At 37.1% G+C, this 254,611-nt stretch overlaps 7 protein-coding genes across 13 annotated transcripts; 5 read left to right on the top strand and 2 right to left on the bottom strand.

Annotated features, from left to right (window-relative positions):
* Positions 1-47,678: 47,678 nt before the first annotated feature.
* sub1b (SUB1 regulator of transcription b) lies at positions 47,679-50,672 on the bottom strand. 2 transcript variants are annotated; one of them, XM_042756605.1, is made up of 5 exons: positions 50,519-50,672; positions 49,169-49,238; positions 48,840-48,959; positions 48,181-48,289; positions 47,679-48,036 (listed from the first exon to the last, which is right to left on the bottom strand). In XM_042756605.1, the coding sequence occupies exons 2-5, from the start codon at positions 49,235-49,237 to the stop codon at positions 47,957-47,959; spliced, it is 378 nt and encodes a 125-aa protein (XP_042612539.1). In that variant the 5' UTR covers position 49,238; positions 50,519-50,672; the 3' UTR covers positions 47,679-47,956. The 2 variants fall into 2 exon arrangements, with proteins under 2 accessions (XP_042612539.1, XP_042612540.1); XM_042756606.1 differs by having other exon boundaries at positions 49,169-49,241; positions 50,519-50,670.
* A 2,566-nt stretch (positions 50,673-53,238) lies between these two features.
* LOC109080707 (zinc finger RNA-binding protein) lies at positions 53,239-68,696 on the top strand. 3 transcript variants are annotated; one of them, XM_042756604.1, is made up of 20 exons: positions 53,239-53,389; positions 53,617-53,701; positions 55,469-55,751; positions 56,424-56,568; positions 56,899-57,120; positions 57,436-57,674; positions 57,819-58,019; positions 58,305-58,608; positions 58,735-58,928; positions 59,021-59,140; positions 59,250-59,395; positions 59,475-59,640; positions 60,492-60,703; positions 60,786-60,936; positions 61,322-61,463; positions 64,013-64,111; positions 64,970-65,064; positions 66,433-66,544; positions 66,800-66,897; positions 67,058-68,696. In XM_042756604.1, exons 1-20 carry the CDS (start codon positions 53,353-53,355, stop codon positions 67,238-67,240), a joined length of 3,234 nt encoding a protein of 1,077 aa, XP_042612538.1. In that variant the 5' UTR covers positions 53,239-53,352; the 3' UTR covers positions 67,241-68,696. The 3 variants fall into 3 exon arrangements, 2 of the variants coding, with proteins under 2 accessions (XP_042612538.1, XP_042612537.1); XM_042756603.1 differs by having other exon boundaries at positions 56,896-57,120; XR_006160076.1 differs by lacking the exons at positions 64,013-64,111; positions 66,800-66,897; positions 67,058-68,696 and having other exon boundaries at positions 56,896-57,120; positions 61,322-61,464; positions 66,433-66,448.
* A 2,027-nt stretch (positions 68,697-70,723) lies between these two features.
* mtmr12 (myotubularin related protein 12) lies at positions 70,724-82,678 on the top strand. The gene is made up of 16 exons (XM_042756600.1): positions 70,724-70,970; positions 73,059-73,116; positions 73,432-73,571; positions 75,295-75,367; positions 75,506-75,642; positions 75,734-75,821; positions 76,461-76,584; positions 77,004-77,073; positions 77,232-77,329; positions 77,723-77,847; positions 77,980-78,058; positions 78,175-78,245; positions 78,532-78,701; positions 79,208-79,384; positions 79,648-79,806; positions 80,843-82,678. The coding sequence occupies exons 1-16, from the start codon at positions 70,902-70,904 to the stop codon at positions 81,431-81,433; spliced, it is 2,229 nt and encodes a 742-aa protein (XP_042612534.1). The 5' UTR covers positions 70,724-70,901; the 3' UTR covers positions 81,434-82,678.
* Positions 82,679-84,784: 2,106 nt separating this feature from the next.
* On the top strand, positions 84,785-95,726 carry golph3a (golgi phosphoprotein 3a). Its single transcript, XM_042756602.1, has 4 exons — positions 84,785-85,236; positions 89,041-89,171; positions 89,852-89,966; positions 93,515-95,726. The coding sequence occupies exons 1-4, from the start codon at positions 85,020-85,022 to the stop codon at positions 93,937-93,939; spliced, it is 888 nt and encodes a 295-aa protein (XP_042612536.1). The 5' UTR covers positions 84,785-85,019; the 3' UTR covers positions 93,940-95,726.
* A 4,726-nt stretch (positions 95,727-100,452) lies between these two features.
* Positions 100,453-172,849, top strand: LOC109046994 (PDZ domain-containing protein 2-like). 4 transcript variants are annotated; one of them, XM_042756597.1, is made up of 26 exons: positions 100,453-100,741; positions 112,185-112,302; positions 114,055-114,952; positions 135,502-135,991; positions 141,075-141,220; positions 149,133-149,265; positions 149,776-149,946; positions 153,020-153,119; positions 153,432-153,580; positions 154,313-154,432; positions 154,693-154,807; positions 154,969-155,042; positions 155,223-155,439; positions 156,550-156,667; positions 160,138-160,270; positions 161,530-161,602; positions 161,862-161,965; positions 162,514-162,688; positions 162,782-163,644; positions 164,098-164,242; positions 166,397-169,154; positions 169,532-169,649; positions 170,003-170,104; positions 170,272-170,545; positions 170,676-170,810; positions 170,971-172,849. In XM_042756597.1, exons 3-26 carry the CDS (start codon positions 114,447-114,449, stop codon positions 171,135-171,137), a joined length of 7,386 nt encoding a protein of 2,461 aa, XP_042612531.1. In that variant the 5' UTR covers positions 100,453-100,741; positions 112,185-112,302; positions 114,055-114,446; the 3' UTR covers positions 171,138-172,849. The 4 variants fall into 4 exon arrangements, with proteins under 4 accessions (XP_042612531.1, XP_042612530.1, XP_042612532.1 ...); XM_042756596.1 differs by lacking the exon at positions 112,185-112,302; XM_042756598.1 differs by lacking the exons at positions 100,453-100,741; positions 112,185-112,302 and adding an exon at positions 112,335-112,470.
* Positions 172,850-185,857: 13,008 nt separating this feature from the next.
* LOC109078898 (protein mono-ADP-ribosyltransferase PARP8-like) lies at positions 185,858-224,865 on the top strand. The gene is made up of 26 exons (XM_042756595.1): positions 185,858-186,497; positions 187,039-187,093; positions 200,262-200,299; positions 201,639-201,728; positions 204,724-204,794; positions 204,919-204,987; positions 211,343-211,437; positions 213,291-213,351; positions 213,492-213,582; positions 214,525-214,591; positions 214,678-214,803; positions 216,055-216,637; positions 217,820-217,873; positions 218,283-218,378; positions 218,993-219,085; positions 219,201-219,326; positions 219,433-219,498; positions 219,856-219,923; positions 220,192-220,240; positions 220,995-221,107; positions 221,713-221,785; positions 222,262-222,331; positions 222,474-222,547; positions 222,714-222,783; positions 222,873-222,957; positions 223,165-224,865. The coding sequence occupies exons 1-26, from the start codon at positions 186,407-186,409 to the stop codon at positions 223,265-223,267; spliced, it is 2,577 nt and encodes an 858-aa protein (XP_042612529.1). The 5' UTR covers positions 185,858-186,406; the 3' UTR covers positions 223,268-224,865.
* A 5,856-nt stretch (positions 224,866-230,721) lies between these two features.
* On the bottom strand, positions 230,722-233,429 carry LOC109075610 (E3 ubiquitin-protein ligase DTX3L-like). Its single transcript, XM_042756594.1, has 4 exons — positions 233,090-233,429; positions 231,966-232,880; positions 231,648-231,865; positions 230,722-231,515 (listed from the first exon to the last, which is right to left on the bottom strand). The coding sequence occupies exons 1-4, from the start codon at positions 233,102-233,104 to the stop codon at positions 231,446-231,448; spliced, it is 1,218 nt and encodes a 405-aa protein (XP_042612528.1). The 5' UTR covers positions 233,105-233,429; the 3' UTR covers positions 230,722-231,445.
* Between the last annotated feature and the right edge of the window lie 21,182 nt (positions 233,430-254,611).

Raw genomic sequence — 254,611 nt, 5'->3', positions numbered from 1 at the left:
TGATGGTTTACTTTATTGACCACTTAATTCACAGTTTGTTTAATTCTTTTTTTTTTTTTCATCCAGGACCCCACTTGACAAAGAATGAAATTATAAAAACCGAAGCTCCTATTACACAACCAAAGGAAATGTTTTTACTTGAATTTAGCCTGTGTCCAAAAGATCTGGATGCACGTCAAACCACGATGGTTCTCAGCTGTGTTTCCGTCTTCCATTCCCTCAAGCTACTCCCAGCACAAATTTCAGTAACTGGATAGACTTTGAGAAATACAAGCCACAAGAGACATGTTTGTAGTTTTAAGAATTAGCCCTGTAAGGTTATGGGCAAGAAACAGGAACATATAGTCATCAGGCTTAAAAAAAGATCCTGACTCCAAGTAGTAGATTTTTGTATGAAGGCACATTACAGCTGTCTAACCATGTGAAATGTTTCTGGTCTGTGATAACATATTACCATTGTCTGTTTTATAAAGATTTAGGTTTAGTATTTCATGATGGCTGAACACTCAGCCTCAACTTATAAGTATTCATATGATTACACATAAATTTGTTTGTGAGTTTGGATGCAATGTAGACAACAGTGCTGTAGGATTCTCTAAATTCTCAAGGTGATGTGTTGACATGTCATTTGTGGATAAAATGACCATCATTAATATAAATCAGACCAACATTAATATAATGAAATCATTTGTTATCATGCATATTCAATGTGTTACGGAAAAGGTAGTTGAACATCAACTGATTTTGTTGTGTGTGTATAGACGCCTAGATCTTCAGGTGATGACTAGCTTTGTGGACATGTTGCTGGGCAATCATTTTAGACAAAGAGCAACTGATTTGGGCTGTTATTATTGTTTCTGTTGGACAGGCTATTGTTTTATGTCTCTGACTGCTGCTTATCTCCAGTACAGATGCTCTTAGAATCCATGTTTAAAATCAGCATCTATACAGGCTCAGTTCTTTCAGTTTGCCTAAACATAAGAAGCAAGGCCTCAGTGAAATAGTCAACATGATTTATGCATTCCAAGCACACACATAAAATTAGACAGATTAAAGAATATGGCACAACTCTTTCAGCGAGCTGGACAGACATGTTTTCAATTTGTAAAACACAAAAATTCAGATGGCTTATTTTCTAATGGAAAGGACTTCAGACATGGAAAAGAAAACATGGGAATTATATTCATAGCAATGTAATTCGATTTATGCACAAATGTTCCATAGAGAGTCATGCAATTCGTGTCTCAGTACTCAGCTCGGGCTGTTTTCGAGCTTTGAAATGTTCTTTTAAAACATGATCTTAATTCAGAGCAACCAGCACGCCACACCATCAGACATCTCGTGGGTACAGCAACTCCATTTGCTTCAGATCATTTGAGATTTTCATTGAGGAGTGCTCCCTTGCTCCCCTAAAATACTTGTGAGTGAAGCCTGAGGGAAAAAGACCAAGCTTTAACATCTAAAGCAAATAACATCTGACTTTAAAACTGCATTATGGGATGAAAATCCACAAAAGTACTCAGACTTTAAGAATGTGTCTGTGATCCACCCTGTTTTATTGCCAGGCTGTGCTTTTTGTAGATTGAAATTCTGGAAGGTTTACCTGACACATTCCCACGCTGGCCGTGGTTTGGATTTTATTAAAAGTGCATGGGAACCGCCTGGGAGTGGTCAAGATGTTTCAGTTAAATTACATCCATACCCTTCTTTGGGTCAGGATCATGGACTGTCTGTGTCATGATTTGCCCCTGTTTCTGTTCCTTTGTTTGGTCATGTTCCTGTCCTTGTTTTGTTAATTAGTTTATGTTCCATTGATGTCACCTGTGTTCCCCTGATTGCCCTGTGTTTAAAAGTTCTAGTCTGTGCAGTCTGTCACTGTTGGTTCTACCAGTGATGTACGTGTGTCAACCTCCTGTTCACCGTGTTGGAAACTATTAAAGTCTCTTTCGATTATCCATGGCTCTGTGTTCCTTCTGGCAGCATAACGTGACACTTTGTCCCCAATTATTAATATTTATAGCAGGGGGAAGTGGAAGCACAACACTAGTCCAACCTTAATTGCACACAATCCTACGTAAATTAAATGAAGTGTCACTTTTGTGCTTGGTCTTGCTTAGAAGTTTTGTGATTTTTTATTTATTTATTTTTTTATTGATTTTCAGATCAGTCTCTGCACTATAATTCAGATCTTTGGTTATATGACTTGTATGTTTTTTTTCCTATTTCAAAAACATCATTCTTTCTGGGGAATTTCAGTACAGAAACTCCATGCCTTCTAACTAGTGACTATTACAATAAATAGTCTTCCTTTAACTGTTTCATGGATTATGTGATGAAAATAAGAAAAAGAAGTTTGTGAAAGGCTGAAGGCCCAAAGGTAAAGTTCATTGTGCTGAGATGTATGCAAAGAGTGTGCAAAGCCTTTTTTTATACTAGGCCTAAATGAAATAGTCTGGATTTTTTATTTTGCTTCCTTCCTTCTACATTTTAAAAGTATTATCTTCATGTACACTGATCTGAATGAAAAACAGTAGAAAAGCTGCCACTGGGCGGTACCCCATATATTTTAAATATGTACCATTTTTAATATGTACCATTTAGGTACTAATATGTATCTTTAAGGTACTAATATGCACCATTGAGGGGTACATCAGGTACAAAGGTGTACTTTTTGAAAAGGTACTGCTCTAGTGTCAACTTTTATGAACGTATTCAATCACAGTTGTTTATTTCCTTTGCCACAGTATCACGATTTACAATATGTCAATCAGAAGAATCTACTTTAAAATATCTTTTGCATGTGGGGTAACTATCACTAAGAAAAAAAGGTACAAAAGCTGTCACTGGGGAGGTACCCTTGCAAAAGGTACTAATATGTACACTTTAAGAACATCTGACCACGGGGTGAGGGTTTGGCGACAGGCCGGTGTAACTTGGACCTGGTGAGTGCCGCACTTCCACGCCCACCTCGGGATTCGGCTATAAAGCCAGTGCTGAAGCGGTCTCATATGTAACAGGCCGAGCGGTGTAAGTGCCGCTGGAGCTGCAATATGCCCCAGGAGCCTCTGAAAAAGTTTCAGTGGAACCGCTGTCCTGCCCTTGAACGTATTCAAGCAGGCTAGCACCGAACGCGCACGTTTCTCTGTGAGGCTGTCTGTGCATAGTCATGGTCTGTTTAACCAAATCCAACTCCACACCGAGAAGAGAGATCCTCTGCATCGGCGAGAGTTTGCTCTTTCCCCAGTTGACCCGAAGGCCCAACAGGCTGAAGTGCTGGAGCACTAGGTCCCTGTGCTCGCACAACTGATCCCGAGATTGTGCTAGTATCAGCCAATCATCTAGATAGTTGAGAATGCGAACACCCTGCTCTCTGAGGGGAACAAGAGCCACCTCTGCGACTTTTGCGAAGACACGGGGAGGCAGGGACAGCCAGAAGGCAGGACCTTGTACTGATATGCCCATCCTCGAACGCAAACTGCAGAAAAGGTCTGTAATGCAGAAGGATCGATACATGACAGTACGCGTCCTTCAGGTTGATCGCTGCAAACCAATCTCAGGGTCGAAGATGCGTTTCTGCGTCTTGAACAGTAGCCGATGAAGGGCCCGGTTCAAAACTTGCAGATCCAAGATCAGTCGTAACCCACCGCCTTTCTTGGGTACAATGAAGTAAGGGCCATAAAACCCCGTCCTCATATCGGCTAGAGGGACCAGCTCTATCGCATCCTTTGCCAGTAGAACTGCGATCTCTACCTGTAGAACAGGGGCTTTGGACTCTTTCAAAGAATCGCATAGCCGAGGCTGATGGTCCGCAGAAGCCAGCGAGATGGGTAGCGTTGACCAGGCGCTTAAAAACTGTAAAAACGGGACCAGTGGAACCACAGCCGTACCCACAGTGTGGCAGCGAGGTGGAATTCAGGGACCCAACTCGGGCGGCTTGTGAGCGGACGAGAGAGGGGTGTGAGTGTGGGGTGCAAAGCTCACCGGTTCCACAGGTTGGCAGAGGGTGCGAGAGTAGGGCCTTCGTTGAAGCTCTCAAACCACCTGCTGCTGCCATCTGGCAAAGGAGGAGGATGAGTGAGGTACGGTGCTTGGCCGACCGCAACTCTCTGTGCCCTCCTGGGACCCAGAGATAGAGAAAACCCCGCTCTCTCGTCGAGATTTCCAAATTATCTCGACGAGAGAGCGGTCCCTCCTCTGGGGGGGGGGGGGTGTTGGGCCGGAGAGGTGCTTTCACCATCCCCCAGAAAGCAGCTACCTCTCTCTGGGTCGCCGTCCCAGGACCTCTTGCTCTTCCGCTCACCGCCAGGTTTGACGGGGGCCAGGACAGATGGGGCGGCCTGCCTACGCCCAGCTCTACAGCGCCACTTGCTGGAGGGTGCTGCAGATGCGGCGTGGGAGCGGGGGTGGTTGCAGGGGGCCGCCCTCGGCGATGAGCAGGCTGGGGCGCTGCGGCCCATGGACAGGTGGAGGCAGCAGTGCCTGAAGGTAGCGGAACCTGGTCCGCAGCTCCGAGATGCTCATCTTCACGCCATGGGAACATGACTCATCCACAAAGGCCACCTCAGTGTGCTTGATGCCCAGGCATGTGATACAGTGATTGTGACCATCACCTGTTGCCAGGTAACGACTGCACCGAGAAACGCACAGGTGAAATGGCATCCTTATAAGGATGATCCGTCGTCTTTACAAAGACGCACCCGTGAAACTCTTTTAGAGAAATTGCTCTTTAGGAAATGCTCTTTTAGTGCTGAGGCGCACAGGGGAATTAGCCACTTGCAACATGACAGGGGGTAGTGCAGCCTGAAGTGCGCAACCCACTTGACTCGGGAATGACCACCCTTGAAGCGCCGTCTCGCCAACACACGAAGCTTCCGAGAGCGTGCTGAACTCGTAGTTCACAGCAGACAATACTAACGCTCGGCTCAGAAGCGAAAAACTGGTATGCATTGCACCTGCTGCCTTATTATACTCACGCTGTGATCAGCGGCAGCTGGATGCAATAATTGCATGCCAATGTGCATTGGCGTTTAGTTTACACTCGAAGTAGATTGGTCTATCGAAGTGATATCCCAATTAGTCGGTCACTGACGTGACGTCGAGAGTGACCGACTGAAAGGGAACTAATATGTACCCGTATCAAAATGCACCCTTTAGGGGTACAAAGGTTTACCTTTGCGTCAAACTCTCATCTGTAGATGTATTGTTTTGGGTGTGGTAATGGGAATTTTACTGCTTGATTAATATAAGCATCATTACACAAATCTTCATGTGCTTGTCGTCTCCTAATTAGGACCTGAAACTGATAAATATTGAGTCTGCTTTTTAAAACAAAGTGAAAAAGGATGGTTAGTATGCAAAAACAGCAGGGGACTCTGTATATTCATGCAGTGTGGGCATGTCAGAAGATTAAATCTGATTTGAAGCTTGTGACATATAAACGCTCACATCAACCCGATCACTTTATCAAGTGTTCATGTAAACACTATGTTCAGATTCATCAGTCAGAATGATTTCATTTCAACTGAAACAAAAAGTGTCCATGTAAACGTGGCTAGAGACATGACATATTCTTTCTATGCTATACATCATAATTAACATAATTTAATCACGACCAAACTTCAAAACATAACATTTAAATTGTGAATAAACTACAGAAAGCTTCCTTTATAATCACCGAGCTAAACATTGCTCACTGACTGAGCTCTGATTTATTTTGAGGTAGTGAGTCATTTAAACACCTTTGATTGGCTGTTGCCTTCATGCATGATTGGTTATGATACACAACACCGCTCCTTGTATAAGTCATTTGTATCAAAATTGATTAACCTAAAAAAGTTTGTTTTGCCTTTAACAATGAGCCCATTTGTCTTCAACTATTTTTTTAAAACAATATTTCTCGCTATTTCTCACTAGCTGTTTATTCACAGTTAAAATGTCACAAATCATCTGTTTGTGTTCTGACACGTTTTTCATAATAATAATAATAATACGGACAAAACATCTGTGACCATCATGTGATGAACAATGCTTTTTTTGTTGTAGTTTTAACCTACTATAGCTGTTGCTCACAACATGTTTTGAAATTGTCATTGTAATTTCATAGTGAGTAGATGACTGGTTCTGAGATAGCAGGCTATTAATATACACAGTATTTAGGACAGCATGTGAAGAGTCATTTTTGTTTATACACTGATAAAGGCTTACAGGAACAAATCTAGAGAACACACCAAATCTACGGAAATTGTGCACAGCCTGCATAAAAATTTACTTGTGTGATCTGGGACCCCCCAGTCAGACAAATCATAATATTTGTAAACAGAGACGTTTTCTGCTCCTCTGGGTAGACGACTATCACTCAGCATTCAGTCTACACAGGAAAGATGGGAAAACAACTGGGAAATGTATCAGATCAGTGTTGTCTTTACATTGACTATCCATAAAATGAAAAAATAAAAAATAAAATTGAAAAATCTTCAGAGATAAAGCTTTTACCCTGATTTGAGTTGCTATGTTCTTCTGCTGTGCCCTTGAGCAAGGCACATAACCCCAGTTTACTCTGGTGGGAACTGTCCCTTCAGTAAATGTACTGTAAATTGTTTTGAATAAAAAGTGTCTGCTGAATGACATGGGACTGAAGTGATGAGAGGTATGTTGTTTATTGATCTGGGCTGCAAGTAATAAGATATTTCAGCTGCATGTTCAAAGCAGGGATGATAGTGCTGGAAGGCTCAAAATGGTCCATCAGTACTGACAGTGTGAGAAACTTGCTCTGACACGACCAAATTTTTCTTCTAGAATGTGATGTCTGTGGTTGTACAAGTAGCCAATAGAAGATCAGGATAAGCAGATGAATCAAAATTAGTCATGAGGGCAAACCACAGTGTTATTACATGGAACATCAACAAATGAGGTGGCCCAATCTTAAGTTCAGAGTAAAATGTAATAATTTGACTTGAAAGCTGCCTGTGAAATATCTGTCTGTAATGAAAGAAGGATAAAAAGCAATGAGCATAGTTTTTAATTTGCGACTGCTAGTGTGACAATTGCTTTTACATAACATTTTAATAAAAATAAGTTTTTATTGAGAAATGTATATTTTAGATACAATATTGCCAGATACTTCATCTATTTCTGCTCCATGAATTTCCGTAGTTCCAAATGAAATCACAGCAGAACTATGCTGTCTTCAAATGCTATGAGTTAATATATATAGTCAATATCCAACATGTTTTGAAGAAAATGTAGCATCCCATTCATTGGTAACCATATAAACATTCACTGCTAGATATTCAGCTTGATGGCGATTCCGAAATTTTGCTGAAATAAATGCTATTTTTGCTGTGTTCAATTCCTACAATATGGACCAAATGGTTATTTATATACATGAATATACACAACGGTGTTAACAACTGTGGTAACAAGCAACAAGAGAAAGCTGTGTAGATGTTGTAGGAAAACTAAAAAAAACTTCCCTATGTTTCTGCCCTCCACCATGTTTCAAGTTAATGGCCCGCCTTTGAAGCTCAAGTATCATAATTATCTTTCAGTTTCCCTGTTGTAAATACGACTTGCAAAACAGTTCATGTACAACTATTGACTAGGAAACTCCTATTTAAAAGAATTCCGATAGCATTTGAAGGCAGCATGAATCTTTGTGAGTCTCCAGTAATATGCATTGGGTAGCACTCTGTAAATGAGTCTGTAAATGAATTAGTTGTGTGAATGATTCATTGATTCTCATATAAAGACAGTTGCATGTTACATTCCTGAATGAACCAGTGTTCTAAAACATATCAGCTGAATAAATGATTCAAGGATTCACTCATAAAGACAGTCATCTGCCTCCATCTACTGGCATAATGATGTAATGTGCAAGTCTGACAGTCTGTCTGGATCACGCAACTGTACGTATTTCCATTTTATATGCCAAGCAGTCCTATCGTGAGGTTTGAGTTTGCATGAAATTGTTTATTTGATATTTCCTTTGATTAATTTACTTAATTGATTCAATTCTTTCTTGTTTTATGCCACACAGATCCACATTTCTTCATCTCAGACAGATGTGCCCTATGGACTGCTGTTTTATAAAGCACAGCAGACAGAAAAGTGTCTCTAAGCATTTCAATGGCTTTTAAACACCCATTAGTCACTGCTTGCATGAGCCTTTGTACAAATGTTATTGTGTGAACTATCAAAAGGCTTGTTTTTCCACAAATATATCAATGCTAAAGGGAGGTGCCATTCCGTGAGATCCCTGGATGTTTCAAAATTTAAGACAACTGGGAATGATCAGAAGTGACATTTTCAACATTTGAGTTGGATTCAAAAGAGCCGATTGAAAGATGGTTTCAGATGCAATGTGGTTCTAATTCACACAGCCTGGGTTTGGTCATGTCTGAAAATGGCCTTTATCACACAGTATTCAAAGGCCTTGCATGCCAGACATGCCCTTCCAAATGTGGTCCAACAATCTCTTGGAGTACTGTGGGTAATTTTGATACCTTTAATCAGCTATGTTACAATTTAACCCTGTGTTGACTCTCTCCACTGATTTTATCAGCAATCTCAAAACATGAGACTTGCACACAACCTTTTCAGACCTGTTCTAAATCTTCTGGATGAAAGCAAAACCATATGTTGCCTTTCAGTCTATCACTTTGACGTTGTGTCAAAGTTCCGACACAAGGGTTCGCACATGGGAGCACTTACACCTCTGACATCATTAAGAAAAGGCCAGTGAAACTGGGAGCAAAATTTGCATAGCTATACCCGGACATCCAACATAGACTAGTGTGACTTTTCCACTTGTTCTGTTCTTCAGAGCCAATGCAGCGTCTCTCTGAGAGATACAGCACTGCATTCACCTCTCAACCAGAGGTGGAAAGAGTACGAAAATATTCTACTCAAGTAAAAGTAAAAAGTAGTTCATTTAAAATTTTTACAATGGGGGGAGGCAAAAATGGCATAGGCCAAGGGTGTCAAACTCAGTTCCTGGAGGGCCACAGCCCTGCGCAGTTTAGATATGACCCTAATTAAACACATCTGATCCAGCTAATCTAATAATTTAGGCTTATTTGAAAACTACATTGTATGTGTGTTGGAGCAGGGTTGGAACTAAACTCCACTAAATTTCCAGGAACTGAGTTTGACACCCCTAGGATAGGCCTATAAATCTCAAACCAGTTGTTTTTAATTAAAGGAATGAATTATTTAGAATAATAAGACATTTGGGCTGTTACCAGGCAAATTAAATGAGTATCAACAAAATTCATCTTTTCAATGCAGAGGAAATATAGAAGCTTTATCGGAAGTGGCATTTAGATGTTTTTACACACTGTTTAATGCAACACATGAATGCATTTAACCCGCGGTTACAAATGCAGAAATAATATTTTGATATATAAGACATAAAATGTTGAATACTCATTTGAAATTATATATATAAAAAGATACTTTTAATGTGAAATTAAAACCGTCAGTAGGTGTCAGCAAGTCACTGTTAATAAGTGAGTCATTGCCATTGAACTGAATCATTTGAACGGTTGATTCATTCAGGAGTAAATGTAATTTGTTACTTTCCACCTCCACCTTACTTTCCACCTCTGCTCTCAATCTCTTCGTCATTGGATCTATGGCACAGGCAGTAGTTTCTCCCTTGCCCATACACAGATAAATGTAGTGAGAGAACCCCTGGGTGCTTCAACTGTGATCTTTGAGAGCAAATTTCCTCTTAAAAGAGTAATTTCTCTAAAAGACCTTCACATGTGGATTTGTGTGTGTTTACAACATGCCTTTCCATCTGTGTCCTGGTTTGTACATCTTACCCTCTGCCAGGCACAATTGCTCTGCTCAATGTTTGGGCCGCGCTCATGCTGAAGCAGCTTTTGTGATTGGTTTATGTCTGTTCTTGTGAGGTCTTGGCTATCGGCACATTGCACTTGAGGCTTGCATTCTTTTTTAAAAAGACTACGAGTCACCTCAGCTGCTTCCTGTCCTGGCCCTTCTACTTCCAGGTACAAGGCCATGATCATGTGCACTGAAGGAGAGCAAGGAGATGTTGCGGGAGCGGTTCCGCTGTCATGAATTGTCCTGCAGGTGTTCAGGCCAGGCTCTGCTCAAGTGTTGTCCAGGAGCACCACCTGTGGCTCAACCTGGCAGAGATGCAGGATTCTGAGAAAGTACACTTTCTCAACTCCTCCATTTCTCAGGTTGGTCTCTTAGCGACACTGTTGAGTTAAGAAATGGAGGCCTGCTCAGCATGGGTGAGGTTCTACCCCTTCACTCCCGAAGCAGCAGCCTCTGTCTGTACAGTACATCGCCAGGAACTAAGATTGCACATCAGAGCCTGTTTGGATGCAGATTCTCTGCCTCCTCATGTTCTGATGCAAGAGGTCAGTCACTGAGTCAGTATGATGCATGTCGGTGAACTCCGGTTTCTGCATTTGTCAGTGACTTGTTTGACAGACCTGGCGGACAGGACACTGTGCGACCCGAAGGACTTATGTCTTCCGCCACTGTGATGTCTGTTCCACAAGCTGTGGAAACCCTGCCCCAGGTACGTCAAATGTAGTTCCACTGAGACAGTTGACAAGGTGTCTGGATGCTTGGACGCATTCTGTTACCTCAGTGCGAGATGAGAGTGTTGCTGTTCTTCAAGAGGAAGTTGTGTCCCTTCTGGCGGAGGGCACAGTAAAGCCTGTCCCCTCGGTCAAGATGAAGAAGGGGTTTTACAGCCCCTACTTAATTTTACCCAAGAAGGGTGGGGGGCTCAGACCAATCTTAGACCCGACACTGTGTGTGCACTGGATGCTGGACGTACCGCAACAGCTAAAGTCTATCTACATTGAACGCGACAAAGCGACAGTTGAAAACCATTTGAAAATTTGTGTCAATACATCATAAATAAAATGCAGCAGCAGTTTTCTGTCTGGAATTTGTCGTGTCTCGCTGTGCCACGCCGCATCTAGTGTAGACAGCATCAATGATTATAATGAGTTCTATAGCATTTTGCCGTTCGTGTGTGGTGTAGACATGGTGTAAGGGTGCTGAGCCGGGCCCTTTATACGCTTCCATTCAGAATGCTAACCCTCAAACGCATGTTAACATGTGTCGGGTACCAAGACTGGCAATAGACATGAAGGACGCATGCTTTCATGTCTCGATCCTTTCAAGACTCAGGCAGTTTATTTGGTCTGCCTTCGAAGGACAGGCATATTAGTACAAAGTTCTTCCCTTTCGGGCTGTCCTTGTCTCCTCGTGTCTTCCTCTTGGGGAAGTGGACATTTGCATTCTCGATGACTGGCTTATTCTAGCTCACTCGTGAGAGTTGTTAGTTGAGTCCTGAAATAGGCATAGCGCCGAGGCTCACACCTCGCCCACCATCTCTTACTGTGGAGCCAGTAGAGACTAAGGTCTCTGCATACCACTTGCATTCCAGGTGACATCAGTCGTGTGTCCCTCTCATGGCAGGTCACACTACGGGGTGAGTGGAGGCTTCACACCAAGCCAGTCCATCTGTTTTGGAGTCGATTCGGTCAGGCACAGATAGATCTGTTGTCCTCACAAGAATCCACTCATTGCCCACTGAGGGTTCCCTGACAAAGGCTCCCTTGGCACGGACACACTGGCATAAGGCTGGCCCAGACCTACGCAAATATGTTATCTTCCCTTCGGGTAGGATGTGGACTCTGTAGTGTTCTTTCCCCACTTGGGGAAAAAAACGCTACGCCAATGTTACCATCAGGACTTCTCAGGCTCTGGCTGGAGGTGACCTTTGCCTTATTTGGCAGCTCTCCCGGGTGTTGGAGAGCTAGGACATAATTCTCGGACGTTGGAAGGTTACGAGGAGGAGAGGTACATTTGGTCATGGCACATCTGCACCCCCATGGATTCGTAATGCAGTTCAGCAGCTGTGGCATTTAATATATGGACCCCTAGTGTCAGAACTTCAACACAACGCAGAAGTGACCAACTGAAGGGAACGTATTGGTTATGTATGGTAACCCTAACAAGACTTTCTCTCATTTCAACCTGGAGCTATATGACTTTACAGCAAATGTGCTTGACTAGACTACATAATAATTTTGCCCACTGTGTATCAAGTCATTGATTATATATATGAACAGCATGTATATGTATATATAGCTGCGTTTACACTTGGCATTAACATGCGATCACCATGATTTGATCAAGCAGATCGGATTATCAGTCAATCAGGACACGACGCGTTTACACTTGACAACATCAAGTGACTTATCTATCTGGATAACCAATTGGATCTGTCTTTCCCGTGAAATATTTAAATAATTCTTACAAAATACTATAGAACCCATTATAATCAGTGATGCTGTCTATACTGGATGTAGTGTGGTGCGACACAACAAATCCCAGAAAGTAAACTGTTGCCTCATTCTGCTTATGATGTACTGACACAGAATTCAAATTTTGGTGCGACAAATGCCGGTGCGTGATAATTCAGATATGTGTGAATTCAGGTTCTGTTGTTGCTCTGTATCCTTCTGACAGTTCAGGAGGGAGGGGGGGGGTTTGCGTGACATCGACCAGCGAATGCAGACAGGATGGCTGAAATGCGTTTACATTACACTGAGATCCGAACGCAATGCGTCCTCGACTACCTCTGAACCAGGACACGCTGATCAGATACATTCCGATCAGAAACACGTTTACACTTGTCTTTACAATGTGTATGTGGACAACATCCAGATATAGATCGCATGTTAATGCCAAGTGTAAATGCAGCCTATATATATATATATATATATATATATATATATATATATATATATATATATAATATATATATACATACATACATACATACATGTGTATGTGTCCAAAATGTAAATATTTTTATATTTATCAAAAGACATTGTTCCTAACATTGTGCGATTCTTACCCTAATTGATATGCTGAAAGGTGGCTTGTCCTCATGGACATATTACTGCTTTTATCACACCGCTTGTCTATGTTTGCTTGCTTCAGACAGAATTTTTTGAGAGATTCATTAATTTTTTTTTTTTCACAAATTGTCAATCAATTTTGCAATGACTTATTCAGGAACAATAAAAGTCACTGTTTATCACGGAGTCACTGAATCAGTTTATTCAAACACAATGATTCACTAAGGAAAGAAACAAGACCTATTGTGTGTTGTTTAGAGAAATATCTTCATTTGGCGGTACTTGAGTTGGTTGAGTGAAAAAAAAGAAAAAATTAAAAACATTCATCTGTATAAAAAAAAAAATCTGCAAAATGGCTTTACCCTACATGTACCGCACTCAAAAAAAAATTTGTATAATATTTATTTTATATATATATATATATATATATATATATATGTAAAACAGATGTAAAAAAAAAAACAAAAAAATATCTGCAAAATGGCTTTACCCAAAACATGTAAAAAAAAATACGCACTCAAAAAAAAATTTGTATAATATTTATTTTATAATTATTGTATAATTTTTTAAATAAAAATTATTAGAATGGTTTGATGCATTTGTTCATAATGATGTGAACGATGAGAATGAAAAAAAGTCAACAAGAATCAAATCCTATAAAAAAGTTTATTTAAGATGAGTGGAACAATTTATTTAGTAAAGGTAAAAATGTCAGTCTACATCTTACTTAGTACTTTTACTTTTCTTTTGGCTACTGATTTGAGGTTAATTTGCACAAGTTGCATGACAAATTTAAACCATCTTTATTCTCTCTCTAAAGAGGCCTAATTCTAACATTGTGTGCTGGACAGACACCAAAATATGACAGGACTGTTTAAAAAAAAAAAAAAAAAAACATTTAAGCCTGATGTATTTGTTCATGAAGGTGCACTAATTTGGACCATGCTGGCCAATGTTTCCATTCTCAGTACAGCTAGACGGCTCAGTTAAAACAGAGAATTCCAGAAAAACCATAACAGGTGTATTTGTAGAGGCAAATCTGCCTATCATCTTATTTCCACAGGGATGTGTGGCCCAGATTTTTCCAGCCTCTTCATCATGATCTGCACGCAAAAGTCAAATCCCCTTATATTGAAAAGGATCTTGAGAGTGGTAAAATGAGAGGTCAGACACCCAGCCTGATATCTGAGAGTCTGCCTACTAGCTCCCAAGATTAGCTGCCCAATAACTGGCACATGGATCCCTTTAGGCCAAATATGTCAGTTCAGATTTCAGGTTTTCCATTTGACAGCACTTTAATCTTCACTTTTAAGCACACTGCAGCAATTTTTTTTTTTTTTTTTTTTTTTACAAGGACTGCTTGGAAACACATTTATTTGCACTTTTAATAAAATAATTCAGAGTTTTTTCTTTGAAGTGCAACAACTTCGATTTTAAAACAATGAAAATTTAGCTATTATTTTGGAGTGTTGACCAAACATTATTATTGTCGCAGCACTCTCGTGAGCTTTTTTGTGTCCAAATGACCTTTCAATAGAAAGGAATGCAAAATTTGCTTTGACTGATGGAAATGGGCACTATTTTCTGCCCTGAAGCTAAACTATGCCAACCTCAAATTCCCCTTTGATTGTGTACAGGTGCCAGAGACTCTGGCCTGGGAGCCATCCTGCTTTAACACGTCAGAACCAGAGGATCAAAGATCAGAGATAAAAGCGTTTGTTGGAAGCTCGCTGCACTATTGTAACAAACAATCCCCCTGTTGCCCCCTACAACCATCAAGTTTGACGCGATCAATTAAAACTTGGGTATCCCTTACCAAAAAGTAGTATACTTCAAGTTTATTTTATTAAGTATACTTAAGTAAAGTTCAAGTATATTTAGCACTTTTGTAATATAATAAATCAAGTATACTTTAAATGTCATTTTAATTGTATATTTCTGAGGAGTACATAAAGCCCATTTCTGAGAAAGTACATAAAAAAAGTAAACTAAAAGCATACTTTCCTATTTTTAGTTTAAAAGAAGTATACTAATAGCACACTTGAATAAACTTCTTTTTCGTAAGGGATGACATGCTTCCTTCTTGTGACTTCTGATATATCTATGTGTATATCAGATGTTATTAGTGTCACTAAAAACATCTTGGTATGCCCTGAAGGCCCCATATCACTGAAACTAAAGTGAACATGGTGAACACTAATTGGAAAATGATCAGCATGATGTTTGGTTGCCCCCAGCTGGATGGCTCATCGCGTGTTTCGGATCAGGTGTGTTGTGAGGACACCCAAGCGGGGTGAGAGGTTTAAACCAACATTTCAGTGTTAGTGTTTGTCAACATTACAATGCCGCAGATTAATGCTAAAGACAATCTAAAAAATATACCATTACCACAGATTAATGCTAAAGACCATCTGAAGACTGTTTATTTTCCATCATACATCACAATGCAATTCACTACAGTTAATTTTAAGATTTTTGATAATTGGGAAACCTAGCTGAGCTTCTAAATGTTGAAGTCTGCTAAAACACAGCCAGGTTTCTCACTTGATCTCCCTTACAAGCGCTTTCCTCTTGACGTGCTAAGCCAAGCATGGCTAAAACCTGAATAAACAATCCTCCATCCAGTTAATCATATAAGCCAAGAGCAGGGAAATGAGCAATATAAGGGGATTAATTGTATGGATTAACGAGATATAATTGCACCACTTAGAGCTGATCAAATATTCCAGACAGGGAAAAAAACTTTTCTTCTGCCAGCCATCTGAAAGTGACCACAAACTGCGTAAGCAGACTCACATGTCCCCTGTCTATACCACACTGAGCTCACAGTATCAGTTCATTATTTACACAAATTCCTTATAAAGGAAACCCCCCCAAGGGTGAGTCACAGTCATCCACAGGTGTACGTACATCGGAGAAATGCACTAATTGCCATTTTGCCATCTCAAGGGCTCAGGATTTCATTCTTTCCTACAATCAGTAAGCAGTACTTAACTGTGAGGGATGCTATTTTCAGTGCAAGTTGGGGAGCACCAGATGGCAATTAAAATCCTCCTGATGACATGTCTTTGTGCATTATCACAAACACAAAAACTATATAAATCAAAACAAATAAAAAAATTCTCACAACAAAAAACAAGTAAAGGGACCCAATATTTGTGGAATGGAATGTGCCATCTGACAAACAATTTTTTTTTTTTAAATATTTTAATAATCTAAATAACCATTATCCACGTGAACAGTTTTTAAAAGATTTGAATAATCTAAAGAACCATTTTCCACTATTAAAAACTTTCAGTGCAATGGAACAGTTCTATGAATGTTAAAGGTTCTTCACGGAATCGCAAATTACAATAAAGAACCATTATTCTTATAGGAGTATTTTTTAGAAGTCGTATTTTGGTTGCAAAAACATCTTCATTTCTTACATCTATGTTCTATGTAGGATGGTCAGTTTTACAGTGTCCAAATCACCTATTAAGCATTGTGGGGGGAAACTGGAGAACCCAGAGGAAACCCTCGCCAACACAAGAAGAGCAAGCAAACACCTTTTTGCTGTGAGGCCAAATATTTTTCTTGTTTCTTAGAAATAAATACATAAATATACCAAACATACCAAAACTGTCTGCTAAATTGTCATTATTATGTTATCATTTTTACTTTTCATAACCTTGTGAAGGAAAAAGGCCAAGTTTTCTGAGGTAAGACTTTTACCTTAGAACAAATTTACAATATAGTTGTATTAGCTGGAAATACACAAGCCAAGCCTCTTTATCGTACCTCTCTAAATCTCTGTGAATGGAGCATTAAGCTCTATCAATTTGTGGACTGATTCTGTTTATCACATCTGATTGATCTCTTGAAGATGCAATAAAACAGAAATAATAGTCCTTCAAGATGTATTATCATTTGTTATGTCCTGTTTGCTGCATAACAAATCAATATGACACACAGACCTCTGAAATGTTAAAAAATGAAAAGCTACAGAAGCAGCGAATGTAATTGCTCCACATATGTTTGCCTGTTGATGACAAATAATCTTTGAACAAATATTTCCACATCTGGTTTTAGCTGAAACAATTGCAAACATTATAACACGTTCTCGTGTGAACACTGAGAAAGTATTAGCCTAGTATACTTTCGCATGCAATGCTTCCCAGTCATTTTCCATTGCATTTGCGTGTGTTGGTTGATAGACAAATTTCATAAAGATGTTGAAGAGCTCTGGATTTTCAACAAGCTTTTAGCTCTGGAAAATCAATGTCTATTTTTTTTTATTTTATTTTATAATCACCAAGAATTTAAAGCTGACAAAATCCAGATAACCTGAAATATTGTAGGTATTATTAAACAAAATACACCATGGAGATTTCAGGTAAGGGTCGTGACCAAGGAGGCTGAACAGAAGTGAACCTTTTACAAGCAGTTCCTGCTGCTGCTGCAGCGTCTTTGTGACGGGAAACTCTGTCTTTTCATGCTGAAAAAAATGGAGACTGTACACACTGAATCTCTTTGAAAATCACCTGCAGTGGCCAGACATATTTCCTCCCACAGCTGTGACATTTTTACAGATGTGAAAGCAAAAGAAAAAATACACACAGTATCCCAGCTCTCATTAAGTCATAATAAATCCCAGGACTTATTCCACCACACCTTTCATGTATATACCGTTACAAGATATATGTTTGCATTGGAGCTTAACAACAGGAATGGGAGAAACTAGAGAATTATTGAAAGAGCTGCCTGTGTGATGTCCAGAGAAACAACACTATCCATAGGTTGGGATGCAAGTCATATACTGTAATTTGCTTTGGAAACATAGCTTAAAATTTGTTAAAAGTTTGTACCTTGCAGCTATGGAACACCATTTAGACAGCATTGCTCTTCATGACTCTGTAATTAGTTCAGAACCATTTCATTGTCAAAATGAAAAACAATAACTAAAAGTCTTTGCATTGTAGTCCTTTTTTTTTCTTTTGTTTCTTTTTTTTTTTGTTACATTTTTAAATAAATATATTTAAGAAATTGATATTTTTAAATGATTAACACTCAATTTAACATTTTAGGCCTAAGTCTAGCTTAAGTGTCCAAATACTATAGGGCCACTGTATTTGTTTTAGTACAGAAATTATACAAGTTATAAAGGTGATAAAGATGTGGAAATTCTATAGAACGTTCAGAGTGTCCTCATAACTCTTTGTCTTTTATTTTCCTCTGTAAGTGGCCATTATGACGGGTGATAAAACCAAGCATATATGTCCAATGTAAAATGCAATTGATTGTAGTTGACAGGAAAAACAATGTGTAATATCAGTTCAAGTTTAACAACATGTGTCACACTGATTAGTTGGAAATGTTTTAGGAGAAACTTTTGTAACTTCTAGTAAGAAAAATGTTTTGGACAGGGAATTTTCCCACATGATGTTCTCACAATTCTAATGTCAACACATGCACAGGGCTGTTCATTTCCTTGCACTTAGGGGCAAAGTGCAGGGTTGAGTAAAGAGAAAAAAGAGACCATTCAAAAGTCTTATCTCAATTACTTCCTGAAAACAGGTCAGAGGACCAATCAATGCAGAGCTGGGGAGTCAGGTTGTTGCTGTCTAAAAAGGAAGTCCTGTAAACACCAAGGACTTGCTGGCCTGAGACAGCAAACTTTCAGGCCCATGTTTCCTCTATATTCCTGTTTAACAAGCCAGTAATCCATCAGCTCTGTCTCAAGCTCTCTTCCTTTAGCACATTTATGACAGTTCCCTGTGTTTACTTCCAACAAAAATTCATTTATCAGAGAAACTTCAATTCAAGCACAATGTAAATATGGATTGTTTCTGAGAAAATGTGTTCATTTTATTTAAAAGTGACCTATTATGCCCCCCTTTCCTTTTAGTCTCAAATCCCCCCAGAGTGTGTATATTAAGGTTTAGCTCAAAATACCCCACTGATAATTTTTTATAGCTTGTTGAAAATGTCACTTTTACTGTATGAGCCAAAACGCGCCGTTTTCGTACTTTTAAATGCAAGTAAGCTGGTGCTCCCGCCTCCCTTTTTGGAATAGGGCAGAGCTTCAAGAACTCATGCTCCGGCATACATTCAACAACAAAACAGAACAATCTGATTGTACTGTGCATAGTAAATTCACGTTTATGAATTACACAGACGAGGAGCACGGTGCGATAAAAATAACAACATAGCTGGTCACATGGTGCCTTCGTGTTCCATCACAAACTATCACTATTATAAATCCCACTTGTGATTATGAGCTCAACAAATTTAAGAGGTCATCTTCAGCTTGCTTCCATATTCAATTTTTAACTACCACATTCCACATTTTAACATGCACATTGCATTGCTTTGACTGTTGTCTGTAAATGCCACCTTTTCGCACACCATGATTGGTCAATTATTTACCATATCTGCATGTTATTGGGCAAACTACTTTTCAGTTATTACCTTCAGCAAGTATAAAAACAATGGAAAGACAAAGTCAAAACCCATATTTAGAAATCCCAGCCAGGACGTGTCCCGGAAAAAGAGGTATGGTCACCCACAAAGAAAGTTCTATTGTCAAATGTGAATAGTGTAGCAATGTATGAAGCACTGCTCACACAGACGTTGCTTTTAAACCTGCAGCTTTATGGTGGTCAAAGCAGCAAATCCACGTTACCAACCTGAATCTGTTAAAATGCTTGGATTTTGCCTGTGAAAAAGAATTATCTGAGAAATGGTACAAACTGACAGCAATATATATGGCCTTTTAAGGTAATTAGTTAACTTATCACTTCTTTATATTTTATGTATTTATTTTAGTCAGTATCTAATGAAGAAAATTTTTTTTATATATTAATCTGCATATGCAATGGAAATCGGTTATGATCATCTGTGGTAGCTCCTTTAATGGCATTTTGAGTAAAACAGCTCCTGAACCGGAAATTATGAAACCTGTTTTACAGAATACAGAAGTCTGTTGTGCATAACCTGCATTACAATTAACAGACACTGGATAGGAGTTATCTCAATTGGTGGAAGAACTGATAACTGTGTTAACTGTGTTAACTGGTAACTATGAAAGCTTAAAATATATATCTAAGAAAATGTCATCAGTCAGCTGATTTGTGGTTTTCAAAAGAACTCAGCAGTTATTTAGCCAAGGGACACTCTATACACTCTTAAAAATAAAGGTGCTTCACGATGGCACAGAATAACCTTTTTGTCTAAATGGTTCCGTAAAGAACCATTTCACAAAAGGTTCTTTGTGGTGGATTATAAAAAGGTAAGAAAGAGATGGTTCTTTAAAGAACCTGTGACTGGATGGTTCTTTGTGGAACTAAAAATGGTTCTTCTATGGCATCGCTGTGAACAACCTTTTAAGCACCTTTATTTTTAAGAGTGTAGCCCATAAGCAGGGCTCTTGTGTCCTGCAGATTCTTGGACTGAGGCCAGACTAGCAGTGCTTATGTTTAATTTACACCCTCTAGCAGCTTTTAACACAGACAGCCAGACTCAAGCACCTAAACTCACCTCCAGAATTAATGCATCTCTGAGAGCTCTCCAACCTTTAGAGCTATAAGCACTTCCAGGAAAAGGTGGTAATTGCAGAAGGTGCTGAAATCCTCTTTCACCTCTCTCACTTGCTTACAGAAAGTGTCACAGCCCTCTAAATCTTCCCATTTACATTCAGTAAAGCAAAAAAATTAAAAAATCAAATGGTGACAGATTTATGAAAAAGGGTGTCCAGGTGTGAAAGATTGCTGACATATATGCTAACAGCATTTTCTGGGATCTTTCTGTCTCTGCTTTACTGTATGTATCCTCCCACATAACATCATAAATGCACACGCTTGTAGACTGCTTTGGTTGGGGGAAAAAAAGCTATAAATGTTTGAAAAACTTGGTTTACTTATGCATTTATTTTACACTATAACGATTCTGTATTGATGAAACTTGAGGAAAAAAGACAACAATGACTTATTCTATCTATCTATCTATCTATCTATCTATCTATCTATCTATCTATCTATCTATCTATCTATCTATCTATTTATCTATCTATCTATCTATCTATCTATCTATCTATCTATCTATCTATCTATCTATCTATCTATCTATCTATCTACATCTTGCTGATTATATTAACTATATCATCAATATTTACCTGAAGTACTGTACCCCCTGAATTAACCTTAATATTTCAATAATTTACAAACACATTTCATTTACATATATTAGGTTCTTCGATATAGGATAATGGTCACATAACACACATTTCATATTCATATTTCAATATTTGCTGTTGTTCTAGAGGGAACGTCCTATTACTTTTGATTAGAGTGCCTGCTAAAAGGACTGTAGCCAAGTATATGTGGGTGTATGATTGTTAAAAAGATGTGGGTGTATGATTGTTAAAAGCTTTCTTAGGTTTAAAAGAAAAATGCTAAGTAAATTGAATAGGTAAAGCTTGTCTGCATTCCCTTTATGCATTTCAACCAATAAAACATACTTTAGGTGTTGCATGGATACTTGCATGTGGAAAGCAAAAAATAGATACTGAGCATGTATCCACAGCTGTCATATTTCATATTCAGCCCACATACAGGTATGACTAGACACATAACTGTCTACATCTCCCTCACTGCCACACTGATTTATATCTTAGTCATAAATAGGGAGCTTTTAGCTTGTGTTCCAAAGTGATGTTGAAGAAAATTATCTAGAGAGAGACCATGTGCAGGGCTGAATGATGCCAGATCCCCTTAATATCCATGAGAGGGAGATAAATCATACGGTCTCTTAGCTCTAAGTGGTTTGTTAGCTGCATGAATAAATATCTGACACATTGAGTAGGAAAGCACATAATTTAATGAGACTGTCACCCACTTGAAAAGCTGAGAGATTGTGTAGCTGAAAACAATGGTAGTGTTCGATGCTCTGGTCTGTTTTCTTCTGAGCAGCAGAATTATGGTCTTAGCGCTCAGCAACAAAGAAATGTGACATCTTTTATATAAACATATTCAGGCAGCTGTAGAATGTTATGTGGTCACATATCATCGGTGTTGAAACAATCTTACCACAATAACCAGGTCCATCTGCCTGAAAGACTGCCTGTGGCCCTTCTGATTCAGATACCAAACGACTCTAAAGCAGCCTGACCAGCCAGTCAAGTGACTTCTCTTTATTCCCTTTCCTGATAGTAAAACTGTCTTTAGCTATGTTTGGAAAAGCAAACTACTATTCAACTCATACCATTTTTGCAGTATGCTGTCTGTGTATGTATTTTTATGTATTTTATAAAATACTTGGTTGACCCACACTCTTAAAAAAAGTCCATTAGGATCCAATACAATAAACATAACAAAAACAAGCCCAAAAAAAAAAATACAACTAGAATGATAAATATAACAATAACTAGCCTGAAAAAAATCATTCTAAAAGTGATTTTAACAACATTGTTTGTCTTTGCCATTATTGTTATAGTTGTAGTCTGGAATCTGCCATTCTTTAAAATGTTGATTTTTTTTTACAACTCTATCTTTATCGTTATAGTTATGTCGGTGCGAATGTGCTTTTATGAAGTTATTTTCATATTGATCTTGCACAGGTGTTTTGAATTACGCATTATACTGTGTTGCTTTAGGGTTAAAGGAAATATCATAAACTTAACGAAGAATGTGAGATGTTTAACATTTGCCTCTGTTTGTTTTGGAATAACTGGAAAAATGGTCTTGCAAAAGTATTTTACTTCATATCAAAAAGCTGATAATGGCACAGAGATTAAAAACTAGTCTCGTGCCAGTCTACACTGGTGAACATTGGATTGAGGGACACTTTGGACTGATATGCTCATTCACATATGAATCCAAGATTTATTGAATCTTATCTCTGAGTACACTATGTAACTTTTGGCTCTCAAGCTTTTAAAAAATACAATTACATGCATCTTGTGAAATTGTGCTTCAGCTCTGTTTGTCTGAATGGGTGAATGTGTTTGGAGGTACCAGTGTACACTTGGATACAGGACATCTTACAAGAGTGGAGAGATAAGAAAAAAATGTTTTCGCATAAAGATTTTTGTTAAACTGAGTGAAAGAGTCTTGAGATCCTGATAGCAATAAATTATTAAAGTGTTCAAAATTATTTAAATATATTGAAAGCCTATATCTTCTGTAAAAGTCTCAGGACCATAAAATAATCTACCAATCATTACATTCGGTCCAAATGCAGTGATAGGATGTTCTTCCTTGCCTGTCAACCTATGTATTTGCATACCTCCGCGCAGCCAATAGTGAGACATTTGGGGAGTGGTGGCTGTAGCAGGCTGAGCCGGAGGGTGTTTATTGAAGACCTAACAAAATACACAGAGACAGACAACGGTGTAAAACGAGAACAAAAACTGGCAGTTTTTTTACAAGATGGAGGAATTGGATGGAATAAAATGTTTCCATCGATACAACAAACTTACAATTTCTTCTGGACAGGAAAAGTTAAAAGTATTTTTAATATGTAACACTTTCATATACATATATTCCCCTTAATTGACTCTAAGCATGGTCACTTCTGCATTTTTCCTCAGGATGCTTATTTACATCCGGTGCTGTGCCGGAAGCCATTGTTTCTTACATAGAACTTTCAAAATGACAGAGGATAAGACGATTTTTCAGCTTACAAGAACTTCCCCTGATTACTGTAAATGAATTTAATCGTATTGCGAGTTTGTCAACTGTCAAACCAAAACGGAGAAGGGCATTTAACAAAGTTTCATCGACAACTTTAGGGTGAGTATCAACCTTATTTTTCCTGTATGTGTGGGTGCAGCCATTTGTATTAAATCAATGTGTCTTGCATCCGGTGTCATTCACTTCCAGCTAAAAAACAGCTGTTTTTTTTTTTTTTTTGGTTGGTTGTTTTTTATTTTTGCTATTTGATATTGCAAATTGATGTGTCTTACCATATTATAATAATGTATTATCTTAATTATGAACACACTGGTTTGTAGTGATGGGAGAAACAAACCTTTTCAAAGCTTTAAATCAATTGAACAAATTGCCGCGCAAAATGATTCACTGTTTGGAGGCGCTCGAAACACCACACGCTGGTGACGCCTTCTGGTCAAAACTGTGTAAACGCAACAAAAATGCCAAAACATGCAAAAAAGCAGCTTTTACCCAATGCAAATGCTTTCTTGAAAGTACAACATAATAAATGCAATCAAAATAGTAAAATGTTTGTATTCTTTCTTTTTTTTATTAATTTATTAATAACTTGTTTGTAGCGCAATCAGTCTTAACCAGGTTTTACCGTTTACTGCACTTTGTTATTCTTCTCCTAATTTTCCTACAGTGGCTAATGAACCGGAAGTCTCGCACGTTCACAGAAAATGGCTTACATCCACGTTGAAAAATAAGGTGGATTGTGCTATCCTCTTCTAGCAAATCTAGCTAATAAGGCTGGATAATGCTGCTTTTGCGAGAATTTGATCAGCACTTAAATAGAGTTTAGGTTTAAACTGCATTCACCTCAAGTTTTATGACTCCTTAAAGACAGAAGTAGCAATAACAACATCTCCCGGTATCCCATGTTTGTTTGCATCTCTGATAGGTGTTTGCTGTGATAGGAACGTCTTCACTTGGTATAAAGTATTTTAAGTATGTATTGTAATAAACCTGAAGTCTGAAAGTTTCTGACAGTTCATTCTTACATTTAAATTATTTTATTATCTGTAACCTAAAGCTTGAATTGATTGTTTACATTTAATATAGCAGTTTCCAGAGATCCCTAACACAAACATTTACATTTAATCATTTAGCTGACACTTTTATCCAAAGCGACTTACAAAATGAGGAGAACAATCAAAGCAATCAGACCAACAAGAGAGCAGCAGTATACAATTGATGTGACAAGTCTCAGTCTAGCACAGTACACTTAGCAAGGTGTATTTTTATTATAATTATTAAATAAATTAGGGGGAAAAAACAAACAAATCGAACAGAATAGTTAGCCTAAGTGCTATTATTAATTGGTCATGTGCTGCTGAAAAAGATGTGTCTTTAGACGTTATTTGAAAATGGCTAAAGAATTGAGATAGGCAGGTCATTCCACCAGCTGGAAACATTCCAGGAAAAGGTCCATGAGAGTGATTTTGTGCATCTTTGGTGAAGTGTGTGTTTAAATAATGGTATCAAAGTATTTTATATTTACATGTTTAGATTATTCTGGTGAGCAAGAAACAGTATTAAATGTAAAAAATATAAATAAAGAATCATAAATTCTTAGTATTTTGACACTGTCAAAACAAATTGATTGATTGTGTTTATAGGGTGCAGTGTTCTTGTCAAAACAGTCTGTTGAGTTCCTGGTTTTATGAAGCCCCTCCCTCAGAAATATGCAGTGGGCTTTGATTGGTTAGCGGATCAGTGTGTTTGTGATTCGCTAACCGCCTACGTTGTCTGGAAACGTCACACCCCCTTACTATTACAGGTAGTTACGTGTTCCGGGGGAATTTAATTTTATTCCCAGCTATTTTTTTGTAGTCCTTAAACAGCGATTTCTTTGAAAGAAAATATCTCCCTTTGCATTGAACTCTTAATGTCATAACTTTGCAGACGTTGTTTATGCTTTAACAGCAACATTACACAATAACTAAAGTTCAAAAAGTGAAATCATAAACAACCACCCCTTTAAATAATTATGATACATAATACATGTAATGTGTGCATCAAGAGAGAAAAATAAATACAATTTATTTTCTTTCTCTGTCACAAAGAATGCAATATCAATATTTACCATTGCATTGCTTGTTTCTACAACTTCACTCTTTGTTGTAGCTGTCCTTGCTCTGGTCACACAAACCATGTTGTGGGATGCAGGTTCAATAAGTCTCCAAAAGGCCATTAAATTGTTCTAAATCTCAAATCTAGATTGGTTGTCAGACAAGTTTTCATAAAATATGCACCACACAAAGTGATAATAATAAAAGTTAGTCTGTCTGCACTGAACCTGAAGGTTACTTTAAAAATATTATTTTATATCAACCGTTCATAGACAAAAGATCAAGGCTGGTAATGCACTCATGCAATTGCTGAATACAGATTGGAAGCTTTTAAGTGCCCTGAGATTTCACCAGAAATACGTAGGCTACGTGCCGTGCATAGAGTCCAATGTATTCCCCGTAAGTCAGGCTCACACTACAGGAGTTTTGAGCTGATTTATCCCCAATTTTCTCCTCCCGAGAATTGGAGAAAAATCTTGTAGAGGACCTTGATTGGTTCCGACGTTCGATGCAGAAACAATGCAAGGTTGACCAATGTGCTGTACAATCAACTAAAGGTAAAAGAGAACAAACTAACAACAGCTAATAACAACAAAAACACAGGAGGTAAACGAGAGCCACTTTGAAGTGAAGTCAAGTGTAGTCAAGTGACGTGTGGCCAAGTGTGATGACCCATACTCAGAATTTGTGCTCTGCATTCAACCCATCCAGGTGTACACACACAGTAGTGAACACACACACAGTGAACACACACCTAGAGCAGTGGGCAGCCATATTTCTGCGGTGCCCGGGCAGCAGTTGGGGGTTTGGTACCTTGCTCAAGGGTCTCACCTCAGTCGTGGTATTAAGGGGTTGACCTTAAATTCCTTTAGGATTTTTGTACATTTAAAATATCATTTAAATAAAAGGGTGCCAAATTGTGTAAAACCTTATATACTTATATATAGGCTTTTACAAATCCAATCTTGCACCTCCTGATCTGCTCGCAGACAAATTGGGACTGCCCCGATCATATCAAACATGTGTGATATTGGGCATTTTAAATCAGGATGATCATGGCTATGATGACATCAGCACTTTCACAATAGCCGATGCATGACTGCAAAACAAGCTGCTGTAGTGGAGATGGGGGAAACTGTTGTATAAAATGTTGACTGTCTGTGTAATGTGTCGAAGTACCACAACTGTCAGCACAAATACTGTAGAAAGCTGCTAACACGCTAGCTAACATACGTAAACATTTCTGAAACGTCAATGACGATCTGCTACGTGAGATCACGTGAGGCTGTCCCTCTGGCATGATAGTCTTAATAATATCTTGTAGTTTGTGATGTGCCACGATTTTCAGATCTTGTAGTGTGTGCGTATTTAATAAGATTTGAGGGAAGAAAATCTGATTCTCCTTGTGTGTGTGCTGTAACCAGATTTTATAATAGGTTAGGATTTTAAAATTCCTGTAGTCTGAGCCGGGCTTTAGGTGTATTTCAGAAAGCAAGGTTAACTTACTGTCACACATGCCCTGAACTTCTGGTTGATTAACCCAAAACTTGATTATGAGAGTTACCACGAATGTGAGTAAGTTCAGTCAACCAACGGTGAACACACAAGACTTTCTCAACAGAGCGTGGAATCCATGACTCGCCATAGCAAAACGTGCCATACTTTTTAATTCTTCTTTTGTTTTATTGTTATTTTATCAGTTTGAACATGGTTTTTTCAGTAAGTATATAAACAGAGATTAAAGTTTCTGTTACTTCAACCATTCCAATAGTCAATCACTGTTGTTGTTTTTTTTGTTGTATTTTTTTTTTTTTGTACAGACCCTCCACAGATCTTGTCCCAATCTGCTTCCAAGGGGACTGTGAAGTATGTTAAAACACTGACAGCTGAGTTGTTGACCGGTTACTCAGACAACAAGAATAGCAATTAGCTGTGAACTAACATGAAGACCCCAGGTTTGCACTGCTTAGTTCCAGTAATGTTTAACTGCAAGAATGTGCTGTGTGATGTCGGCCTCACAAACCAAACAGCTCCCTTCCCGTCCTTGTTTCATTAGTTTATCTTGTCTGAAACCTGCAATAACCTTGTTTCCAGGGAGCATTTCTTTATAAATTCTTACAAATAGTATCTGTGCTGCCATATAAATCTAGGGCTGAATTGTGTTCCTGAATGGCATGGTCTCGGTAAGAGATGTCACATTTCCTCTCTGTGAAAAGCCATTAACAATACTTGTCAGGTTTGTAAATCATTGAAACCTTCAGGAAATCCTTTTAAATGTTTTATTGGCTGAGGAGACAAAAGAAGCACTTGTTAGGCACTTCTTATTGCAGAATATCTAGTCAATATTTAACTAATACTAAAGTATTTTCTAAACTCCATGTCTATCATCAGAATAGCATTTACCCATGTGTAATGCAACTTTAGAGTCGAAACATATGCCCCATTTCGAAAACTTTCTTTCCATAAAACCACAGGGGGACTCAGTGCTGGGCTACGAATCATCTATTGAGAGTCATAAAGAGCCCCATTGTCATGAAAAAGGCAAATAGTTTGGAGAGGACTCACTGAAGTCAACGACATAATGCTTGTTGGTAGAAGGCCTCGCTCGCCAACATTCATCTTGTAGACCATTTGTGCACAACCTGCACCGTGCCGGACTACAGGTGGACCAAAGAAGCGTCAGACTAGGATTATCTCAGCTCAGGATCAGTTCCAGATGTGCACGGTTTGCATTTATAAATGGCCTCCAGACAAATGCTCTTTATTAAACCGATTACCTCCACGTGGGATAAATTTGTTTCCGCACTGATTAGCTAGAAACGATCTGTGTTTACAGCAACATGGGTAGTGGTAGTGCAGGCTTATGTTTTTGTTGACAATACACTCCATTTGAAGGACGATTGTGCTGGTTTTGTTAAGTTCCAGCTCTGAGCTCTCTAGTTACTGCTTTGGGCCACATGTGTTTGAATGTGTTCCAGAGCACCACCTACTCCTACTCTATAAACCAGTTGACACTGCTTGATGCGAAATCACATCATTCTTGCTTGCTTTATTCTGAATATTCCTTTGGGTGTTTTATGGAGCGATGGAAGTATTGCAAATAACTGGCCAATTTTCCAGATTTATTTCAAATATCAATCAAAATGGTACACTGTATTTGGTACAGCTCAATATAAATATTAAATCTACATCTACATTTTCCATATCAATCAAAATGGTACACTGTATTTGGTACAGCTCAATACAGTGGAATATGCACATTTGAGATCCCCCAAATTGAAATTCAGTGAAAACGTAACCAAACGTAACTGGGGATTTTTCCACAGACTGTCGCTACGTTTCAAACAAGATTAACCAGCCTCCAAAGAACAATTTTTGTCATTGTATTTAAGGGCCGTTCCAAACCAAAGTGCTCAGAACTGGCCACTCAAAGGTTCCTTTGTAATGAAGGATTTTGAAGGGTACAACTGATGGACTCTTCGTTCCCATGATTCTCTACACAGGTTTAAATGTGCAAGGATGCTGCCTCCATAATTAATGAAGCAGAAGTGTGCTCTTTTCGAGTATGTGTCAGAAAGTGGTTTGGCACTTGGAGTCCTGGTTGCTACACTTTGTTGAACATCTTCAACTTACTGACCTACACCTGTGGTTACTCTAGGAAACTGGTGTGAACTTAAAAGAGAACAGATTTCATAAAATCACCTTGAGACTGGTTGGTTAAACAAGTGACATTCATACTTTTTGAAACTCTGTTACGTTTAACCCCAGGAAAGAGTGAATCACATAAAAATCTTTCCTCTTCAAAGCAGGATGGTCACCCATGGATACAGAAGCCACAAATATTAAAAAATGGTCCAGCAGTTACTGATTTTCTTAAAGTGACTGGAAAGCACTCAATGTATTTAACACTATATAGAGGGCTGAGTAGTCCGTTACACCCCATAATCATTTGGCACTGCATAGTATTCGAATGAGATCAAGTAACAATACAGGTGCTGAACGGTTTGGCCGGTTTGAGCGCATCTATTGAGTGCCAGCAGTTTGTGAGATCATCAGGGGAAATAAAGCAAATACAGTGGAAAGGCTGAAATGATGGCAGTACCTGTTTTGAGGGGCACATCTGACTTTTATTAAAAGCACTTTGAGAGGAAATAATAACAATAATCATAATTAGGGCAAGATGTTTGCTGCTCTGTGTTGCGTCACTCGCACTAAAAGCTAAGAGGGGACAATCTGCTCTGTGCAAAAAGCTTGAGACTTATGCTGTTCACGTTTGACACAAAGACACAATGAAACACTCGACTCAAAGAAACATTAAAATTGTTAATATCTCTAATACACTGATATGGGTGCTATGCAAGTCTACATCAAGCACGTCAATAGCAATTTTTCCAGGTCAAAAGTCTTTTTCCAGGATCTTTCTCACAGTCCTTTGTATGGGTATAAAAAGCAAGGGTGTTTTAAATTCCAAAATTGAATTCTTTAAAATTATAAATGTTAAGAGTCCTCATCAACATTTTGTTCTTTGGCTTTGTTAACAAGGAGCTGTTTAATACAGACACTGAAGCTATATCCAAGTCTCGGCATGAGCTGCACTGCACAAATGATAACAAAGGAAGCTCTTTTTAAATGCAATATCCTTTTCAGAAGGAGCTCTATTCAATTTAAATACTACTACTATGACTAAAAGCACATTTATATTGATTTGTTTTGGCTTGATTTTTTCCAAGCCAAGTTTTCAAATTTAGGCGGATGAGTTTTCTATGTATGTAATTTATCTGCATTAATAATAATAATAAAGTAATAATTTGTCTCTGACTTGTGTTTCTTTTTTCTGATATTGAAGATTAAAACCCAAAGCCTCTCTGCTCTCTCTGGCCTGTTTAAATAGAGGTACATGCTTTCAATCACTCGACATGTTCAGACTCTTCTGCATGGGTGACGCTGGTACTCCACAGGGGCTGAGGGCCTTGAGTTTGCGATTGTGCGCTTATCAGACACATTCCCAGCGTCCCACTGCAGCAGACACTGTCCATGGGTTCAGTATGTTTGTTTTCCTTGAGTAAGTTTGGGAATATAACAAATCACGGAAGCCTGTAATAGCAGTGTCTGTTTGTTTGTCGGATATGTTTGAAATGTTTCCTCTCCAGAACAGAATCATCTCATTTGTTTGGCTGTCCTAGATGGATTGATAATGTCTTCCTGGGCAAGAATGTCATTAAAAGTGTCTGTATAATAATAATAATAATAATAATAATAATAAAATTTACAACTAGTCCTTTAGTCTGATTGGTCGAGCCATGCTCTGAGAGTCTTCATATACAGTTCATCAGTGCTGGGACTTTTAAGGTCACTCTGCTTGTCTGTGTCTGTGATTTTTCATCGACTCTTTCTTCAGGTTATGCCAGATATGCCATTCAAGAATGAAAGCTATCTTTAATGTGCAAGTCACTGAATCGCTCACTTAAACGTTTTGTTCATAAACATTAACCTGGTTTCCATTACAGATTTGCACAAAACTTTTGTGATAAATGTCGATAAAAAATGATTGTGAAATTACGACGATGTTATGTGACTAAAACATTTTTCTCTCTCTCGCGCGATGCCTTACTACACTGTTCAGAAGTGTTCTCAGCGATGTGACAATTGGTCTCTAGCCAAGTATTTCATCCATTAAGTACTTTAATTTTATTTTTTTCTTTCCCACCAGCACTGCTTTTGCAGAGGTTTCTCTTTTCCAAAAGATACTTCTGTTTGTGAGTTTTCTATTTGGAGCGTAATATTTGATATGGCTTCTGCAAGCCCTTCTCCCTCAAATCTGCTTCAAGGTCTTGATAAATTGTGTAATTTCTTTGTTGGTTTCAATCCAGTACTCTCTCAATTTCTTTCTTTTTTTAATTTCCTTTTTTTTTTTTTAGTTTACTAAAGAGTTCTGTCTTCTGTCCAAACATGCCGCACCAGCTTTAAAAAATTATCATGTGACTTTTAGGGGGGGGGGAATTCTTTCCATTATTGAAAAAAAAAAAAAAAATGTTTCCTTTGCAGTTTTGTGAAATATTCCTTTTTTGAATTGCCTGAAGAACCACTTTATACAAGTGTAAAACCTTTTTTTGAGATATATATGGGAGTTTTTTGCATGTTTCCATCAGGCATATGTCTATCATGACAACTCTCTGCAGATTTTGGCGTGGTAATGGATATAACAATGTTAATGTATTTGGTCTTGGTAGAATATATCTGCTAGACTGCTGCTGAATTGCTGCTGCTGTTGGTTATTGCTGTTGTAGATTATTGCTGCTGGTACTGCAAATCAAGTACAGAAATTTGCTACTGCCAATACATATGCCGATACAGTGCTGTGAGTATTTAAGAAATACTGCTTCTCCACAAATACCATATATAATAACCCATAACAGATCTATACAGGTGGAGCTGGGGAAGGTGGAGGGTTTCAGAGGAACTCTGAAAGCGCGCTTCGAACTGCTCTAGTGAATGCTAACCAACCGTTTATGTAAAACAGCAAGCTTATTGGTTGCATATGCGAAATGAACCAATCAGCTTGTGCCAAGTAATTTAAAGCTGTGCATATCATCAATTTGCATTAATGACCCATCAGCCTGCACCATCTCAAGTTTCAAGATAGAACTTGGCATTTTCAAATTTGTGCAATTTGAAGGGTGATGAAAACACAGCTATTGATTCAATAAGGAATTCCTACTGCATATTGTCCAAATTTGGTAGCATCCAAAGTAAAAAACTAGTTTAAGCATCTTAGCTTAACTAACATGGCAATATCAGGAAAAAAAAAACTTTACAATATTTCAATACGGTTTTGGAGATTTGGACTCACTCAGGTAAATCACTCAGATCATCATTATGGCTGCCTAAAAGTGACATTCCATCTTCCAGTTCATCATCAGTTTGTGCTCCTTGTACTTCATATTTAAGCTACAGTTATGTTGATAACAAGATGATAAGCAAAATAATAATAATGCAATAAATTTCCCTTTTGTTTGTAGAACAAAAGTTAAAATACCATTATCTTCAATTTTCTTTTGATTTTATTATATTGCTTAAACAGTTGTTTAATGCAATTTCATGCAAAGAAAGCCACAGAATCAAGTTTAGCCTATATAAGGTTTTTCTGCCATTTAAGACTAAATGAATCAAGGGATGTAACCCTGTAAAGAGATGAGATGTAGCGGAGATTAAGAGCCGCCTATCAACCCAGAAGACCTTGTTTAGTTTTGTCTTGTTTTCAGTACCATTGTTGGACACACTTTGGTGAGCACATATACAGACAATCACCACACAGCAAAGTCTGGGAAATGTCAACAAACACTAAACTCCTCAGTAGTTACTGGAAAGGCCACCTCTTCAGAGATGTTTTCAAGAATTTCACTGAGAGCGCCAGTGTGACACTTGCAGTGCCATTCGTTAGAAATGCAAGACCTTTGCACAATAGCAGACAACCACTTTTTCTGAAAGCCATAAATACCATTATAAAAGTTGACGTCCTGACCTGGCAAAAGCCAGTTGTGATATTTGTTAAGATTTTGATGCACATTACAGTACTCTCTTACATTTGATAGCTTGAATACTTTGGCAACATAAGATCAAATGACATTGCATGTGAAACAAGAATTTGATTTGTATTTGCTTGGTTAACTGCAATGAGGATCAACTTAAACTTTTTCAGCAAAAGCTGGTAGGATCATTTTCACATATGGGTCAAACAAACAATCGGTTGCCATGATATCTTGACATTTTCACTCAAAGCCAAGTGCTCATGATGACATTTAACATCATTTGGCTTCATCATCTATTTTCACACCCAGTCATTGTGTCATGAATGAGCACAATGAAACATTTGCTGAGGAAACTGGAAAACAAAAGTGGTGCGTAACATGCACAAAATTGTTCATTTTTGAGCTCACATTTTCACATCATTCAAAGATGTTTAATTTTCTCCCTGTACTAGCCTAAATTAACTTAAATTACCTTTAAAAGACCATGGAAATAGATGCTTGTGATTTCTCTCAGTAAAGTAATGTATTTGTGTTTTACAAGAATGAACCACATTACTTTAACTAGCTGCAGTACAGGACAGAAAGTAACAGTGATTGTTCTCTTGGTCAAAATATCTGTCAGTATCACCTATATAGAGTACCTATATAGTAGTATTACATCCTTCATATCTCCGAAGAGTCTTTAGTTTTATTTGATTTATAAAAGAGAGATACAGCTTTACGATTCTCTCTGAAAACAGCTGAGCTCATGGAGGTAGAGCTTAAAAGGGTCATATGACATTGCTAAAAAGAACATTATTTTGTGCATTTGGTGTAATGGAATGTGTTTATGCAGTTTAAGGTTAAAAAAACACATTATTTTCCACATACTGTACATTATTGTTTCCCCTCTATGCCCCGCCTTCTGAAACATGTTGATTTTCACAAAGCTCATCTCTCTGAAAAGTGAGGTGTGCTGTGATTGGCCAGCTATCCAGCGCGTTGTGATTGGCCAAATGCCTCAAGCGCATGAAGGAAATGTTACGCCTCTTCACATATTGAGAGGCCTTGTCTGGCCGGAGTGATTAGACAAAAACATAAAACCCATTATAAATGTGATATAAATGTGATTTCTAGTCGTGTTTTCTTTTAGAAGGCAAAAACAAAGTAATTTCACTTTCTCAACGGAACAACGTCACAAACGAAGCGGATATCATCCTCTTTTGGAAGGCCAAACAAAGTAGTTTCGTTTTTACAGTGAAACACACAGCGTCTATACAACATTGCAGCGGCAACAACAATACTACAACGAGAATAAAAGGTACTCCTTTTTTCTTTGCATGAACATCTGGGCGGCTTTATGGAAATCTTCCCACATACTGACATAGAGATGTGGGGGCGTGTTAGAACGAGCCGTTTTTTGGGTGCATGGACAAGTGTTAACTTTTATAAAGAATATCTCTTTGGATTTGTGACTTTAGTCTTTGCAACTTCACAGATCTTCTTTATTCACCAAGAGCTTGTAACACTCCAAAGAGAAAGGAAAATTTGAAATGCATCATATGACCCCTTTAAGAGTCACAGAAATTTGATGCAGTTTTACTCACCATCTGCGATTCCAGCTCATGATCGGGATATTTTATCGTTGGGACTGCTCTATCTTTCAGTATCTAATGATCTGAAAATCCAGCGTCGAACTGAGCCTTGTTAATAAAACATTCGTGACTGAAATTATGGGAACAAACACACACGTGTGAAACTCCGGGGCTGTCCCGGAAAAACAAACTGCATCCACTGTTCCGTAATGCAGTGTTCTTTGGGAAGCTAAACAAGGTTATCTTTCCCTCATATCCAAAACACACTTCTCTGGAGACATTCTTCTCTTCGAGCAAGTCCTGTGCAGTGCTGCTGATGACTCCCTCAACCCTAATCAAGCAGGTTGATGGGCGCGTGCTCTTGCTCTATTTGCTGAGTGCATATGCTCTTCCGGGAGAAGTGCCCATACAAGGAATTCCGCTCTCTGTGACGTCATGAAGAGCCATGTTCATGAAAAAACTTTCCGAAACTTATTCAAACCCAGAAGGAGTGTATTTGGCACAGAAATGTTCTGTCATACATCCAAATGTTTTATTAATTTTTTTACTTTGGCCATGTTTAGTATGAGAATGCAACTCTTTAACAGTGTAAATAACTCAGAATGCATGAAACAACATTAGACAAAATTATTATAAATTCACAATAAAATTAAAAAAAATAAAAAATCACAAAAAAATATAAAAAAATTAATCATTCAATAACTGAAATGCTCCAGCTCCCTTTCTTGGCGACGTGGAAGTAAGCCATTTTCTGTGAATGTGCTAGACTTCCATTTAATTAGCCAAATAACGAGAAGAATTTCAAAGTGCAGTAAACGGTAAAACTGTATGCGCAAAGTAGTTTCGCTTTCACAATGAAATTACAAATTTAAAATTACAAATGGCCATTCTAACATGAAAAATAAGGTGGACAGAGAATCCTTAAAGATAAGGACTTTTTACCAGAGGTAATGCAAATCCAAATTTTAGACATTTTACTGTAGTACCAATTTAAAAAAAAAAAAAAAAAAAAAACATTTAGCCATGTCATTTATATAGCTATGCAAATTTAATGTGTCATTTAAAAAGCCTGTTTCCGTTCAGATCAAATCTCCTTGATACGTTTCTGGACTTGGGAATATATGAGTTGTGTTGCTGTCTGAACAAAGGTCTTACAGGTTTGAAACGACATGAGGGTGAGTAATTAATGACATAATTTTCATATTTGGGTGAACTAATCCTTTAAAGCATTGTTTATGTGGCCGTGAGAAACAGCGTTCTGAAATGAATTCAACAGTAAGTTTAAGAATCCATAACAAACACTGGTACTGTAAGTTAAACAGTGTTGGGCTTGTTACTCCAAATATTTAATTTATTACTCGTTACTAGTTTCTCCTTTCAAAAGTAATATTATTACTTTACTTATTATTTTCTGCCAACAGTAATTAGTTACACTACTAGTTACATTACTTTTCCTTTAAAATTCTTCTTAAATGTTACTAACACTTTATCTCTGCCTAATCATTTGACCAAAATCTACATTGGATCGCAGTCAGTAGTTTTTTACAAACACTCAGTGGTGATGGATAGTGACGTTTAAGTAAAAGTAAGCAACTAACTGTTACATGGAGAGCATCATTTTTTTTGTCTGGCCCATGGTGACATGGTGAGCAGAAATAGGTGTAAATAGCCTGTATGTCAACAAAGGCAAACTATTTGGACTTAATGTAAATAGACACCCCGTTATAGAAATGGCACCATGAAATGGGCTTATATTATGTATGTACTACCTCATAGAAACTTCAATTGGGCTCATAAAAATATTTTGGATATCAAAATTTGGATTCCGTAAGATTATTAGGCCTTGCATTAAATCCCTTGGCCCATTCAACTCTAACAGCACTTAAAAAGACGAAGTGCCATATTTATTAGCTAAAGAGGAGCTTGTTTCTGTTGTGCTGTGGCTTGTTGTTTTGCGGCTTGTTTCTGTTGTGAAGAGGCAATTTCGTTGTGTTGTGCACTACTGGGCCACCATACTAATATAATGTTGTTATACCTAAATTCACTTGTAGCACATAATTAGTCCATATAATATTCTTGACAGATAACAAAAACTTTAGGTAACTACATGATTTTGTAAGTTAGTGTGTCACCTGTTGCACCCCTCTAAGGACGGCCCTGTGTGACATATTAAACTTTGTGTTAAAATCCTATCTAGGTGCTCATCAACATACCGCATTTCTGTAGAGATAAATGAATGTGACAGAAGTCTCTTAGGAGTTTCTAGCTCAACCTGACATGCAGATCAAGAGAGAGAGAGGCACCTGTTTGGATTGGATCTGCTTTTCTTTGTAGCTTGTGATATCAGCGTTCACCCAAATGTCTTATGCCACATTAGGTGGGAAATTCATCCTTTTATCACATAAAACAGACCACTAAAGATCTGCTTTAATTGGAACTAGGTGCACTATAAATAGGCCTACACTTTGAACATCATGCTGATTTCATATGGAGCATGTGATTCTCTGAATGATTCTCAGACATTTTGTTAGAAAATGTATACAAGTATTTAAGTCCACTTTATTGACGGTATTATGTATTTACTGTATGGCTGTTTTGATACAAAATTGTAATATGTGGGTGATACAGATAAATGACTGATGCTACTTTAATTCAAGTTTTTAATTCAAACATTAGCAGATTTAAAAGTAAATTAATTGTAAGCTTAATACCTTTGCACAAAACTTTGTACAAAAGACAGACAGACAGAAATACATACATACACACATACATAGAAAAAGAAAAAAAAAAAAATAAAAAAACACATAGATAGACAAATAGATAGACAGACAGACAGACAGAAAGACAGACAGACAGATAGATAGATAGATAGATAGAAGAATAAATAGATAGATAGATAGATAGATAGATAGACAGACAGACAGACAGACAGACAGACAGATAGATAGATAGATGACAGACAGACAGACAGACAGACAGACAGACAGACAGATAGCTAGATAGATAGACAGATAGACAGACAGACAGACAGATATATAGATAGACAGACAGATATAGACAGACAGACAGATAGATAGATAGATAGATAGATAGATAGATAGATAGATAGACAGACAGACAGACAGACAGACATATGGGGATAGATAAATAGATAGGTGAGACAGACAGACAGAGGTACAACAGACAACAGACAGACAGAGATAGATAGATACACAGATAATATAAAGATAGATAGATAGATAGATAGATAGACAGATAGACAAAGAGACAGATAGATAGATAGATAGATAGACATGCAGACAGACAGAATATGATATACATGTAAATTAAAATCCACAGTAGTGTGAGATCATTCATTTGCACTGGTAACAATGAAACCCAGAAGAAAAATGCAGCCTATGATTAATGTAGCCTTTACACAAATATTAAAAGTTGAAATTCCTAATAAGCTAAAGAAGTACAAAGATAATAACACATGATATTTCTGGATCGGATACGATCTTGTTCCTCCTTTTTTTCTTCTTCTTTTTCTTCTTTTTTTACATTACACACAAACTGAGCTTATTATTCTTTTTTTACATTACACACAAACTGAGCTTATTACAAAGGAACAGAACTTTCAAAGTTTGCACACAAACTGGACATTTTACATTTATTGCATGAACTGGACAATTCAAACTCAATTCAAACATCAGTTTGAACGTCAATGTCAGTTTGAGTACCAAATTCTTCAAATTGATGAATGTTTTATTGTTCTGTGTTGTGATGTGATTGTGTTTGCTTTGCCTTGAGTACAACAAAGTTCTTCTTTCACCTGTGAAGGTAAAAAGGGTTAATACATTGAAAAAAGTGAAAGAAATTGATTTAATCTTAATTAATATTAACTAGGCCTAACTAAACTAATCATCCAACCTGGGCGGATTTGTTAAATTAAATTACTGCTAATTTACAAAAAGAAAAAAAGGGGAAAGTGTGTGTTTTACTTACCCTTTGTTACCTGTTTTTTATTGATTTAAACAATTGGTTGGTGTTTGCCGTGTTACAGCAAAGTGTTATTTTTATATTCAACCTCTGGTCTCCCGTATAAGTTTTATATCTTCCTCCCCACTCCTTTCGAGTCTAGAACTGGTCCAGTGGATGGTATTTGCACTGGCAGACATAAGTGCTACACAATTCTGTGTTATCAAATATGTGAAGACATACATTGCAACATTTCACTTTCACACTCTTTTTCTGATGTGATTGGAGTGCAAATATCCAAAGACAGGTACCAGGAGACTGTGTGAGCTATGTTTTAAAGAGTTGAGTTTCATGTTTTGAAAATATTTAACACATACAGAGTGCGTTCTTCAATCTGCCCCCTGACAGCACTGGATGTTTGGCCTTGTTGTACAGCAGACACCTCCTGTTGTTTCGTTCCTCTTCCTCTCAGAGCAATCTACAGTATGGGGTTACACATTTGGCAACATTCCTGTTGGCCATGGCAGCAAACACATACACATGTAAAAACAAACTCTCAGGGACAGGTTAATAGGACCCACAGTCCTCATAGGGATTAGAAGAGGCACCATGCCCTCAAATCTGGAAGTCAAGTAGTCCACAGATCAACATTCAGTAATAGCCCATACCAGCAGGCATTTGATTTTAGTAACTAAACCCGAGATGCGGACACCTAGTAAGCATCAGAGATTTTAAAGCAGTTGAACGAGACTCTATAAAATTCAATCATAATAGACGTGTAAAACACATGGTGATTTTTATATAAAGCAAAGAAAATTGTTCCCTTCAGCATTTGTGTCTGTCACCTACATGCAAATCAGTAACCCAATAGGCCAACCAGGAGTAAAGAGAAATATTATTCCACTTGAGTCCAAATAAAATGAAGAATGTAACATCGTAAAAGTAATGATTTTCGGAACAAAATAATAACACGACCCAAGTCCATTACTTCAAATTGTGCTGCAGACATTCCACTAAACTTCCTTTCACCTCCGAAGGGCAGACGCAGCCTCCTATCTCCTGGAGTACACGTTAAAAATCCCTCCAACTTGTTAGGGGTTTGTTGAAATCCAAAATATTCCATTTATTAAAGCTTTTAAATGAGATGGAAATGTGAAGTGTAGAATAATGTTATAAATGGGGCTTGTGACTTAATTAAGTGTATTGAGGCTTGCCTCTGGGCAGCAAATGACTTAATGGCCCGGAATGAGAGTGTGACTGACTGCCTGCATTTCTCACCGCTAGCTGAATTAGTCCGCAATTAGTATTAGTGGATTAGACCATCTCTCAGTCCAAGCTAACAAGGAACATTCCCAGAACTTTCTTTCAAAGTTATGTTCTTGCAGCAACGTTAATGGTACGTTTAAAGTTATCAGGATTGAGAAACATTCTCAAAATGTTATCATGAAATCAGTTCATTAGACATATTGAAACTTAAAAATTACTAAAGGCTGGGCTATTCTAGTTTTAAACAACTACATCTATGAGTTCTTTTTGAACTCTAAAAACCTCCCAGTCTTCATAACCTAATGCACATGATTCTTATAACTGAAAATTGTTAGCCAGGATATTGTTTTGCTAGTTTTCACACTTTCAGTGCAAACCGGTGCTTTATTTATTTGAGTTAGGAAAATATTCTTAGAACATATATATGTGTTCTCAGAACACATTCATTGTACAACTATATTTTGGAGCAGTGATGCAATGATATTTATATGTGTTAGCCTTTTTCCATGTTTCTAATGATACTTTTGAGAGTAAACCCATCCAAAAAAAGGATTGAGAGTTACGGTTCTCTAATATAATGAGGAGACCGGTCCAAGCAGGGCTTGTCCTGGAATTCCTGTGGTCTGTACAGCAGATAAAGAGATGAAAAACAAAGAGATGAGCACATCTCTGTTTAAACATCCTCCAAATGGCATGCTCTGACGTCCCGCGGCCGAAGAGAAACACTACATATTGACACTGCGTGTGCGGTAGATGCTTTTACGTCAGAGATTCTCTGCTTCTTTTTTCGCCTCTTCTGCAAATCTTTGTTTATTTGAATGGTCTATTACTGCTTCCCATTGTCTGGTCCAGTCTACATTTTGTCCTTAGTAGAGAGACGGTAGGCAGACAGAGGGGTGTGAGGTCTGATTTAAAAAAAAAAGCATACAGTACAAAGTATTTCTCATGTCTCAAATAATCAAGTTCCAAATTTCTAATTATCTGTAAAGGGAATGGTAGGCCCGCTTGATAAAGATCTGTTTATTGAATCACCGCATGAACAGCCCCAAACTGCATTTAATCTGATTTAAAAAACAAAATAAACAAACAAAAAAAGAACAGATTTTTGACACTTGTAAATAAATTAGAAATGTATCTGTTTTTTCCCCATAATATGGCTTTAGTATGAGCCGTCAGGTCGGATTTGATGTGTTTTTGATGTTATTTGAATGCGGGGAATTGAAGATTATGGAAAAGACCATGAAACCATTTCTATTGAGAAAAAAACAAACTATCTAGTCAAAATTTGTCTGTCTTAATATCAACCTCTTGCATATAAAATGCTGTTGATCTGAATATCAGAATATTTGCAGTCAGATCTCAGATCTCACAGATTCAGAACAACTACTATTGTTTAAGAAAATCAGATGAGGCATGGCACAGATATTCTTTTCACGTGGTCTGCTACATAATGAAACAATACAGCTGGGAGCACCTTAATGTAATAAGGAATTTTTAGTGTCCTTAGAGTCTTTAAGCTGGAAAAAGGAGGAAAAACAGGATATGAGTAGGTCAAGTGGAAAACCCTCATCCCCGAAGTGATTTAACATAGCCCAGCGCAAACACAGGAAGCACAACCATGAATATTTAATGACTTTACTATTCCAAAAACTTTTTTCCCCCCATTAATCACAGTAGATTTTTCTTCAGTACCTAGTGTCTTTCAGTGGATTGTGTTTTCAACTATTAATGCAAACTGAGACATGTGTAATATCATTATCTAAATTCTGCACAGTTTGTTTAATAATAATACTATCTGAATTGATCCTCGATAAGAAATTCCACTGTGGATACACCCAGTCATATAACAAGATGATTTGCTACAGAGGCCGTATTGTTTACTCTAGATAAATGAGACATAACTCCTTGTATTTTCCCTCTCTGGCAAGACATTTCTCTGCCTGTGAGTGAGATTGAGCACATTTGGACCGCTGCGTCAAAATTACAACCATGACTATCTTAATTGTGTCCATGGGGAATCAAAGGAATTAAAGTATGGCTCAAGTATGGCATTGCATAATTCTTCGCTACGCAGCCATTTGCAGCAGCACACTGAGGGAGCATGTCGGCACCCAGGCAGATTCAATCCTCCCAGGCTTCCTGAAATGTAACTTTCTGTCCTGCTGTGTTGCATGCAGGTGAGGGAAATCTGCCTTATGTAAGAGTTAATTTAATACTTATTATATGACTATATGTCAAATAAATAAATAAATACTTGGGCATGAACTACTTGAATGAGTTTACCTGTGTTTTATCTTAAAGCATTCACAAAGAAAAAAAATTGTCCATTACAATGTAAAACAATCAGCCTAGTAACAAGTCACACACTGCAACAAAATTACACAGATTTTAAAACTTGATTCACAGAAATCATGTCTGCTGTGTAATACAGGAAAGTAGTGCTGGTTTCTTTACGATGCCTGTCTATCCACTGGCATAGAGTAAGGCGATCAGAACTGGCATTTTCAATTTATTCTTATGGGAGCAAAGCTACATGCTCGCCATGGGGGGTTGTGGGATTGACATTTGTGTGTACAATGCAAAGCCTCCATTCAATGCCACAAAACGCTACATCTCTGCTTTGGGGTATGTCTGTATTGACTATGTTTTTTTTCAGCACATGGCCAATAAAATCACCATATATAGAATTACAATTGGAAACATGCAAGCTTTGTTTCCAAAGGTCCAGGGTAAAGATTAAGTATCAATTTAATCAACTTTTTAAGTCAGTATGTTCAGAATAAAATTATCCAAAATACAACATTTAACATGCGTATAACAACATATTAAAGGGTTAGTTCACCCAAAAATGAAAATTAGACCATAAATTACCCTCAAGTCATCCTACACTGAAAAAAATGATTCATTGAATTTACTAAAAAAAAATTTTATGCTACATAATTACAATATTTTTATTTTACCAAAAAAAATAAAAACAAATTTTGCTGAAAGTTAATCAACTAAATTAGTTTATTTAAATATAGCTAAAATAAATTGATTGCAACCACTTACCATAAAAAAATTTTGTAAATTCAATGAATCATTTTTTTCAGTGTAGGTGTATATGACTTTCTTCTTTCAGACGAATCCAGTCTGAGTTATATTAAAAATTGTCTTTGATCTTTCAAGCTGTATCATGACACTCAGCCAGTGTTGCAGTGCTTCATTCCAAAAGAAGTGAAATAAAAAGCATCAATGCATACACGGCTCCGGGGGGGTGAACAAAGGCCTCCTGTAGCGAATCGATAGGTTTTTGTAAGAAAAATATCCATATTCAAAACGTAATAATCACTTTAATGAAGCTTGCGCTCACTGTTGTACAGGATGATGTATGAGTTCGGCTTTGCACATGCGCCGCTCAGAAGTGATGTATGCGAAATCGCAGGGGAGAGATCAAAACAAAACAACAGTCATGAATTAGAAGTACAAAATGAGGATTTGTAAAGAAGAATGTCAGAGGATTTCGATATAAGCCAAGAGGAGACTGGTTTTCCTTTGCTAAAGTAAGGAAACTTTCCTTCCTTTTAATAAACGTTGGTTTTCACGAGACTCACTGGCGCATGCGCAACGCTGACCCCATATACGTCATCAGCCCAGAGCTGCTTCTGTGTACAACTGTTGGCGCAAGCTACATTAAAGTGATTATTATGTTTAGAATATGGATATTTTTCTTACAAAAATGCATCGATTCACTACAGAAGGCCTTTGTCCACCCTGAGGGTGAAACTAAACCCTGGCAAACAACACTCCTTGTGAACAATAACGGTTGGTTCAGGCCGGGCAGATTTATGAGGCGGAATGGACCGTCAAGTCAAGGGCACCTCCAGCTAACCTCAGGGACGTTCTGCTCAGCGGGGTCCCACAGCCAGCACGAGGGGCTGGGGGGAGAGGTTATCACCACAACATTCCTCACTGTTCTCTAGCCAACATGAGCAGCCATGTCTGCATCTAAGCTCTGTGCTAACAACGAAACAGCTGATATGAAATATGAAATATGATGTGTTCCACTCAAAATACTGCCAAAAGCACTTTGAGCAGGAAACAATAAGATACACTTGAGTCAGGTTTTTGAATTTTACAGTTAACAAAACAACACTAAAAGCTTATTTTTCTTGAACTACAGACGTTTTATATTTCTCTGATGGATTTGCCATACAAAACCACGAGTAACAACAGATCTGTAAATATTTTCATGTGAGTAATTTACAAAAATATTTACTAAGGAATAAATTTGCATGAGTCAGATATTCAGTTGATGAACTAAGAGAGAATTTATGAGAAGAGTTCTGTGTGTATTTTTGCAGAAACTAATCATTTTTCTTTGAATCCGAAAGATGAAGAGCAAAGTGTGATCAAATGGAATCTTGCATAAGCTGGAACTTCTGGACCTCTGTTTTATCATTCCAGTCAGCAAAGCAGCATTTTATCTCATCCCTATGCTTGATTCCTTGACCGCCTTTGGGGTTATACTCATTAATCATGAACGAGGGCCTGTTTTGATCTATCTTCACTTCTGTGGCAGCTTCACCAATCTGACCTCACATGTAAGCAGAACTTTTCCATGCCAAAGACAACTTCAACCATTATTAAACTGACACTCAATGGACATTCCATGGAACCAGCCAGGATACCAACACACTTTCTACTTTCTCCTTCAGCTTTTTAATTGTAGGCCTATGCTTAGTGCTATACACAGAATGACAGTACCGTACATTTTGGCAGAAATGCACTGCAGTGAGAACACTTTAGCCAGGGTGAAGTCTAAGAGGACTTGTTTTTCTTCTGACGTGTTACAGATGAATGATTTTATCCTTGTCAGAGGGTCAAGAGTAGGGATTCTGGCCTATAAACTTCTTAGTTTCATTTGTCCATTGTAAAGATAATTCAACTGTAGACAAATTGGCAAGATCCTGTCATACTGTAGTTCACAGCCAAAGCGGGTTCCAGCCAATACCATCCCTGTCACGGACAGGAAACTCAAGGCGCCCCATAATCAATATGCATTTCACATCTCAATGGAAGAACAAATTCCTTCCATGAAACAGTATCCGTTATATTAGCCACCATGGAGTAAAACAACAGAGGCAGAGACATCCATCAAAACTGGGCTGAAAGGGTTTCCTCATGCGTTATTCTCTCCTGTAAAACCCTCGCCGGTTTGATATTAGCCCAAAGATGAGCTACAGACCCCAGCATATTCCCATGTCCAGATGTAAACATAACCTGAAACTTCAAGTGCTGAAATATGCAATGCAATACTCAATGACACGAGCAGCAGTCCAAGAACCACAGACACCGATGTTCAATCGCCAGGATCACAGCAGACCCTTCAAATGGAAGCAGATGTTGGACTTTTGAAGCATCTGTGACCTAAACTGCTCCAAAACTAGTAAACTAGTGCAACACACCCACTCGTCTTCTCTTTCCCATGATGTTCTACCTATTCCTCCATCCATTATAAAAGCATCAAAGTTTGGGTGACCCTATTTTCCTGAACATGTCCTCTTTTTGGACCTAAAAAATGTGCCTGGCCAGGATTTCTAAATCGCCCAAAATGTCCGGGATTAGGCTTTTGTTTCACAAAGTGATTAATGAATGTCATACATACATACTGTATACATAAACACACACACACACACACACACACACACACACACACACACACACACACACACACACACACACATATATACTGTATATTGCTATGAAAAACCAAGATTGTCCTTTATTCTCCTTTTTTTAGAGCTGGCAACCCTAGCCACGCCCCCAAACCCCCACCCTCTTTTTTAAAAAAATTTTTAAAATATGGTCCCCCATAATCAAAGTGATGTACAGGAAATCTCGAGAAGGTGGAGGATGCATGGATGATTCAAAGTGCCTCCAGATATCTGGGACATTCCATCAATTCCTGTTTTGTGGACAGATGGTCGCACTGTGTTTGTGCTTTCATTAAAATAATTGCAGACCAAAGCACAACTTGTAGCTCATTCTGATTGAACAAATGAATTTGATTCCTCATGACATCCACATCACTCAGTTCATATGAAATATCTATCACACACTGATAGGAAAGGAAGTTCTCATGCATTAACGGTGTTTGATCCACTGCCAAGACACAAATTCACAAAAAACTAATTCCTTTCCTATCAACAGCCAACATGTGATGGAAAGAAATTCACTTTAGTAAGCCACAAACACGCTGACTGGTATTGGAATTGTAATATTGATAGAAAGGCTATGAAGTAGAAGAACTAAAGACCTTACATTTATAAAATGGAAATTTGTACTCTACAATGGACAGTCATTTTTAAGAAGACCTTTGTGTCATTTTTTAAAAACGTTGACAGGTTGAGTATGGTTTTATTGTCCAAAAACTATGTTTCAGTAGCGCATTGGTGCCACCTAGTGATACCTTTCTATTTTTGAAAGACATTGGACATTTGTATTTTCCAAATTTTTACAAATATGAACGGAACTTTACTGTATTAAACAGAACATTTATTAAGACGACAATTAACTGATAATGAATATGAAATCTGATATGAAATCATACACAACACACCAAACTCAGGCCTATATAGTGTGGCCACCAATTGAAGATTTAATTTTCTTTTGATCAGTTTTACATGCTAACATTAGCTTTACACTAACAGGTGTATGTAACACACTCAAGGTTTTAGAGATTGCTATTTCATAGTTCATGTGTCAGCGTTTGGTCACAGAATTGAAGTTGGAGTGAAAAGCTGGTTCAATCAGAACAGAAAAATAATTACCTCTCAGGAACTAAAAATGAACCTCTGTGGTTGCATGTGATCTCCATAGTAACAACCACCATGAAGTGCAACCAGTGAAACAGAAAAATAAAGATTCTTCTCTAAGGCACAGCTTGACGTTCAAACCATAGGATGCATTTGATACTTAAGGAACAGTCATAATATGAATCAGTTCACATCTTGAAGTGCGTGTGTGTATATATGAGTTTATGTACCATTATTGCACTAAATGTTTAATTTATAAATGCTGTTCAGTCAACCAATTCTGAAATATAGTTGACAGTTAATTTAAGAACCTGTATAATAGTAAATATAATATATATAATATAAAAGTAAATCAATTTTATAAATGTTTATTCACAGTATGAACCTCTGCTTGTACTGTGGTTACCTCTTACAGAAACTACTCCAATAATGCTTGATTTGCACGCAACATCATAAACCATATTATCTGAAAGATGTGCTGGCAATACAGTGGCTACCATGATTTAAGAGTGATTTAATTTAAACAGCAAATGCAATTGATGCAAGATGGCTCTTCTGGACAGTCAAGTGAAAGGGCTGTTTTTATTCTGGAGTCTGGTCTATGTTTGAGTGAGTGTACAGACCATTATAATTCCTGCTCCCACGCGAAGGCAAGCCAATTACACACGAGCACTCAGGACTGGACACAAGCAGCATCATAAAGTGCCAAACGCCTTCATTTTAGGCCATCCATTACTGCTTTGTTTATTGTCTGGATCACAACAACTGAGTTTAAAAATATGTACTTTATGTTAAAGGGAACAAAAAAAAAATAATAATAATCAAAACTTAATATTTGTATACTCAATCAAAAAGACAGACTAAAAGACTCCAAACAAAAAAGGCCTTTATTATGTAGGCAGAGTATGAGAACAATGCAGCTATTGTACTAATAAAATAATCACACAGTCAGGACTTACTATTCATACACAACAATCAACAGCAGACATTTGGAAATTAACAATAACATAACTAAAGAAGTTTCTTCAAATTTAACAGCATACATATACGTACAAGTTGAAACAGGAAAGATTTTGTTAAAGTCCCCATGTACCAAAGAATGGAACTCGAAAAAGAACCAGACAGCCATTCACTGCACAAAGAGCTCTTACAATCTCCTAACTGCATCATCGATGTCCGACATTTGTTCCTTCAGCTGATTCCACTGCTCAGGATTCAATGAAATGCCTGAGGGTAATTCAATACAATTGATGGATCAAAACAACTACGGCACAACAATCAAAAGACACACAGGAACATAACACCTAAACAAAAAAAATATATCCACTAAAAAAAAAAAAAAAAAAAAAAAATAAACAAAAAAAAAATTACCTTTCATTCCAGGCTTCATCTCACCAGCTTGGTCCATCCAGTACTCTCGAATGTCAATCAAAACCTTGCCTTTAAAATCTCTGACGCTGACGTATCTCAGCTTTCCAATCTATCACAGATCAGAACATGAATGAGCTACCAGGGACAGTAAATAACAGCTCTACGATCAATCATACTACACTTAAATACAGTCAAAAAACACTCAAAAAAAAAAAAAAAGACACTTAAACAGCAGATATTGCTAGTTATAATGCAAAATAAGGTCAGAATCTTGCATATTCTTTATGCAATCTTTATGTGTATTCTGTAGTTCTATAGAAAATAAAGATTTTATAGGGTTTTTCCCTTAAATAAACCAGTAACAAGAACCCGATAAGAGACATGTTACAGATAAATGCAAGCAAACTACATATTCCATAGGGAAAAATAAAGTTGCATTACAGATCAATAATAATAATAATAATAATATAAACTGATTTTAATGCACTATTGCTCTTAGTAGAAGCTAATCTACAAGAAAGATTATTTAATGTTAAATCAATATTACATGTCCATGCATTTATTTATTTATTTAGTAAGCAGTTCTGTATGGAATCATTTACAGTCATTTGGTCATTAATAAACCCTGATAGGGCGGTACATGATAAAAAAAACTCAACCTGGAACATGTTATCCTCATTGTTTCTGTCACTCTTAGCAGAGCCGCTCGGTTTGGAGGTCTCTCCACTTTTCTGTTTTTTAGCAGGCTTCTCAGGAGCACTTGCCTTCTTTCTTTTGGCCTTTGGTAGAAATAAGGAGACAACAACAAACACATGACCTTTTAGGCCTGCACCATGTTTTAGGATTAAATAAGTACTTAAAAAAAAAAAAAATCACTAAATATAGTAGCCACTGCTAATTTCAAGTCAAGCAGCATAAACTTAGTTTTCCAATTGCAAAGGCTATATTAATTTTGCTGCATTCATGTATAAATCAATATTATTCTTACCTTTTTTTCTGTATCACTGTCTGAATCACTACCAGAGGTGGAAGACAGCACTTCTTTAGACTTAGGCATCCTGCTGAACACAAACAAGTCCAATTTAATGGGAAACATGATTCAACACTGTCCCCCTGAGGCCACTTATGGAACTATTATATATTTTTTTTACTATATGGAACTATTAATATATATTTTTAGTATTGATCACACATTTTCCAGGTATGCCCAGTTTAGCTCAGCTTTATCAAATATATAACAGGGGGTCCCTGCTCAAGCTCTATTTACCAAGGGGCCTTTGATGCGAAAACCTGAGCAATATACTAACTGCTAAACTGATACAGAATTTAATGAAACTGTCTTCTAGTTTTTGAAACAATGTATGTATTAAATACATAAAGACTACAAAGATGTAGATTCTATAATAATAGAAGAATCATTTAAATAACAAATACGATATTCTCTACATTAGCACCATGTGTCCTCAATGCACCGGAGTCACACAATGTTGTTTCTAGGCGTAAAACACACTTAAACGATTCCTCAGAACAAACGAATAATTGTAATGACTCTAAATTATTTAAAAGGTTATCAATAGTAATAGTTTACTCTAACAAATGACAACCAAACAAATATGAACCATATTGTTATAAAAACATATAGTAAAAACATATAAGGACAAGACGCAGTGGGGGGTTATTTTAAGATTTTATTAATTTCCGAGACTTTCTCTGGCCTAGAATCCAATCGTGAGATTCCCAGAATTTATTATAAGCACGGAAACACTAGTTTATTTAGTTATTTATCGGATGGATATCCAAAAGTACTAAATGAAATCTTGTTAAAACCCTTGTGCACATATTTCCTAGCCCTAACATGCTAAATACATTTTTCAATGTTTTTTATTTTATTTTTTAATCTAGCCTATATGAATGTTACATTGATTGTTAAAAGCTTCCATCGCTTCCGCCGATCGAAAGCCGTCATCTTGGTCAAAAAGATCCATTAAGCCGGAGACAGAATTGAGGCTTTCCCGATCAATAATGACCTCGCTTCAACGATTTGCTTCTATATACGGGAATGGACGACATTAAGCCGCTTAATTGGTTTGTTAACCCAAAACTAACACGTGTAACGTTAACTGTTACATCAACAGCGGCGTGTATACCGGGGCTGATCAGGGGCCTCGGCATCCCAAAACTAAGGTGAAAAGATAGGCCCTGAATAATAACAGCGTTCATATTACAAGCAGTTTTGTATGACTTGTCTTTATATGATTCGTCATGGATGTGCACAACAAGTGCGTGTCTAAAACAGACAGTTTACTCTTAGCTTTAGTACGAATTGAACAGGACTTACGTTGAAGGTTGTGCAGTGGGCTATAACAGGCAGTCACGCTCAGCGGCGGGAAGTCGAGGACTCGAGGACCAACCACATGACTAATAACGTGTCGGAGGGCATTGTGGGAAATGTAGTTGTCTCTTCTTCAATGACAGCACTGCGTAGATCGTAAACCACCACAGGAACAGCACACCTGTTGATTGACGTAATGACGGTAATGAAACGCATATAACATATATATTATTTCTGATATAGGCTAATTATAAAAGACTTGTTGGATGATGGTGGAAAATTCCTCTGCGGACTTTTGCCCTCCGTAGTTTTCGTGCAGGGTTTTAATCAACTCTATTCTTAAAGAATCGGTTGAGTAAAAGATTCAATTCACACACCTTTAGCAATACAACGAAAAATCTATGTAACCTGAAAACAAATAAGTGAACACATATATTTAGTTTACTAGTCACTCAACATTTTCACTGGCCACAATTTAGTTTAATTTATTTTTTTAATTGATTTTATAACCACAAAAAAATATTATCGTAATACTATGTGACACTGTCACGCAAGTAAAAATATAATATATAAAAATATAAATCCTATAGTGTGTGTATAAATAAAACATATAAATAAACAAACAAAAATGTCGAAATATTATTACAAAAACTTACAATAATCAAAAACCAAAAAAAAAAAAAATAATGTGTGTGTGTGTGTATATACAGGTCCTTATGTGTGTGTGTGTGTATATACAGGTCCTTCTCAAAAAATTAGCATATTGTGAAAAAGTTCATTATTTTCCATAATGTAATGATAAAAATTTAACTTTCATATATTTTAGATTCATTGCACACCAAATGAAATATTTCAGGTCTTTTATTGTTTTAATACTGATGATTTTGGCATACAGCTCATGAAAACCAAAATTCCTATTTCAAAAAATTAGCATATCATGAAAAGGTTCTCTAAACGAGCTATTAACCTAATCATCTGAATCAACTAATTAACTCTAAAAACCTGCAAAAGATTCCTGAGGCTTTTTAAAAACTCCCAGCCTGGTTCTTACTCAAAACCGCAATCATGGGTAAGACTGCCGACCTGACTGCTGTCCCCAGAAGGCCATCATTGACACCCTCAAGCGAGAGGGTAAGACACAGAAAGAAATTTCTGAACGAATAGGCTGTTCCCAGAGTGCTGTATCAAGGCACCTCAGTGGGAAGTCTGTGGGAAGGAAAAAGTGTGGCAAAAAACGCTGCACAACGAGAAAAGAGGTGACCGGACCCTGAGGAAGATTGTGGAGAAGGACCGATTCCAGACCTTGGGGGACCTGCGGAAGCAGTGGACTGAGTCTGGAGTAGAAACATCCAGAGCCACCGTGCACAGGCGTGCGCTTTTGAACCAGAAACATCAGCAGAAGCGCCTGACCTGGGCTACAGAGAAGCAGCACTGGACTGTTGTTCAGTGGTCCAAAGTACTTTTTTTTTTCGATGAAAGCAAATTTTGCATGTCATTCGGAAATCAAGGTGCCAGAGTCTGGAGGAAGACTGGGGAGAAGGAAATGCCAAAATGCCTGAAGTCCAGTGTCAAGTACCCACAGTCAGTGATGGTCTGGGGTGCCATGTCAGCTGCTGGTGTTGGTCCACTGTGTTTTATCAAGGGCAGGGTCAATGCAGCTAGCTATCAGGAGATTTTGGAGCACTTCATGCTTCCATCTGCTGAAAAGCTTTATGGAGATGAAGATTTCCTTTTTTTCAGCACGACCTGGCACCTGCTCACAGTGCCAAAACCACTGGTAAAATGGTTCACTGACCATGGTATTACTGTGCTCAATTGGCCTGTGTTGACATGTATAAATGGTATGCTCTCATTTGTATTTGTATTTTTGTTTTTTGTTTTTATTTGGGACAGGCAATCCAGTCACACTGTGAAATGTCATGTGACCTAATCAGTGACTGAATGAATGCACGTGTTTTTTCTGTTTTAATAAAAATGCACCAGTCAGAGCGACTGTGCGGTTGGTAAAGACGTATCTTCTCGTCTGTTATTTAGCGTCTCTGTCAACAGCCTGCCAACCCTCTCCTGACCTGAACCCCATAGAGAATCTGTGGGATATTGTGAAGAGAAAGTTGAGAGACGCAAGACCCAACACTCTGGATGAGCTTAAGGCCGCTATCGAAGCATCCTGGGCCTCCATAACACCTCAGCAGTGCCACAGGCTGATTGCCTCCATGCCACGCCGCATTGAAGCAGTCATTTCTGCAAAAGGATTGAGTGCATAACTGAACATAATTATTTGAAGGTTGACTTTTTTTTGTATTAAAAACACTTTTCTTTTATTGGTCGGATGAAATATGCTAATTTTTTGAGATAGGAATTTTGGGTTTTTCATGAGCTTTATGCCAAAATCATCAGTATTAAAACAATAAAAGACCTGAAATATTTCAGTTGGTGTGCAATGAATCTAAAATATATGAAAGTTTAAATTTTTATCATTACATTATGGAAAATAATGAACTTTTTCACAATATGCTAATTTTTTTTTAGAAGGACCTGTATGTATATATATATATATATATATATATATATTGTACTCAACGACCTTGAAATGGTATTAAGGAGAACATTGGCAGTCCTATATCACTTCCGAATCAAAATTATACACAAAACTAACTTAATTGTGTGTTTTTGGATTAAAAGTTGTACTCAACGACCTTGAAATGGTATTAAGGAGAACTACACTTCCCATCTCTCCTAACGTTCTAACGCGCATGTGCGGTAAGCGCTGGATCCTGGCACGACTTCTCATATAAAAAGGCAGGGTAACGAGTCAGAGTTCGTAAGAGAATAGGAAACCAATGATTCCCATATGTCCAGTAGTCTCCTTCACCTATGGTGAGTAAAATTAGGGGTTTAAAAGCACACTGAGACAGCAGGCGCGATTTAATCGAGAGAGGATGTGATTGAGACCGTGTTATGGGTGTGCGGGGATCGTTTGGGCTTATTTCGTCGTGGCCTCTCCTGCGTGGTTTCTTCCTCTGCATGATACGGCTCTTCATCATGGTTGCCATTGCACACAGTCGCTTACCCTTCGTGAATCTGTCTGTATTTTCTCTCTTCAGTGCCCAGCCGGCTAGGTGAAGATGTCAAAATGGCCACCGGCAACTACTTCGGCTTTACCCATGGAGCTGCGGCGGCCCAGTACAGGTAAGGGCCGAGGTGTTTCATGGGAACTGCGCTGATGGGGCTCTTACAGTAATGGTGGGATTTGGCCCCTCTGCCTTTGTTGCGGGGTCCTGGTGGGGGGTAGGGAAGGGAGGCTATTGGCTAAGCTTTAACGGCTGGAGTGGAAATGAGGCATTATTACATGCGATGTTAAATAACTTACTTCTGTTTATACATCGAGTAACGCGTTGTGTTTATGTATCTGTGGCTTTTATTCTCTTTATAGGGAGAGATATTGACACGTTTTTATTAGTATGTTTTGGGAGGGCAACTTACGAAAAGAAATGAAATCATAGATCATAAATTCATCAAATAAGAGGTTATTATACCGCTATTTGAATCAATTTCTACTTCTATAAACATCCGGCGTGCTGACCACGTTTAAACCGTTTAATGTGATCATAGTTGAAAATAAATAGCTGCTTTAATATCTAAGTTTTGTTGTGTAACTAAAGGCCTAGGTTTAATAAATATTGTTTGCGTTAATATCAAGACCTTCTTCCTAAACAAACCGAAAATAAATCTCTTTTTATACATAAATAATAATTAAACAAAAAAAACACCTTTCTTTTTTAATATTTTAAGACATTAAGACTGTTGTGAAGTCATTGTGGTATAGACGTGTCTGTCTGGATAAACTGTGAGTGTAGTGCAGTGCAGCTAAAGTAAAGCGAGCAGACTGCAGCTGCCCTCTCTCTCTCTCTCTAGTTCTGCACCAGAGCGGCTCTGCGCATGACCGTCCTGCTAACGATCTCCTCTACAAGCGTTTTAAGACTGAATCCGAATCTACATGGTCGCCCAACACTGTTTAAAAAGTCATTTTGACACTTTCGTTCGTTTTAAATCACAGATTTTAATTTTAGCGGAATAATTGACTGTGTGTGTGGGAAAGGGCGATGTCTTTCTTCACGGACGCCTTCAAGGACTCCTTGAATGTCACTACTGCTAGGCTTTTTAAAGGGTTTATTTGGTCTAGGTTGACGTTCTTCAGTTATTAAGTTGCTTTTAAAGTAATCCTAATGTCTATGTTTGGGTCATGTATTGAAAGACCATACCTCTGTTTGTCAAAATAGCCGTGATTTGAAGTTTCTTCTAAGCTGGATCATATTTCTGGGCAGTTTTCCATCAGTTTAGTGTGTTGCTCTTCCTGACAGGTTGTCCGCATTGCATAGAGCTTGTTGGCTTGATAGTTTGGAAGTGTTTACATGGGTGGATGGCAGTATTAGACTGAAGTTGTTGATTAATTCATCTCAGCTAGACAGATGTTGGCCCAATTTCTGACAGTGACCTTTTAGATAGATGTGAGAGAGATGCCTTTGGTGTGGTTTGTGTTGGTTGGTTGAAGCTCAAGATAGTTGTGATGCTTTCAAACCAATGGACGATGACTTTTTGTCTGCCTCTTATCAAGAAAATGCTGTACTAAATAATTTAATCCGTAACTGATTAGATTTTCTTCCTCTACATGTATCTTCCCTGTCAAGCCAATGGATTTGGTGCATTAAGTCCAGCAATCAGGAAAGACTAATATGATTTTATCTCCAAGATAATCTGTTATGGCGAGAGTTAGATTTTAACAAGATTTAACAAGTTTTAGATTAGAATCTGTATGTTATTTAGCTATTTTTGCTAACCTAGGCTATTTGCCTTTGTGTGGGTCCTGTGTTTGTTTGTTTTGTTTTTTTTTTTTTTTGTTCAATGAGCAAGGGTAGCTGTGATTGTCATCTAAGCCTCTCGTCCTCTCTTCTGCAGTCAGCAGCCGGCTGCTGGGGTAGCGTACACCCACCCCACTACAGTGGCCAGCTATACTGTGCATCAAGCACCTGTGGCGGCACACACGGTGGCGGCAGCTTACGCCCCTACAGCCGCCACGGTTGCTGTTGCTAGGCCTGCACCAGTTGCCGTAGCAGCAGCGGCTACTGCTGGCGCTTATGGAGGATACCAGCCAGCCCACGCTGCCACGGATTACGGGTATGCACAGAGACAGCCGGAGGTGCCCCCACCACCACCTCCTGTTACCTCACAGAACTACCAGGTAAAAGAAATGGCGCCAACATGCCATTTACATTGCCTTGAGTCATTCTCATACACTACTGTTCAAATGCTTGGGGCTCAGCAAGATATTTTAATTTTTTTATTATTATTTTAGACATTTTACATGTTTTACATTAGTCAGCATTGAGCAAGGATGCATTAAACTGATCAAAATTGACCCTAATAACATGTAAAATGTTACAAAAGATTTAGTTTCTGGAAAAACTGTTCATTTGTACTGTCTATTCATCAAAGAATCCTGAAAAAATAAAAAATACAGTTTCCACACAAATATTAATTAGCACAACTGTTTTCAACATTGATGATGATGATGATGATAATAATAATAATAAATGTTTCTTGCACAAAATCAGCATATTAGAATGATTTCTGAAGGATCATGTGATACTGAAGACTGGAGTAATGATGTTGAAAATTCAGCTTTGCATAAAGTACATTTTAAAATGTTAATGTCTTTTTGATAACACAAAAGCAGCCTTAGTAAGCATTAAAGGCTTTTTTTTTTTTTTCAAAAACATTATGAAAATCTTACTGACCTCAAAATTTTGTATATAGGTGTATCTTTCTTTCTATGCTTTTGCATTATCCATTTTAAGAGTCAGATCCATGTCCAGTGTTCAAGAAAAGACACAAGCCCTGTTTACTGTTGCAGGACTCCTATTCCTATGTGCGGTCCACAGCTCCGGCTGTAGCGTATGACAGTAAACAATACTACCAGCAGCCTGTGGTTACACCTGCTGTGGCCGCTGCAGCAGCCCAGCCTCAACCCACGGTGGCCGAATCCTACTATCAGACAGGTATGCTTGACACCTTTAAATCTGAAGAAATATTCTGCAATAAATGATCGATGTATGTACATTTCCATAAAATTATCTAGTATTGCTTTTTATTACCAAGTATGAAAGGCCTCGGTTAACATTTGATTTAATTTTTTGGTGAAATATAATGAAGTATAAAATTTAAAATAAAATAAAATTAGATTAACCCCTCCCCCACTTTTCCCTATTCCAGTATTTTGAAGAAATGCAATTTGAGGGCACAGAATTAAATTAGTAATCCTCTTCAGGTTACCCTTTAAATGATCTGTAATGTTCAATACAACTTTTTTTTACTCCTTCATTTAGCAGCTAAAACTGGATACAGCCAAGGCGCCACTCCATACACCCAGACCCAACAAACGCGTCAAGTTACAGCCATAAAGCCAGCCACCCCCAGACCTGCCACCTCAACCTTCTCCATTTACCCAGTGTCCTCCGCTGTACAGCCGGTCGGAGCTGCGGCGGGCGCCTCTGTAGTCCCGTCATACTCTCAGAGTCCCACCTACAGCACCAATGCAGTCACATACTCTGGTAAGAACAACATTTGCAGATGTTCTCAGTTGAATTCTCAAAACGCTGATGTGATATGGTGAAATGCACACTGAGCCCCGGAGACACTAAGCTTTCGTTTAAAGGTAGTTGAGTAGTGTGCTTGAGCAGAATTGGACTGAAGGCAAGTGAAATGTTTTTTCTAGTAATAATACTGAACCAAACCATTGAGCTTGACATTGCTGGTGTCATGCTCTACCAACTGAGCTACAGGAACTAGGCTTAAAGATTTACAGTGCAGTCCTGTCAATCTCCATCTGTACTGTGGCTAATGATTGCTCATCTCTGTATATTCAGGAACGTCATACTCTGGCTATGAAGCTGCAGTGTATTCGGCTGCCTCCTCCTACTATCAGCAGCAGCAACAGCAGCAGAAACAGGCGGCCGTTGCCGCAGCAGCCACTGCAGCATGGACTGGCAGCACTTTTACCAAGAAAATTCCCTTGCAGAACAAAACACTTAAACCTAAACAGCCCCCTAAACCACCACAGATACACTACTGTGATGTCTGCAAGATCAGCTGTGCTGGACCCCAGGTATTTTACTTTAATGTATTTATTGCTGTTTGTGTTATCATGTGTAATGATGGCCCATACGCTAGTGTTTACCTGATATTCATAACAAATGGTCAGGTGAACTCGCATGACTTGTTGCACATATCTTATCACCTTTTATTTCAGACCTATAAGGAGCATCTGGAGGGTCAAAAGCACAAAAAGAAGGAAGCCGCACTGAAACTGTCACAGAGCAGCAGTAGCAGCAGCGGAGGCGGGAGCTCCACCCGCAGCACACAGAATCAGCTTCGCTGTGAGCTCTGTGATGTCTCCTGTACTGGAGCCGATGCCTACGCGGCACACATCAGAGGAGCCAAACACCAGAAGGTACATGACTCACTCTCTGATCTCGGCACATAATAATCTGCTTTCAGCCTGTTTTTGGCAGCACTATTTTTGAATGCGTATGATTCTGGCTCTTCGTTGTAGAGAAGGGCCTCTTAAGGGCTATCTGTTACAATATGCAGCAGAAAGTTGTTTGAAGGGGTATGGATGACACAACTTTCCATTACATAATCGAGTATGCTTGCAACAAGTCAGAATGTGATGTTCATAGCTGTGGGTAGGATATAGATTAAATGCACCTAGCATCTAATTGTTATTTTTCTATAGGTTGTGAAATTGCATACCAAACTTGGAAAGCCGATACCGTCCACAGAGCCCAGTGTTGTTTCCCAGTCCTCCACCTCCAGTACAGCTGCTCCCAATAAATCTGCCAGCTCCAACATCAGCAGCTCCACAAGCACATCGTCCAACCTCTCTGCTTCCTCTGTTTCTGCCTCTTACTTAAAATCTGGCAGCATGGTCAACAGCATGGCAGCTTCAGCTTTACAGGGCAAGAGCCCAGTGCCCAACAGTGTCTCGGTCAACAGCACCTCTGTCAAGAAGGTCAACACACCCAAGATCAACTTTGTTGGTATGTCTTGCTGAATCAGTGTTTTGTTCTTGGACGGGTCCTGTAGAACATTTTTAGATTTTCCCTTTTTTAAAAATAGTTTGTTTAACACCGTACAATATTTGCTTTGATGCATGAACAAAACAGGTGGAAACAAGTTGCAGACCACTGCTGTTAAAAATGAAGAATCCAAGATGGAGGCTGCTAAAGCAGCACAGTCCACTATGTCTGCACCACCAGCGGACCAAAAGAATGAATTGCCTGACCCTCTGTCACCTCAGTCAGCACTTGCAGCCCTGCAGAGTGATGTCCAGCCCGTCGGACATGACTATGTTGAAGAGGTAAGAAGACTTTATACAGTAAGAAAAAAAAAAAGTGCATATAGTCGTTATCAAGCTGTGTAGCTAAGTGCAATCAATAAAATGTGTTTCAGGTACGGAATGATGAAGGAAAGGTTATCCGATTCCACTGCAAACTGTGTGAATGCAGTTTCAATGACCCGAATGCCAAAGAAATGCATTTGAAAGGAAGGAGACATCGACTGCAGTATAAGGTTAGTAGCTGATTGTTGTTTGCAGTGGTTCTTGTATGATAAATGCAGAAGAATCAAAATCGTTGTGCTATTATGTCAGTGTTGCTGATTGTATTTTCTGCCATTGTAGAAAAAGGTGAACCCAGATCTCCAGGTTGAAGTGAAACCTAGCATCCGAGCCAGGAAGATCCAAGAGGAAAAGATGAGGAAGCAGATGCAAAAGGAAGAGTATTGGAGAAGACGTGAAGAAGAGGAGCGCTGGAGGATGGAGATGAGGTGTGATGCTTTTCTCTACCAATATATCATTATCTACACATGAGCATTTTGAGGTCCTATATGTTGTGATTGTTCTCAGGCGCTATGAAGAGGACATGTATTGGCGACGTATGGAGGAAGATCAGCACCACTGGGATGAAAGGCGCAGAATGCCTGATGGCGGTTATCCACAGGGTCCACCTGGACCTCCTGGTCTGCTTGGAGTGAGGCCTGGGATGCCCATTCCTCAACCACAAGGACCAGTGGTGAGTCCTGAGAACTGCTACTATGAAAACACTGCTGAATTTGCCAAAATATGTGATTTTGTGTTTGAGGTACACTTCCATTTTAAAAAGTTTGAAACCAGTAAGATATTTATTGAAAAATAAGGGTGCTTTACACTGATCGAAAAAAAAAAAAAAAAAAGTGAGACTTGTTTAAAAAAGAAATTCACTTTCTATTCCTCAAAGAAATGTAGAAAAAACTATCACAATTTGGTTTCTAAAATAATATTTAACAGCACGGCAGTTTTTAACATGATGATGATGATAATAAGAATTTGAGCACAAAATCAGCATATTGTGACAATGAATACTGGAATAATGGCTGCTGAAAATTACAGGAATTAGAATTAATGGCTGCTTTGCCATTACTAGATTTTTTTTTTTTTTTTTTAAATAGTTCTTTCTTTTTGTAATATTTCACAACATTACCCTTTTTACTAAATTTTTGATCAAATAAAAGCAGTCTTGGTGAGCATCAGAGACTTGGATGACTAGTTAGTAAATAAGATATGGTATGTTTTTGGAAAGAATTGACTATGAAGGTCTACACAGATTTTATTTTAAGTTATAAGTAAATAAGAGAAATTGTTAAATGAAATTTGATTGTATTGCACAACAGTATGGTTGGTTGCTTTGCAAAAAAAATGACAATTACATATTTACAAAAAATGGGAGTTTAATGGAATATCAGGTTTTCGAGTGCTCTTGAATGGATATCGGATAAAATCTATATCACGACTTTATTAGAAATTGTTTTGAGAATGGTCAGTTCTTCATATCAACTCCTGAATTGTTTATCACAACTGGTACATAACATCTAGTTTTTGTTGCAGCCTCCACGTCGCCCTGATTCCTCAGATGATCGTTATGTGATGACCAAACATGCAGCTATTTACCCTTCTGAGGATGAGCTCCAGGCCATCCAGAAGATTGTATCAATCACTGAGCGAGCACTTAAGCTTGTCTCTGACATAATCACAGACCAAGATGCAAGTGCGAAGGGCAAAGAAGAGGACAAAGAAAAGAAAGAGCCTCCCAAAGACAGGTGGGAGAAGAGTGCACTAATGTTTCTCAAAGCAGAGAGAAAGTAAAGGGCAAAGCAATACATGATCCCTTGTGCATTGCAGAGTGCTGAAAGGAGTGATGCGGGTAGGCGTTCTCGCCAAAGGGCTGCTTCTGCGAGGAGACAAAAATGTCAACCTAGTCCTCCTCTGTTCTGAGAAGCCAACCAAGAATCTGCTTACACGCATTGTGGAACATCTCCCCAAACAGCTTACGGTACTGGCTCAATGCAGTGAAAACTGCAATAATATTAGATCACCACACAGATTTTCCTTTTAAATTTTATTTACTCTATAAATAATACTTTTCAGCAGTGATGTCCAATCCTTCTCTGGAGGAAAGCTGTCCTGCAGAGTTTAGATCCAACTCTAAATAAACCCCCCCCATGAACTAGCTAGTCAATGTCTTCAGGATGATTGTAAACTTCCAGACAGGTGTTTTGGGGCTAAACTCTCCAAGACATTAGCCCTCCGGGAACAGGACTTGATGCCACTGCTTTACTGGGTGTAGAATAACTGCACTGTTTCCTATTGTGAGTCAGGGTTTGCTGGATCTTAAGTAGCCGGTTGTAACTTTTTCTGCTAACCCATGTGTTTCTCAGATTGTAGCTCCGGAGAAATATGAGGTAAAAGGCTCCGTCCAAGAGGCTGCCATTATCCTTACCTCCTCTGCTGAGCCCAAGATGCAGGTGACCATCACCCTCACCTCGCCTGTCATCCGAGAGGAAAACACCCGGGATGGAGGTTGGAAAAGACATCGCTCACATTAACCGACTACCTATCTGATTAATATTTCATGCTGATTTTGACAACCTAAAGAGCCCATCTGTTGGCACTGTGGAGATGGTGCTAGAAGTTAATGATATCAGATTTGTTTTTACCTTTTTGACTTGAGAGCATTTATTTTGAGAAAATATGAAAGTGGAACAAATTAAACCTGGTATGTGCTTGAGCTTGGCCTTACGTGAGAATTGACCTACACCGTTTTCCTTTTGAAAGTTACGCCACTGAGGTAAAGTGCCTCTTTCTATCTTTATTTACACAAATTATTTCGTATGAAGTCTGTAATGTTCACACTGTAAAAGGTTTAAAGCCAGTTCAGGTGGCTTCAAGTTGCTTTAGAGCCGAGTTCAACACTACCAGGTTTTATCCAACCATCTCCGATGGCAGCAGTGGTGCTCCGGGTCTTCTCTTTGTAACACTTCTCCAGTGCTCTTGAAGCTCTCCCCAAAACAAGCATGATAAGTGTTTGCATTGTGTAAGTCTAGTTAGTCCTGGGTAAGATTCATTTTTGTTTCCTGTTTTCAAGGGGATTGTGTCCTATGCAGAAACCAATAATTTTATTCTTTCCCAGGGGGTCATAGAGTTTGGTCAGGGGTATTATATATTATTCTGTGCAAAAAAAACCAAACAAACTTAAACTTGATTCCTTATGAGAAATGGTTGAGTTGGGTCTGACACCTTAGCAGTAGTTGGAATGCCTACCAAGTCCCCACAGGAAACAAATGTTATATTTGTCTGGTGGTGAGAAGGTTCACCATTCTGTGGTCCCCTGCTCCAAAATGAAAGTGCTCCCCTGAGAGAAGCAGTCGAATAGAGATTGACAGATGGTGAAATTTGGCATTCAAACATTAACAGTTACTTTTAATTTCTTCAGTTATAACAATACATTAAGCAACAAAAAAGCCACATTTCCCCAAATAATAGAGTAATCGTATCCATAACCTGTTAGTCTTTTTATATCTTTACAACGAAGAGTTTTAGTTTGTAAGAAGCCGCTGAAATGGTGGAATCTTAAATGCAGGCTTTGCGGCCATGCCACCATTCCTGTTTGGCTCCTTAGGGGAGTATCAGTCAGCTTTTGGGAGGAAGGCTTTGATAGAGGAATCTTTGGTTGGACCTGGGGTTTACAGCCTTCAGTATACATTGAGATATGGGGGTTCTCCAAACCCGATCATGACAGGTATGCATGCAGTGATGTCCTAATCCTCTTGCTGGGAGCTTCATATTTTCTTGCCAGCACGCATTGCTGCCTTCATGTATCCAAAGCTTTTCAAGTCCAGCCCAAAGCCTCCTAGCTTTTTCAGCAAATTGTCTCCCATCTGAGGCTACGTCTACCAGCTCCGGAAGGATTTTTGACCAAGGTCCCCCTCTTGAATACCTTCAAACACTTTGCCACACCTACCATTGCCATGCAACTGTAGTGGGTCACTACAAATACTCATTCTACTGTAAACATTGCACGTCTCCCTTGATATCCCTGTTTTACATCATCATGATTTATACATCTGGTACCATTTGCAGCGGATCAGTACATTGACTGAAATCCACGAAACACAAATCACCTAAGCAAAAGAAAAGAATTTTATCCAAAGTATTTATTCCATTTATGATCTCAAACTTTACTTATGTAGACACTGGAATCCACGATTTGTTTTTGCCCTAAGCAAAAGAAAAGAATTTTATCCTCAAATGCTAAGAAGTCCAGGAATTGTACACTTTGAAAATATATTAAAATTAGATTTGTGTCATAACATTCCACATATCCAACATGGCAAATACTAGAAAATTTGATTTTATTAGTTTTGAAAAATACAAATCATTAATTTATTCTAAAAGTTTTTTTTCTACTGCAAGACAACAAGATCATCCGTAATTGGCAAAATGGCACCGTTTAAAACTGTGTTTGAATACCTGTGTGATATGATGGATATTTGATAGTATGACTTCTACTAAGCTAGTCTGCTGGCTTTTAGTACTGGAAAATCATGTATAGTCATATTCCAAGCAATTTCAAATGGTGGATTGCAGAGCATTAATGTGACAGGCTGTAACTGATATAGTCTTTATCAAGACACATGAGTAATTATAAGAAGTGTCATGCTCACTATATGCAGAGTACCAAAAAAAAAAAAAATCACAAGTGCATTTCCAACTTCAATTATGAGATCCTACATCACCGCCACCATGCCAAATTTTATCTGTTTTTTTTTTTTTTTTTGTCTTGTATCCCAAACAAAGTCCTTTATTTTTAACTCAGGACTCATTCGTCCCTATCCTATTTCTCTCAGCACCACATCACAGACTAAATAGAAGTGCACCAAATGGCAAGTGTAGCTGTTAAGATCTGAAAGATTCTGCATATGGGGTGAAATGTGAGATGCATATACATTTTGAAAGAGAGCAGTGATCAGGAAAAGACTGGTATGTGTGGCAATGTGTTCTTGGCAGTCTCTCTGACCTGGTCAAACACCCGTTCCTCATCACCATTTGACAATTCGATCCATTTTTAGATGTAACCTCGAGTATGGTGAAAGACCCAGCGGACGTCTTGGACAGGCAAAAATGCCTTGACGCTCTGGCTGCCCTACGCCACGCTAAGTGGTTCCAGGTTCGGAACATCATTTTACTTTCTTCTTGTAGCCTTATGAGATGTATTCCTTTTTATTTATTCATTTAAGTTGTTTAGTCTTTTTGTTTTTAAGTTTTAAACCTCAAAGTTGATGTTTGGGAGGAAAAAGTGATACAAGGATGCAGTGTATATAATTTGGAGATGATGGTACTAATTTTTTTGCATTCTGTTTTTGTATATATAGGAGCTAATCTGATCATAAAAAAATTAAGCATCCTTGCATACATGTGATTTATTCATAAGTTTTAGTTTAAATGCATAGCATGTAAAATGATTCCATAAGGCTGCAGAATACCTTTGCATAAAGTGTCATCAATAAGAGCTTTCATGTTGAGCATTTCTTGTTTTGTTTTTTCTTTTTTTATATATATATTTATTTTGTTGATTTATTATTTTTTTTTTCTTGGGGATAGGGATTGAGAGGAAAGGAATATCTGATTGGTTTACTGTGTTGTTGCCATCTCTGCAAATACACAGGCAAAGTAAAGCAGATTTCCTTGACTGTTTCAGTTCCTATGCAATTACTCTTGCAAACTGATCTTTTGTAAAAATGAAAGTATATGTTTGTGAAGTATCTGAAAACTGAGGTCAGGGTTTACAAGATTACCAGGGAGCCATTCCAAGTGAATCTTGCAAACTTTGAACTCTTGTACTAATGGTGAGGTAAAATACTGCTGGAAATGGCAGCTTAAGAAAGCCAATTGGCCCAACTATTTTTAAACCAGTTGTAAGCTTCCATTGTGAACAGTAGTGTTGCACCTCTTTCTGAACTCCGCCATGTATGACTGTATGTTTTAGCTCTTGTGCATTAACTACTCTTTACTTCACTGCACTGAAGCTAGGGCTAATGGACTCCAGTCATGTGTGATTGTCATTCGAATACTGCGTGACCTTTGTCAGCGAGTACCCACCTGGTCTGCCTTTCCTAGCTGGGTGAGTAAAAAGACCAGTGACGAGCATACTATATAAAAATGCTAAGTTGCTGTCAGATCACATTAGATGGCATTAACACAATGCATAGATCAGCTGTTGACATGAGTAGATTATTACCAAGCCCGATTTGGATGGTAATTATTTCTCATGGGGACACTAACTATTTTCAACATTTACAGGGGATAGTCTGTGTGTGTGTTATGCAGATAATTTTTATTTTTTTTGGTTTGTTTGTCTTTTCCTTTAGAAATAGTAATTGGCCCAGGTCTGCCTGTGTTTTGTGTTCATAATGTTGTAAACTCTAAATGTATCCTTAAATGTGTTCATATAACTGTATGATCTCTAATATATGATCATTTAATAAGCCTGTATCTAATCTTGCAGTAGATCTTGAGAAACAAATGCCTGTATGGTTTTAAAACACAGGAATGTGTTCTTTTTTCAACATTTACAGGGGTTTGTGTGTGTGTGTGTGTGTGTGTGTGTTTTTGGGCTGTCCTAATCTATAATGTCAGTGAGTGGGAGCTGTTAAGAACTAAAAGAAGAACTTCATGTAAAGATTTGAAATGGGTCAATATTATGGCAGCAACAGATATGCAATATAATTTTATATTATATACATAAACCAAGCAGCTTTGTTTACCTTATTTAAATAAGAGGTTGCATTAACTTATTTCTGCTAATCTCTTCCATTTAAATCCATTTTGAGAGAGAAATTGCAAGACGGAAAACCATTTCAACTGTAGTACATCTATTTTTAAATGGTAGATTTAAATCAAATAATAAATAGGGTATTATTTAATATGAATTTATTCTTATTATTCCCAGGGTATGACTTTTTATTTACATCAGTCGACAATCATGCAACTGGCCACGTGAGCAGCGTGTTCCTGGGTTTGTAGGATCACAGAACTCGCTTCTCCACTTTGAATAAATCGCCATCTGAATCTGATTTTTATCACTGAGGTGCCATGTAAAGTGATTTTTACAGATGTTCACATGAGAAACAATTACAGTCTGAATAGGGCTATGGATTGATTTTGTTCCCTTAAAAGGCCCACCAGGCACTTTTCATGTTCCTCTTTCTTGATGACATCCCCGAGTAGTAGTTTTGTAGTGACACAAGTACAGCTCCTTTCTGTTTTACTCAGGATTAGCTTGTTAAGCTTGCTTTTCTATGACATGTCAAATAGCCAATAAAATCTGACAAACAAAAGTATGAGGCCTTTCCTACAGTTGCGTTCCAGATATTTAGTTCGAGATATTATATAGATCCAGATATAAAGAGTTTAAAATGCCATCATCGCAGCAAGTGTTTTGATTTTGTTTGTTTGATACTGTAAATTAAGTTACTGTGTGTACTTTAAGGCTATGGAGCTGCTGGTGGAGAAGGCCATCAGCAGTGCCTCTGGACCAATGAGCCCAGGAGATGCTCTGCGAAGAGTCTTTGAGTGTATTTCTTCAGGCATTCTGCTGTCTGGTAAGATAATGTCTTAATACAATTGCCACAAAATATGCCTTGATTCTGAGGTGTCTCTAGACATACTGGCATAGTGAAAAAAAAAAAAAACTGAATTCCTAAATATGACAGCGATGCTTGATAATGACAGGCAGGTATGTTTAATTGGGGTTGGAACTGAAGTCTGCAGGACGGTAGATCTCCAGGGGCAGGGTTGGAGACCCCTCATCTAGATGCTCAATTTAACACACTTTTGTGCTTTTCGGTGTAATGCAGGTGCTCCAGGATTGATAGACCCCTGTGAGAAGAATCCAACAGATACACTGGCTACCATGGAAGAGCAGCAGAGAGAGGACATTACGTCAAGCGCTCAGGTAATGTACAGTAACTGCTTGAGGAATGTTTGCAGCGATTCCATTTAAAACTATTTCAAAATGTTTTCAATAGTTGCATAATTATGCATGCCATTTTTATGGCCTCATATTAATTGAGAGCAGTAAATGTAAACTGATTACATTTCTCCTTTCTCCACAGTTTGCCTTGAGGCTGCTGGCATTCCGTCAGATTAACAAGGTTCTGGGTATGGACCCCTTGCCCCAGATGAACTCGCGCTTCAACGTACGGAATAACCGCAAGAGGCGTCGCGACAACAGTGACGGGACTGATGGATTCGAAGCTGAAGGGAAGAAGGACAAGAAGGACTACGAGGGGTTCTGAAATGCACCACAGTACAACTAACCCTGCTCTCCCTTCACCCGTTTCAAATCCTGTTCAGTCCAGGAATACAAAATGTTGTTTCTGTTGACCTCTGTGCATGCTGATTACTACTCGTTAATGTTTTTAAGATCTGGTAAAGACCTATTAATGGCCACTTGGGGAAATGCCAGGCTTCATGTCCTTGACACATAGACTGTGGTCCATCTCATTTATTTAGTCTGGTGTCTCGGCAGAAAGATTTGAGATGTGTGCAAACCAAGAGAAGTTAAGCCTAAAGTTCATGCTCTGTTCAGCAGATTGGATGTAATCATTCACCATCTTCAGATCTCTTACGAGCTTCAGACTAGGCATTTGTAGAAGTCTGGGCTGCGTACTTGTGTCAGTATGGAACAGATTCTTTCTTTAAAGTCTATCTTATCCTTCTAGTGCCCCATGTAAAGTAACTTTGACATTGGCTTCCTTGGCTTTGCAAAAAATTGTTTCTGTGTTTTTGAAACTTATTTTGTTTAGAGACATTCCTCTTAAAACCACAAGATCGAAGATAAAATGATTGATTAATGCGACGCGCTAGTCCTATTGTGATGAATGTGACATACTGGATGTGGATTTATACAAGTATGTATTTTCCATTGCTAGTGCATTCTGAAGGCAGGGTTGGCTTTTAACCATTTGTACATTTGTCAATTAATATCCTTGAAACATCTTCAGATTCCTTGTTCTTTCTATATGCTTAATGCAAGTGATGTAAGGCTGCACTTGTCCTAAGTTAGGCTGTAACGTGTGCTCTGACATTCACAGGCCTCTGTGGTGTAGCTGTATCACATTTCTGAAGACACTGACCGTTGAAATCAGACCTGGGCAAAATACCATTAGCATCTATCAATTGTCTCTGTAAGTTTAATAAGGAATCTTGTGTTACCAGTCCATTTCACATCAGTTGTTCACACAAGGAAGTATTCAAGCAGCAAACATTTGTTCTTTAAGGTCAAATAATTTTTTTTTTGGTTGGATTGTTTTTCCTTTAGAAATAGTAATTGGCCCAGGTCTGCCTGTGTTTTGTGTTCATAATGTTGTAAACCTTAAATGTGATCATATAACTGTATGATCTCTAATATATGATCATTTAATAAGCCTGTATCTAATCTTGCAGTAGATCTCGAGAAACAAATGCCTGTATGGTTTTAAAGCCCTGGAATGTGTTCTTTTTTTTTTTTTTTTTTTTTTAATGTTCTGTTTTTATGGATTTTGTTTTACTGATTTATAGATGCATAGTTGCTTGCCCTAATTTTGGTTTCTGATTCGAGTTTGTTTAATATCTGTTGAAGATGGGAGGGACACAAGTAAAATATCGGTGTTGTAACAGCAGATTGATGTAGACTTACCCTTTGATGCTTGTCATTCGATGTCAAGGTACTACTGCATTACAATGCCTATAATAAAGACATTTCCAGAATGATTTGTTTTTCTTTCTTTCTTTCTTTCTTTCTTTCATTCATTTTTTTTAACTGCTTTATATTAAGTATAACTGAAATAAAGGTAGTCATATTCAGTCAGAAGATTTAGTTTAGTTTAATATTATCAAAGTGTATCTTTTGATATTGCTGTATGTGTAATTCACTTATTAAAGGGGTCATATGATGTTGCTAAAAATAACATTATTTGGTGTAATGAAATGTTTGTGGTTTGTTAAAAAAAAAAAAAAAAACATTATTTTCCACATAATGTACATTATTGTTTCTCCTCTGTGCCCTGCCTTCTGAAACGTGTCGATTTTTACAAAGCTCATCGGTCTGAAAACAAGGTGTGCTCTGATTGGCCAGCTATCTAGTGTGTTGTGATTGGCTGAATACCTCAAGCGTGTGACGGAAATGTTACGTCCCTTAACATACTGTGATGCCATGTGTCCCAGAGCACCGAGACACAATCATTAAAACCCATTAAAACGAGGCATTTGTTCCATCCAGTGGGGACATAATTATGGATTATAATGACAATACGAGAGGTTCTCAATTCCGGTCCTCGCGCCCCCCAGTTCTGCATATTATGCATGTCTGTCTTTGTTAACACACCTGATTCAGATAATCAGCTCATTAGAAGTGAGCTCCATGCATGAACTGTGATCCCATTGACATGCTCCCTACACAGTGTTCATTGCTCCCTACTTCAAAACTTGCGTTTGAATCCTCAGTGGCAAATCCTTTAAATATGTAAACGTACTTACAGACTGTGACTCAGAACAGCTGGCACTGTAGTTTACTCTCAGGATCAACAGTCCTCCATAAAATGCACTGCACACATCTTAATGTTTGGGTTGAACTGTTCTGGAACAGTGTTGTAAATACAACTTAAAGGTGCTGTATGTAAGTTTTTGACTCTACTAAAGCATAATAATAATAATATGTTTGCAGATATTTAAAAAACATGCTAAGTTAACATACTTTTTTATCTGAAAAACAATGCTACAGTCAGTTATTCTCCTTTGAAAATGTGCGTTCTGGGCCAGAATGTCGGTCTCTGTTTTGGTTTGTGAAACCGCCCACTGTTAGTTTACCCTATTGAATTTTGGCATCCCAGGTTGCCAGTTGCCGGAAAACACAGCGTATTTCATTTAATTTATCATCATGTGCACTAGTTCCTGTTGGTGTCTCAATCTGGCAACCTGAGTGTGCATCAAATCTAAGGAGGAGGGGCCGGGTGAAAAAAACCCTCTCCAATATTTTGAATTTGGACTGCAATACCTAGTTTAACCACTCAGTGTCAATCCTACATACAGCACCTTTGACCACTGATTTCTAGCTGTGTCCTCTTTTGGAAAGTCAAACAAAGTTTCGTTTTCACAAGGAAACACACAGCGTCTCCACAACACGGCGACGGCAATAACAACAACAATACTACAGCAAGAAAAAAAGTTACACCTTCTTTCTTTGCATGAAAATTTGGGCGGTGTTATGCAAATCTTCCCACATAGTGACGTAGACATGTGGGGACGTGTTTAAATGAGGCGTTTTAGGAAGGCATGGTTGACCCTTGACTTTTATAAAGAATATCTCTTTGGATCTGAGACTTTAGTCTTTGCAACTTTGCAGATCCTCTTTATGCACCAAGAGAAAGGAAATATTGAAATTGCATCATATGACCCCTTTAAAAATTACAGTTATCTGTGCATGTTAGTTCTAGATTGCCTCGCAGGTGCTTGACTGTCTTTCCTGTTGTTTATGCTAATGAGGAACTACTTTAGTCTATGCACAAATAAGGGGAAACACTAGATGCGCAAACATAAAGCAAAGAAAAAAAACTTCAGAAAGCGGCAAGCCAAGCGCACTTGTAGTCAGTATATAAACGCTTCAGGGCGTAGGCTATGTTCAATACGACTGCTTATGGGTTCGGCAATGAGGAAGCTCATGAAATTGACAGCCGCGCAAACCAATGAGCATCAAGCGACTTGCGCTGACCAGCTCAGAAAACGGACAGCTCGTCCATAAACAGCCAATGATGTCGAACGGGCGCGGTTTGCTGTCGGAGCAGGTTTGACTTCCAACCAAAGGAAATCGCGCCTGTGAGAGCAGAGCTGGAGAGTGAGAGGAAGAGGAAAGTTGTGCTGCTCGAGCTCTCCCGGATTTCCACCTGACTGCTCGGGAAGCGGGATACTGGGACAGGCGAAATGTTGAGTTTGGGGAGCGTAGGAGCGAAGTCCACTAAACCGTCATTCGTGTCTTATGTTACACCCGAGGTAAGCTTTCATGCCGCATTATACCTGCGTTGTTTTCAAAACATCCCGGAGACACTGAATTGAGGTAAAACAGGAGCTGAAAGCGCGGACCGTCATGCGCTGGGCGGGGTTAAGTCCCAAACTGATGCTGACATTGTTGACTTCTTCAAGTTTAGACAAACAGGGAAATCTCAGTCGGGTTTGGGGTACGTTTCGTTCACACGGGGAAATGCATTCACAGAGCAGCAGTGTTTTTTCACTCACTTAACGTTACACTTCGAAGTTCACGACTGAATTTTAGTTTTCTGGACTTGCCAAAAGTAGTTGTGAAGTGTGGTTGTAATCCAGGTTATTGGATGATTTTATGTTTACTGGCACGAGTCACGAGTGTCTTCCTTTTGCTCTGACATGTGATGTGTTTGAAGTCCATTCATGGTTCGTTACTGTGTTTTAAACTTACATCTAGTCGTGAGCGCGCATAGGGCGTCCCATTGAATAGATGTCATGACCCATTGTGTCATGACCCATTGTTGGCCAACAGAGTTCATGCCCTTATTGTTCTTTTAAAGAAAGCATGGTGAAGAGAATGGTTATACTCAGAATAGAAACAACGTGAAGATGTAAACCCTCTATTTTCACGTTTTTCTATTTTATTCAAAAAATTAGTGCATAAAACATTACAAGACCAAAAAAATAATAGAGTAGTAGAGATTTAAAGGAGAACTGTTATTGTTACCAATATGTTGTTCAAAACCTGCTGGATTTTCCCTATTCTTTGGAGAAGTTATTTCATTTTGCGTAGCTCTAAACAGTAGACACCTAAACCAAGGTCATGGGTTTGATTTCTAGGGAATGTGTGAACTGATGAAATATATAGCTTGAATGCAAAAGTCAAACTCGTTCTTAAGACAGTCTTAGCACAGTGTCTGTTTATGCAACTGGCCCCGGGGCTTCTGTGAAGAGTTCAGCTGAAGGGGGCTTAGTCGGATCTCAGCATTCTCCCCTCATTTTTGTTGGCTTGATATTAATGAAGAAGACCTGCTGTGATCCATTTTTATGTCTAGCAAAATTTACATAAACGGACAGACCATGTGTTTTTAATGTCTCAGGTTTCAAAAGGAAATTTTAAGAGAATATTTTCACCCCCAGGATGTCATTAGGGGAAAGGAGTGTCCCAAATTCTTGGGACTCTTTGTGAGGTTTTGTTTTGCAGCTGACCTCATGGTAGCCAGGATACTTGGTGGCTTCCTTTCCGTTATTTATCCTGTTTGTTTCAATGGAACTTTTACAGTTTTTACACATCGCCACTCGTTTATTGATTTTGCTGTTTTCTGCAGCCTCTTTTATCTGTTTGAACCAGTGACAAGGGAGGCAGCCTGATTGAAATTTGAAAGTTGCAAAGCATGCCTTGTGGATATCACAGGGCCTCTGCTAAAATTCATGGGACCGTTATTATGTGTAGAGGATCTTAGTGTGCTGATGTTGTTCAGTTTTTTTTTGAATTCTCATTATATTACTTGTATATTACACTAAAGTCAAATGTTACTAAATCAAATGTTAAAGGGATTGTTCCACAAAAAAATTCTGTCATGTACCCATCTGTTGTCATTCCAAACCTGACTTTTTTTTTTTCTAAAAGTAACAAAGTAAACGTTTTCTCAGTGTTTTTCCCATATGATGGACGAACTGGACAGCAAAACTGGTTACCACCATTATGCAAAATATCTTTGTTTGTGTTAAAAATAATAAAGTCGTCATACAGGTTTGAAATAACATGAGGATGAGTAATTCATGACCGAATGTTCATTTTTGGGTGAACTGTTCTTTTAATGTAATAAATGACAGTGTAGGTTTCTATTCTCATATGTTCGACAGCAGCAGTTGGGGTTTTCTCTACGGAGCAGATGTCCTGTGGAGGCATCTAGACTTCAGATATTCACTTACTCAGCAGCAGCACACTCAGTGTGTGAAATGTGGCATGATGTGTTTGACATTATATTGCTATATATAGTACTTGTGAAAATGCCATTTAGAATGCCAAATATTTTATTAGATAATTAATCACGTTTACAGTTTTTACTTCAATTTTATTGTTTCTGTCTTCTTCAGGAAATAAAATTAGAGAAAGAACCACCAAAGAAATTGAAACATCCTGATTTGCTGCCAGGTAAATACGAAATCCCTTCCACAATGTTTTGCTCTCTCAGGTTTTTCTTTGGCTTATTGTTAAATAAATCTTAAATATTTTTTGTATGTCACTAGTACCATGGGTGTGATTTTCAATTCAGACTTTAATAATAGTTCTTTAATTCAGGTGGTAGCTTCCAGAAATCTCATTTAATATAATTAGAGTGATTTTGAAGATACAGTAAAGTGTGTAATACACTGTCTGCACACCACAAGACTGCCCTGGAACAGCAGCCTGTGTTGTTGGCATTGTGTTTACTCAAACTAACATGACTGTTGTTCTGTTGCTTCTTAGGTGAAGTGGAGTTCTGTAGCGCCAACCCCATTCTCAAATACACTCAAGATGATCTGTCCCAGCGGGGCGTCTTTGGCACATTGTTCTGCACCAATTTTCGCATTACATTCATTAGTGATGAGAAATCACAGGAGGAGACGGTAAGCATTGGTGACAGGGCTCAAATCTCACACAATCTCACGTGAAAGCAGTACTGTAGTATTTTAATGATGTGTACGAATTTGATTCATTCAAAAATGTACAATTTTTAGAAATATGAAAGGATGGAGGTCCTCCCTTCAGTGGGGTATAAGCAACTTGTACAAACGCATACTAATGACATCATACGAATTAGCCACCAATTCACGGAAATGTAAAATGGTTACAAATAGTCAAATAGAGAGTTTGTCTGGTAGACCAAAATAATCAACGTATGAACACTGTATTCAGTTAAATGGCCATTTGTAATGGTAATTCACATCTACAATGCTGTCGCCTAAGAAACCATCTAGAATTTAAAATTCAACCAACCAAAGAACCACAGTGTTTATTTTAACCGTCACGTGCTTCCTGTATGTAGACTGCAGCATTTTTGTAGTGTGGTTGAAAAGAAGATAATGTATGTTAGATGTTTATACAATGGTAGTCTTAATTATAAGAATGCTATTAATTAGGGTTGTCTATCAGTTAAATGGTTTTATTAAAAATGTGTCCAGTTTGAAAAGCTCATTACTCATTCTGTTGACTAAATGTTTTTTTGTTTTTTTTTTAAACTTGTTTTTATTAGTAATTATGCTAAATTAACACATTAACTTGACAGTCCTACTATGAATCTTTAATAGTTTTGTAGGATTTATTGTGCTAAACAGCGATGCTTAATTGAAACAGAATAGTGACATGGAAAAAATTGGACCTGAGTTGTACATTATAGAGACACAAGAAGATTAACGTCTTGAATTACGGAGTTGAATTACTATGAAGTTGAATTGCTGCATTGGAAATGAGCATGTTTGGGTAAATGACAGTGTACATGAAGAGTTTGTTGGTTCGAAATAGAAATTTTCTAGCCAAAATAAATTAAACCCTACAGATCTGCTCATTTTGTTGGCTCCTGTTTGATAAATAGTTTTTCCTTGTTTGTTAGTCAGGTTTGGATAAACATTTCTAAATAGAAATAAAATCAATAGAAATAGAGTAAATCGAAAAAGTGTGAATACAGTCAATCTTTAATGGCCTTGAAACACTGGCTGTATTAACTAAAAGAGTGTTTGGCAAAATGCATGCTTGGTGATCGTGCATGAGGAACTGTGCTGTGAGTGCTCTCACTTTAGCTGCCATTTCAGGAACTTGAGTGCCTGACTCACTGGCAGTGAAATTCTGGTGGGAAACCAGTGTTTTAGAGCAGCTTCAGATGATCAGGTATTCATGAAGTGCCAGGTGCTCTTGTTTTAAGGGTCTTTTCTTGGCTTGTTAAGGTCTGTATACCGAATAAGATCAGTATATAGAAGTTACTAATCTAATCAGTGATCTTAAAAAGCTGTGAAATGTGTTGTTGCCGAAAGATAAATTTGGTCAGATGTCAGTGTTAGTTCGTATCAAGAGGTTTCATAGGCTACTCTCAGACTTAAATTTGAGGGTGGTTAACAGGAACTGAAGTGTGTTTCACACTTGATTTCACAAACAAATTATTGTGTGAAAGCTAGATACAGCACACTGAACAAGGCAACAGTGTCTGGCTTTCCTGTTCGTTATGGTGTGCCGTGTAAAAGCGCACCTTTCACAAATGTCTTGGTATTTGTTAATCACTGTCTTTCATAATCATTGCTTACTTTAGTATTGTCTGCATTGAGAAAGAGGCTGTTGTGTCACTCACCTTTGTTACAGACCAAGACCTTTAAGAACAAACTCTATGGAGAAAATGACATTCCATTAATGTTCGTGGATCACATCTATGGTGGTAACAGTTGTTTTTAATTTTTATCATTAATGATTATAGATCTGTACATGTGTAAAAAGCAACAATGAGATTTTTCTTGGGAAAGCTTTTTGGTTTGAATTTTTGAGTTCTCTGAGAAACGTTTCGTTTCTTTTGAAGTTTATGATGAAAAGAGAAAACTGATAACAGGAGCCCTTGTGAAGAACAAATATCCGTCCAAAATAATCATTCACTGTAAAGACCTACGAGTCTTTCAGTTCTGTCTAACATACACCAAGGAGGAAGATGCCAAAAAGGTAATTTTTTTGACACGAGGACTGAAATGTATATGTGCATTGTACAGAGGGTTTCACATCTCCTTGTGCGTTTGTTTGTTTGTTCTTTCAGATCTTTCAGGGTATTGCTCACCATTGTTTAGAGGAGAAATCTCTGAAGTGTGTCTTTGCTTTTTCCTATACAGGGACACCAAGCCCAGGTACAGATATATCTCCTTGTAGAGGCTTTCATTGTGATACTATTGTTACTTTTCAGTTTCACTTGTTATTGTAAATACAGCTGATGTCTGAGTTCTATATTCTTATGTTGTTGATGTGCATATTTAACTGCTTTTGAAACCACATGCCTCCAAATACAGCAGAAACCAAAACCAGTTATTCACCAAACATATGGAACTGCTTATACAACATAAGGGAAAATATCACCTTGAGAAGTTCATGAAGTCTATCTTAAGCAGAGCATGAACTTTGCACACATCTGAAATGCAACTCTGGTCTTGTAGCACCAACTGCTAAATTCTGATCATAGTCTCTGCAACTGGAATGCAACAGATGGCCGAAAGAACACCAGTCATTCTTTCTTTTTAGACGACATAATGCAGTTTATTCCTGTGATGCAAAGCTGAATGTTCAGCAGCCATTACTCCAGTCTTCAGTGTCACACGATCCTTCAGAAATCATTGTAATATGATTAGCTTTTTAACAATACAGTTATCAATACAGTTGTGCTCCTTAATATAATAATGAAGGATAATCTTATATGGTTCTACATTTTAAATGTCTTAAACTCTAATTAGTCAACTCTGGAACAACAAAAAAGATGTATTTTGTGTTTGCAGAAATGCAGAGGAAACGGGAGACAATTCTGTTTGACTCACCAGAAGACTGGACCCAGGAAATGAAACGGACAAAAGCGAACTGTAGACTAGTCACTAAAAACGAGAACTTTGAACTCTCTCAGAGGTACTTTATGCTGCTGTGAAGTGTCTAATAAAGTGTTTCTATTGTTTGAATTACAAGGTACATGTTCAGTAATGGAATGTAATCTCTAATCTATGTTTATATGTGCTACTGACCTAGATTGTTATAAGATCCATCCTACACTGTTTATATTTGAGTAGTTCACAAAAAACCAAACTTTATTTTAGGTGATGGAACTATTACATTTTAATCTGCTTTTAGCATTAAATAAATACATTCATAAAAAAAAAAACAAACAATCCATTTCTCTCAACCAACTAAATTAAAAAAAAATGCATTCATAAATAAAAAAAAAATCCAAATAAAATTTTAAAATTTAAAACAGTTTTCAGTGATCTATAGCAAGTCATACATTGTGAAATAAATGTATCTAACAAACACTGCTCTGACATTGTCTTTAGATTACCGAAGTACTTTGTCATCCCATCAGCACTAGGGGATTTATTCAGCTACCAAGGAAAGGGATTTCCAGTGAGTAAGAATATTAACATAACAAGATCTGCATTTAAATCATTTTTATGAATGTTGCTATAATGTTGTTGTTTTTTTGTTGTTGGATTTTGTGTACAAATTGTCATTTGTATACCTGATTGCAATTGACATTTGATGCCTGTTATTTTTCTTTTTAGATTTGGTGTTGGTCTCATTACAGCGGTTGTGCTCTCTTCAAAGCGTCTTTACCGCCTGTGACGCAGGAAGATGGGGATTTTCAAAAGCACTTTGACATGTAAAAGAATATTCTGTTTTTTTGACTCGGTTTACTATACTGTTTATTTATCCTGTGAGATCAGCCAGTCTGCTGCGATACCTTCATGGTTATCTGTTCCCTGAGTTTCTGTGTTTTGTGTGCTGACACTCAAGACCACTGTTCTTTATCAAAGAACAACATGCAGAAGGTTATCTAGTAGTGTGCTAGACACCATCAGCATGAACCAATATGCTCTCTTTGTGTTTTTCTACTCTGTTCAACTGAAGGACAAAAGTAGTTATGTAATATGGTGTCCACGGCAAAAACAAACAAAAAAGTAGTATTTTCTTATCTTGACTGTCAAATACAACCAGTCAATAGTACCTTCACATTGACAAAGTTGTTTTTTTTTTCCTTTTTTTGTTTTTTAAGAATGATAAATGCAGTTGCACATAATTACCTTTACTCCGCAAAAACAGAGGACCTCTCAGAATCACTTCCTACTATCCAAGACATCCAGCAATCATATAACAAGTTCAAACAATTCTTCCTTATCGGTGAGTCACAGAATACACAAATATCTCTTTCACAAGAAAATGCAAAAAAAAAAAAAAAACTATTAAATGAAAGGATGGATATTTTGTTTGCAATCACTGAGTAATGTTTTTTTTTTTTTATTTGTCTCTTAGAAAATTCAACTGATTTTTGGTTGTCAGACATGAAATGGTTCTCTTCCCTTGAAAGTTCAGGGTGGCTTGACATTATTAGGTCAGTTTACATTGATAAAATCCTAAATTGTGTGATTTACTATTTGTATTCCTGTTCATAATCATCAGTTAGATTCTATGAAACTATTATCAAACTGCATTTAATGTCCACAACAGACAATGTCTCCAAAAAGCAGTAGAGGTGGTTGAATGTCTTGAAAAGGACAACACAAATGTTCTTATAACAGGTAGGTCAAACATGTTTCGACTAAATTTGTCTTTCCAAAGATTCTAGTGCTCCAACATGTTAGCTTCTGGGTTAAGCAATAGTGTGAGTTTGGGATGGGAGCACACCTGCTTGTCCATGTGTGCTAGGAGTATCTGAGGGAACTGTTCTACTTGGTACCACAAGTAGTGCAGAAATTGCACATCTTTAAAAATGAAGTACTTTTAAACCTCGATAGACCTACTGTACCCCTTTGACTCTGAGGTTGTATCCCCTGGTGTTTTGTCTTGATATTGATTGTTTTGCAGAGGAAGAGGGAACCGATCTGTGCTGTGTGATCTCCAGTCTGGTTCAGATAATGCTGGACCCTTATTACAGAACACTGATGGGTTTCCAGAGTCTGGTGCAGAAGGAGTGGGTGGCTGGTTGCCATGCCTTCCTGGATCGATGTAATCACCTCCATCAGAAAGACAAGGAAGTAATTATTACATGCTCCTTCCTGCCTGTTGTTTCTTCAGAGGCTTAGTGGAAATGTTACTGTTTTGTATTTGCCCATTTTTGTTCTTCTTAACCTCTGAGAATTACAGGCTATTTTGCAGCCAAAAAAAAGTAACCAGCAAACCTGTCTTTTGTCAGGATGTAAAACCATTTCCGGGAACACGTTTTTCTGGAATAATTGATTCTGATTGGTCAGTCATGGCATTCTGCAGTCAGATATTTTGTATAAAGACTACTGAACTCTATTGACTACTCAGTTCAGCTAATCTGCACTACTGTCATCATGTGTTTCAATGCACGCTGCAGTCTCTTTAATAATTTCACTTAAAAGCATTTTCTATTTAAGTAACCGTGTGATTAAAATGGAGAATACAGTTGCGATCACAAAATAAACCCCTTCAGCATGATACAAGACCATCTGGGGTTTATTGTGTGATGCTCTCATCCTCGTTGTCATTTTAATTTGATTTTTGTTTCTCAATGTAGTGTTATTCTCCAGTCTTCCTCCTGTTCCTGGAGTGCGTGTGGCAGCTTGTTCAGCAGCACAGCCCGGCCTTCCAGTTCTCCGAGACTTACCTGACTGTGCTGTCCGACAGTGTTCACATGCCAGTCTTTAGCACCTTTCTGTTCAACTCTGCCCATCACAGAGAAAGTGTTTTGAAGGTATTTTATTTTATAGATTTCATTTAAAACATATTCGTTGAGGTTGATGTCAATGTGGCTAGTTTGTTACACTGTTTTGAAGATTGCTTTGAGTACTGCATTCACCATTCTACAAGTTAGCAGTATTAGAGGCCTCTATAGATGTACAGTAGCTAACAAGAAAACAGTCAGCCCTCTGTAATGCAGTCATTACTGTACATGTACTCTCCCGGATGCAGTCGGCACGCCTCCCGCTAACTGGCTGTGCTTGATTGTCTTGGCAGGCAGAGTCACCGCTTGCACAAAGCAGCCCATTGAGCTGCCCTACAGTGTGGGACTGGTCTGTGCAGTTTGACAGCAAGGCCCAGAATTACTTCTTTAACCCTCTGTATTCAGAAAAGGTGAAACATGAGAAAGCTGTACGCAAACCTCACAAGCTCAAGGTGAGCGGGTGAAATGCCCCTATACTATCTATGTTACATAGTTTAATCGTTTAGGGAAAAATGCCTCCTTTAAAAACGGTGTTCATTTACTGCTAAATTGTATCATATTAAGAAATTAGTTCAGCATGTATGCATCACGCAATATAGTATTAAGAGAAATACATTTGTACATTTTTAGGTTTTATTGAACAAGAAAATACAGATATACATCTGATATCATGTGAAGTATAATGTTTCGAAAAGGTGTCATTAAGACAAATGTTACAGATAAATTACAGATAAATCAAATAACAATCACAGTCAGAGAAACATATCTGAATTATTTATAGACCTAGAGTATAATGTAATGTTTTAAAATATTTATTTAAATATTACAAATGTTTCATATTATATTTTTAAATATAAACATTGTCATCATAGCCAGAAACTATGAATTCAGATTAAATGACTTCACTTAGCCTACACATTTTGGTGAATAATAAAGATATCTGAAATGTACATCTAAACCTTTGATTTAATAAATGGCTTTGAATTATAATAATTATTAAAGTCATCATAAAATCAAAATTGACTTTTTTTTTAAATGGATTGTTGTAGTGATTTATCCATTCATGTCTTTTTTTTTTTTTTTTTTTTTTTTTTTTTTAAATCATGTGAATGTAAATAATAAAAACACCTAATTCTGAGGGTTTCACTTTAACCTCTTGCTTCAAAATATTAAGTATTTGTTACCGTACAAATCTAAATGAATTACTGTTTAAAAGGAATAAATCTCACAAATGTTGATGTTCAGATGACAGCTCAATAAGAGTATAGCTATTTGGTAAATGTGTTGAGATTTAGTGACATCTGTAGTCAAGATAAAAATGAAAGGTGAGGGAGACTCTGTACCCCTACTTTTGTTTCTGTGGCTTTTATGTTTGTTTGTTTAACTCTGCTGTTTATATTGAATAATATCTAAGTTGAGTTTCTTTTGTGCATTGATTTTTTTTTTTTGCAGATTAATATTAACATTGTTTTTATTTAAAATTTATAGCACCAAAGACAGTTATCCTTACCCAGCACAGCTTTCAAAACCCCGTTCAAGAAAGGTTTCTTTAAGGACGAGACCGACAGCCTTAAAAAGATGCTACGGGTGAAGCGTCTCAGTCGCTGGATGGGCTCTCCTGACTCCACCGCTGCCATCAGCCGAGAGTTCTACGAGTCCTGGCAGCAACGTCCTCTGGACTATCACGGCCTCCTGCTCCCCTGTCTGGACGGGCCGGCTGTCCGCGTCTGGATGCAGCGCTACCTGCGCTGGATACCTGAGGTGCACATTCTGGGAGGAGGCTCCGTGGCCGTCATGACCAAGCTCATGGAACTTCTAAGTCAGGTGCAGGATCTGAAGCGTGTGCTGGAGCAAAGAGACTCATCACAAGCTGCTAAACCTGATCACCGTCCATACATTCAGCACCGGCTGCTGTCGTTCGGCTCCTCGGGACGATTGCCATCCTCATTCCCCTTCGCTTACAGCCGCAACCGATCTTTCAAGCCCATCATTCCTACAGGTCTGATGCAGTGCCTTATGTTAACTGACAGCCTAGCCAGTCAGGAAGATGAGGCCAGTTCGTTTGTGAGTTTGGTTTAACAGAGAGCCTTTTTTCACCCATATGTTAATATCCGTCCATATATTATTAAATTATAATATTATGAGGTAAATACAGGATTATAGTGGCCTTGTCAGATTTAAATTAAGTGCTGAAAGTGCCTTTTGTGCTAAAGCGGGTCCTTTTGGAAAGTAAAACAGGTTTTTGTCAAACCACATGTGCCCTACTGTATTGAAAACAAAATATGAGCCTTCAGACAGGATGTAAGTTCTTTTATTTTTGATGTTCTTAATGGAACAGTACCTGGAGTTGTTCTCTTGCTCTTCACGAAACAGGAACCGGATATAGCCCTGAGCTTCCAGCCTTTCCACAGTGCAGTGTTACATTAAATCATCACCAAGTAACATTCCATACAGTATTCCATTCCAGTGGTCTACGGATAGATGAGCTTATCCTGAATAATAGCAACCGTTATAAAGAGTTATTAATACATCTGATTTCCACACTTCTCTGACTCCTCACATATTATAGCTCCTGATTTACTCAGTGGTTTGTACATGTCTCTGCAGTATTTAAAGCATGTTTTCAGCTTTCTCTGGCAGTTAAAAGTATCCAAAGAAGGTTAGCCAAGGAAAATAGAGTGGAGCCATCTACAGGTATATTATTGTTACTGCTGTATATATATATATAATGGAAAATCATGGTAAACTGTAAGCCTTTGCTAATATAATTGTTTAAACATAAGCTAATGTAATTCTGTATCTGCATTTGTGCACATTTTCTTTGCAGTACTACTGCCACAAATCAACAGGCACTTCATTAAAAAAATGTGTTGTTCAAATTGCATGTAAAATGTGATTAAGCCATGTAAGCTGAAAGCACTAAAGCACTGAGCTGTTATTTGCTTGTAAATGTGTGGAGAGCAGCATTTTGTTTTTGTTTATACCCCTTCCACCTATGTTTTGCACTACTGCTCCTTGCCAGTCAATCACTGTTACCTGAGTCAGCTGTAAATCTGATTCGGTTCACTTCAGTTCAGTACTTCTCTTGTGTATAACAAGTGATTTCAAGCTGGATTTGAAACTTATTACTGAATAATTGTTTTGTATTTTTCTATAACTAACTTCAGTGTTCATAATATCAGAATTTGGCCTTTATTTTGGACCATTGACTTCAAAATGATAATTTTCATGTGAAAGTAGCATTAAATACCTTTATATATGCACTCAAAAATATGTCACTCTTTTTGTCCACAGAATATGATTTAAATAAAAGGCTAGATCAATGCTTTACAATCATGTTTAATTCTTGTAAAAAGTAATCTAACAAACAATAATGTTAGATGAAACAACTTTTAAAGGAAATAGTTCTGACATGTTTTAGATATTTTTAGTTGTATGTATATGTGTGTGTGTGTGTGTGTATGTATGTATATATATGTATATATATATATATGTGTGTATATATATGTATATATATATGTGTGTATATATATGTATATATATATGTGTGTATATGTATATGTATATATATATGTGTGTATATGTATATGTATATATATATGTGTGTATATGTATATGTATATATATATGTGTGTATATGTATATGTATATATATATGTGTGTATATGTATATGTATATATATATGTGTGTATATGTATATATGTGTATATATATGTATATGTATATATATGTGTATATATATGTATATGTATATATATGTGTATATATATAACAAAATATACAAAAATTAACATAAAAAAGCTTAACCTTTTTTTATATGATAGTTATTCTTTGTTAATTCTCTTAAAAGTGCACATTCATAGAAAAACAAAGTAGACTAAAATTAACTGTACACAGCTTCACCTAAAAGTAAATAAATATTTAATATGTAAATGCAAAATCTCTAAATAAACAAATTCTTTGTTTCTTATATTCTTATAGTTAATTTGTTTATTTATATATATATATATATATATATATATATATATATATATATATATATATATATATATATATATATATATATATATATATATAGTTAAAGTGGTCATGAACTGCCTTTTTTTTTTGTTTTGATTTTTTTTTTTTTTTTTTTATTCTATATGGTCCACTTATAATGTTAAGATTTTTACATCTAAATACATCATAATTTAGAAGTAATTATTTTCTGTCCTGTTTTGAGTCTCTCATCTGAACGCTCTGTTTGAAAATGTGTGGCAGATTGTAGACTCAGAAGTAAACACTCACTGCTATGATTGACTACCATGTGTTTGACAGCTACAGACCTTCACAGATGGACGCTGCTGTGATTTAACTGAAAACGCATAAATACTCAGTACATATCAAGTGATCTGTAATAACAGACAAAGCAATAGTGACCATGTAATAAAAACAGTTACTCACACTTGTGTGGACTATATTGATCCAATATATTCGCACAGCATCATATTTTAGTTTCAATCTTTTTGAGAATCCTGCATCGAATTATGTTTTGTTCGTCAACGAATCTGCGAACAAAGTTCTTACTGACGGGGTCTAAATCTGCACAGGGTCTTCTTGTCTTCAGAGCATCTTAATCGTTTGCTTCTGCACAGAGCTGTGTTTGTGTCTCTCATTATTTACACTACATGTGTGAATCGGTGGGCGGGGCTGAACAGGCAGTGATGTAGAAGCAGGTGTTGATCTTCTTCTGCAGAGGCAGTGTTTAGTTTTGAGTTCTGAAACTTACAGGATGTTTTATAGTACAATGATCTCTTATCCGTCAAAAGATCAAGGGCATTTGGATTTCCAAGTTCATGACCCCCTTAATGTTGTAGTAATTTGTTGTTTCGTAATTTTATATAGTTTTTAATTTTATTTACTTTACTACTAAAACAGTTTTCTTTTTATTTCAAGTAACCAAAACATATATATATATATATATATATATATATATATATAGTATATATATATAGTATATATATATATATAGTGTTTTGGTTGTAGTTAACTATAATAATCCTGGTGCTACCTCATCAGTGATGTTCAAAAATGTTGTCTTGGTATGCAGCTCACCAGGTTTCGAGATCCAACCTGAGTGTCTTTTTTTTTTAATGCTCAAAAACAGTATACAAATAGTGTAATACAACCATCAAAAAAAAAAAAAATAAAGACAATGACAACAAAATTAAATTTAAATAATAAGCAAAAAAGGTAAAGGGGGTGTTTAACACATTACAAGCTGAAAAAAAAAAAAAAAACAACAACAAAAAAACAAATTTAAACTTACACGTCATTAAAGACAGGAAAAATAAACAAACAGGTAAAGTTGTTAAAGCTTTTCTGTTCTTAAACGGTTGGATCAATGAAAGGTATTGCTCAAATTCTCAATCCAAACAGAGTGTCGAGATGCCACATCCACTGCTGCTCTGCTCTCGTCACGGCTGGTCGCCATATTAAACCTGACGGAGTCAGCGACGCTCCGCGGTAGGGATCGCGAGGGGCCCCTCTCCCAAACAAATCCCGATTTACACCTCCATTCCCCTTATTAACCCGGGAATTATTTATGCATCGGACTGAATAAGCCAGTCTGTTCTCAGACAGGAGTTGTCTGGGAAGGTGAGTTAGTTCTAGTGTGTTTGAGAGATGAGTACTTTGACCCAGCGGAGCTCCGGCCTGGTGCAAAGACGCACCGAGGCTTCGCGCAGCGCTGCAGCCGCAGACCGAGACCGCGGATCCGGCGACGAGGACTACGAGCCCCGGCGTGGAGACGAGCAGGACGACGATGACAGCGGTGACTCCAAGGAAACCAGACTGACCCTGATGGAGGAAGTACTGCTGCTGGGCTTAAAAGACCGCGAGGTTAATGTTGTTTTGCTTTATTTTGTTAGTAACGTTAGTTCTCTGCAGTCGATGTTTAGCCATTTATCTCTCATCTTCACTCACCACGATGTCTCCCATTAGAGAAAAAGAAAGCTGGAGCTGGGAACAATATGATTCCAACAACAATCACATTTGTTTTTAAATTGGTGACGTTTTGAGTTAAAGTCAACCACATGAGTGCTGTGATGCAATGTAGCTTTTAGCTTGCCCTGAAATGCATTATAAGTTGTCTCTCTGGCCCACCAGACTGTCATAACAAACAATAGTTTAAAACGAGGTCTTCATAATACAATTTTAGCCCGTTTCATGTAGCATATTGTCAGCAGTGGGACATTAGGATGCCACATGAAATGTATTATGACAGTTTTATATATAATCTATAACTGATAAGAGTATGAATTTGAAGCAGTTGTATATTGACAAAAATCTATATTTAAACGATGCATGTATATAGTTAAAATGCACCCACTGTCAATGCAATGCACTCAATTTATATTTACAATTTGATGTTGTTTTTCATCCTATTATTATTTTGGTGACAAATATGAGGACGGTTTTCCTCAAAATTGTGTGCCAAAAAAAAAAGTTTTAAAATAAGCAAAACATGTTATTATTTTCAAGATAATGGTGACCCATACTCAGAATATGTGCTCTGCATTTAATCCATCCAAAGTGCACGTGCACACATACACACACACACACCCGGAGCAGTGGGCAGTCATTTATGCGGCGCCCGGGGAGCAGTTGGGGGTTTGGTGCCTTGCTCAAGGGCACATCAGTCATGATACTGCTGGCCCGAGACTCGAACCCACAACCTTAGGGTTAGGAGTCAAACTCTCTAACCATTAGGCCATGACTTCCTCATGAATCACTCGCTGCATTGTGATGAGGTCATGTGATAACACTGTAGCCATACTACTGTTTATTTTTTTATTTTTATTTATTTTAATTTTTTTGTGGAATAGTGGCTTCCAAGTATACTGTACTATGCAGTATTCAGTAAGTAGTAAGCTAGTATTCCATTCTGATCTTAAGCATTTATTAGCAGGAATGTCACCAACATAGAGGATCTGTTAGAAAAGTGGAATGCGTGGGTCATTAATAGGGTATTATCTCCCAAAATCTAGAACCCTCAGATGCTGCAGTAGTAGAACACTAGCGGGTTTAGACGTTTAACTAATATGAGTGTCTCTCATAAAGGGAAAGAGGCAAAATACCTCAAATTAGCCAGTTTGGCTTTGAGATGCCTGCTGTAATTTTGCTGACTGACCCTTAAGGTTTATAGTAGGTAGTGAATTGTACCTACCTCATCGTCTGGCCTTTGTAGTACATGATGGTCAAGCAGGCATTCAACACAGCAGTGTACCTGAAGACGCCTCTCTTTATTACCCATTCATGTCAAATTAGAGTCTGCTTTCAGTTATACTCTCAACAATGGCTTTTCAGTACCATTCAAAATGAATGGTAGCTTACAGAAAAATGTCCTGATTCAAAGTGTTTTACTAGGGCAGTATGTCTTGCATCCTGTTTCTTAGCACACAGACCTCAAACAGTGGGTCTCTGGTTGTGTTGTACTTGTCAAATATCAGGTGGATGAGTTCAACCGTTTCAAAAGACACTGTTTGTCAATAAATTCATGAAACATGTGAGTGAAACATTGTTGCTTTTCCTTGGCTTATCAAACCTGGAATCATTCTGTCATATTTTTTATTTATTTAATTTTTTTCCACAACAGAGATTTTGCAAAGCATTGACTTTTATATCTATATAGTTCTTCCCTTTGGAAGTGTCATACTGCCATACATACACTATATTAGTTCTGAAAGGATGGTGGATAAATTCCCTTTTATTTTTAACAACAGTGCACTCTCTAGCACAAGAACATTATTATTATTATTATTACAGGTCTTTAATCCTTTGTTTTACATCCCTGCCATTTCAGGTATTGAATATCACGTTGAGGCCTCACTTAAGATTTGCTTATCTGCATGGAAAGTAGCAGAACGGATAAATGGATTCACTTAACATGTCCCTGTACTACAGTTTGCTCATACTTATTGCTTATACAAAATTTACAAAGTCATTGTCATCAAACAAACACGTTAAAGTGTAGATATTCTGGGCATTGCTTGCTCGATTGAGCGAATCTGACAGAACCTGTCAGAAACGTGTAGGTCACATTTCACCCCAAAATCAAAAGAAAGAAAAGAAATTAAATATGTTTAAGAACCAAAAGATTTTTTTTTTTTTGTATTGTACTTAATTGTCATGACAGTGAAGTCCCACAAAATTATAAAGTAACATTTTTTTAATGTGTTCTTGTTACACATTGCATGCACTAATTATAGTAATAACAGTAAATTATGCATATTTACAAGCAGCAAAGACTAATCCAAACCCTAACCTTAAACCTGTTGTGTGTATAAGTTAATTAATATCATGCAGTATGGATTTGTGTGATTACACTGCAACAAGGACACAGTCTGGGTCATGTTACCTGGACACCGTGACATTTTTAAACCCTGATTGCATTCTGAGTCTGACTGTGCCATGTTTTAATACAGCCGCATTTGTCTACTTCGCCATTATCTTGATTGTCTGCCTGCGTGTGAGCTCTTATGCTGTTGTCAAAGCTGAAGTATCTAGTTTACTCCCATGACAGAGGACTTATTTCAACAAGAAAACTGACAGATTTCTTGTGCTTGAATGTGGTGTTCTTCAAAGAAGCACTGTTTTAATAGATGTATTTATGTAAGACATTGAAGCATTCAGGCTTTGCCATAATTATATCTTGCCAGTCTGTCGTTCTAGCAAAGCGAATAATCAAATAATCACATGTAATCATGATGTGTTTAACAAATTCTCTACTGTTCTAAATATTGGGTTGGGAACGGTAGCATTTCTTTGATCAGAAATATTTTAATATGCTGATTTGGTGCTCACGAAAAAATATCACTAACAATGCTGAAAACAGTTGCTTAATATTATATATATTTTATATATATTGTCAATTTCTTTTATATACAGGAAATGTTTTTAAAACCTACAACTTTATTTTTTTTTTCTCTTCCTTGCATTCAAAATCCACATGCTTCCCATATTTGAATGAGCATGACAGTGCGAGATGAACTGCCTTGATACTGAATGATATCACATTGGGCTTCTGTTGCTCTGGGCGTTTTGCATGTGGTCTATTTCACGTGTGAAGCAATGCCTGTTACCAGTGCCTTGAAAGAGGCCTGTTGTTTCCCATTAGTGCCCTCTGGGACAGAAGACTGGACCTTCACAAAGCAGGCCTTGTTAATACTGGAGAGATCCAGTGCTCACTTCATCCACTGCTAACCATGACACTGCACAAACTAAAGTCATAACTGTGCCTGAGTGTAGGGCAAAATTCACCATTTTTATTCCTGAATTCAATTCAGGCTACACCACACAGGAAGCTGAAGTGGAATAACAGAATGAGAAATTTACTGAATTACAAAATGCAATAGTCACACAGAATTGTATTAGTCCAACACAAATTGTGTGACAAAACAAATTATTATTATTATCATTATTGTTGTTTTGCCTATTTACTGACACCCTTGTGTGATCTTTTGGTCTTTACATAAAACAACTGGAGTCCATATTAGCAGTTTTTATCATTTTGAGCCATCTGTAAGCTGCGTTTGAACATTTCTCTTTGTTCACAAAACATTTGGATGGAAGTTTTAGTTACACTGAAGCTCTGAACTCGGCTGGGGCATGTATACTGACTTTCTTCATTTTGTTTTTGTGCAAGGCTACACCTCCTTCTGGAATGACTGCATCTCATCAGGCCTGCGGGGCTGCATGCTCATTGAGCTGGCCTTACGAGGGAGGCTGCAGCTGGAGGCCTGTGGCATGAGGAGGAAAAGCCTGCTTGCTCGCAAGGTAAGACAGACTGGTCAGTGCTCTGGAAATGATCATCTGAGGAAGAGGCTTCCTGTTTTTTTTTTTTGTTATCCCTCCCTGAGTTCTACAAGCATTTGAAGGGATAGTTCACCCAAAAATGAACTTGTCATCATTTACTCACCCTCATGTCATTCCAAACCTCTGTTCTTCTGTGGAGCATAAAAAAGACTGAATAATGCTGGAGTTCAAACATTTACTTTCGTTGTATGAACAAATGTAATGTAAGACCACCATTTGGCTGTACTGATGGTAGAGCTTTCTACAAACACATAACTGGACTGAACAAATTCAGAAGATATTTTCTTTATGTGCTTGTAAAATTCAGCACACTGGTGTCAGTACATTTACAATTGTGTATGGCTCATTCTCCCACAAGAGGGAGCTCTTTGATATTAATTGTGTGTCAGGAGGCCACTTTTTGTGGTTGGTGTTGGCTGTTGTAAGTGAGAACTTTTATTATTAAACCAAGCTCAGATGTATCCCTGGAAAATGCATTACATTTAATATATGAGGTAAAACTCTTTGGTCTTTGGTTGAAGCAGTTCATCTCCTTCACATGATTTTCTCCTCTTGAGTTCACTGCCTTGATGTAAGTGGTGCTTTGTGCATTAGCGTGTTTCATTGTGTTCAGTGACGTTTTTCTTGTTGTTTTTTTTTAGGTTATATGTAAGTCTGATGCTCCAACGGGAGATGTGCTTTTGGATGAGGCTTTGAAACACATAAAAGACACTCAGCCGCCCGAAACCGTGCAGAGCTGGATAGAGTTGCTCAGTGGTGAGTTTTGCACATATCATTTGAGTTCCTCAGTCTTGAAATTATGTATTCAGATTACCTCAGTGCCTTACTTTGGCTTTAGAAAACAAAATAAACATTACTTATTAAACTCAATAGTGGTTATTGACAAGACTAATATTCACTGGTTATATTATACAAAACTGTTCAAAAGTTTGTGATTGGTAAGAATTTTTTTATGTTTATGTGAGTAGTCTCCTGTTGTCATCAAGGCTGCTATTATTTGATCAAAAATACAGTAAAAATAGTAATAATGTGAAATTGTTTTTCAAATGTCTATTTTAATATATTTTAAAATATCATTTATTTCTGTGATGGCAAAGCTGTATTTTCAGCAGTCATACCCTCAGTCTTCAGTGTCACATGATCATTCAGAAATTATTCTATAATGGTGATTTGCTGCTCAAGAAAAAAAGAAGTACTATCAATGGTAAAACAGTTGTGTTGTTTAATAGTTTTGTGGAAATCATGATACATTTTTTCGTTGATCAACCGAATGTAGAAAAAAAACATTTATTTGCATGTATAATCTTTTGTAACATTATAAAAGTTATAATTTACTTTACTGTCAATTTTGATCAATACTATGTATCCTTACTGAATAAAAACATTAATTTCTGTCCAAGAATTTTTTTTTACTGACCCCAAATTTATAAATGGTAGTGTTAGATTACATGAAATTCAAATTGTATTGAATTTAATCATTTTAACCATTGCTAACAGGGCTCCAGACTATAACTAAAACGGTCTCATTTGCAACCAGAAATATTAATTTGAGTAATATTTTGATTGAGTTTTAATTGAGTGATAATTTTGCTGTTATGACTTAAAAATTTGCATGTAATGCTTTTGTTCCTGATTGTTTTGAGATCACATATTTTATGTTGATGTAATAAACGGAGACTGACGGCACACCTGCTAAAAGCAGCTCCAGTTGTGGCAGAGATCGAAAATGACGGATATGTGCAAAGTAAAAGTGCAGAAAAGCAGTGTCTATTTCTTGCACAACTTGAACAAACTACAACAGGTAAAGCCGTCATGTGTGTTGATATTAAGAATTCTTGTTTCTAATCGATACCAGTATGTCTTGTTCTCAAGATCTTTAGTCTACATGCTGTGTTCTGTTAATGCGTGAGCTTCATATTATTTGTAGCGCACTTGCCGTCCAATAAACACTGGAGGCTTTGTGCACTGTTACCTTTTAATAAACAAAGTATCAGCTTTTAAATTCATGATGAAATTCAAACAATAATTACGTTTTGGCGCTCTTTAATGTAGCATGAGCAGCATGAGCCTCAGTTCAAGTGGCACGTGACATGAACCCATCATATCTTTCTCTTTACTACTATGGTACAAAATAAACCTGAAATGAACACCAAAAGGTAAATTATAAGTAAAACTTATTGAAATCTCATGTAATCGCTCATTCAGTATTTCAAACTGCAGAAAATGTTTAAAGCTTGTAAACAATGCCGTGTAACAATACATTTACCTCAGAATTACCATTCGGTGTTAATAAGCTCATTAGTCATCATTTAGTAGAAAATAATAACTATAAAGAATGAGCATTTTGCTTAACTTGAGTTGACTTGAGGAGGAGTCCAAACTACACTCAAGGGCCAAATGATGCTGACATAATTATGATCCGTGATATTGGCATAGATTCTGTGTATTAAACAGTTCTTTGTGACTGTATATATAATGCTCAAGTTGGAAAAGACATTTAGTTCCCTCTTTAAGTGAACCTGAGTTCCCAGGACATCTACAAGATGGATGCTGTAAAAAACAGTTTAATTGAAATGTTAAGGGCTTGGTTTCACAGACGGGGCTAAGACTAAGCCAGGATTAGGCCTTAGTTCAATTAGGACATTTAAGTTATTTTTATAAACTTTTTGTAAATTTTATATAAAAAAAAAAACGTGTGCATCTTGAGACAAAACAAGGGCACTTACATATTTTAATTTCAATAAGTGCAAATTTCTTTCAGTTGAAACCGCTCTCACTTCCATTTTAGTCGGGGACTAGGCTTAAGCCTTGTATGTGAAACCAGGGGAAGGTGTTTTTTTTTTTTTTAAAAAAAAAAAAGGAAAAAAGAAAGATATAAAACACGTTTATTCTATGGCACTTAAAAAAATATTTGGCACCTATAGGAGCCAGCAGCCCCTTAAGTGAATTTTTATTTTTTTTTGTCTGGAGCCCTGCTACCTTCTAAATGTACTGTGTCTGGTGCACATAAAAATGCTGGATCCATCTTTGGTCCAAAGTGCGGATTTGAGAGAGATTTCTGGTACCTACTGTGGCTATGAGCTCAGTTGGAAATGTCTCAGTATGGAGAGCCAAAGCGTCAAAGGGGGAGATCAAAGCGTCTGCGAGAAGGAGCTGCCGTCCTCATTTAGAGAGTGTATAAAAATGTGCTCAGAATTAGATCAGAGCCATAAATTGCTGCAGGATGATGACTAGCAAATGCTCTACCACAGCCTGCTTTGATCCTGAGATGTCTGTGCTTCTCTGCTTTAGCACAGGAGCTGACCAACTGAGCTGGTGGTACTCGCTCAATGGACTCTAGCTTGACTTCTGCATTCAGAATTAATGTTAGTAACCTGTGAAAGACTGTAAGCTGCTAAAATCCTGAAGAAAACCTATGAAAACTATTAATGATGTAATAATGCTGCAGGAGCAGATATCAATAAATAGGACTACACAAAAAGTGTTTACCTGAAAGCTTAGTGATGTATATACTGTAGCACTGATTTCTTTTTAAATTTAGGTATTGCTTGATATTGGATATTTATTTGTGCATAATCATTTATTTATTTATTTACATTTTGATTACCGTTGCAGTCATATAATTCATTATAAGTCATTAAAATCATTAAAAACACTAATAATTTAATGATAAAATCTAAAAATAAAAAACCACAAAATAAATTACAATACTTTACACTAAAATTAACTACCATTAAAAAAACAAAAAAATAAAAAAAGATTAAATTGTTTTATTTTTAATGTATTTTATTTTACATTTTTAATTTGATTTAATTTATTTTTAATTAGGCAGATATTTTAATTAGATATTTAATAATGGTGCAACCCTTAATTTATTTTTATAATTATTTTATGTATTCATTTATGTAAGTTTATTATAGGTTCGTCACAGTTGTCTAGCCATCACGCAGAATAGAAAAGCTATTTTCAAGAACAGTGTGTATAAACCCTCACCCCAAATTCAATATTTATATTTTCTTTCTATATTTCTATATATATTTTTTTCTTAATCACTGTCCCAGTAGCTCCCGGATATAAAAGAAAATTAAGACAAAGACAAATTTTATTTTTTGTACTTATTTTTCTGTTATTTTTGTGAGCTACCGGGACAGTGATTAAGATTTACCCGTTGATCCCAATCAACAGGTTGGCGACCGCTGGTCACAAACGGTCATATTGACTATGACAGATTAGTTAAATCTCTGTCCTTGTCAAATAAAGTGAATGTAAGTATGTTTGGTGCTGAAAGTGCTTGTCTTTTGCAGGTGAGACATGGAATCCACTGAAGCTTCACTATCAGCTGCGTAACGTCCGAGAGCGCCTGGCGAAGAACCTTGTAGAGAAGGGTGTCCTCACCACAGAGAAACAAAACTTTCTCCTGTTCGACATGACTACACACCCACTTACCAATAATAATATTAAGCAGCGCCTTATTAAGAAGGTGCAGGAGTCCGTGCTGGACAAGTGGGTGAACGACCCTCACCGAATGGACAAACGTATTCTGGCCCTTATATTCCTCGCCCACTCCTCTGACGTACTAGAGAACGCATTCGCCCCACTGCTGGATGACCAGTATGATCTAGCCATGAAGAGAGTACGGCAGCTGCTGGACCTGGAGCCTGAGGGCGAGAGCATGAAGAACAACACCAATGAGCTGCTGTGGGCTGTGGTGGCAGCCTTCACCAAATGAAGCAGGCTCAGTTCTGATGGACGTGCGATCAAATGTAAAACGGTTGGACCGGTAAAATCAGCGTTGAATTGGATTGACCTGGTGTGTCAGAATGGAGTCTCAGTTTTCTTTCCTTGTAGATATTCCTTCTTCGCTACTCTCTGCTGTCTCTTTTGTTTGGTAAGGGGACCAGTTTATTTGGTCCTTCTTGAATCGTTTTGTTCAGTTGAATGAAATTGGGTACCTTCTCACGGTAGACTGTTGGAACACAAGCACAAAATGGCTTGTTTTTTGTTCCTTTCTTGTCTGGACATCTGGGTTGGATACCTAACAGATTTTACAATTGGAAAACTAAGCAAGGATTTTTACATTATTTTTGTTATCAGTTTCATGCATTTAATTGGAATTTATTCATCTGCGATGGTATGACTCAACAGCTGCTCAAGAAAATAAAGTACACTGCAGTGTGTCATAATTTTTCATTCAATTTGTTTTCATACTAATAATAGAGCTTAAAAAGAAACCAAAAAAGGTTATCAAGGACAAAATGCTGTTATGATAACAGATTAAACCTAATTTTTATTTGGTAGTTTAAATGCAAATTTAAGGAAGGCTGTTAGAGGACCTGTTCAGTATTTACTGGGTGTATTATGAGCATTTTTTATTTTTTTTAATTTAAATTCCTACCATTCCCTCCGATTCCCTTGATTGTCTACGTTCTGTCTATAAACACCCCACAACTTCAAACTCTACCTCTTCACACATTTATTGTCATGATTTCTCATGAGCGTTCGATTGTGTTACTTAGAGATTGATTTAAAATGTACTTTTATGTGCCTGAGATTGGTTACAGTATGCGTAGCTCTCAAGGTGCAGTATGTACTGTAGCTCTATGTGACGTGGCATTAATAGAGCTAGGTTCAGACATTGGGCGTAACTCAGTTCCTCAGAGGCCTCATTCCCTTTGTATATGAAACCAGAAAACTAATTTTAAGGACCACGAGAGTTTAATTCTAAGAAATGTATGTCCTCCCTGAAAATAAACATAAATTTAGATATTTTTCCACTGATATATAGAAGTTTGTGCAAGTCCTCAAGGTTTTAAGGGATGTATTATGGTGTTTTAAGATTTTCATTTAATTTACTCTCACATCTAAATGGGATTAAAAAGAAATCATAACCTTCAAAAATGTGACTTTTATATGTAAGAGCAGATTCCTCCATTTTCTTGAGTCTTGGGTATATTTTTGATAATATTTTATTGTCATTAGCTGATTGGCGGTATGGTAGGATGGACTGGCATTCTGTCACAATCTAGTTTAATCTGTATGTAATTTTTGTATTCATGCTGCATACCATATGAGCAAACTCTGTATCAATCTTCATTTTACCTGGCATGTTAACGCTAACACAAGCATGTCTTAATTTTGTTTTAACACTATGAAGATGTGCCGAGGAAGCCTTTGTTCAGTCGTCATATTTCAGTGTTTGTTTATTGTCATTCTGTTGATTTTTATTCCGTTTTATATCAATAATTTAACAATCAACATGCTTTTGTTTTGCTCTTTGTTTCTTTCACAATGATGGCAAATGCTTGCTTCACAATAGTTCATTGTATGTAGCGATGGTCTGGGAAATCCACCAGTTGTTTGAAAGCGTCAACTTAAGGCATGGGGGATTTTTAAGTGTAAGAAAAGTGTCTCCGAGTGAAAGAAAATTAAAATCATGTGTTTAGCTTTTGAACCCAATGTATATACTTTCTTATTACTATGAAATAAACTATGGTCTTGAAAGTGCCTCAAACATCATCTGTTATTTATTTTGTGAAAAAGTAAGTGCTGCTTTTGATGCATCAGATTTGTTGAATTACTTTTCTTTTAATTTCTCGCATACAGGAAGCCAAGTCAGACAAATGTCAAAATTGAATGCATCTTTCACACAAATGCATTTTCATATACTGTAAGTTAGATTTTTTTAATAAAACAATAATTTGTATTTTTTTAGAATGTATTGTAAATTAATATTTTGTAGTCTGATAGATACAGTGGCATGCGAAAGTTTGGGAACCCCTTGCAGAATCCATGAAAATGTGAATAATTTTAACAAAATGAGAGAGATCATACAAAATGCATGTTATTTTTTTATTTAGTACTGTCCCGAGTAAGATATTTTACATAAAAGATGTTTACATTTAGTCCACAAGAAAAAAAATAGCTGTAATTATTAAAATGACCCCATTCAAAAGTTTGTCAACCAAAAGTTTTCTAAACAATGTTTCTTAATACCTTGATGAATCAACACTGATTGTTTTTTTTTTTTTTTTTGTGATGGTTGTTCATGAGTCCCTTGTTTGTCCTGAACAGTTAAACTGCGAACTGTTCTTCAGAAAAATCCTCCAGCTCCTGCAGATTTTTCAGTTTTCCAGCATCTTTGCATATTTGAACCCTCTCCAGCAGTGACTGTATGATTTTGAGATCCATCTTTTCACACTGAGGACAACTGAGGGACTCAAAAAAAAAAAAAAAAGATATTTCAACAAAATAAGAAAAATTTGGACATCTTCATCCTGCTCAAAAGTTTTCACCCCCGGCTCTTAATGCATTGTGTTTCCTTCTGGAGCATCAGTGAATGTTTGAACCTTTTTTAACAGTTGTGTTTGAGTCCCTCAATTGTCCTCAGTGTGAAAAGATGGATCTCAAAATCATACAGTCATTGGAAAGGGTTCAAATATGCAAAAGATGCTGGAAAACTGAAGAATCTACAGGACCTGGAGGATTTTTCTGAAGAACAGTCCTCATTTTAACTGTTCAGAACAAACAAGGGTCTCATGAACAACCATCACAAAAAACAAACAAAAAAACAGTCATGGATTGTGGACTCAGCGATTGCAGCTCATCTTCATCCAGCATGTCGGACTTGGCCTCGCCGTAGTGTGCATTTTCCGAAGTACAGAGGTGTTTACTCCTAAAGTTAAGCATTTGGAGTTTGTCAGTTATACCACTGAAGTCATTTTGAAATCCCAGGCTAGCAAGCTTATACAACCACTAATGAGCATTTCAGCTATTTAACTGAAGGTATCTTGGCTTCTAGATTGCTGACTATCCATTTGTATGCATAAATCATTGCTATAATACTAGAAGAAAAACCCCAGAGCCGTAACACTCATTTAGAATGAGTTTGTTTACACCCTGTTGAGATTAAACAGTTTTATTCCACTTTAGTTAGTGAAGAGGATTTCTCTTATGTCAGGGTTCTTGTATTTACATGCTCTTGCCTTTTTGGTCATTTTTCAGTCAGTTTTGAGTGGTAATTCTCCCATAGTAATGGATGTTTGTTTACAAACGATATTAAAGTGTTGAGTCTCTGGTTTATTCTTCTGCCAGGCCTGGTGTGCTGTCTGGTTTCTGCAGACGTTTGGCCATCTGGCCAGCTGTGGTAGAAGGTTGAATCGTGTCTGCCTGCACAATAGCCTCAATGCATTAATATTTCGGGTGAGCTCATCTCTTAACGCTGAAAGAAAATGTTTAATCCCAAGGGTCAGAAGCGAGCATAACACCTTCATCTTTCAATATGGTTGAAACATGTTGTTCTGGTATTGTCAATGATGACTCATAGTTAGGTAAAAATTCAGTCTTTTCCTTAAAGGGAAAGTGTTTGACGTGCATATTCCCGCTGGGAAATGTTGAGGCTTGGAAGCTTGTGATTATGTTGACTTATCCAGCGTTTTTGCTGATTCAAAACAGTCCACCCTGTAAGCTGACAAGATTCTGTTATACTTAGTGACTTTCTCAGAATATTAACTCGTAACTTCATGAAAATGTGGTCAATATGATTTATAGATTATCAAGAACTGATTATGATCAAGTCAGCCCCAAATGTGATATAGCTCCTGTTTGCATCACAGACAAGAATCTAGGCAATGTTGTGAAATATGTGTTGTGAGGATTAGATACACAGTAAGCTCTTATCTGCTGTAACCTACCAACACCAGAAATATTTATAAATTGTTTATCTATTTTTTGCAAAGCTCTTATGAAGTCCTTACAGTCGTGTTCAACTGCTTGATTGCGCAATACATATCAATGTTAGGTTTATAACTAACAACAGATCAGAATATACTTTATAGCGCCCTTTATAGAAATTTGATTTAAAATGGCATGTTGTCATTAAGCCACTGAAGATTAATATTTACAGTCATTCATGCAATCAATTAATCAATTAATCAATAACGGTCATTTTTACCTCTGAAACTTATTAGTGATTGATTTTTAAGAAAATTATAAAATATCAAGTGACAAAATCATAGAGTCAAAATGGTATGTCACTACAAAGACACTGAACATGAGTATTTATGATCAGTCATGGCATGAATAAATAAAGTAATTAATTTTACCACTGAAACACAATGAAACTCAATTTTGTTTAAAAAAAGTTTTAAAATATCAAAGGTAAAAAATGGAATGGTGATGATTATTTTGTATAAACTGTATTTTCTAAAGTTGAATAGAAAAATAGAAAAAGTAGAATGGCAAACATTTTGTGCAGTTTGCTAGAAAGTAAGTAAGTGACAAAACCTTGAAAGAAAAATTGTTTAGGAAGAAAATTCTGATAAATAGAACAAAGATGTTTACCACAAACCAAAGACACCATCACCCTGGTAAAACCATGCATCCCTATAATCAGACTTGATGGTGCTGCAGCATACTCTGGATTTGATTGAATATTCATGCTCCAGCAGGATGATAAACAGCACAAACAGACACACACACACACACACACACAAAGTATGATGGAATGGTTAAATAGGCTTATAATGCTGGAATGGTTAAGTCTGAGCTGAGACATTAATCCAACTGAAAATTTTTGGTATGACCTGAACATTGCTGCAAGCCAACACTTTCTAATTTGGCATAGTTGGAGTGAATTTGTGACGAAGAATTGAAATGTGAAAAATTAATGCAGACATTACCCAGTAGACTCATACTGAAGTTGCAACTGGAGGAGTAGGTACACAGCATGTATTCATCGGGGGTGATTGCTTTGTGTTGAATTCATTGTTATTTCAAAATGCTAAAATCTGGAATTAACAAAATGCAGACATAAAATCAAGTGGAGAGGGGTGAGTACTCTCACAAGGCGCTCTATTCCGTTTTCTATTGCTTTAATGTCTATTCCATTGCAATAATATTCCTTTATGATACATTTATTCCAAAAATGACAATATTTCTCTCCTTGACTTGGCAGGACCAGTGGTCAATCTGTGGGTGCCCAGCAGTCTGAAAGTGCAACATTGTCTTTCATAGTTCATTTCACTTTCCTTGAAAAAATAAATGACCTAAAGGCACATAAGCACCTCCCAAATCAAAACCACCTGGGCCCAAGAATGCCTGTGTACCTCGTTGTTTCTATGGACGAGTACAACTGAAGAGTACAATACTTCATCTGCAGAACAGCTTTCAGAATATTATACGTCTGTAGAAAAAGCCAAGGTTTAAACACCAACAATTTCATGTCTTGATCCTAGACTGTATAAAAATATTATTCTTGATTCTCCATCTCCAATCAGTGGTATACAAATAAATGAGGTTAAATAAATATTGACAAATATTATATGGTGATATGAAACATAACTGTAATCAAGTCAAATTAAAGCTAACAAATCAACAGCCCCTGTGTTAATCATAACATTTCTAATCAGCATTTCAATCATAAACACAGACGTTCACATGCAATTGTATTTGAGAACAAAGTCAGTTTTTGTTCTGAGGCATTTTTCATGTTCCTGTTTGATACAGTCGTGAAATTTCCTCCCAGCCCTGAAAAAGAATTCACTTCATACATTTTATGTACAGTTCCTCACAAAAGCGTTGCTGCTTTTAACAAGGAATTTTGTTTATTTAAGCTTCTAGGCATGAGATACTGTTTGTGAGGATACTGAATAAGACTAAACGCAGGGCAAGTCTGGTCCGAAAAGGAGTTGAGAGTCTTAAGTCGTGGTTTTATGATCTGATTTGCCACGCCCAGACAAAACTCAGTTGGGGATTTCCAGAGGTTATGCTTCATACTTTTAATTGTAGAATATAGTGACAGAAATGTTCTTATATTTACTTATACAAGTGTTTTGTATAAGTACTTGAATTTAATTAAATGGATCAATTAATTGGAAAAATGAATCTCCGTGGCTAATTTTTGCTGTTAATGATGAAACCAGAATATAACAGATTAACATCACAACAGAATATAGTGAAATATATCAACTGTTCAACAGTTAACATTACACAGTCCAGACATTCAATGTAAAAAAAGAGGCACATCTGTCTCTATGTGCTCTCAGTTTGAATACAAAATTATATTTCCACTTGAAATCATTTTAAATCTTAAAACTGCCAAATATGGCTCTAAAAGATCATTTTACCACAAGGCATTTAACAACTGCTCTGAGTTTATCAGATCCAGCAGCAGCAGCAGCAGCAGCAGCAGCAGCAGCAGCGGTGTTGCTCCGCCCACTCTCTGCGTCATTCCCCACGGCGAATCGCGGGCATGTGTTAAAACTAAGCCTTTACTGTTACTGCTGCCTCTTTTGTGAAAGAGTTGTCAAAGTTGACCAAAAGTGAGGAGATTTTTTTTTTCTCAATAACACACAGACAAAACCAGCTCAGCTGTTCGGTGTGCATGTGGTAGCCTACTTTTTCCCTAGATCACTGCAGGCGTTTCTGAAGGACTCGACTTGAGAATCGCAGCGGATTTCATTGATTTGGATTTAAATTAATTCTGGTCTTGGAAATACAGCCTGCTAACACGTTTTACTGCAGCTGCACGGATGGTAAGTTTTAGTTTATATAGTTTATATCTTCACTGAATTCCCTTGTCTCCCTTGACTAAACTCCTTTCGCATTTTTGCCTTGTGTCTGGCTGTGCCAAGACATTCATGAAGAAGTGTTGATAAACGGACATCTATCCTGATTTATACTTAATGGGTTATTACTACCAAACAAGAGCATGTTACTGTATCTGTTATAAAAAAAAAAACATAAATAAATCACTCTTTTTCCTCTATTAAGTAGGCTAATTTAACTGCATTGAGCTGCATACGCTAGTTAATTTGGGTATTTATTTATTATTTAACTCTAAACACTTGAGAAATATGGTTAAAATGATGTATATTTACATGAGATGACTTCCGTTATATAAGTATTCTAGAAAAAAAAAGAAACCCGTTTTAGTCTGCATGGAGTGGGTCGCTCCCATGGGTGCCACCATATTGATGTCACGTGACCAGTCATATCATGCAATTAATTACTATTACTAATAATAATAATACATGTTATTTAACAATAAAGCATATGGAAGAATGCCATCGAAGAGATTAGTTAGCTATATTGTCCTTGAATCCAAAACCTGCAGACCTGGCATAAATTTGAATAGCCACTTAAAAATTATGAAAAAAAAATAAATTGCTGCAAAATTTTGGCAGCAACCGATGGGCATAGTGATATTGCTGTTGGTGTTGTGTGGTTCTCATCCATTCACCTGAAGTGTGAGCATGCTTTACCTGTGTTTTAATGTATCTCTGTACATCCATATGTGCATGTTACAGTTTGGCTGACAGTTATGTGCTCCGTCTGAAGCGTTCACTTGTGTGTGTAAATCTCCTCCCTTTGTGTCTGTTTCTGCTGAGGTGGGAGAATTACACACTGTTGTCAGTCATGGCACTCTGCATTTAGACCTCACACATTACCATTGTACCATTGTTCCTATACCTTTGGTAAAATAAAAAAATCCAATGATATAATGTACACAATGACCTCTTTCTTATTTGAAATGTGTACATTAAATGCAATATGCACTTTCGGAAGTACCATATACAGGTGCATCTCAATAAATTAGAATGTCATGGAAAAGTTAATTTATTTCAGTAATTCAACTCAAATTGTGAAACTCATGTATTAAATTCAGTGCACACAGACTGAAGTAGTTTAAGTCTTTGGTTCTTTTTAATTGTGATGATTTTGGCTCACATTTAACAAAAACCCACCAATTCACTATCTCAACTAATTAGAATACTTTGTAAGACCAATTAAAAAAAAAAAAAAAAATGTAGTGAATTGTTGGCCTTCTGGAAAGTATGTTAATTTACTGTACATGTACTCAATACTTGGTAGGGGCTCCTTTTGCTTTAATTACTTCCTCAATTCGGCTTGGAGGAGATCAGTTTGTGGCACTGCTGAGGTGGTATGGAAGCCCAGGTTTCTTTGACAGTGACCTTCAGCTCATCTGCATTTTTTTGGTCTCTTGTTTCTCATTTTCCTCTTGACAATACTCTCTATGGGGTTCAGGTCTGGTGAGTTTGCTGGCCAGTCAAGCACACCAACACCATGGTCATTTAACCAACTTTTGGTGCTTTTGACAGTGTGGGCAGGTGCCAAAACCTGCTGGAAAATGAAATCAGCATCTTCAAAAAGCTGGTCAGCAGAAGGAAGCATGAATTACTCCAAAATGTCTTGGTAAACGTGTGCAGTGACTTTGGTTTTCAAAAAACCTAATGGACCAACACTATTGGTTTCCAAATGAAATACAAAACTTGCTCTCATCTGAAAAGAGGACTTTGGACCACTGGGCAACAGTCCAGTTCTTCTTCTCCTTAGCCCAGGTAAGATGCCTGATGTTGTCTGTGGTTCAGGAGTGGCTTAACAAGAGGAATACAACAACTGTACCCAAATTCCTTGACATGTCTGTGTGTGGTGGCTCTTGATGCCTTGACCCCAGCCTCAGTCCATTCCTTGTAAAGTTCATTCAAATTCTTGAATCGATTTTGCTTGACAATCCTCATAAGGCTGTGGTTCTCTCGGTTGGTTGTGCATATTTTTCTTCCACACTTTTTCCTTCCACTCAACTTTCTGTTAACATGCTTGGATACAGCACTCTGTGAACAGCCAGCTTCTTTGGCAATGATTTTTTGTGGCTTACCCTCCTTGTGAGGGGTGTCAATGATTGTCTTCTGGACAACTGTCAGATCAGCAGTCTTCCCCATGATTGTGTAGCCTAGTGAACCAAACTGAGAGAACATTCTGAAGGCTCAGGAAACCTTTGCAGGTGTTTTGAGTTGATTAGCTGATTGGCATGTCACCATATTCTAATTTGTTGAGATAGTGAATTGGTGGGTTTTTGTTAAATGTGAGCCAAAATCATCACAATTAAAAGAACCAAAGACTTAAACTACTACAGTCTGTGTGCACTGAATTTATTTAATACACAATTCACAATTTGAGTTGAATTACTGAAATAAATGAACTTTTCCACGACATTCTAATTTATTGAGATGCACCTGTAAGGTAAGAAACAAGTAGTAAACTAATCACAATGATGAAACTTCTGAATCAGGTTCATATTGATTCATATTTTCATGTCATATTCTCAAATTCCCAGTTATGTTCAAATCCACTCTAAGAGTCGTATGGAAAATGAAAAATATCCAAGCCAGAAGCATTAACTGTCAGTGCCAGTATGCAGTATGACATAGTAAAGGCATTTATTCATCATCCATCTTAAAGGTTATTGGCTAAAACATACTGTTGTGTGTTCCTTTTTTATTTGTATATATTCAAATTTATATGACAGTAATTTTCTGTGCCCTGTGTACACACTAAACATAGTTGAAGGCCACAGTGCATTAGAATGCTGCTGACCTGTTTGGTTTCTCCATTTAGTCACTTCAAGCTATAGATCATGAAAAAACCCATTCTTCTTAATCCTTCATACATTAAATATCTTAGCACACATGAACCCTCAGCAGCAGCCTGGTGCACTGAAGCAGAGTGGTCGTCCTGGAAAAAGTGAACAACAGTGCATATAATCTAAAAAAAAGACCATAATGGTGCGTCTCAGAGAGAATGGTGAGACTGGGAGCAGGGGAGTGTCAGTGGCTTGTGGTACAGTTGTTGTTTTTGGGTTAAGCTGGACAGCCTCTGGCACACCGCCCAACTGCAATGCATGACTCATCCAGCGGGGAGACCACAAGAATGAGCCAACCCGCCCCATCTAGATCAAATTCTCTTCTGGAGGATTACATCTGTACATCTCACGCTGCACTGTTAAGCAAGAGCAAGGAAAGACAGCCCGTTTCATAGAAAAGCAGCTTCTGGATTTGATGTAGAGCAAGGGTCTTCGACCGAGTGTCCGCTACCCCCAGGAGGTCCGCCAATTAATGCTTGATCACAAGTAATTTTTCATTAAAACATGGGTAAAACACTCATAACAAAGTCAATTTTATATATAAGCACGCTGAAATGACAGAAAGAGCACCCTCAGTTGATACTGAAATGATATAATATTATTGGCGAAACAGATTAAGCAAACGCCATTTTTGAGTTTGTGCTCCAAGAATGTGAAATGTTCCTATTTACAGCATTTTTTGTAGTGGTGAGAAATGTAGCCAATCACAGACATGGTTGTTGATCTCTTGAATGCAATGGCTAGAATCCACTAACTGCTCACAACACCAGAACATTTATTAATTACTCAAACATTCTCAAATCCTCTAACACTAACAAAACAAAAAAACAAACACATTACTCCATGATTCATTATGCAGATTCATTATTATCATATTATATTATATAATTATCAGATTATATAAGATTCATTATGCAGTGGACATAACTTTATTGATTTTAATGGAACGTTGTGAGATAGCAAACTGAGTTAAGTGACAGTGTTTTATTGATTGTAAAGTGAGCGGTCTTTCACACTTTCGAAGCAATATAGCTATAATCTGTTGAATAAAAGTATTGTTTTTCATGCTGCTAAGAGGACCGACGGCCGATTACATGCTGCAAAGTTTTGGAAGTGACGTCTACATATAATTACGTGATTCATTCTGAATCTGCAATTGTTATTGTGATACTAGCACGGGGCAAAAATGCAGCTTGTCAAAATCGATATGCGCAATGTATATGCAGACTAATAGATTACTAGAAAAATATTGTATCAATAAATTTTTTCAATTCCATTCCAGTTTTTTGTAAAAAAATTTTTATTTAAATAATCGTGAATGTCTTGCTGTAGCCTACATTGCTATTCTTGTCATTGTGGAGCCCTTGCTTACACATTATATCTGCACTTTATTAGAAAACCCTCACTCAGTGATTTGACTCTTAATTGTCCATCTCACAGTAAAATTAAGATGTTAAGTTTTAGTAAACTTGAAGCTAAAGTTTAACAAAATGTTTATTTTGTCCTTCTGATGGTAAAATTAAAATGTGATTTTTAATAAACTTGTAGCATAAGGTCAGATAACTGTAATGTCCATCTGACTAGTAAAATTAAAATGTATGACTTATTAAAATAATTTACAACTACTGCAAACAGCTAATGAATTGTGATTAACGTTTTTTTATAATGCATTTTAACAAGTCATATACAGGCATGTGCAACAACAATAATGTGCATAGTTCTTATCTACTGTCGTTACATAATAGTAACATAATATATTTTTTTCTTAATCACAATATGGTTAGTTTCTTATAATATTGAAGGCTATATGCTTAATATGTATCTCTGCTTGGCACATTTTGTATCGGGGGTCCTTGCTCCATGTCTATATCGCCTAAGTTGCTGAAGTCATTTTTTTCTGCATTTTTATGAGTTTCTAGTTTGACGTCTACTAAACCATACTTTTATTTCACCCTTGCAAAAACCAAAGTTTCTGCAGTGAGTTTTGCATCAGTATTGTGTCACATCTATTATAAGTGCACCCACTAAGAACTTATTTATTTCCATGTGGCTTCTCTGAAAAGAATGGAGATGACCCTTACTCTTTTTTCTATAGTCTAGACTTCATTCAGCTCTTGACTTGTGGGCAAGTGGGTGAATTGTCTTTTCTTTCCTTTTTTTTGGATGTTTTATCCTAAGCCAAAAACTCTGCTAACACTACCAATATATAGTTATATATAAAAAATTTTTTTTAAACTGATCAAAGACTAAAAACAAGATTAAATAAAAAAGATGTATTACCAATGAAGGGCCCAAAAATAATCTGATTTAGAGCTTCCATTGAAAAAGCTTCCATTCATTACTGCCCTATTTCAGTCCTTATTGGCATCATTGTAAATCGTGTTGAAAACAGCCATTCATTTGTGGATGGCCATCACTATATTGGTCTTTATGGCAAGTATGGGTACTTGATGAATTGTACCCTGTGTAGGGTTTCATTTACATATTAGATCCCCCTGTAAGTGCATTTCATTGTCCTCAATGAGAACGGAGAGCGTGAGAGTGTGGCTGAATGAATCTGAATGAGGGGGTCTCACTCCTACAGTGGCGCACCTCTGACATCTGCGTAATTGTGCCAACCCGCCGCAGCTTTCTCTCACATTCGGCTGGAAAGAGCTCCCCTCAGGTTTTAGTTCTTTCAGTTCTTTTGCACTGTAAGTGTTTTCACAACATTTGAATACATTAAGTCTCAAGTTTGTTTGTGCTATTGCTTTAAGTCAAGCCTTTGAATGCCAAAATCTGTTTAACTTTGTTTGGAGAATCATTCCCTAGAGGTGACCTCACTAAAAACTGACAACCATATGCTCAGCTAGACTACAAATAAGGCTCTATGATTTTGCTTTTGAGTTTTGGATTTTTTAAAGTAACTACAATAGTATGTTGGCAAGCAGATAAAAGTTTCTATATGTTTGGGTAAAAAAATAAAAAATAAAAACACTGCTGAGGCATTTCAGTAGGATATTATGATCTTGAAGCCAAACTCTTTTCTTGAATGGCTCAGATTTTCTGTTGGTTACTGTAAGCGTACCCTTCTGAACGACTGACAAAGACACATTTTTGAAAACCTGTCAAGTCTTTCTGGAAAATCCAAAGATGTTTGTGTTGGAGAGACTAAATTGCTATTTTAGGCTGTAAAGTGCTTGTTGACTCGTGAGATGTGAAGAACATGCAGTGTTTTGTTGCTAGAGTCAGACAGGCATTCTCCATGTGTTTGCTGACAGGAGGACTGAATGCGCTGGTAGGTGTGTGGAAGGTTCCAGACTGTATGACTCCAGAGACTGCTACCTCATGTTAAACTATGAGTAAACCAATGAACACAGACAGTAACAGAACACGTTTACATTTATATTTAATCATTTAGCAGATGCTTTTATCTAAAGCAACTTACAAATGAGAAGAACAATAGAAGCAATCAGACCAACAAGATAGCAGCAGTATAAAAGTGATGAGACAAGTCTCGGTTAGTCCAGCACAGTACACACAGCAGGGTGTATTTAAAAAATAAAAAATAAATTAGAAAAAATGAATAGAATAGAATAGAATAGAATAGAATAGAATAGAATAGAATAGAAAATTGCTAGTATTAATTGGTCAGGTGCTGATGAAAAAGTTGTGTCTTTAGACGTTTTTGAAAATGGCATGGTGCCTTATGCATAACATTATTCTGATGTAGCTGTATTAGTTTTATTACAGTAGTCATTAAAAAGGTGAATAGGCTGCAGTTGGATTGGGTTAGTGTTTTTTATTAGAACTCCTTACTTGTTTTAATCTTGTTTTAAAGCTTGTTTAGTTTTATTATGAAGGAGGGCTTTAATCCAAAAACAAATGTCATTATTGATATTAAAGGCAATCATTATATCTTGCTTTAAAGAGAATGAATAGGTATTTCACTGAGTTTTTATCTAAAAATTTGTTTTTTGTTTTTGTTTAAAAAAATACAGTAAAAAAGTAATAATGTGAAAATTTTAAAATAACTGTTTTCTATTTGAATATATTTTAAAAAGTAGTTTATTCCTGTGATGGCAAAGCTGATTTTTTTTTATATATATATAGCAGCCATTACTTCAGCCTCGATCCTTCAGAAATCATTCTAATATTTTGATTTGGTGCTATAATAAGAAATGTTTCTTATTATAATCAATGTTGAAATCAGCTGAGCTGCTGAATATTTTAATGGAGACTGTAATAAAAGATTTCCCCAGGAATCTTTGATGAATATAAAGTTCAAAAGAACAGTATTTATTTGATATAATCAAAACATTATTCATATTTTTTGTAACTTTAAATGTATTTACTGTCACTTTTGATAAATTGAATTTGTCCTTGAAAAAAAGTGTCCAGTTCTTTCAAAAAAAAAAAAAGTTACAAATCTTATTGACCCCAAACTTTTTTTTTATGTTAGTTTGTGAAACTATAAGAATATCATCCATTTCTTTATATAAGAATCAGTGAGTATAGCCACAAAGTTTTAGAATCAGTTAAAATAGGGGTTCAGTAATCTGTGGCCATATGGCCTCCAGGAGGAAGGAGGGATGTGTTGGATAGCTGGGAAAGGGAAACAAAGTTTGGTAAACAAATTCAACATTCATCAGACAGGGACATTACTCCTGTTCTGATATTCTGTTTGCCCTGTTGTCAGAGAAGATGGGGTGGTGAAAGTGTAGTGGTTAAAACATTCTGTAAATGCAAGGTATTACGTTAAATAAGTGCTGTTAAATTTATTGCGTCATCTGTGTTTTTTTTTTTTTTTTTTTTTGCTAAATAATAATCAAATGCACTTTTAAACCTACTGAATTCCAGGCTGGCTTTACTAAAGAGGTCACACAAGTGTGGCGATATTTTAATGTGATATGGTACCTAATTTAATGAGACTGATAAAACACATGCTGTGTCTGCAAACAGAGACAGGCTTTAATGTAATTCTCTCATCTGTTGTTGCTGAGGAGTGTCATACTGTTGTCAGCTGACAGCTGTCTGTTGGTTAAATCATCTTCACTGATCTCCTGGTTTGTGTGTTTTGTGTCCAATCTTACTATTTTGGGGCTCCACTGCTACTTTTTTGGGCTATGTTGTTTATTAAATGGTCTATAATCATAATCTGATTCAAAATGCAATAATATGTATGGAGTGCCACAAATGCTTTCCATTACTGATTTAATGAGGGTAAATAAATCAGATGATATTTGCTGCAACTGCCACATTAAATTAGAAAATGCAATAGAATAGACTGAAAGCATAGCCATATTCTAATAATGATTGTAATATTATCTTGAATTCTGATGCTTTTCTTTGTCTGTCACTCATTGTAGACCAGTATTTAGAGCATGACATTTAATAATCAGATGCTGGAGGAATTAGATGGCTCTAATGCGCTGAAAGGTCTTTGAGTAAAGCTGTTGTGAAGTATTTGGCTGCTGAAGAAAACAAATAATGAAATGTTTACTAATTGTGACTGAGTGATTGAGTAGCACGAAGCCATTAAAGCCACATTCAGCTATTGTATAAAGATACTTTCTGTTGGCTGTGGCCTAAAGTGTCAGTGCGATCATGAAAAGTAAATCCTACAAGACGTTTTTTCACTGGATATTCCTCCTCTTCACCTGCAGCCCTCCCCCTACATATTTGGTCAGTTGTGGGGTAACCCAAACCCCCCCGCCCAACCCCACTGTCAGGATTAGAGCTACATGCCCTGAGCAGATTATTCTCAGTGTTGTCCATCTGCATTCACATTATTAACAAACAGCACTGTGGGGATTTCCTCTAGACTCAACATGCTTCTCAATGTGCTACATCTTCTCAAATATGGACTTTAAATGCTTTAAATGTAGTCTCGGTTGCTAGTTGCTGACCCAGTTTCTTGCAGACACTTTGAAGCTACAGTTTGTTGCTCTATTAACCAGTCTTTGTTGGCGATCTGACAGTAGCACGTGTGAACTAGGGTACAGTCAAACAACAACACTGTACTTCTAGTGCCACATTAACTAACAAAACATACTGTTTAGCATTACAAATAGCTAATTCCCATGAATAGATGTATGTTGTTGAGAAACCTCTATTTATTTTGGCAACTCAAATATATTTGAGTTATAAATAATGAAACCCATTACTTTAGTCATAAAGAATCACATTTGTCAGATCAAAGAAGAGTTGCAGTCCACCCCATAATCGATGGCTATAGATTATAAAGCACTGACGTGGGCCTGAGGGCAGAACCTCATGCCGGAGTGAGCCTGTTTACCGCTGCTCTCAGCAAGACCTCTGTGATTAGTGTCAGGATAGTCTCGCATAGCCAGACCTTCAGACTGATGGCTGAAGGTCTGGAATTCATGGCAGCTTTCATTGGTCAAGACCCGCCCATGAGGCCGTTTCACCGACATGTCAAACAACCAATCACAGTTTGTTTCGTTCAGCATCACGTTTCGAGGCGTGGAAATGTTGCCACAATAACAGACCGGTGTGTAAAACTCTCAGACATATTTGAAATATTCTATGCCGCGAACTATAGATATTTCACATACTTCTGAAACTCCAGTGTTTAGTTGATCCTGGTAAGCGCTTATCGTCACAGTTGTAAACACTACGGCTTTCTTCTTTCGTGAGGAGTTTTGGCATTAAAAAAGTGAAAGTGACGTGACATACAGCCAAGTATGGTGACCCATACTCAGAAATCGTGATCTGCATTTAACCCATCCAAAGTGCACACACACAGCAGTGAACACACACACACCATGAACACACACACACCATGAACACACACCCGGAGCAGTGGGCAGCCGTTTATGCTGCGGCGCCCGGGGAGCAGTTGGGGGTTCGGTGCCTTGCTCAAGGGCACCTCAGTCGTGGTATTGCCGGCCCGAGACTCGAACCCACAACCTTAGGGTTAGGAGTCAAACTCTCTAACCACTAGGCCATGACTTCCCCAGCATCTTTGTTTCCGGACAGAACGTTAAAGAACGCGACACACACGTCTCCCGGAAATCCTGTAGAATTCAACCAATCCGATGACGACTTCGACACTCCTGGAGTGTTTCCACTTTTGTGTTCCATATGCATCAGACATTTAGCCAACGGTCCGTGGGCGTGATGTCTGAGACTGAGACTAGTGGCAGTATGGCCCTTCTTTAGAAAACTCAAGTTAATTCATGTTTCCATATCCAACTTTATTATACGTCAGTCAGTGTTCTCCGACCGCAGCGTTCAAGCATTCAGCTTTTTCAAGGTATTTCTCTTTTTCATGAATCCCTTCACAGTGTGAGCATTCTTGATTTGTATGTCAAGTCTCCGTATGCAAAGTGGAGGAAAGTTGAATAAACACTTATATTAAATGACGAGAGAGCTTAATAATGTGATCCTAATGGATAAAACAAAGACGAGTTAAGAGACCATCCTAACAGAGTGACAAATTCTGTTGAACTCTGGAGTTCAGCATTGGAATGGTGTTCCTCTTTGAAATATTCTCTCATTTCTTTCTTTTTATTTTGGATGTATTTACAGAGCTCTGAGCTCAGGCAGTTCAGCTTCCTTTGTCATTGTTGGGCTGAGCTGGAGAAGTGTTTTGTTCTAGTCTAATCGAAACAAAGTTACTGTTTTAATTAATCTAAGAGACCCAAGCACAGATTTTAACATTCATTATTAGACATATATGACATCTTGAGACTTTTTTATTGTTACTTTTAAAACCTATGAATGACAGGATGTAAGGCCTGATTTTGATGATATTAAGTCTTTTGTTGTTTTAATGTGAAAGGATGTTTTATTCTAGCAATGTGGAATTCATGGTTTTACAGCCATAATCATCCAGTAATGAACTTTTCCTCAGCCTTAAAATTTGGGGTCAGCAAGGATGCATTAAAATGAACAAAACTGACAGTAAAGACGTTTATATCACAAATTATTTCAAATTTTTCAAATAAACGGTTTTCTTTTGATCTTTCTGTCCATCAAAGAATCCTAAAAAAAACCTAATAGTTTCAATGTTTTCGGCATTGGTAATAATAAGATACGTTTCTTTGGGCACCAAATCAGCATATTAGAATGATTTCTGAAGGATCATGTGACACTGAAGGCTGGCATAATGGCTGCTGAAATTCAGCTTTGCCATCACAGGAATAAATGACACTGTAAAATATATTCAAATAGAAAATAGTTGCTGTTAAGATTAAATTGTAGAATTATTCCACAATATTACAGTTTTTACAGAATATAATGACATCATTTTCATTTTTGCCTTAACCAATCCTTAAAGCTTTTCTGCAAACATCTCATTTGTGCTAGCGTGTGCTAATGTTTTATATATCTGCATTTGCTTTGTTAAAGAAGTTGTTCTTATGCGAGGAACAAAAACATCAATAATCATGAATGACCTGCTGGCAGAAATATAAACACTTGAACTGGCCATTCAGCGACTCAACCAAAGAGAAAATGGGAGGTCATTGTGTTTTTAAGTGCCACAAGGGAGGGGTGAGACTAATCCTATTACATGTGGGTCTTTTCAGAGGGCGAGTCTGGGGTCTGCAGACCTTCTGTGTCCCTGTGACAGTACACCACGATGAGAGGCATAGCGTCTATGTGCTTAAATGGAGTAAGGAATAAAATTAAAAAAAATGTGAAAAGGTAGGTGCTGATAGGATGCTAATAAATATGTTTTAAGGAGCAATTTTTTTTCATTTTTCATTTGAAAGTAATCTAGTAAATTGTAGGAAACAGTTGTAGAGTATGTAAGGACATCTCTTAACAGACAAATGAGTGTGTCACATTCCTGTGGAAAGACAAAGCTTCACTGTAAGCATGTTTTCATATGCTATATTGTAATTTTGCTTTCATTACTCATATTATCAATGACATGATTGCATATTGCATGCCTAGTTGTTGATAGACATGTTTTAGAATTGCCATTTATAAACTGCATATGAGTTATTGAGGTTAAACTCTTGAAAGGGGTGGTGGCTTCTGTCCTACTAGCTGTCATTTTACTCTTCTAGCCTGGTCCTTATGACTTCAGCTGTTAGTTGGTTGTACATCCCCCTCTTGTTTATATAGTTGTGCTAAGTAATCTTCTCACAGTTTAATCTAGTTTTTTTCTTAGTAATGTAAAGTTGATATATTGTTAAACGTAAATGCTCCATTATCTCACTGAAAGATTTTTGATCTCATATGGGAGCCCTAGTAGTTTGTGTGATGCTCACACAGGCCAAAATCATGTTATTTTGAGCAAAACCCCAGAGTAGCAATTTGATTGTGGTCTTTGTCTACAGCATGTACTTAAATATGCCAGAAATGTGGTCTGCAAGTCCAAAAGTTTGAGCTACACCATCTGGCTGGCAGCTTCAACGGTTATTGTCAGCAGGTTACATTCCACAAGGTTAAGGTGAATAAGTACTGAAAGGAAGTTTGATTTTCCTTTTTGTCTGCTCACAGTGTGTTGAATAATCTCAACTGCACTGATCCTGCCTCAACTTAATGGGCCCTATTTTAACGATCTAAGCGCATGGTCTATAAGCGCACGGCGCAGGTGCACTCAGGGCATGTCCGAATCCACTTTTGCTAGTTTAATGACGGGAAAACAGTCGGCGCGCCCAGGCTCATTGTGTAAATGGTTGTCCCTATTCTCTTAATGAGTAATGGATATTTTTTTGGGTGTAACGTTCAATAAACAAATCAAAGTCTCATCTCCCATCCCCATTAAAAGCGCTTGCGCCATGGCGGAATGTAATTTTACATTTGTAAAAATGTTTGTGGAGTGCTGCGCGTCCCTGTGTGTGTAATAAGCAAAGTGTATGCACGTTGTGTATCCGCCTATAGGCGCATATATTTTTAACGTGCTCTTTAAATAACAAAGAAAAAGTATTGCACCAGACTTTAGACCAGGTTTGAGTTGGTCTATGGCGCAGTCAATTTTCAGTTCCTCAAAATAGCAATGCACAAACAATGCACTTGAACACATCTCTTTTTTAGACCAGCACGCCCATGGGTGCACAAATGGGTGCAAATGCATTTGCTATTTAAACAACGCGGCACAGGACGGGAAAATGAGAACTGCGTCAGGCTGAAACTAGCAAAAACACTTGCGCCGCATAGCGCCGGGTGTATGATAGGGCCCATAGTCTGTATAAACAGCCAAATAACACATCTGTAAAAGGCCCATAAGATTATTATTGGAAACTTTTCCAGTTAATGAATTCTGTCAGTCAAATAAAATAGCTGGTATATAGGAAGCTTTCTTTGTTGTCATACTTACGCCAGTTTCTGTTCCTGTCTGTACTGTGGCTGAGTAGCAAATGAGCCATGACTGCAGCGCTTTAACATGAGTTCATGCCTGCTGACTTGCTTTGTAATGGCATTTCTATTTATTTTCTTTCTGATTAGGTGGATGTCTGTGGCGCCTGTGAGTCAGGATAGATCTCGACTCCCAGCAATCTGCAATTTTCCTCTATAATGGTATTGGAAATCAGATTTGGCACACATCAAGACGACACGCTAATGGCACACGTTCTCTTGTTACCCCTCAAAGCATAAACGTGCCCTACTTCCTAAATCTCTGCTCTTTCCTTTTGTTACTGCGGATGACATCATGGACCTCTGTGGTCTGAGTGTATTATCGATGGACGGCAGCTCTCTGGATCTGAAGTCTGTGAGGTCATTGTGTCATTTCGAGAGGAACATGAAGTCATTTTAACGCGCTTGATTACAGCCACCACTGGAGAGCCTTGACTCAACATGCAGGGGCGGCCCAGGCAGGCCCAGCAGCAGCAGCTAGGATGCCTATCACCCAAGAAAATGCCCTGAGCCATCTACCTCTGCTGGAGAACTGGCTCTGGGCACGACAAAAGGACAGAGATGAGGGCAATGAGCCTCGGACTAGCACAGGTGGTGTTTGCCAGGCTGCCATCCGCAAGCTTGTTGAATACATCCAATTAAACTTTGCTGAAGATGAGAGTCCTTTGTACAGTAGCAGCCAATTCAGAGAGGAAATCGATGCTGAGCTGAAGGCGGTCTGCCTGAGCAAGTCTGAGGAAGATGGACCGGAGTTCGGGCTCAGCTTTGGAAACATTCCGATTTTCGGAGACCCCGAGGGGAAGAAGAAAGGGGTCAGGAGGAGGCGCAGGAAGGGCGATAAAGGCCCTGTCTTGGACGTCGGGTGCATTTGGGTGACTGAAGTGAAAAAGAACAGCCCAGCAGCCCGTTGTGGAGATATTAAACTGCGAGATGAGCTTCTGTCACTGAACGGACAGCTGATGGTTGGGGTCGATGTCACCGGAGCCAGGTAAGATGTGTGGATTAGTTTACAGTTACCATATAATAGCTTGAGCTATATGATATATTCTGTTTTTTTATGAATTTGTTTGGTTCATTAAATAAGAAAGCATAGAGCTTTTTCTGAATTTCTCTGATTTACAATATATGCTATTGATTTAAATAGTTTTTCTTGTCGATGAGTCTCTCTGTTTTATAAATGCACTGTGCACTGAAAGCATCCCTCTTTCATCATTTGATGTAAGTGTGCTTGGACATAATAAAATCGCTCTCCAAGTTATTTTAAACTTAACATGTATTAACAGTATGGCATTCCCTATATCTACAGTATATGCATTTCCCTCAATTTGTAAATATGTAAAGCCAAAATTATTTTGGTGGTAACTGAAATTAACCACAGATGACTGAACTTGTGACTGAACTTGCTTGGAATACATGGTGACAGTGACAGCTTTTTGTATTGCCAAATCTGTGGAGGATGTCATGAGTAAAAATGAGTAAAAATATATCTACATTCAACAAGTTCGATCAGTAGGATTTCACATTAATGTGATTTGATAAAATCCTTTTCTGAACAGCTCCTCATCTGACTGGGTGGCAGCTTTTTGTTTGAGTATGATGGTGACTCACAGCTGGTCAGCAAGAACAGAGTCTCCTGTGTGTTAGTGTTCCTGTTTCCATGTACAGCATGTCAGCATGTGTCCCGGGGTTGACTGGATTGCCCCAGAGCATGGTACTTGGATCGGGGCCAGTGGGTCTTTCCTTGTTTGTTTCCTCATGATGACAGCTCTGACAGACGGCTGCATGTGTCAGTGGTGTGGACAGTCTCATGTCTGTCCGTATTTGGCCTCCATCTGGACTGGCTGACACGCTCAGCTTTCACTGAGACTGCCAAATGTCTGCGTCTAACCAAAACATACGATGGACCTGCACTCTGAAGGTCACCATGCTGCCATGCAATGCTATTTTTATTTTTTTTTACTTTCTTGGCAATCAGAACCTTGGACAATAGGGCCTTTCGCTTTAGTTGTGTACTACTAGGAAATGATGTAAGCTGATCAACTACGAGTCATTTGTGCGCGCCGTTCAACAACGAAAACAAAGAAGACCAACATTAACAACACGAGGATGAAGGACGCCATGTTCGGAGCTGTGTTTTTGTTGTGTCCCGTGGGTTTCACAATAATGGACATGGAATGTCGATGTATTCGTAAATCGATTGAAAGAACGGAAAGGAGGACTAAGAATCTCCAACGACAACTGGCAGTGCTACATTTGCTACCAGTGCCTGCACTTCAGCGTCCGTCCATCTATCGCTGTTCTCCATATTTGCGAAATAAGTTGACACAATATTTACAATATGTTTACACTGCTTTTTAAATCATGGCGGGTGAGGGCGTTTTCGTACGTGTCTGGCAAATCATTGTATACTTACGTCACGGGTAGTACCAGTTGTGCAGGTTAATTTGGTTCTCGAAAAAGGCAGTCCGGTACTAAAATCGTACCCAGTTCCGGCGGTGCGAAAAACGCCAAAAAGTGGGTAGTTCCACAATTAGTTCTGGTACTATGGAAAGGTTCCTGCGGTGTGAAAGGCCCTAATGTATCCCATTACCAGTACTTTACCAGTACACTCTAGCTCTCTGAAAAAAACTATTTTAGATGCTAATTTTGTTATTCCAGATTTCTAATTAAGTTTGCAAACATTTTGATTCAGAATGAGAATATAATAAAATTGCAGCTAAATTATGTTTTCTGTGCAACCCTGATTGAATCTTGTACAGCTTTGGTTATTCTAAAAATCAGCCACTGGTACCATTGACCAGACAGATACAAATATGCATGTATATGCATATTTTTCAGATTTCTAGAGTATTAAAGAAGTCATTGTGTATCGTGTCCTATACAGTCCTATATACAGTATACCCAATATGAAGACTACTTCCTTTGAATGTCCTGTGAATGTTGTGGTCTGTAAGAGTTGAATCCATCACTGTAACTTGAGCTCTATAATTAGGAATTGTATTGTGTAACTGATAAATGATAGGAAGTTTTGCAATGTTCATACAGAATCTGCTTTGGGATAACTGATTCCCTACTTATGGACGGCAGGATACAGAAAGGGAGGAGGTTCCTGGGAGTGGCACGTGTTGTTGACCAAGAAAGTTGTTTTCACAGACATATCATTTTCTCAAGCTGAAGAAAAGCTGCTGATGTCATGACATCTCTGGGAGAGAAAAAACGGCTGAATTTCTTCTTGTTATTCTGATACGAGAGCTCAGTCTGTTTCCTGTTGGCATAAGCTGCTTACTACATGTAAGACCTGCAAAACAAATGAATGCTTGTGGTTCTTTATTAGTAGATTTTCCTTTTGCTATTATATCTAACTATGACTATACTACATAATAATGACTAAAAACCTGAAAACTCATTAATAACTACAAAATCCTTTATGTGGACAAAATGCCTTATTTTTGGCTTAATTTCCAGGCACAGGTTTTAAAATGTAACTGCTTGTCTGCTTGCAGGCAGAGAGTTAACTTAACTCTCTGCTTTGTGAGATTTGTGACAATACTGGGTGGTGAGGTGACTACTTAAATCAAAGTAATATTCCAGAAGAATATTTATTTTCAGACTTTAAGGGATAGTTTGCCCAAAAAATTAAACTCTGTCATCATTTACTTACTTATGTTTTTTCAAACCCATAAGCCTTTCATTCATTAGTGAAATGTAAAAGAACATATTTTGAAGCACTACTTGCTCAGACAACATTTTTAAAAAAAATATATGCTTGTAGGAAGTACAACTGATGTAAAGATGTAAAAAAAAAAAAAAAATCTCTCTACATAACTTACGCAATCAATTATTTTATAATATATCTAATATGATAATATATTCCCTGCTAAAACACATTGTATGGCTACAAACATATACTAGCGTTCAAAAGTTTGTGGTCGGTACAATTTATTAATGTTTTTGACGTCTCACCAAGGCTGCATTCATTTGATTAAACATACAATACAACAGTAATATTACAGTAAAACTGAAATATTATTACAATTTAAAATAATTGCTTTCCGTTTGAATTTTCAGCAGTCATTACTCCAGTCTTTAGTGTCACATGATTCTTCAGAAATCATTCTAATATACCGATTTGCTGTTCAAGAAACATTTCTTATTATTATCCATGTTAAAAAAGTTGTACTGCTTAATATTTTTGTGGAAATTGTGATACATTTTTTCAAGATTCTTTGAATAGAAAGTTCTAAAGAAAATCATTTATTAGAAATCTTTTGTCACATTATAAATGTCATTAATGCATCCTTGCTGAAAAAAGTACTGATTTCTTTCAACAATGACAACAAAAACCTTACTGAATGGTAGTGTGATTCTGATTTGTACCCACTAAGCTTCAGCATCAAGCATCAACCAGAATTCATGCTAGTCAAGTCTGCTTCAGATTGCTATCCAGTCTTTACTGAAGGCACCAAAGACTAATTTTCTAGAGGTCTAGCCTTTTATTAGTTGTTTCCTTCCTCTCCTCACACAAACCTTTAGTTAAATATCAGTTTAAGAGTCTGCCATAGGGTTATGTTTGCTCATTACTGCATTACTCTTGTTTTCTCTCGCAGATATAAGGCCTGAATCTGTAAGAGTGCAAACACTGAGAACTGTTGCAGTAGAAGGTCTGGTGTGAGTGGAGAGACAAGGGTTGGACACAGTTCAAAAAGCAATGGACCGAAGCTTTCAAACACAAAAAAGGAGACACATGATGGAAACTTGATTTTTCATGTTAATTATTAAATTGCTAAATATCTGGGCCCAAATGCAGCTCAACACAAAAAGCCTTGTCGGTTTAATGTGTCTTCTTGTAATTTTGATCCAGCTGTATTTTTTTCCCTATTTTTTAACAGCCTTGCCCAGCATCTGTCTGTGGGGAGCATGGAAAATAGCTCAGTGGCACAGCTCCAACCGGCCCATGCAAAGTGTTCTCAACGTGGTCAATGAGAGAGTATTGGAGAAAACAAGCTTAAGAATGATACACTTTACTTGGATTCAGTGCAACAGAAAAAATAACTGTTCATCTTGAGAGCTAGAATCAACTGATCCATTTTAATATTAGCTGTTTAAATTAATTTAAAGGATTTTTCCAGAGATTTTGGGATCCAGAAGCCTGGAGTCTGGAGAAGAGGTGTGAAGAAATAAAGGGCCGCACAGAGTGAATTATGAACTGTACATTTTCCCTTTACAAACTGATTACCTATATTAGACTCTCAATCTGTCCTATCAAAACCACAATAAAACATTACACATTTCAGTTTATAAGTCTGCCTAGTTGCTGTCAGTATAAAGATTATATCCTGTCAGTATAAAGTTTGCATTGAATTGATTCTCAGAGTCCTGAATTGGCAGGCCAGTTCTTTGTGGTTGGTTAACTTGCCGCTTGGATGAATGAGAGAAATACTGCCATCTTTTCCCTGGCATTAACTATGTCTGAGTTTGCACTTTTCTCATAAGCAAATGAAAGCTTTGGCTCTTTTGTTTTTTAGTGAAGAGATTGGTGCCATGTTCCCACTGTAATGGATATGAGCTTCTCAAATCAGGCACTGTGGTCCAGTTAAATCACACTGTACAAGAATGTTCCTTGATTGAAAATATCTTGTAATCATCCGATCAAATGTTTTGTTCTTGGTTGTTTCTTAATTATAACTGGAGGACTTCCAAGATTGTGAAGGTGTGAATAAAATATTCATTAGAACTCTTTAAAATGCCAAGGATAAGAATTTAGTCAGACATTTGGATGAACCAAATGACATCAAAACTGGCAGCCGTGGTTGCAGTAAAAAAAAAAAAAAAAAAACAGTGACAGTGTTTGCTGTATTATGAGATGCCTCTATATTTAACAACATATTACTGTGTGTTTTATTAAGTGATATAATTTTAATATACCAATCTACTTGAAACAAGATCTGCTTTTTACCACTTTCTATGTACTGAGAACCACCAGAATAAAATTGGTGGCACGAAAGAAAGCCACATGATGAATCAGAGTTCATTGAGGTTGAAACGCATCACAAACAGCTTTTCCACAAGCTGAAGAAATACTTATACTTATACATAGAAGGTGCACACAAGGTCATTCACACAAATACTAAACACCATCATGGGAACACAAATTACACTAAAATAATGCAACAAACATTAACTAAACATAAGATGTAACACATAAAAACATTACTGATAAAAAATATGAAGAAACAAAAGGTTTAAATAATATATAATCATATGTAATGTGTCATGCAGGGACTTCTGGGAATGTCCTGTTACTGTTTCTCACCATAAATTCATATGGTAATTCATAGTTTGTACTTCCAAAAACATCAATTTGACAATGTTTAACCATTTCAAATTTTCAACTGTAGTATTTTTATATTATTCTTATATTAAAAAATGTACAGTGTACAATTGTTAAACAAATCTTGAGATGGAAGATGGAATTGCTCGATATAGCTATTTTTTATTTTATTTTTGTTATTAAAAATGAGAAAAAAAGAAGCAAATTACAAACACAATAGAACAAATAAATATGAACTTTTAATTTATTTAGCTACAGTAGGTTTATTTAACATGTAGTAAGAAATATTACAGAAATTGAATATAGTGTTTAAATAAAACACTGCATAGTCTTCACTGTATCAATCAAACATGAACTGATTCTTACTAAAGATCCAAAAGTGATTCAGTCAAGTGCAGTGAGTGATTAAAATTAATAATAATGACAGACAGCAGCAGGTAAATAAGGGTGCTGTCCCTTTAAGATCAACTGCACGGATCCAATATACTGATACACATCTCTGTATTTATGTGAATACTCCAGACGACGGCCATTTTAACATAATTGTGTGCGAATTTGACCATTCAAGCACAAAAGAGTTGTGTTTTTGCGATCACATGCGGTCTGAGAGAGCTGCAGATTGAGCTCTTTTTCACTGTTTATTGCGCTTAATAACTATCAGGTGCGTCCCACTCTTTATTTTCTCATTCATGCATGTTTCCTTATATGTTTCCTTATCGTTATTTATATAACTTTTAAGTAGTACTATGTTACACAGATATATTTGCATACTGCGTAATACACGATACAGCAAAATCTCTAACGACCGAAACCTTATTCCATGGTAACGATATATACTGTCTTACCGCCCAGCGCTATGCTCAGATATCATACTTTTTCAGTAAGTCAGCCTAATGTTATAAACAGAATATAGTCATAACTTCACAATAAAGGTTGTCTTAAATTCCCAAATGCACTTGCTTCACTGGAAAAAGTAATGTCCAAATCATTCATCCACTGTGCATAAACCCTGTGCCATGAGAATAACACTGAGTCTCATGGAACCCCCAGATTTCTGTGGTCACAGATGGGCCTGAGGATTAAAGTGAAGTGACGTGACATGTGGCCAAGTAGTATGGTGACCCATACTTGGAATTTGTGTTCTACCCATTCAAGTGTAAACACACAGTAGTGAACACACACACACAGAGCAGTGGACAGCCATAATGTTGCGGTACCGGGGGAACAGTTAGGGGTTCAGTGCCTTGCTCAAGGGTCTCACCTCAGTCGTGGTGAGCCTCCTCTGTGCAATCCGGATATTCAGGTAATGCTTTCTGGTTTGTGGAGCATACCAGTTTGAAGCCCCACAAATTACATTCCACCATGTCTGCCTCTGTGATTTTTCAGTCATGCCCATTGTGGCTTTTCTGTGGAAAGTGTTGGTTGATTGAGCAAGGTTGATTTGTGACATCACAGGACCAAGTGCGTCTTTACGTTTTTTAAAATCTTAGCTCAGTCTGTGGAATCACAAAATTGAATTGAAGGTAAGTGCAAGTGTAAGAAAGTCACACATGTCCTATTTAAGATACTACAACACAAGGTTTCTTTTCTTCAAATACTTTCAAGGTTTAATTTGATTTGAAACCCTTTTTAATTTCAAGTTTATTACTTAGTGTTTATGACTGTTTAGTATTCAGATTGGTTTAAATAATAGACTGCTCCCCTGACTCTTTTATTGCTGTTTACTGAGTCTAGGTGTGATTTCTCAGGGCACCCTGCAGAGATTTTATGTGTGGTGGGAAAAGACTGTACAGTTATAACTGTATGGTTGTGGATTTTTCCATTAGAGGGCAGTAGAACAAAACTTTCTAGTTATTCCAGATGAGAATCCTGTTACTTGCACTAAACTGTGCCCTAAGGTCTGCTGTTATTTATATAAGTATGTAGCTGTACTGTCCTTTATTGCAGGTCTCTGTAGTGCTAAACAGTTTACTAGAAAAGTATTGATTTCAGCCATATTCCAGCACTAGTTTTGTATTTTACTGTTACTTTTTATTGTCTCCTGGAAAGAAAACTCATTTGTTTTTTAATGTGTAAAATAAATTGAGCGCTATACAGCAACTAGGTTTTTGACATCTGGTTTTTATATGATAATTTTTCTGCATTTGCTAAATAAATACAACAGCAAAGATACAATGGATTGTATGTTCAAGTCTCTGAATATTGTGAAGGGCTATAGAGTGCTGTGAATGATGCTGCTGTCTTTGGGACGTTTCCCCACAAACCCCTCAGAGTTATGTAAAGAATGAGTGCCAGACTGCTGACCGCGACCGAATGTCTTTCATAATGAAAACAGGCTTCTGCCAGCACACACTCAGGTGCAGACCATTACGATTTATGGTATTTTTTGTTTATTTGATATTTTCATAACATGGTGGAGACACCTTTCCCTTCAGCTTTAAATTAAGTGTTTTTTCCATCTTTTTTGTTGGAATATAAATATCCTTTCAAGAGGGAGGACAGCAAAGTGAGGTTGGTTTTCCAAATCTGTCTTGAATGGATGATTAAAACATATAAAACTAGTGACTTAATCATAAAGTATCTTCAGGATCAAGGTAAATGCTCACCACCTTCAGAATGACTGTAACTCCTTCAGGTCTTGTCAAATCTGTCACCAAACCAGAAAAAAGCTGTTTACAGTCATTTCCTCATTTATAAATTATTATATGACAGTTACACGAAACCTAAATTGTTTGTTTAATACTTTCCATATTAGTAAACTATACAGCATTCCAAAGACTAAGTGAGATGATGCTGTACTATATCTAATATTTGCAAAAGTCAAAATGCAGCCCTAAATCTCAGAAACATTTATCCTATTTAACATGTTCAGAACATCTTAACCTTGCAAACATGTTTTAAGTGACTAGGTATGGAGACAGATTAGTCTCAAATATAATTCACGCAAAAAACACGATTCACACATGCGTAAACAATTTCACATGCATGAAACCTAATTCACGTACACACAAAAAAACATTCACGTGCGTGAAAAAAAAAAAATATTCACAAAAAGCAATTCACATGCGCAAAACAAAAATATATATTCATAAAATACATTTCACAAATGCAAAACACAATTTGTAGATATACAACTGTGCATAAAAACCCTTTGAATGTTTAAAATGTACGAGTGTCTGAATGTACAAATCGTCATTTACTACGAATCCACTCGGATTTGTGTGTGTGTTTTTGAGACTTTCCTGGCAGAGCTCTCTTGCCACTTGGGTCTGTCGTACTCTTTAGCCAATCAGATGCGAGCTTACCATTCAACCAATCATATCATAAGCCACTGAGAGTGCATTCAGAAGCTCGCAGGCAATCGGGGAGACGTCAAGAGAGAAGCCCATAGAAGCCCTGGCGTTTCATGCATGTGAAATTGTTTACGCATGTGTGAATCATGTTTTTGGCGTGAATTATATATGAGACTAATCTGTCTCCATAACTAGGTTTTTAGTGAATGATTACTCATATTATGAGGTATAGGCTTCTCATTGTGCAGTACATGTGTGTGGAGATAGATGGCGAAGTAGAAAATATTTTGAACAAGCTCTGTACCCCTGCTTGGCTCTAATGTTTGTGATGGAAATAATCACTTTACATTATAACATAGAAGTAGATGAAGTCACAGTAAAGTGGTTTCCACCTGATACACTTTTAAAACTCACAGAATATTGTTTGTTAGAAGGTCAAGCGCTGCATAGGGACTTTCCATGAAACTGGAAACTAGGCCTATGTCTCAAGACCTTGAGTCTGCTCATCATTACGGAAACGGAACCGAATGATTTTCATTAAGTTTCTTTAAGTTCCCGCACGTGCATCTAGCAGCACGCAGCACTGTGCTACTAAATAGTCTAATGTTTCCTGCTACTGAGATCAATCAGTCCTATTCCTTAACGAAAAAACTCTTGAGCTGGTTCTTTTTGTCAATTACAAACACTTACGAATCATTAAAAGAAGCGATGAACTTTTGTGCAGTTACAAACGAGTGAACCGAGCGTTATTTCCGTCTCCGATATGATTATAACTGCGTTTCGAACTTTATGTTAATGAGAATGCAATCAATATTGAATCATAGGCTACTTGTGGGTTGTTCATATGACTAGATTTTTGTTTTTTTGTAATCAGTGGTAATTTATAGAAATGAATGAATCTCATCATTTAGCGTTAACTGTAGCCTAAGCACTTAAAATAGTTCTACCTCAAATGTGTTCTACTAAAATAATTTTTAATTGAGCAGAAACTGAAATTAGCGTAGAGTTAGCATGAATCGGAACCGTCCCTAATCATAGCGCCATCCAAATGCTGTCTAAGAAGGCAGTTGACTAGGATTTGAAACACCGCCACTGTGTATTTCTTAGTGTGTCATGTATCCGAGATTGACTGTGAGTGTGTCTTCAGTTGGGAGTTTGAAGCAGGGGCGGGACGATCCGAATAATCTCTCAACCGCTGAGCTGAGGTACAACAGACGCGCTGGATGGTGTGTGATGTAATGGATCCCAGGCGCGCAGGCGAAGTTTGCGAGCGGCGACCTGAGCCGTATTTTTGTTTGACAATCTCAGAGCCACGGACAATGTCCGTATCTACGGCAGGCTGTCCTGTGGAAAAGAGCAGCCATGGACTTTAATCAAGCGCTTGAGTAGACCACATGAAAGGGACGAGTCGCTGGAGCTGTTACAGACATTTTCATGAACATACAGTAAAGTCGCTCATGGACTGTATACGGATGATTGCAATTATTATTGAACTCACGGGAGCCCAAGCAGCGCGTGCCAGCTGTCGGAAACGGACCTTACTGCATGAATGATGATGTTGATGAAGGGGGGCAAGTGAACGTTTTAGGTACAAAACACGAATTGTCAAGTTATTGCTGTATTATGCCTTTATATAGCTTCTTTAATGTTCGATATATTATGTTTTAGGGAAGAGATATAGACAAGTTTTTTAAGAGCTTGACTTAATATTTACGGCTTTCTGAGGAGTAAGTAATCCAAATCTTTCAGATTATTTTCAGTAATACAGTTTTTGTTGCATGGGCTGACAGTTATCAGATAATAATTGCTAATGATATTTTAGGGGTAAATGTCAGTTTCCACAAAATTCAACATGTTTTTCATGCTTCTTATTTTGACAAATATCTGTGAAAACCTGGTCTGACAGCATGTCCTTTGATGTTTGTTGCAGAAACCTCTGCTTTAACCCATTAAATCTGACTTAGTCTCTTCCAATATCAGTCTTTCACTTACTAAATCCTGAATTGCTCTTTATTGGCAATAATTATAATAAAAAAATAAACAGTTCCGTTTTGGTTTACTCTTAAAATGGCAGTCTACTACAGCTGTTATGTGTGTCATAATCTCATTTGTTATTTTTTCAGTATTATAAGTTGCTGGTATTATCTTCATGTAAGCCTAGTGGTCTTATCTGAACTCATAGTGGATGAAATCAAAAGTAGACCATCAGCTACTGCAGATGCTGCTTTGTGAATGGAAGTGCTCTATCTGTGAAGGAAGCGCTGTGTAAATAGACACTATAAATCTATCTCTGAGTCACATAAGCTCCACAGCAGCACTACACAAAGTCAGATACTCTATATCCTCCGTGTTTTAAACTGCTTTGTGAAACCCTCTTGACACAGGCTCGAATTTATGAATGAACAAAAAGTGCTTCGGTCAACTTATTGCACTGAATATTCCCTCCACAAAATGTATTACTGCAATTCTGCATCCTGAGACTTCAGTAAAGGGGTTGTACATGGCATATTCTGTGGAATAATCCAAACACTTTTCTTCTCTGTTGATGTTCTTTATGAACTATTTTTGCACTGCTTTAAAAGATGTGCTGTTTTTGAGGACACTGTCGTTGTCGGATTTGGCGATGAGTGCATCCCTGAATTCCTTTGAGCCCCCAAAGGGAATAATAGATTTGTGCAACCAATTGGAACAGGTTTTGTGGTAACTAAGCTCTGTTTTAAGCAACAGGTCATGTTTGGGTTGTTTGACTCTTGTCCCTGTCCCAAACGAACGAACCAAAACCTAACTGGTTTAGAGGTGAATGACCATCTGTCTCTGATAATCTGAGTGAGGATATGTGGTTCCCTGTTTCATTATCTTGTATACACTACTGTTCAAAAGTTTGAGGTCAGTACATTTTTAAAGGGATGGTTGATTATGATTTCACTTTTTTTTTTTACTTTAGTTAGTGTGTAATGTTACTGTGACATGACACTCAAAGTTCAATGCAAATGAAGATATTTTCTTTTAAAGAAATCAATGTTCAAGGACTACAAAAAAGGCTGGTAGGGACTACAACAAGCTTCTTCCCGAGTTTGTGACATCACAAACCCCCCGGGAAAATGCAACTACCCGTAATGGTAAGACATTTCCAGACAACGTGCACTAGGCGGTTAGTGAATCACAGACGCACTGAGCCTGCTAATCGATTGGTGTTTCTGAGGGAGGGGCTTCATAGAACCAGGAACTCAACAGACCGTTTTAACGAGAACGAAACAGCGGTGTAGAATGATGGTAAAATATGTGAAAATAATGTGTTTTTTAAAAAACAAAGCATGATCACATTACACTGTGCCCTATAAACACAATCAAGCCTTCGAAAAAAGCTGCTCAACCACCACTTTAAGGACATTTATAATGTTACAAAGCATTTTGATTTCAAATAAATGCTTTTTAGTCATCAAAGCATCCTGAAAAAAATAGTATCAGTTTCCACGAAAATTGTGAGCAGCACTACTGTTTTCAACATTGGAAATAAATGTTTCTTAATCACCAAATCAGCATATTAGAATGATTTCTGAAGGGTCATGTGACACTGAAGACTGGAGTAATGATGCTGAATACTCAGATTTGCATCACAGAAATACATTACATTTTAAGATATATTAACATAAAAATTGTAAAACAATTTTAAAGTATTACTGCATTACTAAGCATAAAATATTTCTTTCAAAAACACCTATAAAAAATCTTACTGATCTTAAATTGTTAAATGATAGTGTAAATCTTTGCTTTTATGGGCTCCTGAAGGTGTTTAACAAGAGACTGACCTTGTTTAATTGAGGTTTGTGCGTTTGATAACAGATAACCATAAAAAACGTGAAGTTCCTAAATCAAATCTCTATATTTCAGTGCTACCAGTATAGTAAACTACTGTAAAAACCTGTGTATTCAAACTACAACACACACACTTCCATAATACGCAAGCAAAACTGCACACATAGAAATGAGAAGCTCTGTGTTGTCCTGACATCTGTCTCTCCATCTGAGAGCATTCAAATGCAGAGCTGCTTGTGGTGGCAAGATAAAATACCCATAAGTTGTTTTAAGTTATATCAGGAATTGGATTTAGAAGCATAAAATATGACATCAGCAGTGGATGCTCAAATCAGGATTCCTCGGTAATCATTAGGGATGCACCGATAACCATTTTTTCAGAACCCATCTAATCCTGATGCCAGCCGACTAAAAGGGCTTTACAATAACACAGAATAGTACACACAATATTGGTGTTGGAACGATCCTGTCTGACCGATACCTGATCTGGCAAAGAATGGCAGTATCGAATCGCCGCATCCCTAGTAATCATTCATAGGATTTTTCGCTTCAGTGTAAGTTTTAAGTGAATATGCTCAATAGTTTGTCTTTTTGACCTTTAGAAATATTTCAGACACTAAAAAGCATAGCTGATTCCAATACCTTGGGGCTGGTGAAAATAGAAGTGTAAATGTCTGTGGTTGGACATTTGAACCTCTTGTTAAAAGCTAGATGAATGTCCTCACCCTTGTCTATGTTACCTCGTTTGCTCTTTTGGCATTTCATGAGGATGTATGGTGCATAATTTCAAGAGTTTAGCTCATATTGTATTATTCAATCTGTTTAGACTCTGTAATGATTCTATTTCCGTGTTTTTCCCTAGAAGTTGATCTCATATTGAACTCTTTTCTAAACCACATCATTAGCTAATCAGCTCAGCGAGAACACGATTTCCTTAATTTTCTGGCCAGCATTGGTTCTTGGATTCTTCGAAAAGACCTTGTTTCAGTTACCCCGGATGAAGCAGGATGGAAAAAAATTACACACAGTATTTAAATGATTATTGTGGAAGTAGCAAACTTTGGGGTCATGCATAATGAGAGTGGTTTTCAATGTTTAAGCCAGAGTTGATTCAGGCTTTGTTCATGAATGACATGAATATATTTGATATTTGTGGGATTTTTTTGTTGACATAGCAACACACTTCATGAAATTCACATTATGTCAAACTTTCATGCTCTACTGTGGTCCAAAAAACACTTTGAAGTTAAGTTTTTATACAGTGACTGCTAAAAGTATTTGGACACTTAAACCACTTAAAAATGTATAAATGACTACAATAAATAACAAAATATCTAGGGAATGATTTCCAGACAAATATCACAAAAAGACACTTGTTAAGTTTTATATTTAAAATAATATGTCGTCTAGGATACCAGTGTGAACTTGAGGAGAAATTTGTACATCTGTTAAAATCTCCATAAGACTAATTGGTTAGTCATTTAAAACTCAGAAAAGTTAGTTCTCAGAAAAGGTCTATAGCATAATTTTTTTATGGTTTGTGGTTTGGTTATATAATGCATGTGTCCAAATAATTTTAGGGCCACTGTATGACCTAATAATGTGATTTTATTAATCAAATGATACAGCACAACGTCTTCCTCATGTCTTCACAAATAAGCTTTTTGAATAAGATTTGTTGTTTGTTAATCTAATTGTTTTTTCAATATCGTTAGCTTATTGTGACGTCTGTTTCTTGCAGTAATTTTTTGAGGCACCGAGCCTAATCTTAATTCTATTTTTCTAGAGCTTGTTGTTAATGTGCCTGTTCATTCACATGTTGTTCCCTTCAAGTCAATCACATGATGCTTTGACAGTTTCTTGTGTTGGTCACCACTTTATAAAGTCACAGATCCTTAAGCAAAACCAGCCAAGAACCACTAATGTAGAAGCAGTTGGACAGATACTTTTAAAATAGTATTTAAAGAAATGTCAGAGTTTTGGTTTTGAGTATGTGCTGAGTCAGAAATTTCTGATTTTAGATTGTTTTTAATGTGTGTTTTGCACTGAACAGTCGTCCTTGAAAAGTTTCTATTTCAAAAGGGTTTTGAAGCGTTATATAGATCTCAGCTTGGACACAGAGTCTTTGCTTGGAGCCTGAGCCATCTTCATCAGACCCTACACACACATAAAAATAATCTGAAAAAGTGGAGTTGAAACGTCTTTCAGCATCTGGATAGTAATGCTTATGTAATAATAGTTTCAATCATTGCATAATAATCATTGATATCAGATGTCCATAAAACAGAAATCAGTTTTTATAAACTTGCTCCTGACTCTTCTTCTCTTTTATGTGGTCACCATCTATTTGTTGCATTGCCATATCTCATCTTTCAATTTCATTACACAAATCATGACAAACGCTTGACTGTGGGTGTGAAGTGGTAGAAGAATTTTCTCCTTTCTCCTCTCCACCAGATTGATGGAATTCACCCTGTTTGGCAGGAACTCCTAAGTGCATCTGCTTAAAGATTAAAAACATTATCCTGTCATGGAGCCATACATTTAGAGGGTTTTTACCCCTGTCCTGATGATGACCATGATCAGAGTCCTTTGTATTCCTCTCATGCCCCCTGTAATCCAATGTCATAATGTGACAAAATATCTTGCACCTAACCCTCAATGGTATTTCTGTTTGAGTCATTTTGGTCATAGCAAATATGGTGGAAAAGTATCTAAATCCAATACAAGAAATGGGATGTCCTCCACTTTGTGACAACAAATCACTCCATGTAGCTCAGAGAGATTGCGGGCTTCGAGGACTTTGAGACATTTCAGCCAGCCCGTGTTGGTCGCTGTTCTGCTTAAATTGTGCTTGGCTGAAATAGATGGATTTCCCTATTGCAGCTGTGGTTTAGTCTGAGAGAGGCAATGCAGACCCGTTGCTGGGTTTTTCTGAGACCCATTAGCTTTTACAGCAGCTTAAATTTCTTAGATCATGGCTTGTTTTTCTTCTTGTTCGGTCTTTATCAGACTCTGCTGAATTTGCATGACAGGTCTTCAGAACGGCTGGGTTTTATCTCTTTTTTCACTTCAGTTGATTATCTCGAGTGTAATAATGAACTTGTGTCTGCTTCAGTGGGACACTGATGTTGGCTATCGTCTGAAAGCACTCTATCAGTGCATGGCACACACCTGCTGAGAAACAGAGCTGACTGCGTTTTTTAACCATTCATCTGCATCCATGTTCCTTCTTTCCTTCGATGCCTCCACTGATATCTTTTTTTCTTCCCCTGCATTTTGCGTTGTGGTATTCATCCATCATTCGGGATCTGAGAGACAGATGGTAGTTGGCTGAATGTTTGATCAGTGGCCTAAATGAAAGGAGTTTATGGCTTTTGATTGATATGAGGCTGATGAGCGCCATTACAGTGTCTTGTTATATCCCTTTATTGTGTGGTAATGTAATGTTTATGTTGCCCTGTACTCATGATCCAGCATGTGTGGGTTGGCAAAGCTTGAGTTGAATGGTCTAGCAAAAGTAAGTAATGACACGGACTGAACTTACATCATGACATCATGTATATAAATCACGTTTAGAGCTGCAGACTTAAGACACTCCTTCTCTTTTATTAAAGAGGCAGTTCATCAGTTCAAACTGTTATTATTAACCCTCATGTTGTTCCAAACCCTCTTTGACATTCTTCTGTGGAACACAAAGTGTGAAATTTTGATTCATATTTTCGCTTTTTTTTTTCCTTCTTTATAATAAATTATGAACTAAAATTATGAAAAAGCACAATTAGAGACTCAAACATGGACTATATGTCTTCTGAAGTCAAACAATAGCCAAAATTGAATTTGTTATTTACTAAAAATATATCAGCTGTGTGTCACAAATCAAATATTATATGTCAGGCTTTATTTCAGTTTGTTCCTCCACACATATTTTTCAGTCTGGTCTTCTGGAATGACATGACGGAGAGTCATTGAAGATGGGATTTTCATTTTTGGGTAAACAGGCATGAAATTTGAAAAATTTACCTAATTTATTTTCTAAATATTGTTCTATTAATCTTGTTGTAAACAATTAATCCATGCATTTATTTCTTTTTTTAACTTATTTGACTGTTTATTCTTGAATAAAAATGTCATAAATGGATCTTCCGGTAAATCAACAAACTTGTCTCTGGTGATGCATGTCAAACTTTTACAATCATTAAACCCCGACTACAAACTAGTAGCAAAAGTGCAACACCCACATTTTTTCTTTTCCGAATCCGTTACTGTCAAGTTTCGTTGCAACTTCAAAAATTCTAAAGAAAACAAACAACTTCTCCTAAAACATTTTCATCTTGTTTTTCCTCTGGTGGCACTGTAAATGCAGTTAGACAGGATGGAGGTGTTGAGACATGCACAGCAGTTGTCCACATGTGATATATGTTATCTGGAAGGACATCATTGCAGTAGAATTGTGAAGGTTTTAAAGGCTACAAAGAAGATAATGGCATTGCAGCGTACAATAAGCTTTTTACGCAGCCAAGCCAGATGAAGTGTCATCTATCTGAATCCTCTGGAATGCAGTGCAACTTTTCCAGTCTGCCGTTGCGATTGGGACCGTCATCAGAATCTAGGAAAGCACATTTGGATTTTACATTTGTGCCAAGATAGATTTGGTTGAGTTATGCTGACATATTTTCTCCTTTTTCCATTGATTTTCATGTGGGACGATTGTTGTCTCGAGTCCCACAGCATTACAAACTTTGTTCTTATCAAAAAGGGAAGCTCACAAAAAACAGATCACGACAGAAATGGGTCAGACACGTTTCATTATCAGCTACATGACGGAGAGGAAAGAAACACCACAGTAAAGGAACACTAGAGGCCCAAAGTCTGTTGTCTCCTATTGAACAAAAATGAGACCACATCTGCTTTAGAGTTTTAGACAGTGTGTCAAACCAACAAATTCCAGAGATGTGTTTTCTTACCTGAAAACGTCTGAAACTTACAAGGAAGCACGCTGTCAGAAACTGCATAAAAACTCTGCTTTCTTCTTCAGGGAATTGTGATCTTCATTGACATTTCCTGAATATTCCTCACTTTGTTGTATTTTTAACTTGCCAGTACTTTCAGTCCTTGCATGTTTTAGTTCCATGAGATCTAATATGACTGCATTTACATACCTCATTGATCCTGATCTCCAGAGAGAATCAGACCTGAAGCTATCATGATTCATGCATGTAGTTTATTTAAAAACATGATGATGAATTCATATGCTATGTTTGCACGTCCAGGCTCTGTAATCATCTAAACAACAGACTTGGGTGACCTCACTCTGTCATTAGCAGCTGGCCAGAGTGCAGAATGCATCTTTTTGACAGATGATTTGAGCTGAAACTCAGAGGTTGTCATATACATGACTACTACTTTAAGTGAAGTATGCCATGAAACATACATTCTTTAAGAGGTGAATAATAGTAACATACAGTGTACCATTTAATTTTACTGATAACGCTGGATATACTGTATAGATGTCAACAAGCAAAAAACGTTTTTCAGTTTGAGTGTTTTCAGCTTGCTTATTTTCATTTAGAAATATGGAATAAACATATGGAATAAACACTCAATATAAATTACGATAATTGTAAATAATAATCTTAATTACAGTTTCAAGAGAATAATCAACAGTTATCATTTTTGACTCATTTTAACTCAAGGTATGTGTGCTCTTTTGATCTAATATAGCATTTCTTAATGATAGATGGTTGTTCAGCAGTTTGTCTGTGTTTTTATTTGGTCTGCTTTAAAGGGATAGTTCACTCAAAAATGAAGTTATTATTTATTTGCTGTCATGTCATTCCAAAAATGACTTTACAAATGCTAAAGTAAAAACCTGTTAAACGATTAACGGTAAGTTCCCCTACTATATACGGTGAAAAACTCTATTGGACATTACATGTAATTTTTATGGTAGTATACCGTTTTTGGAAGTGAAAAAGATAAAGTAAATAACCGTGAATTGACATTCCCAGAATTCCCATTACATTTCATTTGATGTGTTTTTGGTGAAATAACTATGTTTCTTCTTAGTTTTTTTCTTATCAGTTGTGTAGGGTTGTATTTTACATCTAATTTTGTTCAATTAATGTTTATTGCATTATTTCAGTTTCATGTGTGTTACCATGATGGTGTTTAGTGTTTGTATGAATGACACTGTGCACCTTCTGTATATGTTAATATTTAAAAGCGGCTTTGGTTCATCATGTGATTTTCTCATCGCCAACTGCTTTTGGTGCAGTGTTTACAAAGGTACAAAACAGATTTCAGTACTTCAGTGGGTTGGTATATTAACATTATATCAGTTAATGAAATTACGGTATTTAACTGTAAATTTAAGTTAAAACCTAAAATGCTGCTACTGTGTTTTTTACAGTAAAATTCTAGGAACCACAGCTGCTGTTTTTTTACCATAAAAGTTACAGATTTTTTTTTACAGTGCAGTACTTTCTTCTGTGGAGTGGAATACCAAACATATAAATCCTTCATGCTTTGTGCTTTGAGGTCACCTATTATATGACATCATTAAAACCAAACTTTGCAAAACAAGCAACACAAATGATTAACTTTGATCATTTTACCTTGTTAATGTATAATAATATTTCAGCTCTCAAAACCAGCTGACATTGTCAGGCATGTTCAGTATACAGCTAAATATGTCAATCTAAGCACTCTTTATGAGAATCACATGAGAAAGGAGCTAAAAGTGTGGTCTTATAAGATAAACCTGTGAAAGTGTTTTCTGCTGCTAGCAGTTAAACTTATAAGTTGTACTGGCTGACACAGTGTCCTGGGACATGTCCCTAAGGTGCCGTATATCACTATATTGGTTTCTTCTATCATGACTCTGTCTTTGCACTTGTCCAGACAAGGTGTAAAATATGCTCTGCACTTTTTGTATCAGTGCCCTTCCTTATTTCAAGAAATCCCAGATAATTCCATAACTATTAATTATGACAGATTTAGAAGCTCCTTTGTTTGCTCTCTGAACTATACAGGCATAATTCATACTAAATGAACATTCTGGCATTTTTCTCTTCCTCATGTTCTTCTAAAACTTGTATGATTTTGTCATATGATCTTCCATGAAACTCAAAAGGTGCAATATACACTATTGTTCAAAAGAGTCAGTAAGAGTTTTCATGTTTAGAAAGAAGTCTCACCAAGACTGTATTTGTTGGATCAAAAAAACTCTAAAAACAGTAATGTTGTTAAATATTAATGAAATTTTATATTTTAAAATGTAATTTATTGCTGTGATGGCTAAACAGGTCCTTCAGAAATCATTCTAACATGCTGATTTGATGCTCAAGAACCATGTATTATTATTATTATTATTATTATATTATTATTATTATTATTATTATTATTATTATTATTATTATTATTATTATTATTATTTTTAACAGTGGTGCTGCTTATTTTTTTAAACCATTAAATATCATGCGTGACCTTCTTAGTATGAGGACTGACAATACGTACCATAAATGTATCATAGAAGTGGACCAAGCAACTTGTGTGTTATATTCTAACTCTTTAGAAGTCATAAAGTAACTTTATCTGAGAACCAGACCAAAATTTAGGTCGATATTAGCCAGATCATTGATTGAGTCAGTGTTTGAACTCAAGGACCAGATCAGATTTATAAGCAAGAATTTGGACTGGTATTGTGGACTCCATTAACCATTCTATTGAACAGATCTGGTTTAAAAGAAACACAGTACTCCTCATGAGCTCTCTTGAATGCACAAAGCAGAGCTACAGTGGATATGTTTTTAGGTTTTACCAGCTTTACATCCCAAGTCTTCATTCACTTGCATGTGAAAGAGTGGACAAGATACTATTAAAATAATTTTATTTTGGTGTTCCACAGAGAAAATAGGTCACCTGGGTGTGATCTGTAAAAATGCATTTGACTGCAGGTCAGTGTATTTAATGTGATTGTAAATTTTTGATTTGACAGCTCTGTAATCCTTTGTACTGAGGGAGAAAACTTTTGAAAAACTTTCATTGTGATTGTGTAGTAGCAGTTTGTTCATTTTCTTTCTTATTTCTTCACAGTTATTTGGCGGACCAGTGCTGGAATGGAGGCTGCATCTACCTGATCATGTTGCGAAGAATTAAACGCAAGGCTCCTCTCCCTCCATGCAATGGCAGAGGGAGCAACTCTGTGGATGTCTCTAATGAGCACCGGCGCAGTGTCTCCTCCGAGCCTGCAGGCAACACCACACAGAATGGACAGAACAGCAAACGAACCCGCAAATTTGGTGTCATTTCCCGCTCCTCCTTCACTCGTGACAGCAAAGACAGTAAAGATAGCCGGGACTTTGAGCATGAGAATGGCTACAGCTCCATGGAGGCAGAGGTCACATCCCCAGAAAGCAGCACCCCTCAGGACACACCGACCGATTATAGTCCAGTCATTGGCTCCTCAGAGCTGATATCCAGTCACATGAAAGTGGGGAGCACAGCCACCCTACCTAGCCGATTCCACTCATGCCTGTCTGAAAGCTACAAAACAGAGTCAATAAACAGTGAACCTTCCAGTCAGGTAAGAAATATAACGGTAAGAAAACTATTGTTTTAATGTAAGCTGTTGGAACTGGTTATTCAAAAAAGTGCAGAATTGAATGAATGTTTGAATCTACTAGGACTTTAAAATAATATTATGTAAACATTAAAATATGATAAAATTAGTATGTGTTATAGAAATGTTTTATTTATACAAATAATTATGTATTAATGGAGCGTAAGCGATAGTTCTGGCAGGCCATGTTAGTCAAGCTCGCATCAGCTGACACTCATATGATCCACGTCTACCTATAGGATCATGACACCAATCATAATTCCCTTCAAAAGGTCCCTTCAGTCATTATTCAGCAGCTATCGCTTTGCTCAGGAGCTAATCACCCACCTCCATCCCCAGCTCCTCCTCTCGTCCAGTCAGGACTTGGCAGTGAATATATCATTGAATGTATGCTAAAAACCTAAAATGTATGCTAATCGTAAGTTATATTGACGATAGTGGTCTTGAGAGAAATACACTTTCTACATTTTAGGTAATACAAATATTAGTTTATGAAATAGTCTAAATTGTAAAATGGTCCACATTATAATATGTTGTATATTATAAAGCCAAACTGTGTCTAGGGAAAAGTTGCACAGATTATTGCCTGAAATGTCTCTATTAAAAAGCTAAGCAAACAAACAGAAAATAGGGCACTTTAAAGTCTTTGGAAACACCCTTTAAGTGCACATATTTGAACATTTGTGCACTCTGGCATTGACTTTGCTTTGAGGTTGAATGAGTGGTTGGTTGATGCTCATGATGTAATTAGAAGTGTGGACCCCACAGTGCGGCTAACTACATATGTTTCCCATTTGATTCTCCATTGGGACCGCTAGTGTTCCTTGGAGCATTTGAGCCTTGTGACATTAGACTGAGTGGCTCACTCAAAATAACCATAAGGGTTCTTCTAGATGTATCCATGTGTCAGTGGTTGGAAGAACTGCATGGAGGGGTCATCCCAAAAAGCTGTATGGGTCTGATTTTAAACAATCACACAGGATTTCAAAGACCGACAAGGTTCTGGTTCTTTGAGATTCCATGACAAGCCATTTTCGGAGAGCCACATGAGAGGATAACAGACTGAATCCATATGCTTAATTGTATAACTGTGTCCTTAACTAACATTTAAAATAACATTTTAAAAAGTTCTCCCACACAGATTTAGCAAATATACATGCTCTTTGAAGGGCTTGAGATGGGTTATATTTTTAATAGGGATGAACAATATGGGTACAATTTTAGGCTGATTATTAAAGTGTTTATTATTATTATTATTGCTTGTTATTGGATATTTAATTTTGCATGCTCATTTCTGCTTTTTTATGTTTAGACTACTTTAGTAAATCTATAAAAAAAACAATAATTTAATCAAATGTAATTTAATAACACTATTATATAATCTGTAACATGAATGATGTGCTCCCTCTAAAATACACTTTTCCAATGTGATAAAAAACATTTCCTATACAGTCCTACAGAGATTACCATGCAAGTAATTAGTAGTATTAATGTGTCTATGCAAGCACTGGATAGGAACATGTCAGTGGGAGGATGTGCAAGCTTATTTTGACAGTGAACAGGAAAAGCGTGAGAACGTGAGAAGTGAGGCGGCAGCAGACCATCTCAGTCAGATATCCCATGTCTGTGATTCTCCCTGCCGACAGGCTTACCTTGAGAACATGCCCCTCCTCTAGACAGATTTCAAAGTAAACGTGAACAAGTGGCAGCATGTTTATAGTTCTGAGGTGTGTGCTAACCCAACTGTCATGTTGGGAAGGAGTCTTACAGGTAAAGTGTGTTTCTGCGCCACAAGAGGCACCAAGTGGAATTGCAAAAATGAGCTCTTCTAAGCAGGCTACGCAGAAACCTCAAGCACCCTCTATCTAGGCTGACTAGACAGACATACACTACCATTCAAAATTTAGGCTCAGTAAGATTAATTTTATGTTTTTTTTTTTTTTTTTTTAAAGAGGTCTCTTATGCTAACCAAGGCTGCATTTATTTCATTATTAAAAATACCGTAAAACAATAATATTGTGAAATATTATTACAATTTAAAAGAACTGTTTTCTATTTTAATATATTTTAAAGATGTAATTTATTACTGTGATGGCAAAGCTGAGCAGCCATTACTCCAGTTTTCAGTGTTACATTATCCTTAAGAAATCATTCTAATATGCCGATTTGGTGCTTCATTTCATATTGTCATTGTTGAAATTAATGTGCTGCTTAATATGTTCGTGAAAACCTTGATAACTTTTTTCCACAACACTTTGATGGATCAAAAGTTGAAAAGATCAATAGTGAAGACTTTTACACTATTACAAAAAAATATATATATATTGAATAAAAGTAATAATTTATTACATTTTTTTAAAATCTTTTATACGATATTTAGCTAATACCTAAAAAGTAATTGTGGCAAGTTTGTCAAGTCTATAAAGAATCCCAATGTTTTTCAGTGTGTTTTTTTTTTCTTCCACCATGTTAACATCTTGCCAGTGTTTATTTGTGTTTCAAAATGTTTTGGTTTTCTAATGGTTCTAATGTTAAAGCCATTTTTTACATGGAAAAAAAAAACAATATTTCCTTGAACTCTGTGCATACAGACACTAAAACAGAGCTTTGAATGACAAAATGGTAACAAAATGAAAGGTTATGTAAGATCAAATTAGTATGACAAGGGGATAATTGTTGTTAAATAGTTTAAAATATATTTTTAGGCTAATTTAATTACACGTCTTTGAAATTCTTTTTGAAAATTCATAGGCTTCTGTGTTAGTGTTACTGTTAGAAAAGCTTTGATGTCAGGCACAATAGCTATAAATGGCTTGCTGGCTGAAATGAATTCATGCATTCAAAAACTCCTTTTTCGAAGAAGACTGCTACAGTAGTCCTGCTGTACTAACAAAGTCAGGTAATGAAAGCACTGTTCTCTTGGATTCATTGTTTGCATAATTAATTGCTATTTGTTTTTCTCAAATAGTTTTATAGTAAACTGTGATTTGTGCCTTGTCTTCTTATTTAAAATATTTAATGACTTTATTAAATTACTTTTTATATTATATATAAGTTGATTGTTATGTAAAGCCTGACTGAAAAAAAAAGACGCACGCTGATTGTCATGCCATTTTTATATGTTATGGACTTTTTAAGATGTCAGTTTTTCCTTCAACTGGAGTTGAGAAACAGAACCACTTCCATTTAACCTCATTATTAAGCTGATGGTTATTTTGCTGTCAGTTATTCATTCAAAAGCAGAGAATAATAACATCTTTAAAAGCTATTTAGCCATCATAGTAGACAAAAATCACAAAAAGCTCACCTCGTTTTTCTCTTTTTTTCGATTAATGCCACAGCAGACAGGAAGAAAGAACAAAGTGCACAAGTAAACATATTCCGTCCCTTACCCTTCAGATCCAAAACATTTATTTTATAAAATGTCTGTTCTGTGATTTGATGAACCTGAATTCATATTTGAGACCAATTTTCATATTTTATCGAAGGACAAGAGCATTAAAGGGGTCATATGATGTGATTTCAAGTTTTCCTTTCTCTTTGGAGTGTTACAAGCTGTTCGTGCATAGATAAGATCCCTAAAGTTGCAAAGACGAAAGTCTGAAACCCTAAGAGATATTCTTTAAAAAAGTTAAGACTCATCTTCTCCTCCTACTAAATGCCTCATTTAAACACGCCCCCACATGTCTACGTCACTGTGTGGGAAGATTTGCATAAAACCATCCAAATGTTCAAGCAAAAAAAGAAGGCTTACTTTTGATTCTTGCTGTAGTATTGTTGTTGCCGCCGTCATCATGTCGTGGAGACGCTGTGTGTTTTGTTGTGAAAGCAAAACTACTTTGTTTGACATTCCATTCCAGGACACAACTAGAAGTCAGTGGTTAAGTTGTGTTTACAAAACACTGTTCCAGAACAGTTCAACCCAAATATTACAGTGTGTGCAGCGCATTTTATGGAGGACTGTTTCCTGGTAGAGTAGCCTACAATGCTGTCTTTGTTTCTATAAAGTGCGCCAATTCCAACTCTGCAAGGACAGACTTGATTCTGACTCACAGTCTGTAAGTACGTTTTCATATTTAAAGAATTTGCCACTGATGATTCAAACGCGAGTTTTGAGCAGTGTAGAGTAGCGCTTGTTGTTTCTCTGATCACAAATGCAGACATGGTTTTATGTTTATGCTGTGCGATATGCAATGCAATACATAAAAAGACAGTATAAGTCATTATAATCAGTAATAATGTTCCCACTGGATGCAACAAATGCCTCGTTTGTAATGGGTTTTATTGGTTTTGTCTCGTACCGGGACACGGCATCACAGTCTGCTAAGGGGCGTAACATTTCCTTCACATGCTTGAGGTATTCGGCCAATCACAATGCACTGGATAGCTGGCCAATCAGAGTACACCTCACTTTTCAGACTGATTTTTTTTTTTGTTAAAATCAACACGTTTCAGAAGGCGGGGCATAGAGGAGCAACAATAATGTACATGTGGAAAATAATGTGTTTTTTGAACCTTAAACCGCATAAACACATTGCATTACACCAAATACACAACATAATGTTCTTTTTAGCAACATCATATGACCCCTTTAATGAACAGTTATGGCTTTGAACATATTAAGACTGACGTGCAGCTCAGACAGTGAAAGAAGTGGCTGTTAAATCTGTCAGAAATAGGTGCTCCTAAAGTTTCCCTTCGTCTAATTAATGTACTCTCCAAAGGAAGAAGTCAGTCTTCATGGAAAATACATCAGTTCAGTTCTTCCACTTAACTTTACAAAATCTTTTTCTTATTTGGAGATAAAAAGCTGTAAAAAAAAATTGTATAAACAATGTTTCTTAATTTGCTAAAACTTCTGTTCAGAGATGAACAGTAGTTATTTTTGCAAGAAATGCAGCATAAAATAGGAAACATTTTGACAACTGTGATGTAAGTTTAACCACAAAACAGCTGCTGCAGGGCTTGAGGTTTATTTAGTGTTATATAATGAAAAACATTCCTGATTGTTCCACCATACGGATAAATTTCCCCCTCTTCTCTACAGCCCCGTGAGGGCAGCCGGATCTGGAAGATGCATGTGGTGAAGGGCCAGGATGGACTAGGTGTCCAGATCACAGGCGGGCGAGGGTCCAAGCGCTCTCCTCACAGTATCATCGTGGCCCACGTAGAGGAGGGAAGAGCCGCACAGAGGTAAATGGATTTTGTTTGCAAAGGTTTTTATTTGCTGCCGTAGCAACAGTAGGTGCTGTGGTGACCCTGCTTAATCAGCATCTCATGCATATGCAAGCGTCAGGGAGTCTTGAGTGCCCTCCACGATACTCCTTAATCTTCAGAGCCATTGTGACACCCTCACATGGGTGCACAGGAAATATCCAGTCATGCTGCCATATATATGATAATGACCAGTCCATGAGGTATCAGAAGCTTATTATTATATTAATTATTATGTTTTAAATACTTATGATGGCACAGATAATCTAAGGCTACGTTTACATGATAACAATGTTGTCAAAAACAGAAAAGTCATTCCCTTGCGTTTTTAAAAAGTTTCACATATACACGACAATGCTTTCAAAACAATTTGCATTTACACATATCTGTGAAAACGGGCAAAAACTCTGTATTACGTATGCCAGGCCAGTAGTTGGCGCTGTCACCTTGTTAGTAAACAGTACCTGTAGGGAAGTGACGATAATATGTTGTATATGATGAGTCTCCGAGTTGGTTGTAATATTGGTGAAGTAAATACACACTTTGCTGAAGAAGCGTTAGCAAACTCTTGAGCAGCAACAACAGTACCATGTACTCCGCCAGTGTTGTGTATGTTTGTTCACGCTTGCCTTTAAAATCGACACGTACTGTGCATGTCTACATACCTAACACGTACTATGCACGCACATGACGACACCGTTTTCAAAGATTCCCTTACTGGGTGTTTACACGGAAACGATAACTGTGGCGTTTGCACTTTGAAACCCATTGTCGTCTAAAGAACAGGCAAAATGCATAAAAAGTTTCCAGTTTTTGGCTGAAAACATTGTCGTGTAAACGGCTCCGAAATGTAAAAACGAATAAAATGAGTATGTAGAATTTACTATTTACTGACACTGATCAATTAAAAAGTAAATATTAGTATCATATCAGTAATAATGGTAATTTAACAATGTTTGTTAATATTGAATATTTAATTTAACTGATTTACATTATTTTATTTTTTATAATTTTTTATTTGGGATGCACAGTATATCATAAAATATATATATGACATATCATAAAACAAACATGCAGTACATGCAAAGCACTGATATCAGATGTAGTACATGTGAACGATATAATTTTTAATACATATACACTAAACAAACAAACAAAAAAAAATCACAATATCGTCATATCATGACCCAGATATAAATGAAATACCATATCCCCGGCTTCCTGGTGCTTTCCACCTCCAGTGATATGCAGTACTGTGGTATGTAAGCAAATTGCTGTGATTTTTTACGAAGCTAGACAGAACCAGCATACAGTATGATTCTAACATTAAATATTCCTTCACTTATACAAACATTGATTAAGGAATAACAATTTTGTTTTTTTAATACTGAAGAAATCGTTTTTTTCCTCATTCACATGCATACAAACCCTCAAACTCTGTTTTAAGCTGCAACACGTTGAAGAATTTGCTGACTTGCTTCCCTTTGTGATTCATTAATGCACACTTTGACAAAGTTTGGAGGAAGCACAACAACCTGATAGTGATAATGAGCCAAAAGCTGAAATGAACCCTCATTGCCTCGAAAAATGTTAATTACTCCCCCTAGATGATGTGCTAAGTTAAATAGATGTGCTCAGGGAAAATAGGCCCTTGTGGCTTTGCCTTGGGACCCAAAAAATTAACTGATTTCAGATATACAAATTCATGAGATGTTGCACATCTGTTGGAAAATATATACGCAGCTCCCCCACATCGCCTACAGTCAGAGCGGGCTATATTTGGTTTGACTAGCACTAGGGTTTATTGTTATAATTGAGCAGAACAACATTTTCTCCCACACAGTTTTAATGGGGGGCTATTTTTGAGAAAACTGTAGACATGAATCATGCATATTGGTCCAACTGGCTGCTTTCCAAATCTTTCTTTCTAGTGTGGAGCAAGAGGTGGCCTGGTGGTCAGATCAGGGCCATCAATTCAGCATGATGTGGGTAGTTATGAAGTTTCCTGCTCTTATATAATGGCTGAATCTAAGAAAACCTCAATTCCTTTGTCTGTGACTGAAGCCCTGAGGATTTTGACCAGTGAGAGGCTTTACGATTTTGAATCTTTCTCTCTTCACTGCACACTGTTCATCATAATGAAGCTTCACTTGAGTGGTCAGGCTGGAATGATCCAAACTGCAGGACATTTGGAAATGGAAGAATGTAGCAGAGACAGAGATGTCTTTGTGGGATAGTATGCCTAAATCCTTTTTCGTGATAAAAGCATGATGAAACTAGTCACCTTTTGCTCTGAACTCAATGTTTATTGCATCATTTGCACCTTATAGATGATTAAATAGTTAAAATGAATGTGGATGATCCAGAAATAATTTTAGAGAGTTTTGAAGTTTCAGAAATTGATAATTCCTTCTCTTGGCCCATGACACATGGTCATCAAGGACATCAAATATAAAAGTAGTTTGGAATATGTTCTGTATTCTCTCAGTTCAAATAGGGGTTCAATCACAAAGTACTGAAACCCTTTTGTAATTGTAAGGATTTTTATTCTTTTTTCTTGCCATAAATCTGATGTGCAGACCAAACCGTCAGGCCTAGATACTTAAAACTTGGCCTGATGGTAGAGCTCATTTAGGAGAGCGCTACAGCGATGAAAAATGCATAATTGCAGAAATTTCATTTCTGGTATTCTGATTTTTCCATCATTTTAAATTCTGTCCAAAACCTACTTTTGAAAACTAGTCCTAGGTTTTTCGCCTGATCGGAACCAAACCAGTGCAGAAATATTCTCTGGAGACCGAATATCAATAATCCTCAAAAAAAGTTGAAATTTCGACTCACCATCTCAAAAAGACCAAAATCTTTAAGTGGGCAGAGCCACTTTTACTAAATTGCCTATAACTGAACGGAATGACATCCCCAAACTCACAACACTTATGTAAGAGCTCAATCTGAGGTCACAGTAAAAAAAAAATTGTGGAGTTTGGCGCTTTTACGAGGAAAAAGTATTTAAATGGCTATAACTATGCAACCGTTAGTCCAATTGACTTTAAAATTGGTATGCAGTCTCTATGTCCAAAGTGCTGTGAATGTCTATAAGGCCATTTATGTATCTCAAAAAACATGGCCACCATTGGCCAATGAATTTTGAGCACGAACCGGACCGAACTAAGTGGGCCTGTTTGACTCATGGCCCTAAAGGTCTGTGAGAAATTTGAAAGAAATCGGCTACTGGTGGGGGTGATATCACATTTTTCAAGTGTGTAGACGATTGTATATTGCGCAACTTTACATACAATATTCATATAATATGACAGAACTCTTCATTCTGAACAACTTTGCCTCAAAAACCACTGCTGTCAATCAAATAGTTTAAATATTTGAGAATATGTAAAAAAAAAAAAGAAAAACTACTTTTGCGAACTAGTCCTCGTTTTTTTATCTAAAAAAAACAACAAAACAAAACAAAAAAACACTGCTGTACAATTTTCTGGACTATGTCAATAATTATCAAAAAAAAGTTGAACTGCATTTGGACAGCTATAACAGTCTTTTAAAAATATGGGTGTGGCCAAATATACCAAAAAGCCTATAAATTCTAAACTGAAACTTAAAACTTCATGTTATAAAGAGGAGACATTCAGTAAGCTTTTTGTTACCTCTCATTTATTTCAAATATCAATGTCTACAACCCCTAAACCGCAGCCTCTGTGAAGAGGAACCCAAAAACTAAGCTGCGGAAAACCTAAATGAACAACACCACCAGGGGAGCCTGAGGGGGGGGAGAAAGAGAACCCCTGTTGTCTGGAGCAACAGCGAGCGCCACAATGCACAGGCCAGCCTGGTGAGTCAGAGGAGGTGCAGGGCCCGGAAGCACCCCATAGAGCCCAGAGCCTCCAAGTGGTACAAACTGTTCCCCCAGCCAAGCTGTCCGAGAAAAAGAGGATCCGGTGGCCTCAAGCATGTAAAACAGCCGAGTGGCAGATGTTTGACGAGGATGTGGATAAGGTGCTGGAAGCAACGGCCAAAGGTGATGCAGAGAGGAGGATGCAAACGATGTCGACCATCATAGTGAGCATGGCGGTTGAGAGGTTTGGTGTGGAGGAGGTGAAAGTAACGAAGCCGTACACCAAAATCCATAACATCAGAATGGAGCTGAAAACCCTAAAGAAGCAGTACAAGGAAGCTGGTGAACAGGCGTGCGGGCCACTAGTAGAACTGCACTACATCTTAAGGAAGAAGCTTATTACCCTGCGCAGAGCCGAGCAGCAAAGGAGGCGGCGAAGGGAGAGGGCTAGGAGGAGAGCAGCCTTCATAAGAAATCCATTCAAGTTCACCAAGCAGCTCCTCGGGCAGAAGAAAGGTGGACGCCTAATCTCTGCTAAGGGAGAAATCAACCAACACATTTCAGATACATTTATCGACCCCTACAGAGAAAAAGAGTTGGGGCAATGTGATGCCTTGATTACACCACCAGAGCCTGTAGAGGCATTCAACCTGAGGGAGCCACTTCTGAAAGAAGTACAGGAAGTGGTAAGAAAGGCCAGATTTAGGTCTGCACCAGGACCAAGCGGAACATCGTACAAGGTGTACAAGTACTGCCCCAAGCTGCTACATCGGCTGTGGAGGATCCTAAGAATCATCTGGAGGAAAGGAAAAACTCTAAAACAGTGGCTGTGTGCAGAGGGAGTGTGGATCCCAAAAGAAGAGGACTCCAAGACCATCAGCCAGTTTAAAATCATCTCGCTTTTAAGTGTTGAAGGAAAGATTTTCTTTAGCATTGCGATGAAGCAGTTGGCAGAGTTCTTCCTAAAAAATGGATACATAGATACCTCTGTGCAGAAGGGTGGCGTACCAGGGGTTCCGGGCTGCCTAGAGCACACAGGCATGGTTACACAGCTCCTCAGAGAAGCAAAAGAGAATAGGGGTGATCTGGTGGTGCTGTGGTTAGACCTGGCCAATGCCTATGGCTCTATGCCCCACAAACTGGTACAGGAGGCCCTGGGGAGGCACCATGTTCCTGCCACAGTGAGAGACCTTATCCAGGATTACTACAGTGATTTTAAGCTGAGAGTCTTATCTGGGTCAACAACATCAGAGTGGCACAGGCTGGAAGTGGGAATCATCACAGGCTGCACCATTTCAGTGATCCTATTCGCTCTGGCTATGAACATGTTGGTGAAATCTGCTGAACTGGAGTGCAGAGGGCCTAAATCCAATACTGGAACACGGCAACCACCAATCCTTGCTTTTATGGATGACCTCACAGTGACAACGGAGTCAGTGCCTGCAGCCAGATGGATCCTGAAGGGTCTGGAGAGGGTGATTGAATGGGCCAGGATGTCATTCAAGCCAACCAAATCCAGATCTTTAGTGCTAAAGAAGGGCAGGATGGTGGAGAAGTTTCGTTTTATCATCTCAGGAACTCAAATCCCTACCTTGTTTGAAAAACCAGTTAAAAGCCTGGGAAAGATCTTCGACATCCATCAAAAACACCTGCGAGGAGCTGGAGGGGTGGCTGAAGAAGGCCGATAAAACTGGGCTCCGTGGAAAATTTAAGGCATGCTTCTACCAACATTTTACTATTCCAACCATACCATAACCACAAATTATAGAAAGGAGAGTCAGCCGCTACCTAAGGAGATGGCTGGGATTCCCGAGGAGTTTAAGCAGCATTGCCCTTTATGGAAACACCTGCAAGCTACAGCTAACACTAAAATCCATCGAAGAGGAGTTCAAGGTCTTGCGCGTAAGAGAGTTGCTGCAGCTCCTTGAATCTAGGGACCCCACAGTCTCCAGGGCAGGGGTAGAGGTCAAGACTGGGAGAAAATGGAGGGCAGAGGTGGCAGTGGACCAGGCAGAGTCACGGCTTCGCCATGGTGTTCTAGTGGGAGCAGTGGCCAGAGGAAGGACTGGGCTAGGAACCTTTCAAGAGCCCAGATTTGACAACGCTCGGGGAAAGGAACGGAGACAGCTGGTTCAAAACGAGGTGAGGGCAGCGGTGGAGGAGGAGAGGTCCTGCAAAGCAGTGGGAATGGCATGTCAGGGTGCCTGGACTATATGGGCACAAGCTGTGGAGAGGAAGATCACTCTCTCCACACCATCACACCATTTCGCTGGCTGCATTGCCAGGTGCTGGAAACAATTGCAGAGAGCATCCCGGTTAGCATCATTAGCTGTTGGAGGTCAAAGTCCTCCAAGCAAACCATTAGCTTCATTAGGGCCGGAGAGAGGCCAGAAGGATCTTCCAGGATAACAGCAGGGATTCTGAACACTGCACAGGATTGGCAGCTGAAAGTTGACTTGGGCAGACAGCTTAAATTCCCCCAGCATATCGTTAAGACCACCCTGAGACCTGACATTGTCTTGGTATCCGAGGCAACAAAGAACCTGGTCATGTTGGAGCTCACCGTACCATGGGAAGACCGAATGGAAGAAGCCTATGAAAGGAAGAGGGAGAAATATGATGGCCTTGTCAACGACTGCCACAACCAAGGCTGGAAGGCAAGGTGCTTACCTGTGGAGGTGGGGTGCAGAGGCTTCGCAGAGAAGTCCCTCTACGGGGCCTATACTGCACTTGGTATCACAGGAGAGAGAAGAAGAAGGGCTATCAGCAATAGCACAGAGGCTGCAGAGAAGGCTTCGAGATGGCTCTGGATTAAAAGAGCGAATCCGTGGTTAAATGCTGCTAGGGCACAAGCTGAGGCCTGATCAACCTCAGCTGGGTCACCTGAAAGAGGGTGTCTGATGTTTCGAAAGACCCGAAACACCCAATGAGATCAGGAACATCACTGATGATGTGCCCTAGCTTTGCATCAGAAGATGTATCATTACAAAAAAAAAATACAATGAAATTTGTAAGCATGTGTGTAAGCATTCTTAATGAGTATAATACAATAGTTTAAGTATTTCATTTCTGTGTATGTGTGTGTCTGTGAGCGTATTCTCCATTATGGATGTGTTTTAGTGTCAGCATTACATTTCACGTTGGCCTCGACCCTAAAGCATAGACCATTAAAGGCCCTTTAAGTGCTTGAACCCTGGTAATTGCAGCTTGCAGCTATATTTTTATTTAGAAAAGGGAAGTAATGTGGGGCCAAGTATGGTGACCCATTCTCAGAATTTGTGCTCTGCATTTAACCCATCCAAGTGCACACACACAGTAGCGAACACACACCTGGAGCAGTAGGCAGCCATATTTCTGCAGTGCCTGGGGAGCAGTTGGGGGTTCGGTGCCTTGTTCAAGGGTCTCACCTCAGCCGTGGTATTGAAGGTGGAAGAGAGCGATGGTCTTTCACTCCCCCCACCGACCTGAGACTCAAACCCACATTCTTTGAGTTACAAGTCCGACTCTCTAACCATTAGGCCACAACTTACTTTCTTAATAAACATTCCTGGTATTATTGTGAATGATTGGTCCACATTATCAAGGTCATCACTAAAATTCACTGGCTCTTGAAAAAACCTTGTCAGTAGGCAGTACCATAGAGAAGATTTTTTCCCCCAAACATTTTGAAAGTAGTAATATCTAGTTGCAATATTAAGTCTGTTTTATTAATTTTGTAATTTTGTTATGTTCTTTTGTCAAATATATATATGTATTAGCTTTATTTCAGAGCAAAAAAATATAAAGTTTTAGAAGAACAAACCCCTGTCATAGAGGATTCATCACAGGTTGTTGTTGTCCCTGGTTGACATTATTTGCATCAAGCTTCCTGTCACATAGAAACCACTTGTTGTGATCCAATCAATTCTTGATTAACATTGATTAACATCCCATTAACATTTAATTTTAATAGCTGCAGTGTGACTTCAGGAGTGTCTGCTGCTTGTTTTTTTTTTGTAAGGGGATGACCTGGTCATGCTTTGTCTGGATGGTTTTTGATTTCAGAGATGGCCGTCTGAAGGCAGGTGATGAGTTACTGATGATAAACGGTCACTCCCTGGTTGGACTCTCACACCAGGAGGCTGTAGCCATTCTGCGCTCCACTGCTGGACTTGTGCAGCTGGTAGTGGCCAGCAGGGTGAGTTTAAATTCATAAGCAAATCAACCTCATACTATATCAATAATTGTGTGTCTTTGCACTACACTCTTAGAAAAAAGGGTACAAAAGCTGTCACTGAGCCGGTACCATTTCAAAAGGTACACTTTTGTACCTTTTAGGGACTAATATGTACACTTTAGGTACTAATATGTACCTCTAAGTTACAAATATAGACTCTTCAGGTACAAAGGTGTGCCTTTTGAAAAGGAACCTCCCCAGTGACAACTTTTGTACCTTTTTTTCTGAGAGTGTAGGAAGCATCTTCACGCTCGAATGATGAGCAGTTCTTAATGTGGTCCTTGTATAAAGTATGTCAGTCATTCAAGCACATTAAGATGTCATAAGCAGATGTTGTAGCATCTAAAAAATTGAACAGTGAAGCACTGATGGCCTTGCCACTCGGCTTTCTGAGATAAAGTTAAAAATACTCACAGGCTCAATGATGGCACACAACATGCTTTCTCCAGCTGCTCTTCCTTCCTTTCCCAGGATGAATCTGAAGTGGACTTCCACAAGTACCCGTCCACCAGCTTGCCTGACCTAGTGAGCACGTGCTCTGGTCCGGACGCCTCTCCCTCCCCTGGAGAGGAGGCGGAGAACATGGAGCCGGATATGGAGGACATGAGGGCCAGCAGCCTTTCACTGCTCACCCAGGACTTGGTACGTACGTTTGCTTCCTATCTGCCTGATTATCTGCCGCTTTCATCTGGTACTGCCTCAGATCGAGCTAGAACAGACTGTTTTCTTTTTTTGGTAGTGTTTATGATTAAAAGTTTGCTTTGGGGAGAAAAAATGCTTTTATAATCATAATCTGTTTGTTAGGGTGAGTATGTGTTGTTGTCTTCCCTTAAACTTACACTGGCTCCTCTTTGAGGTGTTTGATAAAAAGCAAACATACTTCTATGGTTCGTCTGATAAGAACAAGACTTTCCTGATATTTTTCAGCGAAATCGAAATACCTGCAACATGTTGTGATTTAAAATACAGCATTTCCTTTTAAGGACAGCACAGATGCTTTATCTGTTTGCCTCTTTTGATCTGTGTGCCAGGGCCCCACTTATGTTCTTATGGCTTTCATTTGTTGTTTTGTCAGAAAAATATTAGTGGCACTGTTTACTAAGCAACCATTGGCTCAGCATTTGTTTGTTTCACCACAGATAACAAATTATCCATTTGCTCTGCACAAGCAGGCATGCATCAAATCACTAATGCCACACAGCGTTAATGTTTAATCATACAAAATGAGACGTTGCACTGGTTTGGTGATCTGTAATGACAACATGGCTAATGCCGGCCATTATCTGAATCAATGCCACACTGACAGGACCACACAACTCAGCGTGTTAGGATTTAACTCTTGCATACAGTGAGAGAGCACCACCCATGATGCTTTGCTTGAGATGTTCTGTAGTGCAGAGTAAAGTGGGTCATCCCCCCCCACTGTGTCTATAATGTGAATACGTTCTTGCTTTCAGGAGAAAAAAAATGGAAGAGACCCACTGTCCTGGCTGCCGTATAATTATATTAGCATTCCATGGCTCCTGTGAATTTGGGGCAGTAAATCTTGGGTTTGTCTCACTGTACAGCAGGAAACTTTTGACAGATGTTATTTTGTGATCCTCTAGTCCTTATCAATAATTTACTCATAGTGACACTGTTCAGGCTTAAAAATATTAAACAAGACAGTAAAAGATACTTTTCAGCACCCTGCCACAGCAGAAGAGGGCGATGAGCAGTTGCCATTATGTGGGCGTCCAGTGCTGACAGTGTTGGGTATATATATCTGTTATATCTGTTATATCTCCATAACTGTTCTTAAGTGTCAGGCTCTGTGGTTTTGATGAGAAAAACGGAGGGAGGGAAAAACATGGGAGCACATTTTAAAAAAATAGGGAAGGGAAGGATCTGGAAGAAGGACGCAGCTGTGACTGTCACGATGAGTCCTGTGAGGCACGTAGATATGTGGTTTGAGGAACAGCATAGCGTAGCTTGTTCATGCAGGAGACAGATCTCATTTCTGACAACGGAGGGAAGGGCTTCCTGTCTGTGTGTCTGGAAAGAGAGCAGTGGGTCTTCCCTTACATGTTGCTGTTTGAACTTTTTTCAGGATGCATGAGCTGTGCGATAAACCGAAGCTCATTCTTAAAGCTTAGGCAGTTAGAAGGGGAAAACACTGTAGTATTTTTTTTTTCACAAAAGCCAAGGAAGAGCAGTATTAATGTGGTGCAATGAAGCATAAGGTTTTCTGACTTCAAAATGCCATTGGAAATTATTACAAAAATAAATCCACTACTTCCATTGCCACACAATAAACATTTAAAGAAACCTTAAATCAGCTTAATATAAATCAGTGTTATGCAGGATTTTTCCTTGTCAAAAGTGTTCTGTGGTAGCTTACTTACAAAGACATGCACATATGTAAAGGTGACTACATAATTGCAGTTAATTAACATAATGACTTATTGCATTTTATGTTTATAGTTAATAGTGATCATTTAAGCATGTGAAATCTTTTAAATGTGGCCCAGAATTTTCTTCTTGAAAGTGCTGTGACAAGTCTAATTTAATACCTTATTTAGCACATTTAGTGGTTACCATATAAAATCAGTGATCATGAGATAGACACAATTATCATTCAAAAAAAAAAGAAAAAGAAAAAGGGATTACACTGCACATTTTGGGCCACCAGAAACAGTGTACACCACCATTTGAAAGTTTATGGATGGTAAGAGTTTTTTATGTTTTTGCAAAAAGTATCTTATGCTCACCACGGCCGCATTTATTTTATTAAAAATACAGTAAAACAGTAATTGTAAAATATTATTACAATATAAAATAACAGCAGCATTTACTTCAATATGCAGTGTCACATTATTCTTTAGAAATCATTCCAATATGCTGATTTTGTACTCAAGAAACCTTTCTTATTATTAATAATGTTGAAAACGGTTGTGCTGATTTTTCTAGATTCTTAACATTTTTCGAGATTCATAACATTTTACAGTAAATGGTTTTTAGAAAAGCATCCCAGCTGAATAAATGTATTAAAGGGATAGTCCACCCAAAAATGAAAATTACCCCATGATTTACTCATCTTCAAACCATCCTAAGTGTAAATGACTTTCTTCCAAAATCTGGAAAAATTACTACCCACTGCCACGATAAAGCTTGAAAGATCCAGGGCATTTTTTAAATATAACTCTGATTGTATTCGTCTGAAGGAAGAAAGTCATATGCACTTAGGATGGCTTGAGAATGAGTAAATCATGGGGTAATTTTCATTTTTGGGTGAACTATCCCTGTAATTTCTTAATTTTTTTTTTACTGATTTAAATTAGTTTTTATATTAAACTTTGAAGAAACTAAAAGCAAAAAACTTACTTAGCAGAACTAACTTCAATAGATATATAAAGCACATGAAACATTTCCATTCCACACCTCCAAGAAGTCTCCAGGAAAACACTGGCTTTCATTTACACATGAGATTTGATCTCCCTGTGTGAAAATATGAAAGCGTTCACCAGCATGAATGTGCAACATTCCCTATACTCCTGCACAGTGAAGGGCAAACAAATGTTTATGGCTTACATTTTTAAGAGGAAGTGTCACAGGAAACAGGAATGTTTACTCCATTTGCTTTCTCCAGTGTTTCACATTTAGAGCCAGTCTGATGTTTTCTGTCTCTCTCTGTTCAAGGCATGTTCCCTAAATCCCTCTGCCTCCTGTCTTCCAGTTTACAGATCTTGACAGACTGGAGGAACGTGGCAGGATTGAGGGTCCCAAGGGATGTTGCAGAAGCCCCACACCAATAAAGTTCTGCAGCAGATCCCAAGGTTGAACATGTCCAGTTGTATCAAGTCACAACACTGCTGAGCATGAAAATGTTGTAATGAGATTAAGCTGTATTATGGCTGAGAGTGGATCCACCAATTCTAATATCTTTATGATAGATTTTTGCAAAAGATCTGAGTGTACTGAAATTGTTTACTTAGTTTATTTCTTTCTTTCTTTTTTGATTGTGCTTGTTAATCAGCAGAGACATTCAGACATATGGAGATCAGTTTCTCCCGCTGTGAATATAAATGACTGAATTAAGTGTGTGTTTACATTTCAAGTTAATGTCTTGATGATGTCATTATGAGCAGGTGGAGGAAGCCACCTGGAGTCTGTTGGTGAAGACGATGAGCTTATCGTAGAAAATGGTGATACAGGAAGTGATGTTGCAGAAAAGCCAGCACGAGGAGGACGCAAACACTCCCTCCCACAGCAGCTGGACACAGTTGGGATCCGACAGGTTGCTGCAGCATTCAGCTCATTGCTTTTCATTTTTCCCTTATTCGGTATAACTTGATGCCTGGTTCTGGTTCCTTCTGTTGCAGTGGCCCAAAACAAGAATTATTATGTGGCCCAGACTTGGCTTTTCCTAGGTTTCCCTTAACTGTGCCAATTACAGTGCTTGTCAAAAGTTAATTGAAAGATGTTTGAATAATTTAATCCTTACCCCAGAACTTAATTTTTTGTCATATTTAAAGTATAAGCATTTGCACAAGCAAGGCATAAAGTATAGTCATTTTTGCTAAAATATACCCTAAAGACTGTGTAAATATGTAATTTCATATATTTAACTGTTTTATTATGTGAGGGGAAAAAAACAAAACTATATAGGAAATCAGTTTCCAGGGGCAACTGTCAAATAAACAAGTTAGTATCATTATTTAATAAAATATTTTACAACAGAATGCTTCTACTGACCAATCAAAATCAAGCATTCCAGATTCTGTGATAATCCTAAATATAGTGTATTATGTGTAATGTAATAGTCTCAATTTGTTTGCTTTTTCTTCACAGTAACATCAGCACAATAGCATTTACATTTATTTGCTCTCAGCTGTTGCTTTTAAAGTGACTTACAAATGAGGAAGAATGCTTACAAAGCATTTTAAATGGATGAAAATTCACAGTTAAACACAATGCTTATTTTATTACCCCATTGTTTATTCATAACCTCCTTTATCATCCTCTTCAGGAATATCAAATTGTGAAGAAATCGGCTCGTTCCCTGAGCACTGTTCAAGTGGAATCTCCATGGCGACTGGCACAGCCATCCATAATCTCCAACATTGTCCTGATGAAAGGACAGGGCAAGGTGAGGGAGGCCCTGCACCCATGACAGTACATGCTGTCACCATGAGGTTTCACATATATAGTATTTTGTATAAAAAAACTGCTTTGATCTTGTTGGTTTTTGTTTATTTTGGGGTGATTCACTCTCTGATTCATATTCTAATGAAAGGGATATAGAAGTGGGCAATGAAACCTTTATATCTACAGTATATACCAGATACATCACCACCTGCGCTATTGTAAATTTAGGCTCATAGTGATGTGTCCTTTGAATGTGTCTAGGGTCTCGGCTTCAGCATTGTCGGTGGGCAGGATTCAGCCCGGGGGAGGATGGGTATATTCGTCAAGACAATTTTCCCCAGTGGAGCAGCTGCAGCAGACGGGAGGCTGAAAGAAGGTAGATGGACACTCCTGATTATGATACAGTAGCTCGAATGTATTTGGAAGAGTTGTCATCAAAGTAGTTGGACCTCAACCGCATGGCATGAGGATTTTCATTGTCTTTGACTTTTATCTTGAGCTTTTTCTCTGGTGAAGGTTTCTTTTTGCACCTTTCAGGTGATGAGATATTGGAGGTGAATGGAGAGTCTCTCCAAGGCCTCACACACCAGCAGGCCATTCAGACTTTCAAGGTAAACTGCCCAGTCACCTGCAGAAACACCTGCAGTGGTGCATAAAACCTCAGAAAAGAATGAACTCTGGACTGTTAATCTCAGGCCCATTTATTTGAATTATTTTTAGCTTTTCTGGAAGAAATTCTTAGGTGTTCATCCCATTCAGCATCTAATGGACAATGTTTTTCTCCTTTTCAGCAACTGAAGAAGGGAGTAGTTACCCTAACAGTACGGACCCGTCTGAGAAGCCCAAGTCTTACACCCTGTCCCACGCCCACCCTGCTCAGTAGGTCCAGCTCACCAAACTCAAATACCAGTGGTGGGACTCCAGTCCCTCCTAGCTTTGAAGATGGGGACTCTCGTAAAGGGCCTGGTCCCAAAGATCGAATTATCATGGAGGTTACACTGAACAAAGGTACAATCATGGCGTTTTGATAAAACAAACACAGTGAGTTGCAGAGAGGTACACTAACATTTAAAAGTTTGGTCTCAGTAAGTGTTTTTAATACTTAATACTTTTTAATAAATGAGTACTTTTTTTCAGTAAGTACACATTCAATTGATCAAAAGTGACAGTAAAGACACTTATGATGTTCAGATTTTCACTTTCGAAGGCTGTTCTATTGATCTTTGTATTCATCAAAGAAAAATACTGTTCACTGTTTTAAATTACATTTTCAAATATATTATATTATTCTATTCTATTATAAAAATATATTATATTATTCTAAATTGTAATAATATTTCTCAATATTACTTTTTTTTTGCTGTAAAATGGTGAGCATTAGAGATATCTTTCAAAACCATAAAAAATCTTACTGACCCTAAACTTTTGAACAGTAGTGTATACAAAATTAACAAAAACTAATAGTAATAGTTTTGCTTATTCTTGTGTACTGTGTTTGCTTTTTGTAAATTGTACTTTAACATTTCATTGTTCTGGGTCTTGAGAATAAAACATTAGGCCTTTATTAATTTAATAATCTGCTAAAGGTATTGCAACACTCCTTTCCATTTGAAATTGGCTCATGATATTTTTACTCCAAGGAAATGGGCTTTAAAGTTATTTTTATTAGCATAGACGCACACCTGTGTGTCAGGATGAATGCGTGTTTAAGTTTTGGGTTCATTATGTGTCCAAATAAACCATCCTGCCAAAATGAAAACTGTTATTCTTGGATCGTCATGCTAATATATAGACCCTCCGAGTGCTGTTCTCATTATTTGAATTCGGTTAACGTCTTCAGTTCAGGGACACCATATACTTCTTTGACATGAAGGTTATTATTGCAGTGTGTATGCATATTTAAATTACAAATATGTAAGTCTTTAAAATCAAAGACTCTAGGCTTGATTTCCTTTAGGTTCAGTGGGAAATTTCACCTCAGCAGTTGTTGTATCTATCTAATGAACCAATAAAAGTTTTTAAATCTAAAAAAAAATCTAAATAAAATATTTAAAATCCCTTTAACCAGATAAATAGAAGAAATAAGACTCAGCAGGGCTGTTTTTGTGTGTATTTCAGAGCCAGGTGTGGGGCTGGGTATTGGTGCCTGTTGTCTAACACTGGAAAACAGCACTCCTGGGATCTACATCCACAGCTTGGCACCAGGATCTGTTGCAAAAATGGATAGCAGGCTCAGGTAGACCTTTGGTTATATAGTGGTCATGTGGATCCCATGCAGATTCACATGTCTCATATACAGTTGCTGAGTGGAAAATTAAAATTCAGTATTTCTTATTCAAGTTTCAATTTGTCAGTGTTTAACAGGTTAATCAGTGGCAAAAAATGGCTCAAAGCAAATTTGCTTTTAGTTCAGGTGCACTTCTAAGAAAAAAACACATTATTGCATATTTCTGAGCAAAAAAGCAAAAAAAAAAATGACAATACATTTCTAAGAAAAAAAATATTTAATGTAGTTAAGAGTGGATTTGAGCTGGTTTGTCCAACTTGGCAGACACTGGAGCCCTTTGAGCAATCATCTTAAATTGTTTACTTACAGTTAATTAAGGAAGGGAGCGGCAGGAAAAGACCCCACTAGGGAGAACAATCGCATAGATCTTCATTTTCCCTGCAGAGCCCACAATGTGTCTGTCCAAGGGTTGGGTATCGTTGGGTTTTTTACAATACCGGTGCCAAATCAATACTTTTAAAATGGTAGCGGTGCCTTAACGGTACCTGAACCAATACTTAAAAAGTAAAAAAAAAAAAACGATGGATAACATTAAAGAACATTTAACAATATTTAAAATAAATATAAATACCATTCACATGCTCCTAGGATGCTCTCATTTCCAGAGTTGTGCTTCCCTTACTCTAAGACTAATAAATGTATTTCACGATCTGGGTCATTATTTAATACAAAACTATATTTAATACAAAACCACACAAGGTATCTACTGTATCTCTGTCAGTCACTCTGACATTTAGTTAAAATGAGTGAATTGACTGAGTGCTCTCTGTCACTGTCTTTATCAGTTCTGTGAATGACTGTAATATGTTTAATATTAAATATACAATTTTCAAATGAAAATAGCAACATGATCGTTTTATATAGTATGTGTTCATATGTGTTAAGGGCTAGATTTTTGCAGCGAAAACTTTACAGTAGATGGGAAACCATTGTTCCCACGTGACCTTTTTGTAAACTGTATTTATGACAAAGAACTGAACAGATACAGATTTTATAACAATCCATCGATAAACACACACCTTGTGTCCTCTGTTTCTGAGTCCACTCGCGCTGCGCCGCCGCGGTCTGCGGATTGAAGAGCGCGCTGAAAGACGGGAAGGAGACGAAGTCTGCCGCCATTTTCATATGAAATTTAAAGGGGACTGACTCGAGGTGATCACAAATTTGTGTAGTTTATGGAGCTAATAGCTATAGCCCCGCTAAAAATGGCCTAGCGGGACGGCAATGCTTCTAACGTACATTTCGGAGAACCAGGACAAATATTTAAATGGATCGCACAGGCATTTAAGTGGCAGCGAAATGAGGCACCGAAATCTGCATTATGATTCGGTTCTAGTACATACCGTTTACACAAGAGTTTCGGTACCCAGCCCTAGTCTGTCCACGTGTTTGCTGCAGATTATTTTTTCAAATGTATAAAACATCCAGCAAACCTCATTTGTTCTTTGTTGTTTGCATGTTTGTTTGTGATTTGCTAGAGTTTGTGTGTAGTTGCTCCTTTTTGGATGAAACACCTCACAGACTGAAAAAGAATGTGCGGTAAGAGCCAGAAACCCATGAATGGGGTCTTTATGGCAGGAGATTGAGATCCTGAATGTTCTAGTTGGATCTAGTTGTGAAAGTGGTCGCAGCTGTCTGAAGAGAAAGATATGGCTATAATACACTTTCAGACTTGTTTTTTTTTTTTTTTTTTTTACAAAAAATGCAATTAGGTTGAAAATACCCTTGGACCGCATACATCAATGGTAATCCCTGTTATCATATGATATATATTCTGTCGTTCTTTGGTCTAGAACCTAAATATATTTTGGATGTGCTTATTAAATATAAACCTAATAAATCTCTTAAATCATTAGGATTGAGTCGGCTAAAAATTTGTATGGTTCATTCCAAGCATGGCGAGACAGCGTTAGGTTATTATGCCATCCACAGCTGGAACCAGCTTCCAGAAAATACCAGACGTCCTGCAGCGTTATCAACATTTAAGTCCAGGCTGAAAGCATGAATGTTTAATTTGCCCATTTACACTATCATTCAAAAGTTTGTGGTTGGTAAAATTTTTTAATGTTTTGTAAAGAAATCTCTCATTCTCACAAAGTTTTTTTGACAAAAAAAAAAAAAAAAAAAAAAAAAAAACAGTAATATTGTGAAATATTGTTACAATTTAAAATAACTTTTTGTATTTTTTTATATTTTAAAGGAAAAAATAACAAAATACAAAAAATTTTCCTTTCTCTTTGGAGTGTTAAAATCTCTTGGTGAATAAAGAAGATCTGTAAAGTTGCAAAGACTGAAGTCTCAAATCCAAAGAGATATTCTTTATAAAAGTTGAGACTTGTCCACGCCCTCCTAAAACGGCTCATTCTAACACGCCACCACATCTCTACGTCACTATGTGGGAAGATTTGCATAAAGCCGCCAAGATGTTCACGCAAAGACAGAAGGCGTACCTTTTATTCTCATTGTAGTATTGTTGTTGCCGCCACCATGTTGTACAGACGCTGTGTGTTTCACTGTGAAAACGAAACTACTTTCTTTGGCCTTCCAAAAGAGGATGATATCCACTTCGTCATGCCTGGAGCTGATTCGTGCTGGTCGCTGAGGAAATACAACAACTTTGCACGGTGGATCGCCAAATCGGCTTTCACCGTGGACTAAGCGGCGTCCAGCCCGGGGTCGTCACATGTGGTTGTTGTTCCTTCGTAGAAAATGCCTGCCGCACCATTCTCAAGCCGCCCGCCTCTGCTCATTCAAGCCGGCCGCGGCTCACTCTAGGCCTCCAGCCTCTGCTCACTCAAGGCCGCGGTGTGTGACACTGTTTCGTTGAGAAAGCGAAACTACTTTGTTTTTGCCTTCCAGAAGAAGACAGGACTAGAAATCATGTTTATATCATATAATGGGTTTTATATTTATATCTCATCACTCCGGCTGGACAAGGCATCACAATATGTTAAGAGGCGTAACATTTCCATCTCACGCTTGAGGCATTCGGCCAATCACAACACACTGGATAGCTGGCCAATCGCAGCACACCTCGCTTTTTTAGCGAGATGAGCTTTGTGAAAATTGACGCGTTTCAGAAGGCGGAGCATAGAGGAGAAACAATAATGTACAGTATGTGGAAAATAATGTGTTTTTAACCTTAAACTGCATAAACACATTCCATTACACCAAATACACAAATCAATGTTCTTTTTAGCAGCATCATATGACCCCTTTAAAATATAATTTATTCCTGTTATGGCAAAGCTGAATTTTCATCAGCTGTTACTCCAGTCTTCAGTGTCACATGATTATTCAGAAATCATTCTAATCTGCTGATTTGTTGCTCCAAAAACATTTCTTACCTTTATTATGAATGTTTTTTATTTTTTAGTTTTTATCAAATCCTTGATTATATTGACTTGTGTGTGTATCAGTCGAGGAGACCAGCTCCTGGAGGTGGATTCTGTGAGCCTGAGACATGCAGCATTGAGTGAAGCCTATGCTATCCTGAGTGAATGTGGACCCGGCCCAGTCAGCCTCATCATCAGCCGACATCCAAACCCCAAAGTAAGAGCCAAACATGTGGAGCCCCAACATGGTATTTTATTTAGCCTTAGTATAGAAATTAATGTATTTACAAACTATCATCTCATTGACAACTGAGAATCTGTGGAAGTTAATAGATTACTTCAGAGCGTGCAACTTTGTTCGGGTTTCTTTTTTTTTATGTCCATAGAAATATTAATAATGTAAATGCCCCCTAGTTTTAGAACCTGGTTTTAATTTACAAATAAACCCCAAACACCAGTGTGATGTGGTCACACTCCTTCAGTCACAAGGGTGTCTTCCTCTGGCAGACTGGTGCAAGTGGAAATCAGAAGCACCATCCACCTGTTAAGTTGTAATTTGCTCCTAGCATGAATCATTGAAGCCCAACAAAAAAGTACACAACATTCCTCTCCCCTTCTGCTAGCAAAGCCTGGTTTCCATCCACCTAATGAATCGAGATGTTGAGAAACGTGCGCTGGGGTGGGGTACAGCGGGATATTTTGGTGGTTAGAATATTCTGACTGTTCACTCAGCCTAATAAATGATAGCCAGTGCTAATGTGCCGTGAGCAGAGCAGTGTTAGGACTAGCTTAACACTTACCATGTGACAGAAGGTCAGAAGCCTTTATCAAAGTGTCGTTAATTAAGATGTTAAGTGTTTAGACAATTTAGTCAATTTTGTTTAGTTGAGAAAGATCTGTATTGAAGTCTATAAAAGTCAATCATCTCGAGTCAGTCAGGCCTTTTCTAGCAGAGGTAAATAGGGATCTGCCTGTAGCAGAGCACTTCAAAGTGTGCTATCAGATCAACTTGGCTAAATGGTTCACATTGTTTAAATGTAATCAGTGTTCTTTAATGAAATGCCAGAAACAGAACCACACATTTCTTAATGTTTTTTGTCTTTTAATGTTTGAATTTGATGTCTGAAATCGTGATTGTTTGTGTTTTTATTATTGTTTGTTTATTATTATTTTAATAAAAAATAAGTCTCCATTGATAGTAAGGTAAGGCTGGCATGGGCATAAAAATGGTTATATGAGATTACATTTAAAGTTGAATAAAGCAGAATTATGAAGCAGGTTAATCTGCTTAAATGACAGTGCCTCCTGGTGGTCAGAAATGATATTTTGTCATTCGCCTCATTTTAAAGTAAACACTGGATCAAGATATGAAACTTGATATTTAATCAAGACTTGTGCTTAGGTTATAGCAATGTTTTTCCATGGTCCGTGAGACTCAGTGGCTGAGTGTTTTGTGTCATCATCTCTCACTCAAAGGTGTCTGAACAGGAGATGGATGAAGTGATCACTCGCTCCACTCACAGAGATACTCATTCTTCCCACACACTCGGTAAAGTGCCTGTTTTGTTCTGGTCTGACTGTGGCCACTTGTTATCATGCTTCTCATGGCTTTAAAAGCCACAGGGTATAGTTTAAAAACAAATATTAGTTACATTCTGAAAAGCTCTGGTTTTGCTTTGATTTATTTAGTTTCCAAATATTGTTTTGAAATTCTGATGCAGTAGTCTCTGAAATCAGTGATTTGTGCCTCAGCAAGAAATACAGCATGCCTTTTTTGTCTGTCATTTTCTTTTTTTGCTCTTTCACAGGCCTGCCGTCCAAGAGTCCATCTCCCACTGTTAAAGCCAAGCAGGGTGAGGGTAATCCTGCTCTCAGCTGGACCATGAAGAGATTCCTAGAGCCAGCCAGCAGGGTAAACTACAAGCTTTAGTCTTCAGAGGACTCAACTTATGTGAAAAAATAGACTTGGAATTTATCAAATCCATAAAACGTTCCTTCATTTGAATTGCATTTTAGGTACAATGAAACAAGTATTCAGACACTTAAGTAACTGAAAATGTGATAAAAATGAATGACTTTGCATTAAATAACAAAATACCAAACTAAGTGGTATTTATTTTAAAGACATATAGCTAAAAGCCACTTTTCAAGCAAACAGTCTACAAAAATATTTTTTGCTGAATTTCAAATGATAAAGCAAGCTCTATTGTTCAAAATTAAGACCACTGACTTCTTGCATACACTAAAAATAACCTTTAGTTGGTCAAAATAATTAAAAACGGTGCAAAAAAGTGAAAAGGAAAAAATTTAGGTTAGTTCTGAAAAATCTAGCATTATTTGTTTGCAGAAGCTACTTGGTTTTGGTTAGGGTTAATCCCAAATCTTTTTGAGGCAATTGTATGCACACTACTTAGTGTTGATGTTCAGATTTGAATTTTGTGTCTTAATCTGACCCTGCAGCAAGGCTCATTGAGTTCAGAGGCAGAGCTCTCTCAGTTTTTCTCAGTTCACGAAGTACCCAGCCATTCTTCCCTCTCTGAGACCATGGCGATGGGATCCAGTGATGACGACATGCTGCACAGTAGCAGGAGCTGTAATACATCTATGGAGGAATCAGCAGCACCTCAGCCACATGGTAACATAACTGAATCTAAAGTGTCATGTTGATAAAAAATGAGTGACAGTTTGTCACTAGAGTGTGTGTTTTTCTGTCCTTTTATCATAACAGTTTATCGGGATTGCTCCTATAGAGGTTCAGAAAGTAGTCCGACAACCCCAGAATGTTGTAAAGCCTCTGGAGGGGCTGGTCGCACTGCTGACATGCCCCAGCAGGCCAGCGTGGGAAGCAGCCCGAGTTCTGTACGTAGCCCACTTCTTCGTCAGCGTCGGGTCATCTGCTATGAGGATGAGCCTAGTGATGACGAGACTGGCCTTGAAGAAGACAGTGGTCCCTTCCGTCGCCTTCTCCGTGGGGTCTCGGATGGTGACCACCACCAGCACCAAGAGGAAGACTCTGGTATTGTAATAGCCACGTCATCTCTTGAGGTTGATGATGAAAGCCAGGATAGCAGTGAGAGCCACAGGCAGATTGGCAGTGAGCCGGCCACTCCTCTCTGCGGTAGCTCGCTAGAATCTGAGGAAGGACCTAGTTGCCCAGCTGGAGCCGAATCTCCCTTCATGCCCATTCGCTGTATAGAGGCAGCTGGAGGAACAAACCTGGGTGTCAAAAAAGAGCCACATCGCGAAGGGCAGGAGGTCAAACGCTCACCCAAGCTGGAGCACAAAGCCGTGACTCGTGTCAAGAGCATGATGAGCATCGAGTGTCCCAACCCTCCACAAAGAGCCAAGGGTGAAGAACCATCTTTACTCCCAGCAACCCCTGCCCAGGTTACACAGAACAGCATGCGGCCGCCCTGCAGGATGCTGCACTGCAAGAAGGGGGAATCCAGTGAGTTAGCAGGGGTCTGCACCATTGAGACAATAGTGCTCCAGCGTAGTGAGTCAGAGTCTTTTGGTTTGGATCTGGAGATTAAGTCTGCTCCACTCAAGGTGCTGATCACAGGCCTGAGGCCAGGAGGTGTGGCAGAAAGGGTAGGTTGGAAATTGTGAATGTTTTGATTAATTGTAATGAGTTTTAACACTGAACAAGGCTTCCTCAGTGTAGTGTGGTTCCTAAACAAACAAGTCTTTGATGTATTGTTAAGACCAGTTATTGAGTTGCATTCATACCACCTCTAAACAGAAGAGTCATTATATTTCTATAACAAACCTTTTGTAATTATTTATTTTTTAAATGATCTCATCATTTGGAAGGTTAATTGTTTATATTTATTTATGTATTTGTTTCCCTAAAAGACTGAAAAAAAAAATGTTAATGGAACTGTTAAGGTACCGGAATTGTTCAATTCTTTATGATTTCCATCCTCACTGTTGAGATGATAGATGTGTCGGACAGCTGGTTGTGCTTGGAGGCATGGATGAGATATCTCCAGAATTAATCTGAGGAATGTATTTCACCCATTTCTTTAATGTGTATTCCTTCAGGAAGCCTCAGGGAAGATGAGCGTGGGTGATGAGATTGTAACAATTGGTGACACTACTGTGTGTACATCCACCTATCAGGAGATCTGTGACCTCATGCACAACCTGCCAATCACATTGACCTTAGAGATTAAGAAGCCAGTCTCAGGTGAGTTGCAGTCAGCATCCTGTATCTATTGCTTCCTGGAGTTAACCAATGATAAGTCGATAATAGCTTTGGTGATATTTTTTCCCCATGTACGTCTGCTCATTTAAATGTTCCAAAAGAAGGATGATCCCTTTTAAAGGGACAGTTCACCCCAAAGAGAAAACTATCATCATTTACCTACACTTATTCTGTCCCAAACCCGTATGATTTTCTTTCTTCGGTGGAACACACAAGGAGAAATTTTGAAGGCTGGCTCTTTTCCATGAAGTTACAAGGAATGGCGACTGATGTTTCTTAAAAAAAGAAGATAAATTCACTGTAACAGCATCGTAAAACTGGTTGAATATGACTTTACTGTCACGAAAGAAGTAGCTTCTAATAGTACACGTTGCATGGACTGCTTTTGTGGTGCTTTTGCATCCTTTTTGCCCCTTTTCATTGTAATTATGAGGAAATCTGTCTACACAATTTTTCCTTTTTGTTCTTAGGAAGAAAGAAAATAAGGGGTTCGAACCACATAAATGGTTTCCTTTTTGAATTAACAGTTCCTTAAAATATAAAGATGTTTTCCCTAATCTAACTGACTATACTATACTGATACTGATCCCAATTTACAATTTTAGCAATCTAATAATCAACATTGTGAATTTGCTATGATCAAGAATAGTAATCAATGCTGTGTTATGTATAGTGTCATATTGCTCTAGATGGCTTGTTAAAGTATTATCCACATTCCCTCCTCCCTTCCCCCAGACTGTGGTGCTTCAGCAGATTTAAAGCTGTATCTTAATTGTATAAACAATATAGCAGGATAAGCGGGTCTTGTACAGTATATCCTTTACAAGAGACTGTTAGCACCGTTAGAATTGCCACTGCAATTAAGAGATCAGTCTGTCTCTTCCCATGCTGCCTTAAAGAGATAAGAGTACTACAGGCTTCCCCTTTCTGGCAGTACCCTTCACCAGGTCAAAGGGAACTGCAGGCCCCTGGCTATTTGTCAATGGTGACTATTGATTACTTTACTACCGTAGCCACCATAGATGTGTAGAGTAACAGCGCTAATGCTTCCTAGAGGCTATAGTCAATTAGAATCTAGATTTGGTGTTATTGCTCTGACTGCCACATTCAAATTTTAAATGAAAGATGGACTAAGACATTCATAAGATTTTGGTCAAAACATAACTCTCATAACTCTCAGATCTTTTGAATCTGATCATGCAGAGCAATAGCCTCAAGAAACAATATAGTGTTATATAGTGTGTTAATATATTTGTCATGTGTCTGTTTTTGTATGTCTATACCTCCCTTCATCTGATGTTTATACTGTATGTGATTGACCCTGTTCATCATATACATTAGCGATTATGCTCATATACATTTATGTAAGCATGAGCATTTATCAGCTGTTTGTATGATGTTTAGAATAACATGCACTCACTTATGTTGAATGCACCACCAGGTCTACCTTTTTCAGTTATGCAAAGTAAAATACCCTTTGAATGCAATAAATATTTAAGGAGATGAGACATGTTTTACATTTGTCTGTTTAATTGTGAATGGAATATTCAGAGGTGTCGGCTTCAGATAAAAATGAGTACAGTCTTATATGCCTCTAGGATGACAGTATTACATCATCGGAAACAATACAAAAATCCTTTCTCTGTGGATTGTCTTTGTAAAAGTGAGAGTAAAACTCTCAGACTTTTTCAGAGAAGTTATTTCATAGTAGTCCAAAGTTTCCTACAGAGTTTGGCTCTGTGGTGCTGACTTTGAACAACAATAATGAATAACAGAATCAATGAAATATCAGACTATGAAATGAACTGCAAAGGTACTGCTCTGGGTTTCTTTTTAGTATAATTTGATATGCATATTTGAAGGAGAATGGAAAGGGATAGTCAGAATAGCTTTCCAATGGAATGTTGATTTTTAAAACAAGCAAGTTGTAGCTTTTCTTGCAGCCCTCAACGGTGCACATATATTGTAGAACTTACCTTGATGTAAGGCCTTCATATCCAGTGATTTTCTTTAACTGTTTGCCATGTTTTAACTGCCTAATATTGATTTGAAGTGTTTATTAACTAACCTGAACATTTGTAATACCTGAAAAGTATTAATATTTTTTTTATATTGTATTTTTGTCCATATTTGCAGCTGTAGATCGACTTTCTTGCCTGATTATGTCCTCTGGCTGTGAGGGCTCATCTAAATTAGAGGCACCTCCAGAGGAAAGGAATCATGTGGATAAAACTCTAGTTACAGCCCAAGAAAGCCTTTCATCAGAAACAAATGTAAAGCAAGCATTAGCAGTCCATAGCAACAGCATTCCTGTCACTAATACTGATGATGTCATAACTGAATTGAACTCAGCAGAAAGCAAAGAAAAAGACCAAAGTGTCTTGGGTCCCACAGATGCAAGTGCAAAAACAGAAGAGTGTAGTGAAGTAGACAACAGAGGGACTGCAGCACAATCACAACCTAACCCTCAGGATTTCTCTGCCCTAGATGTGGGGAACAGCGCTTGCCATTTTCCTGTAGGAAAGACATTTTTAAATAGTTATTCAAGGAACTTTAGTAATCTGGGAGAAGACATTGTCCCTTTAGAGAAAGGATATGGAGAGAAACCAAGTATGTACAGTCTGGTGGAAGATAATGACTCTAAGAGTGACTCTGCAGACAGTGCTGTCAAAGTAGGGTCGTCTCAAGGTCGCTGTAAGGGTTCTCAGGACGCTGACTCAGATGAGGAGGAGGTTGAGCTCTGTTTCAGCTCTGTCAGTCAGCCTGCACTCAGCAAATCAGAGGGCAGCTCTCTGGCATATAGAAAAAGCATTGCCAATAGCCAAAATGTTGACAAGACACTTGCTAGTATGGATCTCTGCAACACGCCTTCATTCACAATGCAAGTCAAGGATTTGCAAGAGAACAGTCATTCTGTCTCTGAGTTACCAGACCCACTTTGCCCTCAAGTTTCAGGTGATGATCTCTTAAATGGGGATAGTGTGCACACTCCCAAACAACATGAGGCAACTTGTGCATCTCATAGAACACCATCAAACTGCGAGACTGATGAAAAATGTGGAACTATTTCAAAATCTGTTGAAATCTGCCAAACACCAACAGGTGTCACTTATCCCACTGTTACTCAGAGCAACTGTCATGTCGACCCAAAAAGTCAAGAGAGGACAACTAAGTTGCTCTCAGATGCATCTCTGTCAGCAGAGAAACTCAGTACTGGGCAAGTGCCGCTGGGATCGACTGTGTCAGGGCCCAAGGCGTTAAATTATGCCAATGGCAAAACTAGTGGGCAGGCCTCCTCTACAGTTGCTCCAAAAGACAAGGAGAGAGAGAAAGTTCTTCCTATACTTGACTTGAAATCATCACTCTCCCAAACCCAGAGTAAATCCACCTCTTATTGTATCAAATCTTTGGGAACTAAATCCCCTAATGACACCCCTGTCTCACCCCAGCTGAGAACTAGACTCAAAGTTGATGATAAAAAGTCAAATGCCTCTTCTAAACTCAAGGGTCTAAGTATTAAGAGTAAATCCAAAGACCAAGAAAAGTCTGTCTCTAGATCGCCCAGGGTGGAAAGTCCAGGACAGAAAAAAGCTCTCAGCTCCCCAAGTCAGTCTCCTAAACTTCTCTCCAAGAGAACCACACCAACTGGTAGCCCTAAATCCACCAGAACATCTGAGAAGATTGGGGTTACTTCTTGTAAAACTGACCAAAGTCAACCAACTGTGTCCAGTGTCTTAAAGACAAATTCCATCAACAAGCCTTCCAAGAAGGAGCAAGTCTCGGATCTAATGGAGCAAGTCTTAAAATCAGACGTCACTGTCGTCAACACTCAAAGAACTTTCATTGAGGTACGACTTTCATCCTCTTCGTCTACACCTGTGCTGACACGCAAGGAAGTTGTGAATGCAGGTCATTTAAACTTGGCCTCAGTGTCGGTTGATCAAGTCGAGTGGGAGGAATCGAATTCAGACTCCTCTCACAGAAGACTCACAATCCCATTAGAATCAACTAATTCTTCATCTAGTTGTTCTCAGCATGATGGTACTAATAAAACAAATGAAACTGCTGAAAAGGTGTATTGCAACGGCCAGGAAGAAAATCTCCTCAGGAACTCAAATAATAAAGAAGCTGCTTCTAGTCTCAAAACAAGCAAATCCCAATTGTACCTAAAGGGACTAGACCGCAGGAGCTGCTCTACAGACACTAGCTGGTCTCTTGATCCAAACCCCTTCTCAGTTCGTCAAAGAATCCAGTCCTTTGAGAATCTAGCCAGCTTTGATCAATCTGTTGTAAAGTGTATAGACATACCATTTTATGCTAATAACTCAAAGTCACCTCTGAACCGGAGGTTATCTGGGCATGCTGGATCTGTTAGCAGTCAGCCCGGTGACAGCCGTTCTTTGAGGAGGAGTTTCAGCTCATGTGTAGACAGTTTGAGCTCAACCCCATCTCCACCATATCCACAGAATTCATCTTCCACTTCAGTTGTCACCATCTCTGAATCAACTCCTCCAAACCGAACCACAGAAGCTGTTATGAAGGAGAAGGTGAGAAACGAGGACTTTCAGAACCAGCCTGCTGTACACACACCACCAGTACTTCGCTCCCGCAATGCCCGCATACATGGAGGCCTGTCGCGCTCCAAACTGAGAGAGATACGGGCACTGAGCATGCCTGAACTGGACAAGCTGTGTACTGAGGATTTCACCAGTGACCCTGAAAATGTGATCTTTAAGACGGAGCTGGAAATCCACCCTCGCAGATCCATAGACCCAACATCACACAACCTGCAGTGCACCGTGGTGAGCAGTGTTGACACTGGGGTTCTTGGTTCAACCAGCAGTGGGGACCAACATGAAGGCCAGATCAAAGGGCTCTCATGCTGGTCTATAAGGTGAGTGAAGACCTGTTTATAATGTGCAATGAAAAAATAGTTCATAGTAAAAGGATTACAATAGTTTACTAGTCATCCAACAACTAACTAGTTGACTGAGTTTGCCTTTTTTGTTTTAGTATTTTTATATTTAAATTCTTAAAGTTTTAAGTTTTTATATTATAGTGGTGCTTTATGTTATCGTTAGGGTTGCATATCTCAGCACATATTATATATTTTTTATATTTCATTGTTGTGTTTTGAGACACTGCACAAATGTTCCTGATGAAAACAACATCCAGTATATTCAGCAAGCTTTAGTTGATAACATTTTAACACATTCCTGACTAGGAAAAAACAGTATTACAGCTAATATTGGTGTTGTGTTTCTTCAACAGTTTGAAAGACCTTGAATCTTCTCCTTTGGACCAAAATAAAGTGCAAGATGTCCTGTGTTCCCTCACAACCAAAGTGGATGTGACAAGTCTCATACAGGAAACAAACACTCTTTCAGAGGTAATTTATCATGTCTCAGTATTTTTCATGTTCCATAAATGTTATACAAAATGATTTGTTTACATATCAAATTGTTTTAATGTCCATTTAGAAAGCTAATGTTTTAAGTATAAAGATGATCTGGCATTCTGAAGTTTCTTTTTAAAGGTTGGAGAAGATATGCCTTCAGATAGCAATTACAGAAATGTCTTTTTGTGGGCTTATTAATATTTATAAAACTCATACTTTTTGGTTATTTTTATCAGTCTATTTTCCTACCAGAGCAGCCATTGTTTATATGGACCCTATTTATAGCTTTCTTTATTTCACTTGATAAAATATATATATATATATATATTATATTTTTTTTTTAGGTTAAAGATGGCATTTACTTTGTGATCTTAACCAAAGAGCAAGGATCTGGACTGGGTTTCAGCATTGCCGGTGGAGTAGATCTGGAGCAGAAATTTATGACTGTAAGCTCTTTTGTTCAAGCAAAACTAAAAGCTTTTTTTTTAATAAAATGAAATAAAATAATCAATAAATAAAAAATAAAAATCTTATGAGTCAAATAAGATTAAGTTACCTTCTAAACTAAGTTTAGTACTGTACTAAATGTTAACTGAAATTTCATTTGTTGCAGGTCCATCGGGTTTTCGCTCGAGGGGTAGCAGGCGTGGAAGGTACCATTCACAGAGGAGACAGAATCTTGTCAATAAACGGGACCAGCATGAGTGGGTTCACACACGTAGAGGCGCTGTCCTACCTTCATCAGACCAGACTGCCAAAACAGGCATTAGTGATCATCCAGAAGGGCAAGAACACTGAGCCAAAATCACCTAAACAAGAACTTCCCCTTCATACTGGAATCTGTCCTACTCTAGGCCATAGAGACAGCAGCAGAGAACATAAAACAAGTGAGCCTCTGCAGTCATTGTCACTCTTTTGGCAAAGATCAACCCGTTATTGGTCTTCATCTTATTGGCTTGGGTTTTTATAGCATAAATAACCTTTTCTGTTCCTAATTGGCTTCTTGGTGTGTTGTAGGTGTGGAAGTGGGACCAGACGGGGCTTTGAGTGTGGAGTTACAGAAGACTAGGGCTGGTTTAGGGTTCAGTCTAGACGGAGGCAAAGCATCTGCCCATGGAGATCGACCTCTCTACATCAAACGCATTTTCCGTGGTGAGTGCTCTATAAAAACATTTGAAGACGTCCACTAGGAGGAGACAAAAGTTGTAATATATGTATCAAGAGAACACTTAGCTCATCACCAAGCATGATAAGACAGAAAGGTTCAGGAAGAGTGTAACGTTCAGACTGTGTGTTCTTTGTCACCATTCAGGAGGAGCCGCTGAACAGTCCGGGGTCATTGATGTCGGAGATGAACTTCTAGCCATCAACGGCTGGGCTTTGCAGGGCCTTCTGCACTACGATGCCTGGAACATCATTAAAACTGTCTCTGAGGGTCCCGTCCAGTTAGTCATTAGAAAACCCAGGACTTCAGTATGACGTCTGATCTGTGGTGGACTCATTGTACATAGACTTTGTATTTCTTTTTGTAAGTTTGTTACCAGATCTCTGTGATAAAGAATTTGTTGCACATTGATTTTTATACAAACCGAGGCTCCTGCAGATTTGTGGTAGACTCACATATGCGGGCTTAAAGTATTTTTAGTATGTCTTTGAACTTTTTGACTCACAAACTTTGTGCTTAACGACTTTTTGAAGAATTCTAAATGATATGTTAATAACTATAACCCTTGTGTACAGTAGTGGTTTTTAGCACGCGTGAACCGGGCAGCCGCCCGGGGCGGCATTTTCTCATGATACAAAAGGGGGGGCACGAGCAAAAAAATAATAATCTTCTGCATCACCACCGCGAAGCGGTTTTCTGTTATCAGTCATTTGACTGTGTGGGGAATTGGCAAATTGGCGCCCCTGCTTGCTGAGAAGGTGCCATGCACAGAAGCTGTGTGAGAAGGGGAAAGGGGAGCGGTGGCATGGCGCGGGGGACAGTTCACCTCTGGGTCTCTCCCAAATGGAATGGACAAGGTCCACTGTATAGAGCAATACTCTAATGGAATTAGTGGGCCAAAGTCAGTCACACCTCGACTTTCTTCCAATTAACGCACATTTCATTCAATATATTATAAATACAGGCCTATAGTTCATGCACATTTTTGTTTTTCTGAATTGTGCGAAATGGCTAAGAAAAATAGGTAATACAAAATGATTATGTGGTCACCAAGGTGAATTGGTTTAGGGTGTAATTCAATGTAGAACCGCCACTGCTTGTGTAATATAATTTAATTCCAATATTGTGAAAATTGGTTTATATGTATAGCTATGATTATATGGTGATAATGCAGACCACTAAAGAGTGTGTTCACTTTGCCTAATCTAATGGATTACAGTAGACTGACAGATATCAAACTCTGTGTGAATCATAAAATGAGTGTTTGTTTTGAACTGGTTTATGACTAATATGGATTTGTGGATTTTCCTTTTTTTTCTTTTCTCTCTCTGTTCTCTGTTTTACCGGTATTTTTGTTCCTTTCGATGATTGCAATTTTTGGGGGGTTTTGGCATTGACTTATTTTATCTTAAAGGTAAAGTGTGTCATTTGAGTGCAACTAGCAAACACTCCTTTCCCCCCCTTATCTGTCAGGCCATTTTACAGAAAAACAGGAAGCTGTACCCCAGACTCATGCTATTGGTTGAAGCACAAGATGACATGACAAAAAAAAAAAAAAAAAAAAAAAAACGCTGTGACAGAGCCACAGTGTTTACACTTGCTTCACATTTAAATACTTGAATTCAATCAGATTATTAACATTTAAAATACAATCACAGAATGAAGAAGCATTGTCACCTTAGCACACTTTATGCAGTATATACTTTTAAAATTATGGTTATGTTTTATCCTTTTCTTTCAGCTGTGAATATCATCATGTTTACCTTCTGAGACTTTCAATAGAGTTGTCTCCCTGATAAGATCAGTGTTGTTGTTATATTTTACTTGAATTGTCTTTGCTTAAAATATTGAGGCTCCCACTGATTTTATTGTAATTTAATTTTGCTGAGTATTAAGCACAAGTGTATTAACTAGTGTATATGGAGAAAAAAGAACAATCATGAATATTTTTTTATTTTTTTTATTTGACTTTCTGTTCTGCCCTTGTGAATAAAGACATCAGATATTTTTTAAATGTGCTATTCGTTTTACTCATGCAACAATATTGCCTGTCAGAACTACTTTTTATATGAATCTGCATATTTGGGGCGAATTATCCATTTAATGTGCAAGTCTTTGCGACACTTTGCTTTCTTAGGCAGTTATTGTTTTTTGTTATTGTTTGTTAATTTCCATTTTAATGAACACTACATGCTCTTACTGAGAGGCACAAGTGTTTGGTGCTAAACACACTTTCATTGACATCATCGGCTAAAGCAGTCAATGCAAATGCTCAGTTAGAGTAAATACATAAAAGTTTGAGGATGTTTTTATAAAGGTTTGTTACACTGCAAATATCGGAAATAATCTTTTTGCCTCATTGGCCGTTGTTGTTTTTTTTTTCATACCTGGCTCTGACGCTACACTACTGTTGGCTGTAAGCTTTTTCAATGTTTTTGTGCTCACCAAGACTTTTAAAATAAAAAATAAAATAAAAAATACAGTAAAAACAGTAATATTGAGAAATGCTATTACAATTTAAAATAGCTGTAATGTAATTTATTCTTGTGATGGCAAAAGTAAATTTTCAGCAGCCAGTACTCCAGTCTTCAGTGTCAGATGATCCTCCAGAAATCACTCTAATATGCTGATTGGGTGCTCGAAACATTTCTTCTTATTATTATCACTTGAAATTTGAAAACACTAATATTTCTATGGAAACCATGAATACTTTTTTTAGGATTCTATGATGAATAGAAAGTTCAGAAGAACAGCATTTTTTTGAAATATATTTTCCCCCCATTAAATATCTGTACTGACAAATTTCTTGCTGAATAAAAGTATTAATTTCTTTAAAAAAAAAAAAAAACTTTTGAACAGTAGCATATTGATTATTTCTGTTTCAAAATGTTTTGCCTTGAAACTATCTCCAGATTGCTGCAGAAATTTTGAACTTTAACAAACTTGGTTAACAACCTCTCATAATGGACGATAAAAAGAATGTAATGGACCAAATGTCATTTTTGTGGAGGACAGTGCTCAGCTCATCCTTTCCATCAGCCTGAGGAAGCATTTTCACATGCTGGGTATATTTATGCCACTAAATCAGACTGGGTGGAACATTTAACACAGTATCATTTTTCAGTTTTACTTATTTTTTTCTACATATTAGTGCAAGACAAGCACAACAGAACATGGGGAATTCGTGAAGGGGGGGGGGGGGGGGGGTTGGGTTGTTGCGTCTCTTTCTTTCCAGTCCAGATGGTGGCCACAGTCTCCTGGGAACCGCTGCTTGCCAAGAGTTCAATAATCGCTGGCAGACATCAATCTCCTCATAAAACGCCACTGTTCTCTGTGAATGTCTTTCTATGATTCAGCCATCACAAAATTATCTTAACATGGAAACTGCAGCTGTTGTGACTGTCTTGAATTGTAGCTGCTTTCTCTTTGCCAGCAGACAGGATATGCAGGTCTATCACAATACACAGTTTGATATAACCATTGTAATACCAGTTTGCAAACAAAAGCATACATATTACAAACATATGGATCCTCTGTACTACCAGGTGTTGATGACAGTCTGAGCGTAACTGACTGAATCTGATACGAAAGCTACACAGTAGGCCTAACTAGTTACCTAGCCTACAGATAACTGACAAAAACATTTTCTTCAAATTCTGTCAGTTTAAGACCCTACACATTTATCTGAGAGAAATGCCTAGCCTTTATGTTCTGTTTGTTCTCTGGAGCAATGATAATGATGGCACTTATTTCCTTGAACAATGTAAGGTTAAAAAAACTGCTGGCCTAAGGCTACATTAAAACAAAGGTGACACTTGTTAAAATGTCACAGTTTCAATTCTCATCCATTTCCTTTCCTCTATTTAACAGTCATGTGATCAAAAGCCACAAAAACAGTGTGAAATTCCAGTCAGCAGAAGAAAGCCTGACATATTACACCCGGGCTACAAACTCCCAAAATATACATTGTGTGTGTGTGTGTGTGTGTGACCTCAGGACTGCAGTGAAACCTCTGATAGATAACCTCTGATAGTTTTTGTATGTGACATTTACACACATCAGACAAAGAGAAGAAATGGTAACTGTGAGGGTGGGTTCAAACCCTTTGACCAGACAGCTAGAATGGAAAAAGTGAGTAGGCTTATCATCGAGGAGGTCCAAAAAGACCACTAGATAAAAATTTAAATACAATATTTTTTTTAACACTAAATGTTTATTACATTATATAATGGATGAAGTCTCAATGAACAAACAATATTTCACATATTTGTTTTTGGTGAAGGCATGTTTTTCAAATGGTGTGATTTTAGCACCACCAGTAAATTAATATAAATTAATAATCATTAAAACTAACAAACTTCAAAAAGTAACTTGTTTTTTTCCACTGCTAAGCACAAAATACTCTAGAGGAAAACAGCACTTTTCCATTTCTCACGCTTTGAAGTAATCTTACATGTGAAGCTGACTTTATGCCTCCCCCTCGGGAGTCCTGTGCCCCCACTCAGTCTCCTTTGTTCCTTTTTCAAAAGAAAGACTTCTCTGTCATTCTGCAAATTAACTTTCTATAAAATCTCTCTTTTTTTCTTGATGTGCTCTCTTTGGTCCTCAGAACCTCATATAGACAGTTTTTAAATTCAGATTCTGACCTTTTGGTTACACAATGAAAGTCAAGAACTATTTTTTTAAGACAAAAAAACAACGCCGTGCTGACATCTAAGTTTTTGTATTATTTTTAAATATATTTCTGTAATTCATGCACTCAAATAGCTATGGTATAGCAAAATGGAATTGTGCAGAATTACAAGGTGAGAATGATAAGGTTTTGATATGTACACATATAGGCCATGTATATGTGTTTCTAGGGCAGTGGTTTTCAGTTGGTTTTGCTTCGTGACCAGTTAACATCAAGTGACGACCCAAAATAGTATTAGTAAAATTGTTTAGTATACAGATAAGACCATAAATCAAACATTGTATTAAACTATTACTTCAAAATGCATAGGCCCAACGGTATGCAAAATATTAACATACTGTAAATAGGAAAAATAAAACTTCTTGGGTGATTTACAAGCCTAAAACAGTCACTAGACCAAATACTATTAGTATGCAATATATTACCAAGAGACAGATGAATTAGATCAAAATAACATAGACTGTCTGAAGCTGTCTGATTGTTTGAAACATCAATATATCTTTCGCTAAAACAAAGCAATGAAGACTCCCTCTAAAAGGTCACGCTGATTTATAGATGATCATGAACTTTAAATGTGAATTAAGACTTCTTGAGGTTGACATACAGATTTGTGTCGCAGGCAAATTCTTAAACCAATCAAAATAATGAGATGAGTCATTCACAATTGGGCTTGCATTGTATAAAGTATTGAATCGTCCAGATCTGTCCCCTCACCGTGTGTCACAGAGCAGTGGTTCCTGCAAGCTAAGCTAATGGATTACATGACTTGCAGTCTTGGATATTTGGAATACCTTAGTCAGTCTACAGGGAGGGAGGGAGGGAGGGAGGGGAAATGAGATCATCTCAAGCGAATGAATGAATCCCAACTTCACTAACACATACGACATCTATGCCTACTGGTTAAGGCCTGGCTCTTTGCCCATCTAACTGTGACCTCATTGCACATCTGGGATCTCAACACTCATTCAACATATTGGTTTTGAAGAAAGGGAGGTAGAAAGTGACAATTTTCCACAGATCGCCTCATCCTTAGACTTTTCATTTTGTGAAACATCAAGTCCCAGATTGCTAATGTATAAATGCTAATGCTAATAAATATCTAAGGCAAGCAGTCTTTTGAAGCAGAGTGACTCCCAAAACTGACCTTCTACAAATTCTGCTGATTTGAGTTGAGTGCTGAAGACAAACTTGGGTCTCAACATATCCAACCAAAACCCTTAACGGTGATGAAAAAAGAGGATTATTAGTAAATTGGATGCATGCAGCCTCTTAAACACACTTTATCTAGTATGCAGACCTGATAATATAGAACACCAGAGTGCATGTGTATGCTCACAGTCACTAACTGTAAAATTAGGATTAATTAATTGAGTTCAGCATGGAATCAACTCAAATGATGTGGGACGTCCCAAAAACAGGAAATACTGCTCTACTCTCTGCTTATATTGTTCATTTTTTCTCTCTATTGTCAAATTCTCCTCTTATCTTTAACCAGCTGGCAGTAAATATGTGATTGTGCATGGGTTTATTTTAGCACAGCGCTTCCTGGAGGGATCTATCAGTAGTATTCCCCTCCGAAATATGTTGCATTGAAATTCACCAGGGCTCTTTTATCACCCTCATAATGGTGAAATCATCAAAAGGAGCACTGAATGATGTGTTGATGGCGGCACGGAGAAGAATCATTAGCGAAGTTCTGCATTGCACAACAGCAGCGTTGATTCCAACAACATTGCATTGAGATGAGGTGCCATTTAGGTGAAAGAGAAAATGATGAGTGTTTGTGTGTGTATTCATCAGAACATGCACTAAATCCTCAATCACACAGTGTATGTGGAAGAGGGAAATACATTGGAGGCTCAGTACAGAAAGATGGATTTTCTTGCCACTTCAGTCATCAGCCAAAGCCTTGCCTGCTTCAGCACAGCTGGGCTAGCGTGGTCTCCTTGGAGCAGCTCCAGACTGGTGAGCCACCAGCCAAAGTCCAGATGGAGCTGTTAATCAAAGTGCCACTAACACAGCCATCCATCTTCAGGCTGGACGGGCTACTTTGGCCTAAAGCGTGCCCGGCTACAGCTTTTCCTCTCTGGTGTGAACAGAATCTCAGCTTCATTCATGCAAATCCTTAATGCTAATTTAGAAAAACTAAATAAAAATGAAATGATGGTTATTTATCACCAATGATGACTGTTTGATAAGATTAAAGATAAAAGATAAAAACAATAATAAACATGTAAATCAATGTTAATCTGCAGTTTTCCTTACACAAAAAGTACCATGGTACAGTGATTATAACCAGATTATCATATGCATTTACCTTGTAAGGCTATTTCTACGTATGTGCAAAAAACAAAACTATAAGCATGTTAAAAAAAAACATTTTGCTAGTGTTATTATACGCATTTATCCTTGTGAAAGAAGATGTGAAAATTGTATATATAGACTGGAATGAAGCTGTTCAGCGTTCATAATGTCGGTGTGAGAAGAATGATGGGTGCAAGCACAGTGCGAGAAGAGTGATGAACTGTGTTGTGATGTGTTCCTATTGATTGCATAGCCCATTCCACATACAGTTTAGTAGGTAAAAGCTTTATTGCTCTACAGACAAAATGCAATGTTAAAACAATGCGTTTGAGGTGGCAGTTCATGCCAGATTCTTCATGGACACTGTGGAAACAGCTTGTCACATAAATTGACTGCCTGCTAATATTCAATATGGCATCTATTTTGGAGTGATTTGTTATCAAATAAAGCTGTTTTATATAAGAGGTCACAACGTTTTTGCAGTTGGTATGATTCATTTATGATACTGCACAATCAGTTGTATGGAATCTGCAAAAGAGGCTAACTGTTAAGCTCTGAAAGCATTCAGTGAAATCAAGGCCATTATATGATTATATCACCAAGCACATATGATTCAGTTGACTTCTCAAGACTTTCTCCAATGATACAAATGCCAAGATTCTCCTTTAAAAATCAGGGACCATATGCAGATTCATGAAACACTCTTAAACATTTCTTACTGTAATTATTGTTTCCTATTTTCTTTGTTTCTAATTTAAGAATAAAGTTGTAAATATTTTGCATTTTTGCATATCCTCACTTTAACTCATTTTAAAGGGGTCATCGGATGCTACATGCACTTTTACAAGTTGTTTGAGCTGAAATGTGTGTTGGCAGTGTGTGTACTCAACCACCCTGCAATGATAAAAATCCACCCAGTGTTTTTATTTTTTATCTACTAAAATCTTTACCCCTTTCTCAAATCATTTCTTTGTGACGTCACAGAGACAGGCCCTGCCCATAATAGTTTGATTGACAGTGGCGTTTCAGTACAGACTGGACTGGCGTCTTACCATAGACCTGCCCTGAGTGAGCTGTGAACATTGTGCCATTGTTTCACTGCCGGGGCAGATGTAGACAGGAATGTCTCCTAAGTGATTGAGGTGTTTTGTTGTTGGATGTAATAATGAACATAGCAGTCGTCATTTACTCCCGACATCTGAGCTGCTGAAGATGCAGTGGATTACATTTGTTTCTGAAGAGAATGGGCCCTGATATACCTAAATGCATGTATGTACGTGTGAATCATTCATGATCCAGCCTCACCTACAGAAGAAGTGAGTATAAGGTTTTTTAACGAATCTTTGTAAATTGCCTTCCCTAATCTTCTGAAGTCTGATGTCACACGTCACCGTTTCCATGTCCAAACTCTCTATCAGATACCACAAGAAAACAACAAAAGGTGCTAATATACACTCACAATGCGATATAATACTACCAAAAAATTATAATCCTAATCTTTAACTCCATACCGAAATTCCAGATAGCAAGAAAATGCAAATATAAATAAATAAATGTTTGGGACGCTGTGATCATGGAGACTGTAGTGTACACCGTAAGTTTGAAAACGTTTAGCTTAAATGTTTAATATGAATAAACAGTGCTCATAAACAGCTGCTGAGGTAATATTCTCAAGTGAAAAGTGTTGAGGTTTTTTTTTTTTTTTTTTTTTTTTTTTTTTTTTTAACTGTTAAAGCGGGCTTTTTTTTTTTATACATTTATTAAACATTCATTCAAAAATACAAGTATGATAGAACATATGCCAAGTAAAAGAGCCAGGGGTTCAAGGATGACCAAACAATTACAAATCAAAAAAGAAAGAGTAGAAAAAATAATAAAGAAAATAAAAAAAATACAATAAGCTAAAATAAAAAATAAGAAAACAGATTACACAACCAAAATCTTCCTCTTCCTTCAAAATATAAGATGATAGTCAGATAGAGATTATACAAAAACACCAAAAAGTGAGCATACATTCAAAGTTTTAGTTGCCTTTTTGTTACAGGAGGTAGATAAAGATTTTATATAAATTTGAATATCTTCTAGAAAGTAAGAGAAGTGGGGCGTGACTTTCATAACCTTACATTTGTGGATAAAATATTTTGCAAGCAAAATAATTAAGCTGCATAGAAAGTAAACATTTCCCATATTGCTTCTCAAAAGTGAAAATTCCCAACAAAACATCCTTAAAGAAAAGCTCAAAGTCATTGTGTATGAAGTTTACAATGAATTGGCAGATATCTTGCCAAAGTTTTCTTATGTAAACACATTGCCAAAAAAGATGCAGGACAGTCTCTGGTTGTGAGTCACAGAAAGTACAGTTCACATCTATGTTTAATTTGAATTTCGACACAATAAATGTTTTAACAGGATAGTACTGATGAATGAGCTTAAAAGAAATCCTCTTTAACCTTATTTACCAATAAATACTTGTTAGGAAGCGTCCAAACCTTTTTCCACAAAATATTTTTCACTGATCTATTCCATTTTGAAATAGCGTGAGGAGTGGAAAACACATTCATTAAGAAAAAGAAAGCGAATATTTCTGTTATTTTTCAGTGTAGATTTAAAACATATCCCACCTACATACGTGTCAACTGGGTCTGGGAGAGGCATTTCAGAACTTGTCAAAGCACTGCATAGCCCTTAAATAACATGATTACACCATTCGGGATAGCACCAAATACAGTGGCAAACTGTTTTGGAGTAACAGGAAACTTATAGTGAGAAAGAAATTCTTGATAAGTAAACAAGTAACCACTCTTATGAAATAATTGACTAACCCGATTGATACCATTCTTAAACCAGTTTTCAAAAAATAGGGACTTATGTTTATAACAGATATTCTTATTATTCCAAATGAAGTAACTAGTTGGAGAAAAATTGTGTTTGAAAATCATAGACCATGCCAAAAGTGCTTGTTTGTGGAAATTAGAAAGAGCAACAGGGATCTTCTCAATACTGTAGTTACATAATAATAGAAAATTCAAACCTCCCAGCTGTGAAAATATATACTCTGGTATAATATTCCAAATACTGAATGGATTTTTCAAGTAGTTCCTCAACCAGTTGATTTTAAAGGTATTATTTAACGTTGAAAAATCAACCAAATTAAGACCTCCGTTACTGTAGCTGTTAGATAGAACAGATTTTTTGATGTAATGCGTCTTATTTTTCCATACAAAGTTACATAATTGTTGATCAATCTTTTTACACATCGCTTTATCAGGTTCTAAAGAGATGGCTGCAAATGTTAGACGTGAAATCCCTTCTGCCTTGGAAAGGAGTATCCTTCCTTTTAGAGACAAGTCTCTCTGAAGCCACTGATTGAGTTTTTCTTTTTAGTTTTCTCTAAGATGGGCAAGAAGTTTAATTCACATCTAAGTTTTGGATTTTTGGATATTACTATTCCAAGGTAGGTTATTGCCTCTTTGACTTGGATATTACATATACTGGAAACAGAGAGTTGCTTAACTGGCATCAATTCACATTTGTGCATATTAAGAAGAAGCCCAGAAGCATTGGAGAACATTTTAATAGTATTAAGAGCTAAAGGAATCTGGTCTGAATTTTTAAGGAAAAGGGTAGTATCATCAGCCAATTGGCTGATGATGATTTCCCTTCCCATGATACTAATCCCTTGCAAGGTACTATTCTTAATGTGACTGGCTAATAATTGAGTAGTCAATATAAACAAATATGGTGAAATAGGGCACCCCTGACGTATTCCTCGTTGCAGATCAAATCTTGGAGAGGTACCATACTTAAGCTTAATTGAGGAGTTACCATGAGCATACAAAGTTTTAACAGTTTTAATGAACAGGTCCCCGAAACCAAATTTTTCTAAAGTTTTAAATATAAAATCATGTTCTATAGAATCAAAGGCTTTGTAAAAGTCCAGAAAAAGCATATAACTATCATCCTTCACTAACTCTGAATAGTCTAACAAATCAAGAACCAACCGAATATTATTTGAGATGTGTCTGTTTTTTAGAAAGCCTGATTGTGTTTCATCTATTACGTCCTGTAAAATAATTTTTAAACGTTTTGCAAAGATTGTAGCAATAATTTTATAATCACAATTTAAAAGACTGATTGGACGCCAATTGTCTATTAATAATAAGTCTTTTTTAGGCTTAGGGATGAGAGTTATTAAACTCTGAGTTAGGGTAGGGGGGAGATATTCCACCCTAATGCTTTCATATATAACCTCTAATAAGAAAGGGGCCAAATCTTTTGCAAATTTTTGGTAAAATTCTGAAGTAAGGCCGTCTATGCCTGGTGATTTATTAACTTTTAAATATTTGATTGATTCAAGGACCTCAGATAATGTAATGGGACGATCACAAAAATCTTTGTCGGGAGCACTAATATAATTAATATTGTCTATAGAGTTCATAAAGGATATAGTGCTGTCATAACAGAATTGACTGCTATAAAGATTCTTATAGAATTCAGAACAATGTTTGCCAATTTCTTTTGGGTCTTCAGAAATAGTTACAGATTTTCAACTGATGAATATTATTTTTAGTTAGGGATTTTTCCAACCTAAAAAAGTAAGCCGTATTTTGTTCTCCTTCTTCAAGCCAGCGTCTTCTGGACCTTACGAAAGCACCTTCAGCTTTTAATTTATAAAGTTCATCCAATTTGTGCTGATGCTCGAAAAGACTATTACTTTCCTCCACAGATAAGCTATCAGGGCATTTGGATGATAGGTATGCAATGGTTGAAATTATGTTGTGTTCTTGTGCTCTTTTGAGTTTAGCAACTTTACTACAATAACTTCTGAAAAACTTGCCCAATTCAAATTTAAGCAACTCCCAATTTTTGCCATAAACGCGTTCTGCTTTAGCTTTAGTCCAAAATAAATTAATTAATTCCTTTACCTTAAGAGTAACGGTTTCATGCTTAAGTACAGAGCTATTAAGTTTCCAATAGGAATTATACATTTTAAAAGACGATATTGGCTGTAAATCAATATGGATTTGTATTGCTTTGTGATCAGTTAACGGAGTAGATAAGATATCAGTATTCAGATTGTCTTCAAGTGTACGGGAAACTAACCATAAATCAATTCTCGATTGCTTCGACCTTGACTTATTACACCAGGTAAAGGCTCTGGTATGAGGGTGCTTAACTCTCCACGCATCAATCAGATCAAATCTTTCCATCAACATTTTTAGCTTTACATTTGTATTATTACAAGAACCAGGAGGCCATCTGTCAATTATATTATCTAATGTGATATTAAAGTCACCACCCAAGAGTATATATGCATCAGGAAATTTGGCTAACCAATGAACAATTTTCTCTTCTAACTTATCTAAAAGAACATCGTTTTCTGTCTTTGAATTGTACCCATAAATATTCATGACAATAAAATTAAAGTTCTGAATTTGAATAACATGACATATAAAATGCCCGTTGGTATCAAAGTCCGTATAAGGAAGTTTACCCACAAATAAGTTTTTGAGTGTACAAACCCCGGCAGACCGTTGAGAAGCATGAGAACAAAAAATGTCATTTCCCCACTGGGATTTCCAAAAACGCATATCCTCAGAGATGCTGTGAGTCTCTTGAAGAAAACAAAAATCTGTTTTATATTGTTTGGCAAATAAAAAAATGGCTTTCCGTTTTAAATTGTTCCTTAGTCCCCTGGCATTGAGTGAAGTTATTGATAAAGACATCAAAATAACAAGATCTGAATAAAAAGAAGAAGAAGAAAATAAAAAAACCAAGTCACTTGAACAAGTTCCTTAGAACAAAAGCTTAAAGACAGCTACTAACTGTGGTGAGGACATAGCACTACATCAACTATGACTACTTTGAGGATAAACGGACGAAACATGACTTTTGGCCATCAACTCAAAACATGACCATATAGTCCTGGTAAAAAAAAAGAAGCCACATATATATATATATATATATATATATATATATATATATATATATATATATATATATATATACACACATACATACATACATACATATACACATAAGCAAGAATATTAACAGGAAACCTCAACTCAAAAAAAAAAGGTCAATCAGCCTGATGGAAAAATCTCCTTTTTCTCCACGAAGGCACGACCAGCTACAAAATAGGCAATTTTTCCTGCTTTCCGTGCCTCATCTACTAGTGGCCACAGCTTCATTCTGTTTTCTCTGTCGGCCTTACAAAGATCCTCTCTGAAACGCAGACCACTTTCCCGTAGAAACGCAGAATTTTTGGCTGCCTCCCATACCGCTGCTCTGAGTGTACGCGAAGAGAACTGAATGATTATACCGCGGGTAGAATTCACTTTCTTCAAACCAACACGATGCACTGTGTCAATCACATCCGGAAGACGATCACTGTGTTCTGGCAGTACTTTCTGACAGATGCGAATCACTTCTTTCCTTATATTTTTCTCATCGATATTTTCTGGCACACCGTGTAATTTCAAATTCCAGCGTCTAGAGTAACGCTCTAATTCAGTGATGCGTGACTCCAAAACGCCGATTCGATTACTCTCCTTCAAAAGCGATGACTCGACCTGGGAAACTTTGGTCTTCACCTCATTCACATCTTCACATACGGAGTTCAGCTTTTCTTTCAAACCAGCAATGTGAGAAGTATTCGCCGCAACCATTGACTCCAGTTTATCAGACCTCATGTTGATTAGCTCAGAAAGTTTCGTGATAATGTCGTCAGCGGACTCACCGCGGCCTTTTTTGGGGGGAGGCTTCAGAGGAGTAGAAGGAAGCGAGGGGAAATCTTCTACTGACAACATCGAAAATTCCATCTTCTCTTCAGGCCCATAATAGTCGTGACAACTGTCAATTAAAACGTTACAGGCGGCAGCAGCAGAGTTAGTCGTCTCTGTGTCAGCAGCCATTTCTTTCTTCTTCGTCGCAGAATTCTTTCTTTTCTTATCAGCTGACATGTTTCTGTATGGACTGTGGTAAACGAATAGCACTAAGCATCCAGTTAAAACGTAAACTGATAAAGAAATGTCCGTTTTATTGCTCAGATTTATTTTTGTTGATGGGCGCTATAACTCAACACCTGTGCTCACGGCGCCATCTTGCGCGCTCCGAAAAGTGTTGAGGTTTGGACCCAGAAACAGCGTTTCTTACGTCACCACTTAACAACCGAATAATGTGCTAGTTAGCGAGTTTCATGATGAATGCGGCTAAAGTACACCCTCAGAGAGCGGCTGGGAAGAAAGGGGCGGGGTCAGCAGAGCTCATTAACATTGAAATGAAATTGCTACAAAACGCTTGCTCTGAAAAGAGCTGTTTTTGACAGGGTAAACAGTGTGTTTTTTTACACTAGCATTGAGAAATTTTAACCAAACTATGTCACAGACTTTTCATTAAGACCCTAAAGAATAATATCAACTTGTGGAAAATGGGCATCTGATGACCCCTTTAAATCGCCAAAAGTAAGATGTTTAATGAATTTGTTAGGTTGTTGTTTCAGAAAGTATAGCATTAGGCTACAACATAACACTAAATATAATATTGATTATTTATAATATTATATATGAATTTAATATTATATATGAACTGATCATGTAAACAGTGGGTTTTGTGACTTTTCTGGATTCAAAACAAAATTCTGGAGTTAAAAACACTAAGCACTCTTTCTCTCTGAGTAGGGTTTCTCTCATTAGTGTGAGGAGAGTGTGAAGCTTCAGATTGATCACAGAACGCTTCATTTATGGTAGCTACTCCAGTTCTGTGGGTTGATGAGTGGCACAAAGTCTGATCCACAAGCTGATTCTAATAGCCGTTTATTTAACTTGTAGAAAAGAAACATCACACTCGTAATGTTGCTGTTGTAGGCTACTGAATATCAGTATACATGTGCTTCGTCCTTATAATCAAAAGGACAATGCTCATGTGATACTGCTTAATTAAAGATCAGCAATGATAAGCTGAATATATATTTATTAGCAAATAAACAGCTTTTTATCACATGACAATCAGAAGCCAGTGATGCTGAGCAGGTCCGAAGTGCTGGCCAGCAGCAGAGAGTGCTCGTGGGGAGAAAAACACGTCCATGACATCATCCGCCTTGTTGTGATTCCCGTTCCCACCGAGTTCAGCTCGTGGATGCTAGCACAGGGTTCCCACACTGATTAGCCCCGTGGTGCAACTTCAGCTCATCCGTTACGGTCTGACGCTCACGCCCGCGTTGGTTTTACTTTAAGACTTGCGGTATCTCTTTTTTTTTCGCTCCGTGGTTTGGCTTTCGAAATCGCCATTGTTGGGTTCAGCAGAGTTATGAGGACGACTGAAAGATGCTTCCGGTGTAAAAGTGATATCTTTATGAAGGCTGTCGCGAACAAGAGCTCTCTCTCCGTTGTGCTCATGCGATCGAGGCTATTGTTAGAAGAAATGAAACGGTGTCGGTTGGCGTGACACACCTGGGATTGTTACAGCAGCCCTCCGAGCACGTATTCCTACTGCTCCCCACATCCAGACGTGCCTGCGAGCGGAAAGCAAGCGTTTGTTTCGCCGAATATTAGTTAGAGAAGCCATTCTAGTGTGTGTTATTTCATGGGGATGTGTTCAAGGCAAGAGAGGATTCAAAAAGACGTCGACATCGTAATTCAAAGGTGTAAGGCAGAGAAAGACTGCCTGTTTTCTGGTGAGTTTCCATTGTGTCTTATTAAGAGAGCTGTCTACCTTTAACAATTGGCATACATTTAATCAACACAATTGACAGGCTGTCAGTCTGACCGCTGATACCTTTATTTTCTCCTTCACACAAAAGCCCGATATGTTCAAAAACACATATGTGGCTAATGTGCTCCGGCTTACGCAATTTAATCTTTCCTGGACAATATAAATTATGCAATAACCAACTGCAACCGAAGGCCTTGCAAAACGTAAACTGCCGTTATTATTACTACCACATATTCTGCTTTTATCACCCTAATAAGCGCATTAACATTCGTCTCAGGACTCAGGTGTTGTTTTGTGATGTGAGTGATTTTCCAATTAGCTCACGCCTTACTATTGTTGAGGATCACACAGTTATTAGCTGTCCATTTCATTTTTGTATATTCATTGTCGCTGGACATTCCCTGTTGATGTTGCCATGGAGACTACACTTGTTGAAAGGGACTTTTTTTTGTGGTCCAGTGTGTTGTTCACAAACCCCAGGTCTGATTGTGTGTTTGTTTCAGACTTTAGATTCTCCGACTCCACCTTCACCTTCACCTACTCAAAAGGACCTAAAAGGTAAATATAGAGGCTGCTATGCTCTGAATGTAAACAGCTGTTGTACACTCTCACTCCTGAAGTGTTTATGTTTTGAGTTATTATTATTTGTCATTGTTTAGTTCACATAAATGAACATTTCATCACCATTTTATCAGCCTCATGTTGCGCAAAACCTTTCTTGCTTCTTCAGAAAAAAACAAAAGCTGCCAGGTGGAATGACTCAATATCTATTCGCTTTTATTTTGGGGGGAAAAGATGGAATGAATGTGAAAGCAGAGTGAAGCTGTCATACTGCCTCACATCATTTGTGCTTCACTGAGAAAAGTTGTTTGGGTTTAGAACAACATGAGGATGAGGGAAATATAAAACAATTACTTTTTTTGGGGTGTACTAATAGTTGTCTCCATCATGATGTGCAAGGCTTTAATTGGATTCAGGATGTCATTGTAGGTTCACTTGCGGTTCATGTGATTTCTCTTTTCACATTATACCCCATCAGTGAGGACAATAACCTCATCTTCATTGTCTCGGTTCACTTATAGTGGTCAGCAATGCTTATGAAAACCTGTGCATTGATAAATATGTACCACCTTAAGCATAAGCAGTCTCTTAGCTGCTCTGTGATTAAAAGTAGATTTCATTTAAATGTTATTAATTACCTTGTACTCTGTCATCAACATAGACTAAACTGCCTTTTGGAGAAAATCAAGGCATGTACTTTATTTCTCGCTCACTACAACTGATGGAACTTAAACTCCCCATACTCATCGCTCCACTGATCATGAATGCCAGCGTGTTCAAGTGTGGCTGTTTTATTTACATGTCACTCTCCAGGGGTCATACTTTTGGGGCATTTTTGTGCAATGATTTGCTTGAAAGCTGTGAATATTTGATAGATGGTCTTTGATGTCAAGTTTAAATTTAGTTTAAGATTTTTGATTTGTGTGTTGACAGTACAAGACACTACAAGAAAAGCTGAATGAATGTTTGTCTCTAGACTTTCTGCTAGCGGAAGTTCATGGTACTTTCAGTTAGGAATGGATTTGGGTTGGTTAGTTAGTGTGAAAGCTTGACAACAAGTGGGAATATCTCGTCTCACACAAGTCTTGTGTCTGATGTACAGTATTGTCTGGTGAAAGGAAACATGAGAAGAACACCATTGCTCTAATTATTAAAAAGGGCAGTCTTTCCAATCTAGTGACTCGTTTACTATACAAACCTTTAACTCTGCTGCCATATTATTTAGACCTTTCCACCAGATTGAGATGAAAGACAGACATCTTTTTCTTTGGCAAATGGGACTTACAGCCTCATTTAACAATGAAGTCAGTTGTGATACCAAACTGAAATTTTAGCTGGAGGCCATTTAGATGAGTAATATCTGCAAAGCTACTAGACCTTGGTTAAAAATGAGCACTGCTATAGTGCTTCCTAGGGGTGGGACAAAATATTGATATGGCAATATATCGTTGACCTTCTCTGTGCGATACGAGAATTGATACGCTGGCATCAAATATCGATAAGGTGCTCTAAATAGATTTCCCTGCTCCCAGCATTGCTACTTCATGGCTCCTCGAGGTGGAGCTCAACACATGAATGAGAGAAACGTGAACATAAGTTAAATAGCCTAAGAAAAAGAGGTTTAAAAACCTTGGCTTTTATACCATTTATTTGCATGTGGTTTAAAACCTTGCAGGTTAAATATTTCATTTGCTTGCTGTTCTGACATGCAAATTTTCTGAGCGCGTACACCTGAAGCATGCACACACTAAAAAGCCTTTTGAACAGTGCTTGATTACTGGACTAAGTTATCTGTTGCGTCTGATTGCGCAAATACTGCCAGAAACACACAAGGTTTACATATAAACACAGTTGGTTATGTCTAGAGTGAAAGTAAACAGTTGAGAGAAAAACAGATGTGTGCCTGTATATTAGATGTGTGTGGGTCTTAAAATGACAGCAGACTAATAGTACTAAACATGCTGCCGTTGACATTAAAAGGATAGTTCACCCCAAAATGTAAATTTTAAAATTTTAAATTTTTGTGGCATTTACTCACTCTTATGTAATCTGAACCTGTATTAAAGGTGCTGTATGCACATTTTTGACTGTACTAAAGCATAAAAATACCGTAATATGTTTGCAGAAACATGCTAAGTTAACATACTTGTTTATCTGAAAAACAATGCTACAGTCAGCTATTCTCCTTTGAAAATGTGAGTTCTGGGCCGGAATGTCGGTCTCTGTTTTGGTTTGTGAAACCTGCCCACTTCCAGTTTACCCAATTGTATTTCGGCACCCAGGGTTGCCAGTTGACGCAAAACACAGTGCATTTAATTCCATTCATCCCTCGTTCCGGTTGGTGTCGTCAATCTGGCCACCTGCGTGTGCATAAAGTCTGAGGAGGAGGGGCTGGGTGAAAAAAAACCCTCTACAATATTTTGAATTTGGAATGCAATACCTAGTTTAACCACTCAGTGTCAATCCTACATACAGCACCTTTAATTTTTTTCTTGTGCTGAACACAAAATAAGATATTTTGGGTAACCAAACAGTAGCTGGTCCCCAATAACTTTGACAGAAGGAAAGAAATACTATGGAAGTCACCAGCATCCGTTTGGTTACCCACATTCTTCAAAATAACTTTTATGTTTAACAGAAGAAAGAAACTCAATGAGGTTTAAAACAGCTTGAGAGTGAGTAAATGATGACCGAGATTTCATTTTTGCAGAATTTTCAGCAATCTTTTCATAGGCATTTTGTGTTCATAGTTAGGCAGGTATTGTGATGTATCATTAGAGGATTGTCTAGCAATATATTGATTATTGCAGAATTGCTGTATCGTGATATTTTCGGTATTGTGAGCCATGTATTGTTTATTGTATTGTGAGGTACCCTGTGATTCCCACCCCTATAGTGATGCAAATTTTATGATAAATATGCTAATTAAAAATGAGTTGTCCAGGAAAGCACTAGTCTCACTGAATCAGTATCAGCACCGATAAGAAGGTCTTGGAAAGCTTTATAAAAGGAGAATGGTGGATCTTGTCTTCTCAATAGTTGCTTTTAAATAAGGTCTATTTCTGGTTTGTTTTTCATTTCCTAATAGTAATTATAGCACCCAATTACTCTTAATGCAAATACAGGTCCTTCTCAAAAAATTAGCATATTGTGAAAAAGTTCATTATTTTCCATAATATAATGATAAAAATTAAACTTTCATATATTTTAGATTCACTGCACACCAACTGAAATATTTCAGGTCTTTTATTGTTTTAATACTGATGATTTTGGCATACAGCTCATGAAAACCCCAACATTCCTATCTCAAAAATTAGCATATTTCATCCGACCAATAAAAGAAAAGTGTTTTTAATACAAAAAAAGTCAACCTTCAAATAATTATGTTCAGTTATGCACTCAATACTTGGTCGGGACATGGTGCCATGTTTTAAGCCAGTTATTTATGTCTTTTGCTGTAGTGTGTCAGTAGGAAATATTAGTTTACATTTACTAACATTCATTTTACCATTAATTTTAATAATAATCTAGTGAGATTTTTGAATGGACAAGGGTTAAGGGCTAGATGTTCGCTGGAGGAAACAGCTGTGGTGTGATAAGCGGTGAACAGAGTGAAAACTTTACAGTAGATGGGAAACCGATTGCTCCCTCGTGACCTTTTGTAAACTGTATTTATGCCAAAGAACTGCACAGAAACAGATATTCTAAAAATCTATCGATAAACACACACCTTGTGTCCACTGTTTCTGTTTGAGGTCGCTCGCGCTGCTCCGCCACGGTCTGCAGATTGAAGAGCGCAACGAAAGACGGGGAGGAGACCAGTCTGCCGCCATTTTCATATGAAATTTAAGGGGACTGACCCTGAGGCGATCGTGAATTTGTGTAGTTTTTTGGAGCTATAGCCCCGCTAAAAAAGCCAGCGACGCCCATGCTTCTTGCGTACATTTCGGAGAACCAGTACAAATATTTCAATCGATCGCTCAGGCATTTAAGAGGCACCGAAATCTGCGTTCTGATTCAGTTCAGTTCATACCGCTTACTTTGGTTTTCGGTACCCAACCCTACAAACTTAGCACCACAGTGCGGGGTTAACACCGCAAAAAAACTTAGCGTGAGCTGATGCGCACCCATGCATGAACCTATGGAGAAGCAGTGCATTTGCAACTGAAAACTACTGCGTGTGACTATGAAAAAAAATATTTAGGAGCACCAGTGTGATTGACCAGCATAGGTTAAAAGGCTTCTAACTTATTTACAATTTGTTTTTGCTGCGTTGAGTAATGTATCACAGACATGGCCTATCTGTTGATTTCTTGAACACAATGTTAAACAGAATCCACTCACTACTCAAACACCAGAGTTTTGTTCAGTGCTGAGTTCTGCAATCTCACGAATCCTCTCATTATAGCAAACAAAGTGTTGACCAGGTGTAAATAAGAGATTAATTGTGCAGTGTAGGGAGCTTCGTCGATTATAATGGAACTTTGTGAGATCGCGATGAGTGAGTCACAGCTTTTAATGGTTATTAAGGGAGTTTGCAAATGGGATATTTATTTAATACAACAGTTCATTAAACAAGAAATCAAAATTAAGTGACTTGCATTGTCTGACTACAACACTCATGCCTGATTTTGCTCCATTTCATCAACAAAAATAGTTTCAAACAAAGTCACATCTGAGCTGCATCTCCAAGCAAACACAGCGGTGTTTCGTTTATGAATGAACGTGCATATTTAAACGGATCTGAATGAATTACACATTCATAAAGACAGTCACTTGCTTCATTCCTGAATTAATTAGTAATTCAAACTAATCAATTGAATGAATGATTCAATGATAAACTCAATGATTTGCCGCCACCTACTGGCAGTTTTACTTTCATTTTTAAAGGACCTTTTCTGTTATTTAATTAGTTTAATATTTCTATATTAAAAATGTTATATTTAAAACATTAACCTAAACACGAATAATACATTTATGAATTTAATTTGCACTCATGCCACTTCTAAGCATCATTAAACGTCTGAAAATACACCTACAAGCCACTTTTGTGTTCTTCGGTGCCACCTCTGTAGTACAGATATTTTTTTTTTTATTGCAAGGTAAATAAGAGGGTGACATCTAGTGGAGGAGACTAATGAAAAGATTCACATTAATCAGATTTTCTTTTAAAGGTTTGCTGAAATAAATACCGGAAAAGATCTATTCGCGGCTTTTGAGAATCTATATCGAATCGACGTCATTTAAAAAAAAAGATCGATATCGAATCGACGTCATTTAAAAAAAAAAAAAAAACGATTGATAATCAAGGCACTGTTTGTGGAGATGTTTTTTTTGTTGATATTATCCAAAATAACAAACAATACATTTATTTTTTTATAATTTATATACTAAATATTGGCTATTTATATTATCCAACATTATATGCAATTCAGGCAGGTAGTTTTAATAGCACAATAACATCTAATTTAACGTGAATAAGTAAAGAAATGGAAAAGTTCGAAAATGCACCTTGAAAATGCCTGAAAAGTGCTTCAGTTTCACTTTGGCTGAGTTGTAAGAACCCTGTTTCTAACACTGCACTAGATTGATTGTTCATTTCCATGTTCAGTTGTTTGCCACAGCAAAATTGTAATCCATTTAGGTGTCCTGAATTAAAAATTCAGTTGTTTGCCACAGCAAAATTGTAATCCATTTAGGTGTCCTGAATTAAAAATGGGGAGTTCCTTGTTTGAACTGGTTTGCAAATGTCACTCTTATTCTTAGAGGAGGTACCATGGATTACAAGCAGGAAATGAGCTGGCAGGCTGTCTATGAAAAAATATTGCACCTTGCCTCATAGAGGAAGTAGCAGATTTCCTGTTTGTAGTGCTGCAACCTACACTCAACATCTTTTACATCGACATCAACGTTTCTATGTAATATAGACATGGCCTCTATTTTTTTGCCCCCATTTTTTGTCATTTTTGTGTTTTTGTATTTTCTTCACAGAAAACAAGGTAGCTCTAATATCTGATATGCCAGATAACCCTGATATTTGATACAACAAACCATTCAAAGATGAATATTCACATGGAGATCACTTTTGTTAGAGCTTACCAGAAGTAGGTATAATATGATTCAAACAGTGAAAAGAACAGACAAGCCCATAATCCCAGAGATGCAGTAGTCTCATGAATAATCCATCATGTCCAAGATCAACACAAATTATGTTTGAGTTTCATCATCTTGGTATAACTGAATTTGCATAATTACCATGAGTGCTAAGTTGTGATTAGCTGTAATTCAAACAAATGTTGTTGCATTAGATTTGGATACTGGCAGACCACTGGAAATAAACTTTGGGTCATTTGGTATACTATATCAAAAGGATGTAAACTATTAATTCAGGGAGTAGATGAGTAAGTACCATAATAAAATGAGATCTGACTAATGTGATAGGTGTTGTATAGTCCTGAAAATGAAAGTATAAAAAAAGCAGAAGTCATTTTCCATGTTCACACCACATTGGGTTTTTGTAATGGTTTTATGCCAGTTTAAAATTATATAAACCACAGCATTTGTCAGAGTGCAGACTTCACAGTTACAAATTAAGTCAGATACATTAATATTTGCTTAAAATGTATGTATATGTTTATGTATTATGTGTAGAGAGTAAAACATATATGTAATAAATTAGAGATGCACCGATTTAAATTTTCTTGACCGATTTTGATGTCTGATTTTTTTTTTGTAAGTGTGACCTGCATATAAATGCATGCGGATGTCACTCCTGGAACTTTGCAGCGTGTAAGCAGAAAAACAAAACGTATTCAAATTCCGAATGGATTGTAGCCAAGAAAGCACCCAAAGAGCGCTCTGCTTATAATCACTAAAAAGAGTCATTCATTTCAGTTTATCACTATCTCACAAAGTTCTGTTATAATCAGTGAAGCTGTACACTGCACAATGAATCTCTTATTTACATCATGTTACACTTTGTTTGTTATAAGGAGAGACACCTGAGCGTGCAGCACTTGTTTCGTTCCCTCTAGCATTCTCATAGAACCGTCTCTGGATACAATTAAATGCAAAGAAATATGTTATGAATATTTCATACATGTTTTTAGGCATGAAAAATGATCAAGATCATAAAAATATCAAAGCCAAAGGTTTTCATAAAACAATAGTTTACTGTTAGCCGCATCAGTAGCTCGAGAGGGCACTTATAGTGTCTGTATAGAGACGCTAGAAATTAAATTTAGCATTTCTATACATTAAAAAACAAGATTTATATAATTTTTATGATTTTTAATGAAATACGAATTTTGAATAGGCTAATGAAAATTAGTTTGTGTCTGCTAGCTTGTGTCTTTATTCTATTCATCAGTATATTTCTGGCTTACAAAACAAACAATGAATAGACGCGAAAGTACACGGACCGGCAAGCCTCATCTGGCACGACATAAGTACATTATCAATTGCCTTTGACAATGAATGCAATAAAATCAGAATCAATTTCGCGCAAAAAACTTTGGTGGCCAAGTTTCAGTGCTTCCCTAGTTATTTTTTTTGTAGATGTTTTCATTAGGCTTTTTGTCTGGTCAGGCAAGTAAAATTCTCTCTCACCTGCCCCTTTAAAAAATCAGCCTGTCCCAGACAAGCGTTAATCGAGCCCTGTGGTTCTCTCACAGTTTACTTTGGCCCTACAGATATTACAAATTGCAAACTTTGTGTCTTTTTCACTCAAGAACTTCCGCGCTGATGACATGTTTACATGCAGATGTGAATGTAGGTTGACGTCAAACCAGACTGGCTCGTAATTGGCTGACTAACCACCCGGTCGATCGGTGCATCTCTATAATAAATAGATTAAGTGAGGATTAGTTAATGTGCCAAATAGTTGAATAATATTTTATTCAACTGATGCAGAGAATCTCACATTCTGCTTTACCATTATCTACCCAACTTTTGGATTTCTTTCTGTAGTTGTTTGTGGAGCTACTGCTGCAGGGCCCAAAATTAATTTTTTTACTTGGTAGCACTGGTGCTCCCACCTTCAAAAAGTTAGGAGCACCAGCAAAAATTTAAGAGCACCACAACTAAAATGTATAAATAAATATATATGTGTGTGTGTGTGTGTGTGTGTGTGTGTGTGTATATATATAGGGCTCGACATTAAGCCTTGTCATTCACTTTCTGAGTAAAACTCACTTTTCTGGAATACATAGGATTTTTGTGTTATAAATGTAATTTATTCTGAAGCAATATTCTCATTGGTGTTCTATCAGTTTTGACATTTAAATATGCATATTTTTAATAATTACCCCAGGGCATTTTTTTTTTTTTACCTTTATGAAGGCCATTTTTTTTCTCTAATCTTATTAAATGTGTGCTTCATCTATTATTTTAAATTTGTATATGTTGTATATATGTTTAAATTCATACATATATATATATATATATATATATATATATATATATATATATATATATATATATATATATATATATATATATATATATATATATATATATATATATATATATATATAAATAAATAAATAAATAAATGTTGGAAAGAATTATATTTTTAATGATACTTTTAAACATTAAACTAAACCACCAGTAGGTGGCGGCAAGTGACCGTCTTAATGAGTGAATCAAGTCAGTCATTCAAACGTTTCCTTCAAATGGATGATTCATTCAAGAAAGATGCAGCTGTTTATGAATGGGTCATTGAATCTTTGACTCAACCGATTCGTTCAAAATGCTGAATCATTCAATAATGAAACACAATTGTTTTCTTGTGAAATGCGCCATAGTTCTGTTTTGATCTTTTTTTGGAACCATTTTCGCTGCTGAAACAGAACAAAAACAGATAATATTGCGTATAAAATGTAAGTGATTTAATTTGAACTATTTTTTACAGTTTACTGAACTGTTGTATGGAATCAGTGTCACATTTTCAGTGTTGATGGTTTTATTCAGGATATTCGGGAAAACAGCATTCTTGGTCATGTAATATACTTAACTGTATCATATGTTATAAATATAAAAACTCAACTGTTAATGTCGAGAGCCCCGTATAACAGTGTTCTTTTCATCTTCTCTCCTCATCTCTTTACATTTTCCACAAATATTATATTAACCACAAATATATATTAACAAAATATTATATTAACCACTAATATTAACTACAAATGTTCTCGAATATATTTTTAGGTCGCACACATTAAATTTAGCGAGCATATTCGACTACAATGGTCGCAATTTCAGCCTTGTGGTGACATATCTGAACTGTATATCAGCAGTACATTTTTACTGTAGCATCAAGCTGAGCTCTGATTTCATCACACAAGTTATTATCTTATGTCAAGGCAAGTAGTAATGTCACATCCAAACAACAATGGAAAGATTTTCTCAGTGTGACAGGCAGTTGAAAAATGACTGAGGGTTTCGTTCTCCTATGTTGAGCCTTCCACATATAGAGGTTGTTTGCTTTCACTGAAGTCGATGCATTTTTCATTCCATATACACAGTAATGCCTTGTTTCTGTCTTGAAGAACAAGTTTGAGGTGTAGAAGCTCCTGTCTTGGCATGTGACCTCATTTGTCAGCAATTTATAAGGCTGTTCTTTAATTTTTACCCCAGAATCAAGCCAACCAGGGCAGGAGATGTCAGACGCTATAGCTTTAATTACCTTGTCGTTTTGGATTTGGATAATTGGTGGCCTATTCCCTGAAAATCTGTACATTTGACATTAGAAATGAAAACTTACTATTTGTATGGCACTATCTGAACCCTTAAAAAGTACTTTCATTGGTGTAACTCCGTGTACTCAGGTTGTTTCCAACCTAGGCTCACTGGAAAAATGTGCCTCTATCTACATTTTTGCAAATCTCCAAAAGCATACCTATACATGCACTTCACTGCAGTTTCCACCAGAGTAGGGCTGGGCAATATGTTGAATATTAGATTATCGCGATAATCAAATAATTGATATAAAACTACCGAAGGTCATGAAAATTGAATAGTGTTGAAAATTAAGATTAATGTGCCAAACATGGCACCAATAGGCAATTTCACTCCTCCCGCAAACCAGCCAAGAAGTGCTTATGTGTAGTTCCCCATCTGAAAGAGTTTTTAGTGTCAGTGGGAACACAGTGTCATGCAAAAGAGCATCTCTCAAACCAGAAATTGTTGATAGACTTGTGCTCTAAAAAATTGAAACAGAAAATGTATGCACACTGTACTGTAAAATGAGTATGAGGAATAAACTTTTTAATTATATATATATAATGTCATTGTCAAAATTTGGAAAGATATATCAAATTTTAGGTATATATATCGCCAAGCACTACGCCAGTGGCAGTAAAAGGGCAACAACTTTTGTTCCTTTTCACAAAAATTATGATTACAGGCACAGATTATCAATTGATAAAGACTTATTTGTGGACACAGTACTATGTTATGACCTCAAAACACTTTTAACATAGTGCATGATTTATTAACTGATACTGCTCCAAATGTAGGCTTTGGCTTTTCTGACATAGTAAACTTGCTCAGTAGCTCACCTGGTGAGCATTGCACTTGTGATGCGGCGTGCACAAGTACATGTTCCCTTAACCACAAGTCTCCATGAAAGCATAGGCGTAGCTTGAAGTTTGAGCTACATTTCACAACACTTTGAAAGTGTTGTGAAATGTACAAGAAGCAACATAATATAATTTTGCAGAAATTTCGGGACTAGCACATTTTTTTAATAAGCCTGGGTTAACTCTTTCAGTCAGAAATATAAATTAAAAATTTTTTTTTACTTAAAAGGTAATTAAGATGGTACTACATTTTTTGGTTACTTGACACAACGTTTTTTTATTATAAGTAGCAGAAATTGTTGTTGGGCAGAAAATGTACATTAGATCCTGTAGCTATTGGGGCAGAGATGCATTATTAAGAAGACTTTCTGTGATGAACATAAGCAAAAACCTCATACACCTGAAGTAAGTTCATTTTTGCATAGTCATTGGCATTTAGCAGATGTGTGTAGCACTTGAGAAAAATGTGTTCATGTGACCAAAAAAAAAAACCCAGTATCATGCATAACAACTAAAGTCAATTTTTAATAAAGCCAGGTGTCATTCTGAATAATGCTTTCTGTGAGTGGCACCATGCTGTGAGAGACCTCAGAAGGGGTTTCACTTCCACTGAATCAATTTCTCTTCTGTGTGTTCTCATCACATAAATACTTCTGGGCTAGTACCGCGTTCTATGCCAGTAGTAATCAGTCTACAGAGAGTACGCTTATGTTTATTTTATTTATTTATTTTTTCATGAAGTTACTTGCCATGATTTTAATGGTATGTATAACATCATTGCCTCCATTAATTCCTGAATACATTTTCTCATTTTGTGCAATGGAGCAAAAAAACATAAGCACATAAAGGTCACCTGCGTGATATTTTCACTTTTGCCAGATCAGCCTATATCGAGGTAATGGTATGATTTTGGCAGTTTCATGCTGATCACTACAAGGCTTTTGAGTGAGCCACTTAATTCTCCACATTAATTCAAGGTAATTCATTGGAGACGGTGTCCTGTTGTCAACACTGTTCATACTTGATTGTGTGAAATGGATACAACACTTTCCTTAAATACCTCTTACGTAAGTGTTTAGACTAGCTGTTTTCAGGACTTGCGGGCAGCACCCCTCTGCTCCCCGTTATAACATCTGCTCATTTCTGTTATTTCTGTCAAATTTAATCGATGATATCTTAAGTTGTTGTTATCAACAATAGATGGCTTTTCTGTCTTCACAGCATTACATTTCTGCACCGCACTGGAACATAAAATGAATAGTTTTTTGTAGCTGATCATTTGCTTTAATTTATTCATATGTGAACAGTTTATAATGTCAGCTATTCAATGAGTAATGGACTGGTTGGATCCCAATATCTATGACAATTCTATCTTACAAAATCAAAAGTCAACACAAAAATAAACTCTTCCTTGATTTTGAAACATTTTAAATACAGGTTTTGCAAAGATTGATTTAGGGGGACAATAGCAAAATGTCAGAATTTTTTTGTTTGGTGAATAAAGAAGATCTGTGAAGTTGCAAAGACTGAAGTCTCAAATCCAAAGAGATATTCTTATTCACGGTGTGTGATGCTGTTTCGTTGAGAAAGCGAAACTACTTTGTTTTTGCCTTCCAAAAGAAGACAGGACTAGAAATCATGTTTATATCACGTTTATAATGGGTTTTATTTTTATGTCTCGTCGCTCGGGCCGGACAGGGCATCACAATATGTTAAGAGGCGTAACATTTCCGTCACACGCTTGAAGCATTCGGCCAATCACAACGTGCTGGATAGCTGGCCAATCGCAGCACACCTTGCTTTTCAGAGAGATGAACTTTGTAAAAATCGACGCGTTTCAGAAGGCGGGGCATAGAGGAGAAACAATAATGTACAGTATGTGGAAAATGTTTTTTTTTAACCTTAAACCGCATAAACACATTTCATTACACCAAATACACAAAATAATGTTCTTTTTAGCAACATCATATGACCCCTTTAATAGACTTCTGGTAACACTTTAGTATAGGAACCAGTTCTCACTATTAACTAGTTGCTTATTACCATGCTTATTCTTAACATATTGTCTCTATAGTACTTAGCACACAGTTTATTAGCACATATTCTGCTACATGACCATATTCTACATCCCTAATCCTACCCAATACCCAAAAGTAACAACTGCCTTACTAACTAAGGCAGCAAATTAGGAGTTTATTGAGGCAAACGTCTTATTTAATTGTTTGTTAAAAGTGAGAATTGGACCTTAAAATAAAGAGTGACCAGACTTTGTACTTTTCAGTTATTTGCAGTGTGTGTGAAAGTACCGCACTGAGTCAGGTACAATAAATTATGACTTTATTAAAGTAAAATCGAAACAGGTGCAAAAAGAAGAAAAAATCCCAAAACGTCTGGACCTTTGTGTCTAAGATCTCCAGTGGTACTCTTTCACAATATATGATAATATTCAAACTGTTTCTGAATTGATTCATTGTGATGAAAGACCATATGTACATGAGTGTGTCTGAGAAGCAGTGTTATGGACTGCAGTGTTACATGTATTCCTTCTAATGTTAATATTTGTGTTTCTTTTTCTTTCTTTTTTTTAGGGTGTCCTACTCTGTTCATGTCTCTGATGATTATCCAGGTATTGCACACACAAGTTGATGGATTATTTGATAAATGGATGGATCATACACTGAAACTTTCACCACTCCTATGCATATTACAATAAGGAGCAATAGTCCTTTAACACTAGCCCTATACTGCATGCTAGAAAAAGCCTTAATTCCAAGTATTTAAATTTGCCATGTTACTCGTCCTGCAACATCTGTGCTAAGGGCAAATTGGGGAGTGATGTTATGGTTATGGTCAGTGATAATACCAGCAAAAAATGCCATAGACTTTCATTGAAGTAGGGACACAGGCCACATCTTGGGACCAGAATATTATATAGAGTTGGCGGTGAACTTTAAATGGACCAGTGAGGAACCACTCAGAACACCCTATAGTGTCCACACAGAAATGGGCTAAAAACTGTTCATAACACATAAGCAAATGCATACCAATACCCTGCCAAGTACCAACAACACTAGCATTGTGACAGTCTGTTAAAATACAAAAATATAGATCATAATGTCATTTACTTCATATATACCTGACCTGACAGGAAAGATGATGCAGGGTCTACTGTGTAAAGTGACAGCTGCTATTAATAAACCAGTGCTAATATGACTAAACTGCAACATACTCAGCCTCATTGTTATGAAGTGCTGCACCCCAGCTGCTTTATACTCCTAAATATTTTCCTGTTGTCTCTTTTCTGTCAAGTAATTATAACGGCTCAAGTGAATAAGTTATAAGTGACTGTATAAGTGACTGACAGTATTTGTTTTCATTCTCCTGTGGGCCATAAAATGACAACACAATGTAAAGCTCTGTGGGTTTTTTGGGTATAGTGATAGCTGGTTTTCAGTAGTTTCGCAGTGCAGTCGGTTTTTTGTCTTTGCTTAGATTTTTTTAAATAGTAAACACAAGTTGAACATTTATCCCCCTCAAAATACACACACATTAAAATTGCATTTTGTTGTAAAGCCTAAAATTTACACACAAGAGTTGTCCCTTAAATCTAAATATAGTAGATGCAGACCTCCTTTTTGCAGGACTTAGTCTAGCCTGAATCACAGCATAGTGGCAGACAGTCAGCTTTGCATAAGAATTTGCTTGGTTTAGATTTAGACAACATTGCCAAATAATGCCATTTGGGTGGGTGCGTTAACCTGAAAATAGTGCATTGTCTAGAAACTGTAGAATTAGCACATACTGTATCTCTCTTAACTCTCATGTGGAGTGTTTCTGTTTATTATGTATAAGTTGCAAGTGAATGGTTTTGGTTACTACTGCCAGGCTTGATTACACTGTTTGATCTTCTTCACGTCTGCTTTTCTAGATATATTAGTAGCACCTGCTTGTCCTTGTCATTTCAGATAACACGTATGTGTCTAACTCTGAAAACGATGATGAAGTGTTAGTCACCAGGGATCCAATACCAGTGATTTTCCACAGAATTGCAACAGGTAAGAAGCATTTCCATCTAATAATGAATCATAAAAGAGCTGCAGCTGAAGAAAACCAATGAAACAGTTGAATGACTAGATATTTTAAAGTCACACCTAAGGGAAACCAAAAGGAAATCAGCAGCCTTCCAGGTCCAGAGTGTACGTCAGTAATATTTCAGGCATTTTAAACTTTGGTCAAGGCCCTGTCATCGGAATATTTTAGTTCCAACCCTGAACTACCATGATTCCAACACTTACGCAATCAAATTCCATTGAGTTGGCTCAAAATAATCCTTCAGACCTGCCATTAATGATGGTCAGTAGACAGATCATTACAAAAAAGTGGTAGAAGGACATGGTACTTAATGTATACCATTTCCATGTAAATACAGCATTTAGATTGTACTCAGAGGTACCACAAATATAACCACGATATACACAAACACTACCGGTTAATTTTTTTTTTTTTTCCAAATGTTTTGGAAAGAAGTTTCTCAAGGGTTAGTTCACCCAAATATTAAAATTATGTCATTAATGACTCACCCTCATGTCTTTTGTAAAATATTATTGTAAATCATTAATTTTCCCTCATTTTAAAGACCTCCGTTATAATCTGTTTTATTTTAATATTTTTTTATTTTAATGTAATAATAATGCTTCAATGCTGAATAAAATAGTTTATTTCTTCTTAGAAAAATCATATTGTCACCAGACTGTTAAACGATAGCATATGCCTAGAAAAAGAACTGTAAATGTTAGTTTTTTTTTTTTTGTATTCTCATAGTGTTAGCCAGTCGTTCTCTGTTTTTGGAGCATTTTGATTATGCTGGCAGTAACACTGGAACAATATTCTGGAATGACTTACTGCTTTTTTCTTCTGACTCCTATTTTCAATATCCGGGTAATTCATTTACCAAGTATGAACCGAGCCAAAACAAAGTGGAGTCAAAACAGCAGAGATCACCGGTTCCTTAATTTGTCTTCTAGCAACCGTTCTTTCGGAGTTTGATTCAACCCGGTAAAGGTGCTCTTTTTGCGCTCGACGTAATTTTGTCAAATGATTTTGATAAGCCTTTTTACCGCGAAAGCACCAAAGCAGAATCAATCACCCCAGTACCCTCTGTGTGTCAGTCTGAATCAACAGGCATATCATCAGCCCTCGGTTTTCGATAACTCCGACAGAAACGGTCACGAGAACGAGTCATAACCCGTTATCTGGCTGGTTCAGTCAGTGTACTGTTTGAGTAAATGAATTACTCCGGGATATTGGTTTATTTGAACTCAGAGGGAGTGTCAGCCATGTTAAAAATGTCATCAATATTTGTGTGAAACGCGAACCGTTTCATGTGTGTTATTTCATCCGGTACATCGAGTGATTCGTGCGAACCGGATGTGATCAACGAGAAAGTCTCTGAATAGTAAGTAGTTTTTGAATTCTTGGAATTTTCGATGCTTCAAAAAAAGCAACCTCGGCACATGGACTACTTTGAGGTCTTTATTACCTTCTGCTCCGTTACATTCTCTCTTCACCAAATGGAAAATATCTGCTGTGTTCCAATATGTACGGAGGTCTCCTAACGACTCTTGAGTCATGACATAATTTAGATTTTTGGGTGAACCCCTTCTTTTTAAAATGTTTGTAAATTTCCCTCTAAAGTTATCTTATCTCTTTTTTTTTTATTTTTGTAATCTGCCATCTTCTCGCTCTTTATAGTCGATCTGCTAATATCCGTGTCAGACTGTGCTATGCTGGCAGTAACACTGGAAGTTATCCTGGAATTGTACTGCATTTCATATACCCCCATTAATATTGCTGGCAGTAACACTGGAAGTTATCCTGGAATTGTACTGCATTTCTTCTGCTCCTATTTTTAGGACCAACCAAGTATGTGCCAAAACAAAGTGGCAAAACAGCAGAGATCTTCCTTAATTTTCCCTAGCAGTTAGTTAAACCCTTAAAGGTGCTCTAAGTGAATTTTGTCAAATGATTTTGATATTTGAAAGCACCAAAGCAAACACACCCATACCCCAACAGGATCTCACCCCTATTTTGATAACTCCGCCCCTCACGTACGTCCATAACCCATGGTGGAATCTGCTGTGCCTGTCGGCCGAGGGTATAATGTCATCAATAAGTGAAAGCGATGTGTGTTATTATGGTAATTCAGTGTAAAAATCAACGTAACTCACAGATCAAGAAGAAACAAAGCAACCTCGGCATCCGATTTCAGGTCTTCCTGCTCCTTGAGTTCTCTTCACCACTGGAAATCTGCTCCAATATTTACATGGGTCCTACCTCTTGCCTGATCGTAACCCTTCTTTTTAATGTTTGGTTCCTCTAAAGTATCTCTTTTTTTTTTATCTGCCATCTCTCACTCTTTATAGTAGATCTGCTAATATCCGTCCTGTGCACTCATTGAGTGCTCTCTTTTCCCTGTCATTACTAGACACGCCCCTTACTGCTGATTGGCAGCGTGTGTGTTTTGGGACTCGGTGAGACACTGTGGTCAAAAACGTTTTTCAAATATTGCTTAGTGCACCTTTAATAGATGCTTGTCATGCACATCTAATAGTTTTCCAATCCAGACATTTAATAAAAAAGGGTTGACATCTTCCAGCACAGTACATTACAACTAATGAGCCTGTGCACATTCTGCTGATGGATCTTGGATGTGCAAACTTTTTCAGTTGTAAATGTTTTCTGACTCAAATCCCTGTATAAACAATCTACTTGTACTCGGAGGTGTTGAAAAATGCAAGTACCACTTCTTGGGTCAAGACCTCACTGTTTTATTAGCACTTTAACCTGCGTTGTTTCAGTTGAAACGTTTGTATTGCCATCACCATACACACATATGGTCTACACAAAACAATGGTTAGAAAGTTTGTATATTCAGGACATGACCAGGCCTGTCACAGGAATTATGCCAGATATGATCTTAATCTGAAATTCTCAGTTCACAGTATCATGTCATCCTCACACACCTGTGCTTTCACTCTACTCTCTCTTTAGAAATACGCAAAAATAATGATGCCACCAGCTGTCTGTCTATTAAATCAAAACTTCAAACCGACAAAAACGCAGTAAGAAATTAGACCATAATTTTTACTTTTATCATAAAATGTCTTTTATTTACAAATGTGAGGTATATCAATGAGTCAGTTGTATTGTGACTAAAGCCCTCTCTTGCTTTTGAAACCTTTCCAGTGCCATTATGCTATAGAGGAGGATTCAGAGGGTGACAATGATTCAGAGGAGTTCTACTATGTTGGACAGGTAAGTTCAGATGAGTCTCTACACTACATTTATGTACATAACATTTCAGTCTGTGGAATCTCTGCACACTTATTGACTAAACACCTACAATCCATATTAACCAAGTAATAAATGTGTGAGTATTCCAGCTGAATTGTTGTCATAATTTTCAGTTCAAACATGCCTTTTTTTACATTACTGTTCAATGTTTTGTAGGAAAGAAAAGAATACTTCTATTCTATACTTCTTACTGAATTCTCTCAAAACAGTCTAATATTAAATGTCTCTTTATGACACTAATTGGTGCAGAATGAAATTTAGAAGCATCTGCAAATGTGACCTTAAGTTATAGGGGTAATAGTAAAAGTTTCAGACATGGAGTTTCCTAAACAATGTCCTGTTCACCATGTGAACCTCTGCCTTACGTAGTCAGTGCAACTAAACTTCCTAAAGTCTTACAGGTATAAAACCAGCTTCAAACCCACAGCACCTGGGGCTTCACACTTTTCATTTCATGGTAAATTTTGCCTAAAGTAGTTTGCAGCTCATATAAAAGAACTTTATAACTCTCTTAACTTTGAATGTTTAGTCCCTCACTCTTCTGAGAAGGTTTCCATCCTGAAAATGAATGTTTGCACACATGGATTGTGCTTAAATTAATCATGTGACCATCCACTGGAGCAAATCCATAACGCTGGAGTGAGTGAGTGAGCTTTGTGTGCTCTGTGAAGACTAGTCCTAAGGTGATGAAGATTCATGCCCTAATGCCTGTGCCATCACTGGCTCTTGCTCACTGTAATGTGGCAGTTTTGCAATCCTTTGCTGTTCTGATGATCTCAAAGCCTTAGAGAGACTCTTCCATGCCACATGCTGGCAGATTCTCTTTAAACTTCAGAACAGCTGGTGAGTTTTCTTGATCTCTGTTGCACTGAATATCTAAAAAGACCAGTGCTTGACTGGGTGGTACGCAGTATACCAGCACTTCTATATATTAATCTTTAGTGTACCGGCACTTTTTCGTGCATACCGGCAACATGTTAGAAGTCAAAGCATCAGTGTCTGGGTGATTAGAAATGACACTATATAAATCACACCACTCAGATGGGGGCACTAAGTGCATTAAGTGACGTGACATTCAGCCAAGTATGGTGACCCATACTCAGAATTCGTGCTCTGCATTTAACCCATCCGAAGTGCACACACACAGAGCAGTGAACACACACCCGGAGCAGTGGGCAGCCATTTTATGCTGCGGCGCCCGGGGAGCAGTTGTGGGTTCGATGCCTTGCTCAAGGGCACCTAAGTCATGGTATTGAAGGTGGAGAGAGAACTGTACATTACGGAAGTTCTAAGCGGCCATGCATTATAATTTTTTTTCTTTTTGTTTTCTCGTTATAACGACTTAATTTTCTCGTTATCTCGCGACATAACGAAGTTCGTTTTTCTCGTTATAACGACTTAATTTTCTCGTTATCTCGACATAACGAAGTTCGTTTTCTCGTTATAACGACTTAATTTTCTCTAAGAATTTACAAAACTGCGCCAGCAGGTGGCACTATAGACCTGAATATAACTGATGGGGGTGTTGTGTACTATCCACTTTACTGTACGCGGACCTTCCTGATCGCCATAATTTGTGCAGTCTTGTTTATTACTGACATTTAATTAATTCATAAATGTTAAATGCTTGAATATTTTGTGTATTAAGTTCCTGTTAGATGCATGAGTTTCACCAACGCATTCTGTTTCATCAATAACTGCTTATCAAAACCAAGGTTGACATCACTGTATTCTGTTTGCACCAATATATATTATATTTGTGCTTCTTTTAGGCTCATGATTAATTTAATTTTAATTTTAATTTAATGATTAGGTAGTTAATAAGCGGAGATGTTCTGTTTATCTACAGTAGGACGGGATTTAACGATGTAGGCTGATGTGCTTCTTTTCCTTATTACCAATCTTTATTGTTAACCATATTGATGAGAAATGTGATGTATATGTAAAATCCATAGGCTAATTTAATTCAGTTTTGTTCTGTAATGTTGTAATGGTTTTTTTCTACACACACACACACACATACACGTACACATGAACGCTCTTTTCAAACAGAAGCTTGTAACACACATGATATCTGCCACATAATGACTACTACAAATTACAAATTATATATAATTTTATTTCATATAAAGGGAAAATTAAAAGTGAGTTTAATCCATGCAGCTCTAATGGCGCGGTGTTGCCATTTAAACATGTTAATTACACAAACACAAAACGTTCGTTGTACTGTCTCTGGAAAAAAATCAACAGTGATTGATCAGCCTTTATTTATACAGTATTGTAGACGTTATTATTACCTAGGCGAAGCAAAATTTGCTGAAATATAGGCTACAGTAAGAGCGCCTGCATGGCTGTCCATCAGATGCCTGTCAAAGTTGAGTTCGTTACTATAGCAACAGTAAAACTTTCATGTCGTTATAACGAGAAAACAAACTTTCGTTATGTCGAGATAACGAGAAAATTAAGTCGTTATAACGAGAAAAACGAACTTCGTTATGTCGAGATAACGAGAAAATTAAGTCGTTATAACGAGAAAACGACTTTCGTTATGTCGAGATAACGAGAAAATTAAGTCGTTATAACGAGAAAACAAAAAGGAAAAAAATTATAATGGATGGCCGCTTAGAACTTCCGTAGTACATGCACTCCCCCCACCCACAATTCCTGCCGGCCCGAGACTCGAACTCACAACCCTTCGATTGGGAGTCCGACTCTCTAACAATTAGGCCACGACTTCACGATTACCTCTCATCTCTATGAATCACGTGAATGCAAATGGAGTCAGTCTACCTGTTAGGGGTTTTTAAAGTGTGGGGCATGAGAGCATGTCAGGGGAGGCATGCAGAGTAGTTAAAAATAGCCTAATTAATAACTGATTACTAATTTGAATCAGTACATTATAATGTAAACAATACCTTAACATGAAAAGAAGTAAGTTTTTGCTGTCAGATCATTTTAAACTGGTAAACTTCTGAAAATTTTTCAGGATCCAATAAGCGAATGCATCAAACTTTAAGTCCAAAAACAGTGCTAATGCAGAGAAAACATGGTTGATGAGGGAGAGAATAGTGACTAGGGCTGCACGATGTGTCGTTTAAGCATCGATATCGCGATGTACGAATCCACGATAGTCACATCGTAGGATGTGCGATGTAGGCTGTCGTAGTTGACCCGTTATTCATTAACCGTACGGGCTGCTCCCCGGCCCTTGACGAATGTGATTCGCGGATTAATTGCACAGTTTAACCATCATAGAGTGAAAGTTTATCATTTGCATGTGTTTTTAAGTCCTGTCAGTTTAACAGGGCGCATATAAGAACGAGCAGAGAGAGAGAGTGAGCGAGAGCTAAAGCGAGTGAGCGAGAGAGAGCGAGAGAGAGAGCGCGCCCAGGTCGCGCGCGCTCAACTTCACCGTCTTCAACACGAGCGTTGTCTTGCTCTCTCTCCATCGCGCATATTAATCAAAATCAATTGACACGATGGTGCTGAAAAAAAAAGAAAAAAAAAAACTATCCAGTGATGAAATGTTTTCTGTGTTGTCAAATCTTGTGCGATATCCTAAACTGCCGAGATAATTACACAACACGTGCCATACACGTCTGATTCGCGAACTAATGATTCCTTTTGAACCGATTCAATTTAATGAAACTGACCTGTCCAACACTGAACTCACGAGACGTCTAAATTGGTGTATTAAAAAAAATCTGTAACACTTTACAATAATGTTCTATTTATTAAACTATTTAACTACATTATTTAACATTTACTATTACTAAACTGCACTTCTACAACATTGTTAATTTCAACATTTAGGCTATAGCCTTCATTGTTGAAATCAAAAGTATTTGTTAACATAATTAATGCACTGTGAAGTGACATTACCAAACAATGAACACCTGGGTTTTTATAAACTAAGATAAACAAAGATTAATAAATATAGTAACAAAAGTATTGCTCGTCGTAAGTTCCATGTTAGTTAATATGTTAACAATTCAAACCATATCCTAAAGTTACAAACAAATAATTTACTCTAATTTAAATGATACTCTGATGTCTAAATCATTTAAAATGAGAATGTAAGTGTGCTCACCCCATTTTTGTTTGTAAGAAAAAATTTAATTAGATTTCATATCGCAATATATATCGCAGAAAAATAAAATATCGCAATGTAATTTTTTCCCAATATCGTGCAGCCCTAATAGTGACTCACTTCCAGATGTCAGTAAATTATTCTTTTCAGCATGTATTTGGCTTAAAAGCATGAGTGTTTTAAAATGGATGCCAGATAAGGTGTTTTAGATTATGCAGTTGCCAGTGGTTTAGTAATTCTGAATGGATCTGTATAGTGGCAAATACAGTCAGATCAAGCAAGCTGGTTTAGTGGTCTTTTGATGTCTCCCTTTGTTCCTGTTTGGTATTGCAGCTTGACTGGTGCTTATTTGCATTAAAAATGCTGTAAACAGTATTTATTTATTTAATTTTGTGGCACTATATCCATACATTGTGAATTTGAAAAGTAAAAAGAAAATTAAAGGGGGTTGAGGGGAATACCGGCACTTCTTTTTTTACAATTTCAAGCACTGAAAAAGACTGAACTTCATTCATCATTTACATCGACAAAAGCATGATTAATGTATATAACAATGTAATGTTTATTTCCTTTTTATGTAAAGACCTGTAAATATTTATAGTTTTTTCTTAGCAAATTAGTGCCACTAGTGTCACCAAATGGAATTGCAGACCTGACTGATTCTAAAGATTGAGAGTAAACAATCACAATTTTTCTACTGGTTGAGTGTTGCTGTGATGAGCAAGTCTAGAGGCTCAAACAAACAGATTCATGTTCTTCATGGAAATATGAATGACTTATGATGAGTTATTTTTAATGAGTTTTCAAACTGGATTAGAAGAAAGTACTTAAAAATCTAAAAAAAAAAACAAAAAAACTTTGTTAAATACTTAATTAAATACTTAGTTACTCAATTAAGGATATTTAATCAAAATCTGTGATTCATATTTTGCCTGTTCAAATTCACCTTTTCTGTTAACTTCTTGCAGCAATTATTACTGACTAGGTTTGTATAAATATAATGATTACCCTTGGATCTCTTGTGGAAAATGTCTCTGCCTCCTTCCGAAACACGACATCTCTGTCTTTTTTTAATCTGCTCAGTGATGCATTAGAAAAAGGATCAAGGAAAATAAAATCAATCAATGATTAAATCAAACAATCTGAAGGTGCTGGAATGGCAAATTAACTTTCACAAGAAAGCCAGGTAGTTTGTTTTGGACACAGCGTTGAGTTCTGACTTCAAATTACTCTATTATAAGATCAGTCTCTATAGACTATTTTTCTACTGGCCTGTCTGGGGCACTGATTCAATTTTTACTTGCCCTGGCAAAATTTTCATTTAAAAAAAAAATAAAATTGTTAATCTCATGTAACCTTGAATTCTAATAATACAAAATTCTGAAATGTTTTTATGTAGGTCTAACAGTAATATTCAGGTACAGAAAAATAATAATTTAATTTAAAAATAACATTGCATAGTCTTCACTTTATAAATTAAATATAGATTAATCCTAGTTAAAGCTACAAAAGTTATTTAGCTTAGTGGAGTGAATGAATTTATTTGTCTGTTGTTGTTTGATTTAGTTAATCACACAGACAGGTTAGGCTGCTGTCAATACACATCCAATTTCATTTTTGACTGTTGGCTTTCACTTAAGACAGCCAATCGTGTTTGAGAATAGTCGCCAAGACAGTAATAAGTCAACTTGACATCATTTTGTATGTATTTGTATGTTTAAGTGAAAGAAAACACACAGAAAACAGTGCATGAGTACAGCATTCCAGTTCTCCTTCGCGTCTTCTTGCACTTATTGCTTGAATGTTTAAATTGGAAAGGATTAAAAACAAGTGCAAATGATAAATTTTTGTGACTACACAGCATTGACCTGATAGGGCCAGTGACAAATCTGTCAATCATCCTGAGCGTCTTTTCACTGGCCCTGGGCCATTGGGCAGTCCTTATTGTCAAGCCCTGAAAGTATGACGTATATTAATTGTTAAAAGAGTGCAGAGCCATCAGCAGGTTAAAATGGACATGATTAATGTCTGGAAGCTTGTTTGAAGTGCTCTGGATCTTACACTGATTAAAAGCTCATTGTTTATCCAATCAAATGCACCTCTGAAGCCTCGATCATGAGCAGAGAAGTGCTTGATCAACTGTTCCTGTGTTTCTTGATTTTATTTTTAAATGACTTTTTGAACTGGTGTTTATTAACCTTTTGACCTGTTTGTTTGTGCGAGCAGGTAAGTTATGATGGAGAGCTTCACAAACACCCCCATCTGGAGGCTGATTTGGCAGCCGTGAGGGACTTATATGGCCATCATGCAGTATCTCTCAGGTATCTGACCATTCATTTTTCTTGTTGTTGATGTGAGAACATTTTGAAACTTTTGCCAATTAAACTTTTTTTTTTTTCACACAAAAAGAAACACATTCAATATAAAGTAGCATTATTTCAGAAAAAGTGCAAATTTCATCAGCTCAGAAAAAAGTTGTGAAATTGTGACTTCCTTCCTGAAATCCCCTACCACCAGAGAAGTGTTTTACAGGTTACGACACCTGGAGCAATCGTTCTTTAGTGTTCTGGCACTGTTAACCCACTCAAGGACGTTCTCTGCCTGAGCCGGGTCCCATAACCCTCAGGTGGCCAGTTGTCTGTCATTTGGGGAAAGGCTCTGTGATCAACTGAAGGATGGTCTGTGAGAGTCTGAGCAGTTTCAGTTTGATTACAGGCCTGTAATGGTGTAATGATTGCCGGGTTTTTTATCCTGACGGAGAGGCTTTCTTTTAGCTAATCTGCTCTGCAATCAGTGTTGGAGCAAATTTATAGCAAGAAATAACAGATTTGAAACTGCTGCTTTTAATAATGCTGTGGACATATCTAAGATGAAAAGAACTCATGACAGATTGTCAACAAGAACGTGATTCACCCTGCAAAATTTGGCAATCTGAATGGTGTTTCATGTGACGAAAGCTATTAAAAGCTTCGTCCTTGAAAGTTTATCTTGTCAAGCTGCTTTTGATAACAGCAGACAGTCAAATGAAAGAACAGCATAAAAGACTCTATTCATATCAGCAGAAGTGTGTGTTTTATATTCTCTCTAGTGTGTGATCTGTGTGATGCATTTGCCCTAAGTCATAGATGGAAGACTATTTTGAATATTTATTCAGTGTTCTGCTTGAAAAATGGCCCGGGTCGCTTTTGCTGCGTCTCGGTTCACTGGGGCCACCTTAATTCCAGGACATGTCCCAATAAAAGCTTTGGTTTGTTGGCTTTTGCCTATTCATTTAACTTGATTTGAATGAAAAAGCAAAATTGCTTTTAGAAATGATTCCTTGAAGTTGTTTGGAATTTCTTTTACCTTTAGTAAATATGTAATTTTGTGTGTTTACATGTATCTGAACATGAATGTGTGTTTATCGGCTGTATGTAAGCTGTTTCCCCTTGACAGATCAAAGGGGATTATTATTTTCTCAAACCTTTTGCTTTTGAGACACAGCGGCTGCATTTGGGAGTGAGGTGTAACCATGGTAACAGTTAGCCCAGAGCAAGGCAACGAACTCATCACAATGGTTTTATGAGAAATAAATGCTTTGAGTAAAGCACAGCAACAGAGCTGGAGCGTCAAGCTGCATCACTTCAACATCAAGTATACCTGTGTACATGCATAAGAAATAAAATATAACACCAGATTGATTTATTCTGGAATCTTTCTGATTAAAGTTAACATGCTTTCCTTTTCCCATTTATGTCATCAGGGCACACAGGATGATATTTGATATTTTGTTAGCAAATTTGCTTTCAGTCTCCTTCCACTCAGTTATTTGCTGATGGATAAAAACCATCTTTTTTTTTCCTTTTCTTTTTTTCTAAAATAGGGTGCAAATGATAATTCATATCAACTTTAAAGCAGAAACTTTTGTAAGCCGGCTGTATAAACAAAGTGAACTGCTTCATCATGTCTAAATTTGATGTGAATTCACTTCGAATCCCTAAAAGCTTTGTTCTTGACTGTCAACAACAATAATCTGAGTAATATATTCTAGTAATTGTTTTGTCTTAATGAGTATGTACTTTAAAAGCTGCTGTGAATAAAGAGTAATCTCACTAGCAGGATTTATTTTGTCGAAGATGGAATGTAATAATCACCAAGTCTGCAATTATATCTATTTTTTTCCCCCAAAATACAGGGAATATGGTGCAATTGACGATGTGGACATCGACCTACACATTGATGTCTCTTTCCTAGATGTAAGTGTTATTGTTCATTGTCTTATTGAAGATAAATGATGATGACCAGTGATTTTTATTATTATTATTATTTTAGTTTTTTGTGTGCGTGTGTGTGTGAGTTATATTGTGTGAAACTGAAATGAAGCATTTGTTCATAGGAGGAGATTGCACTTGCCTGGGATGTGATCCGGAGTGAACCTGTTATTGTGCGGCTTCACTGCTCCCTCACACAATATCTGAATGGACCAGGTTAGTTCCCTCACACACACACACACACACACACACACACACACACACACACACACACACACACACATGCACACACAAAAACAAACTTTCTGTAATAGAATATTTATTTTATAAAGATCTGTAGCTGTTAGTCAGGTTGAATGCCTTATTGAATTTAACACAAATGAAAACGAGGCTGTGAGGTATAGACTTACAGTCTTTACATTGGCACAAACTGTATAACAATTCTAGATCATGTAATTTTCAGAACTCACATCTTTTAAAACTCTTTTATTGAGTTTTTGTCTGCTTAAAAAGTATAAAAAAAAGGTCTGTTAAACAACAATACAATCCATTGAACACACTGTATTTCTGTCCCTCACAGCTTCATTTTCATTTCTGTCAAAACTTAAATATGGCACTATCCTGACTAAGGACTATTGCAATGATTCCCAACCAGGGATTCATAGACTTTGACTGAACTTTGTTTTACATATAAAACAGTTAACAACTCTATAAGAAAATCATGCAATTCATTTTCCTGTCAACAGCATTAGACTAGTTTGGCCAACTTTCCTTGTTAAATGTTTTTTCCCCCGTGTTCCTTTCCTTTTGCATAAAAACAGTATGTCTTGTTCTTGTCAGTGAGAGTTTTCTGAGTGTCCTTGCACTGAGCTCTCTCTGTTGATTGTAGATTTGTTCAGAATTACTTGCCTCAAGAACATGGCCACTTCAGTTCAGATTGCAGGAGAGAAGTTACTTAGACATGGCTGTAATGCCTGCTCTTGTTCTCTTGCCAAGATATTGCTTATCATAAGAGGCTCATTTCAGAGTGACCTTCTGTTGCAGTTTTTTAAAAATCTCTTTGATGGCTTAATCAAATGGCTGTAGCAAATGGTTACATTATATGGTACTTTGTATTGCAATAACTTTCTCATGGAGAATATCATGTCCTGTTTCCAGTTCCCACTGTCGATGTGTTTCAAGTGTCTTCAAAAGACAGATTTGGACTTGGACATCAGCTGAAAAAGTAAGAAACTACTGGAAAATGTTGTCTTGTGTTATATAGGGGTTTCTAGTGTCATTAAACTTCATGAGTGTGTTGTCTCTTGGCAGGGTAATGCAAACCTTTGTCACACAGCAGTGGAAGTGTCAGAGCAAAGATAAAATCAGCCCACACAGCAAAAAGCAAACAGATAAGAAGGTGAAGTCTCCCCTGCACATTTTTTCAACTCTACGCAGGTGAGAAAAAAGTCACTCACTAAACCAGTGCTAGACAGTTAATCAGATACAGCCCAACCCTAGTTCTGATTTTTATATCCCCCTTTCGTAGCTCCTTTAAACCCAGGACTGTTCACCAAGAAAATTGGTTGCTTCTGGTGAATGTTAACATGCTTAATTAACCTCACACATTAAAATGCTTAAAAACTCTTTCTAAAATTTTTTCTCTTCTTTCTTATTGCTGTTACTGCTTTGTACATGCCATTATTTTGCCATTTCAGACACTGTTTTTGTTACATTGTTTTTCATACATTGAATTTTTCATGATTCTCTGAATAGGTCTTAAACTTGTTTTTTTACTCTTCTGTGGTTCATCTGTTTGATTGGGTTTGTGCAATTATGAAATAATAGAAAAATGTGAAAAATGTAAAAAAAAATAATAATAATTGTAATCTGAATATAAGGCTTCTTTTGAATAACCGTCCAAAGAGAAAGATGTTTATTTGCCCTCTGTTGTACTGGAGTAAATTTGTATGGCAATCAGCATATATGAGTAAATTTGGTGATTATTTTTTTCCCCATACATTTCACATTTGATGTGAACAGGCAAAACTTATGTCTTCGGGACCAGCATTTACTTTTAAGTTAACAAGCGTGCCAGCTTCATGGTTTCTGTGTTTATTAGACCAGCTGGAGAGCCTGAGACATAAGAGCAGATATAGTCTAATGAATGACCCTATGATGAGTCAGTGGTTGTTTATCAAATTGTTGGAACAGTTGACACAAATCTGATGTTTCATTGAATTTGAAAGACTCCAAGATGGAGAAGACTGGACTGTAATTTTGATGAAATTAACTTTAAGAATGTAGCCATGGGTTTGGCAGTTTAAAATCATAGAGGAAATCTTACCTGAATGACTCACCTGTGTGTGTGTGTGTGTGCGTGTGTGTGTGTGTGTGTGTGTGTGTGTTTAATAAATAATAAAATTATCCAGAAATGAAAGATGCAGAAAAATGGTAAAGCAGTTTGTCAACAATGCTTAATGCTTTGTATCTCATTAACTCTAACACGACCTATTGTAATTCATTAGTGCAAGAAACGCGCATCCCCACTGCAAACTATGCAGACCTCGACATGAAAAATGAAATGGTGTAAATCAGCCAATGAAGCATTCTGAAATGTGCAGGATTTGCACAAGCATAATTGCACAACATCTTTCTGTTCCTTAGTTCACGTTGTTTGATTAATGTGCTGTGCTTGTGCAAACTCAGATCCCCCAGCTACCCTCCTCCTGGCTGTGTGAAGAGCAAAAAGAAGCTCAAACCTGAGCAGGATGGCGTGTCAAAGTCCCACCGTCTGTTACGGCGAACATGCTCAAGCACGGTGAAGCCAGAAATGGATGGCTGTGTCGGCAAGTCGCACAAGCTTCTGGGCCACTCTCTCTCCAGCGACCCGCGGATGGAGCAACATCAACCCCTCAAGCAGCCCCACCGGCTGCTGCCGAGGCCCTGCTCGACTGCTGTTAAACCGGAGGACTGCCCGCCACTGCGGCCTCATAAACTGTCGCCGCGGTCGAGCATGGCAGAGCCTCGCTGCGAACATGCTGCTGGCAGTAGCGATGGCAGTGCTTTGAAGCCCCACCGGCTACTGGGCCGCTCCTGCTCAGGCAGTGTGCGGACTGAAGAGCTGGACGGCCTGAAGCACCACCACCGTCTGCTCAGCAGGTCCTACTCCAGCAGCAACAAGATAGGCAAAAGTGACATCTTTAAAGAGCCTGTCACTGAGAGCAGACGTCTCTCCCTTACCTCAGGGCTAATTGGCATCCTGGCCCCATCACTCTCTTCCACACCTCAGGTAAGGATGTTTCCCAGAGGCTGCTTGGGATTGCCTCATATGCAAATACTTTCTTGAGATTACATAATAAATTAGGATTTGCCTAATTTGATTGGCTGTTTGGTTTGGCTTTGGTCAGTGACACCTGATCGAGTGTGGTGCAGTGAGATCCAGGCAGATGAAGTCTTTCAATAAAGTTGTATTTATTTGAATATAAAATCATAAATGATAACCATAACAGAAGATAGTAATAATGAAAAAAGTAAAATGTAAGAAAAGGATTAAAAGAATGCAAAATTCAAATTGAGTATATTCTGCTAAACTTCTAAAAGAGTAATCTGAGTATCTAAGCATCTGAGTATAATAATCCTTTTAAAAGAAAATCATAAATGTCAAACAAATTTATCCATTGTGTTATTATCTACGTATTATCAAATATTTCCCCCACCTAAGTTAAATTAAGTTCAGGATTAGGTCAGGTTGACATGACTTGTAAAATACAGTAGGTAAAAGTCAGATAAAAATAGAGATATGAGTTAAGCAATTTTCAAATATCATCTTGCAAATACCAGCTCTTGGAAAGAACATTTAGTACCACAGAAAGCAAATTCAAGGAACATTCTTCATATAAACATATTTCGAAAAGGTGCTCAACATCTTACCAAAACATCCTTTTACCATAATGTACACTTTATATGTCAGACCAGAAAAAATATACTACGTCTACAGAATAATAAATGAATAATAGTGAATATATACCTAATATAAAACCGTAATATGAATATAATGAAGAGTAACAACAAAAAGAACCATAAAGAATGACTCAGAATAAATATAATGTTTACATGATTATGGAAAATAAGAAAAGTGTAACATCCTTGCAAATTTGCATACACCACAGTGTTTTGGATATGAAAGCATTATTTAACAGAATTTATTTACTGCAAAAACAAGAGTAAGCAATTTCACAATTTATTGCTCCTACCAGGCAAGAGATGAGAGAGCAGGGTTGAGGACAGGGTGATTTATTAAAAAATAAATTCTTGCAGAGAGAGAAATTCTGTTGTTAAAACATTTTGTCCCACAAGTGGCACAACATTTTGGCTTCAGGCATTGAAAACAACTTTGTGTGTTTGGTTTGCAAATTTGGTTTGGAATTTAGAGGGAGTTCAAACTTTTTTTTTTCTCTGTTTTCTCGAGTAGCCAAACATCGGCGCCAAATCCATTCCAGTCAGAGACAGAGGCTTCCTTGTTCAGGTAAAAAAAAAATTTTTTTGCCTAAATTCATTGATCAAACCGTATTTGTGGTTGGATTAATACAACTCTTTTATTCACAAATACATGCAAAATCCTTTCCTGAAGCAAACTGAGCTTGAGGGCATGTGATTGGTTGCAGTAGTTGACATTTTCCAGTCATTAGTATTCTTGTGACCAAAGTTACATCAAATATTTCAGGAAAAATTCTAAGGTTGTTTACTCACAATCAAGTCATTCCAGATGTTTCAAACATGATGAAAATATTTTCTTTTTTAGTGAACTGTCCTTTTAATTTGTATTAGGGTTTTGGTGGAGCTCTTCTGGCAGCTGCTGATGCTATATTACTGTTACAGAGGGGTGAAATGATACTGAACAGATGCAAGTGTGTTGACCTGATGTGTAATTGCAGACTATGGAGTATGCAGAACAGCGTATTCCTGTACTGAATGAGTTCTGTGTGGTCTGCGATGAACCTCACGTGTTCCAAAATGGACCAATGCTCAGAGTGAGTCTGTTTGCTCTACTAGCAATCTGGAATAGTGAATGGTGTGAATACTTTGGAGTTAAATATTTAAGACACCCGTGGTCTCATGTCTTTTAAAGTATACAGTAGACCTCCATTGAATATTTTGGGTTTAGAAAGATTTCTAATGTTTTTTTTAAAGAATATTGTTTGATCAAAAAGACAGTAATTTTTTTTTTATTTCAAATAGAAATATTTGTAACGTAATAAATGTCTTTACTGTCACTTTTGATCAATTGAATGCTCTTGCTGAATACAAGTTTTATTGTATTTTTATTCTTTTCAACTCAAAACGTATTTAGTGTAAACATAAACATGTATTCCTCTTTCTTTGTTCTTTCTATATTCCATACTAAACAGCCTTTGTTACTGTTTAAATTTGAAAGATGAATTTAACATCAAACTATTTTAAAAAGAACTTCATAGCTTATGTTTTGATATCACAAAGACCATTTTCTTTTTCCATAAAATTCTTCAGAAAATATTTATGCATAATATTGCTTTTAAAAACAACTGATGTTATATGTGATTAGATTAATTCTGGATTAATAATAACATTTCACTTCTAATGATCTTGGTTCTAATGTGTCCTGCAGCCCACAGTGTGTGAGAGAGAGTTATGTGTATTCGCCTTCCAAACGTTGGGGGTCATGAATGAGGCTGCTGATGAGATTGCCACTGGTGCTCAGGTACTCAAACAAACAAAATAGACATACGCAACTGTAAGCACTCATACAGTCATTCTGCACAGAAGATACCGTGTTTCTAACTAAACGCCTTAACGATTTCTGTTTGTGACTACAGGTAGTAGACCTGCTGGTCTCCATGTGCCGATCTGCGCTGGAGTCTCCGAGGAAAGTTGTCATTTTTGAGCCATATCCCTCTGTGGTGGATCCCAATGACTCACAAGCACTTGCCTTCAACCCCAGGGTACTTAAAACACTAATAGCAATTAGCTTTAGCTTAACCGGTCTCTTTAGTGTAATCCTGCTATTCAGAAAGGAATATTACATTGATTGTTTGAGTTGTTCTTCAGAAAAAGGACTATGACCGAGTGGTGAGAGCACTCGACAGTATCGCATCTATCAGAGAAATGACCCAGGTATTAAGTTAAATTTTACAACAAAAGCATGTTTTTTTCTGTGATTGTTATTGTTTTTAAGGCCATCAGTCATTTAAAATAGAGTATTTTAATCAAATATAAAATATTATGTAAAAAATTTAATTTTATAATAATTAATTATAGTTTAATCTAATATATTTTATTAATTAATATGATGTAAAATATAATAATAAACTTGATTAAACATTAAATTGAGAGCCCTAGTTGTTTAAATCAATATTCCTTTATCTTGCATAGTATACGACTTCAGAGAAATCATCCAATGCTTTGATACCTAATGGATAAGACTTGCCAGAATGTAATACCATGTTGACTGTTGACATTTCTTCTGCACAGGCTCCATACCTGGAGATAAAGAAACAAATGGACAAGCATGATCCCCTGGCTCACCCACTGCTGCAGTGGTATGACAGAAAGTCACTTCAGTCATTTTCTGCTCCACTCCTGCATTTTAATGTTGTGTAAATGTGATGGTCAGCTCTCGTAACAGCTCTGATTACATACTCATGGAGTGTGTGTACATCCATCTTTGTCCTACAGTAACTAGGACAGTCAGTATGATCATGTGATGAACAATTGCTCATATATTTAAATACGTCTGCAGTCCTGCAGTAGAGGGTTTCAAACCTAATGGGGTATATGACATGGCTGATAAATCCATTTTCTTAACAGGGTGATTTCCAGTAACAGATCACACATAGTGAAGCTTCCTGTTTCTAGAGTAAGTCTTGTATCTGTTTTATTAAGCATTTGAAATGATTTCCCTTAATATTTCTGCTATCAAATGCCACCATTTCTGAGTTTTAGATTAAGATGATTAGGGTTAGACTAATGGCTCTTTTCCACTGCATGCCACGGCTTACTTTTTTCACTGTGTACTGTGCCTAGTACTTTTTTAGTGCCACCTCGGTTGATGGTCCAAGTGAGCCATACGGTGCTAAAATGTGACATGTAAACACTGCAGATCACTGATTGGTCAGAGAGAATCGTCACTTCCAGCGTCATTGGATTTGCAACACAAGACACCAAACCCACTAGATTTAAATAGTCCGCAACAGCCACCACAGTATCATTTGTCTGCAAGACTTTTAAAACAACTTGCTTTAAACGACTGTCACACACAACTTGAAAAAAGAAATGGCTATATCATGGTCAGTAGACGAGATGGCGGTGCAACTATAACAATCAGTCTATAATCGCACCCTCTGTGAAGCGGTACTACACTGCAGTGGAAAAGCAAACCGAGCCAAAGTAAAGCGAGCCGAGCCATACCACGCAGTGGAAAAGCGGCTTAACTGGCATTACCTCCCTAAGAGAGAACCATGACTCCTTAAGAAACCATCTTTCAGTTCTTCTGTATTCCTAAAGACAGTTTTAAATTCACAGGAACTCTTCAATGTCTCATGATTAAGGTAAAATGATTAAGGCTTAGCATCTCAAGTGTATGCTCTTTCATCTTGTTTTTCTCACAACAGCAACTGAAGTTCATGCACACACCCCATCAGTTCCTCCTGCTCAGCAGTCCACCAGCCAAAGAATCCAACTTCAGAGCTGCCAAAGGCCTCTTCGGGAGTACCTTTGCTTTCCAGTGAGTTCCATTTTAAACTACCAACAGAGCATTTACCTTAGAAACTGCAAATCTGACCCACATCATTACAAATTCAGAAATTCATGATTAGGGTACAACAAGGTTTAAGGAAAATGTGTTTTATCTGGTTCCTAAGTATATTACAATATCTGTCCGGCTGGAGCTTGTAATTTTTGGCAAGCTCTTGGGAGTTTTGTGTGCAGTCTGTGAATAGTCTGTGGGTGTGCTGAACAAATGTTGTAGATGCCACAAGCCTGGTTTGGACCGCAAGACATAACAGAAAAGCAATAATTTCTTACTTTAAATGCTTCATGGCATTGTGATTATGTCCACTAATAATACATATTTTAAATTTGGAAATGCATTTCATTGTCACAATAAAAGGAAATCAGTTTCAGCTGTCTTAACTAGTTCAGCTGTTATTCAGCTGTGCAGCAAACTAAATCTTGAAGGAGTCATAGAATTCAAATCTGTCTTTTGCACAGATCTAATTAAAGCCACAGCTGCACAGGCATGAGGTTTCTTGCTGACTTGAGAACACTGGTTGTTGATTTTCTAGTTTTAAAAAGACAAACTGACTGGCTCTTTCTCCCTCTTGCTTTCAGTGGATCACACATAGAAAACTGGCACTCCATTTTGAGGAATGGTTTAGTCGTGGCATCAAACACAAGGCTTCAGGTACTTACATCTAATTATGATGCAGATGCTTTACCCACAGTATCTGATTCTTGAAAGAGACCAACAGTAAAAAGGTTAAATAAGCTGGGATGAAGTGTGGATGAAGCTGATTTTTTTTTATAGTGGAAATAGATGTAGTAAGATATAATAGTGTGTGTGTGTGTGTGTGTGTGTGTGTGTGTATGCATAATGCATTATGTTAACCCCTTAAAAACATCTGAGCAGACTAATGATACAATGACCTTTTTACACCACATCTCTAAATTTACGTAAGAAGGAACTTAATAGTTAAGAGGCTTATTTATGAAATGTTTCTTAGAACAAAATATAGAACTTAATGTCTTTAAATGTAGTTGTGTATACTGTATGTGGTTACTGGATATTTCAGCAGACATACATGTATTTAAAGTTTTGAGAAGTGAAGAGTTTGCAGTGATTTAACTCAATGCCATACTGAATTACTGTCTTGGTTGCAGCTCCATGGCGCTATCTATGGGAGTGGAATCTATATCAGTCCATTATCAAGCATATCCTTTGGCTACTCAGGTCTTAAAACCTTTATGAGCAAAAACTTATTTTTTGATACTCATGTTTCCTGTACTTTCTATATGAATGTATGCACAATACAACCAAAAATGTAAAAACATGTTGCATAAGTAATTGCTTGACATAACTTTTTCACCCAAAGGGATGAATAAAAAACAGCAGAAAGTTGCTTCAAAAGATGAAACGGCTGCCAACAAGTCCAATATTCATTTGCAGGTATTTAGTTTAGCATTTATTTTTGAACTTTTTTTTTAGTACTGCTATTTTCCCCCCAATCACTTGACACAGTCATTATTGGAATGTATTATTTAAAATAAATAAATAAATAAATGGTTGGCCTGAAACCTCGAATGATCCACATTTTTCTGTGTTTTGCTTTCAGTCACAGAAGAAAGGCCAGAACCCCCAGTTTCTGCAGAGCCGCAACCTGAAATGCATAGCCTTATGTGAAGGTACACCCCACATTTACCACACATTTATATTATAATCTGTAATTTTTGTCATGTTAATAATCACTTCTTTTTATATATATATGTAACAGTTATTACATCTCCAGACCTGCACAAGCATGGGGACATCTGGGTAGTTCCAAATACAGATCATGTCTGCACACGTTTTTTCTTTGTGTAAGTACAATTATGTCTGTCTCAGCATATATATCTGTTCCTGTTGCTAAATGTGTATTTGTAAAATACTGAGTGTGTATCTCATATATTGAATGCATTAATTCCATCAGAACATAAAAAGCAGCACATCTGATATTACATCTAAATAATAGCAGAAAAATCGAACTGAAAGTCTCTGTTTTTTTTTTTCAACCACTTGTGAACTAGTTATGAGGACGGACAGGTAGGTGACACGAGTATAAACACACAGGACTCTGGTATTAATAGGGAGATCCTGCGAGTCATCGGCAATCAGACGGCTACTGGATGAAAGAGTTTGAACACAATACCGCTGCCTTGACCTCTTTCCCAAAGCTGGACATTTGAGCGTAGGAGGCCAATACCATGGGTATTTTTGGTAACCACAAACACACACGCAGAACAAAAAGTATATTCGCTCAAATCTTCAGAATACACTATTTATACTGTTCCCCTGGGATACATGCATATTTACACGACAATTCAAACTATTACCGTTTTGCTAAGTTTCTAAATACAAGGTACATTTTGAAAGAGCATGGTATGTCTTTCAGTTCAACTGATGGACTAATTTTTTGTAACGATACAAAAAATGAAAAACTTTGAAGAATACAGTATTTTGAGACTTTCCTGGAGAAAATACAATATTCCTGTGAGGATATGTGCCATCAGACCTTGTTTACTAAGAGTTGTACTTGTTAAAGTACATTAATTTGTGTATACAAAAGGTGTCTACTGTATATGCACTTTATTTTTTTTAATGTATGATAGTTGTTTCAAACTTCCATGTAATCTTAAATGCCTTTCAAAGACAGACATATTTATTGTTTGACAAGTGCTGAACACAAGCGAGCAACTCCTGATGTTGACTGCATTTACAGCTGATGGAGCGTTGACAAGTGTAGTTTGAAAACGAAATCCCTGTGCTACAGCTTATATTTTATGCTACTTAAAAGTAGCTGTCAGTTTACAATTTCTAAAGGCCTCAGTTTAGGATTTGCCCAGATTTACTGAACCTGCCACTTCATTAACATCATCATTTTAAACCTACAGTACTGCTGTTACATTTTCATTGATGAGTGACTATACCAAGTATGAAAAAAGTAAGATTAAAAATACAAAAAATTAAAAGACCATGTATTCGGCAGCAACAGCGAAACATAAGATGCATGCTGCTTTCCTTACATTTTCAGATAATATGTTTTCCTTGGTATGGTTATAGAATTTTTGATAAAGGAGAAAAATCGGCACCCAATTGTAAAATGTCTTTGAATATTTCAATATAAATCTTTTTTGTAAGGTGATTTTAAGGCAGAATAAGTGTTTGCTGCTTGTTGTTTATACATTGTAATGTATTAACAGAAGGTTCAAATGTGTGAGTATTCTGTTCAATTTTTGCAGTTCTTTATAGCGATGTTTAGACACCTGTGTGGTTGTTAACTTTACTTTCTAAACATTAAATTGTTCGATCATTAAAATCACTAAATCTTTTTTGAGAATGATCACCTAATATAGATATTAGTAATCTGTGCATAAAGATTACATATTTCGTTGAAGTTCATTAAATTGTATTAAAAATACTATACAAGGAAATGCAATTTTTACATGAAGTCAAGATGTAGCACCACAACAGTTTTGTTTCATTTAGTTTTTTTTTCTCACTTATGGGCAGAATTATGGGTTTTATTAAAATATGGGCACATTAAATATGTGGTATTGATTATTTTGTGTGCAGAAAAGTATTTTGTATTTTTCCATGGAACTCTGAAATACTGATAAATTCACATGATGTTCACTTGCAATATATTCCATTTGACCAACAGCTTAATATTACATTAAATCTAAAGTGAAACTTTACGTAATCCTTATGCATTGTCAAGTTTGTCATTATTAAAAAAAAAGGATGTAAATCAGATTTATTATATTGAATATTTCTTAAAATCCACAATCATCAGTTAATAAATAGTTTAAATATATTTAAAGGATTAAGTTGGGGTTTAGTTCTTAGACGCATGTACATTCATTACTGTATAACTGTTTCAAAATATCTAACAGCAACTTATTTTTTATGTGTGTGTGTTTTTTTTTTCATTGAGATGGATGATGTTCATATGTGATAGGTCTGTTTGTATAGTTTTGTACATTTTCTGCACAATTTGGTAAAAAAGGATCATGCTACTTAGCATTTGGTGCCTTATCGCTAAGGATTTAATGGCAAATATGACTGTACTGTCATATATGAAAATATGTATATAGTGTAAATAATGCCACAGCAGCAAGGAGGCCAAATATTTTCTTGTAGTATGTTTTTACTTTTTCTTTATTTTGCGAACGGATCAAGCTTTTTGGCTTTTTACAAGTTATGGAAATAGTAGCTTATGTATCTATGTTCATTAAATTCAGATTTGCCAATAATTCAGACATTTGTCTTTTTTTTCTTTCTAATTGAAAGGAAATAAATACTGCAAAAAAGTATTTCATACACCGAAGTCTGCAGCCTTACTAGCCTCACTCACCTTTGATCCAGAGTCATTTTCCGCAGAGCCGTTCCTTTTTGTTACAACCATTAAATCATGAGCCTGGCCAGTGCACAACATCCAACAAGCAACTTCAAAATGGCTAGCATTTTGAGAATACCTAAAGACTATAGAATACCCAAGACATGTCACTCCTATAGTTTTGAATGGGGAAAAATGCAACGCTTAATATGGCCGCTCAATCGCAGGAGGCCCCGCCTTCTGAATGAAAGCGGCAATTTCTAATTGGTAAAATCATCATGTCACTGCAGCTGCCGTTAGAAGTTCCGGTTGCTATAGAAACAGTCAGCACTCTTGACAGTGCTTTCACACCTGGCCCGTTGTTTCGGAACCTGGCGCGTTTCCCCCCTTAACTCGGTTCGTTTGGGCATATGTGAACACAACACAGCAATCTGTGTCAAAACAATCGGTCCGAGATTGAAAACGAACTCTGGAGCGGTTCGGTTGTAGTGAGAAAGCAATCCGATCCAATGAACCAGGCTATATCTCAGTGTATAATGGGTAATTACGCATGTGACTTGTATAAACATTTTTGGTCCAATTAGAAACTTTACTGTGTGAAGTATAAAAAGCAACATTGTAATAATTTGAATCCCTGTTTCGGAACAAAGCATTCGATCTACAGGTGTGAAAGCACCCTGAGACGTGCGCTTAGGACTTTGCATGCGCACTCTCTCATATATACCCAAAAAAAAAATCTTCACAAAACTATATTAGAAAAAAAAAAAAAATCAATTACAACACCGTTGTTGTCAGATTTCTTTGGCGATTTCAAATATGACATATAATCGTAAGCTTAGTGAACAGTTTTGGAGAATTTCATGTTTCCCTATACATAGGAACTGCACTTGCATGCCCGTGAGGCGTTTCAAAGATGGCCGCCGAGTGACTTGTCTTATAGACTTTGGATGTAGTCAGAATATGTTTATGAGGGGAAGGCAGTGCATGGCAATTTTGTATAGAGTTCTAGAATCGATCAGCCATTTCAAGTGTCTGTCCTCAAAAGCACAAATACAAATTATTCCATTGTTGATTTTTTCATAAAATGGTGTATGTTAATAATTTAGTTGTACCTCTGTAAATTAGTGCTAGAACAGGCTAATCATTTTCTCCAGTTGGCCAAAAGCCAGGACACTTAGCACAGGTAAGTCACTGATTTTATTTGTACAACCTTAAATCAGAAAAAGTTGTGACACTTTGTAAATTGCAATAAAATCAAGAATCTGTGATTAGTTCATTTTCTTTTACCATTATTAAATTGACAAAAGTGCAAAGAAAAGATTTCCAATGTTTTCACTGACCAAATTAATAGTATTTTGTAAATATAAAGACATTTTGATTTTGATGGCTGCAACACAGTCCAGAAAAGTTGGGACAAAGGCAAGTTTAACACATAAACTTTCCTTTTAATTACAATATTTAATACAAAGGCCAAGATTAAAAGGCACTGTCACATTATTTGGACTGAACCGGCACCCAAAACAGATGCCCCCAGCAGAGTTTATCTTAAAATTAACAGAATTGCACCTCTAACAATGTTTTTCACATTCCAAAATAAATTCTTTAAGCAAATAAAAGGTACAGCAATGGGAGCTTGCTTTGCACTAAATTATTCAAATGGTTTACGTCTTTGTCAGGAAACAAACATTGAGTCACAAAGAATATGTTTAAAGGCACTATGGTGGGGAAGGTATTGGACGACGAGACTTATATGGTCTGGGTCACAAACAAGAGCTGCTACCACTTTCAGAGTTATCTTAACACTAATCCTAATTTGAAGCTGACTAACAGAGTTTTCATTATTCAAATATCCATTTCCTAGATCTTGAGATATCAAAATATGACAAAGGTGAATTGCACACGTCCGTGTTTAGAACCAAATTATTCAATGCGGAATGCTATACTTTGGGAGGAAAGCTACCACCCACTATTGGTTAATAGAGAGATTCAAATTTTTAAAATTTCAAAGGATTAAACGCATATGTGACTCTAAAGACGTTTTTGATAAAAATGCTCAAGACATGATTCAAATGTTTAAGAAAAGAGGATATAAACACAAGACCTTAGATAAAGCCTATAGTAGAGTTAAAGAAATTAGTAGAGAACAGCTGTTGGTTCAAAAACAAAGGGCGACAACAAGAGCCAAACCAAGTTTATTTTGTTACACAATACAGTAGTCAAGCCAATAAGATAAAGAAAATAAAGAAGAATTGGGACATCATAAAAAGTGATACCATCTTAAGAGATGCACTGCCGGAGGTACCTACTATCACCTTTAAACGAGCTCCTACTTTAAAAGATAGTCTTGTAAAAAGCTATATGCCTCCTGTACAGAATAAAACTTGGCTAGGCACAAAAAGAGGTAAGTATAAGTGTGGAAACTGTAATCACTGTAACAATATGGTCAATATGGTCAATACTTTTTTAGATGTGACATCAAATTGTTAATACAGTGTATATACTCATTTATTAATTGTAATACCTCATTTGTTGTCTATAGACTAGAATGTCCTTGTGGCTGTTTTTATATTTGAAGAACCAAGCGTAAGCTTAAAGAAAGATTAGCAGAGCACAAATATGCTATAAGAACAAGTAACCACCAATACCCTCTACATTATATAGAGGCGAACCACGGAAGTAGCGATACTCTAAAAATCTTTGGGATAGAACATGTTAAATTATCACCAAGAGGGGGAGATAGACTTAAAAAACTTTTACAAAGAGAATCCTTTTGGATTCATACTTTAAAAGCTAATCAATACCCTGGTCTAAACTTGGAATTGGATTTTTCTCCTTTTTTGTAACTGACTATATGCACATGTCAGTGTGTTGCTATATGTATCTATCTATATTGATATTTCAAATTGTATCTTGATGTGGAAAGTGGTATAACATAGAAATTGTAAAATTATTTAAAATCTGAGACTGCACATATTTATTAGAGCATGAAATAAAATTATATCTTTTTCACAATGTAACATTTTTCTGTAACTTGTCTTATACAAAGCAAACTCTTCCTAGATGTATCTATTTATATTGATATTTTAAACTATCTTGATGTGGGAACTGGTTAAATATTGAATATGTGACTTGTCTTATCTAAAGTAACTTGTTGTAATTGCTCTTTGTCAGGTGATACCTGTGCAGATGAACACCTTGTGCTTCTAGGTCATGTGACCACATGCAGATACTGTATATATATGCATGCAGTCTAGAGACTGCCATTTTGAATTTGCCCTGAAGAAGGCCACAGAGGCCGAAACATGTTGGCATGTTTTTAATGGATAGCCAAGTTTAAATAAAGGCTTTTTAACTTATATTCCTTGTGAGTGCCTCAGAACTACTGTTTATTTGGGATACAATATTTAATAGTTTGGGAATTGAGGATTCTAATTGTTACTTTTTTTGCTTGCTTGATACAAGACTTCAGCTGTTCAGTAGTCCATGGTTGTCATTGTCTGACTCTCCTTTTCATGATTGGGCCATGCATTTTCAGTAGGAGACAGATCTGGACTGCAGGCAGGCCAGTCAAGCACCTCCTCTCTCTGTCTACAAAACCACGCTGTTGTAGCGCATGCAGAATGAGACCTGGCATTGTCTTGATCTATACCATGTGGTGATTGATGTCGAAAAGACATCAAATTGGCATCAAAATTAATGTAAAACAAAAACAAAAAAACAGGTCAAATATGCAAATCAAAGTGAGGTCATGATGTTGATTTGATGTAAACATTTTGGCCTACATTTACTTTATACCAATTTCATTGTGGGATAAACTTCCTATACTCCTTTCACCCAATTACAACTGGAAGAAATTGCCGTCTTAACTGAAATTGAAATTCTTACAGCATCTTGATCATGGACTGATTGATGGTGGTAGTATTGTACTCTTAACTGTGTGTATTTTAATGTAAGTTTAAATGTGGGGTCATTGATGTATTTCTGTTCGGAGAAGTCGAAGACAAATTTCCACTAAGGTGGACAATAAAGTCTAATGAATGAATGAATGACTAATATTTGAAGGTGTCTGCTGGGTAACCATAGACTTCCCATGAAAGACGTCATCTTGATGGCAGTATGTGTCTCTACAATCCCAATACGCCTCCACAACAACAATAACCCTCCACATAAACCAGTAACTAATACCAATTCCTTTCACCCATGCCATTTGCTCTGCTGCACCCCTATAACCCCAAACATGATAACCTCGCCTATTACCAATTCATCTGCTTATTGTGGACTATTTTAGAACCATTTCATTTGGATATTCTATAACCTAATCACCCTTTTTTTTTTTTTTTTACCGCTGCCCCAACCTTTTTTTGGAGTGTGTTGCAGCCATCAAAATCAAAATTAGTTTATATTAAAAAAAAAAAAAAATACATTTAAGTTTATCAATGAAAACTTTGGAAATCTTTTCTTTATACCTTTGTCAATTAAATCTATAAATATATTCCAGTAAATCTTTCTGCAAAGTAAAACTTTCATCAATATTAAATTTTTATTATAAATAAAATATATTAAATTTAACATAATTATTATAAATAAATTTTAATTTAATGTATATTTATATGGATATATATATATATATATATATATATATATATATATATATATATATATATATATATATATAGACCACACAAATGCCACTAACTTATCAAATACTTTGTTGTGGGATCAGTTGTTTTGATCAGCATGTCTTTGGGTTGATGCCCAATAAACAGAAATAATTTCACAATTTCAAGTATAATTTGATACAATTCTATTTAAAGTTCTTCAATTATTGTTTTTGCATAATACAACAATTGATGCAGAAAATGTATCAGGTAAAAACCACTGGAGAACTACATACATATATACTATACTTCTATATATACTTATATACTATATATATATACTTCTATATATATATATATATATATATATATATATATATATATATATATATATATATATATATATATATATATATATATATATATACATATATATATATACATATATATATATATACATATATATATATATGTATATATATATATATATATATATATATATATATATATATATATATATATATATATATATATATATATATATATATATATATATATATATATATATATATATATATATATATATATATATATATATATATATATATATATATATATATATATATATACATACACATACACACACACACACACACACACACACACACACACATATAAATATATATCCATTTAAAAAACACTAAAACCCATCAAAATCTGAACAAATGTAAACAATAAATGATCCAGGTAAAATTCCGGTAATATTAAAAGCCTGATCCCAATAGGAATAGTTTAGTGTAACTAAAATGACTTGTTCTTGGTTTGATTAAAGTTTCTCATGATTACTGGTTGTTTCACCTCTGGTGACGGTGAAAGGATTGTCTATGTCTCTCGGAATAGTTCATTTAATTTTAACATCAATGACACTTATATTTGTTCCTTTTTGTTGCTGAGTCTCTATTGTAACTTCATATACACTGCATGACACATATTACCGCATGTTCTATTAGGAAATCTCAAAACACAATATAATATAGAAAACCTAATTACAATATGATATAGCAATGGTGATTAAAACAAAACTGATTTCTGTAGATGTGATCCTCTATCACACTGACATGAAACTAAGGTTTACAGTTAAAAGCACAAACATCTTTTACTGCATACATGACATATTAACTGTCTTATTCATACATTCAAAACATTAAGAAAAACAAAATTAAGAATGCCTGTAAACAAAAAAAAAAAATAAGTGCCATACTTTGATTAGTGATCACAAGATTGCAGTATTACTTTATTCTTGTTCTTGTTTTTAATATGACTGCTGGTTGTGATAATAGTGTCTGAACTGATTACAAGGTTCAGTCTGTATAATCAGTAAATTCCTTTTGCTTTCAGTTCGTCTTGTACTCGTTTGAGGTAGTCTGGATCTGGGTAACCATAACTACAAACACAAAAACATCCTTACAACACTTGTGACAATTATTATAGATTAAACAGTGCTAAAAATAAAAGGGCTTGTCTGAGATAAGGTAACCACCCAAAAATGTTGACAACACTCAAACTGTTTACTTACCAAGTTGGCCCTCCAACACGAGACGTCTTATGGTGAATGTCATTCCAGGTCACCACATTGTTCTGTCCAGTGGTAGATGAGCGTCCAATAGTGAAAGTGAGTCGCTGGTCGAATGCCCTCTGCAGAAGCTTCAGTACCTTCTTCCCCTCTGTTGAGTCAGGGAGGTAAGCTATGCGGGACGCACCCTGGTACGGCATGCCTGGGTTTGGGTGTTCATCCTGCAGAGTATGAGGTAATCAAAGGACAACATGATTGTTATCATACCGAACAGTTTAAAGCAGAAGAATGTGTAACACCTCATCGCATTTGTAAACTCACCCCCTGACGTCCACTTGGTATATGGTAGCTAATTAAGATTGTTCCATATTTTGCATATCCAGGTAGAGAGGAGCTGTCCCATGAGACAGTCATGGATCCTCCTTTTGGTTGCGTCCCTGTAAGACTGCCGTATATCTCTCCGCATATCGGACAAGTTGGTTTCAACTGGAATGCTCTTTTCAAACAGTCTTTACAAAATCTGTGCTTACATTTAGGCAAGACTATGCATTCAGATGTCTTGAGTGGTTCCAAACAAATTGGACATGCTTCATCTTTGGCTTGGTGTATTGATTTCTGTTGTTCCACATTTTGCTTGTAAGGTGTTTCATAGACTTTTGTTTTATTTGGGGTTTGGTACTGTGAATCTCTCCGCGTACTCCCAATCAGTTGAAATCGCCTTTCATCTTTATGAGTTATTACCAGTTCTGGAAATTTTGCTTGGCAAAGCGCAGTAATTCCTGGACTGTTATAATATGCCCGAGTTTGCAGCCCTGTTGCAATCTTTTGATATAATGTTATAAACTGTTCTCGTGCAAACTGAGCATGAACGCTCTTACCAGACTTAGACAAAAAGGTCACAAATCCATTGTCTTGCTTTATGATAACTGCATTCCTTTTTTTAATTATGTCAAGTTCCTTAGATTTAATTAATTCAATGTAATCCATAACAATGTCATCAACCTTAACTGGTTCAACTTCTAAGGAGTCCCTTTGAGCTGGTCTCTCCTCCTGTCTTAGATCCCTAGTTCCATTACATGTTGTTTGCCTAATTACACTCTTCCTGTAAATATCTTCAGCCTCTTGAAGTGACTCGCTGGCAACACCATTCACATCTTCATATTTATGTTTCACAGTCTTGCTGTGAAGTTTGCTTGAATCTGAATTTGACAGGTGTAGTCTCACTCGAGTGATTATCTGCAAGGAATTTGAAAATAATAATCATAGCTGATTTATAAACAGGGTAAATGAATTTGTTTTAAAATCAGACTTTTTTAAGAACTGACAGACGTCACGCTTACGTAAAAAGACAATAATAAACAGTAGTAAAAAAATCACTTTAAATTATTAAATGATAAAGAAAAATATCGTTGTCAGGGATTTAGCACGACTGTTAGCAAACTCACCTGTGGCAGGCTCATCTCTGTCTCTGCCGACGGCGTCGTTCAGTTGTCAGGGAAATCCAAACGATATCAAGTGGGCTCAAAACGAGCCAAGAGCAACATATAGTAAACCGCCAATAAGTTTGTTGAAGAAAAAATGGTATGCGTTATTTTCAAAAGAGAAGTACAAGTTGAAGCGCTTTTTTGTTTGGTCCAATATCACATGTCACGCAAAACACATTTAACACTTTTTGAATGTAAACACGCTGCGTTTTAGTTTCACTTTTTCAAGCAGGAAGTCATGCTCAGTATCGGGTTGCCAGGTCCCAGGGAAAAAATCCAGCCTAAAGCCGACTCAAAACCCGCCCCAAAGGAAGGAAAGATAAAAATGTGCTTTTGCCCATCTCAATGGGCCCCGCCCCCTTGTGGCGCCAAAACTGTGCGCGTAAATTGGGCGTACAAACTACACGTGCTGCCAGGTGTATAGAAACAAACTTTGTGATCCCTGTTGAAAAAAAAAAAACAGCATATGCTGGTTAGGTATGTTTTGGTGCTAGTTTATGCTGGTCCTTTGCTGGTTTAAGCTGGTCCTTTGCTGGTTTATGCTGGTCATGTTCTGGCAAAGGACCAGCATAAACCAGCAAAATGACCAGCATAAACCAGCAAAGAACCAACATAAACCAGAAAAAGGACCAGCATAAACCAGCAAAGGACCAACTTAAACCAGCAAAAGGACCAGCATAAACCAGCAAAGGGACCAGCATAAACCAGCAAAGGACCAGCATAAACCAACAAAAGGACCAGCATATACCAGCAAAGGACCAGCATAAACCAGCTAAGGACCAGCATAAAAACCAGCAAAAGGACCAGCATAAACCAGCAAAGGGACCAGCATAAACCAGCAAAGGACCAGCATAAACCAGCAAAAGGACCAGCATAAACCAGCAAAGGACCAACATAAACCAGCAAAAGGACCACCATAAACCAGCAAAGGACCAGTATAAACCAGCAAAGGACCAGCATAAACCAGCAAAAGGACCAGCATAAATCAGCAAAGGACCAGCATAAACCAGCAAAGGACCAGCACCCCAGCGTCAAAACATACCTAACCAGCATATGCTGTTTTTTTCAGCAGGGATGACTGATCAAAGTGCATGTTTACATTTACATCTACTCAAGTTGAACAAAGCACTGCAAATGAGGGCCATTTAGAAATCATTCAGCATATAGTCCATCCTGATTGAAATAGTACCAAAAGTAGAGTAGCTACTTTAAATAAATGAAACTGCCACCAGTTACAGTGAAAATGTAGGCCTATGCATTCCTCAATCAGCAGACACTCACTGAAAATAAAGTAGAAAAACATTTACACCACAAGAGGGAGCTAGAGGTCCATTCAGGTGCAAAGACCTTTCCAACAGGAATAATATAGTCTACTGTCTTTCTCCTTCAGTGATCAAGTGATCTTCCTCCCTTGTGAACTAAGGCATCGCTAGACACTGCGGTGCCTGGGTAAAATTTTACTAATTTTTATCTGACAAAAGACATTACTATAATTTGACCTGAGAATATTGTTTCCCTGTCAGAATTAGTTCACCTGTGATGGACTGTCCAAGGTATCCTGCGACCATACAGAGGACAAGCAGTCTTGAGAATAGATCCCACCGTAAGCCCATTCACATTTTATTTTAAAGGGGTCCTATTATTCCCCTTTTGAAAATATGTAGCCTAATATAAGTCTCAGGTGGTCCCAGAATGTGAATGAAGTTTCAGCTCAAAATACCTCACGAATTATTTATTATTTGATACTGTAAATACCCTTTCTTAGGCAGAAGCAAAAATGTAAAGAAGAGAATTAGCTGAATTAGATGATCAGTTCTGTCAATGAACAGCGGGATGTGAAATTTTCCTCATTTTTATTTTTTTGTCATAATGTCCCTTCAGGTTGTGCAAACCAGATAAATCAGATACTGTAAATGTTCACTTAGCTCACCATCCACAAATAAACATGTAGTCAGAGCTATTGTAAAAACAATGAAAGATATAGGCTACTTGAGCATGATGCATAATATTGGAAAAAGGTCATAATCAAATTTCAATAACATTACCACCACATTTCCACCAGAAGCCCACTTACACAGTGGTTCCCAACCTTTCTTTTTCCAGTGGAAACATTAAAACTATTTTAACATTACATTTTTAACAATCTCTGTTAAAAAAAAAAAAAAAAATCTTCTAACATGTATTACATATTAAAAAAAGAATTAAAACCATTTTAAGAAAAGAGATGTGAGTCAAAATGATGAATGGTTATAGAAATCTGCTCTGTTAATAATTCTAGATAAGCTGCCTTATTATCCAAATTATTTAGATTTTTAGAATGTATATTAGCTTATTTTCCATCAACGTTTAAAATGTACAGCTGTGCATAAAAATTTGGTCTGATTTTTGCATTGATTTGATTAAAAACGACAGACAGGCTGAATGAAAATGTAAATGTAAATGCACTGTCTGACGGCAGGTGGCGCTCATGGAACAGAAGAAATAGAGCTGTTTCCCCGGTAACTGCTGTAAACAAAGCAGCGCTGCGCTTATAAACGTTACTTTATTTGGCAGAATGCCATTGAAACTTTTCTCAAGACAGTCGGTTCCCTTCAGAGATACATTCATATAATACATTCACACTTTAATACTCTATAAAACCTTTCACTGCCTTCAGCCGTGTTTTCACACAAAATGAAACTGTCGAAACGTCGTTTTTTGGAGGGTCAGCAGCTTATAAAAACGTAGTTCTGGGTTTGTTTTAGCTTGTTTACTGTACACCAGGGATAGGCAACTCCGGTCCTGGAGGGCCACTATCCTGCAGAGTTTAGCTTCAGCCCTCATAAAAACTCACCTGCCTGTATCTATCTAGTAATCCCGAAAACACTGATTGCCTTGTTCAGGTGTGTGTGTTTAATTAGGGTTGGAGCTAAACTCTGCAGGACAGTGGCCCTCCAGGACCAAATTACCATACACACTCTTTACAACTTGTCACATAGCAGCTTTTAGGCATTGCTGTTTTTTGTTATAAGTCAGAAATGACAAGGAGGCAGCTTCCCGCAATAGAAAGTCAATGGAGAGCGTCGGACCCCCGTCCTTTTAAATTGATATATAAAGACTAAAATCCCTTATCAAATCGTTATTAATATAAATTCCAAATATAAAATTATCTCCACTCACATAGTATACATTGCAATGTTAAGAAGAATGCTACAAAACCTATGTGGCAGACTATATGCACATTTTCAGAAGATGTTCTACAGAGGTGCACTAGATGGCAGTACAGTAGTTTACAATAACTGAACAAACAAGGCATCCTCTGCTTGCTTGACTCTTGAGCGCTAGATGGCAGAAGAGTTCGCGCGTGTGACTAACTAATAGCACCCAATCCGCTCTTTAGTAATAAGGTTGCAGTTAAACTTTCATTTCGACAACACACATCAAGCAAATTCATGCCAAAATCGATTGTTACAACACCTTCTCTAAATGCTTTGCCTTTTTGACCAGGGGTAAATATAGCACTTTCCTAGTACATGACACAGGCTGCTCACACGCAGACACCACTGTCACCCAAAACCCACATTTCTTCTTCATTGCTGTTGCTGTTTAACATTAAACTTAAGGCTGTAAATGGGTGGGAAAGAATGTGCGTGCGCGTATATATATATAGGCTATACTATATAATTTTCCCCCTTCTCTATGCGCTACACGTTTTGTTTTTATGTTGGCTGTTGGTGGCTTTGCACGTCTGGCTAACATGAAATTCTTAAAGGGGACCCTAATTGGAGTGAGACTTCACCATTGAGATGCTCCTGTCGGATATCACACAATCGGCCACCTGCACATGACACAAATTATGTGTCCGTACAAGACGACTTGTCAACGACTGGGACATTTTTGAAAACAGGAGGACAGCCAGCCAAACCGACTCCCGTTTGTCACAGTATGTATGCCTCTGTCTAGAGAAAGTAGAGATTTTGAATCTGAGTCGGGGACCTTTTCGTTTCTTCATCTTGCATTAATTTTCGAGATTTTGTCCGTTTATATATATATTTTTCTATATTTTAGTTAACAAAATACGCTTTTAGTTTGTTTCTTATTCACTTAATGATAAACACGAAACTTTTAGAAAATAAAATGACAAAATGAATTAATAGCCTATTTTTTTATCGCTTAATATTGTTTTTATCGCTTAATCTGTTTCGATATTAGCCTATTGCAAAAGAAAAAAAGTTTGAATATGTTGTGAAGAAAAAAAAAAGATAGATCATGTGTATTTTCCCCGCACTCTGAAATAGTGATAGTAGACTAACTGTAAATATTGATATATTTTGACAGGGCACGCGTCTCATTATTGAAACATAGGCTAACAGATATCAATATTTGATAATAGGATTCTTTTTTTTTTTTTTTTTTTTTTAATTTCCAGAGAAAAAAAATAATGTGTAATCATTCTTTGAACATATTTAATTAAGTCATTTTTTGAACATATTAAAGTAAATACATATAGCCTTACTGGAGGCACGGCTTTATTGAGCGCGCGTAAATCGACTATTATAATAGAGTGGGATATGTTGAGGGCTAAATAATAATATTTTTTATAAGTTAACAGAACACTTTAAGGACAACCAGAAGAGCTTTTAATAATAGCTATTAAATGAATAGCAAGTAAAACGTGCGTAGCCTATTATCATATAGCCTAGCTATATTTTGTACCGCTCAGGATTTGAGTTAGTATTTTGAAGGAACGTTAGCCTTTAGGCTACCTAATATTAATAATAGCCTATAGCCTACTAATAATAACCTAACTTTTGTTAGTTAAATACTATTAAATAATAAACTCAATAGAATAACAGTAGCGTAATAATATTAAGAAATATTATTAGCTGTTAATAATAATAATAATAATTTATGCATTTATGTTTAGCAGGTTTAGAATAGGTACTAGGCTATTCGTTAGAATATTCAGAATTGTTTTTTGTATATTTTATGACTGTTCGCAAAAGAAAAGGAACATGTTCTGTTCCATTTGAACCATTATTTACATTCGTCTTGACATGCTGGCAGATTTATGTTTCCCTCATATCGATTTGCGCAAAATGCTGGAAATCACTGCTTTGCTAAAAGCAAGACGCTGAGTCTGCAAATACATGCATCACAGCAGCAGTGCCCCAGTCCAAGCACATCTAGCCCGGACAGAACAAGTATCACTGCCAGTCCTCAGATAGCACGGATCCGAAGAGACCACCAGTGTGGATTTAATAGCAGTGAAAATATTATGTGGAATCGGATTGAGGGAGATCTAGACATCTGTCAAAAGCAGCCAATAGAATGTACATTAGTAATATTGAACCAAGAAAGACTTCGGGAGATCGGGGACGATTAAGTACAATTCATAATCTGATCCAGGCGGCTTGTGAGAAAAGGGGCACAGATCAAGATGCCCTTCTGCGTTAGATTCTCAACCAACCTAAATGTTATCACGGACTATCAGACTGGTTCCTGCAACCATTTTCTATTCGTAAATGACATAAAATAAACGTTATTTTTCATGCATGCATAGTAATAGGTTCTTTTTGAAAGAATATTTTATTGAAAAATATAAGTTTGAGGGGATGTATTTTGTTTTTATGCTCAACACTAATACCTTTACAGAAGAAAAACATTTATTGAATACTTATTGCAACATAATATTTATATGGCGACACATAAACTGAAGTTGCTGTTGGAAATAAATTTGTAATTTTTTGCCAGTGTGAAACAGTATCTTTCTACAAAAAGACCACAATGACCTCTTGATGCCATAAACCTCACAGCAGAGTAAATATTGGTGTCAGACAGTGGACAGTATGAGCAGAATAGACAACAGACAGCAAAAAAGGGACAGCTAGTCTGATCTAAATATGACAGGGGTGGTGGGATGGGTTGGGTGGGGGTGTAGGGGGGCTTAATTATGTTGTTGTTTTGCCTTGCTGTTTTTTAAAAACCCTTTACATAAAAAAGGGGTCCATGAGAATAATTTAGATAATTTAGGTGTTTTAGGTTTTCTTTCTTAAGTCAGCCAAATACACTTCATTCACAAGCTCTGTTATTAAAGATGCTATTCTTAATCCTACTTTGACAATGCATTAATTGTCATGTTTTGGACAATGTTATAATCTACAAAGGCTTGCTTATAGTGAGTTTTTTGTTTTGTTTGTTATTGGGCATCTTTTGAACATTTCTTAATTATCACTAACACTTAACAATTCAGTAATTTAAAGAAAACTGTTTTTGAAGCACCAGATTCCTGCTAGTATTGTGATGATTGGCTTATAGAAATAAAAGAAACACATGCTTGCTAACCATATTTGTTTTGCCTTTTTCTTAAGACAATCATAATAAACCACCCACTTTTTTGCATTACAGAATAATTACCATCGTAACCATCACTATTATCATAGAGATATGCGTTTTGCTTTTTAAATTTCAATGTGCCATTTGTCCAAACATTCTACATGTTCAGATTCAGATGAAAGCCGTGTGGAATTTATAGATTACGCCATATATCTTTAAGCCAATGAGGACTCTAAATGTAGTGTGCAATTTAGGAGCTGTTTAATTTAGGGCAAACATCTAAGGTTCATCATAATCCCATATATTAAACTGAGACGGATACTTTAGTAAACTAAAGAAGAGATCCAAAGCCTATTAAATCTAAGAGAAGTATCCTTGAGTTTAGGTGAATCCATCTATATGATTGTTACCTTGGGAATAGTCTGAAACATTGTTCAGTGACAGGAGATGTACCATGTAGGAACCATTTTCACTGTCAGCCAGTAATGTGACTGCCAGGCTTAGCATGGCTATCTCTTTATCTTAGAGTGTCTATATAATTTGATCCCCAAAGATCAAATACGGCAGACACCAATTACATAAATAACAATAAACAACCTTATAAAAAAATCAAAAATTCACACCCCCCTTAATTTTCAAAATAAAAACAAAAATAGTGACAGTTTCTTAAAGCTGATATGATGAATAGAAGATGCGTGTGCCTGGGAAAGAGGGAGGGAGATTGCAATGTGTTTGAATGTTGATCGCCTGAGAATGACCCCTGAGTTTGTTTCGCAGGCTACAATATCCCCACACCTCTCAGACTTGGTCTTCAGAGAACCTTACATGCGGTTTCTTGCTTCCACCTACAGCCATCAAAGTATCTCACACAATGGGTCTTAACAATTATGTGAGAAAAATGCTAATCCTTCTCCTCTGGATAATTAGCTGACTTGATTATTATTCATAAAGATTAATTGATTGCACTTGAGGTTGAGAATAAATGAATAACATTAGACTTTATGACTTATTGTTTAGCTGACTAAATGTTTTAGGGCAGAATGTTTATACTCTTATAGACGCTCTGTGTTGATTAGTGATTATGGCTCTAGATTATGTAACAGACAGAGTTAAAATTTTTTTTTACATAAACAGAACAAATCTGCATTTCTAATATGCCTTAAATGGAAATCTCAAATGTAAACCTGAAGTTCAGCAAAGTAAATGTAGTTAAAATGAGCTCATTCAAAACTCAAAATATGAGAATAACACTAAAAGGTTATGGTTCTTGAGTGTCTGATGTGCCTTAATCTTATGTATTTGCATTTGTCTAAAGCATTTCTCTCAATTGATTGAAAATCAGACCATCAGATTAAGTAGGAAATTCAAAGTGAAAATGGCTGATGCAGTTGGAAATGGTGTTTGGTTAATGCAGAACCGCTATTACTGCTGGGGTAATTATGTATATGTGCACAGGACTGTTGAATCTGAAATGTCAGACGGAACACTGAATGATAGTGCTGGGCTTTTACTGATATGTTCTTAATATCTTACACTCATACTCATAACTGTGGATATCTGTCTTGTATATCTATATCATCACAGCAATAAAAGTGACTGTTTCTTTAAAAAAATCTATTGAATTTATTTTGAATATTTTACATTATTATGTTATTTTATAATATCAACATTTATTTTTTTAGGGGCACTGCATTACAGAAATGCCACCATGTGGCAAAGGTAAATTTGCTAAAGAACATATGTACAATATGCTTTATATGTCTTATATATCCATGACAAACAACAGTATTAAGGTTATATTAGACTAATGGATGGCAATACATTAAGTCAGGCGAGTATGCTGCTGTCTAGTCTCAAAGCCATGTCAACAAGCAGATGAAAGCAACAGCTGGATGTGAGACATAACAACCAGCTATAAGAGGAGTGATGGGAATGAATTTTGTCTTGATCCTCTCACATTGCTTGAGAGGGTTTGGAGGTGGTCTAGCTCAGTCCTCTTTGCTTTAGAAACTTTTAAAATAAATTTATACTGCATTTATTCATTTCTTTTCCAAAAATACAATATCACTGTATAAATAAGTACAGGTATGGTTAGTGTCCCATAAGGATTTTTTTTAAGCTTAAAAATGACCAGAATATAGGGTTGGAGAGAAGGTAAGGGTGAATAAATAATGACAGAATGTTCATTTTTGACTGGACTATCCCTTTAAAAGACAATGAAAGCCTGATTGCTTAGTCAAAGTTTAATCTATATCCAGTAACTTGGTGCCTGGTAAATGTTTTTTTTGTCCGAGCGCAGCCTGTTTAAGAACAGACATCCTCCTGTTGGGATAAAAGGACTCACTCCTCACCCTTGGCTATTAACACCATGTTAGAAAAACTTTAAGCAATTGCTTTAAGGTGCTGAAATGGCATGTTGACAAATGTTATGTTTAGACTAATAGTTAATACAGTCTGTAAGGGGAGCTGTGCATGTCCCTTTTGAGTATGCTGGAGACAAATTTACAAATGGACTTTCACCCGATGACAGGCTACATCAGTAAGACTGCAGAAAGTCTCCATAGTAACTTCCACAAATGAAACACCTGAAAATATTGAAAGATTACTGGGGCCTCATCCTCTATTTCTGCTATTAAAGTAAATGAAATAAATGACAGCCTGCACAGGAAGTCTTGGGAAACTGTGTGTTTAGGATGCCAGTGTGTTTAAGACTGACTGCAGGAAAGAGCAACATGGACTGAACAATAGGAACAACATGGAGCTATGGCTAGTGGCATAAAAACAACTTTTTATATTTGTTTATATTTCATGGTTTAATTTTTTTGTCCTTTGTGGGTGACTTGAACAATATTAAACAATATTACTGTAGATCTAATTGTAGTGTGCAGATATAAATAACAAATATCTAACAGTGTACATTAGTTGTTACTTTCCCCTTTTTGTTGCAGATTAAACATTCCTTGAAAGTAACATGCTTGCTTGCTGCACACATTTGCATTTGATGAGGAAGAACATTTTTTTTAATAAGAAACAGCATACATCAAATCTTTCCCATTTCTCCACCACCACAATATGCTACCCTGTTTGCTAATGAATTATTACAAATTATAAAGTGTTCGTAGAAATACTGCAGAATGGTGAAAGAAAACCAGCTTTTCACCAAAAAGCAGTAAATGATTCCTTTCACATGTAACTTATAGTCTATTATTACTCTAAGGGGAATGTCTTCTGCATGTGATAGGCGTTAAATCAGGGATACAGTATGCATGTTAAATGAAATACTTTCTAACAATTGCTGGTATTAAAAACCCTGACACATTTACTGTACAAATGCATGGGTGAATATATAACCTTGAAAAAAAAAAAAAAAAACCTTTGTTCTGTCAAAATGCCAGAAGCTTCAAGGTGCAGCTGAAGAGAGTTACTAATACTGCAGCTGATGTTGTTTTTTTTTTTTTCTTCTGTTTTTTTTCATAAGTGGGCTAAAAGGCTTCCTGCCATGCAGAGACCCTCATTTGTCTGTCAGGTCTCATCAGCACAAACTCAGAGAGAGACTGACATGTCCCTGACCGCTCATACAGCTCTTTAAATACCTAAAAATGATAGTGTTTTTGTGTTTATGTCTCTCTTATTTCCAGGAGGATGTATATATGAATTGATGAGGTTGTATTATATCGCTGATTGCAAATCAACCTTGTTAAATTCCTATTAATAGAAAGAAAAAAAAAATGGTAATAAATCATACCTTTTTAGGTTACATTTTACATGAAGTTGAAAAAGAAAAACTCACCAAAGCATATAATAGAATAACCTCATAAAAGATCATAGTTTTTAATTTATTATATTTAAATTCATAATTAACAGCAGCATACCCAAAGCAAGTGAGTAACATCATGCTTTGAAAAAACAACTCAAAAACTGTATACATGCAGCAAACACTCATGCCAATCAAAAATTCTAAATCCATTAGCAACCTCGTGGCCCACTACATACACACACACACACACTTTTGCCAGAGTCAGATAAAAACACCACTTCAAGTCTCTCGGGACAAGAAGAGCCATTTCATGTCTGCATGAAAAACAGCATTGTGGACATATGAAATTATTCTTTAATTAAGAGATATTATGTGTGCCACACATTGAGATATTTCCATAAGCACCATTGTGGATGGGTGTAAACCAAACTGTGCTTGAGTGAGTGCATTGCAATTACTGTGAAGGTTAGGTGTAGCAGAGGCAGGTCAGCATCATGACTGGCTTTCTTTTTAGACCAGCACTTTAGATGAACTGTTGCCATGATCTGAATTGCAATTGAAAAGGAAGGCCTTAAATCACAATGCACCATTGGTACAGTGTTGTAGTTCCTCCCCTGGCACAACAGCTACACAATAGTTGTTCTATTATGCGTGAATTGTATTAGAATATCATTATGATGTTCCCTCGACTACTGGAAGTGCTTCACATGAACATGAAACTTCTTGTAACACAATCAATTTGTTTCAGGCTGGAAGAAAGTGAACACGCTCAGAGTCCCTTAAGGTGCTAACTGAACACGAGTCTTTACCAGGGCAGCACCTGGAGATTCCATATCCAGCGTTTGTGACATGCTGTTGCCCATGGCTGCCTTCCAGCAGTGCTTCTTCAGGGATCCGAGCATGTAGAACAGGAGCTGGAACAACCGCCTGGAATCTTCAGCCACGCACCGCCTGAAACTTTAATGGTGACACGAGGAACGAGTCGTCCAGATGTGAACAGGGAATACCGCCGTGATATGGACAGCAATCCCACCTCCTGTGAGTGTTGTACGAAACACTCAGGAGTGCTGGAGTATGTGTGCATGTGTTAGCAGGGGTGCACAGCAGAACATAGGGAGCAATGAATGCTTTAGTTCATTTCCCTTACTTTTTTTTGCGTTGTTTTGCCAGATGACAAGTTTCATACCATCTGCTTCCTTTCCCCTGTTAATAAGTTTTCCCAGCCAGCTGAGTGCCCACTCAATTATTTAGTATGGCAGGGCCGCTGTCAGATCCACATCCACGCTTCTATGTCCATCTCATGCAGCACGGAACCGCTCACAAGAACTGTTACATTAACGTCACACTGCTACATTAGTGACCAGGAGATCTGATGTCACAGTACAAGCACAATAATAAACATACTGGAATTCACCATTGTAATTTAAACCAAATGGTTTCAAACTATTCCTACTGTAGTTTCCAAATTACAACCTGTACTGGTAATTTCTTTAAATGTCTATGAAATTGTTTTAAATTCTGAGGAAATATAGCAATTTAGTGATTATTATAGGCAAAATGTCTTGTAAACAACAAAAATAAAACATATCTCTCTTGTCTGCTTTGTATATTGTTTATTTTTAATTTGTAAACTTTTTTTGTATATTGTAATTTCCTATTTACTTATCCTACTTTTATTCTATTTATTATCTGTCTTGTCTTGTCTTGTCACTTTCATTCTGTTTGAGCTGTGGAAGCTTCTGTCACAAAAACAAACCTTGAATGTGTAAAAATACCCAGCAATAAAGCTCTTTCTGGTTCTGATTCTGAGACCATGTCAACTAGACAAACCCTGAGAAGACCTCATCGATCCTCTGCTCAATCTGACGTGTTGCAGCCTGGAATTAAACCACACCATGCTAGTTTCATCTAGCCAGAGGAGGACTGGTCCACCGACTGAGCCTAGTTTCTCTCAGGTTTTTTCTTTTCCTTTTTTTTTCTCTATTTCTGTCACAAATGGAATTTTGGTTCCTTGCCACTGTCGCCATTGGTTGGGAACACAATTTCTGGCAACACTGTTGACTTGACTGCACAGACACTATTGGAAGAGAACTGAACTGAGCTGGACAATGAGATCTCTGAATCAACAATGAACTGATAAACTGACTGTTTTGTGTTGTGCATTATCAGCACGTTTTTCCTGTTTAATACTGCAAAGCTGCTTTGACAGAATCTGTATTGTATATAAACAAAGGTAAAATTACGGTCTCTCATTCCATTTGTAATACTTTGGGTAACCATAGTGTCACATATTATTATTTAATATTTAGGAGATGTCATAGCTAGTGTACAGTATTTATGCTTAAAATATTCTCATAAACAAAAAAACACCAATAGATTACTACTTATCTTCATCCACCTGATTGTCTTCAGATATGAATATAATTCAAATATGAATATATCAATATATAAGGGATATTATTACAATTTAAAATATTTTAAATTTTATACAAAATAAATATAAGGGATATTATTACAAAGTTGTAAAGCCATATCCCAGTCTTTAAATTGTAAAAAAAAAATATGGTAATATAGCGCTCAAGAAATATTTTTATTATGAAACTAATGTAGTTTCTTAAAACCATTTCAATGTACACTTCGGCGCTGTGAAAAGAACATCATTTATTTGAAATAGAAACAATATAAATGTCTTTATTGTCAGTTTAATTTAATTATATGATATAATGTATCTTTCAAACCATTTCAATGTACACTTCGGCGCTGTGAAAGACAAAAAAATATACATTATTATAACTATTCAACCATAACTACTACAGTTATTATAATATAATTACTATGAAAGCATACAATGATCTTTACATGCTCTGCTTACATATGAATATATATATATATATATATATATATATATATATATATATATATATATATATATATGAAATATTAAAAATTATTCGAAGTTGCACTTACTAGCTAATTGTTAACAGTTTTACATGTAAAATTTTTGTAAATATTATAATTAAAAGTGACTGATGTGTTACAGACAACTCTAGCCAATTGTAAATGATCTCATAGTTCAATCAAAATCCTTCCTAATCCTTTGAACCTTTGTGAACATCACTGTCATATGATCAAGTTGAATTTTCAAAGAGAATTGCATCTTAATATAAAACCCACATCATCAGCAAAGGTGTTATGGTTGCTTTTGACATCTCATCAGCATTCCCAAATAAATATTCAGAAGATGTTCTTAATATGAAAGTGGATTTAGAGTGATATGATGTTTTCCACGGAACACTGCTCCACTCTAAAGTCCTCTGCCAGGATCATCGCTCACGCTGCCAAGCCCTTTATTGTATTGGCTCTTGCCAATGTGAATTGTGATCTGAAAATGGCTCTGTAAAAAGCCAGGACCTTTGATGTGTTGTGCTAATTTGATTACCATATTACACTCTCCTGTTTGCATGCACTTTGCCATGTGTACCTCATAAAAGCAAACACTAAACTGCCTTTACATGACAGAGAAACAACACAGCATTGTACACAATGGACTACTAGTAGCATTGAATGAGAATGGAAAGCAAAAAGAATACAAGGGATGATGAGAATGATTTATTGTGTTGTGTTTAATGTTGTAACGCTAGTTCAAACTGCCCCAACAAACACAAACTCACAGTATTTGTTGTGTTTTGTTGAATCAGTGTGTTTGTGTTTATTGAGGCAGTGTGAAAATGAGTTACTGAATATTTTCCAACATTCACAATCCAAAAGCCAACAGTAAATGCTAAAAACAGACTGATCCAACAAAACCCAACATCAACCAAAGAAATGTGTTCTAAACAATGTTAACCAGCCTATACATGTGGAGAGACAAACTAGTCAAATAACAGAAAAGACACACCAAAAACGACTAAATTACTAGATTTTTAGACTGTATCGTTACACTTTTCTTGCTTTTAATTAAAATGATATAATTTAATAAATGTAAAGATGCAAATTCAGAAACTCAAGCATTACTTTCTAAAATTAAACAAAAGTTCAAAGTGTTTTAGTAGTTATTACTTTGAGATTTTGAGGATATACTCAGGATTATGACACTATCGATGTGTTTGTGAAAATCCTTCTCTAAGTTCTGCACCCTCTAGCACGTTTAAGTTTATTTCAAAGCTGACAAATGCTACATGTGCTTATTGAAAACATATTTTGATTTCACTTATGCTTGAGATATTGCCACTCTTTTTCCCTCTATTGAGAGATAAAGCACCATATGTCCTGTATTTCTAACCTCCTTTAAAATGGTGAAGAAAGATCACAGCACATGGATGTTTCCTTATTAATTTTTAATCACACTGCCCCAGCAATTCTGTCAACAGTGATTCACAACAAACTACAACCCCTGGCACGTTCTCACTTTATGACACTCCTGATCCTCTGCCTAGTATATGTAGTTTCTTGATCTTGAAGTAAATATCAAACATGTCAAAATATATCTATGCAATGAGTATTTATTTTTTTAACATCCATCCAAATTCTTAACACATATGGTTGCATGTGAAAAATGAAAACTGCCAAAAAAAAAAAAAAAAAAAAAAAAAAAAAAAAAAACTAAACAAAACTGATTTTATTCAAGTCAAAAAATATTGTATATGACTAAACTGATCTGACTACACTAGGTTACACAAACAAACATTCTGAGTTTAAGTAGGTACTCGCATTGTCAATTTTTGAAGTGTATGTTGCAGTTTTACATTGAAAACCCCAGTTCATAAAATAATAAACACTGTCAATAGAGCATTAGATAACAATTAAAATGACAACACTTCTTAAGCCTAATGTCATTAATTGTAACATTATATGTGAATCCCTGTGTCCTTCACAGCTCCCATTAAAATGGCAACGGTCAACACTAGCATGTAAAACATTTATCCACTCAGACTCCAGTGGAGAGAAAAAAATCTGAGCGTATCCTTTATTCAAATCTCCCAGGATTCCACATTCTGGCTCATATTGTAACAGGATGTGACACATCGTCTGCTTTAATCAGCGTTGGAGCTGGCAAGATGGCCACAGCTGGGAAAAGGGCCCCTCCACCATTGCTTACTGAATGCCAGTCGAAGAAAGTCTTCACTAAATTAAAATAAAAAAAAAAAATAAAAAAAAAAAAAAAAAATATGCAAAATAAAATATAAAATATATATGCAATAAATATAAAATATATATAATATATATATATATATGTGTGTGTGTGTGTGTGTGTGTGTGTGTGTGTTTGTGTGTGTGTTGTATATTCTTTATCCAACTATTTAGAAAGGGTAGGGGAGCATTTGAATTAGCTGAATGAAAAAAGAGAGAGAATGAGGAATGGAGAGAGAGACAAAATGAAACAGACAGAGGGAGAGGGAGTCAGTCTCTTGTGACCTACATGAAAGCAACGGGAGCGTAGCCATGCCTCAGTACTCCTGGCTAAATGCACTCTCATATTAATATTTTAAAATGCCGTAATGTGACGGTGAAACCCTCAGAGGACAGATACATCAATTTACAGCGGCCTCCGCTTCAGGAAAGAGAAACAGGGATAATTTGCCATTAGGAGAAATTGTTCATTATGGGCTGCTTCTTAGGAACACATAAACCAAGTCCCCTCTCTCACTTGAGCTGCAAATCCACACTTTTGCGTGAATGGAGACATTGCCCCAGAGCTTTAATGCTCTTGGGTCATTAGTACAAAAAGGTTTGTTGTGCTGTTAAATCTGCAGCATGTTGCGGTGATCAATCAACATGAAAGGGGCTTCCCACTAAGACCGGATCACTGTAAATAAATCAATTAGGCCATGAGAGTCAAGCTTTTATCAGAATTGTTGCTGCACACACATCTGAGGGATTATAGACGCAGACTAGCAGTGTTCAGGTAAACATTTCTGCTCAGATGCAACTCAATACATACATCTGTAAGAGCATTATGCCGGGTTCATTGCTCAATCTTTCACCCATCAAATGACACCACCAGCATGCATGAATAAAACGTGCTTCACCTGTGCTTTACCTATTAAGATGTTATTCTACATACTGTGTGTTAGTGTGTACTAGTACTGTACAGTAACAGGTATGAGATTTTGATAGCACACTTTTCAAGCAAAACATTTCACAGTTTGTTGGGTTTTAATATAAAATCCATGTACATACTCTTTAAAATGACATTTTTAAACTCTCTGGTTGTCAAAGCACATAATGTATGCATATGCTTTTCTCTTGCTCAGATGTGTCTTACTCCTGCTAATACTGGATGTCTTAGCACAGCTCTTCACAGTTTTTTTTTTTCAAGTATTTATCCTCTTCTCCAGTTCTCATTTTTCTGATTTGCATGTCATTGAGTTTATACACAATGGTCTAATGAGAGATTAATGAGTCACTCAGTAATTATCATCAATTTCATAATTGCATGTAGTAGTGTGGCGTAATGGTCTGCCCAGTACGAGGAGAGATGAATGTCTGCTCTGAATGTTTATTGACACCACTGCAAAAACACAAAACAAACATTTCAGTCTTTCCACTATCAGCACTGAGAGCAGGATGCTGGAGTCACAGTTGCTTTAGTTACAAAAATGAGCTGTGATGATCCTCTTGGGGGACAACATTAATTGACTGATGGACACTCGACAAACAAAGGAAAAAAAGAGAGCACATTTAATGAATAAACAAAGGAAAGAAAGACAATTTTTAGATACTTGAATAAATACATAAAAATAACATTAATAAACTTATATATATATAAGTTTATTAATAAAAAAGTGGAATATACTTTTTTTTTTACTGCAACAGTCAGTGTAAGTGAGTAACATTCTATCAATGATTAAATAATGCAGACTTCTTGATGAATAAGGAATTGCTTCTTGCTTTCATGACTGCAAACAAGGACACCAATGAAGCCCTTAAAACCTGCCGAACCAAGAGGCAGCTTCCCCTGTGACCTCACGCTTTCCTCGAAACACAATTATGTAGCCAAAGGTAAACAACCATACCAACCCTATGTTTCCTTGTTTTCTTTCGCTCAGTCACCAGATGGTTCCATTGAGAGAAAAAAAAATCACTTGCATGACTTGGCTGTCTGCTTGTTCTATTTGCTTACTACTCAGAGACAGGGTCGCATTGGAGTCTCTAATGGTTATAAAACACCTGCTCAGCCAATCAAACAAACAAAACGCAGGGGGGTTGGGGGGAATGAAAACAAAATACCTATGTGATCAGGTTAAAGGGGCTGCTGGCCACGAGGGCTGCAGATGAGACAGGAAGCACAGGCAGATGTTCCACGTATAGAGGTAAGAGTATTTGACCTTACAGCCACAAAGAGGTATACAATCAGATCTACAAGATAATAGATAATTGGATATTTGTTATAATAATGGGTATAATAAAAACCATTGTTGAGCAAAGAGGTTTGTTGGATGATGTGGCATAGAATTTCAGCAGTGTGCAGAGATTAGGAAACATTAGGAGTCCAGACACAATGGCTTATTTATAGAGCCCGACGGTCACAGGGAACATACATGACTCTGAACATTAAACATTTATCTATAATATAAACATCAAATTTGAACCTTGCACAGAGAATTCATTCATTATCATTATTATTTTTTTTTCTTCAAATCAGGTGTCACTATTGCAGAAGAAAACTCTTAAAAATAAAGGTGCTTCACGATGCCATAGAAGAACCTTTTTGTCTAAATGGTTTCCTAAAGAACCTTTAACATCTGAAGAACCTTTCTGTTTCACAAAAGGTTCTTTGTGGCGAAAGAAGATTCTTCAGATTATAAAAAGGTAAGAAAGAGATGGTTCTTTAAAGAACCTTTGACCTTTGGTTCTTTGTGGAACCAAAAATGGTTCTTCTATGGCATCGCTTGAAGAACCTTTTGAAGCACCTTTATTTTCTAAATAAAGAAAAATAAAGTTTTAATTTGATCAATAAAATTGATCAAATTAAAACCCATGCAAATAACTCTCACCACCTGAAGGTGTTTCTGAAAACAGTACATCATATGTACAACTTTTTTTGTATAACTGCACAAACCAATTCAAAATTAAAATAATAAATGAATAATGTAGAAATTTAATTATATGAAATAATGAAAATAAATAACATTTTTGTTGTCAAAATTTAGAACTTTAATGCATTAAATTTGTATTAAATTCAAGAGAATTTAACAACAGTATGTTTCATGGCATAATTGTTACTTTGTTCACTTTCAGAAACTATTAATGTTGTTGCTCATAACAGACAAATGTTTATGAACATTTAGCAATGTAGAAATCCTGTAATTTAAAACATTTTGACTGCATTGCATTTTGCCATTGATGATTTTAAGAAATCAATCATTTTGTAAAACTGACTCATTGTCACATTCAAGGTCAAATTTATAAAAAGTTACAATGAAGCTGAAACAATTTACATCTATTTTTCTACCTTCATGTACTGACTTCTGCTACAGCAAAGACTGCAACTGTGTTACAGTTAAATTTCAACCTGAGCCTAAAATACAACAGGAAACTGTAAGCTAGTCATCTACTGTGAATAAAACTCTGTGAGATGGCTATGAATACACTAACAGTGAGACATTTGCATGCAAGAGATGTTTTTTTTTGTTTTTTTGTTTTTTTTTTAAACTGCCATTCCTCTTGTCTTCAACATCTCAATCACGTCCCAGTTCCCGCCCCTTTGTATTAGCAGACAGAAAGTGATGGACATCCTTTCACTGCCTGCGTGACCTCTAGTAATCCTGTTTCACAGACCGGCTCCCCGCTGAAGAAAACACAATGGCGGGCGCTGTACCTCCTCCCTGTCGATATTCTGACAGACTTGATCGAGCAAATTAGTATGCTTTGGTAAGGGCATGACCAAAGACCTTTTTCAACACCCCTGTGAATCAATACAAAGACCAATGGATGGCGTGTTGTGCTTACCTTGCGTTTGTAAGACTCCCACCTCTCGCTTGCACCTTGCGTTTGTAAGACTCCCACCTTGCTTTCACCTTACTGAACCTCTGGCATGAAGTTCAAATTAAAGCAAAATTGAAACTGTGGGGAAAAAACAGTTCCATGCATAAAAGGGTCTTCTGTGCCTTAGATGTTAAGGGAGTGAGAGGTTTGTTAATGGATAGACACAGGATAACAAAACTGAAGGTTCAGGGAATGCGAGACTAGCTGTAGGATTATGGCTTTCTCTGATCACTGCAAAAAATAAAGAATAAATAATAACACATTATTTGTGTGCATGCATATTTTTTTTTTTTTTGCATCCTAATATATATATGATATCTGCTGTAACTGTCTACTCATAAATGCAAATAAAATGTTTTTGAGACGTGGTATTTCTATTTAGATCTATAGAATGACAACTTGTGCCAAATAAACTCAAATTAACTCTTGAAATGAAAGTATGGCTCTTTTTGTTTATTTATTTATTTATTTGACCACCAAACTTATGAATATCTACTCTTAAATTTAAAAATATTTTATTTATTTATATTAGAACACAAAGTTCCAGTGACACAATCCATTAACAGCGAAACTGTGAGATAACAAGCCCACATAAAATCAGATCTCAGTGGCACTCATTGCAGCAGAGATGACTAGCACATCCAAAACAAAAGCTCACTGAAAATGCTGAACAGGGTTCACCCGAAACAAGCACACATCCAATGCATCTACATGTTTTATGGACAAAATAACTCTCCAAAATCATAGCTGTCCATTTCCAGCATTAATTGTGTGTCTGCTTATCCCCTTTTCTCCATTCCCATCTATTGTGCCATGGTCATGCCAAGCTGAACCCCTCCAAAGTCTAGGTAGCATTAATTACATCACGCAAATGTAACTGACACAACCTTTTAAACATTACTACACTGCTATAATTGTATATTTTTAAGTGCGTTGCATGCATAATTTAAATTATGTAAATAGTAAATAGCACTCTATCAATTATGCCACATCTGTTGCAGCAGGGAAAACATTTCAAGACTAATTAACCCACATTTTCAAAAAGCCCTCATCACACTGACAACAAAGTTTCCACTGCAGGTCTTAAGAATGTTATACTTTATTTTTTAATTATGTATACACACACACTTTAAGAAAAAAAAAAATCTGTAGAAAATAAAGGCAGAAAATTACCATTACATTTTCTGTTAAATTTATGGATATTGCCTTCAACCCTAAAACACTAAATGAATGCTGTATTTATAACTACAGTACATAACCATTTTTTTAATGTTCAGATAAAAGTCTATATTTGATTATCATACAAATTGTTTCTGAAGCATTTATTTTTCACAAATTAATTTTCAAACTTTTCAAATGATTCTTTATTTTAATGTTTAAATTAAAGAGATCAGAGTTCGCTGTGCACACAGAAACATTCAGGAGCACAGAAACTTGTTGTCAACACTGCCCCTAGATTTTATTAATTGATACTGAATCGCTACATTCATGGCCGTAACCAGTGGGCGGAGCTAAAGTGTCATGAGAATGCAAAGCTTTTGCGTAGCGATCGTCTGCAAGCTGTAACATCGACATAAATAATTAAATACGTTTATGAACATTGACATGAAAAAATGAACATTTGTCATCGAAATGCCAGGAACAAACAAACACACTTGCGAAACTTTGTGGCTGCCCCGAAGAAACAAATTGTTCCCTTAACGATGGGTTCTTTGGGAAGCTGAACAGGGTTATCTTTCCCTCACAACCAAAAACACACGTCTTTGGTGACATTCTTGATTTTGTGATCTAGAAACAAAATGACAAATCCTTCACGTTGATGGGCTGCTCTGGCTTTCGCTCTGGTTGTGTGCACACTCTTCCGGGAGAAGTGCCCATACAAGGAATTCCTCCCTTTATGATATTATGAAGGGCCATACTCCGGAAAAGCTTCCCAAAACTTATACCAAACAAATACCAGCCGTTAAGAAGTGTATTTGTCACAGAAATACTCTATCATATGTCCAACATTTTGACCATGCTTAGCACAACAATCCAACTCTTTAACAGTGTAAATAACTTAGAATGCATGAAATAGCATCAGACCTCCCCTTTAATAACCATTGCTACATAGATGATAACTTTGTCTAGTATTCTTATGAATGTTTTTAGCATGACTTTGTTGAAATGCATCTACTGTACTGAATGAAATAGCATAGACTTCATCATGGCTATTGTATGCATACTTCATTTAATTCTGTAACAGACGCAAGTAATTCACACAGGCAACTTTAATCTCTCTCTCTCTCTCTCTCTCTCTCTCTCTCTCTCTCTCTCTCTCTCTCTCTCTCTCTCTCTCTCTCAAAATGGCCATATTTGAAAAAAGTAGAATATTTTGCACCACTGGATATAGCTGTCGGTCAAGTTGTCTCTACACCAATTTT

This window comes from Cyprinus carpio, chromosome A5 (assembly GCF_018340385.1).
Source record: "Cyprinus carpio isolate SPL01 chromosome A5, ASM1834038v1, whole genome shotgun sequence".
In the NCBI taxonomy this organism is placed as follows: Eukaryota; Metazoa; Chordata; class Actinopteri; order Cypriniformes; family Cyprinidae; genus Cyprinus; species Cyprinus carpio.
Note: the sequence above shows the minus strand (reverse complement) of the source record. Positions and strands in the feature narration are given on the sequence as shown.

What these genes read in the sequence shown, in the direction of transcription:
- LOC109078898 (XM_042756595.1), top strand. Translation starts at nt 186,407, where the DNA reads ATGGGGATGTGTTCAAGGCAAGAGAGGATTCAAAAAGACGTCGACATC. An exon ending in TTTCCACAGAATTGCAACAG is followed by an intron (nt 201,729 to 204,723) that starts GTAAGAAGCATT and finishes CTCTCTCTTTAG; the next exon opens with AAATACGCAAAAATAATGAT. An exon ending in CATATCCTTTGGCTACTCAG is followed by an intron (nt 222,332 to 222,473) that starts GTCTTAAAACCT and finishes TTTCACCCAAAG; the next exon opens with GGATGAATAAAAAACAGCAG.
- LOC109080707 (XM_042756603.1), top strand. Translation starts at nt 53,353, where the DNA reads ATGATTCCCATATGTCCAGTAGTCTCCTTCACCTATG. An exon ending in TTACCTCACAGAACTACCAG is followed by an intron (nt 55,752 to 56,423) that starts GTAAAAGAAATG and finishes TTACTGTTGCAG; the next exon opens with GACTCCTATTCCTATGTGCG. An exon ending in ACCCAAGATCAACTTTGTTG is followed by an intron (nt 58,609 to 58,734) that starts GTATGTCTTGCT and finishes TGAACAAAACAG; the next exon opens with GTGGAAACAAGTTGCAGACC.
- golph3a (XM_042756602.1), top strand. Translation starts at nt 85,020, where the DNA reads ATGAGTACTTTGACCCAGCGGAGCTCCGGCCTGGTGCAAAGACGCACC. An exon ending in GGGCTTAAAAGACCGCGAGG is followed by an intron (nt 85,237 to 89,040) that starts TTAATGTTGTTT and finishes TTTTTGTGCAAG; the next exon opens with GCTACACCTCCTTCTGGAAT. An exon ending in AAAGCCTGCTTGCTCGCAAG is followed by an intron (nt 89,172 to 89,851) that starts GTAAGACAGACT and finishes GTTTTTTTTTAG; the next exon opens with GTTATATGTAAGTCTGATGC.
- LOC109075610 (XM_042756594.1), bottom strand. An exon ending in TACCAAGTGGACGTCAGGGG is followed by an intron (nt 231,866 to 231,965) that starts GTGAGTTTACAA and finishes CATACTCTGCAG; the next exon opens with GATGAACACCCAAACCCAGG. An exon ending in CGTGTTGGAGGGCCAACTTG is followed by an intron (nt 231,516 to 231,647) that starts GTAAGTAAACAG and finishes TTGTGTTTGTAG; the next exon opens with TTATGGTTACCCAGATCCAG.
- mtmr12 (XM_042756600.1), top strand. Translation starts at nt 70,902, where the DNA reads ATGTTGAGTTTGGGGAGCGTAGGAGCGAAGTCCACTAAACCGTCATTC. An exon ending in TACAGGGACACCAAGCCCAG is followed by an intron (nt 75,822 to 76,460) that starts GTACAGATATAT and finishes TTGTGTTTGCAG; the next exon opens with AAATGCAGAGGAAACGGGAG. An exon ending in TCCATCAGAAAGACAAGGAA is followed by an intron (nt 78,702 to 79,207) that starts GTAATTATTACA and finishes TTCTCAATGTAG; the next exon opens with TGTTATTCTCCAGTCTTCCT.
- LOC109046994 (XM_042756596.1), top strand. Translation starts at nt 114,447, where the DNA reads ATGCCTATCACCCAAGAAAATGCCCTGAGCCATCTACCTCTGCTGGAG. An exon ending in TGATGAAAGGACAGGGCAAG is followed by an intron (nt 154,433 to 154,692) that starts GTGAGGGAGGCC and finishes GAATGTGTCTAG; the next exon opens with GGTCTCGGCTTCAGCATTGT. An exon ending in GCCGACATCCAAACCCCAAA is followed by an intron (nt 160,271 to 161,529) that starts GTAAGAGCCAAA and finishes TCTCACTCAAAG; the next exon opens with GTGTCTGAACAGGAGATGGA.
- sub1b (XM_042756605.1), bottom strand. Translation starts at nt 49,237, where the DNA reads ATGCCTAAGTCTAAAGAAGTGCTGTCTTCCACCTCTGGTAGTGATTCA. An exon ending in ATGAGGATAACATGTTCCAG is followed by an intron (nt 48,290 to 48,839) that starts GTTGAGTTTTTT and finishes GATCTGTGATAG; the next exon opens with ATTGGAAAGCTGAGATACGT. An exon ending in GATGAAGCCTGGAATGAAAG is followed by an intron (nt 48,037 to 48,180) that starts GTAATTTTTTTT and finishes AATTACCCTCAG; the next exon opens with GCATTTCATTGAATCCTGAG.